The 288,358-nt window shown below is 46.7% G+C and overlaps 6 protein-coding genes and 1 long non-coding RNA gene across 12 annotated transcripts; 1 reads left to right on the plus strand and 6 right to left on the minus strand.

Moving 5' to 3' along the window:
• Positions 1–4,820: 4,820 nt before the first annotated feature.
• On the minus strand, positions 4,821–43,481 carry NR4A1 (nuclear receptor subfamily 4 group A member 1). 3 transcript variants are annotated; one of them, XM_060272031.2, is made up of 7 exons: positions 43,329–43,481; positions 14,563–15,392; positions 11,068–11,197; positions 9,776–9,927; positions 8,101–8,303; positions 7,260–7,438; positions 4,821–6,349 (listed from the first exon to the last, which is right to left on the minus strand). In XM_060272031.2, exons 1-7 carry the CDS (start codon positions 43,351–43,353, stop codon positions 6,093–6,095), a joined length of 1,776 nt encoding a protein of 591 aa, XP_060128014.1. In that variant the 5' UTR covers positions 43,354–43,481; the 3' UTR covers positions 4,821–6,092. The 3 variants fall into 3 exon arrangements, with proteins under 3 accessions (XP_060128014.1, XP_088519064.1, XP_034959345.1); XM_088662938.1 differs by lacking the exon at positions 43,329–43,481 and adding an exon at positions 38,857–39,247; XM_035103454.3 differs by lacking the exon at positions 43,329–43,481 and adding an exon at positions 25,370–26,981.
• A 1,174-nt stretch (positions 43,482–44,655) lies between these two features.
• On the plus strand, positions 44,656–92,414 carry LOC118079317 (uncharacterized). The gene is made up of 7 exons (XR_009557220.2): positions 44,656–44,881; positions 46,335–46,402; positions 76,120–76,182; positions 78,180–78,256; positions 78,976–79,043; positions 88,624–88,801; positions 91,442–92,414. It is a non-coding gene; the product is annotated as an uncharacterized LOC118079317 (long non-coding RNA).
• Positions 87,978–122,195, minus strand: TAMALIN (trafficking regulator and scaffold protein tamalin). Its single transcript, XM_035103399.3, has 8 exons — positions 121,961–122,195; positions 103,542–103,591; positions 98,720–98,774; positions 97,421–97,523; positions 94,062–94,155; positions 93,884–93,950; positions 91,304–91,370; positions 87,978–89,072 (listed from the first exon to the last, which is right to left on the minus strand). Exons 1-8 carry the CDS (start codon positions 122,126–122,128, stop codon positions 88,597–88,599), a joined length of 1,080 nt encoding a protein of 359 aa, XP_034959290.2. The 5' UTR covers positions 122,129–122,195; the 3' UTR covers positions 87,978–88,596.
• Positions 122,196–132,694: 10,499 nt separating this feature from the next.
• ACVR1B (activin A receptor type 1B) lies at positions 132,695–171,437 on the minus strand. 4 transcript variants are annotated; one of them, XM_035103376.3, is made up of 9 exons: positions 171,165–171,437; positions 152,900–153,139; positions 148,440–148,688; positions 147,597–147,827; positions 143,062–143,229; positions 141,959–142,115; positions 139,883–140,007; positions 138,203–138,333; positions 132,695–136,741 (listed from the first exon to the last, which is right to left on the minus strand). In XM_035103376.3, exons 1-9 carry the CDS (start codon positions 171,262–171,264, stop codon positions 136,616–136,618), a joined length of 1,527 nt encoding a protein of 508 aa, XP_034959267.1. In that variant the 5' UTR covers positions 171,265–171,437; the 3' UTR covers positions 132,695–136,615. The 4 variants fall into 4 exon arrangements, with proteins under 4 accessions (XP_034959267.1, XP_034959256.1, XP_088517453.1 ...); XM_035103365.3 differs by having other exon boundaries at positions 138,149–138,333; positions 171,165–171,412; XM_088661327.1 differs by having other exon boundaries at positions 138,149–138,333; positions 171,138–171,400.
• An 8,690-nt stretch (positions 171,438–180,127) lies between these two features.
• Positions 180,128–230,126, minus strand: ACVRL1 (activin A receptor like type 1). The gene is made up of 10 exons (XM_060272028.2): positions 229,507–230,126; positions 211,838–211,921; positions 209,957–210,178; positions 208,427–208,647; positions 206,280–206,379; positions 205,409–205,555; positions 203,406–203,681; positions 202,173–202,370; positions 190,420–190,550; positions 180,128–181,966 (listed from the first exon to the last, which is right to left on the minus strand). The coding sequence occupies exons 2-10, from the start codon at positions 211,914–211,916 to the stop codon at positions 181,832–181,834; spliced, it is 1,509 nt and encodes a 502-aa protein (XP_060128011.1). The 5' UTR covers positions 211,917–211,921; positions 229,507–230,126; the 3' UTR covers positions 180,128–181,831.
• Positions 230,127–249,008: 18,882 nt separating this feature from the next.
• Positions 249,009–258,812, minus strand: ANKRD33 (ankyrin repeat domain 33). The gene is made up of 4 exons (XM_035108078.3): positions 258,498–258,812; positions 255,415–255,544; positions 252,049–252,189; positions 249,009–249,787 (listed from the first exon to the last, which is right to left on the minus strand). Exons 1-4 carry the CDS (start codon positions 258,810–258,812, stop codon positions 249,009–249,011), a joined length of 1,365 nt encoding a protein of 454 aa, XP_034963969.3.
• A 17,139-nt stretch (positions 258,813–275,951) lies between these two features.
• On the minus strand, positions 275,952–276,806 carry LOC148686728 (transmembrane and death domain protein 1-like). The gene has a single exon (XM_088664344.1). It carries the CDS (start codon positions 276,804–276,806, stop codon positions 275,952–275,954), a length of 855 nt encoding a protein of 284 aa, XP_088520470.1.
• Positions 276,807–288,358: the final 11,552 nt, after the last annotated feature.

The raw sequence follows: 288,358 nt of genomic DNA on the forward strand, positions 1-288,358 counted from the left end.
TTCCGGAACGAATTAAGTTTGTAAACCGAGGTACCACCGTACTTAGAATCTATTAGGCTCCTTTATCTCTATATATAAAAATGTAAACTGAGCATGTGGGTTACTGTCCACTTTTCTCAGAAACCGCTTCACCGATTCCGTTCAAATTTGAACACAACGTCCAAAGCGAATGTCCGAAGGCTCTTATAAGGTTTTCAAAGACAGATGCCACACCTCCGCCAGGTGAAACACCCAAAAAACCCTGTTCCAGAATGCACCACTCAGCCAAAAGTGCATGCTGGGAAAAGAACCAGGTTGCAAACCAGCGCCCTCTAGCGGTGGCTACACTGGTACTGCACCTATAGAACCTTCCCTCTCAACAGCACCTCGACTGCCGTTTACATACTAGGCCGAAGCCTTTACAGACTAGGCCGAATGGAGGTACTGACTCGCCTGGGTGGGGGTTGGGGGAGGAGGGGACGGGATAGGTCAGGACACGGTGAGACCAGTCAGAAGGATGACCTGGGGGTGGGGGGGAAGAGGGGGCGTGATACGTCATGGGACGGGACAGGTTGGGAATCACAGGGAAAAGCCAGGGGTGGGGGGAGGAGGGGGCAGGATACATCATGGATCGACACAGGGTGGTGGCAGTCACAGGGATTAGCCACAGCAATGCGTGGCAGGGCCAGCTAGTGGTTGTGTAAAAAAGGACTAGCTAAGATAACTGTTGGAGATGTGGCATTTGTCAAATATTTTAGAGGAGTTTTGAACTATATACCTATTGTATGGAAATTAACAATGGGGCAACCAGAATTGATTCCAAGTGCCCTAATGGTGGCCAAGAGAAACTGATGAACTGGAAGAATTAAAGATATGTAACCGAGTGCTTACAGATGTAGACTTTGGATATATATGACAACGTTTGGAATGAGTTTATGCTGAATGTAGTAGGCTATTAACATCTACATATGCATTAGGATAACACTATATCAATTTATTTAAGAATTTATTGCATATATATTGCATTTTTGCATATTGTTTCTCTCTCTTCCTTATACATATATTTGTTCTCCTCCCATCTTTTTTTCTCTGTATCACGTTATTTATAATAATTATTTTTTCAATAAAAATATTATTAATAATAAAAATATCTGTGTTATGCTACTGCTTTCTGAAGCCAGATCCCTCTTTGCAGGCTGGGTCCTGGGCACGGGTTCACCATTGGTGTGATCCAGAACAGCTGTTTAGATGTATCTTGTAGGCTAAACATTCCAGTTGGTGGAACACAGGCATTGCCTAAAGGGAGGGGGACCCTCCGGTGTCTGATCTCTTGCTATCAACGGGCTGATGGGAGGTGTGAGGGGGGGAGGCCCCACTGAGCTGACAAATGCCAGGCTTATCTCTGCCACCCAAATAGACCCTCATTAATCCGCACCACAGGTGGTGCCGAGTGGGGCTTGGCAGTGGGCAACCCACATCAGTGCCAGGCCTTGAACCCCACCCATGACATACGGTAGGAGGGGCAGGCTTGGAGGAGACACTTGGAAGGGTGGTTTCTCAGAACTACTCCAAAAATGCAATGGCATCCCTACACAGAAACCATTCTGCCTTAGAAACAGCCTGCAGTCGTGATTGTATGGCCAAATAATAATAGTAATAATAATACAGTGGAACCTTGGTTCTCGGACACCTTGGTACTTGAACATTTCGGCTCCTGAACGCCGAAAACCTGGAAGGAAGTGTTCCAGTTTTCGAATGTTTTTTGGAAGCTGAACATCCAATGTGGTTGTCGGCTATTGTTTCCGGGGCGCCTGCGACAATCAGAAGCCGCACCTTGGTTTTCAAACGTTTCAGAAGTCGAGCAGACTTCCGGAACAGATTACGTTCAAGAACCAAGGTACCACTGTAGTTTTATTATTTATACTCCGCACATCTGGCTGGGTTTCCCCAGCCGCTCTGGGCAGCTTCCAGCGCGAATAAAAATGTCAAACGTTCATAACCTCCCGATACAGGGCTGCCTTCAGATAACTTCTAAAAGTCAAATAATTATTTATCTGTTCGACATCTGACGGGAGGGTGTTCCACAATAAGGGTGCCACTGCCGAGAAGGCCCTCTGCCTGGTTCCCTATAACTTCACTTCTCGCAATGAGGGAACTGCCAGAAGGCCCTCGGAGCTGGACCTCAGTGTCTGGGCTGAACGATGGGGGTGGAGACGCTCCTTCAGGTATATTGGGCTGAGGCCGTTTAGGGCTTTAAAGGTCAGCACCACTTTGAATTGTGCTCGGAATCATACTGGGAGCCAGTGAAGATCCTTTAGGGCTTGCTTACATGTGAGGTAATTGGGGTGAATATCTACACATAGGTTGCTTCCAGAAGCGTCTTACCCATAGAGGCTAGTGGCACGGGGCGGCAGGGCGCCAAGTTCTGGAGGGCGCCAGGGAAGAGGTGGAGGCTGGTGGACATGGCACTTCCCGGCATCAGCTCGCCACCTTTGCCCTCCTCCGCCATGCCGCACCCGGAGCCTCCGTCTGCCGTGGCCACTGTGGTACGAAGCGGCCAGCTGAACGGGGAGGCGCTGCATAATAATAATAATAATAATAATAATAATAATAATAATAATAATTTATTATTTATATCCCGCCCATCTGGCTGGGTTTCTCCAGCCACTCTGGGTGGCTTCCAACAGGATATTAAAATACAATAATCTATTAAACATCAAAAGCTTCCCTAAACAGGGCTGCCTTCAGATGCCTCCGCCTCTTCCCCGCCAGAGGAGCCGCCCTCCAGCCGCTGCCCGCCTCCTCCACCCTGCCAGCAGCGCTGTCCTCCCTAAAAACCTCTGGGAAACGGGGGGGGGGAGGGCCGCCGCCGGAGGGAGGTTTGCACCACGGTGTCGGGTATGCTTAAGATGGCCCTGTTTGCTTCCCAGCTGCACAGTTGATAGCATTATTATTATTATTTATTAAATTTGTAGGGGTCGTCTTGTGGTGTTTGAAACTGCCCTCTGGTGGGAATGAAAGAGGCAGCGCAGAGAGAGAGAGAGAGAGAGAGAGAGAGAGAGAGAGAGAGAGAGAGAAAGAAAGGAAGAAAGAAAGGAAGGAAGGAAGGAAGGAAGGAAGGAAGGAAGGAAGAAACTGGTGGATAAGGGGTCTGTCTTCTGTGGCAGCTTGTGGTTACATCCTGCAATATTTAACCAGGGAATGCAGAAAACTTTCACATCCAAATAGGGCATGAATCTCTCTCTCTCTCTCTCTCTCTCTCTCTCTCTCTCTCTCTCTCTCTCTCTCTCAAAAATGTTTCTTTCAAGAGAACTTATCCGTGAGGAGTGAGTTTTCATGTCACAGATCTCCTGGCCCCATTCTCTCCTTACAATATACCCAATGTCGTCTCCCATTTTCAGCACTGTTTCTACTTCAGGTTAAAAAGCTTTTCACATACCAGTGGCTCCCATGAGACAATAGAACTTTGCATCCCAGTTCACAGGATAGATGCTTGAACAATATGAAATAAATTCCCTCTGTGCTTTTTGATTGCCTGGAGAATATTGACCAAGTTGGAACACGTGCAGAGGAAGGCAACCGAGATGATCAAGGGCAGGTGTAGGCAACCTAAGGCCCGTGGGCCGGATGTGGCCCAATCGCCTTCTCAATCCGGCCTGCGGATGGTCCGGGAATCAGCGTGTTTTTACATGAGTAGAATGTGTCCTTATATTTAAAACGCATCTCTGGGTTATTTGTGGGGCCTGCCTGGTGTTTTTACATGAGTAGAATGTGTCCTTTTCTTTCAAATGCATTTGTGGGGCATAGGAATTTGTTCACACCCCCTCCCCCAAATAGTCTGGCCCACCACATGGTCTGAGGGGCGGTGGGCCGGCCCATGGCTGAAAAAGGTTGCTGACCCCGATCAAGGGTCTGGAAACCAAGACTTATGAGGGAGCTGGGTATGTTTAAACTGGAAAAGAGGAGACTGAGAGGAGACATGATAGCCATCTTCAAAATATCTCAAGGGCTGCCACATAGAAGATGGCGGAAGCTTCCTTTCTCCTGCTCTGGAGGGTAGGACTCAAACCAATGGATTCAAGTTACAAGAAAGGAGATTCCGACTCAACATCAGGAAGAACTTTCTGACAGCAAGAGCTGGGGATTGGACTACTTGATGACTCTCGGGGTCCCTTCCAACTCTCCAATTCTATGGTTTTCAAAACCTCTCAAGCAGAATGTGTACAGTGTTACTTCTCAAAGTGATTAAAGTTTGCTTGGTTAAGGATGGAGATATAGACCACCTCAAAGTTGGCAAGTTCTATCATCAGATTTGTGCAAAATGAGCGAATACCCCTTTTTTAAAGTAACACTATTTATATTTTCATTAAGAGCAGCCGTTTAGGGCTGAAGACAGCGAGAGATTCCTGCTTGGGGGAGTGAACACACCTGCCATTTTTACTGCTGGTACACAGACTTTGGGGTCATAGCTCAGGGATAGGGGCACATAGGTTTACATACATTAGGTCCCCAGGTTCGATCCTGGGCAACTTCTCCGAGAGAGGGCTGGGAGAGAAGCTGCAGAGCTTTTGGGCTAAGTGGACAATGGTCTTAAAAGCTTTGTGAAAAGCAGCAGCTTATGTTTCACAAAACCTGTTTGACCAGGAAAGATGGCAACACAAAAGGGCACACATGTCATAAGGAGGTAGTGCCTGACTCCCTCTTTAACCTTTCAAGTTAAGGTAAGCTAGGACAGAAAACCCAGAAAGAGACTGTCTCCTTTTAAAAGGAAACTCCCGTTTCAAACAGCTCAGTTTACACCGACGCACGCGTCCCGCGAGCAAGCAAAGAAACAAGCGGGATTAGAAGTACATCTACTCAGGTTTTTTTTTTTAATTCAATATATTAAATATATATTAATAATTGGAAAAAGTCACATACTGGAAATTGGAAAGGAGGGATAGACAAATATAAATGTCAAAAAAAAAAAGTTTGGCAGACTTTACAATACAAAGTTATATACACAGAAAGGCAGAAGGTGTTGCAGGTTTAGGCTGAAGCACATTTCTCAGCGGCTCATACAGAAGACACCCCCCCTCCCTGTTTCCCCTCCTCTGCCATTCATTCAATCAATCAATCATCCATTCATCTGTATTTACAAAGCCAACATGCCGATCCTCTTATGTACAACTTTTACAAAAAAAACCAACAACACAAAAACACCATCCGACAAAACCGGGCTGCCACTGATGAAGCGCAGCAGGTGGGAGGAAGAAGCTGTTGGAGGGATATGTGCTTACTTACGGCAAAACTGCACTGCCACTTCCCCCAAGTTGCACCGAGTTCAAGATTGCAAGCAGCTTTTAAGCAAGGGAGTTTGGGGGGGGGGAACAAAACCTCATCCAGTTCCCATACTTGAGAGGGAATTCTTCGCCAGGGCCAGCAACATGGATAAAGTAAGAGAAAGCAATTCTTTTTTTTTTAATCCCTAACCAGCCTTGGACTATTTAAAAAAAATAACATTTTTTTTTAAAAAAAACACACAAAACACCAACATATTCCACATGTATCACACAAAGCTGATCTGTGCAACTGTATGGAATTTAGGTGTCGCATTGCACGTGGAGCCGTTGGCGGGTTACATGAGACAAGGCAGCATCATTTTAGGGATATTGTGCATGTAACCCTAGAAGGCACACTGGGATTCCCCCCCCTCCCCCAATCCCCACAAGGTTAAAAAAAAGAGAGAACACAAAGTCCAAAAATGTTGTCCGAAGTTCAGAGAGAGCGGAAGAGGAGAAGAGAGGAGGAGAGCAATGTCCCACTAAACTCCGAGATCAAAAAGGGTGGACTAAAGGAGAAAGAGGGGCGGCGTGATAAGGCTAGTGGCCTCCATCTTCCGACCACTAGGCTGAAAGTTTTTTAACATCCTCTGTAATGTCCTCTGGGGGAGAAAAATGTTCCTGCAAACTCCCCTCCAGATGATGGGGTGGCAAGGAAATCCAAGATCTGCCAGTTTCTGTCCATCTGCCACCACTCCCAAATATATATATATATATATATATAAAGCCACCCTCCCTCCAAACAGGAAGCACCGCCCATTTACGGCAGCTTCCTTCTTTCTTTCAGAGTCCTCAGAAAGGCAGCGTGTCCATGAATATTTTGTCCACAATGGGTGGCGGGGGGACCAGGTCCTCGAGCTTCAGGTAGAAGATGCGCTGGAGCCCTTGAGTGCAAAGGGTGCGGAGTTCGGGGAGCTTGCCCAGTAGCTTCGAGAGGCAGTTTGGGTGGAGCTGCTCGTTGGTGGTGGAAGTCACGTGGTCTTTAAGGCAGCTGACAATGCGGTTCTGGAGGTCTTCAACCTTCTTTGGCTCTTTTAACCCATGGCGGTCTGGTTTGGAGACGGGCAGGGCAGGGAGCAGGAGGAGATGGCGGCGGCAAGAAACGAAAAGGGAAGGAGCTGTTAAACACGGTAAGCGAACTAAGGCCTTCTCCCTGACGCAGTCAGACATGTTGGGCTCCCTAGGGTCCCATGTGTACAGGTGAAACTCAGGAAATTAGAGTACCGTCGAAAAGTGCATGTATTTCAGTAATGCAGCTTAAAAGGTGAAACCAATATATGAGATAGATGCGTGACATGCAAAGCAAGATATGTCAAGCCTTTATTTGTTGTAATTTTAATTATTTACCGTTAGGCGGGTCAATTATAAATGGAATGTTATTAATGAAATGTAATAGCGGTGTTTATTTTTGTATTCTTGTAACTATTTGTTTTATTACTGTGGGATTTCCAAAAGAAAACATTCGTAAAAATTAAAAGAAAAATAAATAATAATAAGTTGCATTACTGAAATAAATGCACTTTTTGATGATATTCTAATTTTCCGAGTTTCACCTGTATCTCATGGTGTTCTATGCTATCCAGGTGCCGGGGCGTAGCGTGGGGAGGACCAGGGGGGCTGTGGCCCTGGGCACAGATTTTTGAAAGGGCGCAAGGGGGCACAACGGGCGCCCCCCACAACAGGCTCCCTCCCTTGCCAAGCCACACCTGGGCTGGGCTATCAGGACTGGAGCGGCGGTGTCTTCCAGATATTGCCAGACTCCCCCTCCCAGAGCAAGTAGATCTGATCTATCCTTTTCTCTGAAGGCACCTAGAGATGTCACAAACTGATTGGGGGTCTTAAGCACCTCCCTTCCAGAGATCTGGAGCTTCCTGGATCCTGCCTCTCAACCTGCGCTTTCCGCAGCCTTACCCGTGCACCCCGGGAGAACCACCCCAGTGATGTGGGCACCGGGCTTACCTGTGATGATGACAAGCGCTGCAAGGCAGGAGAAGGAGGGCACATCGATGTTCATGCGGTGGAGGCTCTGGGAGAACTCAATGATGGAGTCGATCCACTCTCCAAAGCCTCGGACACACTGCATCCGATGCAATACCACCCCGTTGCAGAATATCAGCTTGCCTTCTTCTGGCTTGGACCTGAGAGAGAGAGAGCGCGCGCACTGTTTGAGTTGAAACTTGGACAGAGTGTGTCGGCCGCTGGAGGGAAGGGCATAAAGCCAGTGGGGCGAGCCATGGGAGTTTGCTGGGCAAAGTTGGCTTTGACTGGGCAGTTGGAGCTCATTCCCAAATGCTGCTGCTTCACTGGAACTCGGAATTCCGGGGTCACAAGCAGGCACAGCATTTGTTCCAGGCAGAGGTCTTGAGCCGAGCAGCCTCCTGAACTGGCTTGTGAAAGCCATGCCCGCTCCCACTGGGCTCTCCGACTCACCCACTTTGGGGCAAAAGCAGCACCTGCAGTCTTCTCTCTCCCACCATTCCCTTGTCTCAGCATGACACGTGGAAGCCCTTTCCTTCCAGAGTAAGGAAGGAAAGGAAGGAAGGAGAGACTGTAAACAAAGGCTTCCTTTGCTCACAACGTCCCTTATCAAATGTTTAAAGCAATAATGCTCAATTCAAGGGCCCTGGATCTATATATGGAGGATTCCCTTCTCCTCTCGACAAACGAGGCTGCATCTGTTTGTTTTATTTTGCCATACTGCCACAGTCCCAGCAACCCGATACGAGGTGACCTACTGAGCTTGCCCCAAATTTAGAACACTGTGGGTTTCGTACGGCAGCCCAGGCTGCTGCATGTTTACCTGTACGCTAGCCGGAGAATGAAGAGCTCCAAAAAAGCAGATTCCAAAAGCAGGTCTTGATCCTCTTTCGGAAGCTCTAGGAAGCCCTGGATCTTCTCTGCCCATTTCCGGATGACGTCCATCGAGCCTGTCAACAGGTCGTAGAACTGCTGCACATCCACACAGTCCTCCTTCTCAAACTGGTAGGAGACAGATTCCTGGAACTGGCGAGGGGAGGAAACAAGCAAAAAGGTTGAAGAGCAGACACAACCAAGCTCATGGCCCCCATGCCCCTGATAACACACACTTCTTTTGGGGAGGTGGAGTGGGGGGTGGAGAGACAGGCAGGAGGGTAGACTCTACCACCAGTACAATGCCATTCTCCTTGCTAGCACTGATAGAGAGGAATCTAGAGTGATGTACTCAAGACTCTCATTTGAATATCCAAATAATGCATCTCAAACTTAGAGATTACTAGTAACGGCGTAGGAGAGCTGAAAAAAATGCCAGTATATTTCACATCTGGCAACCATTGCACCTCTCGGGTTTCAGATAGCACATGGGTAGACGAGTCGAAAAATCCCGGGACACAGATTTTCATGGACCTCCCGCAGCTATGGTGGCTCATTTACCGGAAGCAATGTATTTAGCATTAACTCTGAAAGTGTATACTTGTTTCTGACCAAACTAAGCCTACTGATGTATATTTTGCTCTAGGAAGGCCTAGTTTGGTCAGAAACGAGTATACACTTCCAGAGTCAACACAAAATACATTACTTCTGCTAAGGTAAAAGTAAGAGGTAAAGGACCCCCCTGGACGGTTAAGTCCAGTCCAAGGGGACTATGGGGTTGCGGCGCTCATCTCGCTTTCAGGCCGAGGGAGCCGGCGTTTGTCCGCAGACAGCTTTCCGGCTCATGTGGCCAGCATGACTAAACCGCTTCTGGCGCAACGGGACACAGTGACGGAAACCAGAGCACATGGAAACACCGCTTACCTTCCTGCCGCAGTGGTACCTATTTATCTACTTGCAGTGATGTGCTTTTGAACTTCTAGGCTGGCAGGAGCTGGGACAGAGCAACAGGAGCTCACTCCGTTGCAGGGATTAGAACCGCCGACTTTCCAATCAGCAAGTCCAAGAGGCTCAGTGGTTTAGACCACAGTGCCACCCCCATAACAGCTAGTGTGTTGTGAAAATTTGTGTCCTGGGCTTTTTACACTCCTCTACCCACGTTCTATCTGAAACCAAAGGGGTGCATTGTTTGCTAGGTGTCATTCCCCCGCAACTCTCCTACCCCACTGTAGTGTATTCTCTGCTCAAGAGCCATTTCAAGTGTCTAGGCAGCTAATTTGGGGCTAGAAGGTATATCCAACAGCAACAAAAAAAACCACCCCTTCAGCTCAGGCAAGTTCCACTAACAGGATCTGAGGCATCTATTGGGAAGGGCTTCACCCTGCTGATTCCAGTTGCCTAGCACTTTGCTCCAAGTCATTTCTTGGCATGTTAGACTACCTAGGCACTTAAAATGGCACAATTATTTCAGGGCATTTCAGCCTGCCATGGGGCCATTTGGGGCATCCCACAAGGAACAAAGTACAAATGTGTTTCGTTTATCTGCCTGGCACATTCTCTCACCCCCCCTCCCCCAAAGTCAGCCACGAGTGCCACAGACTGTTGGAACGCAGATTAGTAAGTACCTTGGAATAATCAAGCTTTGTTGCGCTGGGTATGGAATCTATGTGTGCTCTCACAAGAGAGGAGATGAGGCTGACTGGAGAAGTGTCTTGAGTTTGCTTGGGTTTGGAGGGCAGACGACCACGCCGGCCTTTCAAGCTGTCCGTCCGCACCACTGAGGGAAGGAGGAAGTGAAAAAAAAGACACACATTCAGAGAGGTTGGGAGCAGAGACATGCGGGAACTGTCGACAGGACTAACCGTGGGGCTTTGGAAGGTTTTAATCGCAGAAGGGAATTTGGATCCCGGCCAAAGTGGAGCAGGCAATGGTCTAATTGCCGTATGCTAGACACGTTTCACAAGATGGTTGTACCTCTGGTTATGAACTTCATTCATTCCAGAGGTCCGTTCTTAACCTGAAACCATTCTTAACCTGGGGTACCACTTTAGCTAATGGGGCCTCCTGCTGCTGCCGCCATGTAATTTCTGTTATCACCCTGGGGCAAAGTTCTTAACCCGAGGTACTACTTCCGGGTTAGCGGAGTCTGTAACCCGAAGTGTTTGTAACCCAAGGTACCACTGTATTTCACAACTGCACAACAGAACGCGATACTTGTATTAAGTGGGTGACCTTTCTCGATGCTACTGAACTACAACTCCCATCATCTCTGACCATTGGCCATGCTGACTGGGGGCAGATGGGAGTTGGAGTCCCGCAGCACCTGGAGGGCTGCAGGTTCCACATGCCTGTTCGACATCTCCAGTGCTGGTCTTGGACAGTCAAAGGAAGCTTGCGACAAGAGTTGCTTCTCCTCCCCTCATGCTTCTGCGCCCTACGTGAAGGAAGGCATTGGAAGAATGCACATCTCTCCCTAGAGCTAAGTCACTTACATGTCCTCTCTCATTGGTTCTTTGCTCTGAATAATTCTGCTCCCGACCCCACCCTTAAAAAGCCCCAACCCCCCTTTTTGTAGTAGTTCTTGCTGGCCAGAATGAGGCAATGACAACGACACCAGCAGACTGTTGTCAGCTAGTGCATCCTGCCAAAACGTGTGGCATAGATCACATCAGCGTAGAACCTAATCACCCCTTAATCCTTCTGACAATTCACGGCTGAAGAGCAGATTTTCCTTACCGCTTCAATGGATATGGATGACTGCAAAATGAGATTTAAATCTGCCACAGTGATTGCGAGGACCGAACCCATTAAAGGCGGTTGCCTTGGGCAAATAATGCAGGCCGCAAGCCGATTAAACCCTGATCTTATTAACACTTTAACCTGCACATCAATCTCAACGAATAGGGACTTCTCTTACCTTCTTTGACCATTCCCACAGCAAGGCACTTCTGGAAACGACAAAACTGGCACCGGTTTCTCCTCCGTTTGTCCACAGGGCAGTCTTTATTGGCTAAGCAGATGTATTTGGCGTTCTTCTGTACAGTGCGCTACGGGAGACAGAACAGCAGCGGGGACGTTTAGGACTCATCACACGCATGCGCAAAACCACATAGGGCATCTCCAAAGCTTGGCGTGTCAAGAAAGACAAAAGGCCCGTGTATTTATTGCAGTGTTCCTACAACCCTGCCATTTCCAGTTTCACAAGGGTACGACACACCTTCCAGTCAAAGCTGTGCCTTCACATTTCTGCAGGTGGGTACTGTTAACATAATGCCACAGAAATGGGGTGATGAAAGATGGAAATGGCACTGAGCAGGCCTGACGTCAGAGAAACCGAAGCGTCCCTCTCTCCAAAGATCTGCAATTCCCTCACCTCAACCACTAAAAGTCTGAAAGGTCTTTGTTTGGTATGTATAAGATGCTGGGTCTTTCTGCATTCATGCAACTGGAGAACAGTTTAATGCAATATGCATTAAAAGGGGGGCAGGTCCGAGCTGCTACGTTTGAAGCTCTCAGCCGTGGGACAAGTTAGAAAGTCACACACCCCAAATGGGGCCATTCAAAATGCAAACCAAGCAGCTCTGGGTAGAGATCTGAGCGTTTTGAAGCAGCTGCGTGTTTGGTTTGCTGCACTTCCAGCCAAAAAATTATATAAATCTTGTAAGGAAACAAGCATTTACCATGCCGCCACCTCCTCCCGGCTACCTGAATTACAAGCAACGGGTCACATGGCCGCTTCAAAGCGACAGAGACGACACGGATCCCCACCATTCAAGTATTGGCCAAGTGAATTAGCTCGGAAAGTTTCAGGATTCAAAATGTCCCCAGCCACCCACCCACAGTTTTGCAGATTCGGAGACCTGGCCGTTTGACAATTGGCATGAGGCCATGTCTACCCACAAACAAGTTGGTATCACAGCTATTCCGTCGCCTTGGGTGAAATGGGGAGGCAAGCTGAGAATCTCCAGGGGAATTTCTTCCCCTCCGCTGCCCAGTAAGGACATTGTGATCAGCAAATGGAACCCGGTTAGTTTTGCCACAGCCAGATGATTACCAGCTTGTGGTAACATGGAGACGGGCTTTATCCTGGTGGCACCAGTGTTGCGCAATGCCCTTCTTGCCGAGATATGAGAGGCCCCATCAGTATTGGCATTCCGATGGATCCTGCAGACCCATTTGCTCAGGAACACATTTCCCTGAACTTCAACGTCTGATCTTATTGTTTCAGCTGTGTTTTGATTGTCATGCTTTTTAACTGCCTTGATTTATTGTATATTTTAATGACAGATGCTGCAATGCTCTTGTGTAATTTAATTATGCATAGATTTTATAACTGATTTCATAGTTGTAAAACTGCAGAAGCCATTTTGGCATATAAGGGTTAAAAAAACAAACAAACAAATTACTTTGCAGCATCTTCACAAAGCTACAGGTCCTGTGGAAGGAGCCATGAGACTTCAAGTGGCGCGAAACAAAAGAGGTTTGTAGTACAGATATGCCCTTAGACATATCTACTGTTTTTAAGTACCTAGACTTACAGGAGGGTGTTCAGGCACTGCCTCTCTTGTAGAAAATGCCAGGGTCCACAAATGTTGGCTTGGTTTGCAAGATCTGCTTGTGTTCACTAACTCCCTCTCTACTCCTCTGTCACTGAAGTTTTGTGTCCTGAAGTTTATCATCTGCAAGCTTATAAATGTACAAGTTTATAGTTTTCCAAAACTACAGTGGAAGTGGGAACTTTGGGAAACGGGGAAGAGGGTTGTGCTGTTAGCAGCCCAGCCTCCTCCTGGCCACAGGCACTTGCTCCAGAGTTAATACAGTTAATCCAATTAAATTGTTTTTATTAATTTTTTGTTGCTTGGTCTATGTACCAGTGTTTCCCAACCTTGGGTCTCCTCTCCAGCTGCTTTTGGACTACAGTTCCCATCATTCCTGACCACTGGTCTTGCTAGATAAGGATGATGGGAGTTGTAGTGCAAAAACAGCTGGAGACCCAAGGTTGGGAAACACTGGTCTATACGCTACTGTGTTTGATTAATTTGCTCTTGTTATTTAGCGATTGCAGTGTTGGTTGTTATTGAGCATGGTGCTGATAACGTCAAGGCTGCAGGTTCGATCAATATATGGGACAGCTACATAGCAGGGGGTCAGACTTGATGTTCCTCAGGGTCCCTTCCAACTCTATGGTTCTATTATCTATTATAAGCAGAATACACAATATATTAAATCAACTTAACTCGACTCCAGAGAGAATATTTGCAGCGAGGAGGAAGTTCTCAGAATTCCCCTGCTGAATTCTCAGAACCGGAATCAGGGTAGGTCTTTTCTTGGCCAGGAGATCAATAGTGAGGCCTTAATACTTAGACCAGGCATCCCCAAACTTCGGCCCTCCAGATGTTTTGGACTACAATTCCCACCTTCCCCGACCACTGGTCCTGTTAGCTAGGGTTCATGGGAGTTGTAGGCCAAAACATATGGAGGGCCGCCGTTTGGGGATGCCTGACTTAGAGACTGCTTGGCTACTTAAGCATCTCCCCAAACTTTCAGCTCAGAGCCAGGGCCTAGCCCAGGGACAAGTAGCATATGGCCCTCCAGATATTGTTGGACTACAACTCCCATCATCCCTTTGACCACTGAGCCAGGCTGGCTGGGGACAATCAAAGTTGGAGTCCCACAACCTCTGGAGGGCCACAGGTCTCCCTCCCACCCATGCCTGCTCTGGTCTATTTACTTGTGGGAGATGTGTGCAGCCTTTCGCTTGCAGCATAAAGGAATTCTGCACTCTAGGAAAGACCCCCCATTCCTAGCTGTTGTGGGTTTAATTGTGGAAAGTCACCAGATGGAACAAATGCGAACTTTTCAGCCTTTGAGAGATGGAGGGCTTCCCAAAGGTCCCATAGCCTGCAGAAAGCTCATCTCCAACCTTCCAAAAATGCTCTTGCCACCTACCCCTGTGAGGGGACAGAGAGCTCTCACAAAGACCTCCTTTATTTGGAGAGGCCAGGGAAAGGTCCGATGACTCATCCCTGTAGCAGTCAACAGCAGAGGCTTCCTCCCGCTCTCCTCCTCCTCCTCCAAAAAGGACACACTGAAGTCCCAGCATTCTTTGCACTGCCTCTAGAGACACATGGAGGACTGGAATGCCTTTCCTAGCGGCACCCAGCACCCAGAAGCAGTGTACACACTCCATACATTTAAAGCACATGACTCCCCCCCCTTTTTAAAGTATCCTGGGAACTGTAGTTTACTGTTTCATAGAGCTATTCCCAGCACCCTTAACAAGCTACAGTTCCCCTAACCCTTTGGAGAGGGGGAGTTAAGTGCATTAAACGTAGGTGTAGCCTGAAAAACACCGCCACCAGCACATGAGAATCGTCTCAGTTTTGAGGGTGAGCCAGAAAGCCCTTCTTACCTTGAAAAACCCCTTGCAGCCTTCACAGGTCCGGACACCATAGTGTTGGCACGAGGCGTTGTCTCCGCACACGGCACAGCGCCCCTCGTTGGACCCCGGGCTGCGCCCCTTGCTTGGCGAGAGCGAACTGTCCATTAAGCCGGAGCCGTCCAGGACCGGCGAGGCCTGGCTGAGCGGCAAAGGGGAAAAGCTCACCGACGAGGAGGGTTGTGGGAGGGAGAAGACGTCTCCGTCCACTAAGTGCTGGTGGGCGGGCGGCTGCATCTTCAGCGGGCTCTGCGGGGGGACCCCGGGGCTGTGAGCTGAGGGGCCGAAAGAGAAGTAGGACGGCTGGGCGGAACTACTTTTCGGAGGCTCCGTTGCCGCCGACGCCCAAGGCCTCATGCCCTCGTAGGCGTGCGTAGGGGAGTAGGCCCCAAAGGAGTTCTCCCAAGATGGCCCCTGCGAAGTCTGGTAGCTTGGCGTGGAAGGGGATGGGACGGAGCAGGGGCTGCCATAATAGTCCGAGCCACTCGAGGACATAGTCTCGTCCAGCTGGCTGCTGAAGGAGCCGGGGTAGCAGCCGTACACTTGGAAATCCTCCAGCTTGAAGGAGGCGGCAGTCGGGTTGGGGGCTGGGATCTGGTAGAGGAAAGCGTCAAATTCGCCGGTGTAATTGTCCATGAAGGTGCTGAAGCTGGGCAGAGAGGTGGCGGCGGCAGTGATCTCTGTGTTAACCAGGTCCATGGTGGGTTTGCCAAGCTCGGGGGTCAAGAGGTCCGCTGGGTAGCGCTCACAGGGGCCTCCGCTCTGAAGCAAGCTCCCATATTGGGTTTGGATACAGGGCATCTCTAGGAGGAAAGGGGAGGGGAGAGGGAAAAGAGAAGAGAGTCGGCTGTCAGTTATGGGATAGTCGGTCGTACAATATCCTCCGAGAGGGAGCAGCTGGCCCACTAGAGCAACTGGAGCACTGCCCCACCAATCTCAGTGTGACCTCAGCCAGCCCCGTTGCCTTATGCACAGCCCAGGCGAGTGGTATTGTCTGTTGTCGTCTTCCTCTTTAATTTCAGCATTGCCCCCTTGTAGAACTCTGTCGGATGGGGGCAAACTTTGTGAGAGTTGGTTGGCTCTGCCTGTCATTAGCCCCGCCCGCACCTATTGTTGACTCTCTAGCTCCACCTGCTGTTGGCCTCCCTACCTCTCACCCAACCTAGTATAGAGATACATCCCGTGGCTGGTTAGCAGGAGAGGTCAGTGGCTAAACGGCTGCTATGAAAGCGGAAGGGGGAAAGGGAGCCCCGCCTAACAGAGGTTGCTGTTGATGAGCAGGGCTGGCCCAATATGTTTTTGCCACCTGAATCAAGGGATAAGATGCCACCCCCTGTCCCCACACCAGGCATAGATGCTAACAGGATCAACAGCTGAATCCTGCATCCTGACAATATAGGTGAAGCATCTGAGGGTAGCAGGAGGGTTGCTGGGGTGTGTGTGTGTCACATGACACACAAGAGCCTGGTTCTCCAACACCTTGCAGCTGCCCCCAACGATTGCCGACTTGTTATGCCCAATGGTAGGGCCTGTCCAATGGTAGGGCCTGCCCTGCTCACATGAACGGTGTGCTCATCTCATCAAAATCTTGGCCCCCATTCATGCAAACAGTTTCTTCAGTTTCCCATTCATGTAGGCATGCCAGCCATTTTTTGTTCATGCAAAGGAACCAAGCAATGAAAGCAAAAAAGGTATGGAGTACCCTGCTCAAAGGAGGCCTTTACACATTTGTGGGGCACCTTTTGTTCATGGGAGGAAGGAAGAGGGTATGAAGCATGGCGCCTCCTAAGCTTGCATTGGAGGAAATTGTATCCTGTATTTTCATCTTGTGAACCATTCTGGGATCTTCGGATGAAGGGCGGTACAGTAGATAAATTTAATAAACAAATAAGCAGGAAACAGCTAAGCACAAACTCTGGGCATTCCTAGAGATACCCATCTCCTTGGGGTAATAACAGCACTTTGGGTTAAATGAAAACACCTCCACTTGCTTTTGTAAAATGCACGGTGCCAGCATTTTACTGGGTGCCACTGTCGACTAGAGGCAGATGCAACATGCACCCAACTATCCAACTTAAAAGAGAACTGTCAGGGATTGCTCTTTTGCAACATCTAGTCTCTGACAGTAGCCAGCCAGACACCCCTAGCTAACAGCATGAACAAGGTCTGCAGATCTAGCTGGTTATGGGGCATTGTGCATGACGATTCTCATTGTTGGCGAAAAGGCACCAGAATTCTTAAAGGATTTATTTCCTAGCCGTCTGAGCCGATATCCAACAGGTGCATGATTCAACAGGTGGAAAGTCACAATAGGAAAGACCCTCCTGTTGTTTGCATCATGACTGTTGTGCGTGGGCGATGTTTATTGTTCCTTGCCTAATAGGAGGCATGCAACTGGGGAGCTCATTTCCACTCTGATTCTTCCACCTTGCACAGATTTGCTGGGAACCTGCTGTGGGCACAAGCCTTAGGCAACAGTTTCCTTGGTAATGCGGAGAATGCGACCGACAGCACAACTGGGCAACCAACCAACACAGGATCCTTTTAACTTTGAAGCTGAGACGATAATCCTGGCTTGTGCCAACAGAGGATGTGCTTCAAAGGCAAGGAGGAAAACAAAAATCACATCGCCCCACCTCCACCAAAGCTGCCCCCCAAAAGCCAGCTTATATAGGACCCAGGAGGCATGCCTAGCACCATGTTGGAGCAAACGCATGCTCCTTCAGGGAATGGGATATGCTTGTTCACACTATTTACTTCCTTGTGGAGGGCCACATGGGCTGCCTGAAGCTGGCTCACCAGCGCAGGCATTTGGATGGGGATCACAGGATTGTAGAGTTGGAAGGGACCCCGTGGGTCATCTAGTCCAACCCGCTGCAATGCAGGAATCTCAGTTTAAGTATCCATGACAGATGGCCATCCAACCTCTGCTTAAAAGCCTCCAAAGAAGGAGAGCCCACAACTTCCCGAGGGAGAGCGAGCGAGAGGGGATGAAATATAAATAAATAGGAGGAGGAATGGGAAAATAGACGCCTTCCCATTTGGGCGTCACTCCTGTGGTTGAGGACAAAATGGAGATGCCAAAAGGCATTTGTGAAAGGAGCCATATTCTGGAAGTGAAGGGACAGCAAAGGAACATGGGGAGAAGTTTTAAGAACTTTTTAGCCCAAACGCAAAATGTAGTTTCCAAATGGGGTTGAACCAGGGCTGGGGAAACTGTGGCCCTACAGATGTTGCTGGAGCACAACTCCCATAATCCAGGAATTATTGGGCCAGGGCTGGTGGGAGAGTCCAACAACACTGGGAGGGACACAGATCCCACAGCCTTTTTTCTTTTAACAGACAAGACCACCAAGTTACTGAGGCTGGACTCAAGTCCTTGACTGATGTTGTTTCAAGATACCGCAATGCTTGGGACTTCCCAAGTGCATATCCAGACCTTCAGCTTTTCCTTTCATCCTAATCTTCCCCAATTCCAGGTCTCTCAATATTCCCACAATCCAAAGTGTGGAACGTAACAGCAGTGTGGACTTAAGTGCTCTCGGATATTAGGCGGTTTCCTTCCTATCAAGAAAAGAGCTGGGCTTGGAAACTATAATCCATAGTCAGATATCACTAACAGTAAAGGTAGTTCACATGCATTTTTCTTTTCGCTTCCTACACCCTTAAAGATGGATAGCACACCTACAAAACTGAGAGGAAAATGCTGCCGTTTTGCAAAATTTACTTATCTCGTAAGATTTAGATTCTAGGAAGGGGAAAGCTTGAAAGACATGATTGCTCCACGCATCCCTCATATGCACATAATGAAGAGGAAGATTGTAAAAAAGAAGGGGGGGAGAGGATTATCTGTTGAGTCACACCTTTGCCTGATCACTGGTCACCCTGACCTTAAAAAAGTGCTTGTTCTTGAAGGGCTGCTCTTATCTCTTGAGGCTCAGCTGGGCAGCAATTTAAGCACTGACAAGATATAATAAATCAGGGTGGGGGAACTGCCTTTACCCCCCCCCCCAAGAGGCAGCCTCAGGTTGAAAGTACGCTCTGTGGGGGTTTAACAGCAAATCCCCCCCCCCCCCGTGGAAGAGGAGGAGACGTATCAGAAGTTTTTGGCACAGGCGAAAACCAAGACAGTAAGCAAGTTGCGGCAAGTTGATAATGTCATTCATATCACAGACCTTTAAAGGTTAGATTCTGTTTGGTGAAGGAGCTGCTGCTTTAATGGGCAGTAAAGGATTATGGAATGCAGAGACACACAGGGTTCCAAGGACAAGGTTAAGGAGCTCTCCTTGGTGGGAAACCAACTCTTCTTTGGTTGCAGTGGTGCTGGGATAACTGTGGCTACTGACCGGTCAGAACCACAATCCCTCTGTTAAGCTGCTGTTGGTTCAGCTGGCCTCTGGAAAAGAAAGTTCTCCCACCGAACTGAACCAGGCTGCCCTCCTTGCTTGCCCAGTTTAGAAAGCGTGCCAGGTAGCACACGCCACATCCCTGTGGCAGAGCAGAGAACCACATGGGCAGAGGAAGCTGATGGAATGGAAGGTGCTTCGGCTGTAGCAAGAACAGGTCACAAAGATGGGTCCATTTCGGTTACCTGAGTGGGCACCCAAATGTTGCCCTTTGCAACACACTTCCTTGCAGGGCAGAAGCAGCCCCCAGGGTTTCTAACAGTTTATCAGTCCAGTGGCTTTTGCACAAGGGAGTTGCCATCACCACTGTTAGAAATTCAGATCTATAAACTAGGCGCCAAATAGCTCCCCTAATCCAAGATTGCAGCCACCAAAACGGAATGTCTAGTTGCCATTTTGGGGCAAGACGGCTCTAAAGTCGTATTTTTTCAAACGATGGACTGACTGTGATGTCAGTTGAACACCTGGCTTGATCAGAAGACAACCTTGAGATAGCTTAAGAACTTTGAGAACTTAAAGAAAAGCCACTTGATCCAGAGACAGTCCACATATCTATTGGCCTATTCCTATCTCTTTTTCTTAATGGTGACACAGACCATTCATAACACAAGAATATTCTCCCTAACTGTGAGCAAGGCAGGGGGGTGGGGTTAACTGAAGACAAGCTACAGCATTTAACTACAACATTGTTCACTGCTCCAGCTCAGGCTGCAGAGGAAAAGCGTTTCGGCTCCTGAAATTCATTCCGATTGCGCAGATAAAATGTAACTGATAGAAATCTACAGGATGTGGTATTAGTGTGTAAAAACAGTCAAGATCCCGTGATCCCCAGGCACAAACCTCCAGATGGTGGAAATGTCAGACGCCTTCCTGGCACCCAGGCATCTTCAATTGGTTGCAAGTGGCCGTTAGTCAGGTGCAAAATGCGCCTGGCGCCTGGCTAATTTCAAACACTGATCAGGGCCAAAGGTTCCATTTGCCCAACAAGTAAGTGGGCTAGCCCCAGTCGATTGCTTTCTAAAGAAGAACCTTCTCTGCTTGATACCAGTGTGCTGCCACACTCCCCGCTTCCTTGCTGCCCCATAGGCTCGCTATTCTGCTGCCCTAAAAATAGAACCCTGGTACTTAATTGTTAAAGCTTGTTAGGATTTACAGTGCTCTAACACAGCAACAGATGCTACCCTGGGCTCTTCCTTGTGACATAGTATTTATTAGCTCTCTTCCCCCCCAGAGGACGGCCTGACGTCTGCAAATGCAAGAGGGCCATCTCCCTTGGTAGTACAAATCGAGATAGTTCCATTACACTCGCTGGAGATCAAATCTCAGGGATTGTGGCTGGGATGGCAAAGATGACAGCCAATACCACTGGGGCTTCTCAAACAAGGGGGCCTCTTAGCAAAAGGAGGAACGGGGAAAGAAGGCTGCAAGGTGAGAGCAGCAGTCGAATGGTGTGACAGATAATGCTAACTTTCTATTGATATTTCTATCTATAGACTGAAGGAGGCCTGGGGCACTTTTTCATATCCCAGGCAATGTGGTCCCCTCCTAACGTTGCTGGACTGCAATTCCCATCATGCCTGACCCTTGCCTTTGCTGGCTGCCGGCGTTGCTGGTGTTTAACACCACCAAGAAGTTAGTACACCTTGGCTACCCCAGGTCCAGAGGTTGATCTACTTAGGTGAGACAAGCAGCCGTCACAGGTCTAGGAAAAGGGAACGCATCATTGAGAATGCTCTGAAAACACATTAAACTTGGACAAGTCAGGAAGTCAGGGGTCAGGAAATACTCCCTGCAACTCCTGCCCTGCCCCTAAGACTCTAAAGGAATCCCACAGCTCCACACTTGCCTCCTGTAGGGATTTCATACGTTTCCTTACCATCTACTATGTATGAAGAGCTTTCGAAAGGTAGCACAGGAGATTCTCTGGATTCTCTAGCAGCCCTTCCAACCAGCCACCATAGCCGTGCCTTCCAAGAGTGTTGGTGTATAAATGCTGAGCAGGTGACATGCTCGATGCTACTCTATGATTTTTGCTCAAGGCAGAAAAGCAGGCCAGCAAGGGGTTTCCTGGCCAGGTGGCACGCAAAACATGCCAGTAATACCACACCCACAGTTCATCCCCTTTATGACCGTTACCAGCATGACGCGGGGTAGGTAGTCATGGGTTTTAACAGTGAAGACTATTCTCACAACCTTCTTTATGTCTATCCTGCTGCCAAGACATAGGGTTGCATTCAGCTAAGTTGCACTCAGAGCAGACCTATGTAAATGAACGTGCATGGCTGCATTAGGTTCATTAATTTCAGGGGTTCTACCTTTTATGTTTTTACAGAGAAGCTTGGATACACCAGCAGAGGTTCTGCAACTCTTTCCCAAAGCAGGATTTCACCTTGCTCTTTGGGATGCTGCAGAAAAAAAACACCTTTTGTGTTCTTGCAAACGCTGGACCAAAACTCTTCCCCCAAAGCCTCAGGGACCAGCCAACTGAACTGTGGGAAAAACCGGCCATTTGTGTGTTGCACTAAGGGACTCACAGCATCCAACGGGGGCTCTGTAAGTTGCACAGTTGCCTCCAACAGAGGCTCCAAATGCTAGCAGCTTGCTTTGCCTGTGTGCAACGGCACTCTGTGTACGGCTTCTTCCACATAGCCCTCCCCAGCCGTCCAAGAACAGTTAATGGGTGCAGTCTTTCCATAACAACGCATTCACCTCCCCAGCTCAGCCAGCCCTTTTCAGAGCCTTCTTGTTTTCTCAAACACAAATGGCTTCTGTGACACATCGCAAACAAGCAACGGAGGCATGGCTACCTCTTGTACATTCGTGGGCTTGCTTGCTTTTTAAATTTTTTTTGCAGACGGACATATCTTGGTACAAGTTGGCCTCTCTTGCATTTCACAGCTTGGGCATTCAGGTGCCGCGCCTCCACATTCCTTGTTTCAGAGAAAGACAGACACCAGGAAGCATAAACTACCTTGAAGCACATCTGGATAAATCTCATTAGTCTCAGTGGAGTTATTCCAGAGTTAGCTGACTGAGGATTGATGCCTTTAAAAAAACAAACAACCAACTACATTGGTGTAGTTGTTCTGGGTTAGACAGATCATCGCTCAAGCCCAGCAAACTGTCCCCAACAGTGGTCAGAAAATCTGAATGCTGTATGCTGGCTAGTGTATGGAGGGGGCCAAAGATTTCATACCTCTTATTTAGAGAAATCAACTGGGCACTAACAATACAACCCACTAGCTCCTTGCTTAAAATATTCCCTGCATTTACAGACCAGACTGCTCAAGAGCACCCCCTGCCGGAAAGCCAAAACAGTAACGATGGATCGCTGTCTCTGCACATGATTACGTTGGTGCAAATTAACCATGGAAGGGTTCCTAACTTTGGAACCGAAAAGAGTAGCTGCTGATGCTCCTGCATGTTTTAAAGCTGAGGTGGCTTACAGATATCAAGGGGGCTTGGAACAATGAATGCATTTTTTTTACTGTCGGTTTGGAACATATGGGTGAGGTTATCGTCCCACTCTAGGGGGAAAACCCTCACTGTTTATTGGCCAAGACGTTCCAGCGATAATTGTTGGAAATCATTGCTTGTGCTCAAGCCCACCTGAAGGAGGCGGGTGCAGGTTGAGTCCATCCCAGGTGTACAACTATCTAGTGGTATTACAGATGGTGGCCACACACTCCCCCTCCCCATGCCTTTAACAGCTATGCAGAAGGCAGAAATCTAACAGGTGAAGCTTCATACAGTTACATGGATGGTATGATGAGGAAAGCTACGCCTGAAAGACTTCTGAAGACGTGGACACGGCAATCAACTCTGTACTCCATGCTGTCAACAGGACACACACACAACACAACACACACACACACAAGCTTCCAATAATTAGAAACCAAACACAAAGTTATTGAGCTGTCAACATCAGATTTCAAGAAGTCCAGATCAGCCACCTGGGATTTCCCCCAGTTCTGATTGTCAGGCAATTTGCCACTTGCTTTAGCCTACCAACAGCAATTTCTCTTAATGGGAAGGTATTTGGATGAGATGCAATGAAAGTAGCAGGTCCCTTTTGTAACTGGGGTTGCATGCATCTTTACCCCTGAATCCAAAGGGACTTCTGACCAAGTAGACAACTTCGGGATGGCATCCTCGTTATTGAACACCACTTCCACAGCTCATATTAAACTATGATTAAATCCCCCATTATATAATTTGCAGCTGGTAGCTTAAACTGATTCATGCACCTAAGGTTTTTCATGTTTTCTCCATCTTACGTGCAGAAAGTTGATGTGGCCCGGAAAAGAAGGTGCCCGAGATGACTTTGGAACCATGACAAAAAAATGAAACCCGCAGTGAGCTGGCTCCTCAGCCTTTGAAGTCTAGCGCACCAACTTAGAAACAGGAGGAGACCCGGGGAGCTGTGAAAAAAACAGGCTGCCAGGTGCTCGAACTTGATGCTGCACCTGTTGCTCAGAGCATGCCAGGAACTGCAAGCCCCTAAGAAGCCACATGAAAGAGGCCACGGTGGAGGAGCCCTCCCTGATTTACGCTCCTCAGCACCTGTGCTGACAGCAAGCGGCTTTGCAAATCAAAACTTACTATTATTATTATTATTGAAAGAAGAGCATCTCTTTTGAGAAGCAGGGGGAAAAAATTAGACAGATAAGAGAGTGCTTCCAAATCTTCCCTCTGCACACTTTGCACGTAAACAGTCCCCCCCCCTTTCCATCCCGAAGAGGGATTTCTGCGTTCAGGAAACAAGGACAGGACCAGCAATTTGGCTTTATGCACTGCAACAAAAACTTCTCCAACCCAATTAGGATCAAATATCCCCGGGGATACTCTGCAAAGGCTTTACCTCACACAGACAAGAATCTGGCACAAACAGCTCTTCCTCAGTGGCCTCAGAATAAGGAAATAAATTTGAAGTCATGGAGAAACCTGTACTGGGGGCTGGGCACATCCAGCCTGATAAAGCAAACTTCTGCCTCACTGGAGAGCTGCAGGTGCCTAACAAATCAGTGGCTACCTCAACCAAGACTGAACTCCTTGTTTATTTCCCTCTCTCCAAAATACGGAGTATTTAAAAACCAAACCATGCTACCAGCCTTGCAATAAAACCTTGCAAGGGAACAGTCTTCATTATTCAGAGCCCACTGAGGCGGGCTGCACATTGTATTTTTGGCTATCAACCACCCACCAGGTTGCCTTTGAGTATTGCAAACTCGCTTTCCTTCCAAATCAGACACCATTAAACTTTTGCCCCAAAAGATCCCTCCCCCCCCCCCGGCAGACTACACGGCTGTCACAATCGATCGAGGTTTAAATATACATATATAAAGTAAAAGCCACCACTTAAAACTCACCAGCACACACCTGCCAAAACTCCCACAAGCTCAGGTTACTGCAACTTCATCCTTTAAAATGCAAATGTGGGCTCTGAACACTGCCATTTGAAACAAGTGCATCATTATACTGTAGTTTCCTTAGCCCAAACCCAGTCCACCTCCCCCCCCCAAAGCCAATCCTCTTGCACTTTTCCACTTTCAAAGTACAAAAAGCCAACATCTCCTTCAATACATACCATGGGGGGGGGAGAGAAAAACATGCCCCAATACATCATTTCACACCTTCCTCATTGGATCATCATCATTTTTTTTGCAGATTTATTGAAATTCAGAAATAATTCTCCTACGTTTATTTTATTTTAATATTTGCTTGCGTCACTTCTATCCCACTCAGTTAACAATGTCCTCTGAGTCAATTATACCTAGTAGCCATATGCGGGACAGCTCTCAGAAGCTGCCAACTTAACGTCAGGTTTAATGTTTGCTCTATGAAAATGAGCAGCCGGGCAGATCCTGGTAACACACACTCACTCCACCTTAGAGCAACTTTTCGAACGCTGCAAGCCTAGACACACCTACTTAGAAGCCAATCATGAGAAACTCCGTGGGGTTTACTGCGGCTCAAATCTAAGGACCGAGTTCTGTTCACCCCCTAAGATGCACGAAGATAAACGAGTTAGATATGCAAGGTCCACTGCGCCTCAAGTCCTGGATTTAGAATGCATACATTAAGCAGTGTCTGCACCTAGCCTTCCCTTCCTTCCCAATTTGTAGGAAAAAAACTTTCCGGAGTAGAAGCTTCCCCAACCCAAAGATATCACCGCCCCAGCACCCGGGCACAACGCGCTGCAATCCGAGTACTACAGCGCTCTTTTCCGCCTTCCAAAACAAATGCATCCCGCATCCCTCCCTATGCAACCCACCCCTCCAACATCTGCTAAAAAGTCAACCCTCGGGCGCGCATCTTAAGCACTTTCTGCGCATTGGGGGGGGGAAGCAGTTTTTTAAAGAAAATCCACGTACCCAAGTCAGCTCAGAGATCGTTTTGCTGCAGTTCCTTCCACTTTTTTCTTTTCTTTTCAAAATGGGTTCTTTTTTGTGGTGGGGGAGCCTTCTCCCCCTCCCCCCCCCAAAAAGTCAAACTTGCATCGAGTGGCGGCGGCAGCGATTCCCTTCCTCCTCGTCCGCGGCCGCGCTGCTCCAGCCCAGAGATGCGAGAGAGCGCGAATGCGAGAGAGAGCGAGTTGCACGCCGTCTAGACGCCGAGTAAGCCACTGGGGCTCACCAGCCCGTGGCCAGGAGATTCTCTTAAGCTCTCTGTGACGCACAGGCGGAGGGGTGGGCAGGGAAGGAGGGGGGATCCTCTGACGCACGCGCCCGGCTGCAGCCTTCACCATACAAGGCAAAAAGGGGCGGAATGTTCCGGCGCCCGCGGAGCGAGGGGAGGGGTTGGAATGTCTGCGCGGGTGACGCACGCGGGGTTCCATTGACGCACGCCTTGGAATTGTTTGATCTAAAAATAGAACGAGCTGCCCCCGGCTAAAAATAGAGCCTTTCCCTAAGCCGGGGAGACGAGAGAAAGAGAGAGAAAGTGTCATAGGAAAAACCAAAAGGGGGAACAGGAGGATCCAGGGAACGGAAATGAAGGGGCGACGGCAAAATAAAAAAAAGACCGGGGATGCAAGAGGTGAGAGCGTTCTTGCAAGGCGAGCTCCCCCGCTCCTCGCCCAGCAGCGCTCGGAACCGCGGCTTAGGCAGCTCTCGCAGCGCTGCGGACACGCCGGCAGCCCCCTCCCCGCCGGGCGGTGGTTGCACCCCTCCCTCCGTCCTCCCTGCCAGCCACGAGGTTCTCAGGACAACCCTAAACTCATCTCGCGTCTGTACTTCCAGGGCCCCTCCCCTCCTATAGTCGACGACCGAAGCAGCGGCTCCTCCCCTTTTCTGGGAGCAGGGGCCGGCGAAACGCCCCGAGACTTGATTTAGAGAAGATGCCAACCGAGAGGGAGCGGAACGGTACCAAGCGGCACGCGGGGGGGGGCGATGCTCTCTGCTCTGATCGTTGCAAAAGCCACGACACCACCATGATTACAAAGAGCTGCTGCTTCCTCCCAGGAGCCAGCTTTTGGGGATAATGCGAACTTTAAAAATAGGCAGAATTTGGTTTGCAACATTTTGAGTGTTGTTTTGTTTGCAGGTGTTGTGTCCCTCCGTCTTCAATAACAGCACACAGTGAATTTAGACGAGACCCCGCCTCTCCACTTTCTTGGCCTGGAGATGGGAAAACATAATTTCTGCATTCCATGCTGCAGTGAAAGGCCCACTACAGGGAAATAAACAAAAATTGCAATCCTATGGTGAAAGTCAATTTCCGTGAGGGCATGACTTTCACTTTTCTAACCCCATTTAACCAAGGCTGGGATGTTTTCCAGGTTTTTGCCTTCTTGCAATGCAATTAATTGGCCCCTGGGGCATGGTTTTAAAAGACACATGACTGAGCTGAAGCTAAGCAGGTCTGGCTACTGTATTGTTGAGAGATGGCCTGGGAACCAAAGGCCTTTGGGCGGGGCGGGGGTTAGCTTGGTTATAAAATTAAACAATTACATAAGATTTTAAAAAATATTTTAAATATTTTTCCCCCATGCTCTGAAAATGCACGACCACTAAGCCCACAACCCGATTGAAGAAATGTTAAAAATCAAGAGTTTCAATTCATTTAACCAAGAATAATATTCATATCCGTCAATTAAAACAAGTTTTCTAAAAATATTATGCACCCATATCAACTATATACTGTGTTTTTTGGTTGATGCACACATCCTTTGTAGTACATGTCCTTACTTCTCTCACACACAACCCAACTAGGGGCAGGATATTTATTATTCACAAATGTTCAGTACAGTACTACTGGCAGCACTAAAAAGTTAGAAATAATAATAATAATAATAATAATAATAATAATAATAACAACAACAACAACAACCAAGCAAACCATACTCTGCACATTTATAACACTGGTGCTGGCAAAAAAATAAAAATAAAAGCTGCAGCGAATCTGAAGCTTGAAGCTCACTAGATCTCCAAAGTGGATAATAAATTAGGCTAAGGAAATTAGTGTAAAGATGAGAGCAGAGCCCTGCCGACTTGCATCAAACATTTGCCCTTTATCACCACCTCTGGTTGGCTGGCTCTGTTTTGGGAAAGAGCCTGGTGGAAGCCCCCCGCCCCGCCCTGCGCATGGTTTGCTCAATCAAACAAGGGAAACTAGAGACAAGGGTGACTCAGGAGTCCCAAAAACTAGGTCAAGCTTTCTGCACGTGCCCCTGTGCACCTGTTGCTGGCTCTGGGTGGCTTTCCTTGCATGCCCCAACCATAAATAATTTTTAAAGAAGTATTCCGCTGGTTCCTCAGAGCCTGCAACTCTGCCGCAAACAAGGCGCTGGCAGTCATCCCCGGCCGCCTCCACAACCTCAGAGAAGCCTCTTTCGCTCTTCCTTCCCAGCAGCCCCTTTCCAAATCCTGATTTTGCTCTCTGCAATTTTGTTTACAAGACATTAACAGCATGCCAAACCCCCACCCCCACCCCCACCCCAGCTTTTAAGGCAAGTTCTGGTAAAACTCTGAAAAAATGGGGGGAGAGGAACTACTCCCTCCTGTATTTTTTAGAAACAAACAGGGGGCGTGGAAATAAGAAAAATGGGGAGGGGGGGCAATACAGTCCCTGCCAATTCCCCTCCCCCACCTTCACATCTCCACAAGCTAGAACTTAACACAATAAAACCTCAATCTATTATATATGAAGATCAGTAATATCAGATAAAATGCAACAATGAACAGTCTTGCAGTGAGGAGAAGCGGTAACAGCTTTTGTTAAATAAAGATGTTGTCTGTTCCAGTCTAAGTTTTTTTTAGGTTTTAAAAAAAATATCAATGTTTATTTTTTGCAAGAACCTTACGGAAACCGCTTTGGGACGTCTGCCTGAAAAGCGCCAAACAAACAAACAAATTCAGAAACTTTAGCCTCCACCATCACATCCTCCTCAGATCAAAAGAGTCAAAGTACCCATTAGGCGCTACTGCTAGTCCTAAACTGTCCACAAAAATTTCCAGGCTATAGTTCAGGTAAGATAACCTGGGAGACAAGTCATTGGAGCAATCAAGACTTTAATCTACACTCCCTCCCCCTTTCTCTTTTCTTTTCCTTTCATAGTTTGCATAGCCTATTCTATTGGGTTGTGATAACCAAGAGTCATAAGAGAAAGCCAACAAACATGTGTGAAGATTTTTCCAGGTTTGGCTCTAGTGGGATTAATGGATTTCATTCAGGTTCATTCCCAGTCCTGGATTTTGCCATGAACAGGCAGCACAAGAAATCAGAGGGTGCTACAGTTAACTCTGACTAGCTGAAAAGCATATTATCCTCAGTGCGGGATCTTGTGGTCCTTTGCCAGTAAGAGGCCAGTATTTGGGCAGATTTGCCTCTATGGCTCCCCACTGCTTGTTTTAAGTCCCAAATGAGGGTTCTCAATCTCTACCCTACTTTCTTTGACCTACTACAGCTGTGCTAATGCTCCATAATGATGATGACGACGACAATAATTTTATTATTTATACCCCACCCATCTGACTGGGTTGCCCCAGCCACTATGGGCAGCTTCCAACATATATAAAAACAAAAAACATTATTTTATTTTTAAAAAACTTCCCTAAACAGGGCTGCCTCCAGATGTCTTCTAAAGATGGTAGAGTTACTTATCGTTTGCAGGTGACACCACCACAATAGATTTAATAACAGGTGGAGACGAATCAGCGTATAGAAGGGAGCTCCAAAAAATATCTTCATGGTGCCTAGGGAACAACTTGCACCTTCATATCAGCAAGACAAAGGAGATGGTGTTGGACTTCCAGAGGAAGAGAGGAGAATTAGCCCTGCTGTACATTGGGGGGGGCTGTGTTGAGAGAGTCTCTTCCTTTAAATTCCTAGTTTATCTCAGTGAAGACTTTACTTGGAAAATAAATACAACCCAGGTGGTCAAGAAAGCCCATCAGAGACTCCATTTCCTTAGAGCAGTGTTTCTCAACCAGTGTGCCTCCAGATGTTTTGGGACTACAACTCCCATCATTCCTGACCACTGGTCTTGCTAGCTAGGGATGATGGGAGTTGTAGTCCCAAAACATCTGGAGGCACACTGGTTGAGAAACACTGCCTTAGAGTATTGCGAAAGAACGATGCCAATCAACATTTGATGATCTCCTTCTACCGGTCCACAATAGAAACTGTCCTTTCATACTGCATCACGGTGTGGTACGCTGGCTTGACATCAACGGATAGGATATTATGGGCTGTCCCGTGAATCCGCTGGATGACATCGCAGAAGACCGTTGCCTCAGGAGAGTGAGGAAAAAATTTAGGGATGATTCACACCCTGGCCGGCACTTTGTGATCTCCTGCCCTCGGGCAGGAGATATAGAAGCATGATTAGTCGCACCAACAGGGTAAAGAACAGCTTCTATCTGTGGGTTGTTGGGCTGCTGAATGAAAAGATAACAACAGGGCAACTTAAAGACCAACTAAGTTTTTATTTTGGTATGAGCTTTCGTGTGCATGCACACTTCTTCAGATACAGTGAAATACCGTAGGAGTCCCCAGGCACTTACGTAGAGAAGGGGTGGGGAGGGGAGGGGAGGGGGTATCACTCAGAAGGGTGGTGGAAGTGGGTGATTGACTGACTGATAGCTGTTGATGACCGAAAACGACTGCAAATGGTTTTGCATGAAAAAGCAAGGGTTGAGATTGCTGAAGATCGCTTATCATGTCGGATTCTTATCTCATTATACATGATAAGCGATCTTCAGCAATCTCAACCCTTGCTTTTTCATGCAAAACCATTTGCAGTCGTTTTCGGTCATCAACAGCTATCAGTCAGTCAATCACCCACTTCCACCACCCTTCTGAGTGATACCCCCTACCCTCCCCTCCCCACCCCTTCTCTACATAAGTGCCTGGGGACTCCTACGGTATTTCACTGTATCTGAAGAAGTGTGCATGCACACGAAAGCTCATACCAAAATAAAAACTTAGTTGGTCTTTAAGGTGCTACTGAAGGAATTTTTTTTTATTTTACTTCGACCCAGACCAACACGGCTACCTACCTGTAACCAGAACAGGGCAACTGACTTTCGGGTTTGGTGGGTGTGCATCAGTAAATGAGGGGAATTAAGACTAAGAGAGCTGAGTGGGGGTGCTTGTGTAACCTCACTGTATACAAGTTGTACAAGTGACAATAAAGTATTTCAATTTCAATATCAATTATCTCCTTGGCTCCGGGGGTCGCACAACTCTGTACCCTCCAACATTTATCCAGAGAAAATAGGGGGACCCTAAGGAAAAGCGGGATATTCCAGGATGAAATCAGGAACCAGGGCCGCTTCTGTAAATCCGGGACTGTCCCTGGAAAATAGGGACACCTGGAAGGTTTTCCACTTAAGTTAATAATCATGACCAACGTGCGTTCATTGACTTCAGTGGGTCTGCTCTAAGTAGGCCTTCACAGAATACAACCTCTCTGCTTTGTCAGAACGCAGAAGATGCTGTGGACTAGATTCCTGGGCTTAAATCTACTTGAGAATAGTACAGGTTCAAGAAAGGTAAGTGAGTAGCACAGGGTATGTCAGTATCTCTGCTGCAGGGCTCTTGCAAAGCTAAAATCTTCTGAGTTGCTTATTCACAAGGAAAGGAACGGGGGTGGGGAGAAACATCACTTCACAATGTGCCAGGCATTACTTGATAAAGCTGCGGTGGCTATACAGACAGCAGCGGAGGAAGGAAGCTGATCGGGTGCCTGGGGCGGTGCGCATGCCCTGTGCCCAGGGGCAGGGCCAACTGCCCACAGGGCGGGACCAGCCAGGGCAGGATGCTCTGCGGGGCCTCTGAGGGGTCTGCCTGCCTCCTCCCACTCAGCTGCCCTAGGGCTGAGGGGGAGGCGGTGGGCGGACCGTTTGGGGCAGCGTGGAGCCTGTGGGCGCCCAAGCCACTGTGTCACACCCAGGAGAGATGCGTGGCTTGGGCGCACTGCAGGCCCCGCAGTGAGTGGCACGTGACATTTTGTCACCCCCCCTCAGTGGTGACACCCGGGGCAACTCTTCTGCTCTTATGTTAACCTGCAGCAGAACTAAGGGGAATCTGCCTCTTAAAAAGCAGTGCCAAAAAAAAGGCAATTCAATAAAATATGGCCTTTCCCCCCCTAGAAGCCAATCTCTCCTTTTCTTTTAAAGGTCACAGAATAATACTGCATGGCAAGGACTACTGTGAGGGCAAAGTAGTTGCGAGCAGGTCCCTAATCATATAGCCCAGGGGTGGCCAACTTCCAAGAGACTGCGATCTACTCGCAGAGTTAAAAACTGGCAGTGATCTACCCCCTTTTGGGGGGTTCAGGTCAAGGTTGTTGAGCTTTTTTTTTAGGAAGGAAAGCCATCCATGTTTTAGGGGGTTCAGGTCAAAGTTGAGCTTTTTTTTAGGAAGGAAAGCCCTGTTTTGGGGGCTTCAGGGCAAAGATGTAGAGCTTTTTTTAGGGGAGCCAAAGTTGCTGAGCTTCTTTGGGGGGAGCCAGTGATCTACCACAGACGTCCAGTGATCTATTAGTAGATCATGATTTACCTGTTGGACATGCCTGATATAGCCAATGCAAAGGCTGTAGAGCTAACATTATTATTTATTATTATTGTTATTATTATTGTTATATTATTATCTTTGTACATCACCCTATACCCGCAGGTCTCAGGACAATATAAAAACATAAATAGTAAAAACAAAAACAACCCAGTAATCCCCTCCCCAACACATTTTCAAAGGGCATTGGATGTCCATCAGCCCAAGGCCTAGTTAAAGAGGAATGTTTTTTGCCTGGCACCTAAAGGGGTATAATGAAGGTGCCAGCCAAAGCTCCCTGGGGAGAGCATTCCACAAATGGGGAGCCACTGCAGAAAAGGCCTGTTCTCGTGTTGCCACCCTCAGGACCCCTACTGAACTCAGCGGGGCGTCCTGTTAAGTAAGCATGCCTGTAAGATCAGGCTGTGTGTAATGTGTTTATAAAGCGTTGCCTTAAAGATCCTTGCCCCAGAGGTCAAACCCCAAAGGCTCCAGCCACTTTGCCGGGAGTTTCGTGTCACGAAAACAAAGTCAGCCCTGGGCCGAAGGAGTTTTTCCTCTGCCTGGTCTCCTCCCTCTCCCCGCCCCCCCCCAATTCTCCAACTTGGCGATATATCAGGGGCTGCAACCTCCAAGTGGAATTTTGTAGGCCAAGCATAAAAGACGCCCGATAACTCGGCAGCCGGAAAGATTGATGCATTTTCCTATTGTTAAAAATATTTTTAGCCTCAGCCGCCTCTGGGTTTGCTTAAAGGCCTCGCGCTTGTTAAGACCGACTGCGTAACAAGATGCGTTTTTCTTGCATGTTTGGGCTGAAGCCTTGGCGGGAATCCCAGAGCAGCTGCCGTGGAGAGGAATGTCATTGTCAATTGGTTGGTTACCCCGGCACTCTCGAATGCTGGGTTTTTTGGGGGGATGGACGGTGGACAAACCCTAAATTTTCAGGAATTAAAACCAACGGTGCCTTGTTGGTTTGTTTTAAAAATGTTGGGTTGGTAAATAGATTATAGAGGGATACTACTAAAATCCAAGTCAGAGAATCCTGGCACTACTGGAAATCTGAAGATGACCTAGCTCAGGGATGGGAACCTGACATCCCCCAGCTGTTGTTAGTACCAACTCTCATCAACCTTGGCCAGGGATGACCGAGTATAGCAACATCTGGAGGACTATGACTTCTCAATCTCTGATCTCTGTCCTCAGAGGGGCTCAATTTCTCTGTATCAGGTTCCCCATAGAACATTGTGATTTCAATATTTTTTTGGGGGAAGAATCATGAATCCAGGACTGGACTCTGAGCATAAAAAGAGCTTGCCCCCCCCCCAACTCTTCTTAGTCACTGATTTCCTCAGCCTGGTCTCCCTCACAGGTTTTTCCTAAGAATAAAAAATAGAATAACCTCCTCCATGGCATCTTGAACTCCTTGGGAGAATGAGAGACGTCCAATGTGACCAATGAATTTGGAAATGATTGGGAAGGAATCTTTAAATGGCCTAAATGGCCTCGGTCCAGTATACCTGAAGGAGCGACTCCACCTCCACCATTCTGCCCGGACACTGAGGTCCAGCACCGAGGGCCTTCTGGCGGTTCCCTCGTTGCGAGAAGCCAAGTTGCAGGGAACTAGGCAGAGGGCCTTCTCGGTGGTGGCGCCTGCCCTGTGGAACGCCCTTCCAACAGATGTCAAAGAGGAAAACAACTACCAGACTTTTAGAAGACATCTGAAGGCAGCCCTGTTCAGGGAGGCTTTTAATGTTTAATAGATTACTGTGTTTTATTTTTCTGTTGGAAGCCGCCCAGAGTGGCTGGGGAAACCCAGCCAGATGGGCGGGGTATGAATAAATTATTATTATTATTATTATTATTAAAAAATAAAATAAAATATTAACTTTCCGTAAAAAATCTACATATACTCCAATACATTATTATTATTATTATTATTATTATTATTATTATTATTATTTTGTCAACTTCCCATCCCATTTCCCATGATGATTTTGTTTCCTCCCCCTTTTTTTCTATCTCTTATGTCCGAACAATATTACATAAAGTCCTAATTCTTTCTTTGCTCGTGCTTCAAATCCTGCCCGCAAACTCATCAAACTATAACATTTCTTGAAATAGTCCGAAATCATTCTGTTGCTTTCAGCTGGCCAGTAAAAAATGTAGTTGATGGCTACTCTAGAAGAAGAGGAGAAAATGAGAGGAGCACCCAAAGAAAGGCAAAAACCAGACTGCCAGGCAGGAGACCTCAAAGAGGAGCTAAGAAAGCTATTCGAAAGGCATGTATATGTAGACAACCAGTCCTCACATTAATTCAATGGAAAGTTCCACTGTGAAACAATTTAAGGGCACTTCGAAGTGGTTTGAGGTCTGCAGCCGTATTGATGTATGTCTAAGAGCGAGGCAAGCCCTTCTCTTGAAAGCATGGAAATGTGGCTTGCCACTGGGGGTGGGGACCAGGGGAAAACCTACTCAGATCTCTCTGTGCTTCTAATAAAGCCTTTGTGCCTCTCCTACACCCAAAATAATCTCTAAAACCATCAAGCAAGGAACCTGCTATGTGCACATGGAAAACGCCGCACACTGGGTTTCCACTCTTTACCAAACGCGTTAAACAGTAATTATGTAATTCGAAATTCAGAAGGCAGATAGGATGATGAAAACCAACCTGGTCTAGAAGTTAGAACCTTCTAGGTAGGGAAGCCTGAATTAATCAAGTACGTTTGGCATATATAAAGCAATGTTGCAGGGCGGAACAAGCCCATTTTCAGGATTCCAGGTATTCTATTCCCTTTCTCTGCCACTGTTGTTGTTGTTTAGTCGTTTAGTCGTGTCCGAATCTTCGTGGCCCCATGGACCAAAGCACGCCAGGCACTCCTGTCTTCCACTGCCTCCCGCAGTTTGGTCAAACTCATGTTCGTAGCTTCTTCTCTGCTACTACCCATCCAGTTTTCAACTTTCCCCAGCAGTCAATCAGTATTCCATGTGATTGGTTCTCTATGGTTGCTCTGAGCATTTTAAAGACTCCCCCACCCTCCCAAATATTTCTTGTACTTTTGCAAATCTTTTGTATTTCCACAAAGCCTGCCGGTACCTTACGCCGGTGTCGGTTACAGAAGGATCAGCACTCTGAGAGTGGATATCACTATTGAAGAGGACAAAATTCCGTTTATATCACTATTAATATATATATAAATAAGGAAGAAACACCATCCCTGGCTCAATAATTTAAAAAGACACTGGCGAGGAGGAGGGAGAAGTCTTTGTAATCGCAACCTTCCCCCCCCCAAAAAAAGATCAGTGCACAACTTGATCACTGGTGGATACTAAGTCAGAGATCAGGAACTCGTAGCCCTACAGATCTTACAACTCCCATAATCTCTGATAGGAATTGATTTGCAAATAGTTTAGTTCCAAACTCATGCTAGTTACAGGGAAGGGGGGGGAAACCAACCCAAACTCTTGTTGTTATGGTTCTAGTGCAACAAAACGCGACTTTTTATTTTATTTTTTTACCCATCAGACAAGCAGCCAACTGTACATCTGCTGCCAAGTTGGACCCTGCTTTAACACCCAGCAACACCATGTACTGCCAACTGAATCCAAGTCATCCCCTAGAAGATAGATCAGCTACGCAAACTGTTCCGGCACAGTCTGGTTCTAAAGAAAAGATGGCTTGCGAGCCTGGTTCTCGGGGTATGTTCCCAAGGCAACCCTTGCGTTTCAGAGTGTTCCCAACTTACGCGCCAGACTTCAGAGCTTGGAACTGGGTTCCAGGCAGGGTAGCAAGCCGCTTGCTGAGTTATTAAAAGTGTTTCCGTACCAGATGTCTTTTCTAGGAGGTGTCTGTGTCCCTCTCTCTCACTTACACACACCCTTTAGAGACTTCGGGGTATCATTGTCCGAAAGGGGAGGGGGAGGGGGAAAAGATGTGGCAGCCGCAGGGCCTTTTCGCAGTGGCCCCCAAATCCTTGTATGAACTTCCATACAAAGAATATAGAGAGGTATCAAACTGTGCGGCAACATTATAGAAAATTTCATAAATGTTCCCCCTTATGAGGCGGGATTTGGATTGATTCTTAAGTCTGCCAAATGGATCTTTTACAATATAGACCTCGTTACTGGCTGCTTATGTCCTCATCTGGCAATTATTATTATTTTTTTGCAGAGGATCACTGTGAATGGGTAGTCGGAGGTTGGGTGAATTCTCATTACTACCACCACCGTCTCACCAGTTTCCCCCTCTGCCATTGATGGGCTGTGCTACGCGTTCCACCCCCCCCCCCCGAGACACAGCAGATGAAGAAACAGTCGGAAGGGAGTCAGATCCATTGCCACCCTTTGTGCAGGGCAGCCAGGCAGCATTCGAAATCTGCCGGCTGCCCACACTCCGAGATGGAGATGCACAGTGCATTTGCTGGATTCTAACACACAAAAGCTACTCTGTCCCCAGGCAGAACAAGGTCCCCGGCGTTCGGCTCTGTCTAGTGGCATCTCATTTTACAGAAACCCTGACTAGGCGCGATCCGATATTGCGCATTGTGCTTTGGGACTGGAGAGAACAGCTGGGAAGAGGAAGATTGTGCCCCAGGTGCAAACCGGATTAGCGAAAGGTACAAAGTCCTCCTAGCCTGCTACTGAGTGTTCTAGACAAGAATGTTGCAAGAGGCTCGGAGTTCCTGGCTGGTATTGCAGGATATTTGAGAGGGTACAGAAACTTCTAAGGAGGGAAGTCATTCCCAGGATTGTAGGTGGTGCCTCTCTGTTGAAGATCTCAAAGTGGGTAACTAAACAAGCTGAGGCCCTAGGCCTTCTGCTTCCTCAAGGCAGGCGTAGCAGGCAGATTTGACGATACAAAAGTCCTGTGGGCAAGGGGTGTCTCAGGAACACTGTAAGGACTCGGGGCAGCCTGGGGCAGCCAGGGTCGGAACCCCGTTCAGCAACAAAGCAGACTTCACAATCTCGGGCCCATCATGGTCTTTCAGCTTGGCCTACTTTGCAAGGCTGGTTTTTAGGATGCACCGAGTACATCCTTCATTTGCCACCCCAAGGCCCTTGGAAGAAAGTTGGGATACAAATGTGATAAATAAATTAACGCCGGCAAGTTAAGCAAAATAGCTGGACCCTAGATTTTAGGCTTGCGTTATCTGAGGAGGAATCTACCTGTATCCTGGTTTTTTTACAGGTGGCACCCAGCGCTTCTCCCTTGTAGGTTAGTACACGTTTGTGATGTGCTTAGTTACTAGTTTCAGCAATTGTGGTTTACCTAACTTTCTCTCTCTGATCAGTCACTGGGCCTGTATGTCTATGAGATCCAATCAAGGTCAGTGAATCTTGAATTGCCCTACCCACTGCTTCCACCGATTCATGACAAAACTCTGGTAAAGTCTCTCCAGGAAGCAAAATTATTTTGACGTTAGCGGTTCTGTGCTCACAGGGAAACTTTGTGGCCCGTCATTGAGGGAGAGGAGCCTCTTTAACCTGTCTGGGGAGAAGCAGGAGGTAGCTCTCTCCGCTTCTACAGAAGGAAAAACTAAAGAAGAGAGGCCTTCTCCTAAGCGTCCTGACCCCAAATGACTTCTGTATTGTTCAGGAAGTTCCCTTCCCCTAGGCAATGTACACCTGCAGGACATGCATCCAGGGAGTCCTGCCGTAAGCATTTTGATTGGCAGAAAGTACATGCATCTTTCCTGGCACAGGAACACAGGTAGAGGACAAAGTGTACGAACATGTCAAACTGGGTTCTGGAGAGAACTTCCAAGAAAAGCAACACCGTTAAGAGGAAGAGCGCGGATTTGCAATAAAGGCGTCTTGTGTTTAGGAAACCATACATCCTTCGCCGTAATTGTACCCACCCCCTCTCACATAATCAGGGCGGCTAAACTGTTGATCTTTCCTATTTGCTCAGGTCTGGTTGAAGGGTGGGTGGGAGGGATATTCTCACAGTCTAATGTTGATATCCGGATTGCTGGTGGATTCCAACTCCAATCAGCCCTGGCCAGATGGTCAGGGATCATGGGAACTGTAGTCCAACAACATTTGGAGAGCTGCAAGTTCCTCACCCCTCCTTTAAGCACCTCCTATCTCAGATTGAGGGACCCAGGTGGCGCTGTGGGTTAAACCACTGAGCCTAGGGCTTGCTGATCAGAAGGTCGGCGGTTCGAATCCCTGTGATGGGGTGAGCTCCCGATGCTTGGTCCCAGCTCCTGCCAACCTAGCAGTTCGAAAGCACGTCAAAATGCAAGTAGATAAATAGGTACCACTACAGTTGGAAGGTAAACGGCGTTTCCATGTGCTGCTCTGGTTTGCCAGAAGCGGCTTTGTCATGCTGGCCACATGACCTGGAAGCTATATGCCGGCTCCCTCGGCCAATAATGCGAGATGAGCGCGCAACCCCAGAGTCGGTCACGACTGGACCTAATGGTCAGGGGTCCCTTTACCTTTATCTCAGATTAGTGTCAGAGCAGCCACCACCAGAGACCCAAACTAACACCCTTGCTCCTTGGACATCCCTTGGCAGAGTGGAGAATGGACCTTTTAATACCGCTGCGGTGGATAAAAAACCAGTTAGCATAATGATTTATTCCAGGGTAAATAGTTCTCCTGCACACTCCCCGCAGCTCATTTTAATTGGCTGAACCACTTTAGGCAGTTTCTCTTTGCAAAACCACCCGTGACTCACAATAAAAAATAAAATTGCAGCTCAGTAAAAATCATCAGCTCCTTTCCAGGCAAAAACTCAGCCCTTCTATCTAAAGAGCACCGGTCTTATTTCGCTCAGAAGGCTTGCAGCCACAAATAGTTCCTGGGTTCCCCCGCTCCGCCCTCCAGGCAAAAGGAATCCTTGCTTCGAAGTGTGACTCACCAGTAACAGAAAGTTCCATAGGTGAAGTTATTTGCTGTCTGAAAGGAGTGTTGCCTTTGATCACACGGGAGCTGGACTGGCGTTCCTCGCTCTCTTCCCTCTCCCTCTCCCTCTTTCATCTGAAGCAAACCTGCAGGTGTAGCGAACACCTTGGCCAAGAGGAGCCATCTGGCAGGCGGCCAGCGGCGGTGGCGGAGGGCAGCAGCCCACAGCTGGTTTCAATCATCAGGGGCCGGGCCGGGAACTGCTTAGTGGGGTTTGGCAGGCAGAGCGCTGAACGCACGCATGTTTGTGTTTCAGAGGAAGCCAAGCCCACAGCGGCGTCAGAGAAAGCGTAAGGGGTGTCCCACCCACCGCTGGACGTCAGCAGCTGGACAGGCAGCGGCTCGCGTCAGCAGGTCTTGGAAGAACACGCCAAGAGCCATATATAGGCCATGTGGGGAATCCCTTCTAAACCAGGAATCTTTCCCTTCCCATCCTTAGTTGACCTCCTAAAAACGTCACTTTCTAGCCAAAGCTGGGGAAAGCACTATATGGAGTCCCAGCATGGCTGGCTGGTGTCTGTTTTAGCATAGTTATGAAAGAGCTCGTTTCGCCAGAACTGAAGGCCAAACTTTGCAGCGTTTCCCTGGTGCACACACTTTTCAGCGCCCACCAAAAGCGCTGCTGGTCTCAAACTGACCAAACTCAAATCACATTAAAAGCCTGAATTCCAAGTACATACATTATGGCGCACTCCCAGTCCCTGATTTGATCCCAGAATATCCCGCTTTTCCCTTAGGACGTCCCTATTTTCACCAGAGGGTATGGAATTATGCAACCTCCCAAGACAAGGAGATGAATAACTGCACAACCTTTAGAAGACATCTGAAGTCAGCCCTGTACAGGGAAGTTTGTTTAATGTTTTATTATGCTTTTATGTATCTTGGAAGATGCCCAGAGTGGCTGGGGCAGCCCAGTCAGATGGGTGGGGTATAACTAATAAAATCATTATTATTATCACCATCGTTATTATTATTATGGAACAGGACATCCCTATTTTCATCGGAGGAATGTTGAACATGATCAACAATTGGTGTGTGTTTGTGTGATCTGAAACAATGCTACTTGAGTCGATTACCCAGGGGTGCCAAATCAATCACGAGGCCCAAATTCCTACTTGGAGTTGTGCAAACGGAATTGTCATGCACACAATGACTCCCTTGATTGAGCAGAGTACAGAGGCTGCCTGGCTGTATGCCAACACCTTTCATTTCTATCTGCACCAAAACACCAAATGTAGGGCTGCTATGCGTCTGGAATTGCCTGGACATATATGGGAAAACCTCAACAACTTTGTCAAAAAAAAGATCTCAACTTTTGTGTCTGGATTTTCACTTTTTGAAATATGGCAACCCTAACCAAATGGCCCAGGTGGCGCTGTGGTTAAACCACTGAGCCTAGGGCTTGCTGATCAGAAGGTCGGTGGTTCGAATCCCTGTGATGGGGTGAGCTCCCGTTGCTTGGTCCCAGCTCCTGCCAACCTAGCAGTTCGAAAGCACGTCAAAATGCAAGTAGATAAATAGGAACCACTACAGCGGGAAGGTAAACGGCGTTTCCATGTGCTGCTCTGGTTTGCCAGAAGCGGCTTTGTCATGCTGGCCACATGACCTGGAAGCTATACGCCGGCTCCCTCGGCCAATAATGCGAGATGAGCGCGCAACCCCAGAGTCGGTCACGACTGGACCTAATGGTCAGGGGTCCCTTTACCTTTACCTTTAACCAAATGAAAAGACAATGCTTTCATCTGAATTCCATCGCAACCAAGGAGGTCAGGTACTACCAGACATTCAAGATGCAAAGCGGACTAAGAACCTAAGTAACTGAAGTTGCATTTTCAAGACCTATGGGCAAGGATCAAAGACCTATTGGACTACAACCCCCATCCTCCCCAACCATGGACTATCCTGGCTGGAGCTGATGGGAACTGGAGTTTAGCAACATCTATAAGCCCACAGATCTGCAATCCCTGGGCCCTACCAAAAGGAAGCATGCAACAGGAAGGGCCAGCCACAGCGTGGGCATTGGGGCAGCCAGATCAAGGTATTTTACACAAGCCGCCCAAAGGGGTTGTGTGCACATCTGACACCCAGCAGCACATCACTAACAACACTTGCTCTGAGCCAAGTCACTATCCTATCCAGTCAAAAGGTGTGCTCTCTAGGCCTTCGTCAGTGCTTCAGCGAGATTCAAAAAGGTGAGAGGCTGTGAGAGAGGAAAAGAAAGAGAAAGGGAGAAACGCGCAGAGAGAGGAGGAGCTGCAGATTGTTTTATGAATCTCTTAACGTTCTGAAGCCCTTATCTAGGGCAGTGTGTACTTGCATCAAGTGGCAAGAGGCAGTATTTGGGTTGTTTATTTCTTAAACTTACGCCCCACCTTGGATAAAAAATATCCAAGGCAGCTAAAAGTTAACCAATTAACAAAGGGAGTTCAGACAGCATTTCCACAGGAAGGAGCTACACTAAATACTAAATGCCCACTGCCCAACACACACACACACACACACACACACGACTGTACTCATATAATTTCTGGCTTAACTTCGCATCAGCAAGTACTGGGGGCTTGGTCGTTGTTTTTTTAAATAACTAAATTTATTCTGTGAGAAAAACCACATTTCGTGTATAGCCAGTGTGATTACAGATACGCAAACAAACACATGCAGTCCAACTTAATTCTCAAGGAAATCTATATGACAGAGGAAAAATATAGAACAAAATCGTTTATCCTGCTGGGGACAACCACATTGAGTTTTTTTAAAAAAGGAATGGGTATGTATGTACTCTGAAGCATTGTCAAGGCTTTGTTAGGCTGTCCATGTAGCAATCAGCACTGAGACTCTTGTCTAGCAAGAGGAAGAGGCAACAACAACAAAAACTTCATTTGCCAGCGAAGCAAATATCCCCCCCCTTCATCATATACAGTACAGGTACAGTGATGTTCAAGGGCTTCAATCCTAAACATGAATGCTTTGGCATACTGTATATGCTACTGAACTCAGTGGGACCTACTTTCAAGTACTGTAAACATACTGAAGTGTTAGGTTCGCTCCTATGCATATGTAATTTGAGAGTGATCACTCCTCAGTCAAGAAGCACACTCACCAGTACAAAATCTGTAGTAGGCCAGGATATTTCCATTATGCAAACAAAATTAGCAACAATCTTCATTTCACTCCAAACACAAGTCTAGACACCCAAACTACTACAGTATTCAGTGGAATGCAGAGTATGCAGGCCACTCCAATATATGTGCCCAGCTCCAGAAGGGGGGTTGTGTTTTGTTATGCCAAGGTGGGATACAGAGTGCCAAACTGCATGAAAGAGATCTACACTGACTGAAAGTATCTAAATTTGCAATTCAGCTCACTTACTGGAATGGGAGGGGAAACATTCCCCCCCCCCCCGCTTAATTGGAACAATCTTGTAGAAAGGCAAGACCAGAACTAGCCTGGCCTTTGCCAACTCCAAGGAGAAAGAAAAATGACACAGAAGTAGTCAGCTGGCCAGACCAGAACCCTTCTAATAGCCCATATATTGTTGTTCAAGTGAGAACGGTTGAGCTGCCCTATAAGAATACCTGCTCACTGTAGGAAAGAATGACAGCTTTATACAGGAGAACCCTCAGTAGAATCCAGAGAGATTAAAAACTACCAGGGGTCCCCAAACTAAGGCCTGGGGGCCGGATGCAGCCCAATCGCCTTCTAAATCCAGCCCGGGGACGGTGCAGGAATCAGCATGTTTTTACATGAGTAGAATGTGTCCTTTTATTTAAAATGCATCTCTGGGTTATTTGTGGGGCATAGGAATTCGTTCACCCTCCCAAAAAATATAGTCCGGCCCCCCACAAGGTCTGAGGGACAGTGGACCAGCCCCCCTGCTGAAAAAGTTTGCTGACCCCTGAACTATGATAAACTAAACCAGTCTTTATGTAGGTTTTCTAAAATGCCATTGCAGGTACTGTACCTAGAAGTAAACCCCACCGGACACAGTGGGATTTACTTCTATGTAGGCAAGCTTTGGCTTCCAAGTAGGGCTGCCACCCATAGGGTAGCCAGGATTTATGTTGGGGGGGGGGGGACAGGGTTTATGTTGGGGGAGCAGAACCAAGCTACCTGCGCGGCAATTGCTCGGTTAGTTAAGTACTTTATGTACCGGTATCTACTTGATTTAGGAGAGGGGCAGCTGCCCCCCGCCCCCCTAGATACGCCCATGGTGCCAACTTGAACATAATCGATCACATGGGGCTTCACACGCACACTATTTGAATATCAATGCCCATCAACTTATTGGGGGAGGTGGCCCCCTCAAATATTTTATTACGGGGAGGGCCGAAGGGACCTCAGCCCCTAGGAGTTGGCTCCTATGCTTCCGAGAGAGAAAGTAAAATTGATCTTCCCCGCCACCAACGCGCCTCTTCCCCCACATCTCACCTGGCTGCCGCTGGCGGTCCTCCATTTCCACCCCTGCTTCCCCCGCTCTCCGCGCTCTTCCTCCCAGGGCGGGCAGTCCGGTGTTGGGATCTGGGCCGCGGCCTCCGGAGCCATGCCGAGCCCCCAGCCCGCCCCCCACCCACTCGATCGGTCCCTGACCCACGTCTCCTCCGCCCCCTACGCGCTCGCCCCGGCTGCTCGCTCTCCATCCGTGCGCCGCTTTACTTTCTGCAAACCCCGCCTCCCCGCCCCGGCCTGGAAGGAGCCTCCGTGACGTCAACGCCGGGCTCCGTTGACGTCGTCGGAATCCCAGCCATCAATGGGGCTAAAAATAGACGCCTCCGAACCCAAAATACTACACGCCCAAGGACGCGAGAGGCTCCCCCGCACCGCGCGCCGGAGCAATTCGCAGCGTTGCCACGGAGCAGGGTGGGGCTTGCTTGGGCTGCCAGGGGAGGGGAGAGGAGGGGAGCAGCGCCGCGGCCTTTGCCCCCAGTGGGAAAAGAGGGGCAGGCAGGGAGCGCAGCCTTGCAACGCCGCTGGCCCGCCTACAACGTCAGTGCACCGGTGCAAGTATGCCGTGAGGCCCCGGTAGGGTTGCCTTGCCACCTTTGTTCTGCAAAATACAGGACAGGGACGATTTTTTTAAAAAAAATCTGGTGCCGAAGTGACTTCAGAGCAAATCCATTGCATTCATGGGCGAGCCAGGGGGGGCAGCTGGCCCCTCCATCAAGTAAATAAATAATAATACTTAACTAACTGACCAACTGCGTCGCAGATAACTCGGTTCTGCCTCCCCCTAACATAAAGCCTGCCACCACCACCCCCCAAAAATCCTGGCTACGCCCATAATTGCAGCCTAACAAAACCAGCCTCTGGAATTTGTCACACAAACATACACATGGATTTATAAATCTGCCTGTCCTTGGCTACCCAGAGCTTAAATACATGACCTTTCAGACACGCATTTGGAGAGGACCCCTAACTTGGCAGACGGGGAGAGAGAGAGAGAGAAGACCTGGAATACAAGACAAAACTATCAATACGGGACGCGCGGGGACAAAGCAAGTGCTCCAGTTATGGGAGGGAAAAAAAACTCAATCTAAAAAACAAAGCCCCCCCCCCAAATTTAGCTTCCGTCACGCCTCCTCCTTGTTGCACTTTTTTATATATTAAAAAAAGCAGGAGCCGTCATAAAATGCATGGGGGCGAAATGAGCTCTTGGCAATTGGGCACTGGACAAATCCGTTCCTGAATTTCACAGGCCGGTTTTTAATAGAAAGCGGGGGCAGCCCCACTCAACGCTGGCTTGCCAATGAACGTGTGTAGGACTAGGAGGACGCGGATCGCACTGCGCGGCCGCAGCCCTCCTCCGCCGGAAGCACGCGTGCTTGGGAGAGCGGGGCAGCGTACCGGTAGAGCCGGGTGGGATTTGCTTCGGAGCGAATGCGCGATGGAAACCAGCAGGGAGGTTGCGCCCGGCGGCAGCCGGGTCCTGACTCTGTGTACCTGGAAGTCAGTTTTTCATTGAGTGCAACGGGGCTTCCTCGTGAGTAAGTACGCCTACGGTTGGAGCAAGCCCTGTAGAACTTAACTGGACCCGACGGTTTCATAGTAAAATGTACTAGGAGCTTGTTGCAAGGCCGTCGTCCAAATGGCTTTACCTTGGGAGTAGAGTTTATCAAATTGGGGGGCGGGGCGGGGCGGAAGCTTTAGTATCGAGTAATATATATATATATACCGGTATATACATGGGGTCACGAAGAGTCGGACACGACTAAACGGCTAAACAACAACAACAATATATACAGAGGAGGAACGGCTTGTTGGGTGGGACAATTAGGGTGAGAGTGGGATGTGGCCTTTGCTCTAGGGGTTCCCTGAAATGAAAGTTATTCCCCTCCCTTATTTTTTTTTACCCCCCCCTCCCACTCCTTTTTGGCAGCCGCCAAACAGAAGAGAAAGGTCAGCAGCCACCTTGTAGCCCCGCCTTCCCAATGTCGTGAGTTTCCGCCTTTGCAACGATTTCCCGAATCCTGGCTCGCCTCCAAATGTCTGACCGGTTCCGGTTTTGTAAAGATGCTATTTTCGCGCATGGGGCTAAACGCGGTTCACGTGCCACCCTTCGAAAGGCGAATATTCAGGGCGCTCATTTCAATGATGTGTCTCTTCCGTTTTCAGTTCCTCATTAAAAACCACCCCATTCACATAATAGAAGGGGTGGGGCCGTGGGGGGAATCTCTAATGTCTCATTGAACAGGCGCATGTGTAGCTAGCTAGTGCCATTTTTCTAAAAAAAGAGAGGTGCTGGAGCTCAACAGGAACTTCTCCCTTGTTCTCTTAGAATGGCAATGGCACCCACCTGAGAGGTGCTGCAGGTGAGTTCCAGTGAGCTGTGACTGAAAAATATACAGTGAAAAATATACAGAAATATATACAGTGGTACCATCAAACAGAATGTGTTCTGGTAGTCCATTCAACTCCTGGAACCGTATGAAAAAACAAAGTGCTGCTTCCGATTGGCTGCAGGAGCGTCTTGCAGCCAATCGGAAGTTGCGCCAGATGTCCGGCTTCCAAAAATCATTTGGAAACCGGAACACTCACTTCCAGGTTTCAGTCGTTCGGGAGCCGGTTTGTTTGGGAGCCAAGGCATTCGGCTTCCAAAGTACGGCTGTATATAATATGTATGTGTATAATATTTGTGCTCTGGCAGCACATATGCTAAAATTACTATATATCCACACAAATATAATTAACTCCCCCAGAAACGGACAATAGGGGCAAATTAAGACAAGCTGTTCAAAGGATTTTAAGCAGTTCACCCATAATCCCCCAGCCTCACTCAGCAGGAAGCAATAAAACAGGCCGAGATTGCAAGTAGGAAGATTTTTCTTAACACTGGAAGAGGCCTTTGCTTAATAGGGCAGACCTTTGAGTAAACATTACAAAAGGATCTTAGCCGATAGGAAGCATTCTGAGGATCACCTTTTTTCATCCCACTTTCAGCTGAGTGCCGAAGAGAAGCGGCTCAGCGGTGCTGAAGGACGCCGACATAGAAGCAGTCTTAACTCCAGGTAAGTGTGCAGGATTGCAGCTGCCTCATCCAGTGCATGCAGAGCTTACTGAAACTCACTGTACAATTTCACACCTGAAAATGCCCCCAGGAAGGGGACCAGATTGCCTCTTGGGACATGCCTGCATGGTGCTCGTCTGGTTTGTTTTCATAAGCCACATTTTAAGCCATTTTCTGTGCCTCTCGGGTATGGAGAGGGATTTCACACGTGGCATTTCGGTCACAGTGCCAAACAGACTTGAAGCAAAACTGATTTTATTTTTGAGCAAGCAAGCTTCTCTAATGTGAGATTCCGGGCACATTACCCAGAGTCCATGTTTATATTTGGAATGTGGCACAGCGGAGACCCTGGTGTCTTTAGGATATATGGTTTATTTACACATATATACAACCTGAGTCTACAATGGAGGGGTTCACAGCATCAACACCCCGAAAGGGTCTTTTTCCTCCCATAGCCGCAGCCTTGGATTCAAACAGAAATCAAGCATGGCTCTGCCTCTCTGTCTTCTTCCAGTTTGTGGCTTTACATCTGGCCCACATCACTGCCAACTCCCAACCTAGGCTTTGTCCTCCTAACTCTCTGACGTCTGGCACAGAGCTCCCTCTCCTTCGTTCTCTTAATGGCCCATCACCCAGGCACTTGCCTCGACACAGGAAGCTAGCCTGACTTATATTTTAACACTTGCTGGTTCCAGGGTTTAGACGGATCTTGCATGCAGCCTACTTCCTCCCCCCCCCCCGGCAGCTCATAACAATATAATCAGCAGTGGCCTGGTGCCCCTTGGGACTGGTAGGGCAGAAGGCGGGGAGGCTAACAGTAGGTGGCGCCAGAGCTAATGACAGGCAGAGCCAAATCATGCTAGTTTTGCCCCCCCCCCCGAGCTCTGCAAGGGCAACACTGACCCCTGAGGAGGAGGGAGGTGACAGGAAGTGCCACCCTCTTGACAGGCTGCAAGGAAGAAGGCAGGCAGGTTGGGTCTGGCTAAGGGCAGGCAGAGGTTGGGGGGCTCTGTCCCATTCTCCCTTATGGACCAGCCGCCTCCACTGTCCGAAATCCGTGTCACATGGGAGCTGGTTGCAGGTTTTTGCATTGGCACCACACTCCACAAAGCGCAACATGCGCCCTTCGCTTTGTAAGGCAGGTGTGGAGGACTCCCTGGTCCTGAATGGGGTAACTGGGCCCCTGAAGGACCAGGTGCGCAGCCTGGGAGTCATTTTGGACTCACAGCTGTCCATGGAGGTGCAGGTCAATTCTGTGTCCAGGGCAGCTGTTTATCAGCTCCATCTGGTACGCAGGCTGAGACCCTACCTGCCTGCGGACTGTCTCGCCAGAGTGGGGCATGCTCTAGTTATCCCCCGCTTGGACTACTGCGATGCGCTCTACGTGGGGCTACCTTTGAAGGTGACCCGGAAACTACAACTAACCCAGAATGCGGCAGCTAGACTGGTGACTGGGAGCGGCTGCCAAGGCCACATAACACCGGTCCTGAAAGACCTACATTGGCCCCCAGTACGTTTCCGAGCACAATTCAAAGTGTTGGTGCTGACCTTTAAAGCCCTAAACGCCCTCGGTCCAGTATACCTGAAGGAGCGTCTCCTCCCCCATCGTTCTGCCCGGACACTGAGGTCCAGCGCCGAGGGCCTTCTGGCGGTTCCCTCGCTACGAGAAGCCAAGTTACAGGGAACCAGGCAGAGGGCCTTCTCGGTAGTGGCACCCACCCTGTGGAATGCCCTCCCATCAGAGGTTAAAGAGAACAACAATTACCAGACCTTTAGAAGGCATCTTAAGGCAGCCCTGTTTAGGGAAGCTTTTAATGTTTGAAGGATTTCTGTATTTTAATGTTTTGTTGGAAGCCGCCCAGAGTGGCTGGGGGAACCCGGCCAGATGGGCGGGGTATAAATAATGAATTATTATTTATTTATTTATTTATTTATTTATTTATTTATTTATTTATTTATTTAGCTTCTGCGAGAGAGGTCCACTCTCTGTTGGCTGAGGATGTTCTCGCACATGGCGTTAGAAACACCTCCTGGCACACACACACAAAAAGCATGTGCACTGCATTGTGAACACCCGTAATGCGAGGCGGGTCGGCATGCATGGTTTGCCTTCTCATTTCACACCAGATTTAAGTATCGCATAGGAAAATGTTGTGTTGCTGCAGGCCCCTGCATATTGAGGGCGGAGTGGGTTGTGTTGCTTATCGTGAGTGATGTCATGGGCACTAGCCAAAAGGCGCTGGTGTGTGCAACCTCGTTTCAGGCCGCAAATTGTATCTCAATGACCTATTAATCGTTGGGCGATTAATTAATTAATTGATAAAAGAATGTGTAGGTGGGAAGTTGTACAGTCATGGGGGAGAACTGAGGTTGCTGTGTGTCAGGTGCAATTTGCAAAGTCTTTCAATGCAATCCAGACTACAGCAGAAAATGTTAAAGGGGGAACGGGGAAACTGTAACCCAGAACCTTGTTCCTATTTTGTCTTTTGGAGAAATTGTTGAGGATGTTAAAATGTTGCTGCTGTAAATTACTAGAACTGCCATTCTTCAGATTTGAGGCTCTTCCTTTGGCTCTGGAAGTTAAGATTTCTTAGATGTCGCATCTAACAAACATGCAGCAACTTGAATGCTGCTTTTGAGACAAAATAAATAAATAAATCAGAAATTTCAGCTGCTTCAGAATATGGCAGCTGGGCTGCTAACTGGGACTTGCTGTACAGAGCCTATTTTGCCAGTAAATGCAAAATGCAACCGACTCTGGGGTTGCGCGCTCATCTCGCATTATTGGCCGAGGGAGCCGGCGTATAGCTTCCAGGTCATGTGGCCAGCATGACAAAGCCGCTTCTGGCAAACCAGAGCAGCACATGGAAACGCCGTTTACCTTCCCACTATAGCGGTTCCTATTTATCTACTTGCATTTTGACGTGCTTTCGAACTGCTAGGTTGGCAGGAGCTGGGACCAAGCAACGGGAGCTCACCCCGTCACAGGGATTCGAACCGCCGACCTTCTGATCAGCAAGCCCTAGGATCTGTGGTTTAACCCACAGCGCCACCTGGGTCCAGTACTGTATCTAAAATCCTTTGCTAATTAAAAGTGCTGCTATTATGCTAAGCTCTATCTGGGTCCAGGGGTTGTGAGGGCTCACCTTTTCCTGCATGGACTAGACCAGCATTTCCCAAACTTGGGTCTCCAACTGTTTTTTTGTACTACAATTCCTAGCCCTAACCACTGGTTCTGATAGTTAAGAATGATGGGAGTTGTAGTCCAAAAAGAGCTGAAGACCCAAGTTTGGGAAACCCTGGACTAGACTATCTGCTGAGACCATTCTCTGACAATCTGTTCCACATGCCCTACCTTAAGCTGTGGCTATCTAGGACGGGACCTTTCATGTGGTGGCACCCTGAGAGTTTTGACAACCTTCCCATGCATATCTGCCTGGCTTGCATCAACTCTGTTCTCTTCCAGGCACCGTTCTGTTCTCTTGAACCTTTTAGAGCAAATAATATGTTCTGGTCTATCCCATTTCAATTTCTTCTATTCGTATCTGTTTACAGATTTGGGGGGTTGTTTTGTTTCTGTTTGTTGAAATGTTTTATCTTTGCATTGTTTTCAGAGCTGCCTGTACATCACCTTGAAGATCTATGGATGGATCTATAGATCTACTGTATAACCATTTTTAAAATAGTGATATAGGAGGCAGCATGCGGCACCCCTGGGAATCCCCGGAGATTTTCCTTTTGAATGGTTGCTGCAGGGCAATTAAGTTTTTCTGGATCGGCTTTAACAAAACTTGTGCTTCAGATTTAAAACAATGAAAGGCACGCTTTTGCGGAGAGCTTTGTAATAACACTTCTCCACAAAATGCAGCACTTTTCAGTTGTTCCGTGTGCAGCTGGGGAGAAATGACTGGTGGGAGGAGGAGGACAACACCCCCAAACCACATACTTGCTAAGCATGACGCAATGTGTTACCTATAGTTGCGTGGTTCCATTTTTCTGCAGCCCCCGAGGTTGCAAATTGAAGTGGAAGATTGGCACAGGAAGAGGGGAGAGGAACTTCTAAACCCTTACCTCCTAGCGTTCTTTCCCACCACCACCACCACCACTGAAAATCACACATGCCCACAGATGTCTTCCCCTCACTGTGGAAAAGGCGTGTGTACCTATGTATGTTTTCTACCACAGCTTGGAGGCTGGCAGTTTTAGGCAGGAAAGAACAGCTCCAGGGGAAAGGGTTAAGAAGCCCCTCTCCCCTAAGGGAAGGGCCATAGCTGAGTCACAGGGGAAGGGGCAGAGGAACTGCTTTCACAAGGTTCCAGATTTGGCATCTCCAGGTGGGGCTAGGAGAGACCGCTGCCCAAAAGCTTGGAGAGTCACCACGAGTTATTGCATACCCTCCAACATTTCTCCGAAGAAAATGGGAATGTCCTATTCAATAATGATGCTGATGATGATAGGTAAAAAACGGTAAAGGTAAAGGACCCCTGGACGGTCCAGTCCAGTCAAAGGCGACTATGGGGTTGCGGTGCTCATCTCGCTTTCAGGCCGAGGGAGCCGGCGTTTGTCCACACAGACAGCTTTCTGGGTCATGTGGCCAGCAGGATTGAACCGCTTCTGGCGCAACGGGACACCGTGACGGAAACCAGAGCACACAGAAACGCCGTTTACCTTCTCGCTGCAGCAGTGCCTATTTATCTACTGGTATTGGTGTGCTTTTCAAATGCTAGATTGGCAGGAGCTGGGACAGAGCAATCGTCGACCTTCTGATTGGCAAACCCAAGAGGCTCATTGGTTTAGACCACAGCGCCACCCACGCCCTAATAATAATATTTATACCCCGCCCATCTAACTGGGTACTCCCATCCACTCTGGGCGGCTTCCACCATACAGAGAAACATAATAAAATACTGGGTATTTGCATATCCTTTTGTGTGCTGATTGCACATAATTTGTTTGATTTCTGTTAGGGAGAAGGAACCAAGAACAATGGAAGGAAATGGTGACCTGCCATCTACTTTCAAATTTCTCTTTGCAGCCTTAAAGGGGGGTGGGGGGTGGGAGAGAAAGCTGTGATGTTCCGGATGCCAAATCTTGGCCCCCACTGCAGTCTGCACATGAGATGCAAGCTCATCACCCCCCCCCAATACACAGGAAAGTCCCCAAAACACACACACACACACACACCCGAGGATCACAGGGCAGTCTTCAATACAAAAAGACAAAAATCATAAGATTGGAAGGGACCACAAGGGTCATTTTGTGCCACCCCCTGCAAAGCAGGAATCGTTTGCCCACCACGATCCTGAGATTTAAGAGTCTCATGCTCTGGCGACTGAGCGATCCATTTTTGTGCATAGAAGCAAACAAAAACTATACTACCCCCCATCCAGTTTCAAAGATTGAACAATTAGCCAAAGGCCAGGGAGAAAAGGAATGTTTTTGCCCAGCACCTAAATATATATAATTATATAATAATAACAACAATTTATTATTTATACACCGCCCATCTAACTGGATTTCCCCAGCCACTCTGGGCAGCTTCCAACAAAATATTAAAAATACGATAAAACATCAGACATTAAAAACTTCCCTAAACAGGGCTACCTTCAGATGTCTTTTAAAAGTTAGATCAGGCATCCCCAAACTTCGGCCCTCCTGATGTTTTGGACTACAATTCCCATCTTCCCCGACCACTGGTCCTGTTAGCTAGGGATCATGGGAGTTGTAGGCCAAAACATCTGGAGGGCCGCAGTTTGGGGATGCCTGAGTTAGATAGTTGTTTATTTCCTTGACATCTGACGAGAGGGCGTTCCACAGGGCAGGTGCCACCACAGAGAAGGCCCTCTGTCGGTTCCCTGTAACCTCACTTCTCGCAGTGAGGGAACCCCCCAGAAGGCCCTTGGAGCTGGACCTCATTGTCTGGGCAGAACGATGGGGATGGAGTCGCTCCTTCAGGTATACTGGGCCGAGGCCGTTTAGGGCCTGTGTCCAGACTTGCTATTCCTCTTGTGACACAGATTTCTTGTTTTCCTGCAGCGCCTCTCCCCTGTGCATCCTCAAAATCTGCTCCAGGCGATTGGAGGACCCCCCGGAGCAGACTGGGGGGTTGGAAGGGCAGAGGAATGAGACCTGCAGGTATCGGGCGGTATATTATTCCTGCAGCCCCCAAAAAACTTGATCGCACATTAGAAGGTAATGAAGTTGCTGTTGATCAGGCTAAAAAGGAAGCCCTTCTTGTCCTGCGTTCTGTTCTCACAGAGGCCGACCAGAAACCCATGGGAAACCCGTACGGAGGACATGAGCACAGCTGCACTCTTGTGAATCCTAGCAACTGGTCTTTAGAGGCATGTCTTCCGTCTCCAGCACTGAAGGCAGAAAATAGCCACTGTAGTATGCCCAGAGTGGAAGAGCTGCAGCAAACAGTGCCCTCCCTCCTCTAGCAGAAATCCCAGTGTGATTCAAGAAACAGCTTATCAAAATGTTCAGGTGCTAATGTTCTCCGCTCCAGTGTGCTAACCCCAGACTTTCCAAGTGTCCCTATTTTCCAGCTGTCTCCTTTTCTGATTTGATTCCGGAATGGGCCGCTTTCCCTTAGGGCATCCCTATTTTCATCAGAGAAATGTTGGAGGGTATGTTATAAGAGGACAAGGGAGGCATTCATGGTGAGTTCTGGCACCTCTTTTTCTATAAAAATAGCACTGGTTATAAAACCATGAGCATGTTATACGCCTTCCATAACAATTTGTTCATTCCACACTTTTAAATACATTTCTCCATCACTTAAGAGTACCTCCAGGCTGCGAGTCTTTTTGCAAGAGGGGATTCAGCTGCGTACAGGTGCATGCACCTAGTTTTATCAGAGAAATGTTGGAGGGTATCGAATAGGCTCCCCCCCCCCCAGCTGGGACTCAGTTCTGGCACCTCTCAGGTGGGCACCATTCTTTCTAAGAGGAAGGTGTTCCTGGTGAGTCCCAGCACCGCTTTTTCAAGGAAAATAGCACTGGGCATCCCTATTTTCATCAGAGAAATGTTGGAGGATATGCAACCCTGTAGGATAGGCTACTAGTCCCAGGGAACCTGTCCTTGTCCTTTCTCTCTGTTACCAACACCTGCCTAGGACTAAGAGAAAGGGATTCACACAGCTGTACGGTGGTCTCGTCAATTTCTTACAAAGGATACACGTCCCTTGGGACTGAAGCAAGGTGGATAAATTTTTTTAAAAAAATTAAAGTAAAAAAAAGAGAGGTTCTTTTATATTGTTTTAAATTGGATTTCTTTTATTTAAATTAGATTTTAAAAATAAAATGCTTTTGGAGGATAAATCTTTCTAAAGATAGTTTTCTATTTAGGTTACATTATAGTCTAAAGCAAGGGTCAGCAAACTTTTTCAGCAGGGGGCTGGTCCACTGTGCCTCAGACCTTGTGGGGGGCCGGACTATATTTTGGGGAAAAAAATGAACAAATTCCTATGCCCATAGCTGCCAAGTTTTCCCTTTTCTCGCGAGGAAGCCTATTCAGCATAAGGGAAAATCCCTTTAAAAAAGGGATAACTTGGCAGCTATGCCTATGCCCCACAAATAACCTAGAGATGCATTTTAAATAAAAGGACACATTCTACTCATATAAAAACATGCTGATACCTGGACCATCCGCGGGCCGGATTTAGAAGGTGATTGGGCCGCATCCGGCCCCCGGGCCTTAATTTGGAGACCCCTGGTCTAAAGGCTATTCATCAGGAAATAAGGATTTGTTTTAATTTTTTCATGTGTGCTAAAACTCAGCCTAAGTTTTTTGTTTTTTTAAAAAAAGTTTAACCACATCAGTTAAGAAACATGGATACATATGCTATGATGTTATGGCTTTAGTTAAATAAATTGTTTAAATTGTTATTAAGGAAATGATTATTTTTCTCCTTCCAATAAAGTAGTACAGCAGAAAAGTTTTCCAAATATAAACAGTTAACTTATTAAACCTCAAATAATTTCATAATTATCTATGTATTTCTCATAGTATAACCAAATCAGTAATTTTTGATCTCACTGTAAAAACTGCTCTGAAAATTTATTATTCCAAAAATGAAACCTTCATCTGGTTGTAAATATTAAGGTTATACCAGCAAGAATGAGTCTTTCTGCAAAAAGAAAGAAAAAAGAAAGATCTAAATCAAGTCTTACTCACTAGTGATTTAAATCAAGTCTTACTAGTGATCTAAATCGTGATTTAAATTGATTTGATTTAAATCAAATCCACCCTGGCCTGAAGTCATTTCTTTTCAGGGGTTGGGGGCCCAGGCTTTCGTTGAAATGCTGTGGAGTTATAAGGGTGAAGAAGCAGGAAATAGGAGCTGGAACACAAAGAAAATAAATGATCATGGTGTGTTTCAGGGCATGTGCAATATTGAACCAGGATTATTTTTCTCCAGCTTCAGCAAGGCTGTGCTGCACTGCCCTCGTGTGGTGAGAGCTTTAATTAAACCTGAGTAGGATTTCTAGGCGCAGTTCTGTATTATCTGGAAGCTACTGCAGAACGAGGAACTCTGTTAGGACCACAGTATCACAATTATCCCCCCCCCCAAATTATATTTTATTGCTTCAACATTTTTAGCATATGCAATCAAAACACCATTATGTCTTTTTTCTTTGTTTTCGTTGACTTCTCCCACCCCAATTTCCGTGGAGAACCAGATACACAAATATAAGATGGGGGGACAGCTGGCTCGCCAGTAGTACATGCAAAAGGGCTCTAGGGGGTCTTAGCAATAAAAGAGAGCTACTGCTATTCTATGATGCAGCAACAGAAGCACAGTATAGTGTTCAGATCAAGAAAAGGTCCTGCTCTATTCTGCTTGGGTCAGATCACTCCTGGAATACTGTGTCCAGTTCTGGGCAGGACAATTTAAAAAGGATATTGACAAGCTTGACCGAGATGATAAATCGGGTCCTCCCTAACAAGAGTTGCAGTGTGACCTGGCAACCAGACCTGTGTTGTAGGTGGGAACGTTTGGATGGCCACAACACCCTACTGGAGGTCCCTTGATGCTGGGTGCAATTAGACCAATGGGATGCCAGCGAAATTGTATCGAGGTACCTCTATATTGTATCGAGGGACCCAGGTGGCGCTGTGGGTTAAACCACTGAGCCTAGGGCTTGCTGATCAGAAGGTCGGCGGTTCGAATCCCTGTGACGGGGTGAGCTCCCGTTGCTTGGTCCCAGCTCCTGCCAACCTAGCAGTTCGAAAGCACGTCAAAATGCAAGTAGATAAATAGGAACCGCTACAGCGGGAAGGTAAACGGCGTTTCCATGTGCTGCTCTGGTTCGCCAGAAGCAGCTTTGTCATGCTGGCCACATGACCTGGAAGCTATACGCCGGCTCCCTCGGCCAATAATGCGAGATGAGCGCGCAACCCCAGAGTCGGTCACGACTGGACCTAATGGTCAGGGGTCCCTTTACCTTTACCTTACCTCTATATAAACCCATGCATGTGTCCCTGAGCTTCCTCTTTTGGGTCAGTGCATTGGAACACCTGCCCACCTCTCCCTATATTTAGGGCTTGCACACATGACCTTGCTATGCCGTCGTGTGTCGCCTGTTGTTGGGACAGGGACACGGCAGGAATTTTAACCACTTGGCTGATTGGCTGGTGCCATTTGGGTTTCGCCTGCCATGTAGCAAATCGTCACAACTTGTAAGGTTGCAAATAGGCTCTGGTTCAGGTGATAGGGGTGGCAGAGCGGTCTGGCCATCCCTATGCAATGGGTATTCTGTTAAAGGAATTCTGGGACTCATTGGTTGGTCAACCCTGAGAGGGGTTGTGCCCTGAGCCTGAGTCCAGGGGGGCATCTGCCTGGTGGACTGGCTTGACCCCCGCCTTCCACTGTGTCGGGTGTTCACCCAAGTCTGACCTATGGTCTGCCCTGGGTCAGCGCTGCCTGCAAGGGTGCAGGGAACTAGTCGAACCAGAGCCTATGCAACCACTCACTTGATTGTAATCAATAAAGTTGTGGCCTAAATTCTGCCAAAAACCAAACAAAAAATTTGAGTCTTGTCTTAATTAATTTGGGGATGGTTAAAAGGTCTACACCAGGCGTTGGCAAGGTTATCCAGCCGTGGGCTGGACAGGCGCAGCGCGACGCCGAAAATGGCGTCTGCGCATGTCCGCAGCGCCGGAAATTGCGGCTGCGGCAGACGCCAGAAATCGCACCTGCGCAGAAGCGATTTCTGGCATCTGTGCAGGCGCCATTTCCGGTGCCGCTCGGCGAGTCCCCGCAGTGCGCTGTGACGGTTTAGTGCAGCGCATGGGGGACTCGCCTAGCAGCTGGCTCAGTTCACGGGCGATCCGTGGGCCAGATAAACGGCCTTCATGGACCGCATCTGGCCCATGGGCCGGAGGTTGCCAACCTCTGGTCTACACACGCAAAAGGTCTGGAAACCAGGCCATATGCGTTGCGTATGTTTGAAGGAGTTGGGTATGGTTAGCCTGGGTAAGAGGAGATGATAGCCATCTTCTAATATCTTAAGGGCTGTTACATGGAAGATGGAGCAAGTTTCTTTTCTCTTGCTCATGGAGCATTAAGTGGACGTGGGCATTTAAAATACTCCAAAAACATTTAATAGTGTGAACCTGAAAGAGAATTATCTTAAGACAACATAACAATGGTACTGAACTCCACACAGCATTAGTAATTTTTTTGCCTGAAACATGTGTTGTTGGAGGTGTAATGCTTATAGTTTTCCTTTCAGTGTGTTCACTGTACTATATAGAGGTTTTTGTTTGCTATGGTCCCTTTCCTCCTTCAAATATCCCCTCTTTCTTTTCCTTTTCCTCCCTTTATACTTCACTTGTTTCCTTTTTTTTGACAAGCAAGGTTGTTTGATGCACAACTGTCTTGGCCACAAAGTGTAATAATGGAACGTACATTATTTAATATAATATTATGTATAATAATATAACATACATACATACATAAGCACGGTTTTTTCCTCAGCTGGAACTCACCAGAACTGAGTTCTGGTCTTTTTCGGGTGGGCACCATTGCTGTTACAAGAGAACAAGGGAGGTGTTCATGGTGAGATCCAGCACCTCTTTTTCCTAGAAAAATATCACTCCGTATAACCAAAATATAAACTGATCTTCCAAACTCAGAGCAGTTTAGAGTTGCATATAACACTATATGCAGGTGGCGCAGTGAGAATGTCAACGAAATAAGCAACTACCTGACTTTTAGAAGACATCCGAAGGCAGCCCTGTTTAGGGAAGTTTTTAATGTTTGATGTTTTATCGTGGTTTTAATATTCTGTTGGGAGCCACCCCCAGTTGCTGGGGAAACCCAGCCAGATGGGCGGGGTAGAAATGATCAATTATTATTATTATATTGTGCATGCCAGCAGATCAGCATGAACCCAGGAAATGTACTTACACAGGTAACATCCGATGTCGGCGGAACTGAGATGGAGAGATAGGCACTTATAGGCACCTCTGGTGGCCTTGCTCAGGGGATGCAACGGTTGGGGGCAAGTGGAGATTGGTTTTGTTACCAGGGAGAGAGTTATCACTGCATCTGCAATCTCTTTGATGGGTGCGGGGGAGAACCAGCATTACCTGGAAGACCTTGGTCAACTACGCAATCTTTGCCGCTCGGCTTGCCCAAGGCTTGGAGGAGGCGGCAGCTCTGACACCGGGCAGGTGGCACTCAGAAGCCTTGTTTATTGCCGAAATCGGAGAATCTGACTCATTAGAGACTCTTGGAAGCCCAGCTGGCCCCAGATGACTACGTGGCAAACTGGTGAGAATCCATGTTGCAGATAAACTAGCAAACTTTCCCAGCTCTTGATCCTTCTAAGTGAGAGTTTAAGGTAAAGGTAAAGGGACCCCTGACCATTAGGTCCAGTCGTGACCGACTCTGGGGTTGCGGCGCTCATCTCGCATTACTGGCCGAGGGAGCTGGCGTACAGCTACCAGGTCATGTGGCCAGCATGACAAAGCCGCTTCTGGCGAACCAGAGCAGCACACAGAAACGCTGTTTACCTTCCCGCTGTAGTGGTCCCTATTTATCTACTTGCACTTTGACGTGCTTTTGAACTGCTAGGTTGGCAGGAGCTGGGACCAAGCAACGGGAGCTCACCCCGTCGCAGGGATTTGAACCGCCGACCTTCTGATCAGCAAGCCCTAGGCTCTGTGGTTTAACCCACAGTGCCACCTGTGTTAAAATAATTTTGTTCAATTTGAGACCGAGTCCTTTTGAATGGCATAATCTTCTTGGAAGGTCATTGGGCAATGACGTCCAGTTGTGGAAAAACATGGTTTTGTTCTTTCTGTTGTTGAATATTTTCTGTAATCTTGCATCAATAAAGAAGTTGTGGGGTGTGTTTGTTTGTTTTTGCAAAAGCAAAATATCCTTGTAGATTAGCCCATCCTACCTTCCAAACAGAATGACTCTTATCCATCTTCTCTCTGGTTTTTTTCTTATTTTTTTTGTCTATGCAAAAAATCAGTACAGTGGTACGTCAGAAGTCAAACAGAATCCGTTCCGGAAGTCCATGTTGGACGTTCGGGTTCCAAAGAATGTTTGCAAACCGGAATACTCACTTCCGGGTCTGTGGCATTCAAGAGCCAAAACGTTTGACTTGCAAGGCATTCGGAATCCAAGGTTGTTGTTGTTTAGTCGTTTAGTCGTGTCCGACTCTTCGTGACCCCATGGACCATAGCACGCCAGGCACTCCTGTCTTCCACTGCCTCCCGCAGTTTGGTCAAACTCATGTTCGTAGCTTCGAGAACACTGTCCAACCATCTCGTCCTCTGTCATCCCCTTCTCCTAGTGCCCTCCATCTTTCCCAACATCAAGGTCTTTTCCAAGGACTCTTCTCTTATGAGGTGGCCAAAGTATTGGAGCCTCAGCTTCACGATCTGTCCTTCCAGTGAGCACTCAGGGCTGATTTCCTTAAGAATGGATAGGTTTGATCTTCTTGCAGTCCATGGGACTCTCAAGAGTCTCCTCCAGCACCATAATTCAAAAGCATCAATTCTTCGACGATCAGCCCTCTTTATGGTCCAGCTCTCACTTCCATACATCACTACTGGGAAAACCATAGCTTTAACTATACGGACCTTTGTCGGCAAGGTGATCTCTCTGCTTTTTAAGATGCTGTCTAGGTTTGTCATTGCTTTTCTCCCAAGAAGCAGGCGTCTTTTAATTTCGTGACTGCTGTCACCATCTGCAGTGATCAAGTAGCCCAAGAAAGTAAAATCTCTCACTGCCTCCATTTCTTCCCCTTCTATTTGCCAGGAGGTGATGGGACCAGTGGCCATGATCTTGGTTTTTTTGATGTTGAGCTTCAGACCATATTTTGCGCTCTGCTCTTTCACCCTCATTCAGGGGCGTACCCAGGATCAAAATTAGGGGGGGGCAAGGGGCGGGGGCAAGGGGCGGGAGGGGAGGGGCCACAGTGGGAATATGGGCGGGGCTACGTGGCCTGCGTCCTCCCAGCTCTTCTGAGGAGGCAGCCCCAGGCTCTTGTTCCCGGCGCGAAGCTCCAGAGGCGCGCAGGGAACACAAGCCTGGGGCTGCCTCCTCCGCACCTCCCAGGTCTTCCGAGGAGGCGGCCCCAAGCTCCCGTTCCCGGCGCGAAGCTCCAGAGGTGCGCGGGGAACGCGAGCCTGTGGCTGCCTCCTCCACTTACACTCCCCGCTCCCGCTTAGCGCTCCTCCGCTTACGCTCCCCTCGCGCCTCTGGAGCTTTGCGCTGGGAGCCGGAGCCTGGGGCTGCCACGCTGCGCCCCTTAGCCTTTTGCTTCGGGGGGGGCAATTGCCCCCTCCTGCCCCCCTGCCCACGGCACTGGTCGCCCCTCTGGGCAGCTCGCCCCATCCCCCGGGTGCGCTGTTTCCCTCCGTCTCTTACGTTTACACCCCACCGCTTTTGCAGCTCGATAGTGGGAGGGGGAGAGGAGAAAGTGCGATGGGTTATGGAAAGGGGAAAGGGGGGAGGGCTGGTCTGTTTCTTTCTGGCTGGGGCCGCGCACCCCACTTTTTGCATTGAGATTTCTTTCTTTTTAGCTTGGGGGGGGGCGGGCAGCTGGCTTCTAGAGTAGGGCAGCTGCCCTAACTTGCCCCGTGGTGGGTACGCCCTTGCCCTCATTAAAAGGTTCTTTAATTCCTCCTCACTTTCTGCCATCAAGGTTGTGTCACTCTTTTAATTCTCTTTCTAGCATCATTGCTGCATTTGCCACTTTGACCAGCAGATGGTGCCAGAGAGGAACTGTTTGTTATATTGTCTAAGGCACTTTTTACTGCTTTGTGTTGACTTGAGTCTGGTTCCAAAGATTGCAACAGTTTGAACATTTGTATGCTGTACAACTTCATGCCAACATTGCCAGCAAAAGAAGAGTGTCCTGTCTGTCGGCACGAGTAACATTTGAACGGTGAAGCCAGCACAAAAACACACAAACAGTGATGTTGAGAATGGGGCAACTATTTGTCTGCCCTTAGATGAAAAATGTGGGTTACCTCCAACTGAGTCCTACTCAGAGCAGACTCCCCCCCCCTCCCGAAATGAATGAACCTAAGTTAATTATGCCCATTATCTTCAACTGGTCTACCATGAGTAGGATCAACATGGGCAACAGTCCTGCGCTATGCATCTTGCACACGGAATCACAGAATGGTAGATTTGAAAGAAACCCTGAGGGTCATTCTAGGCCAACCCCCCCCCCCCCTCCTGGCAGTGCAGGAATATGCAGCTGTCCCATATGGGGATTGAACCTGCAACCTTGGCATTGGCACCACACTAACGTGGGTGGCGCTGTAAACCACTGAGCCTCTTGGGCTTGCTGATCAGAAGGTCGGTGGTTTGAATCCCCGCGATGGGCTGAGCTCCTGTTGCTCTGCCCCAGCACCTGTCAACCTAGCAGTTCGAAAGCACGCCAGTGCAAGTAGATAAATAGGTACCACTGCGGCGGGAAGGTAAACAGCGTTTCCATACGCTCTGGTTTCTGTCACGGTGTTCCGTTGCGCCAGAAGCAGTTTAGTCATGCCGGCCACATGGCCCGGAAAGCTGTCTGTGGACAAATGCCGGTTCCCTCTGTCTGAAAGCGAGATGAGTGCTGTAACCCCATAGTCGCCTTTGACTGGACTTAACCATCCAGGGGTCCTTTACTTTTACATCCCCCACCACCACCACCAATTGAGCTATCTAGGCAGTGTGCCATCCTCACTCAGCTGTAGCATTAGGCATGCTGAGAACCAGAACTTTCACGAGACAAAAACAAAACAAGTGACTATCCCTCATGGTTGCAGAGAAATAAGGAGGTAGTGTGAAGGAATCCAGAGAGGGGTAACAGTTTGTATCGTATCTGGGGTTTCTGTGTTCAATCTTTACAGTTCCTGGTCGATTTCTCATTCACTAGTCCTGCTGGCCCAATCTTTTTGCTTGTTTTCTTCCTCCTTTCCACTTATTTCTTTCTGTCCGCTCCCTCTAAATCAGGCATCCCCAAACTTCAGCCCTCCAGATGTTTTGGACTACAATTCCCAATTTCCCCGACCACTGGTCCTGTTAGCTAGGGATCATGGGAGTTGTAGGCCAAAACATCTGGAGGGCCGCAGTTTGGGGATGCCTGCTCTAAATCAATCAAAATCAATACAAAAAAGTACAAATCTGATTTTCTGCCCCCCCCCATCAAAAGCCTGCCTAACAAAAATCTTGGCTACGCTCATGCAGGCCTTCCCAGCAATGTTTAGATTATTTGAAAATGAATAGCAACACCCCCTCCAAAACAACAACAACCACCCCACCACGGTCACAACATTTAATGATTCATTGATTAAAGTATTTCCAAGGGATTAAACATGTTACTAACAACGTTGATTAATCAGGCATCGTTCTAAAAGTGGTGCTCGCCCCCCCTTTTCTAAGTTGCGACCTGCCATTTAATTCTCCCCTTTCCCCCTCCCATCACATCTTTCCGGGCTTTTGATGGCAGAAGGAGCCAGACAGAGGCTTAACACCCCCTTGCACTTGGATGCCTTTGCAGCATGGAGTAGCTGGCATTGCAAAGGGAAAGGGGGCCATTGCCCTATGCCTCTAACCAAGGATGACATCAGATCAGGCAGAACCCTGCCATTCTGGCTGGTAGCCAATGGTAGCCTCTTCCTCCATGAAATGGTCTAATCCTGGTTCAAAGCTCCCAGGGTTCTTCCAGATGACCTGTTGCTCAATCACCCAACCTCATTTGTCCGCAGGGTGATTGAACGATGTTTGTTATTTAATGAGCATTTGTTCTGGTTTTGTTTTTTTTGATTTTTTGCCAATTAATTTTTATTAGTGTTCCAAATTTTTAACAAGCTAACAACAAATTTAACGCAGATTTTAAAACTGACTTTTCATCCCCCCCCTTTCAAGGTGCTTCTTTCCCCTCCCTCCTGTGCTGCTTACAGTAAAATACTTTTTCTTAATTTCTAATACTTTTCCCACCCGCAATGAACATTCGTTCTAATTTGTTCGCAGGGAGACGTGACTTTGCTTCCAAGCAAGCGCGACCCCACATTTCCCAGTGTGTTTCTACGTCACTTTCCTTTATTGGAAAAAGTCTGATCTTTCGTAGGAACCGAGCTTTGTTGCGCAAAACCTCCCAAATATACCATAATAACTGCACGTCACAAGTGTGCTGGTGTGGGATTGGGTCCTATCTGAAAACCGTGACAGACTGGAAGCACACTTTTTTTTTGGCAATGCTTTGTTGTTGTTTAGTCGTGTCCGACTCTTCGTGACCCCATGGACCAGAGCACGCCAGGCACTCCTGTCTTCCACTGCCTCCCGCAGTTTGGTCAAACTCATGTTCGTAGCTTCGAGAACACTGCCCAACCATCTCGTCCTCTGTCGTCCCCTTCTCCTAGTGCCTTCAATCTTTCCCAACATCAGGGTCTTTTCCAAGGATTCTTCTCTTCTCATGAGGTGGCCAAAGTATTGGAGCCTCAGCTTCAGGATCTGTCCTTCCAGTGAGCACTCAGGGCTGATTTCCTTCAGGATGGATAGGTTTGATCTTCTTGCAGTCCATGGGACTCTCAATGCTACCACCATGGGAAAAAAGAGAGCATGTGTTCCCCAGACACAGAGGCAGGGAAGGGGAGAGAGAGATGGTTCGCATTCAGCCCAAGATGTTCTTTAAACACAGCCTAGAATGCTCCCTCACTGCCACCGGAAAAGCTGGGGAGGGAGTTTCCAAGCAGGAATCCCACAAGATCCCACAGGAAAACAGGCAGGAAAAGAAGCTGGATGAGCCCAGAGTGCGCCAAAAAGAGAGAGAGAAAAGTCCCAGACATGCGTCCCTTTGCAGCATTCAGAATAATCGGCTCAAGATGAGGCTTTGTTCCCCCTCAAGTCTGCCTCTAGCATTTGCTCCATTTCTAAGTCTCGTGCCAAAGGCGCTCCATAACCAGCTGGGGACAAGGCACAAGTGTGAGTCACAAGCAGAAAACTTAAGTCAGGTTCAGATATTTCAAGGCGCTGCCCGGAAAACAGAATCTCCAAGCCTCACGCTAGCGTGGAAGGGACAGCGGTCCAGGAGGTTATTCAGAGTCCATGGCCAAAACTGAGTTAACTTAGCTCACTTGACTGCAGCTGCACTTTGAAGCAGGGGAAATTGACACCGCCAAATCTGCTGGGTTTCCCCCCCCCCATTAAAAACAACAAACAAACAAGTTTCTAGGCATCATTATGAGGAAGAGCTTGCGAGAGTATTTTGATGCAGTTAAATAATAATTGCTCATTGCTGTTCAGCAGGGACCTGAAGCTTCTGTGCTGTGCTTTCAAGCCTGCTCCATCTTAAATAAATGACAGTATTAATAATGACTTGAAAATGTTTAAGACTTCATTCCCCCCCAAACCGGAGGCATTCTCATTAGGACTCATGACACCAGAAATCGAAAAGAAACACAGACCACACTATTCATGTGTATGCCTCAACTGCAGCAAGGATTTTTATAGCAAGAAAATGGAAAAGCAAAACCGTCCCCTCAAGGATGGAATGGCAAGCCAAACTAATAGGGCACTTACAATTAGCAAGGAGAACAGGGGGGCAGTGAGAGGAAATTCAACACAAGAAGTAAACAAGGAATGGTCCATAATTAAGGAATATCTCAAAGGGTACTGTGATATAATAAATGCTTTCTGGCAGATATCGAATGAGCCATGCAATATAAAGTATTTGTTAGATAAAGTTAAATTAAGTTAACGAAAAACAACACGCAACTGTAAATAATAGTTTAATTGTAAATTAGTTCAATGGGTATAGTCGGAAGTTTCTCTGCTGATTCAAAGATAACATTATGTCTTTGCCTTTATTCACACTTTCATTCTTCTTTCTCTTTTTTTCTTTCTTTCTTCTGCTCTTTCCTTTTTATATTTATATTCTTTATAATCTTTATAACATAGTGAATGTTATTTTGTTGGTATTGCATGTATTTTAAGAATCTGTTTGTCTAATAAAATCTTCAATCAATTAAAAAAAGCCTGCTTCATCTTACTTCATCTTATTAATTTATTAAATTTCTACACAGCCCTTCACCCAAGGATCACAGGGCAGTTAACAATATAAAAACACAAAATATATAACATAGCGACAAACAAAACAATAACTCCTTCCCTCCACCCCGCCAACAATAACCTACCAGATTCTGTACATTATTTGCCTTCTCTAGCTTCCTTCAAGGAAAAGGACCAATTCATACAAAGTATTCTACGTATGGGCAGTTATGAATCATTAAAAATACCGAAAAATTGATGTATGCATTAGTTTTGATGGCGCATAACTCGAGGGAATACGGGTAGGTCCACATTGACTGTTGTTTGTAGACTGGTCTGTGGCTATTGGCCGAGAAGCTATGACATCATGGAATGTTAAAAACCTGTCTAACTTTGTGACCATCAGTTTTTCCTTAAATCTGTGTGTCTTGACGGGCAGACGTTAGTAGGTGATTTATCTCAGTGCCAGAAAACCTTTCTACAAGTCAGTGTGCTGCTAAAGGTTCACAAGGCAGACCCTCAGTTTGTGTGTGTTTTCCTGTTCTTAAGGGGAACCATCAGCAATACATGAAGCTGATGTTATAAGAATTCTACGGTCTCAAATACAAAACTAATGTTCATGAGCGCACAAGATAAACAGACATACATGCGTGTTTAAGCACATGGCTGAAATAGCAAAGGAGAGCAATCCTGAAGCCATCTTGACTCTTAAGGACCCCAAACATTTCCTCTGCAGAAGGAAATATCTTGCACAAACCTTTCCCAGTACTTTTCACTTACAAATCCTACAAAACCTGTCTTAAGTGCATATTTTGCTTACAAATAGAGCATGCTTGTGACCTGCATTCAAGAACCAAGGTATTTACCTTCTCAAATGGCCAGGTAATGCAATCAGTGACCATTATCAGGTATCTTGTCAGACAGGGGGCAAGCCACACTCGCAAATTTCTGGGTGTATGATTTATTTGATTAAGGGACAGGGCAATTTCAAAAGTCTTTAAAGGTTCTTGCACACCTTTGCCCCGGGTCCTCACCTCCTTGCAGGGGATGGGGGTGGGAACTCTGCTGCAACAGAAAAAATTAAGATCTTCCTTTCATTCACTGGTCCTGCCTGCCCTCAAGTTTCTCTGACCGATAGTGGGCTTAGGGGGACACTGAATCCCTTGACGTAGAGTTGGGCGGTAAAAGCCAATCCCAATTTTTCCTATAACATTGACAAGCAGGGCAGCTTACTGTTTCCTCCTGTGTTTCCAGGCCATGCAAAAATCCAGCATGCCTCATTGCTGTGTTTTTATGCTGGGTAAAGCTGGACATTGCGTTGGTGCAGCTGTTAAAGGGACACAGGAGGCTGATCTCAGGAGTCAGGGAGCCTTGATTTCTAGATCAGCATTTTGGTCTCCTGAGTCTGAGTGGAAGGCCTTGAAGGAAGAGCTTCCTTGCAACTAACCCCTCCTCTCCAGACTTTCTCAGCACTTCATTGCTGCCCTCCAGCTAAATCTCCAGGCATGCCCATGGTACTGGGCGTGGGATGCTCCCCGGTGCTAAATCCAGTTGCCTCCATGCCTCGCATGCCATTGCAAACCAAGCAGAAGGTGCTTGGCTGTCTGGGGCCCACTGGCCTGTCACGATGGCTTTGCGTCTCAGGGCCGCTGTGCCTGTGTTGGCAAAGCTCAGAGCCTCTGGAATGCAACTGTTGTTTCTGCCTTGGCTGGCTGCCGGAACGCCAGGTGGGAAATGCACACACAGAGACGCTGATGTGCACAGATCTCTGCACATGTCCACAGACATGCACAAAGGCACTGCCAGTCAGGAGCAGGCAGAATTGCATTCAGAGGAGAAGCACCTATAACCACTGGAGCTGTCTTTGCATGGATATGATTGCTAAATTCGTTCATTCCCCCCAAAAAAATATAGTCCGGCCCACCACCACTGAGCCTCTTGGGCTTGCTGATCAGAAGGTCGGTGGTTTGAATCCCCGCGATGGGCTGAGCTCCTGTTGCTCTGTCCCAGCTCCTGTCAACCTAGCAGTTCGAAAGCACGTCAAAGTGCATGTAGATAAGGTAAGGTAAACAGCGTTTCCATGTGCTGCTCTGGTTTGCCAGAAGTGGCTTTGTCATGCTGGCCACATGACCCGGAAGCTATACACCGGCTCCCTCGGCCAATAATGCGAGATGAGCGTGCAACCCCAGAGTCGGTCACAACTGGACCTAATGGTCAGGGGTCCCTTTACCTTTACCTTTACTGGCAAAATAGGCTCTGTACAGCAAGTCCCAGTTAGCAGCCCAGCTGCCATATTCTGAACCAGCTGAAATTTGCAACTGTTTCTTTCCTTCAATAAAGATTTGGCTTACTAGCCCCTTTGCTTCTCAATTAAAAAGAAGCAGCAGCTGGTGTTATGTATTAAGTTAACTGCAGTACTCCTTCTGGCCACCGTGGCTGCAGTTCTTACCCTGCCCACTGTCGCTGCAGTTCTCACTCAGGTCCACAATGGGTGTTTTGTATTAAGTTAACTGCAGTACTTCTGGCCACCGTGGCTGCAGTTCTTACACTGCCCGCTGTGGCTGCAGTTCTCACTCAGGTCCACAACATGCATATGAAGGATTGAGAGTGCTGTTCATGGATTGGGTAGCTAGGGGAAGTTTGTTACTGTTGCAAGTTACTGAGTTCTATATAAGCCAGTTGGCTAAGCTACTGTCCAGTCTGGACTCAGAGCTAGATTACCCACTATTCTTACCCACTATTCTTACCCACTATTCTACAGCTACCTCGTACAGAATCACACCCTGGGTCCATGTGGACAGGCAGGGCTGGCCTCAACATTTGAGTGCCCTTGGGCAGCTGTGGAGGCAACCGTTGGTCGGAGGCCCTTATTTCTCTCACTGGGCTACAATCCCCAGAGCTCTCAGGGAAGAGCGATTGACTGTTAATCCACCTGGGGAACTGTAGCTTGGAGAGGGGGATAGGAGGCGCCTAACACACTACACAAACTACAGTTCCCAGGCTTTTGTTAAAGTGGTATAACCGTGCTCTGAATGTTAAGGTGCAGGTGTGTGCCTCAAGATAAATTTTTTGATATGAACAAAAAGGGCATGTGTGCTTTCTTGCTTGCTCTGTCTATAGAGGCACATGGGCCCTTACAGCGCAAGGTTGCTATGAATGTCAGCTACTGTTTTCAGAACCTGCCTGGGCTTCCTCTCCGATAGAGATGTTGCCTGGCTGTGACAGAAGGGGGCGCTCTTGGTGCACAAGCCAAGGGGTTTGTCCAGACAAGCAGGAACACACTGTACATTCCAGATGCCCATTTTATATTTAAAATCATTGGAGTTGCATTAAAAGGTATGTCGACAAAGTATGAAGAGAAGGGCTCTTTGGAAGCGTGAAGAAGAGGGGGGGGGAGCATCTCAAGGAACTATCCCTACCCAGATTTTGGAAAACCTTCAACAGGAGCAATCTTGAGTTCTGGTAAAGAATGGCAGATAGCCTTGGTGTGTGGTCGATCACATAACCTTAAAGGCAGCCAAGGAACAAAGCACAACGTGCTAACTTTTTTGTGATTTGGGTTGGCTTTATTTCTTACATGAATGAAACAGAACACAACCAGCCCATCCCTCCAGTTGTGCCAAGGCATTTGGCTACAGTAAACATGCAGTAATTTACCATTTTGCTTTCTGCATTTTTTAAAAAAATAAATACATAAATTATTTATGCTTTTCAGGTTTATACATTTCACTAATTCTACAATCATTTTAACATTTCAAAGCTTGACTTCCATCTCTCTCTTTCTGTGGTTCCTTAAATTTATTTTTAATATCTTCTGCATATCCAAATTAATTTAATTTGCTCATTTATTCAGCTGCTTTAAATATGTGCTCTTATAAAACTGCAGGTTATTAACAACAATCCTGCCAATGTTCTTATCTGTTTACAATTTATCTGTAAAATATTCAACAAACCATTTCCAATAAACCATTTCATCTTGATTTCTTATTCTTCCAGGAAGTTTCGCCATTTCTGCATATTCCATAAGTTTTTGTATCTATTCTTCCTTTGCTGGGACTTCTGCTTCTTTCCATTTTGGGGCGAGTAACATTCTTGTTGCTGTAGTCGCATACATGAATAAGTTTCTATACAGTTTAGGTAGCTCTGTCCCTATAATTCCCCAAAGAAAAGCTTCTGGGTTTTTTTTTTTTTTACAAAAGTTATTTTAAACATCCTTTTCAATTCATTATATATCATCTCCCCGTAAGTTTTAACCTTACTACAAGACCACCACATATGGTGAAAAGAACCTTCTTTCTCTTTACATTTTCAACACTTATTTGATTTAGATTTATACATTTTTTGCCAATTTACTCGGTGTTAGATACCATCAATATATCATTTTCATATAATTTTCTCTTAACATGCTGTGCTTTCTGCATTTCTTTGCTATCCTTGCATCTCCGCTCTTTGCTGTGCGAGGCTTATTCGTTCTTATGTTGGTTTTCTTATTGAAAATGCAATGTAAAACCTTTGTTGTTGTTGTTTAGTCGTTTAGTCGTGTCCGACTCTTCGTGGCCCCATGGACCAGAGCATGCCAGGCACTCCTGTCTTGCACTGCCTCCTGCAGTTTGGTCAGACTCATGTTCGTAGCTTCGAGAACACTATCCAGCCATCTCGTCCTCTGTCGTCCCCTTCTCCTTGTGCCCTCAATCTTTCCCAACATCAGGGTCTTTTCCAGGGAGTCTTCTCTTCTCATGAGGTGGCCAAAGTATTGGAGCCTCAGCTTCAGGATCTGTCCTTCCAGTGAGCACTCGGGGCTGATTTCCTTGAGAATGGATAGGTTTGATCTTCTTGCAGTCCATGGGACTCTCGAGAGTCTCCTCCAGCACCATAATTCAAAAGCATCAATTCTTCGGTGATCAGCCTTCTTTATGGTCCAGCTCTCACTTCCATACATCACTACTGAATTCCATACATCACTAATGAAAAACCTACGTTTTTCCAAAAGGGAAGTGCTCATGTCCCATTGCCTTCTTTCTTTTGCCTTCTTAGGTTGTGCTTTGTTCATCTTTGCTCAGGTATAAGTCAGGAAACGGTGGCATCGTGACTTAGGGAGCTCCTTGGCAGGCCTTAAACCACCTGTGCCCTCCTCCCTTTTACTTTTCCATTATGCCAACGAAAAACGACTCAGTCGTGATAAACATGCTGCGAGGTGGGGGGGGGGGGGAAATGAAGGCAGCGGAAAGATACTGGAGATGTCCCTCGGTTTGCTTCCCCCTCCGGCGGCTTCTCAAGATCGCAGCCGAGGTCACGGCAACTTCCCCTCCACGCCGACCGCCATCTTCCTTGGCGTCATCGTGGTTTCCCATCTCTGCCTCTACTTCCTCAACTGTCCAAATGTGTTGCTTTTCTCCTCAGGCCTGCCTCTTGTGGCTTGCGTTGAGGGAAGTCTCTTTCCTCACAGACGCGGTTTGTTAAAACGAGTAGGTGTTTGCCTCCTGGAAATGTGATGGTGTGGTTAAGCATTGAAAGATTGTAAAAGAAATTGTGGGGGGAGGCTGGTGGGCTAGGGCAAGAGGGGAATTCCCTTTGGGGCAACTTGAGGAGGGGGTGTCATATCCCAGTGGTGTGCAGGACCCTCTGTCCTCTCCTATTCTAGGCGAGTGAAGGCACATAATCAGGGTTCAAGGACATATTCCAGGTAGGCAAAGACACTCAGGGTGGGTTGGGTATGGAGCTGGGCTGGTGAGTACATACCCTCCAACATTTCTCTGATGAAAATAGGGATGCTCTACACAACAACAACAATAACAATAACACTTTTATTATTTATACCCTGCCCATCGGACTGGGTTGCCCCAGCCACTCTGGGTGGCTTCCAACATATATAAAAATGTAATAAAACATCAAAAACTTCCCAATACAGGACTGCCTTCAGATATTTTCTAAAGGTTGAAGTGTTACTCATCTCCTTGGCTTGGGGGTGTAACGGATTGACACAGTTTTGAAATATTTATTCCTACCTGGCTGGAAAAGAGTTAATCCACCTCCAGCCTGACTGACATAACATTCTGATGGGGGCGGGACTGTTCCCAGTTTAAAAGGAGAGAGGGGCGGTTTGGTCAGTTAGGTGGTTGGCAGTTGACAGTTGGCAGTTGGGGAGAGTGGAGTGTTAGAGAGGGATGCAAGAGCTGTAGTAACAAGTCTGTGTTAAATAAAAGGAAGATATGTGCTTTTAAGAACCAAAGAAACTCATGTTTATAAGTTAAATAATAAAGTTAAATGTGCTTAAACGTTCACTGACTCCGTAGTGTCTCAGTACCTACAGAGGTGTGACAAAGAGGGGAGAACAAAGCTTTCCTGGGGAAGAGGAAACTGTTTGTTTATTCTCCTGTCATACAAAGGGCTGGTTAGTGAAGCCGAAGGAGCCACATAGTTGCCTAAGGCAACTTACTGTAGCAGTAGGGGTCCATGGGAGGGACTTCCCACCGGTGGCCATAGGTTTCGAACGCAGCGCCTGAGGTACTCTGGAGACAAGTCCAATTTGGACACTCGAGGTCTTTTCTCCTGTTTGTAGAGAAGCACAGGGAGAGCCTCTGATGTTAAAGCAGTGAGTGGTGGGATCCATCACATTTTTGGTGGTAGCGGTGGGATCATCACAGGGGGTCACATAACTCCATACCCTCCAACGTTTCCCTAATAATAATAATAATAATTTTTATTATTATTTATACCCCACCCATCTGGCTGGGTCTAATAATAATAATAATAATAATAATAATAATAATAATAATATACCAAACATTAAAAACTTCCCTAAACAGGTGCCACCACTGAGAAGGCCCTCTGCTTGGTTCCTTGCAACTTTGTTTTTCGCAGTGAGGGAACTGCCAGAAGGCCCTCAGCGCTGGACCTCAGGTATACTGAGCCGAGGCCGTTAAGAGCTTTAAAGGTCAGCACCAACACTTTGAATATAGGGATGCCCTAAGGAGAAGCAGGGCATTCCAGAATCGGTTTCTGTAAACCTGGGACTTTCCCTTGAAAATAAGGACACTTGGAGGGTGGTGTGGCAGTGTGGTTGCTTAAGGAGAGGGGTGCAGCCTGGGAAGTGTCCCGAGGGCCAGATAGATAGGCCTGGAGGGCTGTCTCTGGCCCCTAGATGCCTGAGGTCCCAAACTCTTGGAATACAGGATGTTGCAGCTACCTTCTTGCAGGAATTTGTGTGTGTGTGTGTGTGTGTGTGTGTGTGTGTGTGTGTGCCAGGTACAGTTTGCGCTGTTGCTGCAGCAACTACGCCAGGAAAGACCGCCCCTGACAGAAAATCCCTTTTCCCCACCCAACTTTTAAAAAGACAGCAAAGGTAACCATGCACTGACAGGCATTGTCACTTGCCGTTTATGACTTCCGTGGAGACGCTCTCTTCGCACCCTCGTTTTTTGCTCTGGATTTTATCGTTCAACTGATTTCCTTTGTCGGCTCCACACCCCAATTTACGATATGTATCTTGGCTGGCTAATGCCAAAGCCCCAGCTTTCTTTATTGGTTTGGCGAAGAGCTTTTTACGGCTGCTTAAGAAAAGAGGAGGGGAAAGGGAGGGGCCGTGCCTGGATGCAGTGCTTGTAACCCAAATACAGAACGACAACACGCAGGCCAAAAGAACGGCAGAAGGTCTGTCAGGAGCAGATGCGCGCAGACGCGCCTTTCCTCATTCCCTTGGTCAGGCGGCGTCTTGTCCTCACACATTTTCTAACTATATCGCGTGGTTCGCATTTGTCACTTGGTGTTGCCCACCTACACTTGGCAACGCTTCCCCAAAAGCCAAATGACGGAGGTTTTAATATTTAGCGCACCGGAACTGCCGCAAATAAACCTGCACAGGGTAGCTCTGCTGGTATGCATGTTCTCGACGTTTCTCCACTTCCAGTTCGCTTGCATCCTAGCCAAAGGGATGGAGTGAAAGGAGGTTTCTTCCTTCCTTGCAAACAAGCAGCAGCAGCAATGCTAGAAGGCTTGTGGCTTCTGGGCATGGTAATTGAAGGGGAAGGGCTTCAGCTCAGTGGCAATCCCTAGCATCTCCAGGTAGGGGCAGGGGAGACCCAGGTCTGAAATCCTGCAGCACCCCTGCCAGTCGGTCTTAGACAACACTGAGGATGCGGTAGCGCTGTGGTCTAAACCACTGAGCCTCTTGGGCTTGCCGATTGGGAGGTCGGCAGTTCGAATCCACACGGCGGGTTGAGCTCCCGTTGCTCGGTCCCAGCTTCACTCGAAGGCGACTATGGGGTTGCGGCGCCCGCCTTGCTTTGCAGGCTGAGAGAGCCAGCGTTTGTTCACAGACTGCTTTCCAGGCCATGTGGCCGGCATGACTAAACTGCTTTTGACGCAATGAAACACCATGATGGAAACCAGAGCACTTGGAAATGCTGTTTACCTTCCCACAGCGGCGCACCTAGCCGCCTGGCTGCCCAGGGTGGCAAACGCGAAGGCACCCCGTGGGGGGGGAGGGTGTCCATCGCGTGCATGCGTTGCACGTCACAACTCATGAGTCCTGACGCACGCGGCACACAGCACATGCGTGCACAGGAGGCATGTGGCGTGGCGGCGTGGCAAACCCCGCAAGCAAGGCAGTCTTGCTTGCGTCGGGACTTCTCCTCTATGGTGGCAGCGGCCGTCGGAGGTGGTCAGCCCTGCCCAGCCTGCTGCCCCCTGCCCAGCCTGCTGCCCGGCCGCCCCCACGCCCCCCTATTATTACGTCACTGCCTTCCCACTGCAGCAGTACCTATTTGTCTACTTGCACTGGCCTGCTTTTGAATGGCTAGGTTGGCAGGAGCTGGGACAGAGCAACGGGAGCTCACCCCATCGCGGGGATTCGAACTGCCAACCTTCTGATCGGCAAGCTCAAGAGGCTCAGTGGTTTAGACCACAGCGCCACCCGTGTCCCCTTCATAAAGTGAGAAGTGAGCCGGCACAGGCTCATCCAGTCCAACCCCCTGCAATCCAGGAATATTTTGCCCAAGGCGGGGTTCGAACCCAGGACCCAGAGATTAAGAATCTCATGCTCTACCCAGGGTGCTGACACCCTCTTGAAGTTTCCACCAACTGGTGGAGAAAGAGTCATTGAAATATTATTATTATTATTATTAACAACAACAACAAGAAGAACAACAGCAATAATAATAATTATACCCCGCATCTGGGTGGCTTCCAACACATATAAAAGCATAATAAAACATCAAACGTTAAAAACTTCCCAATACAGTGCTGTCTTAAGATGTCTTCTAAAAGTTGTGTCGTTCTTTATCTCCTTGACGTCTGATGGGCCTGGTCCTCCCAGTTTAGAGGCCCAAACCAGCCTTCTCTTGCACCTGCTTTTGGAAACAGAGACAAAGGTTAAGGAAAGCAGACCCCCTGTCTGCTACTTGGTTCCCAAAACGAAAGGTCAAGGAAGAGGTTTCCTCATACGCTCAGCAATTCTATATAATTCCTGTTGCGAAGCAAGAAGAGAAATGAGAAGTGAAGCAAAATAGGTTTTTTGTGTGGTCAGCCTGACGACTCTACCGAGCCCAGTTGTTATCTGCGGTGGGAACGTTCGTGAGGACCTCTGTGAAGGGGCACAAACTCCAAAAGTCACACCCCACAGGCCCTTGAACCATTAGAGCAGGGGGTGGGGAACCTGTGGGTCTCTCTGGATCCCAACGTCTGCCTGGCCAATGGGCAAGGTTGATGGGAGCCGGATTTCAACTACAGCATAACACTCAAAACAGAAGTGTGGCACTCAAATTGTCAGCATAACATTCCAAACGGAGCATGTTCGGCTTTTAAAAAAAGTTTGCAAGCTGGGTTCCAAGGTGTTTGAGATCCAAGGTCCCCACTGTTTTCCAAGAGACCCACAGCTTCTCTCAATCTCTGTGTTAGAGAACATTGGAGTGGGCAACTGTAGCATGGCGAGAACCGTAAAGCAAATGTGAGAACCTGCCTTGAAAAATGAAATAGGAGGAATGCCGAGAGCTGATGATTTTCTGTAGGGCGGCAGCAAAGGATGAACGGGTTAGATTCCCCCCCTCCTAGTGGAGCGGCCCCAATCGGGAGACCAACGAGGCAGCTCTTTGAATTTTTAAAAATAAGCCTGTTAATTGCTTTCACACAATTAAAAGAACATGTTAGATGAGCCTCGGCAAGGTGTGGAACAGATTTCAGGTTGCGCCAAGGATAGCTAGGATAACAAAACAATCAGAGCTTTTATGAGAGTCTAAAATGTAGCAATGCACTCCAATCCGTTTCCAGCACAGAACCCTCCACCTATGGGATAATAGCGACTTTTCTTCTCAGGCTGGGAATAGAACAACCTTGCAGGAACTTGTGCAGAAATGGCACACTTTCCTGGTGAAATACGGTAAACTCCAGAGTCTCAGTATGTGGTCTAAATGTAGGTACTGCAGCCGGCAGGCAGAAGTCCAACAGGTGCAGGGAATCCCATGGATGTGAAAGGCAGGATGCGAAAGTAGTAATGATTTTTACATAATGAATGAAAAATTAATAATGGCTATCAATAGCAGATTGTCTGTTTGGGATGTGTGTGGTATAATTGATTAAACTAAAATATTTACATAAGGTGAAGGCAAAAGAAGGAAAGGCTAGCCAGACAGAAGGTTTATGTTTGAATTCTGAAGCGTCGGATGTTATGCTTTACTGGGAGCAATTTAAGAAAATATTGATATATTTTATTTACATGATGTTTATTTTGCAATGGATCAGTTTTTATGATGTGTCCTACATTGTAAAGATTTATTGAATGTTATTTATATATCTTTGTCAATGCATTTTGTGCTTCCAAGTGCAATCAATAGATGTAAAGCCCCTTTAAAATGTTTTTGTTTGTTTGTTGGGGGGGGCTGTTGGGTTGTTGTTTTTATTTTTATTATGTGTTTTGCGGTTTTATATCTTTGATTTTATTCTGCAAACTGCCCTGAGACCCCCGGGTATAGGGCGGTATATAAATTCAATAAGTAAATAAATAACACACATGCCTCAACTGCAGCAATCTAGCAGGTAAAAGCTCCGCAGGCACGGAGATGGCCCGGAAGTTTCACCCGCAGAATTCCAGCCTGTTGGGCTGCTGTTAGAGGAAGAGATGCTTTGCCAGAGGAGAGAAAGTTGGCGCTCCTCCTGCCTCAGTCCTTGCGTGGCCACCCTGTTTGCTGCTCATGTTATTTCCTCTTCGCTTACAGGAATCGTGCTGCAGGAATATTGTTGAACCGCCAGGGTCCAGGTACTATGGCAACCAGGGCCAGGTGAGCATTGAGATAACAGCAGCACCTGCTTGCTTCTAATGGCGTGACTCCAATTTATAGAGCCTCTCCAAACTCCGCCAGCTGCAGATTGTGCGATTACCCAGCAACAATTGACGCCCACATCCTGACCTGCACCCTCGCAACAACCCACCCGCTATGTAAGCTCATCGACCAAGAACCAGCCCTAGCCTCGGGCAATAACACTACCCATGGCTGCGACAGGTGGCTAAAAAGACTCGTGTGCTTCCTACTAAAGGCAGGCAGTTTCTTGTGCCCAGGAAGATGTCTTATATCACATCAAGCCCTAGCTCAGTAGTGTCTGCAATGACTGACAGTAGCTCTCCAGGGGTTCAGGCAGAGGTCTTTTGAGGCTAGGGACGTGGGGGGCGGTGTGGTCTAAACCACTGAGCCTCTTGGGCTTGCTGATCAGAAGGTCGGCGGTTCAAATCCCCGCGGTGGAGTGAGCTCCCGTTGCTCTGTCCCAGCTCCTGCCAAACTAGCAATTCGAAAGCACGCCAGTGCAAGTAGATAAATAGGTACTGCTGCAGCGGGAAGGTAAACGGCGTTTCTGTGCACTCTGGCTTCCGTCACGGTGTTCCTTTGCGCCGGAAACAGTTTAGTCGTGCTGGCCACATTACCCGGAAAGCTGTCTGCGGACAAACGCCGGCTCCCTCGGCCTAAAGCGAGATGAGCGCCACAGCAAAGTCGCCTTTGACTGGACTTAACCGTCCAGGAGACCTTTATCTTTTTTTATTTATTTTTAACCTGCTAGACACCAGGAATTGAACTTCGGCCTTTTTGCATGCAAAGCATGCACTATACCCATGTACGACATCCCTTCTCTCTTGTTTTAAATGCTAAATGGAAAGTACCCATTCATTTGCATGCTAGATGGAAGGCAACCCATTCATTTGCATGGGAGGGAATGTTGGGGCAGCTGTGTTGCTTCTCCTGCTCACATGGCACTGTGATGGGAGCCACCACCTCAGGGCTTTTTTCAGACTCATTTCTGTATCCAGGAGCTGGGGTGGATCTACTATGTAAATCAGTTGGTTCAAGCATGGTACTGATAATGCAAAGATTGCAGGTTCGATCGGCATATGGGACAGCTGCATATTCCTGCATTCTTCTTCTTTGGCAATCACTTGTAGCCGAGTATGATTGTCTCTGTCCCTCAGACCTTGTGGGGGGCCGGACTATATTTTTTGGGGGAAATTGAACAAATTCCTATGTGCCACAAATAACCCAGAGATGCATTTTAAATAAAAGCACACATTCGACTCATGTAAAAACACGCTGATTCCCAGACCGTCCGCGGGCCGGATTGAGAAAGCGATTGCGCCGGATCCGGCCCCTGGGCCTTAGTTTGGCTACCCATGTCTTACATAAAAACACAAGTTTTAACAGTGAGTCCGTAAGTGACCGTGGAGGCCAATTCTGGATCCACACGTCCATATTTGTTTCCGGAGCTGGACGAGATGATCCTCAAGGTCCCTTCCAACTGTATGATTCTATAATGAACCTTAAGCTTCCATACCCTCCAAGATTTCTCCAATCGAAAAAGAATGCCCAGTGCTATTTTTCTAGAAAAGGAGGTGCCAGGACGCACCATGAAAACCTCCCTTGTTCTCTTATAATGGCAATGGTGCCAGAACTGAGAGATGCCAGAACTGAGTCCTGGTGAGTTCCAGCTGAAAAAAAGCCCTGGGAATGTCCTATTCCATGCCCTCCGACATTTCTCCGATGAAAACAGGGAGTTCCTAAGGAAAAGCGGGACTTTATGGTATCAAATCAGAAACCAGGACAGCTCCTGTCGATCCAGGACTGTCCCTGGGATAAAGGGACATTTGAAGGCTCTGAGCTTCCGGGCCCCTAATCCCGGATGGGCCCCAGAAACAACTTCAGTTCACATTGCTTAAAATTGAGGGGGTCTAGTAAACCCGATTTGAGTCACACGACTCAAGCTGATTAATTCTTTGCTGTATATATTTCCACAGTCCCAAAGCCCGAGAGCCAGTAGCCCAGAGGTTGTAAAGTTGCAGCGATTTGTCGGGGAACAGCTACGTTGAAGAAGGTAACAGCGGTAACCCAGGCCTTGTTTGTTGCTGGTTGTGAAAGGGGACCCCAATGCTGTTGAAGCTTCAGGAGCCACCCACCCCCCCAAATGTACGGCTGCCGCTGTCCTGGAGTGGATTTTAGCCTGGATGTGTCCCCTGAAAAGGGTGAAGTCGCCAGGACTGATTTGGGAAACTCCTAGTAGCACTCAAGGCTGGATTGCGTACCCTAGATATTAATGCCATGGTTAAATGTTCTTTGACTTTAAGCCGGTTTCTTTCCAATGTGGCTCATTCTCCATTCAGCTGTGACCAATGACCAAGTAATCAGGGCATACACACACAGCTGTGTGTGTGTGTAAACCAGGCTTTGAATGCTGAATTTTACAATTCAATGCAATTTAGAAATAGCCCTGGTCTTTTCATGCAGCATCCCAGAAGGGTATTAGGATCCACAGAATTGGTGCAGTAGAGTAGGTGGTGACTGCTCTTTAATTCCCCACCCCAGGTTGGAAAAGGGCTCTTTAAATTTCCCACAATGCCCCAGAGCAATGCTACGTCAGAGGCATTGTGGGAAATTAATAAAACAGTGGCTTCCCAGCGGAACTGCTTTCGTTGGGCTTCCGTTGCTGCCATTTAACAACAGGGCTCATCCACAGAGGAGGAGAATTTGCTGTCCATAGGCAGAGAGAGCACATTGCATGCATCCAGTTTCTAAAGGACAATCCTTGCTTCAAAGGACTGGCTGGTACAAGTTTCCGATTTAAAGATGGAGGAGGAGGAAGACAGCAGAGGAATGCAGATATGGTGAGAAATGTTGCATTTCTACTTACAGTACTTATTTCTAATGCTAATTATTTCTAGATGTGCAAGGTTTTTGGTTATGTGTAAGTGGCTGCCTAAGGGTGCCCCCCCCCAAGGTGGTAGTTTGCAAAGGGGACCTCCTCAAAAATGAGGCTCTGATTTTATTTATTTATTGTTTTTGTTTTTTAAAAAATAATATTTATTGAATTTTACATAAAGGGAAAAAAAGAAAAAGAAAAAAAGAAAAATTTAAAAAGAATAAAAAAAATAAAAAAGCAAAAATGACAATATTATCACATCTTATCTCTTCAAACTACTTCACTTCCCCTTCTTACAATCCTTGTTAAAAATTAATTCTTGCATTTCCAAATCTTGGTTAAACATCATAAAATTGCATCCTATCTCCCAATTCATAACCTTATTCTTAAATAATTCTTATTCAATTTTATATAAAAAAGTGGAAGAGAAATAGAAAGAAAAAGTCAAAATAAAAATATAAAAGACATACTTATATTTTCCAATTTCTAATCTAAACATTTCGGACTTCCTCATTTCCCCTTCTTGAGTTCCTTATTAATAACTAATTATTGCAGTTTCCAAATCTAATTTTTTTTCGGGGGGGGGGAAGTATTTCTATAGCTGTATTTTGAAACTAGAGACTAATTGGCCTTAGGTTTCCCAGATAATCAGGAAAAAACAAAGGCTGTTCCTTTAATACAGCTTGAAGTGCCGAAATGAGCCCTTGATGCTTTCCCACAGAAGAAGCAGTAATAATTAGCACCTGCTAAGATGTTTGATGAAAAAACAAAAAGATTCACCTGCTGATTTCTGCCTGTCTTCAGCTGGCAACTAAAGGCAGAGCAACAAGGCCTGCAGAAAAGCTGGCAGCCATTACAGTGGTACCTTGGTTCTCAAACGCCTTGGTACTCAAACAACTTGGAACCCAATCACTGCAAACCCAGAAGTAAGTGTTCCAGTTTGCGGCCTTTTTTTGGAAGCCGAGTGTGCTCCGTTTTGAGTGCCACACTTCCGTTTTGAGTGTTACGCTGACGATTAGAGTGTTACGCTGAGGTCTGTCTGTTTTTGCTGTTGATTTTGCGTTTTTGTTTTTTGCGGCTTTTTTTGTTTGTTTTGTTTTTGTGACTGTGTGGAACCCAGTTCAGCTACTGATTGATTGTGTGACTGCAGTACATTGTTTATTGCTTTCATTTTATGGATCGATGGTCTCATTAGATAGTAAAATTAATGTTACATTGCTGTCTTAGGGGTTGTTATTAAAAGTCTGGAACGGATTAATCCATTTTTCTTCCTATGGGAAAGTGTGCCTTTGTTTTGGAACGCTTTGGTTTTGGAACGGACTTCCGGAACGGATTAAGTTTGAGAACCAAGATACCACTAGTTACAGGTAGGTAGCCGTCTTGGTCTGAGTCGAAGCAAAATAAAAAAATTCCTTCAGTAGCACCTTAAAGACCAACTAAGTTTTTATTTTGGTATGAGCTTTCGTGTGCATGCACACTTCTTCAGATTTCTTCTGTTTCAAGTGTATCTGAAGAAGTGTGCATGCACACGAAAGCTCATACCAAAATAAAAACTTAGTTGGTCTTTAAGGTGCTACTGAAGGAATTTTTTTATTTTGCAAGATACCACTGTAATTGAGATAGAAGGGGCAAGTTTCAGATTCTCCCACCTGCACTGAAAGGGATTTGCAGTAGGGGGCATGGAAACCTGGGTTTCTGGGTCCTTAATCCCAGATGTACGGTGATTGTTTGCGGCAAGGGTTTTTGCCAAGAGCTCTCCACCCACCCAGCCAGCCAGCTAAGTTTGTGTGTGTGTGTTTTTCTCTGAACAAGTGGAACAGTTGGTCTCAACCTGCCAGGTGACAGATGGAGAGTGTGTCTGTGTGCTTTCATTCAGTAAGCCAGGCCCAGGATCAAGCGTAAGCCTTAGCAGCCCCCACACCCCTCCAAAACACAGCCAATTAGTTAGTTCACTGGGTGCCCTTGGCAAAAGAAGGATGAATATTGTGGGAGGAGGGGCACTGGGAGGAAATAACAGGTCCAAATACCTGCCTATTTGCAGCTTTGAAGGGGGCAAATCAGGATGTTAAGAGGCCGACTTAACATACCCTCCAACTTTTCTCGGATGCAAATAGGGACGTCCTATTCAGTGATGAAGATGATAATAATTTTGCTGTTTATACCCCACCCCTCTGACTGGGTTGTCCTAGTCACTCTGGGTGGCGTTCCCCCTTCTCCTTGTGCCCTCCATCTTTCCCAACATCAGGGTCTTTTCCAGGGAGTCTTCTCTTCTCATGAGGTGGCCAAAGTATTGGAGCCTCAGCTTCAGGATCTGTCCTCCATACACTCCAATATTTCTCCAATGGAAATAGGGACATCCTAAAGAAAAGCGGGACATTCTGGGATCAAATCAGAATCCAGGGTGGCTTCTGTCAAACCGGAACTGTCCCTGGAAAATTGCACAAGGAAGGCTGGAAGTTCTTCCCCTCCACATAGATGATGATGATGATAAATAATAATAATAATAATAATAATAATAATAATAATAATAATAATAATAATTTATTTATACCCTGCCCATCTGGCTGGGTTTTCCCAGCCACTCTGGGCAGCTTCCAACCGAATATTAAAAACAATACAGCATCAAACATTAAAAACTTCCCTAAACAGGGCCGCCTTCAGTTGTCTTTAAAAAGTAAAATAGTTGCTTACTGCCTTGACATCTGCTGGGAGGGCATTCCACAGGGCGGGTGCCACTACCGAGAAGGCCCTCCGTCTGGTTCCCTGTAACCTCACTTCTCGCAGTGAGGGAACCGCTAGAAGGCCCTTGGCACTGGATCTCAGTGTCCAGGCTGAACGATGGGGGTGGAGACGCTCCTTCAGGATTCCAGAAACACCTGTGCAGTTTTAAGCACCCACCCACCATGGATCCCAAACTGGAATGAAGCATTGGATGGAGAATGACCTGGAAGGCATTGCCAGGGGGATTGGCAGGCTTGGGTGGGGTTAGTCAAGGCAGAGGGCCTTCTCGGTAGTGGCACCTGTCCCATGGAACGCCCTCCCCATCAGTTGTCAAACAGAGAAACAACTATTTGACTGGTCAGCCTTGTTCAGGGAAGTTTTTTAATGGTTGGTGTTTTATTGTGCTTTTAATATTTAATATTTTGTTCGGAGCCGCCCAGAGTAGCAGCAACTCGGTCAGGTGGGCGGCTAACAGCAGCAAGAAGTAGCCTCCGCCTTTGGAATACTAGACAAGGGAACACTAGACCATGTCTTAATAGAGACTCAGGCCACTGGGCCTATCTAGGTCAATGGTTGTCGATGTTAGGAGCGCAGAACCTGTGGGTCTTCCAGTTGTTGCTCAGCCTGGAGCATGGCCCATGCCTAGTTGACGGCTGGACACTGGGAAGGCCAACAGTTCCCCACCCCTGGCCCTGGTGGAGCTCCAGGGCTTCAGACAGAAGTCTTTCGCAGCCTTACCAGGAGCTACCATGCAGCTGAACTTGGGGCCATTGGTATGCAGAGCAGATGCTCGGCTGCTGAGCCACAGCCCTGCCTATAGGTCACGAATAGCAACCACATTATTAGCTCAGAATCACATTGGCCAAGATACTGTGCAGTTCTAGCCTAAGGCTATAGAATCTTAAGAATTACACCCAAGCACTGCTGATAGCTCCAGTCCCTTCTCTATCTCTGGGAATGCCCCTCTCCTGAGAGATCGGTTGGGTCTGCTGGGGGACACTATTTGAAAATGCTTCTGTGCTATCGTTGGGGTCTGTAATCCCAATTGCCTTAACTAGGGAGTAGCCTCCTTGAACTCAGTTGGGAGCGCTTTCCCATAGGCACACATTGCATTGTTGCATTGTTAATCCGTTTAAAAGAGCCACTGTGGAACTCAGTACAATCCGTATGAAATTCTTTGGCTAAGGCAAATTCACCCTAAAATGAACTCTAAGCATTTCTAAATAAAGATTTATTGCTGTCATTTAGCAGCATTAGTGTAGCTGATGTGGAGAGTTTCCTTTCCCTCTTTGACGCTGCATTTTTTTGTCACGAGCTCCTAAAGTCGTGTTTTATGTGGTTTTTGCCCTTTTCTGCATGCTGCTTTGAGCAGATGGATGGACAGGGCCAAAAAAACTGGCAATAAGCACTTTTGAGATTATATAAACACACACAGATAATCACTTTGCTGTTGGTGCTCTGGAAGTATTGGAGAAGCAATCTTATAATCACAGACTCTTCTCTTTTCATCTAGAGCAATTTTATCACATTTGTATCCTATGTGGCCCAAGTTGGGATATATCAACTTTCTTATAACCCTTAGGCAGGGTATTTAATTGACTACACTGAAATCCATAGCTGCCAAGTCTCCTGTATTCCACGGAAAACCCCCGTTTTTCCAGCTGTCCCCAGCCGAAAAAACGGATTTTTTTGTTTCCCCCCGGTTAATTCTGGCGCAGCAGCCATTTTGGAACAGGGCAGAGCAGCATCAAAAGTCGCTTCTGAGCATGCTCCGCCCAGTTCCAAAATGGCGGCAGCGCTACTTCCGGTCCAGTCCCTTATTTCTCAGGCCGGAACTTGGCAGGTATGCTGAGATCCCATATTTGTTATGGAACTTAAGAGTGTACATTTGGTCAAGTGCCTAGGCAGTGACCGGACCCAATCCTGTTTAACAGTGGCCTCTTTCGCACCACACATTTAAAGCACTGCACCACTTTCCTCCTAGCTTTCCCCCAAAGAATCCTGGGAGCTATAGTTTAAGGGTGCCGAGAGTTCTTGGAGGCCCATATTCCCCCCCCCAGAGCTACAATTCTCATAGTGGTTTAACCACCAATCCCTCTTCACCGGGAACTCTTGAAATGGTAGCTCTGTGAGGGCAATAAATAGGAGCCTCCTAACAATTCTCAGCACCCTTAAACTACAACTCCCAGAATTATTTGGGGGAAGCCATGAGTGGCATTGTAGTGCTTTAAATGTATCATGTGAACGGTTCCAGCCTCAGGTGCTTTCAGGCCATACAAATGCTGGGTAGGCCAAGAAATTGTGGCTACAGAGCAGCCTTCACCAACTAGTGCCCTGCAGGTCCCTGGGACTATAACTCCCATCAGCTCCACTATCTGGAGCTGATGGAGGTTGTGGTCCAAACATCTGGCAGGAACCATGTTGGTGAAGGTTCATAATGATCTACCCAGGCTTGCCCCAGAGGTGGAGAGCCTTTGGTCCTCCTGGTGTTGCTGAACTGCAATTCCCATCATCCCGGACACTGACTAGGCTGCTGGGAGTTGTAATCCACCAGCATCTAGACACAAGTCCCCTAGTCCCGGGCTTGGAGCTTGGCCTTTTAATTGATAGCCCCAAAATTGTGGAAGAGCCTGATAACAGCAAACAGCAACACCCTGCCCATCTGTCTGGCTTGCCCCAGCCACTCTGGGCGGCTCCCAATATATATATAAACATAATAAAACATTAAACAAACTTCCCAATACAGTACAGGGCTGCCTTCAGGTGTCTTCTTTTATTTTATTTTTAGATGTCTTCTAATAGTTGTGTAGCTGTTTATCTCCTTGACTTCTGATGGGAGGGTGTTCCATAGAGCGGGTGCCACTACCGAGAAGGCCCTACGCCTGGTTCCCTGTAACCTCACTTCTCGCAGTGAGGGAACCGTCAGAAGGCCCTCGGAGCCAGACCTGAGTGTCCGGGCTGAACAATGGGGGTGCAGATGCCCCTTCAGTTATACTGGGCCGAGGCCATTTAGGGCTTTACAGGTCAGCACGAACACTTTGAATTGTGCTTGGAAATGTACCGGGAGCCAATGTAGGTCTTTCAGGACCAGTGTTATATGGTCTCGGCAGCCGCTCCCAGTCACCAGTCTAGCTGCCTCATTCTGGATTAATTGCAGTTTCTGAGTCACCTTCAAAGGTAGCCCCACGTAGAGCACATTGTAGTAGTCTGAGCGGGAGATAACCAGAGCATGCACCACTCTGGCGAGACAGTCTGTGGGCAGGTTGGGTCTCAGCCAGCGTACCAGATGGGGCTGGTAGACAGCTGCCCTGGACACAGAATTGACCAGGGAGTGCCCCCCCCCAGTACTTGTGTCTTGTCAGGATTTAACTTTAATCCATTAACCTCCAACCGCCTCCAGATACTCACGCAGAAAGACCCTTTCCCTCTGTTCCCCACAGCTTCCAGGGGCAATCTTTTTCAAGCTTGAGCACATTTCAGAGTACCGCTTTTTTCGTCTATAAGACTCCCCCTGTTTGGGGGGCCTCAAAATTTAGAAAATGGGGATTATTTGGGGGGAATGCAGAAAACCGTTCACCCACCAGAACGCAGCACACAACCACTCGTGTCGCTTACAATCACCGCCTACAATCTTGGGCTCACACTTCGTTCCGATGGGTGAGTGATTTTCGGTACCCCCCCCAAAAAAAACAATCAAGCGGCCAATTGTTGCTTACAATCTGGGCTCGCGCCAAAAAAACATCCACGTGTCCCCCCTCAGGACTACCTGTGTATAAGACGAGCCTAAATTTCGAACCTCATTTTTGGGTCAAAAAAAGCTCGTCTTATACACGGGAAAATACGGTACTTGTCTAAAGCTCTAAAACTGCTTTGGGCATACTTTGGAGATCATTACCTGCCGAGCATTTCAAAGGCCGTCGAGAAACCGGCTGCAGCCTTGTGATTCTGTAGCCGAAGGGGAAGGGGATAGTGATTAATGCTTCCATAGAGAGACTGCATAGCACCTGCTTCTTCCAAAGTTAAACAGAGTTGCCTCTGATCTGGGTTTATTTTGGGCCAGGCAGGGCAGGGCAGTTCCCTGTGCAATTAAGGGTGACCACAAGGGACAGGAACGGAACAAACCAAACCCCGCAGGGAAGCAAAAGCTTGGACTCAGCAGTACTGAGGAAATGCTGAATTGCTGGCTTGGGTGGGCCTTGCGTAGGCCTCCAGTACCCAGCTGGGATGGCTCAAAAGCTCGGACAGCAGGAGAAAAGATCCATCTGCTCTCGGAGCTTCAACCACCCCTTGACGCCCAACTGCACTTGGCTGTTGTCAAAAGTTCGCTCAGGTTTGGGGAGCAGCGACTGTTTGCTGCTTTGGCCGTCCATGAAGTTCGAAGATCTGTCTGGAAAACATAAGTTTCTCAGGGAAGCTAGCAGATCTCTGAAGGGTTCAGACAGACCAGGGAGAGCTTGCAGCCGGTGCAAAATGAGACTCGCCACCACGACTTGATTGCAAAAAGTCTTTACTATGTGTTATCAAAAGAGAACAAGTAATACCTGTGCATGTTTGTACAAAAAGAGCCCACTTCCCTTGGGTCACAGGGTTTTTTTGCATGTATTAGGGTGTAGCCTACTCAGTGACGGCAATCTCCTGTGCTAGCTTAAGGGTTTGGCATCTCTTTTTGAGATACGAATATGCAACTTTGCCCGCTGTTCTTTACGCTGTGTCACCCGCCTCCCCTTCCTGCAGCTACTTCCTCAGATAAGGTTGAGCTAGAGTTGCAAAAAAAGAAGAAAGTTCCCTTTTTGATTGCTTTTATAACCAGAACGTCACTTTGAATGAGGAGAAGTAAAGCTTTTACAGGGATACCACCATCCTGTTAATACATCGCTGGCGCACTTGACTCAGCCTGGCTTCTATCTCTCATGGACCCAGCAAGTTTGTAGTTCAGAAGGGCAAGCGACAGGAATCCTCTTAAAGGCTCCGAGGAGCTGGAGCCTAAAACCAAAACAAACCCCAAACTGGGTTTGTTGGGCAAACATTATTCCTCAGCGGACGTTTCACTCTTATTTCCTGATAACTAGAGAAAGCCTTTTAACGTGGCTGACAGGGAGAACACAAAACAGACAACGTTGTAGCCCTTTAAAAAGCCGCTGTATAAAATATCGAGATAAAAAGTATAAAAGCATCAACTTTTTTTATAAAGTACTGGAGGAGAAATCCGGCCTCTGGAGGTGACGAGACAGGCAGGATGTGGCTGGTTGAAGAGGCCTCCTCTGAGATTAAAGAGGGAGATCAGCAGCTCAAAAGAAAAACCACAATTGCACAGAACCCCGGGGTGGGAAGAGGGATTCCCATATGTTGCTGCCAGATTTTCGATATTAGAAAAGCCATTGCAGTATGTGACATAACTGCCAAGTCTCCCGTATTCTCCGGGAAATCCCCGTTTTTCCAGCTGTTCTTAGCTGAAAAAACGGATTTTTTTTTTGTTTTCCCCCGGTTTATTCTGCCAAATTGCTGTCCGAGAAATAAGGGATCCGGCCGGAAGTAGCGCTGCCGCCATTTTGGAACTGGGCGGAGCACGCTCAGAAGCGACTTTTGATGCTGCTCTGCCCAGTTCCAAAATGGCTGCGGCGCGACGGCCATTTTGGAACTGGGCAAAGCAGCATCAAGAGTCGCTTCTGAGCATGCTCCGCCCAGTTCCAAAATGGCGGCAGTGCTACTTCCGGCCGGATCCCTTATTTCTCGGACAGCAACTTGGCAGGTATGGTATGTGACAAGATATTTCCTGACACAGATGGTTGGGGGCCTACCAGAGATGGAGTCACGTCCAGTGGAAGAGCAGTTTTATCTCTTGGGGGGCAAGGCCTTGCAAGGCATAATTTATTTTGGTAGGTCTTACACTTCAATTCTCCACATCCCTGTGAAATCTGTCAATGCTGAAGGACCCCGGGCGCAAGCTCTTCCCTTGTCCAAGGTCTGCCACCAACAACCACATAACTGCAGCTTTTTTAAAGCTCCTCCCCACCAAAAGCCATTTTTATCCCAGGTCTGGGCTCTCCTCTAACTCTACCTTTTATATATACCTCAAATGCTACTTCATGCCCTAGGGTCAACATGCCGTTTCCGCTAATACATCTTCCAAGTCCTAAATCAAAGTCCACCCCCAAACTCTCAATAAATTGTTGTCTCCCCCCCCCCCCACCTTTTTAATTTTTGGCTGGTTGGGAGCTGGAAGCAGCACTCCGTTTCCCAGTTCTACCCCCCCCCTCCAGGAATCATGGGTTTTCTCAAACTTGTGCCTCCTGCTGTTTTTGGACTACAGTTCCCATTATCCGTAGCTAGCAGGACGATGGGATTTGTTAGTCCCCAAAGAGCTAGAGACCCAAGTTCAGGGAACCTGACCCTAATCCTTTCAATACAGCAAGGAACAAACTGAGTAGCGTTCACAGATTAGGTCGACCCTGCTCCGTGGAAGAATCTTACTCTTAAACCCACAATCCTTCCACGAAACAAAGAATACCAAATCACTTGTGCTTCTTTGGCTTTACAATTTGTCGCATTTCCTTTCCAGCTAATTCCCCCGCCCCAATCGCTTCTCTCCTCGAGGTTTGCGGCCAGATCTGGATCCCGAGAAACACAGCCTAACACCTGCTGGCGCTCGGGATCTTGAGTCCACTGAGAACCAACCCGGTGGTGGGTGCTTGAATCCACTTTGCTGGTCAAATAAATAAATAAATAAATTAGCCAGCTTTATAAAAGCTGAGACGGCCGGCCACCCCACCCCAAATTGCCCTTGCCACTATCTCCTATTACAGCTGGCTCTCTTCTTCCTCCAGGGAACGGTTCAGCCCAGGGATGAATTTGAGCAGTCTCTTGCGGAAGCTCCCCGGTTTGCTCTTCCTGGGCCTTGGCACGGCTGCGGAGTTCTTTTGGTCGCATGATCTGTCCCAGAACCGCGCGACTCCATTGCTGCTGCTGTGGCTGCTGCTTGTGCATTTGACGCTGGCGCTGCGGGTGAGTGTTGTTGGGCGGGTGCGCGAGGGCTGGGTGGCTGTGGGGACAATGTGCAGGGAGTCGGCAGAGTCAAAGAAGCAGGTCTGGTAGAGGGAATCCTCGCTCTCGTCCGTGGCAGTGCTGACGCAGCCCACGCTGCTGTAGGTGCTCCCCGATCCTGGCAACAGCACCCCAAAGGGGGCAGCAGGGCCTCCGGCCAGCCTAGTTCCATACAGGCAGGAACGCACAGATTCCAGGGTGTCATAGACGCTGGGGTCTTTAACCATGATCCCTAGCAGGGAAGAAGGGTTCCAGTTAATAATAATAATAATTTATTATTTATACCCCGTCCATCTAGCTGGGTTTCCCCACCCACTCTGGGGGGCTTCCAACAGAATATTAAAATACAACAGTCCTTCAGACATTAAAAGCCTCCCTAAACAGGGCTGCCTTCAGATGTCTTCTAAAAGTCTGGTAGTTGTTTTTCTCTTTGACATCTGACGGGAGGCTGTTCCACAGGGCGGGCGCCACCACAGAGAAGGCCCTCTGCCTGGTTCCCTGTAACTTGGCTTCTCACAGTGAGGGAACCGCCAGAAGGCCCTCGGCACTGGACCTCAGTGTCCGGGCTGAACGATGGGGGTGGAGACGCTCCTTCAGGTATACTGGGCCGAGGCCGTTTAGGGCTTTAAAGGTCAGCACCAACACTTTGAATTGTGCTCGGAAATGTACTGGGAGCCAATGTAGGTCTTTCAGGACCGGTGTTATATGGTCTCGGCAGCCACTCCCAGTCTAGCTGCCGCATTCTGGATTAGTTGTAGTTTCCGGGTCACCTTCAAAGGTAGCCCCACGTAGAGCGCATTGCAGTAGTCCAAGTGGGAGATAACCAGAGCATGCCCCACTCTGGCGAGACAGTCCGCGGGCAGGTAGGGTCTCAACCTGCGTACCAGATGGAGCTGGTAGACAGCCAGCTGTCTACAGAATTGTAGACACAGAATTGACCTGCGCCTCCATGGACAGCTGTGAGTCCAAAATGACTCCCAGGCTGCAGACCTGGTCCTTCAGGGGCACAGTTACCCCATTCAGGACCAGGGAGTTCTCCACACCTGCCCGCCCCCTGTCCTCCAAAAACAGTACTTCTGTCTTGTCAGGATTCAACCTCAATCTGAGCCACCAACCATCCTCCAACCACCACCAGGGCAAGGACATAGATCACAGAACCATAGAGTTGGAAGGGACCATGGCCATGCAGGAATCTCAGTTAAAGCGTCCATGACAGATGTGCCTCAGTGTCAAAGAACTTTTTCCCAGCCCAGTCCATCCAAAAGCCACTCAAGAGAGCATGGGAGAAAGAAGTAAACTTTGGCCTGTGGGGCTAACAGGAAGACAAGCTGCAAGGCCACATACAGCTAATTCCTCCCTGTGCTTGACTGAGGAGTGCGGCACTCTGCTCGCCTCAGCCAAGCGGTTTTATGGACTCACACGAGCCAGCATTGGGGTAGGGGCTCTGTTACAAGTGCTCCCCCTCCCCATCTGATAGAGAGCCTTGATCCGGCAAGCAGCGGGGAAGCTGTGGGCTCCGTGACATTTGTCTGTTGAGGGAGTGCCCCTCAATGGAGAAGTTTAAAGGAACTCCCACCCCGCTCTGCAAGGCGCTAATAGGGTCGTTTTGCACCTTGCGGACTTCACCTGGGAGGGTGGGCCGAGTCTTTCCTCCAGGAGCCACCTCCCCAGGACGAAAGAGGCAAACACGCCTGGACTGGCACAGGCTGTCACCGCTTGGTTCGTTTCAGGGAGTGGGGGGTGGCGAGCGGGTGAGGTAGTTTCCCCACCTCACGCCGCCAAAGGCGGAGGGAGCCTTGCAAAGGAGCTCCAAGGTCCCTGCTGCTGGAGCATCAACGGCAGGGATACGGTATAGGGGCTGGCTCTGCTGGGGTAGAAGCCTCCCCCCCCCCCCAGCTGAGCAGCAGACTGGGGCTGGCTGTATTGCGGTGAGAGCTGAAGCAGTTTCATACTGACTGGCTGGGGCCCATGTGGCTTGTTTCAACATTGCAGTTTTATCGCCAAACCAATGATGACATTGCCTAGTCCTAAAGACTGGAGAAGACCTGCTCTCTCTTGTACCCGCCCCATAACACTTGGAGGTGGCATTTGGGTCTGTCAAAGAGGACGTCCAAGGTTATAGGTCAAAAGACATTTTTTGTGCAGCCATTTCCCGTCCTTGCAGCTCAGGGGTTTCCCAATCTTGGGTCTCCAGCTGTTTTGGGACTACAATTCCCATCATCCCTGACCACTGGGCCCTGCTAGCTAGGGATGATGGGAGTTGTAGTCCAAAAACAGCTAGAGACCCGAGATTGGGAAACACTGGTCTAGATAAGCCTGACCTGGCACCTTTCAGGTGCTGTTGGGCCGCAACCAGCATCACCAGCGGTCCGGGTTGATGGGAATTGTAGCACATCTGGAGGGTACCAGAACAGAGGAGACTGGCCCATGTGCTGTTTACGCAAATGTATCTTTGTCACTCACCTCGGACCAAGCGCTGCTCCTGTACCATCAGCGACCGATACTCCCCCCATTTTTCATAGAGCGTTTGCTGCAATGGAGAGAGAGGCCAGTATTCATAAGTGGTTCTTTGGGCCTGATTCTTGCACATTTAATTTGCAGGTATACATAGGCTATAGAGCTTCACCCCCACTTTTGAGGACGAGGAAGGCATGGCCGGATCCATCTTTCCAGCTACAAAGGCCCAGCAAGACTTTTTTGAGAAGAAAGACACAACAAAAGATTATGGAAACTACTAATTTGCAGCCAGGTACCAGTACCGTAGAGTTTGAAAGCGGCTACGTTGGCCCTGCATTATATGTAAGAGGTCCAGGTGGCTGCTGTTGAAAGGAAAAGCCATCAGGGTGCCTCTCAGTACCAAACTACAGCTCCCTGCTATGTTAGGCCTGGGTGATATATCGCCCGGGACCAGTATGAGGGGCAGACTGCAATGGTGGTTTCTCTAGGAGGTATATCGCTAGTAAAACCACCAGTGTTGCCGATTCCCTCCACAGGACACAGGAGCGGCAGCAGTTTTGCCAGCGCTGAGTGAAACCGCCATTGCAGTCTGCCCCTCATACCAGTGCAGAGGGAGAAACAAGACACAATACAGTGGTGCCTCGCTAGACGAATGCCCTGTTAGACGAATTTCCCGCTATACGAATAGGTTTTGCGATCGGAGGTTGCCTCGCAAGACAAGGTTTTCTATGGCCGCCGCGTCGTCTTGCGAAGCATGGCCATAAAAACCTCTGATCACAAAACCTACAGGGCATTCCTCTAGTGAAAGGGGAACGAGCTGCAGCGCAGGAGGAAGGCAAAGGAAGATCAGCTGAGAGGCGCTGACAGCTGTCACCGCCTCTCAGCTGATCTTCCTTTGCCTTCTTCCTGCACTGCAGCTCATTCCCCTTTGTGTTCCACTGGTCTCTGCCGGTGAGGGGCAACCGGCAGAGACCAGCGGAACACAAAGGCTGTAGCGCGGGAAGAAGGGGGGGGAGAAGTGGATTCTTCCCCCCCGCCTGACACTGTGAGGATGGGAAGAGGCTGGAGAAGCCTCGTCCAATCCCGGCCAGTGGGGGGGGGGAGTGGACGATCCTGCGCTTCCCCCCACCGCCCGACAGGGGCTTGCTAGGCGCCATTGGAACGGCGGCTAGCAAGCCTGCTGTTGCGAAGGGGGGCGGCGGGAGCAGCGCCCGAAAGGAGCCCTTTCGAGCGCTGCTCCCGCCGCCCACCCCCTCACCTGGGCGGGCTTGCTAGGCGCCGTTGGAACGGCAGCTAGCAAGCCTGCTTTTGCGGGGGGCGGCGAAACACCCCCGCTTCGGCCCGTAGCCAAAGCGTGCCGATGTGGGGACGTTGCCCCGCCCAACACTGCGGGGGATCGTTCGGGGCTTCTCAAGCCCCCTAGGATCCCTGCTGCGGGATGGGGGGAGGGAAAGATCCTGTGCTCCCCCCCCCCCAGACACATCGGGGATCGGTGGGCGCTGCCTGGGGAAGGCAGGCAGGCGGCAACAGCCCAGGGAAGCTCTGGGGCTGTTGCCATCTCCCTGCCTGCTTCCCTGAGCTGGAGTGCAGTTTCAGAGACCTCCGAAGCTGCGCTCCATGTCGGAGGAGGCAGCGGGAGAAGCTCAAAGTGCAGCGCAAAGCCGGCATGGAGCGCAGTTTTGGAGGTCTCCGAAGCTGCGCTCCATGTCGGGGGAGACAGGCAAGGCAGTGGCTGGGAGAAGAGAGCTTCTCCCCCCGCCGGCATCGGACAGGGCTTCGGAGACCTTCTCCGAAGCCCCGTCGCATGCCTCCGCCAGTCCCCCAGAGCCTATAGAAGCACATTGATTAAGTTTCAGTGCATGCCTATGGGAAACTGGGACTCGCTAGACGAAAAATTTGTTACACGAATTGACCCGTGGAACGAATTAATTTCGTCTAGCGAGGCACCACTGTACAGCTTCTTCCTCCCTCAACTGCTTGGCTGCCCTTGCCTCAGCCGAGCTGTTTTATGGAGTCCTCATCCCGCCGTGGGGATGGGGGGATGGGCTCTGTTAAACTGCTCCTGCTGGCTTTGTGCCTCCCAGCTGAAGAAGTCTAACAGAGCCCCCACCTCCGGCTTGTGCAAGACGGGGGCTCCTTTAGACTTGTTCTGCTGGGGACAGCGGTAGCCAAACACACAGAGCCTGGGTCATGTTCCATGTGTTTGCCCGAGCGGGCACGCTGCCTCTTTCCTCATGGGGTGGTCGTTCATCCTGGAGGAAAGACACAGCCCACCTTGCCAGGTGACAGCAGCTAACCCCTTACTAGGAAACCAGAATGTGAGCCAACAAGGGAAGAGTTTTGTTTCCTGTAGCCTTAAAAGAGACTAAGATGAGTACCACGTTTTTCTTAAAAGTTGCAAACTTTATCCTAGTCCAACCATTCAGCTACGTGCGTGCCTGTATTTTCACTGTTTTGTGTTGTGTTGTACAAGCCAGGTGTTTGCATTGATGAACTTATTTCAATAAAAACAAGCTTGTCGTGCATTGCTTAGTCTCCAGTTCTGACACCGCTTCGTTCGTTTTGCTTCACGGAAATGTCACTCACCTTGAGGTACTGCAAACGGGCTTCCAGCTCTGCCCTGCGGATGGAAGTGCCGTACAAGGTCTCTAACCTGGATAGGACAAGAATCTGATTAGTGGTGGCTGGTTAGAGACAGTTTCGCCATCCCTGTGGACAAGCAATGCCTTCTGGGTAGGCTGGCACTCCCCCCCCCCCCACTCACCTGAGCACGTTCCCAGACGCTTTGATGATCTCCACAATCTCACGGTGCCGGATCCCCTCCACATTGAGCCCGTTCACGCCTGTGATCGTATCCCCTGCATCAACAAAAAGCCAGAGAGGCTGCTGTCATTTTCAAAGCCTGCAAAGGGAAGGACAAGCACACCTGGCGGCTCCCTTTGGCATTAGAGGATCTGCGCTGGGCTGTACATGCTAACTGCTAGCGCTTTTTGCGAAGCTAAGCAGGGTCTGGTCTGGTTACAAACTGGATGGGAGACCACAGTGTTGAGATTCCTGCATTGCAGGGGGATGGACGGACCCACGGGAGTCCCTTGGAACTCTGTGATTACAAATCCCACCTGCAGGGCCAACAATCAAAGATGGGAGCTGCAGTCCAATAGCATCTAGTGAGCACCCCGTTGGTTACTGCTGTGCTTGTGCACCAAGGTAGGAAACTCGGTGATGTAAGCAGAAGCTTGTGACCTGTAGAAGTTATGCAAATGGGGCAACATTGCTTCTCTTGCTTAATTTGTTCTCCTCTACTAAGTCATGGGCCAAGGAGCCCTGTTAAAGAGCAGAGACGCCTAAGCCAAGACAATGGGGGAGAAGCTGCAATTTCCGCAGCTTCAGATTTCACCAGGCACTGCCCACATACCGTATTTTTCTGTGTATAACACGCCCCTTATTTTGGGGAACTAAAACTTTAGAAAAGGGGGGGAACGCAAAGGGTGGGAAAATATAAAAAGAAGAAAACAGGGAAAATTAAGAATTGCGAGAAACGATATATCAACAATCGGAAGCATTTTTTATTCATATTCTTATTTATAACTTTTTCTTTTTTTCTCTTTCTTTTTAGCTTTTTCTTTCTTATCTTTATTTCAATTAATTTGTAATTAGTTTGCATTTAAGTTTCATATATATAATTTCATGTATATAATTTGTATTTTTGGTGATTTGTTTTTCATGCGTTTGTTCTATGTTTATTTTGCGTTCGAAGGTTTTCTATGTAATTTTTTAAAGAAAGAAATAAAGTTCTTTTTTAATGTTAATTTTTTTTAAAGAAAAAGAAAAAGCAAGTGAAATAAACCCCTAGAACGCTTAAAAAAAAAAACTTTAGAAAATGGGGGGGAACAGCCAGAGTTGTTGAGCTTTTTTTTCAGGAGGGATTGCCGAAAATCGTTCACCTGCCTGACCTACGTTGCCACTCGCACGCGTCGTTGCAAACTGCACCAATCCACTGTCACCTCGCCCGCCCAGTTGCCGCACTGACATCCAATCAAGCCCAGCCCTTGCCGCAACCACCAATAACACACCCAATCACCGCGGAGGGTTTCCGGGTCGCGGAAGCAACATAAAACACCCCCCCCCAATACACATGTATAAGACGAGCCCCAACTTTTAATATACTTTAATTTTAAAAAACCTTGTCTTTTACACAAAACAATACGGTACTTTTAAGCATCTTGTTCAGTGCTACAGAAATGCCACCTTAAAATAATAATAATAATAGGAGGAGAGATTCTTGATTCGGTAGCTGCTATCGCATTCAGCAGCACTTGCGGAAGGTCGTACACAGAGAGAACCCTGGAACTATGTATGTGCCCTTTGAAAATCACCTGCAGTGCAGAGAGGAGGGTAAAAGACACCCTCAGAGTAACAGGAAGGAAGGAGAGGGAGCAATGCTAGCACAGCTCAGCCCTGCGAAGCACCTGAGCTTGCCACTCCACCTGCTGCCAATGTGACCCTGCAAACACAACATCAGCTCTCCTGGGAGCAGAGCAGCTGGGCTCATTGTAGAGGGGAAAGTCACATGCGGTGCCCTCCAGCCTCCTGTCTTATAGAGCTGCTGGCGACTTTGAACCTGCCCCTGCAATAAGTGAATCGGCGCGCCTTCGAGAGAAGTGCAGGCAAGGCAGAGCGTGGGGGGGGGGGAAGGCAGATCACAAGGGCCCTCCAAAACCTGAAACCAAGCACAACCCAAACTTGGGTCTCCCAGCTGTTTTTGGACTACAACTCCCATCATCCCTAGCTAGCAGGACCAGTGGTCAGGGATGATGGGAATTGTGGTCCAAAAACATCTGGAGACCCAATTTTGGGGAAACCCTGCATTAGGACTTCTGCAGCGCTTCTAGAACTGCCAAAACTTCTAAAATTTTGGGGGAGGCAAAAACATGCCCCTGCTCCCCCCCAAAAAAGAGCTATGGAAGTGTACATTGAGATTTCCTTCTATTTCCTTCTCAAGAAGCTACCTAGACCAGGGGTCAGCAACCCTTTTCAGTCATGGGCCAGTCCACCGTCCCTCAGACCATGTGCGGGGCCGGACTATACAATGGTGCCTCAACTTACGAATTTAATCCGTTCCGAAGGCACCTTCGTAGGTCGAAAAATGCGCAAGTTGAAAAGCGCCATTGGAAACGTGATTTCCCATAGGAATGCATTGGAAACGGAAAAATTCGTAAGTCGAAGCAAACCATATCTAAAAATTTGCAAGTCGAAAAATCCCTATCTAAAACCGCCGCGGTTTCCTTTTGGATGTCGAGACATTCATAGAATCATAGAGTTGGAAGAGACCGCAAGGGCCATCCAGTCCAACCCCCTGCCAAGCAGGAAACACCATCCAAGCATTCCTGACAGATGGCTGTCAAGTCTCTGCTTAAAGACCTCCAAAGAAGGAGACGCTACCCCACTCCTTGGCAGCAAGTTCCACTGTCAAACAGCTCTAACTGCCAGGAAGTTCTTCCTAATGTTTAGGTGGAATCTTCTTTCTTGGAGCTTGAATCCATTGCTCCGTGTCCGCTTCTCTGGAGCGGCAGAAAACAACCTTTCACCCTCTTCTATATGACATCCTTTTATATATTTGAACATGGCTATCATATCACCCCTTAACCTTCTCTTCTCCAGGCTAAACATACCCAGCTCCCTAAGCCCTTCCTCATAAGGCATTGTTTCGTAAGTGCACGGCCATTTGCCCCATTCGTAAGTCGAAAAATTCGGTTGTCGAGTCGTTTGTAAGTCGAGGTACCACTGTATTTTTTTTGGGGGGGAATGAACAAATTCCTATGCCCCACAAATAACCCAGAGATGCATTTTAAATAAAAGCACGCATTCTACTCATGTAAAAACACACTGATTCCGGGACCGTCCGCAGGCTGGATTGAGAAGGCGATTGGGCCGCATCTGGGCCTTAAGTTGCCTACCCCTGATCTAGACACATTTACTTTTGATCAAACATCACACCGATAAGGGTTTTGATCAGTATTTGCTTAGTTTCTCCAGCACACCACATTTGAAAGCAAGCTATCAAGGGTGAAAACTCACAAGTAGTCCATTAGGTTCAAGACGCTAAAGCATGACATCTCTTACCTGGTTTCAGGCCAGCTACCTGGGCCGGGCTATCATCATGCACACGGCATACAAAGGTGAACATCTCCACCCGTTTTGTGTCCTGGTGGTGCAGCCCGTAGGTCTGAAAGGAGCAGAGGAAACAGGTTTGGTTGGTTTTTTAAAATGAGATCAGACCGCAGTCACCCAAATAATGCGCAAGTTCCACTGTAGCTTGAGAGCTATCTGGCAAAGTAGATAAACTGAAACAAAGAACAATCGCCTCCTAGCAGCTCAAGGATATAGAAACACATGGCAAACGATAAGACTAAACCTCCCCCTGCCAGTGTCAGAAACTCAGATACATAAACTAGGCACTAAATGTTTTCTTAAACCAGCGTTGCAGTCACCAAAAAAGGAATGCCTAGTTGCCATTTGGGTGCCAGACGGCTAGAAAATTGTATTTCGCTACCCCTTCAAGAACCTTTATCGAACTAACAAAACTTAAAGTTGTTATTTTTCAATTACCTTTTTGGATCCTTAAATTCGTTCTGATTGTGCAAAAAATAGTAATAATCAGAATTCTACAGGATGTGTTGTAGTGTGTGTATACAGTCCAGATCCAAGGATCTGTTGGAGACATCAGGCACCATCCTGGCACCCAGGCATCTTCACTTAGTCGCAAGTGACTGATAGCCTGGCACCTGGTGTATTTCGAACGCTGCTCCTACCCCTCCCCAAAATTGGTACTGCTATTTCCCAAGTAGGAAGAGATGGATTTTGGAAATGAGAGCATGATGAAATGCCTGAGTTGCCCGATTCAAAGACCCCCTCCCCAAAACCTAATTACAGTGGTGCCTCGCTTAATGAATGCCCTGCTTGACGAAATTTCCGCTTAACGAAAGGATTTTTTGAGCGGAGGTTGCCTCGCTAGATGAATTCGTTTTACGAAAAATTCGTCTAGCGAATCGCGGTTTCCCATAGGAATGCATTGAAATTCAATTAATGCGTTCCTATGGGCAAAAAAAAAAACAGAAAATTTTCAATGCATTCCTATGGGATTCGCTAGACGAATTTTTCGTTATAAGAAAAGACCCGTGGAACGAATTAAATTCGTCTAGCGAGGCACCACTGTACTGGGTTTAAAGAAGAGAATTGCCATTTTGCTACTTGAGATTCAACAGCTTAAAAAACTTCAGATCCAGAAATATCTTTCTTTTCTTTTTTTTAAAGGTACTCGATGCTCATGGATTGCAACCTACAACACACCTGAACCCTTGTTGAATTCTGGACTCACTGGGTTAAGAGCCAGAATGGAAGGGATTCTCCCTCTGGACTCACCTGAATCTCAAAGCCAAAGGCCTGAGCCTCTTCCTTCTCCAGGGTGATCACCTTTCTGGAATGAACAAGAGGAATGGGGTCAATTGCTGAGATTTCCCAAGAGACCATATTTTCCATAGCTGTGTACGATTTGTCTTCACTTGCCTTGGCTGCATGTGCTAAGCGCACTCCGTCCCCAAACAACCCCCCCCCCATGACTAAGTTACAGAAGCTTCCTTTGCTTGCAGGCTCACCAATTACGCTCCAAAGAGACTCTTTTGAGAACCATCAAAATAGGGGCTGGGGCTGGGGGGACAGAACAAAAAACCAGCTTGGTTTACCAAACTTGGGTCTACCGCTGTTTCTGGACTACAAATCCCATCATCCTTAACCTCTGATCCTGCTGGCTAGGGATGATGGGAGTTGTAGTCCAACAACAGCTGGATATTCCAATTTTGGGAAACCCTGAGCTATGTTCAAGCAGCTGGTCCACTTGTTTGCCTTGCACTAACTAGCACATCTTCTGATGCCTTACACCCCCCACTCCCCCACCCCGGTTTAAGCCGACAAAACAAACAGGAAGGGAGTGGGCTTCTGTATAATCCAGCTTTGACAAATCCAGGCAGGGGCTCAGAGTGGGCAAAGTGACTGTGGGTCATAGCTGCCAAGTTATCCCTTTTTAAAAGGGATTTTCCCTTATGCTGAATAGGCTTCCTCGCGAGAAAAGGGAAAACTTGGCAGCTATGCTGTGGGTGGAGTCTTCCTCCTCCTGACAAGATGGTTTAATGAGAAGTATTTAGCCTATTCCAAGGCAGCTGGACCCAGTCAGCCTATACCTGATTACAGTACTCGAATTTTCTTTCCCCCTCATTAACAAATTAAATCAGCACCCAACCAGCCCCAGAAATATGCTGGAAGGTATTTCTTTACATTTCTGCATGTGTCTGAGCAAGTTATCTTCTGTGAAAGCTGCTGTTCCATGCAGAGGCGTAGCAAACTCAGGTGGTACCCGGTGCAGAATTTTTTTTGGCACCCCCACACACATCGGCAGCTCGGGGTAGCTTGGGAAAGGGGAGAGCTTTGCTGCTTTGCCAGGGCGCTGGCAAAGCTGCGCAGCTCGCCCTCTCGGGAGCCACGGCTCCCATCCGCCCCTCCCTGGCTCGCTGTAAGTGGCAAAGCGGCAGCCACTTACAGTGAGCCAGGAAGGGAGGCTGGGAGGGAGCCGTAAGCGGCTGCTGCCGGCGGCAGCGGCGGAATCCCACCACCGTCTGTACGGTGCTCTAATGGCGTCGCTGGCAAACCACTATGTACAGCGCATGTGTGCGACACCGCGCATGTGTTGTACATAGCAGTTTCCCACTGGCGCCACCCGAGCGCCGTTCGGGCGGTGGCGGGATCCTCTGCTCGTGGCTGCAGTTGTGAACGGAGGATCCTCCGCATGTGGCTGCGTCATCGTCGTGATGGCTGCTCATGCCACCGCGCCCCAGACATGGCAACCAGGGCACCCCTCCCTTGCGACGCCACTGGTTCCATGAGAACTTAAAGGTGACACAAAAGCATTTTGAAAATGCCAGGTGAATAAATTTTGTTAAAGTGTGTGTGTGGGAAAGTACTCTCTCAGTTTCATATCCGCATCTCTACACTTTAAAAGTAGCCTTCCACAACCCTGTGTCCCCCAAAGGTGTCCGGCTACAACCCCATCAGCATCATCGGGCAAAATGGGCGAAGGTCACAGATGATGGGATTTTGGGAAATGATATATAATGAACTGAAAGAGATTCTTAAGTATACCTTTCCCAGAAAACCCGAGGCATTTTTATTAGGACTTATTGGACAAGAGATTGCAAAGGAGGACTATATAATATTCTTGTATGCGACAACCGCGGCTAGGACTTTTGTTAGCCCAAAAATGGAAAACTCAGGATTTACCGACGATTGAAGAGTGGCAGACAAAAATGATAGACTATGCGGAATTAGCAAGACTGACTAGCAGGATCCGAAACCAGGGGGAAAACAAGGTTCCAAAAAGATTGGAGTAAATTTGTCGACTATATGGAAAGGAACTGTAGAAGTTTAAAGACACTTGCAGGACTGAAATAAATCCTACAAACTGACTTTAAATGGAAGGAATAAAGGAACTGCGAGATAAGAGTTGGAAAGAAAACCAAATGAGGGGAGGGAGGGAAGTCAAGCTCGGCAGAGCATTGGGAATGAGAGATATGGAAATAACTGTTAAAAAGAGAAAAATTGTGTGTGTTGTTTTTTGAATGTTTTGTTTCGTGTAATGTGTTTAATGTGTTTATTTGGAAAATTTAATAAATTATTCTTTAAAAAAGAGAGAAGGTCACAGATGATGGGACTCAGGAAAGTCTGCTTTAAGGCACGATCGCAAAGGGGTTTTGGTAGTGATTACGCTTGCCACATGCCCCATACAGGCTCCACCAGCCCCCAAACTTGAACAGGAAGTGGTGCTTTTGTTGATGTGTAACATTCCTCATTAACTCTTGAGCCTTCCGCCTCGAGGCAACAAAACTCAGCTAAATCGTTAACAGAAAAGGAAGCCTTCCAAACCACGCTCTCATCCCGAGAGGCGTCTAATGAACAGATTGCCAAACCGAGCTAGATCAGACTATGCACCCCAGACCACAAAGCACCACACACGAAAAGATTCTTACACTGTAGCTCTCATTGGGGAACCAAGCCAGCCAGAATACAACTAAACCAAGTGTTTCCCAAACTTGGGTCTCCAAGCTGTTTTTCAACTACAGCTCCCATCACCCTTAGCTAGCAAGACAAGTGGTCAGGGATGATGGGAATTGTAGTCCAAAAGCAGCTGGAGACGCAAGTTTGGGAAACAACCAAATCAAAGGAAGTGGGGTTTTGTGGGAGGGGTCGTCTCCTTCCAAGTAGTAGTTTTGGTGTGCCCAACCCTACATTTTTTGAACTGGGATCAAGCTACAGCGCTCCAAGCTCTGTTTCAGAAAGAGGATAATACTACCAACAAAGTTCAGCTTTCTGCTCATATTTCACTGTCCTGGTGCCCTTCAGATGGACTCCAACTCTCATGAGTCCCAGCCAGCGTGGACCACGATCAGGGATGATGGAAGCCGTAGTTCACAACTTTTGGTCGGCCCCATCCAAAATCTGCTCCAGGACAGCTAAGAATAAACGATTTCGTGGTGTGCGTGAACTGAAGGCTGGCCTGGGTCATAGACTGTGTAGCGAAGACTGGGGACAAATCATTGCTAAGAGCTGAAAATGCTTTTGAGAGGGGGACTTCTTCGCAAGGGCTAAAATGTCAAAGTGGGCCTGCCACTTCCTGCAGCTCTCAAGGCTGCCTTCCAAATGGGAACCTGCAGCAGCAGTTAGTAAAACTCTGTTTAAAAGATTATTCGTTTACATTTTAGAAAATGTAACTTTTGAAATGGAAGGACCTTGATGGACACACAAAAATCAGGGGATGCACAGGAGTTATTTCATTTTTTAAAAACCACAAATGGAGGGCGGGATCTTGGGAGCCACAAAAACTTTTGTCGGTGGGGGACGGGGGGACGGGACCGACACACACACACAGGTGAGCCACCTCAGCACGACAGAAACACAGCCACCAGCAGTTTGCTTTGGACTGCATTCAGGATCTTAGAACCACAGAATTGTAGAGCTGGAAGGGAACACGGCGGTCATCTAGTCCAACCCCCTGCAGCAATCTTGTTACCCAAAAGCGAGGCTTGAACCCACGACCCCGAGATTGAGAGTCTGCTGCTCTACCAACTGAGCTGCTGGGGAGTTTGTTCAGATGAAGCAGGAGCCTATTAAAAATTATGACACAGGAGCCTACTTATGAGGAGTAGTTCATCTTGGGACTGAGAGGGACGGGCAGAGAACGGAATTCCACCCAGAGCCCTACGCTCAGAGCAAGCCCAGGTGCCCTCAGATTAAAGCAGATGTCACTCTCAAGACTACCCTGCAGGGAATGTCAAATGCCTTGCCTATGCTTTGGGAATTAAGCCCTGTGCCAAAAGGCCAAGGTCTCTACCTTCCTCTCAAGCACACCCCAGGGGTGGGGGAGAATGTCAAAAGACTCCCCAGATGATCCGCCTCCTTTTAGAAATCAGTCAAGCCATTGTTGCTATTGAAGGAGCAGCTCATTCAGAGGCGGGGACACCCCCCAGAGACCACCCGCTGAGCTGGGAATACCCTAGAGCAGGCATGTCCAACAGGTAGATCGTGATCTACCGGTAGATCACTGGACGCCTGTGGTAGATCACCGGTAGATCAGTGGCTCCCCACCAAAGAAGCTAAAAAACTTTGGCTCCCCTAAAAAAAAACTCAACACCTTTGCCCTGCACCCCTAAAATGACCTGAACCAACAAAAAGAGGGCTTTCCTTCCTAAAAAAAGAGCTCAATGTAGCTTTCCTCCTTCCTAAAGAAGATCAACAACTTTTACGTGGACCCCCAAAACAGGGCTTTCCTTCCTAAAAAAGCTCAACTTTGACCTGAACCCCCCCAAAAGGGGGTAGATCACTGCCAGTTTTTAACTCTGTGAGTAGATCACTGCCCTGCCCTAGAGGGTAGCAGCACATATTGCAGCTGTGATTAAGGAGCATCAGCGGAAGAAATGAACCAGAGAGTGCAGGGGGCAGGCAAGGGAGAAGGCGATTCTGGGCGCACCATTGTGCTCGTCTGTGCTTTCTGTTGAGTCCACGGAGAAATCACAAATACTGCAAGGTTACATGCTTAGTCTGACTTAGACACACACACAGCAGCAGCAGCAGCAAAGCCAAAACAGGATTTGCTGATTCCGCTTAAATTCTCCTAGCGGAAAGGAACAAAGGAGCTTACCTGTGCTGCTCGGGTGATTGGCTGAGATATTGCCATTTGAATCCGGAGCCCTGAGGAAGAGAGGGCAAGAGGAAAACAAAGACCGCAATTAGTCAAGGCATGCCTCAAAGTGCGTTCTCTCTCTCTCTCTCTCTCACACACACACACAAATGCTACAACACCCAAGGGTTGGATAAGGTAGATGGCTGGACCAGGAGAAGTATTTCACGGTTTTGAAGCCATGGAAAAGCCACAGAGGAACAGGTGCTGAATGACAACTGTGTGCACATGATCACAATTTTATTATTCGTACTCTGCCCATCTGACTGGGCTGCCCCAGCCACTCTGGACAACTTCCAGCATATAAATAATAAACATAATAAACCACCAAACATTAATAATAATTTATAATAATAATAATAATAATTTATTATTTATACCCTGCCCATTTGGCCGGGTCTCCCCAGCCACTCTGGGCGGCTTCCAACAGAAAAATAAAGCACAATAATCTATTAAACATTAAAAGCCTCCCTGAACAGGGCTGCCTTCAGATGTCTTCTAAAAGTCTGGTAGTTGTTTTCCTTTTTGACATCTGTTGGGAGGGCGTTCCACAGGGCAGGCGCCACCACCGAGAAGACCCTCTGCCTAGTTCCCTGCAACTTGGCTTCTCGCAACGAGGGAACCGCCAGAAGGCCCTCGGTGCTGGACCTCAGTGTCCGGGCAGAACGATGGAGGTGGAGACGCTCCTTCAGGTATACTGGACCGAGGCCATTTAGGGCTTTAAAGGTCAGCACCAACACTTTGAATTGTGCTCGGAAACGTACTGGGAGCCAATGTAGATATTTCAATACCGGTGTTATGTGGTCTCGGCGGCCGCTCCCAGTCACCTAGTTGCCAGATCTAGTCACCACCCCTTTCCATGGCTCTGAAGCGCGCTACGTAACCTTGTAGAAAGGAATAAGCCCACTCCAGATGTTGTTGGACTACAACTCCCATCAGCCCCGATCATTAGCCGTGCCGGCTGGGACTGTTGGGGGTTGGTGTCCATCAAAAGATGAGCCTTTCATATAAACCAGATTATTTAAGGGGGCTTTTCTTGGAACAGCCCTCGCGATCAAATGTTTCAGATACTTGGCCCGGGACTGCAAGGAGAGGGTCCCAACACCCACCACCAATTCCGACGTCAAGCGTGCAAGCTCCAAGTCACGTCCTGAACATTGCAGGCTTTTAAAGCCATATGGCTTGATGCCATGGGGGTGGGGGAACGAGAAGTCCTTGAGAGAGAAAGCCTGTTTTATGCAAAAGCCCCATTTTTTGGAAAAATGAAATCAATTGTCCAGCCCATCCTAAACAGACCCTCTCATTGTTGGGTGTTTGAGCAGAGCGGCACACCCAGGGCATGATGGGAGCTGGGGAGAGGGGGGCCAAAGAAGCACATCTATTTGCATAAATAGATCCCACTACCCCCTCAGAAGGTGGGCGGCAGATCCACATTCCGGTTCCCATTTAGCATTTGGAACGTAAGACTTCTTGGCAGAGCTGCCCAGCAGCAGTTGGGAGCGACAATGCGCCGTCTCTTGTGAAGTTTTCCAAGCTGCGCGAGCATGCAAACATATGCGTCTTTGGCCGTTTTTTTTTTTCCGGCGGCTGAACTCCACATCGTTGCTGGGAGCAGCCAAGAGGCGAGGCAGCCGGTTTCTATTAAAGAGCCACACATGCAATTGGGGATCGTGCTTGAAAGTAAACAACTGCTCTCGCATGGGATGCAAACATTTCTGCACGCCAGCCAGAGCCTGCGTGTAAGCACAGAACCAGAACGTGTCTCTTTCCCCCCCCCAGCCCCCAGTCGCTGTTTTACACCAGCCTAAAATGACCTCAAGGCTTAGATCATGGCCTGTTGGCTCAAAGATCCTTGCAATAGTTTTGCAAGCCTATCCAATGTGAGCTCGTTGGGAGCTGCACTGGGATTTTTGGCAAGAGCGTGCTGCTGTTTCGGAGTAGAGATGAGGATTTAGCTCTCTGTTCCGGAAAGGTTTAGGCTAGAAAAAGCTGTTCGAGTTTGGATACAATACAAGTGACTCGCCCATTAATGGAGTGGGAAAAGCAAAGGACCCAAATCAAAGGAGGCAGAGGGCCAGGACTGGACACTAATAATAATAATAATTTATTATTTATACCCCGCCCATCCGGCTGGGTTTCCCCAGCCACTCTGGGCGGCTTCCAACCGAATATTAAAACAGTACAGCATTAAACATTAAAAACTTCCCTAAACAGGGCCGCCTTCAGTTGTCTTCTAAAAGTAAAATAGTTACTTATTGCCTTGACATCTGCTGGGAGGGCGTCCCACAGGATGGGTGCCACTACCAAGAAGGCCCTCTGTCTGGTTCCCTGTAACCTCACTTCTCGCAATGAGGGAACCGTCAGAAGGCCCTCGGTGCTGGATCTCAGTGTCCGGGCTGAATGGTGGGGGTGGAGATGCAGGACCGAGGCCATTTAGGGCTTTAAAGGTCAATACCAACACTTTGAATTGTGCTCAGAAACGTACTGGGAGCCAGTGTAGATCTCTCAGGACCGGTGTTATGTGGTCCCGGCGGCCACTCCCAGTCACTAGTCTAGCTGCCGCATTCTGGATTAATTGCAGTTTCCGGGTCACCTTCAAAGGTAGCCCCACGTAGAGCGTGTTACAGTAGTCCAAGCGGGGGATAACTAGAGCATGCACCACTCTGGCAAGACAGTCTGCGGGCAGGTAGGGTCTCAGCCTGCGTACCAGATGGAGCTGATAGACAGCCGCCCTGGACACAAAATTAACCTGTGCCTCCATGGACAGCTGTGAGTCCAAAAATGACTTATAGCCTAAGTCAACGCCCGAGTTAGGTACACTTAAACCCATTTACTCTGATGGGCATCAACATGCCTAACAGCAATGCTGGATTGAGGCTTGTAGTTGCAGAGGATGAATTCCCAGGGTATTCTTGAATCCACTTGCAGTAGCAGATTGCCAGGGCAGGAGAAATCCCAGTTGCCTGGTTGCCTAAGGAACCTACTACACACCCAAAGCTCACACTCCTGGGATCGTTTTAGAGAAGGGGTGGGGGATCTTAAGGCTGAAGGGGGGGATCAATGTGGTGCACTGGAATTTTCTATCCGGCCCTCTGGATTTTTTCTCCCCAGCTCTGCTCTTGAGTGCTTTTGCTGGGCTGTGTCCTTGAGCCGTGATGAAAAATGGCTCCTTGCTTGCCTGGATGAAGAGGTGCTGGATGCACAGTAAGGCATGCCATTCTAAGGGGTGGAACTTATTTTATTTCTTGCAAATTTCTCCAGTGAGGGGGTCTTTAAAATATGTTTTTGGGTGTGAGGAGTTCAAATCTTCTTATTTTTGTGACTGCACAACATTTAGCTTGGTCAGTCTATGCTTATAACATACCCTCCAACATTTATCCAATGAAAATAGGTACACCCTAGTCATCAACAGCAGCAACAACAATAAATTATTATTATTATTATAAATAATAATAATAATAATAATAATAATACCACCTCACCCATCTAACAGGGTTGCCCCAGCCACTCTGGGCAGCTTCCAACATATATTAAAAATGTAATAAAAAAATTAAAAGTTAAAAAAATTCCCTATACAGGGTTGAATTTTTCAACTTTCCAGAAATGAGGGGTGCTTAAAAGTTTTAACGTGACCATGGAATTCAAAAGAGCCTTCAGATGTCTTCTAATGGTTGTAGTAACTTATGTCCTTGCCTGTGTGTGTGTGTGTGTGTGTGTGTGTGTGTGTGTGTGTCACATAACTCCATTATCCTCCAGCATTTCTCTGATGAAAATAGGGACTAAGGAAAAGCGGGTCATTTTGGGATCAAATCAGAACCCAGGACGGCTTCTTTAAATCTGGCACCGTCCCTGGAAAACAGGGACACTTGGAGGGTCTGTTATAACTGCAATCACTTGTAAAGATTTCTGTGCAATTTTATGCATGTTTCACTTACCGAGCAAAACCAAACTCTATTAATTTAACCAAAGTCTCTTTTGAATTCCATGGTCACATTAAAACTTTTAAGTGCCCCTCATTTCTGGAAAGTTGAAAAATTCAACACGCCCTATAAAAGATGATTACGGTAGGTACCTCTGAGCATACCTGCCAAGTTGCTGTCAGAGAAATAAGGGACCGGGCCGGAAATAGCAGACCGGATGTAGCGCTGCCTCCATTTTGGAACTGGGCAGAGCATGCTCAGAAGTGACTTTTGATGCTGCTTTGCCCAGTTCCAAAATGGCCGCCGCGCCAGAAGTCGCAATGCAGCCATTTTGGAACTGGGCAGAGCAGCATCAAAAGTCACTTCTGAGCATGCTCCGCCCAGTTCCAAAATGGCCGCTGCTCCAGAATAAACGGGGGGGAAGAAATCCGTTTTTTCAGCTAGGAACAGCTGGAAAAACGGGGATTTCCCAGGGAAAACGGGAGACTTGGCAGCTATGCCTCTGAGCTTTGTACGGCTACAGTGTTCCGTACAAAGGGTAAGAGTCCTATTCATCGCTCCATCCACTTTGGCCTCAGGCCTCACCCATCACTGGCATGCAACGCCCCCACCCCCCACCCCAGAATTAATGTGGCTCCTCTGGGTGAAAAAGGGCCGCTCCCTCTGTTTTGAGCGCCCTGCTCCAGACTGATCCCAGAAAAGTCAACTGGATCTAGTTTCAGTCTCTCGAATGCCTCCTCACACACGCCTCTCTTCGCACAGCCTGCCGAGTTAACTTCTCGCATGCTTTGTGAGGGAAGTCCAGCTCACTCTCGAGTCCCCTCGAAAACCGCGTGGTTTGGGTTTCTGGGTGTGGGCTGCTGCCACGTACTGCTAGCTGAGCAGAGAGCAAGCCAATTTTGCTGCTCGGCAACTGGAGCCAACTGACCATATAGTTGTGGCGAGGGGGAGAAAGGGAAAAACCCGGGAGATGCTCCTAGGAGAAAGAAAACGCGGGAGAATAAGCAAACCGTCCTCTGCCAAAGGGGAAGAAGGAGAAGGAGAAGGAGAAGGAGAAGGAGAAGGAGAAGGAGGAGGAGGAGGAGGAGGAGAAGAAGAAGAAGAAGAAGAAGAAGAAGAAGAAGAAGAAGAAGAAGAAGAAGAAGAAGAAGAAGAAGAAGAAGAAGAAGAAGACGACAACAGATTGACAGAAGCTGCTCCAAATGGCAACCAGCTGCGAGAAAGAGGATGTAGTTAAAGCCCAATTATTCCCTTTCAAGCGTGCCTCCAACGCGGCAAGGCATCCCTCCACTCTGGTCCCCGGGAGCCCAAAGATGCAAAAATGAAATAACCCGTCTTGGACCTGCAGAAACTGCTGTCTCCACCAGTAATTAAACACAGACCCCGATGCAAACATGTGCTTCCAATATCCAGCTGGAGGCGGAGGCGGCACAAAAAAGGAGACACATCTTTTGGGGTGAGGAGGGTGGCGTGGCTGCCAGAGTCGGAGCTGGGTGCAAGGAGGAATCACCCTTTAGATATGGGGTGGGGTGTGGGGAGGTTGAAGGCCCCCTGCCTCGGATGGGATCCAGGACACGAGGAACAACAGTCAAAATGCATGCAAATAATTCCACGCAGCAGTTTTGAAAGTGAAATGAGCTTCTCCTGCACATTATTTTTCTGCTCTGACTCCTCCCCATCAATGGGGCGGACGGCTCCATAAACAAACAGGGCTTTTCATCTCCTGGCCGAGAGAGCGGCTGTTTCCTGCTGTGCGGCGCAGGGTGTTTTTAATTCTAATTTTGCCTTTTCCAGGGTCACAGTTTTACAGAGATCACAGGCGACAAGACAGATCAGAGGCTGCACAAGAGCAAGGCAAACAAGGAGAAAAGAGAGGGTGCCGGCCGAACAGATGGGGGGACCCAGATGGCACCCCACCCCTGCTGGGACACCCCGGGGGAGACACCTGAACCAGGGGACTTCACCCTGGGAAAGGGCTATAGGTCACCAGTAGCAGAATTCTGGCTCTCAAATTTCAGCCCCAACGTTAAATTTTGGCGCAGATGGTCCCCAGTAGGGCTGGGCGATATATTGATGCAGCGGTACCTTGGGTCTCAAACTTAATCCGTTCCGGACGTCCGTCCCAAAAGCAAAGCGCACTTTCCCATGGAAAGTAATGCAAAATGGATTAATCCATTCCAGACTTTTAAAAACAATCCCTAAAACAGCAATTTAACATGATTTTTACTATTTAACGAGACCACTGAACCATAAAATGAAAGCAGTAAACAATGTACTGCAGTCACACAATCAATCAATCAATCAGTAGCTGAACTGGGCTCCACGCAGTCACAAAAACAATACAAAAAAGAGCCGCAAAAACAAAACCACAAAATAAATAGCAAAAACAGACAGACCTCAGCAGAACACTCAAAACGGAAGTGTAACATTCAAAACGGAAGTGTGGCACTCAAAACGGAGCACGCTCGGCTTCCAAAAAAAGTTCGCCAACTGGAACACTTACTTCTAGGTTTGCAGTGTTTGGGTTCCAAGTCGTTTGAGTACCAAGGCGTTTGAGAACCAAGATATCACTGTATATTGGAAAATCGCAGACTTGTAGAGTCGGAAGGGGCCATGGGGGTAAACTAGTCAAAACCCCGGCAATGCAGGAATCTTCCACCCAGGCTGGATCTAGACACATCCAAGAAGCGTTCCAATTAAATGCGTTGCAAACTCGGTACCAGCAATCGGGTTGGCAAAAACGGAACTCCACAGCGCCACCTGGTGTCGCATTGTCAGAATGAATAAACAATGCATGTTGTCGTTTAGTCGTGTCTGACTCTTCGTGACCCCATGGACCATAGCTCGCCAGGCACTCCTGTCTTCAAACAATGCATATAAAGTGGTTTTTTTCCCTTTGCCAATGTAGCCAAGTGTGGGATTCAAACTCACGACCCTGAGGTTAAGAGTCTCATGCTCTACTGACTGAGCTATCACTCAACGCAGTTTGAAATTGTGATACCGGCCCGACACTATATCGTGAATTGTGATGTGCCGGTACGTGTGCGTGCTATGCAACGACAACAATGGGCACCCCTGTTTTCATCAGAGAAACATTGGAGGGTATGGCAAAATTGTGTGCGAGGGGGAATGCCTGGGCTCACAACCTATGTGGAAGTGTTCTTGCCTCTCATTCCCCAATTGTGTTATGGGCAAGCAACAGTGATTGGGCGATGAGTAAACTGAGATTTGCGCTGCACATTTACCAAAGCCACACCATCCAAGGCTCAGCACTGAGAAAGAAGATGGGGTTTTGCAGCGTTTGTGAACTAAGCTGTTTGAAAACCGAGGTACCACTGTACTCTTCAGTGCCTCTCCCGAGATTTTGCTCCTGGTTCCCTCTCACACCCGAATTTGCAATGGATGTAAAGTGTCTCTGTCGGGAGCAGGGTTTGATAGGAGCTCCAGCTTAAAACTGCCCTATTTAACAAGTTGCTGTGCGTCAGGAATTGTCTGCATTGCCGCTCGAGCATGGATCCTTTGGGTAGGCTGGAGAAGACTACTTTTTAAAATTCATAGCAGAAACCAGGATGCAACCGGTGACAGGGCAAAACTTCCCCCATCTTCTTTCTCAGAAGATTCCCGGACCGTTTGCGGGCCGGATTTAGAAGGCAATTGGGCCGCATCTGGCCCCCGGGACGTAGTTGGGTACCCTGCATTAGTGGGTGGTAGGTATAAAAAGGCTGACTATCCCTGATTCAATCAATCAATCCATTCTATTTCACCATCCTTATTTCTGTCAAGGAACTGAGGGCAACAGAAATTATTTCTTCAGCATCATCACTTAATTTGTCATCACAACAGCCCTATGAGGTAGGTTGGGTTAGGCCAGGCAGTCCCAAACTTGGCCCTCCAGATGTTTTGGGACTACAACTCCCATCATCCCTAGCTAACAGGACCAGTGTTCAGGGATGATGGGAATTGTAGTCCCAAAACAGCTGGAGGGCCGAGCTTGGCCATGCCTGGGTTAGGCTGAGAATCAATGTGTCTGATGTTACCTGGTCAGCTTTGTGACTGAGGGCAGGGATTTGAGCCTGGGTTTCCCTGGTCCTAGTCCAACGACTCTAACCATACCACCACGCTACCACTTGCGATATCCACCTTTCGAGCAGGTAACTCTGCAGCAACTTTGCCTCAAGGGTCTTTGGGTCATTCAGTCTCAGATAAACAGCTCAGTCGTTCACAGCAAGGTGCTGATAACGCCAAGGTTGCAGGTTCGATTTATTATTTATTTTATTTTATTATTTATTATTTATACCCCATCATCCCTGACCACTGGTCCTGTTAGTTAGGGATGATGGGAGTTGTAGTCCCAAAACATCTGGAGGGCCAAGTTTGGCCGTGCCTGGCCTAACCCAACCTACCTCATAGGGCTGTTGTGATGACAAATTAAGTGATGATGCTGAAGAAATAATAATTTCTGCTGCCCTCAGTTCCTTTATAGAAATGAGGATGGTGGAATGGAATTGAATGATCGATTGATTGATCGATTGAATCTGGGGTAGTCAACCTTTTTATACCTACCGCCCACTAATGCTGGGTACCCAAACTAAGGCCCGGGGGCCGGATGCGGCCCAATTGCCTTCTAAATGCGGCGCGCAGACGGTCCGGGAATCAGCATGTTTTTACATTAGTACCGTAGAATGTGTCCTTTTATTTAAAATGCATCTCTGGGTTATTTGTGGGGCATAGGAATTCATTCATATATTTTTTCCAAAATATAGTCTGGCCCCCCACAAGGTCTGAGGGACACTGGACTGGCCCCCTGCTGAAAAAGTTTGCTGACCCTTGCACTAATGCATCTTTCTTGGTGGTAAAATTTCCTTACTGCCCACCAGTGCTTGATGGAAGGAGGATTCAGCTTGTGCCGTAGAACCCCCTACCGCCCACCTAGAATCCTGAAACGGCCCCTAGTGGGCGGGAGGGACCAGGTTAACAACCCCTGGATTGAATGAATGAATGAAAGACATCTGAAGGCAGCCCTCTTTAGGGAAGTTTTTGACGTTTAATGTTGTATTGTGTTTTTAATATTCGGTTGGGAGCTGCCCAGAGTGGCTGGGGAAACCCAGCCAGATGGGTGGGGTAATAATAATAATAATAATAATAATAATAATAATAATAATAATAATAATAATAGAGATCTCAACAGGAACGGCTGCTATGAAGCTTCTTCCTTCAAATCAGGTGTGTTGAGAACTGCAAAAAATGCAGGCGTTGTACTCCTTTGAGGAGAGATAATAAGAATTCAACACCCTTGAATCTGGCCTTTTTGGGTGCAATAGTGAAGCACATCTCTCCCATTTTAATTTTCAAGGAAGCAGAGTTCAGCTATCGGACGTCTGAAGGACGCAGAAGTACGTGGAAAGCCGCAAAACACGGATAATTTTTTGCCTCCGGATTCACCCCAGGGGTAGAACCAGCAACAAGCCAGGTGGTTTTTTAAAAGAGCATCTGTAGAGCTTGATACAGAAATTGCACAAGATGGAAATTGCACAAAAGCTAGCAAGGGGGGCTTGTTTTGAAACAACTTTGCAAATTAGCCGCCACCACACAAGTCCCTGACACAATTGTTCTGCTTCTTTACACTTATGTCATTCCTGTTCTGAAAAACAGAGATGTCAAGGTGTTGGGGGGGGTATTTTTTTGCACAGACGTCATTCCCCCGCAGCAGTTGGGCCCCCGCTCCGTCTCCCGCCCCCGCCTCCTTATTAAAAGCAACAAATTGTATAACCTGGTTAAGGGAACTTATTTCTAGACAGTTTCTCTGCTGCTCAAGCCCATTTGTACAATAGCTCGCAGCATTCAAAGTTCCTTTCAACAGCTGCTATCTCTGCGTGCAGTAAGAGGCTGCCATAGCCACAGGATACTATTATGGGATGCACAGAGCTACACAGGAAATGAGTCCTTATTTCCCCCAACTGTTGCCGCAACCAACACAAACTTCGGCTCAGAGACATAGTGCTTGGCGGCCAAATGGCCTCTGCAAGGCTATATTTACGCTACAGCTTAGAGCAGGGGTCGGCAAGGCTTACCGGGCATGGGCCGGATCGCTCCTGCGGGGATCCTTCATGGGCCGGACCGGTGCAGTGCAATGCCAGAAATTGTGTCTGCACATGTCCACGGCGCCGGAAATCGCTTCTGCGCATGCCCAGACGTCGAAAAGCGCGCCTGCGCAGAAGCAATTTCCGGCATCTGGGCATAGCTGCCAAGTCTCCCGTTTTTTAAACCGTTTCCCGCTGGCAGCCCGGACTGGAAAAAATCCCATAAACCCCCCGGATTTCAGTACCTGCCAGGGAGGCTCCTTCTGCGCATGTCTGGACATGCGCAGAACCGATTTCGGGTGCTCTGCCCAGGTCTGGGCACCGGAAATCGGGCAGAGCGGCACTGGAAGTCGCTTCTGAGCATGTCTGGACATGAGTAGAAGCAACTTCCGGTGCCGCTCTGCCCATGGTCTGGGCACCAGAAATCGGGCAGCGCCGGCACCGTAAGTTGCTTCTACGCATGTCTGGAAGCGACTTCCGGTGTCGGTGCTGCTGATTCTGGATTTTTCTAACCGGGAGTTGGAAGGTATGCATCTGGGCATGCGCAGAAGCAATTTCCGGCGCCGCGGACATGTGCAGAAGAGATTTCCGGCACCACGGAAGACAGTCCCTGCGCCACACTGTGCCAGTTTAGCGCAGCACGCAGGGACTCACCGAGTGGGCCGCTCATGGGCTGGTTAAACGGCCTCCGTGGGCCGCTTGTGGCCCATGGGCCACAGGTTGGGGTCCCCTGGCTTAGAGGCTACCCCCGCACCATGCATTGAAAGCACATTTACATGACTTTAACAGTCATGGCTCCCTGCTTGCAAAAAAAAAAATCCTGGGAATTATAGTTCATCACAGAGCTACAGTTCCCAGCGCCCTTAAACTACAGTTCTCAGGATTCTTTGGACAGTTAAAGTGGTCCAATTGTACATCGCAGAGGGCCTTCTCAGTAGTGGCACCCAACAGCCTCCCATCAGATGTCAAGGAGATAAATAACCACACGGAGGTTTTTTAATGTCTGACGCCTTATTATGCTTTTATATGTGCTGGAAACCCAGCCAGACTGACGGGGTATAAATTACTATTATATTATATTGCTTTATTATTGATATTCTGCTGGGAGCTGCCCAGAGTGGCTGGGGAAACCCAGTCAGATGGGCAGGGTATAAATAAATTATTATTAATAAAACAACAACAAGCTGGAAACTAAGTCTTACGAGGAGCGCTTGAAGGCACTGGATATGTTTATCCTGGAAAAGAGACTGAGAGGAGATATGATAGCCATCTTCAAATATCTTAAGAGCTGTCACATGGAAGATGGAGCAAGCTTGTTTTCTCCTGCTCTGGAGGGTAGGACTCGAATCAATGGCTTCAAGTTACAAGAAAATAGATTCTGACTAAACATCAAGAAGGACTTTCTGAGAGTAAGAGCTGTTTGGCAGATTCCCACAAGAGGTGGTGGACTCTCCTTCCTCAGAGGTTTTTCAGCAGAGGTTAGATGGCCACCTGTCATGGATGCTTTAGCCGAGATTCCTACATTGTGGGGGGGGGGTTGGACTAGATGACCCTTTGGGCCCCTTCCAAATCTTTTCTTTTTTAAAGAATTTCCAGTAAAAGACACATCACAATAACTTTCCTTAGAAGGGAAAAGGGGTTGTTAGCAAAGGGGGTTTCCAGGTGGCCTATAAGATGCTTTTCATGGATATCTATGAGGCGCACATGCGCCAGAATATCAATGGAAACCACAATCCTATGTTAGTGGAAATGAGAGAAGGAGGGAAAACTCCACAGAGGTGGAGGTTAAATGAAGGAATTTTGGACAACAAACATCTCACAAAAAGCGGAAAAATCTTTAAGGGGCTTTAAAAATTTAATTTAAATCAGGGAACGGACCTGAATGTGGTATGGAGCACAAGTTAAAGCCGCAATGTGAGGTTTTTTTTTTCATACAACAGAATGCTTTTCAGGCGACCTTTTAAAAACACACAGGAGCAGTGAGCAAAGCATGAGAAGGGCCTTGTGCCTGTGAACTTTAAAGAGGAAAAGGAAACGGGCAGGCGTCCCTTTTTGCAACTGATGTGGTATATGCATACTTTGTGCTTTAGTAATTCAACCCTGAAGGAGCCACGCCAAAATCTGGGTCTGAGATCCGGCAATGAGGGCATCAAAGGTTTGACGGGGGGGGGGGGAGAAGGCTTGGAGAAAATTTCGCGAAGAGGAAGCTTTGCCACCACAGGACCCAAAACTCTTATACTTTATTTAAAAATGGCACCTGTTGAACTAATATGTTGAAACTTGGCACCGTTGTTCAATCCGATGGGGCCTGCGGGTGCAGGAAAGCTTCAAACCGATCCAATAAGAATTGGCAGAGGTCCAGCAATATAAAGAAAGTCTGAAACTGAGGCTTTCACCGCCCGTTTTAAAAATAGCCATAACATTTATTTATTTCCCATTTTGGTGAAACCTAGTGTGACTCTTTGAAAGGGACCCAGGTGGCACTGTGGGTTAAACCACAGAGTCTAGAGCTTGCTGATCAGAAGGTCGGCGGTTCGAATCCCTGCAACGGGGTGAGCTCCTGTTGCTCGGTCCCAGCTCCTGCCCACCTAGCAGTTCGAAAGCACATCAAAGTGCAAGTAGATAAATAGGGACCGCTCCGGTGGGAAGGTAAACGGCATTTCCGTGCGCTGCTCTGGTTCGCCAGAAGCGGCTTTGTCATGCTGGCCACATGACCCGGAACCTGTCTGCGGACAAATGCTGGCTCCCTCGGCCTATAGAGCGAGATGAGCGCCGCAACCCCAGCGTCGGACACGACTGGACCTGATGGTCAGGGGCCCCTTTACCTTTACCTAGTGTGACCCTTATTCAGGCCTCTCAAGGAAAGCGACCGGATGAAATTTTGAGCAGTGGTTTAAAAGTTAAGGTTTTCCTGCTCCGTTAAAGTCTGTGGCAGTAAGTACAGTGGTACCTTGGTTTACAAACTTAATCCATTCCGGAAGTCCGTTCTTAAACCAAAGCCGTTCTCGAACCAAGGCGTGCTTTCCCTAATGAGGCCTCCCGCTGCCGGTACCCTTCCACCGTTCAGATTCCGTTCTTAGACCAAGGTAAAGTTCTCAACCAAGACACTATTTCCACTTTTGTGGAGCTTGTAAACCAAATCGTTCTTAAACTGGACTTTTCTTAAACCGAGGTACCACTGTACTGGAAAAATAAGCACATAGCTCCGGTTTTGAAGTGAAGATTTTGCCAGGACCACCATGTTTGCGGAGAGAGCGCTTGCACTGCCTATTCCTTTGGTTATGAAATACAGGTATGCTGGTATGGCTCAGTGAATAAATGAGGGCTTGCCAATCTTTTTGGGCCTGAGATCACCTTTGGAAACCTACTCCAGTCTCACGACCAGTGTTATAAACTCAGATATAGAGGCTTGGCGCCAAATGGCTCCTTTAACCAGGGTTAAAGTTGCCAAAACGGAATGTCTAGTTGCCATTTTTGGGCAAGATGACTCTAAAGTCTTTATTTTTCAAATGATGGACTGAATGCGAAGGATTCTCAGTTGAAGATCTGCCTGGTTCAGGCGAGAACCTTGAGAAGCTAGGTGAAAGAACTTTGAGAACTTAAAGAAGGAAAGTCACTTGATCCAGGGATGGCTGACATAGATATTGGCCTATTCCGACCTCTTTTTCTGAATGGCGACATGGACCATTCATAAAGTAAGAATATTCTTCATAACTGTGAACAGGGCCGTGGGGTGGGGTAAGACAACCTGCTCAGGCTGCACCGAAAAAGCACTTCGTTTCCTGAAATTCATTCTGATTGTACAGATAAAAGAGAACTGATGGAATTCTGCAGGATGTGGTATTAGCGTGGGAAAACAGTCAGGATCCAATGATCCCCAGATGGTGGAGATATCAGGCACCATCCTGGTGTCCAGATATCTTCACTTGGCCTCAAGTGGTCGATTGTTGTTTAGTTGTTTAGTCGTGTCCGACTCTTCGTGACCCCATGGACCAGAGCACGCCAGGCACTCCTGTCTTGCACTGCCTCCCGCAGTTTGGTCAAACTCATGTTCGTAGCTTCGAGAACACTGTCCAACCATCTCGTCCTCTGTCGTCCCCTTCTCCTAGTGCCCTCAATCTTTCCCAACATCAGGGTCTTTTCCAGGGAGTCTTCTTTTCTCATGAGGTGGCCAAAGTATTGGAGCCTCAGCTTCAGGATCTGTCCTTCCAGTGAGCACTCTGGACTGATTTTCCTTAAGAATGGATAGATTTGATCTTCTTGCAGTCCATGGGACTCTCAAGAGTCTCCTCCAGCACCATAATTCAAAAGCATCAATTCTTCGGTGATCAGCCTTCTTTATGGTCCAGCTTTATGGTCAAGTGGCCAATAGCCAGGTGCAAAATCTGCCTGGCTCCTTGTTAATTTCCAACACTGCCTCCGCTATCCCCTATTCTCCTTCTAAACCCTATCTGCCTCACACTTGATACCCAAAAAAGACACCTCGCTGCACGGTGACTGTGACCCCCACTCCATTGCATTTCACAAACACCCCACTCGGCACAGCCTGAAAATCCCCGCTGCAACTCTAAATGCCTACCCTACCTGGCAACCTCGCACACATAGACTGTTAATAGAACCTGCTATTTTAATAACCCTCCTTCTCAAAAACCAGAAGAATCCATTAAATAAATAAAAACTTGGTTTCATTAAAAAACAACACCACCACCCTGCCTTTTAAGACTGGCTACGGTTCTCTCCTGTTGGCACAAGCTCAACAAAAGCAAGAAATTAAATGCCAAGTCCGGTGCCTTAACAGACCTGCCCTGTGATCAGTAACAATGTTCACAAATTCATGATCACAAATTGATCATGATCACAAATTGCACTTGCTTCCAACATTGCTTCTCCTTTGCCTTTCAGTTCCCAAACGCAGATGGGGAAGGCAGACTCTCCTGGGATGGACACACACAAAATACCCTACCTTTTCCTGCTCCAGTATTGCCCTATTACGGTAGATCCTTATTGTGCTGCTAGGGTTCTTTTGATCAGTGAATCATTGTAATGATGCATCTCAAAAATGTCATGTACTCATATTTTATCTGGAGATCTTGACCAAACTAAGGCTCCAGGAATTTAGGCTACCAATATTGTTGGCAATTGTTCCCTTCCATAAGCTGGTGATCCCAGTGGTTATGTAGCTTAACAACTGGAATAACTTTTGTGCTTTTCAGGAAAAAATGATTATTATTTGTGTGTACGATGAGGGTAGGAGGATGAGCCTGGGCATTCACCAGTTGCCAACTTTTCTGACACTGAAAAAGCACTGAATCTGCAAATTGCCCTGGTCAACAAGCTAAGCTGCTCAGCAGCTTCAGGGGGAGGAAAAAGAGTCTGGGGTTAAGCCACTTTTAACTGCAATCCCGCCAGACAGAGTTTACCACAGGAGCACGAAGACTTGCCTGAAGCAACATATGCGGTTGAAAACCATATTGCATGCGACTGCGGAGCTCGTGGCGCTAGTGCCAGATGTATAGGCTTTGTATTTTGCCAACGGGACCGGCTTCAGTTCAGATTTAGTTGCTGCTGCAAAGTTCAGGAGCTGCTTCGAGAACGCAGCAGAAAAGCTATGAGAAAAGGCACTAGCGACTTTGCAGTTTGCCGGTTGATTGAATTGCTTTCTAGAAGATCGAGCAGGAGCATTGAAAATTCGGGGGGGGGGTGTGTTTAAATGAAGAGTTTTAAAATAACAGCCTTCCTCCAGGTAGCTCAGGGCAGCCTACGGTCACATTTTCTCCATGCATTTAAAGCACTTTTACACCACCATGAATCTAAGAATTACTGGGAACTGCAGTTTGAGGTGGGTGCTGCTGGGAATCGTGGCTCTGCGAGGGGTCAGCTACTGTAGACAGGATTCTTTGGGGGGAGCCGTGACTGTAAAAAGCGGTATAAGTGTTTTGAACGTATGTGACCTCCGCAGCTCTCTCTGACCAGTTTTAGTTTCACAACAACCTTGTGAGTTAGGTTGGACAGACAGATGTTGACCGACTCGAGATCACCGAGTGAGTTTTGTGGCACAATGGAGATGTGAAATCGGGTCTCTTCCAACCCTCTAACCCAACCTCCAGATGTTGTTGGATTGCAGCTGCCATAATCCTTGCCCCTAGGCTATGCTGCTGGGGCTGGTGAGAGTTGTAGTCTAAACACATCTGGAGAGCAGCACATTGGGGAAGACTGATCTAAGGCGTATTCATATGGGGTAGAAATGGGAGTACAAAAGAAAGTATGCAGGCAGCCACACATAGACTACGAAAGCAGATGACAGTCATTGAAATGCAGGAAAACAATGATGAGAGAGAATCAATCCCTTGCTACAGGAGGAGAATCAGGGTGTCTTTACTCTGTGGTTGGAAAAACAGCGTAACCAAATCCTATTATTTTTATTTATTTATTAAATTTGCATGCCACTCTTCCTTCATCCATGGATCTCAGAGCGGTTCACAAATAATCACACTTCTGATTAGCCAACGGATAACCCCCCCCCCCCGAATGAGATACTATTCAAGTAATCACCCCAAGATACTGGAGTCAAGTGACCGGTGATAACAGGGTTCAATCTGCTTGTGAATAGATAGTGGGCATCTCAAGATTATATGGCTCCTTGGCCAGAGATTTCTGATCCTATTTCCACAGAACTGCTACTGTATGCCTTGCACACTCTACACAGACCATGGTTCACCGGCAACTTAGAAGTCATAGTTGCATCAATTCTCCCTCTCTCAAGTTGATGTAGCTTTCCAAGGAACCCAATCATGTACTTCTAGAAGCAGGAAACAGAACAAGGGCCACAAAGTTTGAACGTGAGAAATTGTGGAATAAATACTGCATCATTTCCTCTCACCCTACTGCCACTACTCAATAGGTTCCTTCAGATAAAGAAACATCCCATGCAAGCTTTGGAAATGCCCATGTTAAACACACAAATAAAAATACCAGTGAGCTCAATAGTATTGTTTTCTAGGTATGCATGTGCAGTGGGCTTAAATATGTGATGCATTTTTGCATGGGAACATTCGTGGGACAGAAAGTAGGTGCCATATTTAAAGGCGAGTGGACATCCCAGCCAGGGGTGGCTCTAAGTTGCATCCCAACAAGCCCCATGCAAAGAAGTGTTGTCTGGAACAAAAAGAGCACCCCATATACCAGGGATAGTGAATGTGGTAGTCTCCAAAGGCAGCTGCACTCCAAGTCCCATCAGCCTCAACCAGCCAAGGATGATGGGAGGCGGAGTCCAATAAATATCTGAAGAACCCAGCGGGGTCATAGATTGACACACATGCAAACACATCAAAAGTACCCCTGTAAAGGAGAGTCTCTCTGCTGGTAAAAAGATGTTGGGAGGTCCAACAGCTGCATCACCAGCTTCTGATAGCAGCCCCTAATTCTGTCTGCATAGCACCAAAAGCTACAAGTTGTGTTTGCATTTTACTTGTACTCACAACAACCTTGGGCTGGACAAGAAACGCCATTCATTTATATAGGAGGGGCACTAAAACCCACCTAAACTAAATAAGTACAGTATTCCACAAGGAGTGAGAAAAACAAACAGTGTCCTTTTGGGCAACAATGCGCTAAACCGGAGGGTGTTCGACTGCCCCCACAAATGGCAACTTAGGAGAAGAAGATTCCTGCATTGCAGGGGGGCTGGGCTAGATGACCCTCGGGATCCCTTTCCAACTCTAGGATCCCAGGTGAGCCAGGTGGGGCAACCAAAGCAGCGCGAGCAGCATTTCCTTTTGTCCCTTGCGTCGCCCTCCCCTAACAAGGGCGCAAGCAGAAGGAGGCAACAAGGGGGAAATCCGTGTCAAGTGATCTCATCTCTCCCTCCGCACCAGGCAGTCCCGACACAGCAACACCCAGATTCCCACTTCGCCCCCATCACGGACTGGAAGCGAGCCCCGCAGGTGCTCCGAGGATTCGCGGGACTTTGATCTCGGGGGCGCGCATCCGAGAGGGGGCGGGGCGAGTGAAAAGCGAGGCTGGGAGGTGGTGGAAGGAAGGAAATGTCTCCAAGAAAGGCAGCCGGGGAAGAGGCGCAGGAGGGGGGCGACGTCCCCTCGTGCTTTTCCATCTCCCGTGGAGTTGAAGGGGGAAATCCCGGGCGGGTGCCATTCATTCGTGCCCCAATACTCGTCGGGGGTAAAGGGATGGGGGGGGGAAGCGACAGAGGCGCATTATTAGGGTCCGGAATGGGACCCGCCCTAGGACTGGGGTCTGTTGGCTTGGGGCGGTGGGGAGCGCGTGTCGTGGGGACGCGGCGCGTGTTCGCGGGACACGGGTCTCGGGTCCAGCCTCGCGCTTCCGTCCGTGCAGAGAGGGCAGCAGCCCGGCTCCCACTCACCCTCCGGGCTCGGGGCAAGGTGCCCCCCGAGGCCGCCAGCGCCCTTTCCAGCTCCAGCTCCGACGCTCGGCCGCCGAGAACACCGGCGCCCGCCACACTCGCCGCCGCTGGCGCCGCCTCTTGGTCGGGCTGCCCCGACCGGAGCCTCCGGAGCCTCCGCAGGGTCATAGCCGGGCCGCGGGGGGGCAGAAAGGAAAAGGGGGCGGCGGCGCTGCACGGAGCTATATGGGCTCTTGGAGGAGCGCCGGGGGGCGGGGCGTCGCGGAAACCACGCCTCCTCCGGCTAGACCACGCCCTCCCCATGGCTTCTCTCGCAAGCAGCGCCTCTCCCCGCCCCTTTAAGGCCGGCGGAGCCACGCCCTTTCCAGTTAGGCCCCGCCCCCGCAAGCTGGTTGCGTCCCGCCCATAGCCGGGAACACCCCCGCCTTCTTTCCGGAGTCGGGAGAAGACCATCGTAGAATGGGAAGGGGTCCCAAGTGGTCATCTAGCCCAACCCCCTGCAATGCAAGAATCCTGCCCGAGCCAGTCGGGCGGAGCTCGAACCACCAACCTTCTGGTTGCGCCAGGGACCCATTTTGCGCGGCCACAGAGATTCAAGGAGGAGGAGGAGGAGGAGAATAGCTCCGTTGGTTAGAGCGTGGTGTTGATAATTTCGAGGTTGCAGGTGGGATCCCCGTAAGGGCCAGCTGCATATTCCTGCATTGTTTTTTTGGGGGTTGGACTAGATGATCCTCAGAGTTCTCCAGTTAGTCACGACCACCTCAAAAGAAACTCCGCCCCGCTTCCAGGGAAAAAAAAGTTCCCCCTTACCCTTCGTAAAGGAGCCTGGATTGGGGACGGGGAGAGGGCGCCCCCGCGCCTGCCTCTTCAACTTCCAAGGCGCTAGACCACAATGTTCTTGCACAGCCCGCCAGGGGTGGGGCCGGCGCCGGCGGGTCTCCGGCATTCGGGATCGCGGACTGCGCGGAAGAAGCCCTTGCCCGAGAGAGCCGGATTGTTTCAATTGTCTCCGGTGTGCGACGAGACAATGCTCTTTTTCAATGCGACCCAGGTAGCGGGGCTTCCGCTGCGTGTCTTGCCTTAGCCTTAGGCTGGGGAACCGGATCTCGGCCCCCGTTTCTGAAGCCATGAAAGCGATCCTTGTGACAACAAACAAAAAGCTCTCTCTCTCTTTTGCTTTTGCATACAAATCCGAAATGCCTGCAAGGAATTGTTTTCCGCACAAACGAGGATTGTGCAGCTTTTGCTCTCTGCAACGAATATTGCCTACCCTGCCCCAATATTCGTTTGTGGCAAGGCAACGAGACAATCCTCAATAGAATTTATTTATTTGCAAATTATAAGATAGCTCACTTCCCCCTCCATCGTCTGCATATTTTGTTCCTGGGGACCGGAGGGCGGTGTGTGTGCATATGGGGTGGGTTGGACGTTGCTTGAAATAAATAAAGCAAAGGAAGAGAAAAAGGACTTGGTTTATTTACTGCACGCAAACTCTCTCCTGCAGACAGATGTGGTTGGAATATGGCCTGGGACTGTATACCGGTAAATATAAACCTGTATTTCTGTACAGTATGTATGTATTTTTAAATTCTCGCCCGTGCTCCTTTCGCGTGCACGAAGTTATGCGATATATGGTAATGTAGCGCCCTCTGCTGACCAAACGTCTGAGTTTTATGGGAAATGTTCATAAATAGCCGGGAAAGCCCATAACAGAAAGCCTTTAAGTGCATAAGTATTCCCTAACGGAAAATGAGATGGCCTGGTTGTATTAGTTACAAATCACACACAGATCATTTACCAGGTGTATCCGATTTTGCCAAACTCATCCGATAAGGAGAGTGCCATGGAAAACACTCGGTATACAATTTCAAAGAAATCGCATTTAAGGGTGCAACCGTGTGATGCTGTGCCACCTACCTGGGAGCAAGTTGTAGGATTGCACTGTGTCTTTCTGAAGAAAAAAAACCACTTATGTTCACAGCCATCACATTATCCTTTTGCAATGAGTTCCATAGGCTAATTGTGTTATACATGAAGAAAAATTTCCTTTTGTTAGCTGTGAACCTACTGCCAATCACACTTGGGTGCCCTCTAATTCTAGTATCATGGGAGAGGATATATTCTCGCTGTCCACTGTTTTTTTAAATTTATTATTAAAGATTTTCTTGATTTACAGAAATATATGCAATGTCTCTCATGACATTTTTACAAATCGGTTTCATTTGCTGAGACATTGGGAAGAAATAGGGGGATAGAAGTACTGTAGATGGGGGGAGATGGGTGGGGTCAGGTGACAATGCTTCTATTTTGCTTAATATATTGGGGGGGGGTCAGTGTCGCTTGTGCAGGTTCTCTGTTGTCCCCTGGTGTTCCTTTGGTGGTGAGAGAGGTTGGGGTTGGCCTAGGGTATGATAGTTCATTTGTGGTTGGCTGTAGTGATCTTTGTTTTGTGTGTGAGTGGGGTGGGTGGGTGTTTTGGATCAGGTTAGCCATATTGCTGTTGGTGGATTTTTGTCATTGTGTTGTTGGGCTGTATATGTGATAAAGGGGAAGTCGTCTTCTTCTATTTGTCCCCGTGTCAGTTTCAGCTTATTGGTTAATTTTTCTAGTAGGGCTGTTTCCCATACTATTTGGTACCATTGGTCCATGCTTACTCCTGACAGGTCTTTCCAGTGTCTGGTTAGGGTGCTTCTGGTTGCTGAGAGTAAGTGGGTTATGAGTTCTTTGTAGTCTTGAAAACTGTTTAGTAAGGCCAATTCTGGGGTCATTTCTAATGTTTGCTTGGTTATTTTACTTATTTCCTGTATGGTTGTTGTCCAGAATAGTTGGATTTTGGGGCACTCCCACCACATGTGGAAATATGTGCCTGTTAAGGCTCGCTGTCCACTCTTAATGCTTTTATAAACTTATATCATCTTTCAGTCTATTCCCCACCCCACCCCCATTGCCCCAAACTTTGCTGAGGTTCTATTCAGGTGACATCTGCTGTCTGTAGCCTGAGTTTTCTGGCCTCTGTGGCTTGCAGCAGGGCTTGGAGAGTACTGTATGCATTTTTCCATGACTGGCCACTGTTGTCTTTTGAAATAAGCTAAAAAAAGCTGTTTATCCTCTTCAGGATGAGTTCCAAATCCCCGCATGGTGTGTTGTTTCTGAGAAGGCGTCTTAATCTTGCTGCAGACTGCTAGTGAAGAAACATAGACCCCTTTCTCATTCCCCTTCTCTAGTGGTTATACTGGTTGCCTGTTCTAATATACTCACTTGAAAACAGGAACTCAAAACAAACTCCCACTTCTGCTGCCGTCTCACCACAAAGCTGGTTCCCCCCTTATTTTGGATCCCATCAAGCTATTGCTGAACATGATTGCAAGGAACTGTGGCCCAGGCAAATGCACATTGACTGCACATACGTGATTTTGCACGCAGGTTGTTATTGGCATTATTGGCAAATGTTTGTCTCCAGTTAACTTTCAAAAGGTTGAACAGGAAAGCTCCTGCTCTCTTTTACAGAATGGTTTTGTCAAAACCCTGAAGCATCTCCACAAGTAAGGAATACAGGCTCAGGTTTGAAAAGAAAGGTGTTTTCAAATCTTTCAGGAGTATAGATGGAAATACCAACAGTCTGGCTGGAATGGATATGCATGATAAATAACCAGCAATGTCTTATTTCCAGCTTCTTTTTCCTAAAAGCAGTCAGAAATGTTAAAACGGCAAGTGTGTCTGCATTGGACTTTGTTTTTAGTGGTTTATTTAGAATTGTCCCTAGTTTTGGCGAGTTCAAAAAGGTACTGCATTTTTAAGGTAGGACAGTTTTCTATCTGGGAGACAAGCTCATTCCCACCTACCGTCATTTGAAGCTGCTGCCAGCAAGTGATTGAAATGTGTGGAAACTCTGTGCTCTTCCTCTACTCCAGGCAGGGGTCCCCAAACTTATGTTGCCGAGGGCCGGTGCCACAAGCGCCGATTGCGCTGCGGGCCGGAGCGTGCGGGAGCATGCTCCCATACATCTGCACACACCCAATTTCTGGTGCACTTCCGGGTCGCTGGAACACCGGAAATAGCTTGTGCGCATGCGCATCCTCCGGCATGGAAGTGCGCCAGAAATAATGCTTGCGCATGTACACAAGCTATTTCTGACACTCTGACAACCCGGAAGTGGGCAGCCGCACCGTTAAGAGCGGGCAGCGGGCTTCGCCAGGGGCCACATAAAAGAGCCTCGTGGGCCGCATCCGGCCCCCGGGCCTTAGTTTGGGGAAGCCTGCTCTACTCCGTGTTTCAATACAAGGGGAAGTGGCCCCAGTACCTGTGAGGACCCATTCCTGCTTCCATTAACCTGGCTATAAAATAGTTGTGGTTCTGCTTCCCTGTTTGCTCCTTGTGTTACCTTTCTCCTTCCTTCGCCCCAATGTGTCTTGATATATCTTTGTCAATGCTTGGATCATGCAGAGAGAAAAAACATGGAGGAAACCAATGGCCACTTTTCTCTAAGGCAGGGATGAACAACCTGTGGCCCTTCAGATGTTGTTGGACAGCACTTCCCATCATCCCTGATCAACAGGTAATGCTGGCTGGGGCTGATGGGAGTTGCAGTCCAAAAACCGCAGGAGATCAAAGTTTGGGAAGCACTGGCTTAGTGGCATAAGTTCTGAAGGCAACACTAAGCACCCAAAATTCTGCATGTAAAATGTAACAATAAATGTGGTAAGTGCTGATGTATTTGTCCTGTTTAATTAAAACATTTCTTTATTTCTCACATTTACACCCCATGTTTCGTTATTGATGGCTGACAAAAGAAAAAGAAACCATAGAATCAAAAAGTTGTAGATCAGGCATAGGCGAACTCGGCCCTCCAGATGTTTTGGGACTGCAACTCCCACCATCCCTAGCTAAGAGGACCCAGTGGTCAGGGATGATGGGACTTGTAGTCCCAAAACATCTGGAGGGCCGAGTTTTCCTATGCCTATTGTAGATTGTAGGGATCCCAAGGATCATCGATTATAGCCCAATTCCTTGTATCCATGACAGATGGCCATCCAACCTCTGCTTAAAAAGAATCCAATTAAAATACCAAATTGCAACAAAGTGTCAAAGCAGGAATACGGAACCTGCTTCAGCCAAAGGGGCCACATTCCCTCACGGAGAAGCTTCTGGGGGCCACCTGCCAGTGGTGGGCGGGGCTAATGCCCAAAGTGGGTGGAGTCAGAACCAAGTGTTTGGGGGCAAGCAGTCCAGGAGTAAGCTCCACCCTGCTTTAACTTTCACTAAGACCACCTCTCTCCTTTGTTGCACAATGCCCATCTTAAAGCCAATGCTATAAAGGTCTACTCAGAAGCCAGCCCTCAATAAGATGTGGTGAGATTTTAATTCTTTTTCAGACCAACGCAACTGTTCCGGAAAGTGAAAGTTTTGTTCATAAATTGGCCGTTCAGCAAGAACCCAGCACCCAAGTCCCCTTGTCACTTCTGCTTCTCAACTCTTTCCCTCGGACCGGCAAAGCAGTGAAACCAGGGAAGATCCCAAGTGATCAGCGGGAAATTGGGTTGCAGGGCAGAGGGGCTGAGGAGACTGCTAAAACCTTTTATTTCTTGTGGTTGTATTTTTGGGGGTGGGCTTGGCAAAGAGGAAGCAGCCAGAAGACACAGCTAAAACAGGCTTTGCACCTATCTGTGCCTCTGCGGCAGCTGCGTTTGGCCTGCACAAGGCCTGGCAATCCCTTTTGACAATGCCACAAGGCCTGTCCTCCTCCTGCTTAGCCTGGGCGCACAGCAGCTGGTCTTAATTTTTAGCAAGGAATGAACTCATCACCAGCAGCCAAACATTTCTCAGTTAAGAACAAACACAAGAGCTGGGTGTCTGGGGACAGCTGGCAAGCAGCTGTAGGGAGATTGCGCAAGGGTTGGGTATTTTGCGTTTCGGAAGCATCTCCCAGAATGACGTGAGTCTCGCATGCTTTTTCTCTTTTGGGGTTGTTCTTTGGAATGTCCACCCTTTGGAGGACGGTCGCAGGGATCCCCCTGCCATCGCATCCAGCACTAGAAAAAAAATAGCAAGGATTCCTTGCACAGGGTCATTTACGTTAATATGATGCACAGGCGTTTGAGCCAGAAAACTCTCTTCTCTGAGCCCAGAATGTTTCGTTGAGCAGGAAGAGAAGCCTTGGAAGCAATTCTCATGCCTGGCGGGGGGACGGGGGGACGACTAGAATCTCCAAATTCTTACTCAGACAAGTTTTAAAAGTTGATTCCTCCTTGAATTCATCTGGCATCCCTGACCACTGGCTGTGCAGCCTGGGGCTGATGAGAGCTGAAAACTAAAAACATCTGGAGAAACCCACATTGGCTACCCCGATAGAGTCAATCCAGGTTTGCATCTTATCTCAGGGCTGGGATAATCAATAGGAACTTGCTGGCACAACTCTGAATGCTGGGCAAAGTTGTGTAGAATAGTGACAACAGCCTGAAAAAGCAGAAACCTACTGCTGGTCGTGCATCGTAGCATGTGTGCATACAGAAAGAGGAACCTTGTGAAGCCCAAAATTCTGATGAATGTGGCAGTCGGTGTGCTCCTTGCAGTTGTGGCATACGGCTTCCACTTACTGTATTGGCCCAAATATAAGCCGCACCCGCAAATAAGGGGGGGGCATGGGAGTGGCAGGCGGTGCGCCATTGACCACGCTGCGTCCTGGGGTGGGTGGGGGGAGAGCCGTAAGGTTGCAAATATAAGCAGCACTGTGGACCCAGGTGGCGCTGTGGGTTAAACCACAGAGTCCAGGGCTTGCTGATCAGAAGGTCGGCGGTTCGAATCCCTGCAATGGGGTGAGCTCCCGTTGCTCGGTCCCAGCTCCTGCCCACCTAGCAGTTCAAAAGCACATCAAAGTGCAAGTAGATAAATAGGGACCGCTCCGGCGGGAAGGTAAAACGGTGTTTCTGTGCGCTGCTCTGGTTTGCCAGAAGCAGCTTTGTCATGCTGGCCACATGACCCAGAAGCTGTCTGCAGACAAACGCTGGCTCCCTTGGCCTATAGAGCAAGATGAGCGCCGCAACCCCAGAGTCGGACACGACTAGACCTGATGGTCAGGGGCCCCTTTACCTTTATAGCAGCACTGCCAACCTAGCAGTTCGAAAGCACGTCAAAGTGATAGTAGATAAATAGGAACCGCTACAGCGGGAAGGTAAACGGCGTTTCCATGTGCTGCTCTGGTTTGCCAGAAGCGGCTTTGTCATGCTGGCCACATGACCTGGAAGCTGAACGCCGGCTCCCTCGGCCAATAATGCGAGATGAGCGCGCACCCCCAGAGTCGGTCACGACGGGACCTAATGGTCAGGGGTCCCTTTACCTTTATAGCAGCACTATAACTTTTCAGAGTCAGAATTTGGCAAAAAAAAGGTGAGGCTTATATTCGGGCCAATACGGTAGTTGCTCTGGCCTCTGCTTTGCTTAGTACTGTTGAAGCAGTGTTGATGTTCCCCAATGCCCACACCTGTCAGATATCATGCAGAGCCAGGGAATCCCATGGGTACCCTTGCTATTTCCCCTGGGAATATTGCTGTCCATGTAAGAGCAGAAAGGAACAGGATTGACCTGGCAAGCAGCTCCCTCCCTCCAGGAGGGACAGATGTGACAGGTGTCTCCAACTGGGTCGCCTGCTTTTTCCAAGGCAAACTTCAGCCCCTCCTGGGGCATGCGGTTATGTGCTCCAGTACATGGGGAGACCCTGATCTAAATGAATGAAAATGACTTCTGCAGTTGTTCAAACAGCTCACACGTGCTCAAAAGGGTTCTAGGGTAGAAATCCATCAGCCTCATAAGTAGCGAAAGCCTCCCAAGCTATAATCATGGAACCCCAAGCAACATTTTTTCAGCAATAAAGGAATAAGATGTGCATCTGTTGGACTGCAAAACAAATCAACAAAGCCCTAAACGGCCTCGGCCCAGTATACCTGAAGGAGCATCTCCACTCCCCATCGTTCAGCCCAGACACTAAGCTCCAGCTCCAAGGGCCTTCTGGTGGTTCCCTCGCTGCGAGAAGTGAGGTTACAGGGAACCAGGCAGAGGGCCTTCTCAGTAGTGGTGCCTGCCCTGTGGAACGCCCTCCCATCACTTGTCAAGGAAATAAACAACTGTCTGACTTTCAGAAGACATCTGAAGGCAGCCCTGTTTAGGGAAGTTTTTAATGTTTGATGTTTTATCGTGGTTTTAATATTCTGTTGGGAGCCGCCCCCAGTTGCTGGGGAAACCCAGTCAGATGGGCGGGGTAGAAATAATAAATTATTATTATATTGTACAGTGGTACCTCTACTTGCGAATTTAATGCGTTCCGAACGCACATTCGTAAGTCGGAAAAAATTGTAAGTCAAATCCCATAGGAATGCATTGGGAGAAAAAATTCGTAAGTAGAAGCAACCCTATCTAAAAATTCATAAGTAGAAAAAATCCTATCTAAACCGCATCCAAGATGGCGGACGGAGCTCCATTCGTAAGTAGAGTTATTCGTAAGTAGAGGTACCACTGTACATGCCAGCAGATCAGCATGAACCCAGGAAATGTACTTACACAGGTAACATCCGATGTCGGCGGAACTGAGATGGAGAGATAGGCACTTACAGGCACCTCTGGTGGCCTTGCTCAGGGGATGCAACGGTTGGGGGCAAGTGGAGATTGGTCTTGTTACCAGGGAGAGAGTTATCACTGCATCTGCAATCTCTTTGATGGGTGCGGGGGAGAGCCAGCATTACCTGGAAGACCTTGGTCAACTACGCAATCTTTGCCTCTCGGCTTGCCCAAGGCTTGGAGGAGGCGGCAGCTCTGACACCGGGCAGGTGGCACTCAGAAGCCTTGTTTATTGCCGCATCAGAGAATCTGACTCATTAGAGACTCTTGGAAGCCCAGCTGGCCCCAGATGACCACGTGGCAAACTGGTGAGAAGCCCAGCCAGATGAGGGGGGTATAAATAATAAAGATAGATAACAATAATAATAACCTCCCCCAAATGATGCCAGAATACAGCCTTGTAAATAAGAGTACTGGGGGCTGTCAGGAGAGGGATGAGGAACCTGTTGATTTTTATGCTGGGTCTAGAAGAGAGAGCTTGCCCCCCACTCCCTCCAGCCATCTTGGTTTTGATGGTGGGCATAGAGGGACAAGGGCAAGCCTCTCCACCCCTCCTTTACCGACCCACTCACCTTATAGGATTCCCTTTCCCCGGCCATCATCAGGAGGGTGCATACTGTATTTACTCAAGTCTAACACACCATTGAATCTGATGTGCACCTCGATTTTCACCCCCAAAAAAGTATTTGTTGGCGAATGTAAATATGCCATCAAATCTAACGCTCACCTTAATTTCTGCAACGTAATTTGGCAAAAAAAGAGGTGAGCTTTGCCAGAATGTGGCATCCTGCAATGCCAGAATGTGGAGTTGTCCCTTACGGGGATTGAACCTGCAACCTTGGCATTGTCAACACAACACTCTAACCAATGAGCTATCCACCTCTAGTCATTCTGAGGCTCAAGGAGGAGATTCACAGGGCACTGCATGCTCTCTTAGAAATCCTGCTCACATCGCTGTCTAGCAAGGTGTGCTTCCGTAGCGTTCTAACTTCACAGCAGTAAAATTAGAAACAGAAATCATGTGGAATATGTAGTGTGCATCCGTGCCCAAGTATCTCCTGGCCTTTTAAAAGTAATGCCTTGTTGCTGAGCTTCATCAGCATCTTGCAGTCTCCAACTGCATGTTAAAAGTATAGGAAAACAGAATTGTAGGGCATTTGGGGAAAGCCGATTAGAATGCAAAAACTGAGGCCCAGATGGCGATCTCCCATTGAAACTGACCCCCTAATTTCATTGGGTTGGTTCTTAAGGGTGGATGAGGCACCATAATATTGTTAAGGGATAAAGGGGGGGGGCAATCCTCTCTCACAACCTGCTCCATTCACGGGGGCTAGCAATGTGGTGAGGTTTCTAATCGCAGAAAATTGGATGAGCAGGTAACCTACACTTCTGCCATAAAAGCAGCTTAAAAGAAGCAAAATTTATGCTACCAGACCAATGGAAGGGTGTGTGTGGGGATTCTTAATTTCTGTTAAACACACTCTACAGGCTTAATGCTCGATAAGCTTGTTTCTGCTACTGGAAACCCTCAAGCAGAAATCCAAGATGACACTTTAATATGAGTAAAAGATTTAGCTTTTTATTCCTCCTCCTTATGCTTCACATCTGTCTACTGCCAACGGTTATTAGTCAAATACCATAAATGGAGTGGAAATATGGGGCAAACATATTTGTTTGGCAGTAAGGGATAAGGAATGACAGGTTGACTTCCTGGTTATGGAGTAACTGCTCCCCCAAGTCTCAGGTGAAGGCACTCTGGCTCCCCCTTGCATAAAGCAATTTATGCATAATGTGCAGTGTGATCCAATTACATGGTTACTCAGATTTAAGTCTGACTGTTTTCACAGGATCATACAACTGGAAGGGGCCCCAAGGGTCATCTAGCCCAACCTTCTGCAATGCAGGAATCACTGCTAAAGAATCCCCCGACAGATGGCGATCCGACCTCAGTTTAATAACCTCCAATGAAGAAGAGTCCACCATCTTCCGGAGGACATGTTCCCAAAGAGTGACGGGTGGCTCGGTCCATTTCCAGCCTGTGTCAATGTCACCTGTGGCTGCTCATAAGTCTATGGTTATTAGAGTACTGTTAGCTAGAATTAACCAGAAAAGAAAAGTTTGCAGAGCTTAAGTGAATAAAAACAAACTTTTAATAATGTACAACAGAAAATTGGACAGCCTCATTCTTATATTAAAACAAAAGATTTTTCTTTACTATATTACATGTATTTACATTTGCATACTGAGGAGGTAAAGTGTCTAAGTGGCTATTTTACAGTCTTTTTTCTAATAAAACATACAAAACCTGAACGAAATATAAAGATCAAGTAGGAATCAGGGGTAGGTGGACGAGAAAGTGGGAAAAGGGGGAGGGGGCAGGGAAGAGACAGACAACAGTACCAGAATGATCTATTCTGAAGCCAGTGTGCCACCTGACAAAATCTAATAGTACCAGCCAGGAACCCACACCTTCCATCTTCTAGATTTGAAAAGAAAAGAAGTAGTGAATGAACTCTTTTCCATTTGGAGGTTTGACACCACCAGATTCTTTCATGTCTGCCTTGATGCCAAGATGAAGCTAGTCGCTCGTTCCCAAATGGAATTAAGAACTTGAATTCCATCCTGTGACTTACCTGAACTTCAGACCAGTGGACTAAAAACTTCATGGATGTCTGGCTACAGTTATTGGTTTTCTTCATTCTCCTAGGTGCCCTTAGTTAAAGCCGTCTAAAAAAAGATCTCAGCAGTTAGCTGCACTGTTGGGTATGTCTTCTATTTGAATTTTTCACATTATTAAGAAGAAAACATGCACAACTGAGTGCAACTGTGTTCTGTTTGAATTTTAAGAAGAAACTAGTGGTCCTCCAACTTGCCCACTTCTTTCTGGGAGTGGGACAGAACAACATTCCTTTGAGTGTGACATAAAGATTTCTATCCCTATTTATCTTTGTAGCAGGTGAAGTGGGAGCAGGAAAAACTGTCCTCCTTCAGACTGCTGCAATTTGCAGTGCTGTAAATTGCAACCACAGCCAACGTCTACATGTCACTGGTCAGATATATGTTAGAAGAGAGAAATGTGCTAAATGAGCATCTAGCCATATAATGGCACAGTGCTTTTAAATGCTCTTCAGCTAGCTGCCTTGCTCCTTTTTCTGATAGCACTCCGGAGCAGCACTGAGCAAAAATGTGTTTCTGCTGCAAGAGGCTTCCGCAGCCTCTTTGAGAAATGCATATTATTATGACTCTAGAACATAGCTGCCAAGTTTTCCCTTTTCTCGCGAGGAAGCCTATTCAGCATAAGGGAAAATCCCTTTAAAAAAGGGATAACTTGGCAGCTATGCTCTAGAAGCCAATCGTTGTGATACAGCCTATCCCTTTTACCTTTCAAGGTGCAGCACTACACAGTTGGCTTATTCATAAGGACACAACAGAGGTGTGTCTGTGTAGCGGTGGTAAGTTATTGTAATATATTAATTAGGTGAGTTGTACTCCAATTCAAGCTGCTTTTACATCAGGGACAGTCAACAACATGCCCTTCAGATGTGTAGGCCTCCATCATTCCTTGGCTACTGGCCATACTTGCTAGGGATGACAGGAGGTCATCATGCTGCCTGCTTCTGCTTTACATAGAAGTACGTTCTCATCACACTTCCAAGTGGCGTGCCTAACACTGCAATGCCATAAAGTTAGAGTGTACAACTTGCTTCTTGGGGGAAACACTCAGAATCTGCTTAGGCACCATGTTAATTTCATAGCCACACTACAGCTTCCTCAACTCTTCCAGCCACTAAGACCAAGCAGTTTCAAAGGACCATGGCTCCCTTGTTACTTTTAAAAAAATAAACCAACTAAGGAGGACTTAGCAATGGAATTATGTTACCGCTGCGAAGTGGACATGTGCATCTTCCAAATTTAAACCGCCATGATAGCTTCCAATGTCAGCAACCAAGTAGTCAATTTTTCATTGATGGGAATACAGGATCTAGACAAATGTCAAGGTGCTTTTCATCTTAGAACCAAGTTGTAGAGGTGATTTGGTAAGCTGTGTCCATTTGCTGGAGAGGTGTGGTAGCCTCTGGCTCAAAAGCAATCAGAAACAGAATCACAGAAGGCAGCAGGTTTTACGAGAAGGGCAAACTCCACTTGTCCCTCTGTGAATAAGAGCGCCTGAGATTTTCAAAACACAGCCCTGGAGGAAGCTACAGTTTGCTTCAAACCAAAAGGAGCGTGTAAAACTGACTCCAATTCACAACACGACAATGCTTCAACTTTACAAACTGACACAGTTGAGAACAAGAGAAGGGGCTGAAGGAGGAAGAGACAGAGACGAACACCTACACCCACAGACAGCAAAACACACCATGTTTTATATACTGTACTTAAAAAATGCCCTGTCTCAGAGTGGACATAATGTCTCCTCTCAGAAGTCAGGGCCCACAATTTGAGTAGAAACAGTTCCAGTGTAAAATTGAGCTGTGTGCATTTTTTTTCAGATATTTTTTCAGTGATTTCTTTAAAAAGAGAATGAGAGGTAATTATCAATTTTACTTCTCTTATAAAGAATAGTAAAAAAAGTTAAAATCCAGACCCTCCCAATTAAATAAGAATTAACAAACAATAGTCAAACCATTCCAGTTAAAAGTTATGGCTTCAGGAGTTATCTACCACAAACACCCAACCCACATACTATGGAGTTTTCAACGCATTATTTGCATCATAATACAGTCTTGGGCTGTTCCCAAAGCAAACACAACAGCCAAATCAGTCTTATTACACCCTGATCATTTAACTGAAACAAAATGCATGCAAGTTAATCCATTCCAAACTCTCCCCCCCATCCCATTCCAAGTGACACATAATCACTTCCAGAATACGGGAGACCACATACATACATATATGTACACACACACAACATATATATACACACACACATACACACACACACACACGCACACTTCTAATAATAATAATAAAAAGTTTAGTTTTGCAGTCATCATTCCTTAAGGGATAAATCTTCACAGGAAGCCTCTGAATACACTATTTTGCCACAGATGCTTCATTAGAGAAATGTTTAAAATGCTAGAGTTGTTTCTTGAGAAATAGAACGGCAACGATCCTGAAAGGTCAACTGCTTCCCACAGCCCTAATTTTGCCTTGCTTCCTTTAACCAGGAGGACCAGCACTGATTTCACCCGACATCTATTCCTTCTGCAGACTGGACTGCCTGCTAAGCAACTGTTGCCACCCAGCCCTGATAACACAGGAGGACCCTGAAGCTAAAACACACACTCATAATAAAACCTATTCCCTGCTTTGAAAAGAAGGGAAGGATGGCAGTGAGATAGTTTTGTGTAGTGCCCCAATGGGTCTAAAAATTGGCAGGGGGGGATCCCCCCCGCACCCTTCCCTAGTGAGAGGAAAAAGAGATAACGATGCTCAACATGTGGGACAAAGAGAGCACGAGCACCTGCACTTTCACACGAGGACGCTCTACATTTGCACATGCACAGGGCACAAGCAGACACGATAATACCAAAGGGGCACAGGGACACGTACCTTTGCACATGCTCACGCTGCTGGACACTAATGGTTGCGGTGGTTTAGGATCTGTCAGACTAGGAAAGGACCAAGAGCTTCACATGGCCAGACAAGGGAGCACACAAATCTTGTGTGTGCATGTGTGTGCATACGTTGGTCCTCAAGCACTTCCCCTAAGCCACAGGGCTGTCCCCGACAAGCATGTCGCTAGGATTTACAGGGATTTCCATCAGAGAAACAACAAGATACGGTTGCGGTCAACTTTTCTCTCTATACAACAAGCCCATCCTTACGCTCTCAGGAGGGGATTAGAAAAACAGATGAATTTCACTCGTGAATCAGGAAGGGAGTCAAGTCTGTGGGTGTCCACTTTCGTCACCTAACCTGCACGCCAAGTTGTCCAGCTGATAGGAGCAGGCTGTGTAGAAATACGAGGTAGGCCTTCTCCACCACTCATCAATTCTAGCATGGCAGCTTTTGCGCCGTTTCCTCGGGAAAGGGGCTTGCAGACTAAACTTTCACATCCTCGTGGATACTGAGATGAGAAAGAGTTTTCTTGATGCGCAACGCTGTTAGTCGTGCTGCTCCATTGGCATACCAGCACTCTCGCATCATTTTCCCCATAACTCGCAAAGCCTAAAAACACAGGGGGGGGGAGAGAGAGAGAGGACATCAGGGATCTCTCAATGGCATATTCAATGAAACGTCTCTTTCAGTCTACATAGGGCTCGTTGCATATGCTGTGTGGGTATGTCTTACTTCGCTACAGACAGCACAGCATACAAAGATCGATCCACGCACAGACATGGCCTTGCTAATTCCCTTCAAGTAGACCATGTCTCTATCCCTGAGAGCAGGCTTTTCCGGTCACCATGTGACCATCACACAGGTAAGGCCACCTGCATAAACTGGCTTCTGTTTACCGGCACTACCCACTAGATCAGGCATAGGAAAACTCGGCCCTCCAGATGATTTGGGACTACAACTCCCATCACCCTAGCTAAGAGGACCAGTGGTCAGGGATGTTGGAATTGTAGTCCCAAATCATCTGGAGGGCCGAGTTTGCCTACGCCTGCACTAGATCAAGGAGGGGAGCTAGATCTTGCAAAGGGGTTCTCAAGACCAGACAACCATCTGATTCCAAGGTGCACAGCAAGACCAGACATAGCACTGCACAAGTGTGTTCAAAACTCTTTTTTTGGCTTGGTCAGATTTTTACCTGCCCCACATCTGATCTCAGGTGTAGGGCAGGAGGGCATGGCTTGGCTGAAACGGCCAAGAATAAGCTTACTCCCAGACACATTAAACGCTCAGCGATAAACCAAATTCCTATTAGATTTAATTCCAATAATTATTATCAATATCAATATCAATAAAAACAACACACGGCCAACTTGGAGAACAATTTTCTAAGTGTGCTTTCAAACTGTGTCAATCAGCCAAGATCAAATGGGAACATGGTCATTCAAGTGTTCTAACACACACCCATATCCCAGCTTAGTGTGGCGCCAGACCATTTCAAAACCATTTGAAATTGCATGCTAAAAACAGGGTGCTTGGACGAACATTAAGAGAACTGTTATATCATGTTTGCTCCACCGTCTGGACCATAAATCACTGACCTGTTTCACACGTTGCTTTTAATCATAGTGAAAATAAATTGTGGTATAACGTGAAATAGCAGGCGCTTCCACAAGGCATGGTCTGGCTTGTCGTGTCGTCCGCTTGTGGTTTCTAATGGTTTAATGTGACGTGCGAACCAGGCCACTGACTGCAAATCAACTCCTTTGTCTCTCAGAAAAAGTTGCACTTTCAGAATCCCAAAAGAAGATACTGGTCTCACATACTTAGCCACCTCCTTTTAGCACACTGAAATCCTGCCTTCTGTAGGTAGTTTTGGTTCTCCATTACAAGACCATTCAGGCTGCCATAAAAAGCTCGCACAGGCCTTTCTCACAAGAGTTATGCCAACAGAGGGCTAGTTTCCCTTTCTGCCCTAGCTAATGTGGCAAATGTTATTAATATTAATATTTTTGTCGGTACCTCTTGTTCAAGAAGTGGCAAGTTGCTATAGCCTTTGTGACAGTCAAACTGTACCTCGTAACTCTGCCACCAGTTGGGAACGTTAGGCCGTAGCTTCTGGTCACATACAACCTTCCGCATTTCTTCTATGGAGGGGTCAGACGGTACAAGGTCATAGTATGGCAGCTGATATTCTTCATGAATACCTAAAAGGTTGAGGGCGGGGAGAGAGAGAAAAGCTAGTCACACACACACCAAACAAGAAACGATGCAAAACAGAACTATATTAATACACTGTTGCATCCAAGAAAGATTGTGTGTGTGTGTGTGTGTGTGTGTAATCTTCAACAAACTCAATCATAAATTAGAGAAAAGTTTAATGACATTACATACCTTAAAATTCCTACACAATTAATTGAAAAAGCACCGCTGTACCCACAACTGTATCCTATCTTACATTCCATCCGGCCAGAGTTTTCCTCCATTCACGTTCAATCTGTCTCCCAGCTTGTTTCCTTGCCCAAAGCTCTGGAGTATGCCAAGAAGCCAAGAAGGCTCCACGAAGCGGGAGAGGATGCTCAGGGGAGATTGTGTCAATGGCCCGAGCTGTGCGGATGTTCCACAAGTTGGCCAGGGTTTTGAGAGCAGCGGCAGCCGTACCTCCCACACCATTTCTATATTCCCAGCACAAATCTGAAATATTTTTAGGACACAATCCAAACACTGCTGGCGGGGCTTTGCAGGGCAACCACAACATCTACAGTCCTACTGTTCATGGCAGGTGAGGAGCAGTAGGTTTCCTGCAATCAGGACAGAATTGAGGACAATGCTACCATGCAATGACAGGGAGACTAGCTTGATTCCCCCAGTCCCTGGAATGCCCATTTTTGGAGCCTTTCACAGGCAATGCTGCTGATGGCACTCGCACCTGACTGCCATTTGGAAGGGGAACTGCTGTACCAGCAGAGTGACATATGTCACTTTGTTGGTGGCTGTCGGCAGGTGGACAGCACAGCTGGGGGAGCTGAGCAGAGGGATACCTCTGTCACATCCAACATACCTGCCCTGCAGCCCAGAGTGGGGTATTAAATTACTCTGCCCCTCGCTCACATGGGCTGCTTTTGCATATTGCTTTCACTCAGCTCAAGTCCCAGGCTTTCCCTGTTCTTTCTCATCTCTTATTAGACACCCAATAATTGGAGAAGCAATCAGCTTTCCTCAGTCCACGACAAAGAATACAACGCGGGGGGGGGGATCTAAATTATAATGCCCACTATTTGACCATCAAAATAACACACATAGTGACCAGCATATTCTTGAAACTTTTCTGAAACTAAATATGCCAATATGTGAATTACCAAACATGCACATGTGAACTCAGATTATGTCAGGTGATGTTGATTAATACTTCATGTTAACGACTCAGTGTATCCAAGAAAACAGGAACAACCATTTAAAAAGTCATCTAGAACAGAGACTCCACCCACCAAAGACATGTCAATAATCCCCACCAAACCCATTAGTGAGAGTCTGATTAAAATGCTGAGTCAATGGGAACAACGTGATCTTATGAATCAGCAAGACTACTTCCTTCTCCAAACAAGACGGGCAGCTCCCATGCTCCTCCTAATTACATCTCTAGTCTACACCCTTTAAAAAAATTCTGTGCATTTGGATGGCACTGTTTTATTGCAACATTTGGAACAGACAGAAACCCTATACATTTCTACGCAAAGAAAAAAAGAAAGCCATTACCTCCTGAGTTGCATCTCCGAGCAATTTCCCAATAAACTAGTCCCAGGGCATAGATATCAGCACATTTAAATGAATCAAAATGCTTCATGTTAATTGTTTCATCAAGAACCTCAGGAGCCATGTAGCTGAATCAAAATAAGAACAAATCACATTAATTACTATAGCATCAATTGTGGGTAAAAACTAATACTATTATGGTACCTGAGATTAATATAGAAGTATCTTTTGCTGTAACTATGGCTCAAGAATCACAATTTTCATGGCAGGGCCCCTTGTTTGAAAGCCCATTCAACTTAACTGCACATTCTGAAAGAATTTTTTTAAAAGAAATTATTGCCTTTATGTTTTTTTAAAAAAACCCTCAAGATGACATGAGCAGCAGGGGGCAGAATTTAATGTTCAGTTCATATTTTGGTGTGTGTGTGTGTGTATTTTGAAATTGAAATTTTGAATTACAGTGGAACCTCGGTTTGTGACCGCCTCCGTTTACAACGAACTCTGAGAGCGACTGCTGTGGACCTGGAAGTATTTACATCCGGGTTCCGCACACGCGGATACACACAAGTGCTCTATTGGCGCTTTGCGCACAAGCGTGCCTTCGGCGAGCGACGAACTCAGGGAGCGACTGGCTCCCCGGAACGGATCGTCGTCGTAAACCAAGGTACTACTGTATGCTCATGTCATCTTGAGGGGTGTGTGTGTGTGTGTGTGTGTGTGTGTGTGTGTGTGTGTGTAGGAATATGAATGATGTGAGCAGCCATGTCCAGCACTTTCCAACAATTTCAAAATGATGCCCATTGTTTCTGCCACCTCCCAGAAATGCTCGAGAGACTACTCCTGTCTAAAAAAATTAAAAAGCTGTTGAAACAACCGAGAATAATAGTTTAAGTATAATGCATGAAACACTACTGTAAGTCATCCCCAATTGCTTGAAAGTATTTTTTTGTGGGGGGGTGGGGGTGATCACAGATAAAAGCGCAGTACAAATTCTGCTCTTCTGAGTATGTGATTCATGCAAAAAGTACAGAGAAGCAGTTGTTGAATTCTTGCGCTAGGTGTCCAGCTATTGTTAAAGTCAGATTACTGCAGTCAAACAAACAGTTAACTAATTTGTTTTTATCATTAACATTAATAACAAACCTGTTAGTGACTTAAAAAAAGGGGGGGGGGTTCTAATGAAGTTAATGCTTTTAAAAATGCTTTCAGCCAGTCAAATGTCTATGCTTAATGTTGCATGTAGGCAAAACAAACCAGTGAGCACTTGGCAAGTGTCTGATCCAGGGAAAAAAGTGGAGAGAATACAAACCAGGGTTTGTCAACAGCTAGCCTGGGCTAAGGCTGGATGATACATCAATAAATCGTCCAAAACTGGCTTGAAACCCATATCTGTTTCATAATTTTTGACCTGGCAATATATCACGAATCACGATGTATGTATGTGTGTGTGTGCGCGCGCGTGTACTATGCAAAAATCACAATGTGGGAAAAACCGTGAAGCCAGCCAATGCCTCTAACATAGCTCCATCCTTATTTCACACATTGTGACATATCAGTATATCGCAATGCTTAGCTGGTGATATTACGAAGTTGAAAACCAGATATCGGTCACCCCTAGCCTGAGCCAATCCTCTCTCCCCAAGCACAAGTAAAATTTTCTGGCCAAAGATTTGGGCAGCAGTGGGGGAGGGGACTCAAGTAGAACAGAACTGGTTGGGCAGAGAAATTTAAATTTCTCCCTGGTCTCCACCATCTATCATTCAATGAGCAGGGAGGGAGTGATAGCCCCACTTCAGAGCTCATCTACATTGATCAGCTGAGGGCTATGTGTCCCTCACCTCCGTATCTCTGTGTGTCTCATGTGTGTAAATTCTGCATGCCCGATTTGTGTCTGAGAGCATGGGATGACCACATTCACCATTGGTATGCTGCCCCTCGGAGGTTGGACAAGGGTCAATGTGGCCCTTTGGCCAAAAATGGTCAGGCAGCCCTGCTATAGACAAAGCAACTGCAACAACTTTCGGTCGTATTTTTGGCTCTTCACCCAAAGCCTGATCAGGTGAGCCACCATTTTCTTACCGCTTTGTTCCAACCCTCTGATTGGGGGCTATGTCAATTGTATCAGTAACAGCATCATGGCGGACAGCCAGACCCAAGTCGGCAATGGCACAAGTTCCATTCTTCTTCACCAGTATATTCTTGGATTTCAAGTCCCGGTGAGCAATCCCAGGTTTTCCTAGCAAAACGTAATGAAAGAGAATCCTACAATTGTCCTTTGGTGTAATGATAAAATTATTTGCCAATAATAAAGTCTGAAAAGGAGCAGACAGCACCACAAAAGCTACGTCGGTGTTAACCTACAAACTACAAAGTGTTAACTATGAAGGAAATAAACAAGATCTCTTATCAGACTCCGTGCAAGAGCCAGCCAACTGCTCCTAGATAGGATAGTGGCCTTGTGCAGATATATATTGTTAAAACGATAGTTTAGCAGATATGAACAAGCACTGGAACTGGGAAATTGGGAAACCAATCCTGATCATCTCAAACTACAGTTCCTCATTATTTCTAATGTAGGGAACTGTGGTTTATACAGGTAGCTTACCTGTAACTGTGGTTCCTCAAGCAATCTGTGGTTTCATAGAACCACAGAATTGTAGAGTTTGCAGGGACCCTGAGGATCCAAAACTGGGCTAGTGGGTGAAGCAGATGCCCCTCTGTAGCTTTCAAAGTGCAGTCAACCAGTTTTGCCCTAAATTCTACTAGTCTCATTACCAGCTGACTTAAACTTCCTTCCTGCTTTCATCTAAAGCAGGGGTCGGCAAGGTTTACCTTGCCTGGGCCAGTTCACTCCAGTGGAGATCCCTCTGTGGGCCGGATTGCACGCATGTGCGATTTCTGGCGTCTGCACAGACACGATTTCTGGCATCTGCACAGACACGATTTCCGGTGCTGCAGAAGCGAGTCCCTTCTGCAGCATGTAGGGACTCGCCGAGTGGGTGGCTCGGTTCGAGGGCAGCTCATGGGCCGGTTAAACGACTCCCATGGGCCCTTATGTTGCCTACCCGTGATCTAAAGAATGAGCTACTTTGTGTTCCTCAGTTTATGCTGGTCTTAAGAGAAGCCCTGTCATTTCCTAAACGACCTCTGTAAAATTTGCATCTGTCAAACCTGTTTCTTACCTTGGGTTCCCACAATTTCCATGTGCAGGTGTGCTAGTCCACTGGCAGCGGACAGAGCCAATTTAATCATCCCCTCAATGGTTACAGTGTATCGGTTGAGGTAATCAAACAGAGAGCCATGCTCGTGGTAATCAGAGACCAACCACAACTGAGTCCAAGTGCCATTATCTGTTGGCAAGGCAAACGGGAGAAGGGCACATTAAAAGGGTAAAGAAAACGGCAGCCATACTTTTGCACGAGAATTCATTGAAGAACAGCAGGTAGCATATACAACAAAAGGCGGAACAGTTGAGGAAAAATCTGTTTACTGAATAGAATTGTAGAGTTGGAAGGGATCAATCTAGTCCAACCCCCTGCAATGCAGGAATATGCAGTTCAAACCTGCAACCTTGGAGTTACCAGCAGCATGCTCTAATGGAGCTATCCGGTGTGCATATGTTTGCAGAAATTTACTATGGGAGCTACTAGGTCAAGTTCAAGGCTGCTGTACTAGTATACAAAGCCCTGAATCACTCAGTCCCACGATGCCTTACACTTTGTACACTCTAAGTTGATCACCGACATCAGTTTCAATAATTGTTTTTATTTTCCAGCATAACATCCTCTTAAAACATCATTTCGAAATTTTTGGCTATCACAGCCTAAGACTTCCTTCAAACTTGACTGATGGTTTTCTAAAGTCTTTCTAATTATTCATTTTGTTACTCCAATTATTGCTATAAACTCTAATTTCCAATACATCTATTCTTAATTCTTTTCACAATAATTTATAAATCACTCCTTACAAAACTTCTTTTAACCCTACAAGCGATGTCTATTGGTTACAATTGCTTGCTTTCCAAATATATCAAAAACTTCTTCCATTCCTTTAGGAAAGTCTGGTCCTGCTGGTTCCGAATTTTCCCTGTTAGTCTCGCCATCTCAGCGTAGTTCATCAGTTTCTCTTGCCACTCTTCTTTAGTAGTTGATCACCGATATCACTGGAAGGAGCACCATTGGTGGCTACTTACAGGCCCCAAGCATCGAGGAGTCATGCCTACAAGGAATCATGCCTACAGTGTCATAGGTCCAACTCTATGGAACTCCCTCCCACAAAAAATTGTACAGGAACCATCCTTACTGAATTTCAGAAACTTGGCCAAAACCGCTTTATTCCAGGAGGCCTTTAAATTCTTGAGGTTTAAATTTTGGTGCCAGTATGGCATAGCAGTTAGTTGAGACCAGGGTTCAAATCCCAACTGGACCATGGGGCCAGTCACTGCCTCTCAGCCTAACCTACCTCACAGGGTTGTTGTGGGGGTTAAATGAGTAGGGAAACTCATTGGAGAAAAAGGTGGGATATAAATGCAATGAATAAATCATTTATGTTTACGTTTTGTATATTTTATTGCTGTATGGTACATGGCAAAAAGCTGGATTTTAAATAATAATAATAATAATAAACATTGTCTAATACCCTAACCCTACTTCAGGTTCATCACCTTGCCACTGTTTAGGACATGTAGCAGTTTCAAACAGCCATATGAACTTTATGGTGTCCGGATCTCGATATGGGCTCCACAACCTCCCAGGAAGTAGCAAACTGCCAGACCAGATCTGTCGCCAATAAACCCTACAGATATGAGACAAACTGGAACTGCTGTGAGTGGCACAGGGAGGAACAACAGTATTTCTCCCTGTCACTACTGATGGTCATGATCTCTAGCAAAGGCAGTAGGCAATGATCCCTGGGAGACCAAGGAGAGGGTAGGGCTGGGTGTTATATCGATATATTGTGAATCATGATGTGTGTTAGGGTTGGGCGATATATCGTCCAAAATGGGTTCAAAGTCCATATAATGATATTGGTTTCCTAATTTTTCACCTGGCAATATATCATGAATCAGAGTGTGTGTGTGTGTGTGTGTGTGTGTGTGTGTGTGTGTGTGTGTGATCTATGCAAAAATCACAATGTGGGAAAACCCGTGAAGCCAGCCAATGCCTCTACATAGCTCCATTCATATTTCAGACATTGTGAAATATAGGCATATCGCGATGTTTATAACAATGTTGAAAACCAGGTATCGGCCAGCCCTAGGAAAGGGACAGATCCCTGAAGCTGCCTGACTTGGCTGTCGAGAGAAGGCAGTGTGTGATAAATCACATACAACATTCTTTTACTCCTGCAGTATCAACAGCTCCAAAGTGAAGCACATTGTTGTGGCATTACAGGAGCAAATGACTGGTGTCCCCAATGGCCAACCACACATAAGCACACACAACACTGCATACACTTTAAAGCAACTCATTTTATACCAGCTCTCCTTGGCATCACCAGACAATGAATACTCTTTAATAGCTACTAATAAGAGCAACTGTTAACCTTCGTTTCCTGTTAAGATTATCAATTTTGCATGAGAGGCGCAAGATCGGGTCTATAATGCAAGAGCTGTTTCTCAAAACTGGCAATATCCAAGCTGGTACAGAGACATGAATTTTATAAAGCGCACTAAGCTTAAGTGGTTTCTATAGCAGCAGAAGCATCTGTGATGGGCTGGATATGTTTTCCAGGTTGAGAAATTTAACAGATTGGACAGAAATGGAGGAAGTCAGATGGCTTTGACGATAATGAAGTCCTAGGACTTACTTAGCACCAAGCCACCCCAAGAGAGGATTTGCTTGAACACTCTCACAGAAAAACTAATAAATGAGCCAGTCACAAAACTACCATGTTTCTCCTAAAATAAGACACTGTATTACTATAAATAAGCCTATGGCTTATTTTCGGGGGGGGGGGCTTATTTTTTTTTATTACCTCCTCTTCCTGCCGCGGCTCGGCGCGCGGAACTGGCTGCTGCTGCTGAAGCGCCGACAAAGCGCCCAGCAGCGCATGCCGTGTGGAGCCCCGAGCCAGCGGGACCCAGCTGAAGCGCCGACAAAGTGCCCAGCAGCGCCACACAGAGTGCCCCGAGCCGCAGCAGGAGGAGGATTCGAAGCGCTACAGAGCAATACTGGGTCCCGCTGGCTCGGGGGCGCTCCGCGTGGCGCTGCTGGGCCCCGCTGGCTCGGGGCTCCATGCAGCACGCGCTGCGGCTCTTGCCGGGTCCCGCCGGGTTGGGGGTTGGTGCGGCGCCCGCTGCGACTCTTGCCGGATCCTGCCGGGGTAAGCACTGCTGCTCTTGCCGACTCCCGCTCGGTCAGGGCTCCACGTGGCGCCCGCTGCTGGGCGTTTTGGAGGGGCAGCAGCATCCGGTTCCAGGCGCTGACAGGCATCTTCCTCTTCCATGGCGCCATCCAGACCTGCTCCAACCACTACGGCTTATTTTTGGGGTATGTCTTATATTCTGTCAATGCATGAAAATCCTGCCATGGCTTATTTTATAGGTACGTCTTATTTTATGAGAAACACGGTAGAAGCTGGTGAAAGTCAAAAGGCAGGAGCCCTCACAGTATGGGAGGTTAATCGTTTCTGAAGGCCTGGGAAAAGTATGGTAACTTGTACACTGGTCTGCAATAAAATCAGTTTTGAGAAAGGAATTATTTGAACTAGCTGAATTCAAATAACATTTTGAAGGGGGAATGTGACATGCTGCTTGGGAAGTGTGCCAGTGTAATACATCTGAACTCTGCACATATTCAAACCACGTCAATGTGACCAGTTCCGCTTTGCTACTACAGTTAGCAATCAGAAGCCAAAGGCTGTGAAGGTTGCCCATCTGCAAGAGGGAGAGGGATGGTTCTGGTTGCTCTATGCTTTACCTACCACCAGCCAAATGCAAGGCTGCCCCTGTCATGGAGAGACATAGGCAAAGTGATACTCAAAGCTGTTCTGCTAGTCACTGCTGCCATTTCCTGCGCTCAACTTAGAGCAGGGGTAAGAAAACTGCGGCCCACCGGTTGCAGTCGGACTCAAACTCCCATCAGCCTCAGTTGGCATGGCCATAGGTCAGGGTTGATGCAAGTTGTAGTCCAGAAACATCTGGAGGACCAGAGGTTCCCCACACCTGGGTCTAGAGTTAACTCACCTGAGTTGAGCTCTCTCTCCTCCCATTGTGATATCTGGTTAGCTCAAATTGATTTTTCATATTGAGTGCTTCATGGTGACTCCCAGGTGAAGACAGGTGGAGTGTCTATTATTGTATCATTGTGATATTGGGGGGGGGGGGAGAGGGGAACGACCCTAGCTGAATTTTCTCTTATGGAAGCCTTAAGATACAGAAAGACAACAGTATGCCTCCTTTGCCCATAATCCTTTAGCTTTCTAGTTTCTTTGCCCTTCTTCCTCCACCAGAGTCAGTGTGAGGTTTTAGCCCTATTGAAACTGGCCTCTCACCAAAAACAGTAAAAATAATAATTGTGCTATGTTGCTGCTTCATCTCTCAGCACTTAAGGCATTCACGAACATTTCAGGATGACACATCAGTGCAGTCAACAGACACAGAGGCTTCAACATCGCCACGAAACTATAATGTAGACTGCAGATAGCACAAAGCAATATTTTAAAATACAATCTGTAACTCTAGTTTGTTTACTGGAATGCAGAAGCAGCATGATACCTTTGTTGTCTGCAGCGATAAACCCCAAAATATTCTCATGGCGCAGCATGACCGTTTGATAGATCTCGGCTTCTCTGAACCAGGATCTTTCTTCCCGCGAAGAAAAGATTTTCACAGCTACATCGCCACCACGCCACCGGCCACGCCACACTTCCCCAAAACGACCTTTGCCGATTATTTCCTGCAGGACAATTGTCCGAGCCACGGTGCGCTGGACAAAGAGCGGCAAACCTGCCGGCAAAAGGTTAAATTAGAGATAGGGAAGACAAGGCCAGTATAAAGAAGAAAGTAGGCCAAGTAAATGCAGCCTTGCCAGGCCTGATTTTAACTATAATCTACAATGGGAAGGTGATAAGTCACATGGGCACCTATTGTAGCATATTAGGAAGTGGAGCAAAGGCACATCCTTCCTTCCCTGCCCATTTTTACGCCTGCTGTGCAACAGAAGGGAAAGGAAAATAACTGCTGACAACTTGACTTTGAGGAAGAAAGTGCTCTCTTCTTTAACTTCACAACAAATGCCTACTCAAGGGAAGAACTGCAGCCAATTTAGGGCAGCTTGCCGATTGCTTTCAGTACCTACTGTTTAAACTGCAACACTAAGAGGGAGAACGGTTTCAGAATTCCATCACATTAAAGAAAATGATTGAATAATAATAGTAATTTTAGTATTTATACCTTGCCCCTGTGGCTGGGTTTCCCCAGTACTCTGGGTGGCTTACAGCACATATAAAAACATAAAAAGGTGAATATACTGCATTTTTACTAAAATTAGAGCCTTATAACATAGCTTAGCAACATTTTTAAAAACAAAATGTTGCATAAAAAGGAAGACATTTGTACCTGAGCCAGAGCCAGAGGTAGACAGATCATACACTAAATCTTGAAGGGTTTTGTCCTTGGATAGACACATCTCGCAAGATGGATCTTCCATGTCCAGCCGTTGACGATTGTGATATACTCGCTGGTGGTGGTGAAAGACAAAAACCACTATGATCATAATGACGAACACAAGGAACACCGGGCCTGCAATCACAGCCACAAGCTCCACAGGTCCCCAGCCAGATGGTGTTTCGTCATCTTTCCGATGCCCTTGAGGAGAGACAAAGAACAAATGTTTCACCTTCAAATTCAAAACCAGCACGCATGCAATAATTTTAGGTTGTATTTTAAAAGTGCACAGAAAAGTCTGTGACGACGAAAACCAAAGGTATGGAGCAAAGAGAGATGAAAGATATTGGCAGGAATTTACACTGGCTACACTGAGGATGTGCACCCTTCCTCCATCACAGAGATCATGAGCATCCCCTTCTTGTTTTCAACCAACTGCAGTTTGTCATTTCATCTGAACTAAAACAAACTGCAGTTAGGAGAAAATGGAAGGTAGGCGGAGGTTTTTGCTCATAGCACTAAATCAGGGTTCAGCATTATATCTGAACCAGGTCACTGTAATACTGAAATAAAGTCTAAATGAATGGGATTTTTGTTTTCAGTCCCTAGGTTTTCAGAAGTCTCTGCTCACAGTGATATAAACAAATGGAATGATGATGCAAAATAAGAAGACGAGCATTGCTTCAAAGTAACATAAGCTACTTCCATGGACTTATCCAGCATCTCCTTTATCCCCTCTGAAGAATCCAGAATCCAGAATCATGAAAATTTGCTCACTTCTATTGAAAGCAAGCACTTTTAGGCCTCAAGTAACTATATGGCAGGAAGGTGCTTCTCAGGTGTGGCTTTTGCTGTTATGATGTTTTATGAAAGGCAGAAACTACTTGCATAAGCAGAAACTTCACTCCAACATGCAGCAATTGTCTACTTAACAGAACATAAAGCTGTTGAGTCCATAGTAGATATGCAGGCTAAGCATATTAAGCATAACTTCCATAGCTGAGAAAATAGTCCCTCTTTATCTTTCTTAATTATGTAACCCAAATGTTTTGCTTTAAGTTAATTCACACACCATATACTTAAAGCACATGACTTTCCCCAGCAATCCTGGGAACTGAGTTTACCCCTCACCGCGCTACAATTTCCAGGATTCTCCAGGGCAAATAATGTGCTTTAAATGTACCGTGTGTAGACAATCTAAGCCAAACCATAGCTTAGTGGAAACTCACAAGTGTGTGGTTTCCTGGAGAAAAGATTGCTGCCTGTGTGTTCCTCCCTTCCTGTTGCTGCACTACCCAGACCTAAGCGTTGTCCAATTCTGGGCTTGTGGTTTGTCTCCTCCAAAAGCGAGAAACTCAAGAACAAACCTTGTGGTTTGTGTGTAAATTTATATATGCTTTCTAATTACAAAATAAGCTGGGGGTGGGCAATTCATGGTTTGTCTGGAGTGAGACAAGCCATGAGTCCAGGTTCGGCAGACACACTAAGTCAAACCATGCTTTAGCTCACAGAGCTAAACCCTCACGCTCATCCATTTGTGCTAAGCCATAGTGTGGTTTAGCATTAGAATTTAATGCACTGTAAATATGCATTAACCTTAATCCCAAAATTTTCCAAACACATTGCCTTTCTGTGAAATCTGCCATGCAGACAGGCTCTCTAGGGTCTGAAAGGAACACTAAGTTGCAATGGAACTTGATGTCACGAGGGGGAGCCAAAGGGATTCTCACGTGTACTTTTCACCCTCTGCAAATAAGAACAGAAGAGCAGCCCCAGCGGCCTATCAACCTGTTTCCCAAAGTAGCAAGCCAGACACCTATGATCTGAACTGGTCCTTGCAGGCAAGCTACCTTTGACCTTGGAAACAGTATAGAGCCCTCCTGACTACTAAACACTGATAGGTAAATTCATGGATGACAAGCCTAATTCCTTTTTTAAAGCCATCAAAGTTGGTGGCCACCACAACATTTTATGGTAGTGAATTCCATAATTTAACTATGTGCTGTGTGCACTTTTTGTTTGTCCCAAATTTCCTACCATTAAGCATCATTGGATGATCCTGCAGTCTAGATCAGGCATCCCCCAAACTGCGGCCCTCCAGATGTTTTGGACTACAACTCCCATGATCCCTAGCTAAGAGGACCAGTGGTCGGGGAAGATGGGAATTGTAGTCCAAAACATCTGGAGGGCCAAAGTTTGGGGATGCCTGGTCTACATTTAAGAAAGAGAAAAAAACCATCTACTTACTCTACACCAGAGTTTCCCAAACTTGGGTCTCCAGTTGTTTTTGTACTACATTTCCCATCATCCCTGACCACTGATCTTGCTAGCTAGGAATGATGGGAATTGTAGTCCAAAAACAGCTGGAGACCCAAGTTTGGGAAACACTGCTCTACACCATGCACAATTTTATAAACCTCTTATCCTGTAACCCCTTACCTTTAGTCTAAGATAAAAAGCCCCAAACAATGTAAGCTTTTGTCATATGAGAGTTGTCCAGACGCTTGATCAAAAGCCTGTGAGGCAGCATTCCAGTGAGAGGGTATAATATACAAAAAAAGGAATTTCATGCATAATTTAACTCCTGTCTAGGCCCTAAACAGGGTGCTAAAACCTGCATAGCTGTGAATATGCCAAAGGGCGGATAAGGTATTTAAATAAAAATCTAGCAGGATATGTGTGCTCAAACCTGTTTGGCTGTTCCACATAATATTTGCGTTTATATGCTAACTGTTCTTATCCATTCCCCCCCCCCCCAATTATATTTTATTATCTTCTGTCAAAAGAACAACACAATAAAAGCACAGCCAGGATATAATCACAGACACGTATCTAAAGAGCAAAATAAAATTCCAATCAAACTCTGGTATCAAGAAAAAAAAATCTAAACACATAAAATACAATGCCACTAATATGAAACCAAATAAAGAATTAAAAAAAAATCCCAATTAAGAAACTATATCAGGTTCAGGTGCCTTCAGAGTATACAGCTCTAAAAATAAAATAGCTACTGTAAGTGTGCACATAAACCTTAATTTTTATTTAAATTAGTAAATTTAAAGAGAAAATCCCCACCTTTGGTTAATCACTCTCTACTGCAACTGAAAAGCAAATAAATAAATAAATCGGAAGTTTTTATCTGGCTTTCACCAGAAACCCTTAGGAAATGAAGTCTTCATTCCCTATGTATTTCTGGTGAAAATCAGATTAAAACTAGGTAGGTGAACCATCAAGGCTTGATTTCTGTCAAAGTTTGAATTAACTTTCTCAAGCCATTATCACAAAGCTTAATAACAAGTGTTCCGAGGACATTTATCAGAATCCTGATATTAAAGTTCCAGATGAAAAACAGGTTCTACTCTGGTTTTGGCATTGCCCAATCTCAAGAGGGTGGCAATTTTGACATTTAAAGCCTTATACAGCTCAGGATCTGTATACCAAAAGGACTGTCTTTCCCCATATCGACATCAGCGGCCTATCTATGGAATGCTCTCCCCAAGGAGACCTGCCGGGCATCAACTTTTTCATTGTTTTGTGCCAGACAAAGACACTTATATTTTCCTAGACATTTGGGCAGAACAAATGACTGGATATCTGTATTATATTTATGTTTTTAATATGCTTATGTATTTTTATTATTGCATTTTCATTCCGGTAGTAAATCATTTCAGGACATTTTGGAGCAAGAAGTGGCATTTAAATTTACTAAACCTAACCAATCAGCTTCTTAATATGGCTGTTGCCCCTCTGATACACAGCTTAAATCAGGGGTCAGCAACCCTCTACTCAAACTCCAATAATGTGTCACTAAGAATGCGGTCTGGCTTTCAAAATAGTGCATCTGTTGCTTTTGGCTTTTCTAAAAATGGGATGTGGTTGTACAAGAGTCATGGGCATGTATTTGCAATGCCATTAGTGACAGCAAAACCACTAGCCCACCCCATTTTGTGAACTTTTACTGCATAATTTTTTTAAAAAATGTATTCCATGGTTGTGTGCTCTCCTACCAAACTCATAAAAAGAGGAAGGATACTAAATCTGCCCATACCCTACTATTTCAGAATGCAGTATTGCTCATCTATCCAGTCCAACTTCTAAAGGGGGAAAAAAGAGAGAGTTGCGAACAAGAGAATGGTTTTCGCATCCTCTTACGTGGGAAATGGACATTGTGCTCTGACAGCCATGTCTGAAGAGTGGTCAATAAATACTAGCCATTGAAAAATACACACCCAAATAAGTAAAAAATAAAATACCCCCAGGATCCTTTGTGTCGGCAATATAAAACAAAACAGAGAAATACATGTACTGGTGCTGGATTTGTTTTAGCAAGCACAGCACCAAGAATAAAATCAGGCATTTCAAAAATTGTATTTTAGAGACCCACACTGCACTCTTCCCTTCAGCTCACTTACCACTGGGTACTAGAGGATCAATTTTGTTACAGTAGTCTTCATAGCAGCAGTGTGTGTTGCGCACATCTTCTGAACTCAGGCAGAAGAAGGGTTTTCCAGCAGGTATCAGCTTGGCTTTAGGGATACAGGTTCGGACATGATGCATCAGCCCATTCACATTCGTTATTGAGACCATGCAGGCTCCGTCTGTTTCACATGTAGTGTTGCCTTGGTTGCATTCGTTGCACTCGCACAATAAAGCTGAAGAGACACAGAAAAAGAGCGCGCTTGTTAGCAAACTCCCAGCCGAAGCACAACTTGTGGTCCCACTGCCCTGAGATGGGACTCCAGATTGCTCCAAAGTTTCACCAAGATGAACCTGGCTTTAAAGCGGAACCAGTAACATTACAGGACATTTTGAACACAAATAGGCCAAGACCACATGTCCAACATTCACTGTTATGTTCTCAGATTTCCCATCTGCTAAAATCCATAAAAGAATGACTCATTCAGTTCCTAGTTCCTATAATTCTATATTGCCACCAGGAATAAGACAAGCCTCTCACTCATAGCTACTCTTTATAGAAAACACTCCCATACTTAAGGACTCTTCAGTAAATTCAGTTTGGAGAATCTCTCAAACTGATGCACTTTCCCAATACATGTATGAACTTTAAATAAATATCAGTGCTTCAGAATATCCCATGCTGGGCACAGACTATCAAGGCATTCTTTTCAGCTAATTTGTTTCTACTCCGGCAGACTATCTTTAAGTGCAAGAGAAGCAAATCTGCTGAGATACAGGTCCTTTGTTGAGAATTTCAACTAGAATACATACATACATACATACATATACACACACACACACACACACACACACACACACACACACACACACACACATATATATATGTAACATGTCCATGTTTGTTAACTTCCACTTTTATCTGAAACCGCTTGACCGATTGCGTTCAACTTTGGACACAACGTTCCAGTCCAATATGCAAGTGTTTGCATAAACTTAGATTACACAGATATGACACCTGTCACAGGTAAAAACATTATTTTCATCAAAAAATAATAGCGCCCTCCAGTGGAAGTCTAAGGAACAGATGCCATTTCTATAGTATCACCCCACCCCACCCCTCCTCCTCCTACCTCACCAGGCCGGGCCTCAAAAGCCAGGCCGGGCCCCTGAGTCACCTCCACCGACAACAGGAGAGCCAGGCTGGGCCCCGACACCCCTACCACGCCACCAACGCCGCTGTCTCCGGAGTCACGCCGTAACCCGAACCCACCTCCTCCTCCTCCGATGCCACCTTGAACCCCAGGCTGGACCCCGAGAGCCAGGCCAGGCCCCAACCGCCTCCACCGGCTCCCCCAACGACTCGAGAGGCAAGCAGGACCCCTCCACTGCTATCCACGCCGCCTCCACAACCTCAAGAGCCAGGCTTCCACCCACCAGAATCCACCGGGGAACTAGACAGAGCCTCCCCAGACGGTATGCGAGGGGGAGGGAGAGAGGCCTTGGGGTGACATGAGGGGAATATGACCGCCACCCCCCGGGGGAACAGAGGGAGGGGTATCATTACATCCTACGTCTGTCCGGATAAACGGGGGCCCTGATGGAGCCACGGCAACGTGTGGCCGGGTACAGCTAGTGTATATATAAATACCATGCAAAACACCTCCCATTAAACAAAACACCACCCCCACCCCACTATCCACCCCTGAAAAGGACAGGTTCATTTCCTGTAAGATACTGAACAGCTGGGTTGAATATCAATGACAAAGCCACGATTCAAACTGCTATCTACAGCGAAAGACCCAGCATCCTGCCTGTTATTGGGAAACTTGAAAGCCATCAATAAGCTTTAGTACACTACCAAGAAGTTATCTGAAGCAGCAATTCATTCTCTAGACCAATTTTTTAAAAGAACTCCAATATTCCCTTTACCATGGCAAAGCAGTTGGGGGGGGGGAGTGCAGAGAAACCAAAAACATCAGCCTGCACCACTTTGGTTAAGTCAACTCAAAAAGGATCGTGGCAGTAACTGCAAATAGTTAAGTGTGAGATCCCATTAAGTATATCACAGTGTTTCCATTCATACACAGACATACCTCGGAAGTCGAATGGAATCCGTTCCGGAAGTCCATTCGACTTCCAAAAAGTTCGGAAACCAAGGCGCGGCTTCAGATTGGTTCCCAATTGTGCAGGCGTGCCGGAAACAACAGTGGTAAGCTGCGAACATTCAGCTTCCAAAAAAAACATTCAAAAACCGGAACACTCACTTCCGGTTTTTGATCGCTTGGGAGCCATAACGTTTGACTCCCAAGGCATTTGGGAACCAAGGTGAAACTGTATTCAAGGTCGTGTTCAGAGAGCAGCACTGGGTGAGTGTTCCTCAGCTCCTTGGCATTTGTGCTATGGGGTTCTGCAGGGTGCAGTTCTTTCCCCAGTGGTATTTGACATCTATATGAAGGTGTGGAGTGTGGTCATTAGGAGTTCTGGAGCGAGGTATTGCCAGCATGCTGATGAAATGCAGCTCTGCTTCTCTGTAACATCTAACTCAGGAAAGGCTGTGAAAGCTTTGGAACAGTGTCTTGGTGGTAAGGATGAGGGCCAATAAACAGTGTTTAAATCCTGGAAAGAAGAAGGCCCTTTGGGCAGGTGGTTTCCATGTTTGGGAAATTGGCGAGCTACCCATTCTGGATGGGGTTCCACTCCCTCTGAAGCATAGCTGCCAAGTTTTCCCTTTTCTCGTGAGGAAGCCTATTCAGCATAAGGGAAAATCCCTTTAAAAAAGGGATAACTTGGCAGCTATGCTCTGAAGGAGCAAGTGCACTGCTTGGATACACCTTTGTCATTTGAGGCCCAAGTTTATTCTGTGGCTTTGACCAGTTTCATCCAGTTTGCCAACTATGGCCGTTCCTGGACAGGGATAGACTGGCCACTGTAACTTTGTGGCTAGATTACTTTAATGCGCTCTATGTGGGGCTGCCCTTGGGTCTGGTTCAGAAGCTTCAGCTGCTGCAGAATGCTGGTGCAAGTTTCTGGTCAAGAACACGTGACACCATTGTTAAAACAGCTGCACTGACTGCCCATCTGCTACCGAGCCAGGTTCAAGGTTCTTGTACTGATTTACAAAACCCTGAACAAGATGGTTCCAGGATACCTCAAGGATCTCCTGAAGCCTTATATTCCAGCTTGATCACTGAGATCACCTGCAGGAATGTCTTTGGTCACTCCTGAGCTGGTGAGGCTTGTTTGACAACAGTGAGAAATCAAGCCTTTCGTGTCATCAGCCCCATAGCCTGCCATTAGAGATTCAGAGGGTGCCTTCTGTGCCAACTTTTAAATGCCTGCTGAAAACTTTTCTGTTCTGCCGGGCAATTAAGAGTGCATCCCCCACAATGGTCTATTGATGTTTTGTTTTTAATTTCTTTTTTGCTTTTAACTTGTTTTTAACTTTTTACGATGTTCTCATTTGGTTTTATGTGTTTTTATATTGCTGTAGAATGTTGCGATTTTTTTTTTATACAGCTGTATATAAATATATTTTATAAATAAATAAATAAGTTGCTGATGACATCTGGATATAGGCTTTTGATGTAAACTGTACCCACAAACTCAACCAGTGGCCTAGGGCAAGTCACTCTCTCTCAGTTCTCTTCAGCAAAGTACAGTAGGGACCCACAATGCAGAGTTGTATTAAGGATAGCTGAGATCAGAGATGAATTTAGATAATCCTCCAAACAATGGTGTCAGAGGGCCTGGTATGGCTACTCTAGAGTAACGACTCCAGCATGGTCTTTTAAGGTTTTTATTAAGTGCTGATTATTTACAGTGTTCAGAGCAGTAAAAATGCATCCTTAAGGTGAGGTGTCTGAACTCCCGAATGGCGATTGGCGCGTTTTCTTCCAGCACCACAGCTTTGGCAGACCCAACCTCTTCCCCCTACGTTTGCGTCGCAATTCGGGAGTTGGGGGAATTGGCCTCCCCCCTGTGCGTCCAACTTCCTGTCCCACCTGCGGCCTGGGCTCCACAACCTTGCCTGAGCCTCGGACACCACTTCCTGACTCTCCGCTGGAGGCAGAGCTCTCCTTACTCTCTCCCGCGCTTGGGGATGGGCTGGAACTTAAGATGGGAGGGACTTCCCTGTATCCCTCGTCCCTCACAAATGGTTTTGAAGGATGGCAATGTGGCACAGCCCTGCACTCTCTCTTCCTTCCTCCTCACATCCCAATCCCTTTCTCCATTTACAGGTTTTCTCCAGCTGTGACACGGGAATTAGACAAACTACAGCTGCTAACTTCCAAACTACTTCAAATACACTTCAAACCATTATTTTAGAAGGTAGTGCTACCCTGATTACCTTATTCAATGTTACAGCAAACTGTGGCTGGAAGAAAATCAAACTGAAGATGGAACTGGCATGCAAGAAAAGGGAATGCATGTCCTCATGTTACCTCCTTACTGCCCCAAACTATGGCTTGGACGATTGGGTTAGGGTTTCTCAACTGTGACAATAAGAAAAAAAGCTCTGAACAATTTTACAGGGCAATCCTACTCAAAGTAAGTCCCATTATGTGCAATGGGTCTTACGCCATATAACTGTGCAATGAATATAATAAAGGCTATTGTTAAACCTCATGTGAGAGCAGACTCATGCTGCAAGGGAAAGATAGAAAAGTGGATGGGAATTTCCAAATGGGAATTGGAAGGGCCCACGCCCTGTTCTCCTATGCACTCCAGGACTTCTTGATCAGTTATCCCCTTAACAAGGCTGAAAACAGGAAATAACCCTGACTTAGGGATTTCAGGGGGTAGAGGAATTACAAAGAACAGGGACACACAGAATGAATTACAGTCTCCTGCCCAACATTTCTCCCTTACAAATGTTCTCACCTTGCATTCATATATCAGAAAAAGCAAGTTTGAGAGCACATTTGCCAAGAATGAACATAATTCCATCCGGAATCTCGCAGGTACATGATGCCACTTGTTTTCTATGAAGCAACAGCCACTTGCTACGCTATGGGATAAAGACTGCATTCTACCCTTTATTCAAAGGCAAGGCAGCTGCCAATTTTCGTATCTCAAGCCTCCAAGCAAAAGCTGTTCTTCTCTCAAGGTGGCTGGAAAAGAAAATGCAGCCAAATCCCCATACAGCAAGGATGAATATAATAATGTCAAGGAGAAGGGTGGGTGCACGTAATGAGCATGCCATACTTTCTACAGTTGTCATCAGATCCTGTTTCCCCAGAGGGGATAAAGAGCATGTACGTACCTGCAGTGCGGAGTTCAGGGCAAGAAGTTAGTTGCAACTTTTAAAAAGGAGAAAGAAAAAGCTCTGTGATTAACTATTGCCCGCTCTTAACAACAAACTCCTCCACTCCTTAGGAAGACGTTATCACACTGTCAAGTCAGTTCAGAATACCTTTCAGAGGCAATGAATACACCTGACAACCTAAGCAGGGTCAGGCCCAGGACAAGCCCTGGAATGAGGGTTCTAAGGAAATATCCAAGATGTTGCAGGAAGCGATGATGTGTACGCAGACACTCTTCTGTTATCAGCACCATAGTGAAATCTCTAACCTAGCACACTGGCCTGACAAGGCAGAGACAGACACCTACAGTCTTGGTGAACTCTGTGACTCCCAGGGGGGAAACTGGATAAATACCAACCTTGTAATTACATTAAGGTCTCACATCTTCACCTTGCAATTTCAACTGGATGCGGCTTCCTGAGTTTCCCTCTCAAAAAGGACCAGTAAGTTGCAAGACAGTGGCTGCATTACAAGGTAATGAAGATCCCACTTGAGTAGGATTTTGACTGGGCTAACTTAAAGAGTTTTGGAAGGTAAGCTATTAAGAAGAATCAGTTACAAACTAACAGAAGAAGTTAAAAATAAAGTTTTCATCTCAATAGTAGTTCACAAGAGATAAACATAGATTAGTACTTCAGCCCTGCTGTCTGGCACAGGCAGATATCCTTTCTATTTTGGGATTGGAAAAAGGAAATTGAAGACAAAAAGACTCTGCTGCTCCAAAATGGAGAGAGATACTATGCATTTGAATTATTTTGAAGGGGAGACCTCATTTTAATATGAAAATTCAAACAACTCAATTAAGTTTGAGACTGTTGATGGTCTTTAGGTCAATCAGTTTTCGGTGCTGCCTTCTCAAAAGCTCCCTGAGAATGCAGCACAACTATGCAAGGCAACAGTAGAAACTTTCACTCCTAAATTCAGTTAAGAGAAACAATGGGTTTTTGAGTACACTTTCTTTACTATAGCGCCATTAAGTGACTTTGATTCTGACAATAAATGGAAGTCTAACAAATTATTGTTGGTATGATGCAAGTTGGAGACAAGATTAAATTGAAGAGATAAGAAATAAAGGGGCAATTTTCTAGTTCTCTCCTCCTGAGCATCCAGCAAGTGCAAATATAATTTTAAATTCCAAGCAGTGGGGAGTGGAAGGAAAGGAGGGATCTTTTTTATTTTTTTGTAAAGGCAAAATGACCACCATTAAGAGCAATTCCATTTGGTTTGTTTCTGCTTTTGAAGAATATATGAAGTTCAGCCCATGTTGTTACTTAAACACCTTAAAGTGACTAACATATGATTTAAAAGACCAGCAGATGCATGAAAACAAGCAATCCAGAGTCTACGATTCTGGATTGTCAATATCAGGGCTTTCTATTTTAAGAATACAATCTTTGGGAGCCTGCTTGTATTCTCCCCTTGAAAGGAGTGCAAGATGACAAAAATGTTGTCATCTCATTTTATAGATCTAATAACCCTGTGAAGTAGCTTTAAGCTACGACAGTGACTTGTCCAACACTCCTGCCATGTAATCAGTGCACTACTAGACTTTTAGCAATTCATCACGAGTCTCTGCTTAATAGGTTAATGCCTTTCAAAGTCCTGGCTCTGCTTGGCATACTAAATAGATGATACAAACATGTCCTGTTCTCTGACACAAAACGTCTAGACCATCCATGCTAAGCATGTACAGCACTGAATGCCCATTGGCTGGATTCTGCCGAATGTTTGTGTCTATTCTGTTATATGCATGAATGTACAGAAACATCTGTCAATGTTGGGTAGCAGCTGATTGTAATCGTTGACACCTTGTCCGTAGTAACTGGCTTTGAGACTCCTTAGGGTAGTGATATAGCGGGATATCAAATCCAAACTCTTCTTTACTGTTAATTATACATGAAAAAGGCTTTGAATTAGTATTCGTGTGCATCTTACTTGTGTTATCTACAACAGCACCTGTGTGGGGACAACACTCCCATATTAGAAACTGCACTAGTTTGGAGAGGAAGCATTAGATTTTCATATTGCTGTACAAAATAGCCATACAAACAGAAATACCACAAATTAAAAACTGCAATTGTTATCTTTGAAAGCCAGTCATGTGCTATAGGTAGCTAATTTTCCTATATATTCCTGAGTTGTCTGATAATTAGTAATATCGTAGGAAGTTTTACAAATTATCTGGGAGAATGAAATATAAACAAACCCAAGACACATGCTTTCTTTTCCCAGAGCTACTATAAGGATGTTAGACTTAGGAAAGCAAGCATAAAAATGAGGAACAGATACACCGGGTAGAGAAGAGAATATATTCTTATATTAAGGTGGGGAAACACTTTTGTCCCCCACTAGCCAATCTGATTTTACTAGAAATCAACAGGACTTGCATTTGGTGCTGAATTTTAATAGCACTGAATTCAAGCCTTGTTGCAAATAAATAATTGGGAGTATACTCTCCCATTTGTTCCTTGGCAGTTGTGGGTTTACCTGTCCTGCAAATCAAAACTACAAAATGCAAATACAAATTTTCAAGGCTGTGGCCACTATTTACAAAACAAACTAGTTACCCAAACAATACAGATGATAAACTTATGAGATCTCTAGAATTTCATTTCATTTCATGCTTCTTCAAAATCACAATGGAGACTAGTTCATAGATGGCACCCATAAATCCCCTTTAGTGCTTTGGTTTTCTCTCTCTTGCTTTCAAGAATGTGTTATTCCTATTTATCTTAAAAACATGACGCAAAATGTTATTGTTCGTTTGATAATGTTGGAATGAATACACACAAAAAACCCTTCAACCTGTTTGATTTTTTCCCCTATGTTCTTAATCATTTTCGTTCAAACCTGAATCATATGATAACTGGAGAGTGATGGGTTGGTATAGTTGGCCAAAATTGGTCTTGTGAGTCAAATTAGGTGGTCTGGAGGACCTCATTTGTCATATAAGCTAGAGGTTCCACACCCTTGTCTTAAATACACCAAAGGCCAGGACTTAAATGTTTTTGTACAAAATGCAAAAAAGTGAAGCTTTTCCCCACTCTTCAATTGGGACTGGGCAGGATATCCTCTAACTCAAATATGTCAAAATTTTCTTACATAAGTGGTTGAGCTTATTTTCCAGCCCAGTTGTTCACTGCAATAAAGTTTCCTTGTTGGAAAAGGCTCCCAAGTCCCTTATATTTCTAACCAACAAAAATATACACCAACTTGCTTGCCTCTGCACACCTGTGTTAAATCACTTGTCCATTAACTGCACTGAACCAACTCTCATCCAATTTACAAAAGCTTCTTTGCCAGAAGTAGTGTTATACTTGCCAATGTTTACTGAAAGTGTATAGGAACGGCTTATAGGTCCTTCTGCGATTCCTCTTTAATATGCTCTAAGGTTGTGTCTGGCAGCCAACCTTATAACTGATTTAATATTTTAGAGGTGGGGTGGGGAGTGAATATACCTCAAGTAAGAGGTACCAACTAGCAGAAGGGTTTGCATATTTGGATAAGTCTACTCTGGGGTTTAAAGGTAAAGGTAAAGGGACCCCTGACCGTTAGGTCCAGTCGCGGACAACTCTGGGGTTGCGGCGCTCATCTCACTTTACTAGCCGAGGGAGCCAGCGCACAGCTTCCAGGTCATGTGACCAGCATGACTAAGCCGCTTCTGGCGAACCAGAGCAGCGCATGGAAACACTGTTTACCTTCCCGCCGGAGCGGTAACCTCTGGGGTTTAAAGGTACCTTAATCGGCCTTCGGTATTGTTTTATTTTAAATTGTGATACACTTTGTCATTCGGTTTATAAACCATATTTTTTATGAAATAAAAATACTATAAAATCCTTGCTTGTCTGCAACAGCTTGATAATGCACCTCTGTTTGCCAAGGTTGGTGATTTCACATGAAACAGGTACGTCAGCCTCAGCACCCCAGGGCAGAAGGAAACATAGGAAGCTGGGGGGGGGGAGAGATTAGAAAGCAACTTGTGCAGTTCTGGCACTTCAAGTTTTGACTAGCAACAGGGGGGAAAAATTCTCCCCGTGTCAATAAAAGCAAAAGAAAAGTTGGTATTATTACAATTATTTCACCTTGGAGAATGTTGCATGCTCAGAATCCTACAGGTACTTAAGAGGCCAGTGGCAAGCTCTTTTCACAGAATGATTGAGAGTGCAGCTGGGAATGTTTGGGCAAGCCCAATAAAAGAAATAACTGAACAAAAGCAAAATTCAGACCAGACTTTTTCTACCGGTAGCAGTTAACTTGGAAGCGGGGCAAAGACACCATTTATAAAGTGGAACATATAATCCACTTAATTAAAACAAAATTCCTGCATTGGACACAATAAGGTTCATGTGATCTTTATCTACATCTGTGATAAAATGTCTAAAGATGCACTGAAAGAAAGGTGTAACACAAGCTTGCTGGGAATTGTATTTCTGTCTGTTTGGCATGTCTGTGTCTGACATTCTGCTCCAAGACAGACACAGTCCCAAAAGACGCTGTTTAAACAAGCCTAGCTAAGCTTCAGAGCCTCCAAATAAAAGCTTTGTTCTTGCTCAAGAGATCTACTGTATAGAGTATGCATTTCTGCTGAAGTGAACTAGCTGACATTGATTTCATCAGAGACCTAAGATATATCTTGCGAAGACACAAGTTCAGTGAGGGACAGAAGGCCCAGCTCAACTTTGCTTCTGCCACAAAGCAAGCTGTAGAACAAATAAAAGGCAGGATTCAACTAAGTTGTTGCGTGCGTGGCACCAAGTCCACTAGCGCAAAAGTACACATATCCCACTTAGCACTGCACTGAATTCCACCTTGGGGCATCTTCAAACTCAATCAATCTGCATTGCAGGGAGCTTTTCAAAATGAAGACATATTTGGTAAATATATAAACCACCCTTTGGTAGAAAACTATCAGGGATTCATATACAGTAGTTTTAAAATAGTAGCAAAATAGCAACACAGAATTACAAAAAAAATCAGAAACAACGCTCAAAGCATATTAATAGCATTTAAAAAGATTGGCTAAAACTGGCCCAAAAAAACATGATTGAATACCTGGGCAAATTATTATTATTTATTTGGAGTATTTACACCCCTGCATCAAGATTGGTGTCAAGTGAGCTTCTCGGGGGAAGACATTCCAAATATGAGCCACCATAATTGGAAAAATAGCCTATTCTTGGTAACCACCAATCTAATTTCAGAGGGTAGGAGGAAGTGATTTTTAGGTACTTGAATCCAAAGCTCTCTTAACACTGTTATAATCAAGAAGACAAACTGAGGCACGGGCTCCTACTTTGGAAACTGCTCTGACTTTCACACTAAATGTGCAGAGGTCCTATGTTCCCAGATCACTGGGGCGGGGCTTGCATTTCTGCCCTTGTCTTCATTTGCAGTTTGAGCCTTCATGTACAGTATTTAGTTGAATATCTGCACCAGCATTCAAAATTCACCATACAGCATTCAAAATTCACCATACGCCAAGTGCATTTTGCACCTGGCTATTGGTAACTTGCGACCAAGTGAAGATGCCTGGGTGCCAGGATGGCGCCTGACATCTCCACCACCTGGAGGTGCATACCTAGGGATTCTTGGATCTTGACTATTTTTACACTAGGAACACACTCTGTAGAATTTTATCTATTATATTTTATATTTTATTTGCACAATCAGAATGAATTTCAGGAACCAAATAGTTCCTGGCCCCCAAATGGCAACTAGGCATTCAGTTTTGGCAACTGTACCCCTGGTTAAAGGAGCCATTTGGCACCCAGCAGATATGTGTTTCTAACACTGATCTGCACACGCTTTCCATGTCCAAAAAATATGCTATAACTCTGTTTCTCTTCAAATTTAGGAAGCAGTGGCTCCTTTCTTTTTGTTGGGAGGACTGCTAAGACTGAAGAGGTAAGATAACTTTTCCTCACAATGCACAAACATACATATATAAACATAAAAACAGAATTTAAAACTTTAATGCAACCAATAATAATAAAGCGGCCAGCACAATGAAACAGAAACAGTCCAGTAAGACCATAAATACAGTATCATCAGAACAAATCAGCACCACGAATTTCTGCATGTTCTCAAAGTCTGCTTTAAAACTGCTAGGAATGGGGCTTATCTTATCTTCAGGTTGGAACAGAGTTCCACAAATGCAGGGCCACCAAGAAAGCCTTCTCCTACATGCTTGCCAACTTGATTACTCTCAAGAAGTGGGCCTACAAGCAGGACCTCAAAAGCATGTCTCAATGTGAAAGCGGCCTGGTAACTTGGTCCCAGACTATTTAGGACTTTAAAGGTAAAAAACACTCCAAACTGGGTTTGTGAACTCACTGGGAACTAACAGACCTGATCTAATGCATTATTTCCTGATTGCTTGGCAGCAATCACAAAAATAGGAATTTGGGGTAGAAACTGAGAATTTACAATAACTGCAATGCTTAGTGTGTCTTGTCCCACCCCCACCACACACCCAGCGGAATAGATCCTATAAGATTGGTATGTCACATCAATCAACTAAGGTCAAATATTCCAAGAAGCTAAGAATCCACTCCTCATTCAGCATCCCAGACCAAGAATGCTTGTTCATGTGTGGCCTGTTTTTTATTGCACCAGAGTGCCATCTGATAGCCAAAGAATTAGGACTCTTTGCTCTGAGCCTTGTAGGAGTCAAACTACACAGAGAAACAGACACATATTTTAAGATTGGGTACCCTGGTTCTGCCCCCTCTCCACAGAACCTCCATGTTCTTCCTTCTTCCAATAAGCCTTCAGTGACCGGTTTTTCTACACTGTGGGGAACATGGATCTTCATGATGTGCTAGAACTCCCCACTGCTTTAACATTTTTATTAATAGTTTTATACAACTTCTGTTAATGAAATATTAGTTTAGTTCATGTTTTTGTAGTTAGTGTGTTACAGACAAATACTTCAATATGCTTGTCTGGCAATATTTAGGTAATGCTTGACCAGTTACTGTGAAGTAATTAATGCAAAAAACAAAACTATGCTACTTCTCCCCCCCCCCAAAAAAAACCAAGACAGAGTCCAGTGCACAACTAATGAAACACCCTGCTTTACCCATAAACTTGCCCCATGCTTTAAGCATCACTCCCACATGTTTACAGATTCCTAAACTGTGGGTTAAACCACTAAGCCTAGGGCTTGCCGATCAGAAGGTCGGCAGTTCGGTTCCCCGCGATGGGGTGAGCTCCCGTTGCTCGGTCCCAGCTCCTGCAATAGGTACCGCTACAGTGGGAAGGTAAACGGCGTTTCCTTGTGCTGCTCTGGTTCACGAGAAGCGGCTTTGTCATGCTGGCCACATGACCTGGAAGCTGTACGCCAGCTCCCTTGGCCAATAACGCGAGATGAGCACCGCAACCCCAGAGTCGGTCACGACTGGATCTAATGGTCAGGGGTCCCTTTACCTTTAAACCATATTCACCCCTTATCAACACCATAATTTTAAAATGTTTCTTTTCTTTTCTTTTGGAAATAAAATGCATTCTAGTTTATGAATGTAAATTTCTCTTCACTTTACTTCTCTTCACTGTGGAACGCCCTCCCATCAGATGTCAAAGAGAAAAACAGCTACCAGATTTTTAGAAGACATCTGAAGGCAGCCCTGTTTAGAGAGGCTTTTAATGTTTGATTGATTATTTTATTTTTCTGTTGGAAGCCACCCATTTTCTTAATGAAAACAGCCACTGATTCCGAAATCAGAAGATGAGAAAGGGTGAAGAGAGAAAGCAGGTCTTTGTATATCTCCCCCAGGTGGGAGAAGGAAGTAGCAAGTGGAGAACAGTATTTTAATAGGGGAAAGGCTTAAACCTCTCTTTCCCACTCATCTTTCTGTTGCTTACAATTGCAAAGGAAAATTATGCAACATGTAGGTTGGCCCCAATGCTTTATCTCAACTACAGTGGTACCTCGACTTCCGAAGGTTTCGACTACCGAAGTCGACAACCCCGGAAGTCTTTTTGCGGCGCGTGCAGAACAGGCGCTTTGACAACCGAAGACTTCGACTTACGAAGACGGCCGTGGAACGGATCGAGGTACCACTGTACCAACAAATTTGCAGCATCTCTTGCTGTTGCTTCCTAAGTCCTGCTAAATGACACAATTTTAAAAGGTGTACACACTTAAAATAATGTTAAGCTGCCCCAAACAGATTTTTTTAAGAAGTGGTTATTATTGGAATCATTAAGCGAGATGTTTCCTAGACAAACATATTCAACATCAAATATCTGTATGGAGTAAAAGATCAAAGGGATTGGGAAGAAAAGTCTATCCAATGAAGGCAGTAGAAATTTGCATTGGGGAAGATAGTAGCTTATGAACAGGCAAGTTATTTCACTTTACTTTGTTTAAAATAACACTATAGGAATGCACTAACACACACAGAGTGACTTATGAACTATTCTTTCTTCAAGAATTAAACACCTTTTAAAAACCTCATTTCAATTTGAATATTGAGCAAATTCACATTGGCTCCATAGTACTCTGGGTTTATTCATAAATGGTCAATTCGGCAAGAACACGTACAGTACAGCAACTAAGACTGGTTTTGAGGCTTTGATTCAAATACTTGAATTATATATACAATATTGCTTTAAAGGCTTAGCAGAGGGGCCTTGAGCTGCTAACTCTCCACTTTAATTTGTTTATGCTATGCCCTCATTGTTAAGTGAAAGCTCGCCTTAAGAGAAATCCTTATGGTCTGCACTTCTGGAATGCAGCTGCAGAGAAGTACTTTGGATAATAGTGTAAGAGGAAATCATCTTACTCGTGGACACCCTTTAAACTGCTTGACCATAGGGCTAAAGTTTTGCTTGAGGCCATTTACAAGTGCAGTTTCCACAACAGCATGCAGACTGGGACATCAAACCAGATGGCCAAAAGTGAGAGGAAAATCTCAGCATTCTGGCTAAGATGTGTGAAAAGGAGTTCAAGGACGGGTTTTTTGGACAGTGCACCCAATTTCCAATTAAGTGGTATCTTTCTTGGAAAGTAATAAAATATAAATTATGTTCTATTTTGAACTGAATAAATCCCTTTTCTGAGAAATATCAGCAAAGGAACCCACAACTTATTACTTTCAAGTACAGTGGAACCTCAGTTTACGACTACCTCAGTTTACGAACGCTTTGGCAAGCGAATGCCACGGACCCGGAAGTGTTTACATCCGGGTTCCGCGGCGTCGGATGCACAGAAGCGATCTGCGCAGCATGCCCATGCACAGAAGTGCTCTATCGGCGCTTCGTGAACACGCAGAAGCGTACCTTCGGCGAGCGGACACCTCGGCGAGCAAATGCCTCGGCGGAACGAATTGCGGTCGCAAACAGAGGTACCACTGTACCGGTCACAGCTAAGCTTCTAAATATGTAGCTTTATTAATTGTACAGGACACTGCATGCTCAGAAGCTATGGAAACAGCAAGCTGAATTATGTTTTCATACAAAATAATTAGGAGGCTATTTTATTCTTATGTAAAAATACATAAACAGCACAAGTGAAAGCTACTGAAAATGAACCTTATTAGCAAAGCACAGAAAGCATGTTATGGTTGCTTAAAGAGACACCAATTACCACAGTTAAGCTTCAAGCAGTTCATGCTGTTTACTATTATGCTTTTAAAATTGGCTTTCACCCACCCACACCTTTCTCTTGCAACTTGGCAAAATGGGTTCCTTGCACACGCCTATTCACAAACATCAGTTTTTATTTGCACATTTTCCCTTGCCCATAAAACCATGCTGCATACACACCTCACTGAGGAATACTATTAGTAAAAACATACATTGCAGCATTTGCTGGAAACAATTGCTGTCAACCAAAACAATGCATCAAAGACTAAGGAAGTCAATTTCCCCATTCCTGTTTATTTTTTCAACAGGCATGAATTTGAAGGAAATCAATAAGAACTTTTCAGAGTAGAGTGAAGTGTGAAATGAATGGAGAGGCTCAGTCTTCAGTGGGCTTCACATACAAAGTTAATCTGCTCCCTAATGATTTCACATTTAACAGTTAGATAAGCACCCACTAGCTCTTCCGAAATCCAGTTTCAGCTTATGCTGGCAATTTGGATATTTTTAAAAAATTGGTTTGAACAACCCAAAGCTGGAACAAATGAACTGAGAACTAAACTAAGAGATGGAGGATTAAAATGGCCAAAATATCACAACAATGCTATGAAGCAATATTATTACAGTACTGTCAATTTTGTTGGATTCTCATTTGTTAGTTCCTGTATCATGTAGTCAGAACATCCAAGCACCCATACTTGAGTTCAGTGGAGCTACTATCTGCTTAGCTGTGCATAGGGTGAAATTAAGCATGCTATCGATTGATTGATTGATTGATTGGTTTTAATCTCCTGTTGTTATTTTTGATGCTGCCATTTTCTACTGTTCTTACTGTCTGGTTCAGACATTTTTGGAGTTTCTATTTTTGTTTGTTTATTGTTAGCGGCTTATTTGTTAGCAAAAAAATTGCTCATTTGTTAAGTTCTAATAATGCAATTGTTTTAGAATCGCGGCTCTCCTCTACACTGGGCTGTAATGTGAACCTTGTAGCAAATCCTTTTTAAAAAAACTTGAATTTAAGGGAAAGCAAGTTCAGAGTTCAATGCTAAAAAGCAAATGTTAATTAATCAGAAATGGGAGCTGGGCTTTAGATAAAACTGATGGGAACACCTGATAGCAAAATCCCTTTAAAGCGGTGTTCTTTCCAAGGCAAACAACAACGTTCAGGAACCATGGCAATACCGTACATCCCTTCAAAAAAAAAGATTAAGCCACACAGCCTTGGACATCATCATTCAGAAACATGGTAAGATCGTATTTCTGCCTCTGCAAACTCAGTACTTCAGAGATAACATGCTGCCACCCATCCCTATATGTTGATCTTTTTTACACCCCCCTTTGAAGCACCCATTTTATATGTTTGTACCAGAATAAGCCCAGCTCTGCAAATGTCTTGGGGAATAATCTTGCTACCAGTGTTCTCCAAATTCAAAATTTCCAATTAGCTGAATGAGACATTGCCAGACTCTATCCTCCCTCTTCCAAGAAATTGAGCGCCTTTATAAAATATATTGCCACATCAACTATCTGGCAAAAGAAACCATCTGAATACATGTGTTCCTTATTCACAACAAAATTCTTATACCCAGAAGACTTTCTGGAAGAGCTCAAAGAGAAGGGCAATGATATCTAAGCTGACTTTGCCATATAGTAAACTGACTGAGTAGCTTGATGATTTATTTAGTACATTCATATCCTATCTTTTTTCCATCACAGAATCCAAGACAGCAAGCACACACATGGTTCCCAGAAGCTCTCCCATCCGAGCACTGACCCAGACCTGGTTGGTTTCAGCTTGGTGGCTGCATCAGGTACCCTCAGTTCATGACCTGGGATATCCAGGTCACCAAAGAGATCCATAACAAGAAATGATTGAGAACTATAACACTTATCACAAGCTGATTGGTTCTACACGGGACCACATCACCTTTAACTACCAATAGTTAGTCATGTGGCAAAAATCACTTCATACCACATTCCTACATTTCAAAGTAGAATTGGCTTTTCAGGGTCAAGTGCTGACCAACCGTGATTCTTGAACAAACCTCTGGGTTGTCCTGAGATGCATCAATATATAAACAGACTAGTTTATATAGTTGTCTAGTGGCATACAATGCTTAGCCCTACCTGATCAAAAGCTTTGTTAAGAAACAAGACCTTCTCAAGGCTGATGCCCCCCCACACCTCCCTTTGCAACACATTAACAAACAGGTCTGCAAATAAGGAACTGGTTTTTGACTGGCTCCTTATTTGATGATGTTTTTGTTAAGACAGCAAGGGGGACACTCGAGTCATCAGGCCTGAGGACACTTAATGGTGAAACCAAAACATTCTCAGAGGCAGGCTATTTGGGGTGAACTGGAACTCCACTGTGGGCCGATAGTGGGCTTTAAGTCTCATCCCATGCCTCCTTTTTTAAAGTTAAAATTCTGGAGTTTTACATACTTGTTGACACAATTAACAACCATCATGCCAGCCTATTGATTCAAAACATGCTTTTAAAAATCATCCCTCACCAATGATCTCTCACTATGATCTGCAGAGGGGTTGGCAGAAGCAAGGAGCCTTAACAGGCAACGGGTTCATGTGACCTCCACCCCCCCCCCCAAAATACACACACACACACACACACACACACACACACACACACACGAGAAAGGCATCACAGAAATTGCAAGGCCCCTAAAGAGAAACACAACCCTCCCTCCACCCCTCGAGGAAATCAGGTGCTCCTCCAGTTGGCCATTGTCTCTCTTGACGAATCGAGCTCCAGATTTCGATGCCAGCCACCCGGTTCCCCTAGGTAGATCACTGCCAGTGTTTTTATGGTGGCTGTAGATCGCAGTCTCTTGGAAGTCGGACGGCCCTGCCCTAGATGTATCACAATTATTTTTAATTTTTTAAAGCGCTTTCAGACCTCCCACCCCACCCCAGCACACATCCCCCCATCCCCTGCCTGCACCTCGCAACACAAGCAAACACACACACACCACCTCTGCTAAGGCATGGCAGCTCCTCAGCAAGCAGCCCCCCAACCCTCCCGCCCCACGGCTGCTGGGAGTGAAGGATCAAAGGCAGGGTTTCTATGGAGGGTCCGCCGACCCCCTCCCTATAATCTCACTGACAGCTTGACTGGATTTCTCGGTGGATTTCTCTCTCTCTCTCTCACACACACACAGATACCCACCCCTAAGGGATGGGGACCCCGCCTCTTCACACAAGAGACCCTTCCTCTCCAACCCCGCGACGCCTTCGGTCTCCCCTCTTTCGCCCCTCTCCCCAATATTTACACGCCCCACCCCGAGCTGAAGCAGCCGCCGCCATGTTGGATGAGGTCCCTTGCCTCTTCTTCTTCTTCCTCCCCTCTCACCTTGGGCCCCGCGGTGGCCCCCGAGCACCAGCAGCAGCACCAGCAGCGCCTTGGGCCCCACGGGCGGCGGGAGCGGGCGGCGAGCCGGACCGCTCGCCATGGCGACGGCCTCGCGACAGGAGCTGAGACAGGTCTGAGGCGACGGCGGCGCAACCGGCAGCAGCCTCGCTTTCGCCCTCAACTCGCGCGGGGCGAGAGAGGCAGCGGCGGCGGCGGCGGCGCGAGACAAGGCAGACAGCAGAGCAGCAGCGGCGCCTCAGCAGCGAGGGGAGGGCGGGGTGTGCGCATGCGCGCGAGAGAGGCAGCAAGGGGCTTAAAGGGGAAGCGGCCCTTGTTAAAGGAGAGGGAAGTCGGGGAGGGAAAGTGTCCGCCGACTGGAAAAGCGGAGGGAGACAAAGGGGAGCGAGTGTGTTTGTGTGCAGGAGTGCCAGCTTGAATAAAATATTTGGGGGGGGGTGTGAGGCGGTGGGGGGGGGTAGACCAGGTAAGCCCCACCACGCCTAATGATCACATGATTTTGCGGTGCGCGCACGCTATTTGAATGGCAATGCCCATCCGCTTTGACCTGGGTTGAGCTAAAGCCTAGTTTAAGAAAGAGATTGTGAATTTTTAAAAAAGGGGGCAAATGGTTAATGCATATTTTTTAGGCTTTGTGTATAGATCTTTACATTAGTATAATGTAAACCTAATTATTTGAAGAACTTGTATTACATTTAAACAATTTGGACTGATTTGCAATGATTTGGGAAATCAATTTTTAAAAGTGTGTGTGTGTGTAACACAAAGATCCAGTTTGGCATCCCCCCATGCATTTGCACACACAGGCTGGGAGCTTCAATGGTGCGCCTCTGGAGGCTTCACCCAGGGCAAAAAATCCAGCTAGTCTCCTCCGTGGCTAATACTGTTTTTTGTTGGGGTGAAGGTACCTCAGCTCCTAGGAGTTGGCTCCTATATGTATGTATGTATGGTATGTCTAAAGAAGAAGAAGAAGAGGAGTTTGGATTTGATATCCCGCTTTATCACTACCCGAAGGAGTCTCAAAGCGGCTAACAATCTCCTTTCCCCTCTTCCCCCACAACTGACACCCTGTGAGGTGGGTGGGGCTGAGAGACTTCAGAGAAGTGTGTCTAGCCCAAGGTCACCCAGCAGCTGCATGTGGAGGAGCGGAGACGCGAACCCGGTTCTCCAGATAACGAGTCTACCGCTCTTAACCACTACACCACACAGATGCGAGCGGGGGTTGGGGGGAGGAAGGTGGCATGTCAAGTCAGTGCTTTTCCACATGGTGCCTGGTCTTCCCCAGGTGGTCTCCCATCCAAGTACTAACCAGGCCTGATCCTGACTGGAGTCCGAGATTGGACAACTTCAAAGTAGTATGGCCTTGATGAGTTTGCCCTCATGTGCCAATGGGCATAGGCTCCGTGCAAGGGATGTGCAGGAGGCACTGAGATAATCCGCTCACACGGAAGGTGGCAGGCAGGCGGTGGATACCTGCGGTACTCTCCAAGTGATGGGAATTAGCCGTCTATGTTAACACTGCAGGAATAATGTTCACATTGCCCCGAGCACAGAGTTTCTTAATTGCCTCGGTTCCCATGTTCAATTTCCAATCCGCAAGGCTTGATTCACACATCGCTGGATGCCTTTATTCTTGATTATTTTTGAATGTGCAACTTGCCTTCGTTTTTTTAAAAAAGCTGTGCAAGGTGGCATGGGAACTCTGCTTGTGGCATTTCATACCTGCAAGCCCCCACTTGGTACATCGGTGATGATCATATGTGAGCAGGTGATGAGGACATGTGTGAACAAGGCCAGTGTGCACATCAGTCAAGTGTAGGGAAATCAAGCGATGCACATGCATGTGTGTGTGAACCTGGCCTTCCTGTTTAGTAAGCCAGTTTTCGCTTACCGTATTTTCCAGTGTACATACACATTTCTCCTCTTGTACTAGCTGGATGGTGCTGTTTTGTTATGTGCCTGAACACTGAGCAGGCCAGAGAAGATGAATGAGAAGTTTGCTTATAGAAGCAAAGCCGCCCAGAATAGCTGGGGAAACCCAGCCAGATGGGCGGGGTACAAACAATAAATAATAATAATAATAATAATAATAATAATAATAATAATAATATCATGTGCAAGGTTGCTAAGGTGCAATAAGGTTGCATGTCTTCTGCATTTAGGAGACAACTTCCCACATGTCAAAACTCCTCCATGGCACATCTTAATTGTATTGTCTACATTGATAATATCTTAGAATGGGTGTAAATATGCTTTTTAAGCGTTAAAATGTGCTGCCTTGAAAAGGGTTGTGTTTCAAGGAAGCAACCACGTACAGAGGGGTGAGTATTCACTCATGTGGAGGAATCTTTTTATTATCCTAGAGCTATATGTGTTTTTGGCTCTGTATGAAATGCAAGCATAATGACACTGGATAGCCTAAGTCTTAATGTACTATTTTCAGACCCCAGCATTTAAACCATCCATGAGATCCTGCTAAATGCAGGGAGGGTAGAAGAGTTTGATCCCAAGCCCTTTTTGCACCATGCTAGTAGTATAGGATTTGAATTAAAATGTGTCTGGTTGCAACAGAAAGCCAAAGCGCCATTCCTCCCTTTTCCAGCTACGGTACATGCACACACTGTGCTTCTGGTCCCTTGGGGAGCATGTGTACTATTGGAGCAGTTGCATTCCAGACTTAAAAGAAAATCCCCATCTTAAATTCTCTCTGAAGGCTCAGCTCATGATTCACTTGTGGAATTCCTCTTCTGCCTGTGTTCATGCACAAGAGTTACCCCAGGCCTCTCCAGAGCTTAAGGAGCAGAGATCGTGTCCAGCTGCAGCAGCCTTGCCAAGAGATGCACAGAGAGTGCAAATAAGGGATCGCTGGAAAATCAGAAATCTCCCTGGAATGAACGGAGGAGGAAGCGTTTCAGAGCGAAGTTGGCAATACTTCATTGGAATGAATTTGTTCCCTGTCCCTCTGCTGTTGTCACAAAAAACAATTTGTCCGTAGCCACAATGCTTTGCTGGCGCAGCACATAGTCAAAGAGGAGATAAGCTAGATGAGTGGTCCACAAGGGGGGAGGTAGGCTGCACGGGCAATAACAGAGTTTCCCTGTTACCTGTGGCCCTGCGATGAAGCTGTATCACATTCAGCACACTGGCTGCGACTTATGGGAGATGAAGCCTGGAGGGCCACACAGTGGGGTCTTTAGCATAGGTGCCGACGGGGTGCAAAGATCCGCCCAGCGCCCCCCAAATTTAGTTTAGCCCCCAAATTAACTTTTATTATGCTTATGTCAGACACCACACAACATAATATTTTGATGTAAGAGTTAATTTCGTGTGCACGGCACCGTTGAGAATGACAAGTGCCATCGTTGAGTCTGACAAGCGCCATCGCTGGAGCAGTGTGGCTTTGGTAAATGAGCAGACAAAGTCGAAAGTCCTTTAGTGAAACAGTAGGTATAAATTTCGGTAATACCTAGGTATATATGCATTTTGTTTTTCTAGCTTGATTAAAATTATTTATTATTTCATAACAGGTAGATAGTTAAGAGCTTAGGTGGGGGCCTGGCGCCCCTCCCCAAATTCGGCGCCCGGGTACCCCACACCCCTTGCACCCCTGGGTAAAGACGGCCATGGGGCCACAGCTTAGTCAGCTGTACCCCTTCCCATTGGGCGTTAACCCAGAGTAACAGCCCTAGCTTTGCCTGATTATAATTTTTATTATTAATTATGTTCCAGCACCAGTGTAATGAAACCTTATGAGTTAAGATAAGCAAAGCTACTGGTCCTTGCCCCGAGGAGCTTGCATTATAAGCATCAAATGATTGCGGTGGGGTTGCTTTTGCTTGTTTGTCTAGCGGGAGGCTGATAATGGCCACACTGAAGATGCTATGTCAGAAGTTTGATGCAGACCGCTAGGACATTTTATGGAGGAAGGGATATGAAATGTTGAGGCATCTGGAGTGATGGAGGACAGTTGTATATGCAGCAGGCGCAAGGAGGAGAATACCATTGATGGGAGGCATTATTGCCCCTGCACAGGACCCTGGTATCAACAGGATTTAGGGAAACATAATGTGTACCTTCTTTGCTTTATGTTACATTCATGCAGGCCCTTCTCCTTACAGGCCTATGGAACTACAGGCGTCTCCTTGCTTACTTGTGGGTGACGTTCCCGAGTACCGCACATGTACCTATAGTGGGGAGCACCAAAAACTCCGCCCCAAATCCACAAAAACCCACCACAGTCGCTCCCTCCAAACCTCCTTTTGCAAACTTCAATTCTCCACAGGCATCAACGGTCGGTGCAAAGGCTGATGGGATTGCAGTTGCAAAGGCTCCTGGCATTTTACTGCTCTTTCTGCGCCATTTTTGCACTTTTCCTGCTCTTTTCGGGCTGGTTCCCCCCCCCCATGTTTTGAGCCCTTTTTTGCCATTTAAATCAATTGATTTAATCATTTCTCGGCACTAGTCAAGTGTGCGTTAAGTGGGGAGACTCCTGTACATCCATCCTGCTGCTTTACAGTCGTGGTGGAGAACCTCAGCCCGGTGCCCTGAATGTGGCCCTTGGAAGTTCTCCCAAGCCACTCCCCCTCACTGCCCCTATTTTGCACCCCGAGTGTCCTTGAAGTCTGATGATGTTACCTCTTCCTTGCCTGCATGGAGCAGAGAGACGGATGTGCGATTGTGTGTAGAAACTAGCAGAGATGAAAATAGCCTAGCAGCACCCTTTTAGTTTCGGGTCTCATTTTCTGTGTGACATAGCTGCCTTCTCCCAAAGTAACAAGCTGCCTTGCGAGAAGATACGTCCGCCCCTCCCAAATATTCAATACACACCGAAACCCTTTGAATGCTTTCATTGGATCATATATATTGGATTTTCCAAGGTAGGAGATCTGTGTTGAGGTTGAGGGGGTGGGGATACAAGTCTATTCCAGAAGGAACAGCAGGTTTAGTTGTGTTTTACTCCTTCCCTCCCCCAACTTTTTTTTTACAAAGGAAAAAAAATATGTTTCCCAAATCTGTTTTTAAACTTTGGCTTATGGAAAGGGTTTGACTATCTAATAGGTCACTTCCATTTTGTGCATTTCTTAATGTTTTGCAACATTACTGGAATCAGTGACGGGGGAGGGGGGGAAATCACATATTCCAGGAAATGTCATTGCACCATCTGGACTTTTATCAGAAAATCAAACCAAGGAGTCATTTCAACAATTTTTTTTGCCTAAGTTATTCTTTCGTCTCCATCTGCTCCCCCCTCAGCTTCTTCTTCTGGCTATGTTTGCTTCTGTTATCAGCAGGAAACTCCTAGATTCTACAAGAAGTGAATTGGCTGATAAGCGCCAGGGCGATGCAGGGCATGCGAGTTCATGGCTTTTTCTGCTTCCAACAATGGCCTTGGCATTTCCAGTGGCTGCAAATGTGATGTGCGTACATTTAAAGCTCTATACCGGGGTGGGGGAGTAATAAAGTCAGGTGCTGGACAAGTGTGTTTCCCCACCCACCTGTCAAAATTGGCACATGCCTGTCCGCGCGTGCGCGCGGGGGGGGGGAATGGATGGATGGATGGATGGACGGACAGAGACTAAGCGGGATTAAACCCCCTGCCCACCAGCTAATAAGCAAGGAGCTCAGTCCTTCTGTCCCCAATCAGAACCATTTTGGATAAGGTTTTTTTAAAAAAAGGTAAAGGACCCCTGGACGGTTAAGTCCAGCCAAAGGCGACGATGGGGTTGCGGCATTCATCTCACTTTCAGGCCGAGGGAGCCAGCATTTGTCCACAGACAGCTTTCCATGTCATGTGGCCAGCATGACTAAACCGCTTCTGGCACAACAGAACACCTTGACGGAAACCATAGTGCATGGAAACACCTTCCCACCGCAGCGGTAGCTATTTATCTACTTGCACTGGCATGCTTTCAAACTGCTAGGTGGGCAGGAGCTGGAGCAAAGCAACGGGAGCTCACCCCGTTGTGGGGATTTGAACCGCCGACCTTCCGATCAGCAAGCCCAAGAGGCTCAGTGGTTTAGACCACAGCGCCACCAGCTTTTTAACACTCACGTTATTGATGTGCACCTGCATGCTTCTGATTAAAATAAATATGCAGCAGAGCTCCTTTACCGATGGGGTATTTTTTGGGGGGGCATATCTTTGCTAACAACTAGAATGGGATTAAAGCTTAGGAGGAGAAGCTGCACCATGACATACCATCCAAATTTCCTTAGGTTTATCAGTTTGCTATTTTGTGGCTCAGCTTAACATCCACTTTTGGAGCTGGAGCAGGAGCCCTTAATGTGCAAATATTTGTTCACCCACCACTTGATAAAAGCATCCAGTCAGAACCACAGGGAACTCAGAACTTCTTAGGCAAGTAAATTGTGGAGCCAGACATAATATTCTGGATGCACATACAGCCTTGATAGCTAACTGGTTGCTGATTGCAAACTATTGTAGATCTTCGAGCTCTTAGGAACATAGGAAGCTGTTTTATACGGAGTCAGGCCAATGCTCTGAATGAGAGACTGGAGTTCAGTATTATACCCCACAGGGGTAACAGCGTGTTGCCCTCTAAATGTTGCTGGACTGCAACTTCTCTCGGTTTGAGTACTTTCAGTTTAAGTACTCAGCGGACCTGTCTGGAACGGATTATTCCACTTTCCATTACTTTCAATGGGAAAGTTCGCTTCAGGTTAAGTACGGACTTCCAGAACCAATTACACTCATACTTCGAGTTAAGTACGCTTCAGTTTAAGTACTCCGTGGACCCGTTGGGAACAGATTAATCCACTTTCCATTACTTTCAATGGGAAAGTTCGCTTCAGGTTAAGTACACTTCAGTTTAAGTACTCTGTGGACTGTCTGGAACGGACTAATCCACTTTCCATTTCTTTCAATGGGAAAGTTCGCTTCAGGTTAAGTACGCTTCAGGTTAAGTACGGACTTCCAGAACCAACTGTGTACTTAAACCGAGGTACCACTGTATAATAAATGTTCATAAATGTACCAAGCAAACAGTACAGGAAGACAGAACTGAAAACCATTTTGGCTCTCCCCAACTGACCAAATGTTTCTCTGCGAGGAGGGAGGAAATGAAAAAAAAAACCAACCCCTCCCCTTTGTCTCTCTGCTCACAGATCCTGCCTTGTTGTTGTTGTTTAGTCGTTTAGTCGTGTCCGACTCTTCGTGACCCCATGGACCAGAGCACGCCAGGCACTCCTGTCTTGCACTGCCTCCCGCTGTTTGGTCAAACTCATGTTCGTAGCTTCGAGAACACTGTCCAACCATCTTGTCCTCTGTCGTCCCCTTCTCCTAGTGCCCTCAATCTTTCCCAACATCAGGGTCTTTTCCAAGGATTCTTCTCTTCTCATGAGGTGGCCAAAGTATTGGAGCCTCAGCTTCACGATCTGTCCTTCCAGGGAGCACTCAGGGCTGATTTCCTTAAGAATGGATAGGTTTGATCTTCTTGCAGTCCATGGGACTCTCAAGATCCTGCCTTAAGGACACATTTAAGATATGAATAGGGTGTGAGTCTGTGTCCTGGCTCAGGAACTAAGTATTTATTATTTCAAAAGACTAGCCAGGCCCCCTGGTAATCCAACATTAACAGGTAACTTGCCATACAGAAGATAAACAAGGTACAGTACTCAGATTTCTGCTGTAGACCGTCCCTTTCTATGATGTAGGTGTGACGTGTCGGGTGTGTGTGTGTCTTGGGCTACACCCCTTCTGTGATGCATGACGCTTCTGGGGCGGGTCTTGAGTTTGAGGTGGGCAATTTCAAAAGTCTATATAGGGGCTCAGGTGGCACTGTGGGTTAAACCACTGAGCCTAGGGCTTGCTGATCAGAAGGGTTAAACCACTGAGCCTAGGGCTTGCTGATCAGAAGGTCGGCGGTTCGAATCCCTGTGACGGGGTGAGCTCCCGTTGCTCGGTCCTAGCTCCTGCCAACCTAGCAGTTCGAAAGCACGTCAAAGTGCAAGTAGATAAACAGGAACTGCTACAGCATGTGCTGCTCTGGTTTTCCAGAAGCGGCTTTGTCATGCTGGCCACATGATCTGGAAGCTATACGCTGGCTCCCTCGGCCAATAATGCGAGATGAGCGTGCAACCCAAGAGTCGGTCACGACTGGACCTAATGGTCAGGGGTCCCTTTACCCTTACCTTTATATAGGGGCTGGCACACCTTTGGGAGGGGTTCTTTTTCTTTTCTCCTGTGTGAGAGAGAAAACACCCCGCTGCAACAGTCAATAAAGACCAAGCCTATTGGCTGCTGTTTTGCTCTGATATTCTTGGCTGGAGTCTTCATTTTTGTCCAAGGGAGCCCACAAATTTTCCATTAATTTGGTTAATCCCAAATGTAATTCCATTCCATTTGTTTAATCCCAAATGTAAAAACATTTCAAAAGTATATATCTGACAGAGGGAATCCCAACTTCAAATTCCAGCTCAGCTATAGGCTTGCTTTCATGTCTCTGTCCCTTGGCAAATAGATCTGCAAAGCGTACAAGCCCACCTTTTTATTTTAACTAGTCCACCTGTCTAAACATCCCTGTTGGCTATTCGCAACTTAAAAGAAATAGGGAACCGTTGTAGGGTTTCACTGGGGAATTATTACTTGCCATAGGTGAGTGGAGAAGGATTTATTTACAAACCAGCCATTAGTGTTCTTAACTCCCACTAGCCTTAATGGGATTTAAACAGTCTGTAGAGATCCAGTTCTTTTTTTGTCTTCTCCATGTTATTAAGAAATTTTCTTTTCTTTCTGCCATTTTCCATTATTTTGTGCTCCTTCCCATGACAGAACATTTGATTACCTTCAGTTGCTTTCTTTCTCCCCAAACAAAATCCTGTAATTTCAACTGTCAATGACCCCACCCGCCACCCCATAGAAAGTCCCCCCTGTAATTTTCCCTCACTCTTTCTGCAAAAATAATGTGGCTCGTACAAAATGAACAACTGTGTGGGTGCTTTTTTTCCGGTACAAATTTAATAAATATAAAACACATTTCCGTGCAAAATAATTACATTTCTGAAGCAACTTGAAGTTTTTTTTCTTTGTGAAATGAGTTGACATGTCTTTCACGTAGGTTGCACTCAGCTGCCCTGTCATGGATATATTTTGATTAAAATATGTTTGATTAAAATGGGACAAGCCCTCCATCCCCAATTCCACCCCCCCAAAAAATTTTTTTGGCAGTGTTACATGCACCAGGGCATCCTGTTTGCAAGCTGCTCATGTGCACTGGCCTGATCCTGCACAGGAAAACTAATGCACACAGTGTATGCAATGTGCAAACAGCCCGGCCAGGCCCCAAACCTTGGCTCACCAGGTTGTTTGGGGCAAACCTATATTTCCTGGACCTGACATCATATATGACATCTGGAAGCTTCAAGGTGTGGCTGAAAGGAATAAGAATCAGGAGTGGCCTTAAAACGAGCCCCTGATTCTTCCTTAACAGTCATGGCTTGAATTCAAACCAGGGGTGCAATAAAGCATTTCCCCTTTTTGCAACCCAGCTTGGAAGAACAGGCAGGGAAAGCCCTTTTGGTCCAATGCAACACATTTTATAAGGGAAGCCTCTGGGGGTGAGGGATGAGGCCCACTCTACTGCCCATTCTACTGGAATGTAGACCAGAGGTCCCCAAACTAAGGCCCGGGGGCCAGATGAGGCCCAATCGCCTTCTAAATCCGGCCCGCGGACGGTCCGGGAATCAGCATGTTTTTACATGAGTAGAATGTGTCCTTTTATTTAAAATGCATCTCTGGGTTATTTGTTGGGCACAGGAATGTCTTCATATTTTTTCCCCAAAATATAGTCTGGTCCCCCACAAGGTCTGAGGGACAGTGGACTGGCCCCCTGCTAAAAAAGTTTGCTGACCCCTGATGTAGACCTTATCCCAGTTGACGGAGCTCACCTGTTTGCTCACAGTGTGCAACACAATCATGTTCATTTTGCAAAAAATATTTTGCACACATCCAGGGTTATTTTGTAGGGCCTTCCATGCTCATATACGTCTATACACCCCAGGCTTAAATTCCGGTGGCACAGAACAATTGTCTACATGTCCGTGTGAATCCACTCCTGTTCTTGCAAGTCTGTGCCGCCTCTTCTGCTCTCTCTTTTCTTTTGTAGGCACATATGCATGATGCAGACAGAACACACATACAGAGATCCTATAGGGCCCAATCTAAATACTGGTTTATGAATGGTCCTTAAAGTGGTGTTTCCAAGGTAGCAGGCCCTTCGGCAGAACAGCTGTGCTCTTTCCAAGCATGATCCCTCCCCATTTTTCAGGCGTTGGTGGCGAGACGGGCTGGCGTCAGGTTACAGGTCCAGGGGGTATTTATATTAATGTATGTTCTAGGAGAAGTGGGTGTTTCTTCTTCCCCCCCCTTGCTTTTTGTTGCTAGAGAAAACAAATTAAAGATGCCCGAAGCAAGTCATCTGTTCCATGAAATTCTCCTGCAAAGGATCAATCCCAGCCAGCCATGGGGGCTCTAGACCAAATCCTCTTGGCCGGGTTTCAAACAAAGTTTGCTGCAGCCACGGACAGAGGCCAGGACTAGCACACTGGAGGCGGAAGAAGTGACCTTGAACTTTCTTGCCGAGCCAAACAGTCCGAAATTTGATGCCTGGTCCCAGAGCTGGTCCCTGCAGTTACGAGTGTTGTTTGGGTTTGTCGAAGGAGTCGCTGAGTTTTTTCAGTGTCTTTTTAATCCTCAAAGCTGTGAGTCTGGCTGGGGGGCTCTGGGACCAGCATTCCTTCATGACCTTGGCCAGGGCACACAAAGTCTGGGAGGGAGGGGTGAGGGGAGAGGAGACAGAGAGAGAAAGGGGAGGAGGAGGGAGAATCTTATTTTCACACAGAGACAATGCAACATTCAACTACTATAGGCTTTCCCTCTAGTATAATTCTACGTGATCAGAATCCTGTACATGTATAACGTTGATTAGGGATGTGTGGAACCCTCTTCCCCACCACTCCCAAATTTCACTAATCCATATCCTCTAACGTCCAGGTGATCCAAAATGGGACGCTCATTGTCTTTTGGTCCCGAGCTCTTGCAGGAGCCAGATGACTCATGCCAGGGGTCAAGACAAAAAAACAAAACAAAACCGAACATCTTTTGGTCCAGCATTCTGGTGCAAATGCTGGACCAAAAAATGCTGGACCAAAAAAATGAGACATTCCAGGATCCAATCAGAAGCCAAGAAAGGTTTCTATAATTCTGGGGTGCCCCGCTTAAATTGGGATGGTTGAGCAGTATGGTAAGGTAAAGGTAAAGGTAAAGGGACCCCTGACCATTAGGTCCAGTCGTGACCGACTCTGGGGTTGCGCGCTCATCTCGCATTATTGGCCAAGGGAGCCGGCGTGTAGCTTCCAGGTCATGTGGCCAGCATGACAAAGCCGCTTCTGGCAAACCAGAGCAGCACATGGAAACGCCGTTTACTTTCCCGCTGTAGCGGTTCCTATTTATCTACTTGCATTTTGACGTGCTTTCGAACTGCTAGGTTGGCAGTATGGTAGCCACACCAAATCTTTTTTTCTTCTCTCAACATGCTTTAGATGTTTCTCCTGAGTGGGAAACTCCTAAATTACCTCAGCATTTCATTTTAGATAAAATTAGGTGGCAACTCCAATCCCAGTTCTTGTCATATCTCATAGAGCAATAGGCCAGGACATTGCCTTTTGGGAAAACTGAGATGGCAGGTGGGAACTGTGCTTGGTTGCTGTTTAAGGAGCAGGCCCACCGTCATCATTCAGCTTGGACACTGAAATCCACCTCTGAGCCTTCTGGTGGTTCCCTTACTGTGAGAAGTGAAGCTACAGGGAACCAGGCACAGGGCCTTTTCGGTAGCGGCACCTGCCCTGTGCAGCACCCTCCCATCAGATGTCAAGGAGATGAGTAAGTAACTTTCTAACCTTTAGAATAAATCTGAAGGCAGCCCTTTATAGGGAAGCCTTTTAATGCGTAATGTTTTATTATGTTTTTATATATGTTGGAAGCTGCCGAGAGTGGCTGGGACAACCCAGTCTGATGGTTGAGGTACAATTATTATTATTATTATTATTATTATTATTATTATTATTATTATTATTATAATATTAACAACAGTGACACCACTTGCCACTAAAACAGCCAACTGGGGCCCCATTTGGATGGCAGTGAGTGGCAGCACAGTTGGGCTGGGTGAGTGAGAAGCTCTTCCGAGGCACCGAGGCCAGTGCCCAACCTTGCCACCTGCTGGCACCGGGCTTAAACTTTAGTAATGTTGGATCCTACAAACCTATGATTACGGTACACATTTTGCATTTATTTAAAAGGTCCCAGGTTCAGATTTGGCTGCTCCAGGCAGGGCTGAGATACACTCCTATCTGAAACGCTGGGAACTGCTTCAAGTTAGAGTAGAGGTACATGGACTAATAGTGCGACTCAGCACACAAGCAGATTTCTGCGTTCCAAGAAACAGTTTTTGTCTCTCATTTGCAGACAGGAAAGGGGGAGCTCTGGAAAAATGACACCTATAAAAGCAGCCAGGAGACTAATTTGCACAAGGCTATATTCCAAGAGAAGGGGCCGAGGGGGCGTGCGGGATTTTCAAATGGGGTTCCAGTTGAAGTGGCAGTTAAACGTGGCTCAGTCTGCATGAGGAAGTTGGATCTCTGAAGACTGAGATCCTAGCATTCAGCCTAGGATGCTGGAAAGCGAGAACAATTTGCAGACATCCATACATTGCAGCACACTCTGTGTGTGTGTGGTGGTGGTGGTGGGGGGGTTGAGGGTCCCATATGGATAGCAACAGCAAAAATGCCAGGGAGCTGGAAATAAAATGTCCACCCTACACCTCACTGACTCTCTGCGGAGTCACACTGCCCAGAGGGGAGCTGGGAGCTATCATGGCTTTTGTGTTCTTTGTAATCTGCCTTGGAGATCATTAAACTGAAATGCAGAGTATAGCTCCTTAAAATAAATAAAAATATGATGATGATGATGATGATATTTATATCCCGTCCACCTGGCTGGGTTTCCCCAGCCACTCTGGGTGGCTCCCAACAGAATACAGTGGAACCTCGGTTTATGAACACCTCGGTTTATGAATTTTCAGGTTACAAACGCCGCGGACCCATCTGGAACCGATTAATTCACTTTCCATTACTTTCAATGGGAAAGTTCGCTTCAGTTTATGAATGCTTCAGTTTATGAACAGACTTCTGGAACCAATTGCACCCATGTTTCAGGTTAAGTACGCTACAGGTTGAGTACTCCGCGGACCCGTCTGGAACGGATTAATCCACTTTCCATTACTTTCAATAGGAAAGTTCGCTTCAGTTTATGAACGCTTCAGTTTATGAACAGACTTCCGGAACCAATTGTGTTCATAAACCGAGGTACCACTGTACTAAAAACACAATAAAAGATCAAACATTAAAAACTTCCCTAAACTAGGGCTGCCTACAAATGTCTTCTAAAAGTCAGATAGCTGTTTATTTCCTTGACATCGGACGGGAGGGTGTTCCACAGGGCGGGCGCCACTACCCAGAAGGTCCTCTGCCTGGTTCCCTGTAACCTCACTCCTCGCAGTGAGGGAACCGCCAGAAGGCCCTCAGAGCTGGACCTCAGTGTCTGGGCTGAACGATGGGGGTGGAGACTCTCCTTCAGGTATACTGGCCGTTTAGGGCTTTAAAGGTCAACACCAACACTTTGAATTATGCTCAGAAACGTACTGGGAGCCAATGTAGGTCTTTCGGGACTGGTGTTATATGGTCTCGGCCGCCGCCCCCAGTCACCAGTCTAGCTGCCGCATTCTGGATTAGTTGTATTTTCCGGGTCACCTTCAAAGGCAGCCCCACGTAGAGCGCATTGCAGTAGTTGAAGAGGGAGATAACTAGAGCATGCACCACTCTGGCGAGACAGTCTGTGGGCAGCATAGCTGCCAAGTTTTCCCTTTTCTCGCGAGGAAGCCTATTCAGCATAAGGGAAAATCCCTGTAAAAAAGGGATAACTTGGCAGCTATGGTGGGCAGGTAGGGTCTTAGCATGCGTACCAGATGGAGCTGGTAGACAGCTGCCTTGGACACAGAATTGACCTGCGCCTCCATGGACAGCTGTGAGTCCAGAATGACTCCCAGGCTGCATACCTGGTCCTTCAGGGGCACAGTTACTCCATTCAGGACCAGGGAGTCCTCCACACCTGCCCGCCTCCTGTCCCCCACAAACAGTACTTCTGTCTTGTCAGAATTCAACCTCAACAACAACAACAACAAATGTCAAAAACAAAATATAGCACAGCACCAGCATGCTCCAGAATGACTCCCAGGCTGCATACCTGGTCCTTCAGGGGCACAGTTACCCCATTCAAGACCAGGAAGTCCTCCACACATGACCGCCTCCTGTCCCCCCAAAACAGTACTTCTGTCTTGTCAGGATTCAACTTCAATCTGTTAGCCGCCATCCATCCTCCAACCGCCTCCAGGCACTCACACATAACAATCACTGCCTCCACTGGTTCTTATTTGAAAGAGAGGTAGAGTTGGGTATCATCCGCATATTGATGAAGACCCAGCCCAAACTAAATGGAAGATGATCTGAATCTCACATGAACACTTGGTGATAAACATTGCTACAAACTCAGGCCAAGCCTTGGAACAGAATGAGTTATGATTTCAGCCTTCGTCTGTGGATTATGCTGCCTGGTCATAAGTATGGGAAAGGTATTTTGTAACCCATTCTGGATCCCTCCCCTCTTTCATATATTCATTCAATACCCTATTTGGATGGCTTTTTCTCTCAGATTTATGGATCTGCTATAACGACTCAAGAGTGTACAGATACTTTGATATATGTTGTCCTTATTGTGCAAGAATGAATTGTATGAAAATAACTTCTTGGGAGCCGAACATAAAAATTCCACAAAGTATGAATTAATCATATGAAAGCTTTATATCATGAATATATGGGCAAATTAACACTGGCATAACATTTTAAATATTCATTTTAAACTCTTTTGTTGGTATATGTTTTATGTTCCGTACGTCTGTACTATATAGACCACTGAAGAAGACTTATGGTCGAATTGCATTTGGTTTAGTTATGCGCAGGCTGAGTTGCATTTTTAAAATGAGAATTTAAAGGTTTTGTTAGTGTTAATTTGTTCATGATATAAAATTTTCACATCCTTAGTTTATATCATTTTACTTTTATATTGTTTAGACTTTTATGTTCCGATCCCAATTTTTCTTTTTCTTTTTTCTTTTGCTGGGACATATTTTCTTTTTGTCAGGTTTAGTTTACGTGACAATAAGTTCCTTACAGGCTTGGCATTAGTGCTAATATTCCCTGGGACCGCAGCACCTAGTGGCTGGGACTGAGCTGCCATTCTGTTTCCCACCCCCACCCATACCTGCCAAGTTGCTGTCGGAGAAATAAGGGACCGGGCCGGAAGTAGCAGACCGGAAGTAGCGCTGCCACCATTTTGGAACTGGGCGGAGCATGCGCAGAAGTGAATTTTGATGCTGCTTTGCCCAGTTCCAAAATGGCCACCGCGCCAGAAGTCGCACTGCAGCCATTTTGGAACTGGGCAGAGCAGCATCAAAAGTCGCTTCTGAGCATGCTCCGCCCAGTTCCAAAATGGCCACCACGCCAGAATAAACCGGGAAAAACAACAACCTGTTTTTTCAGCTAGGAACAGCTGGAAAAACGGGGATTTCCCGGGGAATACGGGAGACTTGGCAGCTATGCCCCCACCCCCACTTGCCCAAGCAATGCTCAGGAGCATGGTGGGTAATCAAAATGGTGGCTCAGTCCACCCAGTGCTGATCGCAGCCTTGCCAGTCTTCTGTCAGCGGCTTGTCGCTGACAGGAAAGCCTACCTGGGCTTACCAAAAGGTCCTTTGCTGAAGTCCCCCTCAAACCCAGTGCCAACCCTGCTTCTTCCATCTGCCTTGTCTTCGTTCAATCTTATATGACCATTCTTAAAAAAAAGCAGCCCAATACTATTCTCATCCTTACTCCGACGGAAGCCCAACAACAATTCGTATTCCTAAGCAGATGCGTCTCTGGGGTTGCACGGCTTCAGTTCACACTTCTAGCCTGAAGCCCAAGAAGAAAACGGCAACACACTTTTAAAATCCCCATGTTGAACCTGATCCATTAGGTAGCTGTGTGTCTCACAGAGCATGGCTCGCAGACTTCATGTCTGCTCCCGGTGAAAAAGCAGGAAGAACTAGTGGCAGAGTTGCATTTTTTTCCTCCTGGGGGTGTGGTGGAAGGGTTATACAACTGCTTCACCATGATAACAAATCTAAACAAAGCTCAGGGAAGGGTGGTGGTGCCCGGAATGCGGTCCTGCAATGAAAAATCTGGATCTGTCTGCATAAGGAAGCAGACGCCCGATTCCTTTACCAGATTCTCATGGGTGAAAAACCTCAAGCAACACTCACTTAGCCTATCTCCTGCAGGCACCTTACACGTGGATGCATGAACCAGTTCACATTGTGATTGGTTTTTTTTAAAATTAAATCCATGCTACAGGAAGCTGAAACGGTTCCCTTATAGGCTAGCATGCTGAAGATACGGAATCTCAGGACTGTGAATACTCTAGGGCCAGGATGGAAGACCTGTGACTCGCCATATGTCGCTGAACTACAACTCCCATCATCCCTGACCATGCAGACTAGGACCCATGGGAGCTGGAGTCCAACATCTGCAAGTTTCCCATTCCTAGGGACAGGCAAGTGATAGGCTTGGGGCTCCCTAAGTAAGAGCTGTTCGACAGTGGAATTTGCTGCCAAGAAGTGTGGTGGAGTCTCCTTCCTTGGAGGTCTTTAAGCAGAGGCTTGACAGCCATATGTCAAGAATGCTTTGATGGTGTTTCCTGCTTGGCAGGGGGTTGGACTGGATGGCCCTTGTGGTCTCTTCCAACTCTATGATTCTATAATTCTATGATTCCTCAACTTAAGCACCTGCCCTCCTTTCATTTTGCATCTCAGGTGTTTTCTCTACCGCAAATAGGCAAATAGCAATTTAATTCCATCTTCCCCATGAGACGGCCCCAGAGGCTCTTGGACCAGGGAGACCTGGGTTCAAATCCCCATTCAGTGGGCCAGTCACTATCGCCCAGCACTTCCTTAGCTCATAGGACGAGACCTGGGCGAATTAAGTAGGAGGTGCTAAGATGCACAATACAGAGGAGAGGTTCTTGCCAATCTCTCTGTTGTGTTTTATACCAGGGGCTGAAAGAGTCCTTTTCTCTCTGTTTGGCTTTTGGAGGGTCAGAAGAGTGAGCAGAGCCAATGTTGCTGGCCCTTCCATCCTTGCACAGTTAAAAATAGAGCCCTGCTTTACTTTAAGAAACCCAGTTGCTAATTGGGGGCATGCCCTGTCTTCCAGAGGAAAACAGAGATTCAGTGATGCTAGCAGTTGTTGAACTCCAGCTCCTGCTGTCCGTGAACATTGGCCATGATAGCTGGGGCTAATGCAAGTTGGAGTCCAATAGCATCCTGGAGGTTGCCCATCTCTTACTTGACTTGCACAAAGCAACCAAATCCTGGTTTTCACAGTTTGTGCACTTTTAATTCTTCTGCTGTGGAAGGCAGAACCAGTCTGAGCTCGAGCCTTATCTCCCGACCACCCAAAGTCCTGGTCATCCTCCCTCTGAGCTCCTGAGATTCCACCCATATTCTTATCTTCACAGCAAGGCATTTCCTTATTTAATTAATTGGAAAGAAATGTGGAGATCGGCAGAGATCCAAATGTTGTATCCTAATGCCACAGGGTGATTGCAAATCTCCATGTTATAGATTTGGGAGGGGGACCACCCAAAAAACCCCAGAAATTAATAAATGGTAGTATTTTGACTATCTGGGATGTGAAGGGAGAAATGTAAGCTGCAGAGAAATTCTTGGGCCAGCTCATGCAAAAAATGACCTGGCCAAGCTAGGGCCATTAAGAAACAATACAGGACCATTGAGGACCATTGGCAATGCAAAAGAACTGTGTCCCCCCCTTGACCCAGGTGTAAACAGAGACAGGGGGTTTGGAAGGTTGCCAGAGTTAATTGGGTGTGAGGTGACAGGGAAAGAGAGTCTTGAGCAAGAGTTGCTGGGAAGAAGGAAGAAAGACTGGGATCCATCTTGGGCAGGCTGGGTGAAGGCTGCCAGGCAGAGATACCTTGGACTCTAGGGTTGCACTGCTGTGGGGTGCAAGCCCCTCTTGAAATGAGCATGTTGTAAGAGCTGGACTCCCTCCAAGGAGACTTAAGGTGTAAATAGGTGGACAAATCATATTTCTTAAAGCGACGACAGTCTCCGCTGTGTCTCAGTTCTCCCAAGGATCACAGACCCTGCGTGAGTCCCTGGAACCCCCTGGAATCTTACTGCAACTCAGCAGAGAGAAGGGGAGGCACCTGATTTTTGTAACATACACAACACAAAATGGTCTGACTAAACCAGATCTGCCTTGGGGCAACAGGTTTGGGGATGTTTAAAGCATATGGCTTCCCCCAAAGAGTTCTGGGAACTGTAGTTTACCCTTGCAGAACTATAATTCCCAGCACCCTTAATGAACTACAGTTTCCAGAATTCTTGCACGGGATTCTTGTGCATTAAACGCATGGTATAGATGTGACCCAAGGCTGCCAATTGAGATCATGGATGTTATGAACATCCAGTATACCTGAAGGAGCGTCTCCACCTCCATCGCTCTGCCCGGACACTGAGGTCCAGTGCTGAGGGCCTTCTGGCGGTTCCCTCACTGCGAGAAGCCAGGTTACAGGGAACCAGGCAGAGGGCCTTCTCGGTAGTGGCACCCGCCCTGTGGAACGCCCTCCCACCAGATGTCAAAAAAAAAAAAAACAACTACCAGACTTTTAGAGAACATCTGAAGGCAGCCCTGTTTAGGGAAGCTTTTAATCTTTAATATTGTATTTTAATATTTCTGTTGGAAGCCGCCCAGAGTGGCTGGGGAAACCCAGCGAGATGGGCGGGGTATAAATAATAAATTATTATTATTATTATATTTCTCTCTGGGCACAGAAGGTGCCGCTCAGTTTCCCCTATGGCTGGGTCCCTCGATTTGACAAGCAAGCCCAGTTCACATCCAGCTATGATGTTAAACGCTCTCCTTGTTTCCTTAGGAGGGTCGAGGACAGGGCAAGAGACCTGGCTCGTTGGTCTCCTCCCCTCGGCTGCATAGAAACCCTCCCTACTTAGAACAAAGCAAGTCTTCCCGACGCTGTATCACTCACCACGTCTGAGTACAACCGATTTGGGATGGTGGGTGTCTGTTGGTCGATGCAAACCACTTTCTTCATATCGTCAAAGCTGGGGTCAATTGGCACCATGTCAAAGAAAGGAGGCTTGTAATCTTCGACAATCCCTGAGATATGAAAAGATGGAGCAACAGGGAGGGAGGGAGGGAGGGAGAGATGTTTGAGGTCAGGGTGTGCAGATGTATAGGGCATTCCATCCATATTGCTGTACACCAAACTATCCAACTCATCTGCAAATGTGTTCAATATGTACCCTGGTCTGCTGCAGGCCTCCACGCTCTGCTAAACTTGAGTACGAGCAAGAAATGGCACACAGGGTGAGAATTTGCAGAGAGAGGGAGATGTTGATCCAAACAGAAGGCTCCATTTTCTGACACTTGGTTGTGCAGTCTCCACTGACTATAATTCAGCAGGGGGTAGAGAGATACACTATACCTCTAGGGGCCCCTTGAAATATACATGACCTCGCTGAACCCCCCCACCCAACACCATATCAGCATGGAAAGCCTTAATCCACAGAAATGCTCTTTACAACGATGATGAGTGTTTCATCTGTCAGCATATTAAGGATGCTTTGTGTATTCAATTGTGCCATTTTTAAACAATACGTTTGCTAATGTCGCCTGGGAACAGTTATACCGAACCTATGCCTTCATCTGGCTGCTGTTCCTTTCGGCAGCTGTCAAAAGTGTTTTGAGAAGCAAGTAAACCGTTTCCTGTGTTTTGGAAACCCTGGCGGAGGTAGGAACTTGTGTCATGTTGATGGTCAAAGGCATGCAGACCTTAAAGGGGGGGGGGTCCAAAGCTTTAACAGCTCTTTATCCCAGCGCTGCCCCATCCCGTGGGAATCCACAAAGCATGCCATCAGCTCCACACAAATTCTGTTCGAAACATAAAGGTTAAGTAGTAAGACCCTGAATGTTCTGATATGCCTGAAGGTCGGCGGTTCGAATCTCTGCGACGGGGTGAGCTCCCGTTGCTCGGTCCCAGCTCCTGCCAACCTAGGAGTTCGAAAGCACGTCAAAGTGCAAGTAGATAAATAGGTACCGCTACTGCGAGAAGATAAACGGCATTTCCGTGTGCTGCTCTGGTTCGCCAGAAGCGGCTTTGCCATGTTGGCCACATGACCTGGAAGCTGTACACCGGCTCCCCCGGCCAATAATGCGAGGTGAGCGCTGCAACCCTAGACTGGACCTAATGGTCAGGGGTCCCTTTACCTTTTATATTAGAGACAGTGAGAAGCAGGTGATACCAGCTTCACGGTGCAGGCTGCTCCACTAGGCTGAATGGGGAACTGCTCCACCAACCTCAGTCTGGCCTCAGAGAGGCCCCACCTACCTGCATTTTTTCTAACAAGCAGTGTAGGGAGTAGCAATGCCTGTCAGATTCCTCCTCCTCCTCCTCCTCCTCCTCCTCCTCCTCCTCCTCCTCCTCCTCCTCCTCAGTGTTGCTTCTTGTGGAACTCAGCAGAGAGAAGGAGGGGGGAGGGGACTAGAATTAGGATGGCTTCACCTGTCATTGGCTTTGGCGCCACCTACTGTTGGTCTCCATGCCTGCCGGCCTACCAGAAACAGTTGTGATTTTGTGAGATGATTTTCAAAGCCTGAAACACACGGGCAATGATTTTTGGGAAGCAGGGGTTCAAACTGATATATTTTCTGTGGCTACCTGCGGCACATGTACAGCATCATCAAGTATGTAGCATTAATTTGAGAAAGATGAGCCCATGCCCATTTTAGAAAGCACCAGGATCCCGTCTGCTCATAATTACCGGTATCCTAAAGATGATCTATCAGCCTTTCTATTGACTGCTGCTCGTATGGAGATAGCCAGATGTTGGAAAATCGGTCATGGGTTGAACATTGATTCTTGGTATAACGGAGTATGGTCAATAGCATTGGCTGAGAAACTAACATGCCAGGTGAGAGCGGCAAAAAGGGCAAACACAATCCAAATGCCTTTTATAACATATGGCAAATGTTTATTGAATACATAAATTGTTCAGACTCTGGCAGGAATCCACCCAGCACTCATGGGAAAATGTGGCATGATCTCTCAAATGAAACTTTAACACATGGCATGATAAAAGTCTATAATTTTATCAGGACAACAATTGTTGTCACAATTGTTTTCTCAAAATCTATCTTCTGTACCATGAAAATAAATAAAAACAGTATTCATTTTTTAAAAGAAAGAAAGAAAGAAAGAAAGAAAGAAAGCACTAAGATCCTGAAGATGGCCTGAAGACTTTATACACAGATCAAGGGAAGCTGACATGCTCCAGGCTTGCGCTGTGATCAGCTAGTCAGTACCCTCATTTTGCAAATGAGTTCTGAGCAATGCACTGGCGTTTTTGATGCTAGGATATCAAAGCTATGGCAAGCAAGATAACTGCATGTTTTTGGCACATTGCAATCAATTCCATTCACATTTTCCTGGTTTACTTAATACATTCGGTGGAACAGCAAAGCCAGCATAAGATAATTGCCAATGAAGCTGAGGAGTTTGGCAAGGGAATACAGGAGGGGGAATGGGCAATTTGTTCAAAAATGTCATAGTGCTGAAATCAGCACAAGAAAGAAATGGCGAGATTGCCGAAGAACAGTCGTATTGTTGATGGCGCAAACCCATCACATTGATACATGCCCTATGAGCCAAATGTTTGTATGGCTCTCATTAAACACAATCAAGCACATCCACCAGCCATTGAAATCTACGCTCTGGTAGCCTGCACCAGATTAGACTACTAAAATGTGCTTTCCATCGCCGTCATCATAACCATCACCATAATTTATTACTGATACCCCACCCATCTGGCCAGGCCTCCCCGGTCACTCTGGGTGGCTTCCAACATGATATTTGAGGACTGAGTGGAAACATATACAGTCGTACCTTGGTTCCCGAACGTCATCCATTCTGGAAGTCCGTTCGACTTACAAAAACATTCAAAAACCAAGCCACGACTTCCGATTGGCTGCAGGAGCTTCCTGCACTCAATCGGAATCTGCATCGGACATTTGGGTTCCAAAGAATATCCGAAAACCGGAACACTCACTTCCGGGTTTTCGGTGTTTGGGAGACAAAACGTACGAGTACCAAGGTGTTCGAGAACCAAGGTACAACTGTAGTTGAAAATGGTACCACTAGGCTTTGAAATGGGATTGGCTGTAGAGACCATATCTTTCTAATCTTTAAATAACTTCGCTGGCTGTGGTTCCATTTCTGGGCACAATTAAAAGTGCTGGTGCCAATCTTAAAATCCCTAAATACCTTGGAACTTAGGTTCCCCTGAATGTTATCATCATCGGAGACCCTTCTTGAGACTCTCGACTGCCTGAAGTTAGGCGTGTGGTGACTGGAAAGAAAGAGCCTTCAATGACTGGCACACCACATTTGGAAAATCTTTCCCAGGGAGAATTGCCCGATGCCACACACCTTCACAACTTCCCAGCGTCCGGCAATGTTTTTATTTGCACAGGCATTCAGTGGCAAAGCTGCATGCTCCAGTACCAGGGATGGAGAGCAGGCATGGTGTGGCTGGCGCATGTCCAGGGTGTGTGGCATGCGTCCCGGGGCTGTGGTACCCGGTGCGGTGGGAGGGTGCACGGTGCGTGTCTGGGGCGGCGGCGGCCGTGATGGTACCCCCCTCCCCGATGGTGCCGGGGGCAGTGCGCTCCCCCCTCCCGTTCCATGACAGCCAATGTGAACCCGAACATGAAAAAAAAACCTTGCTGTATTCTTGATGGCCGGGTACAACATCACAGCCCAAACCCATTTGCAGATGGATGGATGTTGAACATGTGGGCTAGTACCACTCTGATTACTTCATAATGTTGCTTTTTCAACATGTGTTTCTGAGGCCTTTATCTGAAATGCATGTTGGAAAAGCAGCATTATGAAATAGTTTTGAGTGGTGTTTGATGGAGAGGGGTGCAGAAAAGATACAGAAAAATGGTGAACAGTGGCAGTAATGTTTCGCGAGAATTCTAAGGTCCTTATCACCAGAATGCCTCTTAGTTCCAAAAATGGATGTAAGGGGGAGAGAGTACAGAGTACCTCCCCCTTATCATCAAGAGTAGCTCCTCCCCGAGCAGCGAAGGAAGCACAGGCTCGGGGGGAGGGAAGTCAGGATACGGAGCGAGAGAGTGCCCGGGCTCAGGCAGGATGAAAGAGCCCAGACTCCACAGACGGGAGGAGAGAGAAGGGGGGAATGGGGGAGAGGGAAAACATGGAGCGCAGACCCTTTCCTCCGGTTCCGGAATTACGTAAAAGAAGAAAGGGGAGGAGATTCAGTGTCCCGCGACTTTTATGTTGGGGATGTTCGCGCCGGGGGGGCACTTCCGGATTCTGCATCGGAGTGAGGAGACATGTTTCTGCACCTGCTTCACTGTACATATCAGCACCAATAAACACGTTATGGAAAAGTAACCTGAGGAGCGTCGTTACTCTAGAGTAGTCGCAAGAACCCCCTGACAACAAACAAACAAACAAACAATTTTGAGAACTACTAGCAGGGAAGAGGTCATAAAGGGCTCATGCTATAGCAGTTGTAAAGAGCTGCTTTGAACTTTGCTGGGTGTAAGCTTGTCACAGTGATTGCTGATGACACTGATATCTTAACCTTGTTCCTATATCACGGGGGAAACATGTCCATGCAATCTACTGCAGACAGTGACAAATTGTGATATTAAGCCATGGAATAATCAATAGCTGACGGGTGCAAATTTACAGTCTTTTGCTATTTGCTCACACCCTGGCCAAATTTGACAACACAGGTGGTTTGTTTGGCAACAGGGAATCCAGATCTGAAACGCTAAGGAGTGGGGCATTTCTGGATTCCAAAAAAACGTCAGGCTATAGACCAGCACTTTCTAAACTGTATGTTGTGATACATTAGTGCATGGGTAGGCAAACTAAGGCCCGTGGGCCGGATCAGGCCCAATTGCCTTCTGGATCCGGCCCGTGGATGGTCCGGGAATCACCAAGTGGATTGCCAGCGGTACTCCCCACCCTCCCTCTTCCCGGCTTCTCCCCGCCCTGCCTAGAGGGGGAAGGGGGCTGGGCTTTGTTGGTGTTAGCAGCAGCAGCAGCAGCAGCAGCAGCAGCAGCAGCAGCAGTAGCAGCACTCAAATGGCCACCCTTTCGCGCCACTCATTGTCCCTCTGCTGCCGCCGCCGCCAGCCCCTGCTGCTCACAAGATACAGGTAAGCAGTCACCGGGGCTTGTGGTGCTCTTCATCATCCCCCCCCCCTGAAAATATAGTCCGGCCCCCCACAAGGTCTGAGGGACTGTGGACTGGCCCCTTGCTGAAAAAGTTTGCTGACCCCTGCATTAGTGTGTTGGCCGCAGTGTGTAGGTGTGTCCTGCGAATGCTCCCTGTGCTCCTCCCAGGGCTGGAAAAGGGTTAGTTTAACGTCCGTTTTGCAAGCAAAACTGAATTTCTGCGTTGCAAAATGATGCACGTCGAAAAAAGTGTGTCACCACCAACATGAAAAGTTTGGAAAGCTCTGCAATAGACTGACATATCCCAAGATATCTTTGGGTGGAAGAAGTCTGAAGATAAACAGCCTGGATCTATCTTGTGATACGTTTCAATCAGAAAATGCTGTACACACACACACACACACACACACACACACAGCCACCACGTGTGCATTTACAGGCTTTTGATGGCAATGCTCATGATCCTGCAGTCTGGGGGTGGAGAAGCATGGAATGCGAACTCCAAGCGGGACCAAATCGACGTGAGTCATGCACCAGAAAAAATACCAAACATGATCCACAGCACCTATAAAATTAATGTCATTGAACCATGCAGCATCAGGGGCACATGAAGACATTATGGGGTGGAAAACACTGTGGTTTGCTACAGATTGCTACTGACTACAAAGAGGTCTAAATACAGAATGTAATACGATTTAGTTTAGACATGTAATACAGTGGTGCCTCGACTTACGAAGGCGATCTGTTCCGCGGCGCTCTTCATAAGTCGAAACCTTCGGTTGTCGAGGCATTCGTATGTCGAGGTACCACTGCATAATATTGTTATAGATTACGGGGAGGTCTAAACCCTAGAAATGAATAAAGGGTAGGATTTTGATTATTTGGGATATGAAGGGACAAAAACACATTGCAGAAGAATTCTTGAGCTCGATTATGCAAAACCACCTGGCCAAGCTAGGGCCATTAAGAAACAACACAGGGCCATTGGGGGCCATTGGCAATGCAAGAGAACTGCCCTCCCCCCCTTGCCCTAGGGGCTTGGAAGGTTGCCAGGGTAACTGGGTCCAAGATGACAGGAAAAGAGGGTTTTTAGAAGAAGGAAGAAGAAAGACTGGGATCCATCTTGGGCAGGCTGGCTGAAGGCTGGCTGCATGCTGCGGGGGACAAGCCCCTCTTGAAATGGCCATGCAGACTGAAGGTGAATAAAAGGCAGGGGAAGCCCAGCCAGATGGGCGGAGTATATTATTATTATTATTATTATTATTATTATTATTATTAAATATATTCCTTAAAGCTACAATAGTCTCTGCCATGTCAATTATCCAAATAAACACAGGCCCTGGGGGAATACGTGGAACGCCCTGGGATCTTGCTACAGCTCAGCCAAGAGTGGAGGTTGAAGCTTCAAGCAGAGGCCAGACATTAAGTCCTGTATTGCTGGGCTTTTGAAATAAGTCCCAATGTGCCTTTCTTAGCAAAGCCGACCCACCCATGAGGCAAGGTGAGGCGACCACCTCAGGCAGCAGTCTTCACCAGGGCAGCAGATCCCAATGTCAATTTTTCTCTCCCCCCCTCTCCCCCTGTTCTTGATGTAGATGTTCCCCCATCCCTTATTCTCTTGCGGGGAGGGGATGCCATTTTGGGATCCGCCTCAGGTGCCAAAATGTCTTGGGCTGGCCGTAAAGGACATAAAATGAGCTCATATGCAGGACACGAGCACAAGAACCTCAACAATGGCTATTCAAAGTCACATGGACTCGTGATATAGACTCATCAGAACCACTAGCCATAGATAGGAACACAACCTGCATGATTCTGTCTCATTCCCCTTTAAAAATGCCCCATGTTCATCGCCATCGCTACTGGTTGTCTGTCTGGCATCTTCTGCCATTCAACTTCATTAGATGACTCTGGGTTCTAGTATTATGAGAGAGGGGAAATTACTGCTCTCAGTTTACTATCTTCACTCTATGCATAATTCTATACACCACTGCCATATTCATATTCACACACACACACCAGTTTACTCTGTTAGTGTCAAAGCAATGATTCTTCAACATCAACTTCATTGGACTGGTCATGTTGTTCGGATGCCTGGTTATTGTCTCCCAAAGCAACTACTCTATTCCGAACTTAAAAAATGGAAAGCGTAATGCTGGTGGTCAACAAAAGAGGTTTAAAGACTCTCTCAAGACTAAAAAATGTAGTATAAACACCGACAATGGGGAAACACTGGCCTGCACTATTGGAGAACAGCCTTTACCAAAGGTGTCATGGACTTTGAAGACGCTCAAATTCAGGACGAAAAGGAGAAATGTGCTAAGAGGAAGGCACACTTGGCAAACCCTCACTGTGATCAACTCCTGCCCGGAAACCTATGCCGCCACTGTGGAAGGACGTGTGGATCCAGAATTGGCCTCCACTGTCACTTACGGACTCACTGTTAAGACCGTGTTTATGGAGGACAATCTTACTGGGCTACGAGTGATCGCCAAGGAAGAAGACGACTCGCCTTTTTTCTAAGCTTATAAACCCTCATAAAAAAGGATTTGGTTGTAGAACTCAGCAGGAAGTTTCACCTGAGCCAATGGTCCTGTGAGGCTGACCAGCGTGCAGCCCCCCCCCCTCAAAGCTCAAACTACTCTCTAACTCCGGCAAGTTATTTTCAAGGGGTTGCCAACCAAATGGCAAGAGGCCAGGTTCATTGTTCCTAAAGCCTTGTGCCTTTGGCGCCACCTGGTGGCCAAAATCTCTGCTCACCTAGAACCTCTGGCAGCTGGTCTTTTGTTTGTTAATCCATTCCAATGCTAATTGGCTCCATATGTCTTTAGCACTGGAGACTTTAACCATTTGGGGCTCGCTGACATGGTGTTTTCTGGGTTTCTTAAATATTGATTGCCCCAATGCCCAGCGAAATGTCGCACTGAGCCTTGTTATAACTAAAAACAGAACTGTCAATGCAGTGATCAGGCCCATCAAAACAGTAATCAAAGCAAGCAAGGATTTCTCTATTATTATTATTTTTGTATAGGACTCCACGTTTGGTAGAGATTGTGTGTGTTTCTGCTGGCATGTGTGTGCAGGCATACAGCCACATTAGGCACTTAAGAGTTAACAGGCATCCAATTAAGGTCGTGCACTGTGAATATAATAGGCTTATTAATGGGCAGTGCTTATTCCGAAAGAGAGATTTAGGATTAGCCCAGCCAATCTGTGCCTTGACTAGGAGATTCTTTTTGCTTTTTAATTAACAAGTGTTTTCTTTTCAGCCTCTCATTTCTGGGGGCAGGTAGGGCTGAGAATTAGCAAACGGCTGCTTCACCTGTAACATAAGTTCCCCACTGGGAAAGGCCAGGGTGAATCCTGGTTGGCATCATTGTGAACTGAGAAGAATCCAAGCCACAGGAACAAGCTAAACGTCATGATCTCAGGAAGTACGGTTCTGAATCTTGGATTTAGTATCAGGCAGATTGTGCCTCCGATACAAGAGATTGGGATGGGTTTATTTCCTGAAGCTGATGCTCCAATACTTTGGCCACCTCATGAGAAGAGAAGACTCCCTGGAAAAGACCCTGATGTTGGGAAAGATGGAGGGCACTAGGAGAAGGGGACGACAGAGGACAAGATGGTTGGACAGTGTTCTCGAAGCTACCAACATGAGTCTGACCAGACTGCGGGAGGCAGTGGAAGACAAGAGTGCCTGGCATGCTCTGGTTCATGGGGTCACGAAGAGTCAGACATGACTAAACAACAACAACAACAATAAATAATGTAGCTCCTTTCTCTAAAGCAGGCATCCCCAAACTGCAGCCCTCCAGATGTTTTGGCCTACAACTCCCAGCATCCCTAGCTAACAGGACCAGTAGTCAGGGATGATGGGAATTGTAGTCCAAAACATCTGGAGGGCCAAAGTTTGGGGATGCTTGCTCTAAAGAGCTCAGGGTGGTGCACATGGGTCTCCCTCAACCCACAGTTTACCCTCATAACAACCTTGTGAAGTATGTTAGGCTATGAAAAAATGATTGGCCCAGGCTCATCTAAGATGCTTCCAGATGGCTTTTCTGAGTTGCACAAGATCTGGCTTTTATACAGCACCTTCCAGTGCAATTAAGATACGGAAAATGATGGAAAATTGTGCTGGAAAGTGCAGAACAACAACCCCTAGCTGACAACGTTGTGTAACCACCACACAAATCTATCTGGAAGAATGCTCAATAAACAACCAGCCTAGAAGCTGCCCAAAATAACTTCCATGCCCGGGGGGGGGGGGGAGATCAGAACTCAGGTGTGCCCGGTCCAAACCTCTCTCTCTCACTGCTAGCACGCTGTCTCTCATTTGGCATTTCTTTACTTTCTTACTCTGTTCTTCCCTGCATGAAGACTAAATAGCGGCTGCACCAGATCTCGGTCTACATCACTCCAAGCAATTTACAGGGAACCTGCACGTGCTGCAAAATTCAGCAGACCGTCCAAGTGTCCCTGTTTTCCAGGCACAGTATTGGATTTACAGAAGCCACCCAGGTTTCTGATTTGATCCTGGAATGCCCCGCTTTTCCTTAGGACGTCCCTACTTCCGCTGGAGAAATGTTGGAGGGTATGGAATAGGATGTCCCTTTTTTCCTAAATTGGAGAAATGTTGGAGGGTATGAGAATTGCACAGCACCATTTTCACGCTGCAAAGCTGCATAGCGAAGATCGGTTTCTGGCCTCTTTCCTACAGGGAGAAACGGGACAAGAAGCCGTTTCTCGGAGGCCTCTGCATCCTCATGAAGATAGAAATGGCTTTGCTGCAATTCCCCTGAAGGATTGGCTGGGGGATAGTAGACGTTCCATAGACGTGGCCCATTGCCAGGCTGAGCTGCGATGCTGCTTGTTTCCTAATCAGAGCTGAACAAACAAAGTGCTGATTGAGTCTAATGGTCCCTTTAATCAGTAAGCCTGGCGCTGACACTAGATTACAGTGTTTATAATTTACAGCTAATCATTCGCGTGGAAAAGGAAAATAAAAGAGAGCCCTCCATCCAACTAGACCAGCCGAAAGCCTTCGCATTAACAAGCCTGATTAGTGATTATTTCTGTGCAGGGAGCCAAATGCAAGGGAGGTGGTGGTGTATGGCTGTCCTCCCCTTTGCATTCTCTGGCTGCAGCTGCTATTTTAAACCCTAAATTGACAATTTAGTCAGGCTGGCTGTGTGAGATGTTACAGCAGGGGTGGGAAACTGGATCTGGCTAGGGGAGCCAGATCTTGATCTCCCTGACCCACCCACCTTTCAATCACATGTCAGCATGATTCTGGGGAGGGGGGACGGCAACCTGTTTTTTGCCCGCATGGTTTGCAATAAAACTGTGCAGGAAAAGGCACAGCTTGCAAAATGCCAACATTCAGCTGATCATTGGAGCTTGCAAAGCCGGGCGCATAGCACTCCATGTGACTTTGGCCAGGGACAGATGAAGACCCATAGAGCACAAGAACCAGGTGCCCCCGTGGGAAGCCCACAAGCAGGATTTAAGCACAACAGCATTCTCCACACTTCCGAGTCCCAGCCACTGATGTTCAGAGGCATACTGCCTCCAACAGAGGAGAGAGGCATCGTACCAGAAGCCGAGCACTGCGTAGAATGGTAAAATGCACATGGTCATTTGCTATGGGATGGAGACAGTACTTTCCAAAGGTATGATGGGACTTTGGATGTCCTGGGAGGAATCTAAAAAAACGTTGTGAAAATGCTTTTTTTTAAAAACCACTTTGAAAAAATATATGGAATTTGCCATAGCTCGCTATCGCCATCTAGTGTCACATTTGTATAATGCACCTTACAACACACTTAAAAGGTTTTATTTGCAGCTGTATAACCGAGTCCATGATCTAATAAGACAGCAGGGACTGCTACTGCTTTTGCTGATCTGATGTAAGCCACTCTGGGAGCCCTTTTGGTTAATGAGCTGGTTAAAAATGCTTAACACGTTTTTAGAGAAAAGCTTGAAAAACAAGGCACACACTATGGCTTAGGACAAGGTTGAGCCAGCAGTCCAACAACATATGGACAGTCACAGGTTCCCTATCTCTGGGCTAGGGAGTCATTTAAGGTTAAGGGGTGATATGATAGCCATGTTCAAATATATAAAAGGATGTCATATAGAGGAGGTAGAAAGGTTGTTTTCTGCTGCTCCAGAGAAGCAGACACGGAGCAATGGATTCAAACTACAAGAAAGAAGATTCCACCTAAACATTAGAAATAACTTCCTGACAGTAAGAGCTGTTCGGCTGTGGAATTTGCTACCAAGGAGTGTGGTGGAGTCTCCTTCTTTGGAGGTCTTTAAGCAGAGGCTTGACAGGCATATGTCAAGAATGCTTTGATGGTGTTTCCTGCTCGGCAGGGGGTTGGACTGGATGGCCCTTGTGGTCTCTTCCAATTCTATGATTCTATGATTTATGGCCGTCATAAAGAGTGGGATTGACAAACCAACTTGATTATATTTGAACCTTGAGTTAATGGTCCCCTTACCGTTAACGACAGTTCTCCGGGCTATCTCCCAGATGACCAGGCCATATGCCCAAATGTCGGTCCGCTTGAAGGATTCAAAGCGGTCCATTTGAATCTGTTCATCTAAAACTTCAGGCGCCATGTAGCGTTTTGTGCCCACCCTTGGGTTGTTGCCAATGTCCAAGTAGTCGCTGCTCTGGGAATGCATGACTGCCAGACCTGAGAGAGAAACACAGCGGCAACGGTTAGAAGAATGCTGGTCTATGATGGCAACTGATGAGCCTGTTACAACATCCTGCCAACTTATGCCAAGACTAAAGCATATACTAGTAACTGAATTACCGTTTTAAGCCTGCCTGAACAAAGCTGCTGTGCGTGTTACTCATCGACAAATATTCTGAGTGAGTAAATGTTATTTTCACATTTTACAAGACCGTGTGATTATTGTTTTAAGGGAGGTGGGGAATACCAGGAGAATCCAGTCTGCCTTAAAGCACCCTGGGTTACTAAAAGGGTAAAACTAGCCTATCTGAGCTTCCCTTTTAAGCTGCAAAGGGATGCACTCTGCTGGACTCACAAACGTGAGGAAGGATAATATTGAATAAATATACCCTCACCTAGCATCTATTCACATCCCTGCACAAAAAACACACCTCTCCACTCTGGCTTGGAGTGGCTAGCAGTCCACCTGCCTGCCTTTCTGTGTGCCCACTTGTGTGTAATCACTTGGAAAGGGGACGCGGGTGGCGCAGTGGGTTAAACCACCGAGCCTAGGGCTTGCCGATCAGAAGGTCGGCGGTTCCAATCCCCGTGATGGGGTGAGCTCCCGTTGCTCGGTCCCAGCTCCTGCCAACCTAGCAGTTTGAAAGCACACCAGTGCAAGTAGATAAATAGGCACTGCTGTGGCGGGAAGGTAAACGGCGTTTCCATGTGCTGCTCTGGTTTCCGTCACAGTGTTCTGTTATGCCAGAAGCGGTTTAGTCATGCTGGCCACATGACCCAGAAAGCTGTCTGTGGACAAGTGCTGGCTCCCTCGGCCTGAAAGCGAGATGAGTGCCGCAACCCCATAGTCGCCTTTGACTGGACTTAACCGTCCAGGGGTCCTTTACCTTTCTTTTTAATCGCTTGGAAGATGTGAGAATCAGACTTCCCCATGACTCTCTTCTTCCCCTCAAAAGCTTCCTAATTCCTTAAGCAGAGGTTGGACCAGCATTTCCAGTGTGCCACCTCAGCACCTAAAGTCTACTTACTTACCCAGGTCAGCAATGCAGCACTGCTTGTTGTTCTTGACTAAGATGTTCCTACTTTTTAGGTCCCGGTGAGCAATGGCTGGCTTGCCCTGGGTGCCAAAGATCTCCACGTGGAGATGGAGGAGGCCACAGATGATGGAGTTGGCGAAGAGTAGGCAGCTCTCCACATCCAGGGCTGTGTGCTGAAGGTAGTCGTAGAGGGAGCCGTGCTCATGGTAGTGGGTGATCAGCCACAGCTGGGTGCTGGAGTTCCTCGAGGTCATGTCGGAGGCAATGAATCCTGCGGTCGGTTGAAGGAGGGCAGAAATCAGAAGTGGACCCCACAGACGGGCATGGATGATCAAGGTGCTTCAGAAAGAAATGCAAAATGGCTGCCCGTTTTGCCCCAAGGAAATTTTTAGGAGGGGATTGTGAGAATGAGGGGAAGGCAAAATAAGAAGGATGGAGGAGAAAGGGAGAGAAGCAGGAAAAGGTGAAGCTAGGATAACTAGGAAGGGATTGCAGAGGAGCAGACGAGAGTTAAAACTGAAGGAGGATACTGGTGAACTGAGAATAGATGCTATGCTGTTGGATCCACAGCTCATTATACTCAATACTCTGCTCTGACTGGCAGTAGGCCTCAAACTCATTCTTCACGATTCCAAACAGAGGCATCTCCCAGGTTTGCTATTTGTGGCTGCACAGGGGCAGGAGGAGGAGAAAATAAAGGAGATATGAGGTAGGGATGGACAAATACTGCCGTTTTGGTTTTGCTCAGTTCTTCATTTTTCCGATCTGGTTTGTGACATCTGTTTTCAAAAGCACCTGTTAAAACTCACCAGCATTTTAGGGCTTATTTCTCCTAATATACAGAATTTTGTGGCAATTTTGCCCAATTTATACATACTGCAAAGCCCATTCATATTTCCCCCCTAATATAATGCACTTCTGTATGTTATTTTCCCAAGCACATGCATTTAAATGCACACTTTGCCCTAGTATATTCATTTCTGTACAAGTTGCTTGGTTAGAGAAATGAATTGCAAAATTCAGAGACTGGAAATTTTGAATAATATATATACAAGTGGTATCTTGGTTCTCAAATGTAATCTGTTCCGGAAGTCTGTTTGACTTCCGAAATGTTCGAAAACCAAGGCGCGGCTTCTGAAAGGCGCAGGCAACCCCGGAAACAATAGCCGACAGGCACATCAGACGTTCGGCTTCCAAAAAATGTTCAAAAACCGAAACACTTACTTCCAGGTTTTCAGCATTTGGGAGCCAAAATGTTTGAGTACCAAGGCATTCAAGAACCAAGGTTCCACTGTATATATATTTAGTGCTTCAACGTGTTCCCCCCTTCTTCTCCACCACCCGTGGGCTCATGAAACAAAACCTAATTATCTTGACTTCCTACTGAACCCACAAGAAAGAAGGGCATTTTCGTTGACCAGGTTCAATGCAAATCCATCGAACCTCCTGTGGGGAAGATTCTTGGGCAGGGCGAAGGATGAGAGGATCTGTCTGTGTCATGACCCTCAGGTGGAAAGCCTTCTACATATGGTTTTTCATTGTAATCTTTACGTTGACCTTCGTCAACAATTCCCGGACCGGCTCTGCATCCCCAGAAGGAGACCAGAGCGGGAAATCCTACAATTCCTTTTGCTGGGGAAGGACCAGGTCCTCACCAAGATGGTGGCTCAATATCTTAATTTACTATTTTCTCGTCGTTATACTCTGCAGTCGTCTGAATTATTAGAAGCCCCATTGTCGTGAAAGCGGATAGCGGATTACTCCCTTCTCTCTCTTAACACAGCGTTTGCCACAGTGACAGTTTTAATCTGTTATTATTTTGTCTGCGAGTTTGTTTGATGCCAATAAAGGTTTTACTTACTTACTATTTAGTGCTTTTTTTAAAAAAAAGGTGTCAGAACTAAGCTCTGGCTCAAAAAAAAAGAAAGAAAGAAAGCATTGACAATACTGATTTATCTGTGGTGACATTTCCGGAAAAATCGCCCCATTTCTGCTCACCTAAGATGTTGTCATGCCTCAGCAGCACTGTGTTGTAGATCTCTGTCTCACGGAACCATGACTGCTCATCTCGGGACGAGAAGATCTTGACCGCCACATTTTCCCCATGCCATGTAGCACGCCACACCTCCCCATATCGTCCTTTGCCTGTTGGGGGTGACAATTTTCACACAAGGTTTTGCTTACCTCCACCTAGGTTCATGATCCTGGGCTGGTGCATAAACATACACCAGGCGTGGCCAACTCCCAAGAGACTGTGATCTACTCACAGAGTTAAAAACTGGCAGTGATCTACCCCCTTTTGGGGGGTTCAGGTCAAGGTTGTCGAACTTTTCCTATGAAGGAAAGCCCTGTTTTGGGGGGTTCAGGTCAAAGTTGTTGAGCTTCTTTTAGGGAGGAGGAAAGCCACATTTTGGGGGGATGCAGGGCAAAAATGTTGAGCTTTTTTTTAAGGGGAGCTAAAGTTGTTGAGCTGCTTTGAGGGGAGCCAGTGATCTACCAGTGATCTACCACAGACGTCCAGCGATCTACTGGTAGATCACGATCTACCTGTTGGACATGCCTGACATACACTAAAGAATGTTAGCACATATCTGCATCGGCCACTGAGGGTCTTTGATTCATAGGTGTGTTTTGTCACAGAAATTGAAAATAAACAGTCCCTAAACAGGACTGAATGCACAATCTGTATGAACAACACAACCTTTCTTGGACTTGCTATTTGTGATGGCAATTCCACACAATGCTGAGCTAAGGAATGGTTCGAGGGTCCAGAGTTTAGGAGAGAGCTGGGAAATATGATCCTGTTTTCACACATGTTAGGAGGTTCACGGTTGGTGACAATTTGCACACCGGGTTTCCTGCTGCTTACCAACACATTCAACCAGGCTGATCTGCCGAGCCACGGTTCTTTGGACGAGGAAGGGCAGCCCAGAGCCGCTCCCGGTGGTGCAGTCATCATTCAGCAGGTTCTAAATGCAATTTGAAACAAGCGGTGACACACAGAGAAACAGCAAGGGAAATGGCAACGCCTAACAGCGCAGGTTGGCGGTTCAAATCCCTGCGACAGGGTGAGCTCCCATTGCTCAGTCCCAGCTTCTGCCAACCTAGCAGTTCAAAAGCACGTCAAAGTGCAAGTAGATAAATAGGGACCGCTCCAAGTGGGAAGGTAAACGGCGTTTCCGTGCGCTGCTCTGGTTCGCCAGAAGCGGCTTAGTCATGCTGGCCACATGACCTGGAAGCTGTATGCCGGCTCCCTCGGCCAATAACGCGAGATGAGCACCACAACCACAGAGTTGTCCGCGACTGGACCTATCGGTCAGGGGTCCCTTCAGAACCACCCTGAGATGTACGGCTGAAGGGCGGCGTACAAATTGAATAAAGAATCAAATAATCCATGGGCGTACCCAGGATCAAAGCTAGGGGAGGGCACACCAGCCACGCCCCCCAGCCACCCGATTGGCTAGCTGGCAATGACGTGGCCAGGATCCCCCCAGGAGGCATGGTCAACATCCACGCCCCCCAGAGAAAATAGGGCCATTTGCAAGGCAGCACACGGAGCCACTTGCGCTTGCACTCCTGCCTCGCCCGCTCCTTTAATGGCAGCGGTGACTAAAAAGAGGCAGCGGCAGCGAAGCTGCCTCCGTTGAAGGAAACCTGGACCTGGACCTGGACTAACTTCAGCCCACACTCTTTCAAGTCACAGCAAGCACAGCACAGAAAGTGCTGCCCCACAATGCTCCACGGCATTTCATTTGCATGTATTGCTTCACAAGTGCAAGAACATTAAGTCATATGTTATTTAAACTTTAAAAGAGAGTGTCTGGAGTAGTTTTTATAGGTGGGAAATAGAGAAAGCGTTAAACGACTGAGGGCTGCCTTTTTAAAAACAAACAATTTTTTTATTGATTTTTAAACAAATGCAATATCCATTAAACATCCAGCAGCAAATCTAAAGGTGTCTGTTTTATCCATTGTCTCTAGACATAGACTTCACATTCAACAAACATATTACTTAATGCAACCCGTCCACTGAGAATATTGAGCGGTTGGTATAGGGAGGTCTCAACTTTGGTCATTCACATAGTTAAAGAAAGTGGTCCATATATCTTGGAAGGTGTCTCTATTTGTTATGCCTTTAATTGCCTTCCTGAGTGTGACCCAGGGCTGTCTTCTGCAAAACTCTGCGAAATGGGAACTAAATTCCCACAGGAAAGGCAGGATGAGGGGAAAAGTCACAGGCCCATGCAGCAATAGACTGCCCGCACTCTGAGCAGGTGGTCTACCTGCCATTTAACTTTCCCACAATGCCCTGGAGTGCATCAATTCCAGGGTCATTGTGGGAATCTTAAACGGCGGTTGTTCCCAGCTATACCTGGCAGAGATCAGAGCACCAGGCATTTATTTTTAAAGGCGGGTCCGGTCCATCAGTGAGAGAACCTGCTGGAAAGTTTGGTCTCAAAGGATTCTTCCCTAAGGATTCTGGGAGCTGCTGGCACTGATCCTGGTCATAGCTGCCAAGTCTCCCGTTTTCCCCGGGAAATCCCCGGTTTTCCAGCTGTTCCTAGCTGAAAAAATGGGTTTTTTTGTTTCCCCCCGGTTTATTCTGGCGCGGCGGCCATTTTGGAACTGGGCGGAGCATGCTCAGAAGCGACTTTTGATGCTGTTCTGCCCAGTTCCAAAATGGCTGCAGTGCGACTTCTGGCGCGGTGGCCATTTTGGAACTGAGCAAAGCAGCATCAAAAGTCACTTCTGAGCATGCTCCGCCCAGTTCCAAAATGGCTGCAGCGCTACTTCCGGCCTGCTATTTCCGGCCCGGTCCCTTATTTCTCTAACAGCAACTTGGCAGGCACTGATCCTGGTTTGAAGCACAACTAGGAAAGCTCAAACCAAAACCTTTCACCAGCCCACCACCACCAGCGAAGCGAGATTCTGGGAGATCACAGAAGCTCAAGGGACTTCAGGTGAGATTGCATTCCAATGCAGGGTGGGACAGAGGTGCGATTACAGACTACTTACTTTTAAGGTACTGTCACCAAGCGTGGATGCCTTCAGTATGAAATCCATGTCCTCCAGATCATCAGACCTCAACCGTATCCGTCTCTGCCGGCTCTGGAACACCTTCCATACAAACAGCCCCACCAATGCAGCGAGAACCAAAAAAGCAAAGAGGGGAACCAGGATCATCAGGAGAAGGTTCTGAAGAGAAGGACTCTCTTCTTCAGGCTGATTTTCTTCACCTGGTTGGAAAGAAAGGAAATGAACTTGGTTACTGTCTAATGGTAAGGAGTCTTCTTGGCATTGTCAGTTTTCATTTCTTAGTGCAGAAAGTCTTGATCTGATGTGTAGAGATCTTTCCTATTCTGATTAGTTCAGAACTGTTCTAGAAGTTTCTGTGAGAGAAACAGGAAGAAGGTTTCTGACGTTTTGGTTATTTCTCTGGGAAGCTGTATACAGCTGGTTTAAATTGGTTCTGTTGTGTTTCTGTCAAGGTCGTACTGACTATAATAGTAAGACAAGGAGGAGCCTGCGTCTCACTCACTTTTTCTTTCTATCTCTTTGTTCTGGTATTCAGTTCTGTATGATTAGTGTGAGAGATTTTACTTTATTGGGTTCCATGATCACTGCAGATGGTGACAGCAGCCACAAAATTAAAAGACGCCTGCTTCTTGGGAGAAAAGCAATGACAAACCTAGACAGCATCTTAAAAAGCAGAGACATCACCTTGCCGACAAAGGTCTGTATAGTTAAAGCTATGGTTTTCCCAGTAGTGATGTATGGAAGTGAGAGCTGGACCATAAAGAAGGCTGATCGCCGAAGAATTGATGCTTTTGAATTATGGTGCTGGAGGAGACTCTTGAGAGTCCCATGGACTGCAAGAAGATCAAACCTATCCATTCTGAAGGAAATCAGCCCTGAGTGCTCACTGGAAGGACAGATCGTGAAGCTGAGGCTCCAATACTTTGGGCATCTCATGAGAAGAGAAGACTCCATGGAAAAGACCCTGACATTGGGAAAGATGGAGGGTCCAAGGAGAAGGGGACGACAGAGGACGAGATGGTTGGACAGTGTTCTCGAAGCTACCAACATGAGTCTGACCAAACTGCGGGAGGCAGTGGAAGACAGGAGTGCCTGGCGTGCTCTGGTCCATGGGGTCACAAAGAGTTGGACACGACTAAACGACTGAACAACAACATGATTAGTGTTAAGGTTAAGTCTTATTATAAGTTTATGTTTTATTGTTTTTTGCTGCAACTGGATTTTTATGGACCGTGCCAATCCTGAATGTACTGGATTTGTGACCATTAGGCTCATTTACCTTCAGTAGCAGTAAAGCTCTCCTGGATGAAATTCAATTGCCTCTGGTCTATTTTTTTGGGAAACTCTGCTATGTGTTTCAGTCCCCCCCCCCCGCTCCCCCCTTCAATGGGTGACAGACATTCACTCCAATCAAATGGCAATCAAGCTACTACCTATGGGATCTCCTACCTATGGGATCTAATAATAATCCTCGAGGCAAGTTCCCTGCAAGAGAAAGCATAGCTGTACCTGGTAACTGGATGGTGCGATTCAAATTACACATGTCGGTCGAGCAACATATTATGGCCGTTTTTGTCGTGTGGGAGCCTCTGCAGAACTCAGACATGGATTGAAGGCATCCTTTCTTGTGGATCATTACCCCCTCTGTCAGATGCTTGCTCACAAAACACAGCTTCCCTGTACAAGTGCTATTGAGACAGTTTGGATGCTCACAAACACAGTTCACCAGATCTGCAGGAAGACAAAGAAAGACAGCGTTTCCCCCTGATGTTTGAGCCTTTGATTCTTCCCTGCCCGGTAAAAGGATGATGGAGAAACGTGCTTCAGATTTTGCCACGATTTATATTTTCCCAAACAAGATGTGCAAACTGAATCCCAGCTAGCCTTTGAAATTCACACGTCTCTGAATTTTGGGATGCCATTCCCCAGCCAAATTACGTGTACAAAAATGTGAAAATTCAGGGGAAGTGTGCATAATAATAATAATAATAATAATAATAATAATAATAATAATATATTATTTATACCCCGCCCATCTGGCCGGGTCTCCCCAGCCACTCTGGGCGGCTTCCAACAGAAGAATAAAACACAATAATCTATTAAACATTAAAAGCCTCCCTGAACAGGGCTGCCTTTAGATGTCTTCTAAAAGTCTGGTAGTTGTTTTCCTTTTTGACATCTGTTGGGAGGGCGTTCCACAGGGTAGGCGCCATCACCGAGAAGGCCCTCTGCCTAGTTCCCTGCAACTTGGCTTCTCGCAACGAGGGAACCGCCAGAAGGCCCTCGGTGCTGGACCTCAGTGTCCGGGCAGAACGATGGAGGTGGAGACGCTCCTTCAGGTATAGTGGACCGAGGCCATTTAGGGCTTTAAAGGTCAGCACCAACACTTTGAATTGTGCTCGGAAACGTACATAAAATGCATACACATTAGTAAAAATGGAATATGAAATACATAGGGGACATTGCTTGCAAGAATGTGTACAACAGGAAAACTGAATACAAAAAAGGCATCTATTAGGAGACATTTGCGCTAAAACACTTATGGCCTTCCAATTTAAAAATCACAAACTGATACAGAAATGTAAAATGGACTAGGGAAGTTTATAAATGAAATATGATTTATTTATTTAATGACAATTGACTTGAAATAAGCTGCTAGTTATGCAGCTATAATACGTGAGCTGTTTTTTTTGGGGGGGGGGACGGGAACTGATGCAGAAATGTGGAGAACAGAACTTTAGACAGGAAAAATTACAAACTGGAAGCAACGTAAATTGACAGATGCGTTCAATCCTGCCTCCATACTCAGTGGCGGGGCGACCACGGTGCAGTGGCGCGTCTGCTCAGGGGGGATTTTGTCCCCCCCGGGGATGGCACCTGGGGTGCACCACCTCCACCGCACCCCCTTCCTATGCCCCTGTCCATACTCCTAGCCCAACCAAAGAACACTACAGCCACGATATGCTCAGCACTCTGTTTAAAAGGTCTCAGAGGCAGGAACCACCAAAGTGCTACATACAGCAGGACCAAGCACTCGCTCGAGCACCCTTGCTAAAACTCAGAAAGTCTAGGTCTGATCAGTTCCCCTCCAGGTGAGACTGCAAGACTGTCTGAGCACAGGGACGGCTCTACTACAGTACATACTCTCCAACATTTCTCTGATGAAAATAAGGACAGGATGTTGAATATAAAATATTTGGGGAGTCTCCTGAGCAGCTGTAGCTACTCAGGCTAATGGATCACTGCCTCAGTGGGGCCAGGTCCTGAAGCTAAGTGTCTCTAAGAAACAGCAGCCTCTTTGGCAAACAGCTGTTTTTTGCATGGGGGGGGGGCTGGTGCTAAAGTCTGCGCCTCTCCCCACTCTGCCTGACACAGTTGTCTCCCACTCACCTTTTCCTCCGGCTGACTCGATGTTTCTTGGGAGGCTCATGATGGCCACGAAAAGGCCAGCGATAGCTCTTTGCCGCATTTTATCTACAAAAAGGGCAGAATGAGTTAAGGAAAGAGATCCTGGAAGAGCATTTCAGATTCATATGGTAACAGCATTTGTCTCACTAAAGATATGCTACATGGAGATTTATACATTTACCTATTTTTTAAATGTATTCAAGAAGACCCTGCCCTAGAACATCTGGGGCATGGAACTGAACAGAGGGGAGGTAACTGTAGTCTTATCTCTCAGGACCTGGTATGGGAAATTGAGTGTTGTTGAACTGATGAGGAACACTGACCACAGTGTTATCAAATTCATTATACAGTCATACGTTGGATCCCAAACGCCTTGCAAGTTGAACGTTTTGGCTCCCGAATGCCGCAAACTTGGAAGTGACTGTTCCAGTTTGCGAACTAGTTTTGGAAGCCGAGCGTCTGACGGGGCTTCCGCAGCTTCCAATTGGCTCCAGGAGCTTCCTGCAGCCAATCAGAAGCTGCACTTTGGTTTCCAAATGTTTTGGAAGTCGAATGGACTTTCAGAATGGATTCTGTTTGACTTCCAAGGTATGACTGCATAGTTATAGATTGGGGGGTGGGTGGGACCCCCCTTAAACCCTAGAAATTAATAAATGGTAGGATTTTGATTATTTGGGATATGAAAGGAGAAAGACAAGGTGCAGAGGAATTCCTGAGCAAGCCAATGCAAAATGACCTGGCCAAGCTAGGACCATTAAGAAAACAATACAGGGCCTTTGAGAGCCACACTGGCAATGCAAGAGAACTCTCCTTCCCCCTTGCCCTGAGGTGTGAACAGAGACTGGGGGTTTGGAAGGTTGCCAGGGTAACTGGGTGTGAGGTGACAGGAAAAGAGAGTTTTAGTGAGTGTTCTGGGAAGAAGGAAAAAGGAAGACCATCCATCTTGGGCAGGCTGGCTGAAGGCAGGCTGCAGTGCTGTGGGGGACAAGAGGATGCCAGCATGGTTAACCAGCAGAATCAGGTCCCTATGAGAGGCAAGAAGGCATCCTTCAGAGAACAGGATGTCTTGTCCAAATGAGAACAGCACTTCACGCGGTTCACGTTTAGCACAAAGGTGTTGGGCAGGGAGCTATTCTGCACGTGGGTCTGCAAAGAGAAGGCAGGCTTTTGAGCAGCCACTGTCTTCTATTCACTGACTCTTCATGATAAAACCCTACCTGGAGATGATGGTGTGCTAACTTAGAAAACCTGCCCATCATATGGGGAGTGTTCTGAGCTGCAATTGTGCGTATACAGCCGTACCTTGGATCCTGAAGGACTTGCGAGTCGAACATTTTGGTTCCCGAACGCCGTGAACCGGTGTTCTGGTTTGCGAACGTTCTTTGGAACCCGAACATCCGATGGAGCTTCCGAGGCTTCCTGCAGCCAATCAGAAGCTGCACCTTGGTTTATGAATGTTTTGGAAGTCGAACGGACTTCCAGAACGGATTCCGTTTGACTCCCGAGGTACAACTGTACTGGTTTTCACTTTTGTTGTTTTTAAAGGAGAAAAGAGTTTCCAATTTTGCTTCTTGGAAAGATCTGGCCTCAAAGGATGCTGAGTTCATCCTGCACTGTTGTGCTACTGGATTCTTTTTCGTGCTATGCTGCCTGGCTGTGCTCCAAGCTGTCCCTTCTGTATCTCCATGAGCTGAGGCCAGCTGCTGATTTCAGGGACTCAGGGGTTTTGTCGCAGGCTTATCACTAACATAAAAATACTCTTTGCAGGAATCCAGAAATGTTCCAGCTGCTCCACTGAAGAGACAAGAGTGGGAGAGCGGTTGGGTGGGCTTTTTTGTTTTGTTTTTTTGGATTGCTTGTTTGTTCATTTCCTTGTGAGACAGAAACTCTTGCCAAGCTAAACCCAAGAGAGTCTTGACCTCGCCCATGCCCCTTCTAACTCCTGCAAGCTTCCCCTTCGTCAATACAGGCAAAATTTGGGTCCTGAGAGTCTGAGACCGTTTCTTGTCATGCGTCGCCCACAAATTCCTAGCATAAACAAGTCACCATTCAGCTTCCTGCTATTCAAGAATTCCAGTGTGTAGCCAGGGCGTTGCAGCCCGGACAGGAATCAAGATTGTTTAGATTCTGTCCTTGATGTTTGGGGGGTGGAAAGGGAGATATGCAAGCAGAGGGAGTTCCACCAGTCTGCAAAGATCTATCAGAGCAAGGCATATGCAGCTCGGCTCCAGCCATGGAAGAATAGAAACTGCCCCAGAAACAGCTTGCTTTGTTTTTGCCGGTGGAGGGGAAGTTGAGGCTAAAGCTCAGAGAACATTGGCCTGTAAATAGTGATATCAGAAAGGAAGACTAAGATCAAGATCCTGTGCAGAGGGAATGTTGGCTCCTTGCAAATCAGAAGTCTGTATCAAGAGCAGGTCCTCCCCTCTCTTCTCTGGCACAGCGCCCTCCCCCCTTTCTCATTTCAGTCTTTGAGCTCCTCCAGACAACCCTGGTTCCTGATGTCAGATTTATGTCCTGGATAAATGGACATAAATCTGACATCAGGAACCAGAAGACAGAAAAACCAGTAGGAGAACACTTCAATCTCCCAGGACATTCTATACAAGATCTCAAAGTAGCTGTCTTACTACAAAAGAATTTCAGAAATAGACTGGAAAGAGAAGTTGCTGAATTGCAACTTATCACCAAGCTCAAAACCATGGAGGGACCTGGTTTGAACAGAGATATCGGGTTCTTATCTCATTATACATGATAAGCGATCTTCAGCCATCTCAACCCTTGCTTTTTCATGCAAAACCATTTGCAGTCGTTTGCGGTCATCAACAGCTATCAGTCAGTCAATCACCCATTTCCACCACCCTTCTGAGTGATCCCCCCTCCCCCTCCCCACCCCTCCCCACCCCTTCTCTACATAAGTGCCTGGAAACTTCCATTTCACTGTATCTGAAGAAGTGTGCATGCACACGAAAGCTCATACCAAAATAAAAACTTAGTTGGTCTTTAAGGTGCTACTGAAGGAATTTTTTTATTTTACTTCGATCCAGACCAACACGGCTACCTACCTGTATCCAGACAACCTGTTTACCGAGCATGCACCTAGATTTGCCTGCCCAAAGCATGTGCAGGGGTCAGATTGAGCATTTGTTCTGGTTTGTTTGCATGGAGGTTATACACAGGGCTTTATTCAGCCGGAACTTGCAGGAACACCGTTCCGGCACCTCTCAGGTGGGCACCATTGCCATTACCACAGAACTTCCAAGTGTCCATAGCTGCCAAGTCTCCCGTTTCCCCCGGGAAACCCCGTTTTTCCAGCTGTCCCCAGCCGAAAAAAACGGATTTTTTTGTTTTCCCCCGGTTTATTCTGGCGCTGCGGTGGCCATTTTGGAACTGGGCACAGCAGCATCAAAAGTCACTTCTGAGCATGCTCTGCCCAGTTCCAAAATGGCCGCCGTACTACTTCCGGTATGCTACTTTCGGTCCGGTCCCTTATTTTTCAGAGAGGAACTTGGCAGGTATGCCAAGTGTCCCTATTTTCCAGGGACAGTCCCAGATTTACAAAAGCAGTCCTGGTTTCTGATTTGATCCCAGAATGTCCCGCTTTTCCTTAGGCCAGGGGTGTCCAAACTTTTTTCAAAGAGGGCCAGATTTGATGACGTGAACATGCGTGAGGGCCGACCAAAGTTGCTGACCTTATTTTAGGATTGAAGCTGTTGAGTTTTTGGAGATTTAACCACAAAGTTATTGAGCTTTTTTTTTTAAGGATTGAAGTTGCTGACCTTCTTTTAGGATTTTACCCTAGGAAATAAACTGCCACAAGGGTCGTATTAAACAGACCGCAAGGGCAGATTGGCTCCCAGGCTGGACTTTGCTCATGCCTGCCTTAGAATTGCAGTAGAAAATGGAGTTCTTGGGAAAATCCAGAAATAAACGATAAATAGCAAGAACTCAGACCAAAAGAAGATGGATTCCAAATAAATCTTCACAAGGTTTTATTGATGTGATGTGGAGTTTGCAAACATATTTGGTACACTTTGACCTGTGAATCTTTGCTGACGAAGAATAGTCGAAACAGGGCCTTGTCCTGATTTTTACTGGAATTTACCTTTATTTGCCTTCAACATTGGGATTGATTCCCATTTAAACTCCGCACCACATCAATAAAACCTTGTGAAGAGTTATTTGGAATCCATCTTCTTTTGGCCTGAGTTCTTGCTGTTTCTCGTTCATGCCTGCCTTAGGCCATCCATATTTTCATCAAAGAAATGTTAGAGGATACAGAGTAGGATGTCCCTATATTCACCAGAGAAATGTTGGAGGGTATGTTATAAGAGGACAAGGGAGGCATTCATGGTGAGTTCTGGCACCTCTTTTTCTATAAAAATAGCACTGGTTATAAAACCATGAGCATGTTATACGCCTTCCATAACAATTCCGGACCTTTAAATGCATTTCTCCAACACTTAAGAGTACTTCCAGACTGTGACTCTTTTTGCAAGAGGGGATTCAGGTGCATACCAGAGCTTTGCACAGGCAATTATGGATTAAAGGGCTCTCTTTCCCCAGCACAACAAATCCACTTTAAAAGAGAATTTGGCTTTTTGCGGCCTGGAAAGTGTGGGAGGAACAAATGATTAATGGGAATATATGTAAACATAAATCAGGATAAATACTCATTGTCGTACAACTGCCCCGCTGACAAATCAGACTGAATGCCCAAGAGAGACATTTTCTGTCTATCATATTTCCTCCCACTCTGTTCTCTATTACTGCTCATTTTCATCCTCTTGGACAGCCCGACAGCTACAACACTTCAGCATTGCCTTTGCTCCAGCTGCTGAATCCCAGATTTTTTTGTCCGAGATGGGGAACCTTATGACCTCGTCATTTCACAACTGGCCTGATCTCTAGTTCTCATAGACACTGTCTGCATTTAAGTCTCTGGAGGATGCGTCAAAGAGGCGCCTTCTCGTGTCTACTGCTCTCCAGATCCTTCTTAGATGAGACCAGGGAATCGTCAAATCGAGCGTTTCTATAAATCGGCTCCAAAAATTGAGAAACCTTTGGGCCATCAAAGCCCATGTACAGAGGAGGAGAAAGGTGAAAAGTTCTAGTTACCGTGTTGTAGCCGTGTTGATCTGCCATAGTTGAAACAAAATAAATAAATTCCTTCCAGTAGCACCTTAGAGACCAACTAAGTTTGTTATTGGTATGGGCTTTCATGTGCATGCACACTTCTTCAGATAACTTTTCAGGTGAAAAGTTGTGTGTGTACTGTTTTGCCCTTTGTCAAGCCAAAGGAAGCTACAGAAGAAACTCACCGCCACGAAGTTTGCGACAAATAATATATGGGTAGGGATGAAGAATCTGTCCATTTGGATTCTTTAAGTTTCTCATTTTTCCAATCATAAATTCAATTCTCTCACTTTCCTGCAGCAATTTGTGGGTTTTTTAAAGATAAAAATTGCTTGTGAAAAATTGTTAGTATTTCAATGTGAATTTCTCTTAATAACCACATATTTGTAAATTAAAAAAAATCCTTCAGTAGCACCTTAAAGACCAACTAAGTTTTTATTTTGGTATGAGCTTTCATGTGCATGCACACTTCGTCAGATACACTGAAACAGAATCAACCAGACCCTTATGTATATTCAGAGGGTGGAGGGGTGGGAATGGGTGATGGGCTGATAGGAGTGGTGAACCTGTTGATGGCTGTTAACGACTGCTGATGACTGCAATTGGTCCTGCGGGGGGGAAAGCAAGGGCTGAGGCACAAAAGAAAGCTAGATCATGCATAATGAGATAAGAATCCAATGTCTCTGTTCATCCCAGGTGGCTCCATGGTTTTAAGCTTGGTAATGAGTCCCAATTCAGCAATTTCTCTTTCTTGTCTGTTCCTGAAATTTTACACACATTTTACACACATTTCCCCCCAATATATGTATTTTTGTATTCATTGGTTGGCTAGAGAACTTCACTGCGGAATTTGGAGACATGCAGCTTTTGAATGATAGCTGTGTTTCGGTTTGCATATTGATTCGAGAAGCACAGATTGGGTAGTTTCTTACTGAAAGGCAAACACAGTTGAATTGCTTCTCCAGCTCTGCACATGGGCCCACAAAACACATTGCCACAGCACATTCTGACAACCATCAAGTTTGGCTGTAACTCTGGCAATAAACCAACATTAGGGAAGTCAGTCTGTCCGTGCTTGTGTATGCACTTTGAGCAGTCCTCACTTTGCTCCACCCTTTCTGGAGTGGGGAAACTTATAATGGAGCTGATGGCTTGCTATTACGTGCAAACCAGCATTTGCTACCTGATTCTTCCAACCATGCATAGCTGCCAAGTCTCCAGTTTTCCCCGGGAAATCCCCGTTTTTCCAGCTGTTCCTAGCTGAAAAAACGGGTTTTTTTTGTTTTCCCCCGGTTTATTCTGGCGCGGCGGCCATTTTGGAACTGGGCGGAGCATGCTCAGAAGCGACTTTTGATGCTGCTCTGCCCAGTTCCAAAATGGCTGCAGTGCGACTTCTGGCGCGGTGGCCATTTTGGAACTGGGCAAAGCAGCATCAAAAGTCACTTCTGAGCATGCTCCGCACAGTTCCAAAATGGCAGCAGCGCTACTTCCGGTCTGCTATTTCCGGCCCAGTCCCTTATTTCTCTGACAGCAACTTGGCAGGTATGCAACCATGCCATGTGAGCTGGAAACCTAGAACAAACCTTGGCTTCCGTTTGTGTTACATCTGGAGATAAATAAGCCAATGAGTGTTGGTTTGTAGCAGCCAGTCAGTCAGCCACTCTTAAGTTTGTTTCCCTAGAAGGAGAGGAGTAAACTGTGGACTGCCTGACCTGCACGTCCCAGTGTGTAGGTTGTGAGCAGAATAAGTTCCCCGACCATGATTTATGGCCAGCATTATACGTGGATGCAGCCAATGAATGAGTTCCGGTCCCAAACAAGGTGAAATCACATCAAATTCTTACAGTATTTTATTATGTAGTTTATGTTATCAGATGTGTTTTGTTCTCACTTACGTATTATGTATTGAAACTTGAAAAATCAATAAGAATAATGGTCAGAAGAAAGATATCTCATTCTGTAGCCTACTGTTCACAAATAATTGGTGCCAGCTCTTCATCCAGTCTCAGTTAATTTCCCCGGACCAATCTGCGTGCAGCCAGGGAGTTGCCTAGCGTAAAAGCAAGTGATGCTCAGAACCTGTCAACACCTTAGGTATTGACTTCTGCAAATTCATCCTGAGGCAGAAGGGTGAGCAATAGCAATCTGGTACAAGTGGATAACAGAAATGAAACATCTCTCTCTCTCCCCCCACCCCTTTCTATCAAGCAGTATATAAATTTTATGACATTAAATAAATAAATATTTCTATTTATATAGCCACATGGGTGAATGTTTACTGCACCTTCGGATTTGCCAATTAAAAAACTTACTGTGATGTATTTGTTTTTTCATTACATCTGCTTAATCGTCTCAAGTTCTACTAACAAGCATTGGAAGGGGGCTGTGCAGAATCTCCAGCAGTCAGGAAGTGGGATTTCTGTGCCCTGGCATGGACGGTTCTTGAAGGAGGGGATAAAGGATCCCGTAGCTATGACAGCAAAGATAATAACAGCGTATGCGTGTGCACTTAACAGCTTTTGAATGAATTGCCAAAGCTCTCTCTCTCTCTCTCTCTCTCTCTCTCTCTCTCTCTCTCTCTCTCTCTCTCTCTCTAATAACCCCAGTCATCTATTGCATGCTAATGGGAATCGAATACCTGTATTTTTGGTCACTAGACAAATGCATGGAGTATAGCTCTACCAAAGGTTCTTCTTGGTCATGACAGGTAAGTAAAGGTAAAGGTAAAGGTGCCCCTGACCGTTAGGTCCAGTCACGGACGACTCCGGGGTTGCGTGCTCATCTTGCTCTATAGGGTGAGGGAGCCGGTGTTTGTCCGTAGACAGCGTCCGGGTCATGTGGCAAACCAGAGCAGTGCACGGAAACGCCGTTTACCTTCCCACCGGAGCAGTACCTATTTATCTACTTGCACTTGACGTGCTTTTGAACTACTAGGTGGGCAGGAGCTGGAACCGAACAACGGGAGCTCACCCCGTCGCGGGGATTCGAACTGCCGACCTTCCGACCGGCAAGCCCTAGGCTCTGTGGTTTAGACCACAGCGCCACACACATCCCTGACCGGTAAATGAAACCCCTCAATTCAGTGTGCCTTTGAAGGCCAGTTGTTGGGAACAAAGACAGGAGAGGGCTATTATTGTCCTCCTGCCCTGCCTGTGAGCTTTGCAGAGGTATCTGGTTGTCTACTGCATGGGATGCAGGATGTTGGACTAGAATGACCCTTGTTACAATTCAGCAGGGCTCATCGTACGGTCATCGTTTTTGACATTAAAAAACCCCTTAAATGACATGAAGCTGAGCAGGAAGTGGAACTGATTATACAAGTCGGAACTTGCTGCCAGTGCAGGATTTTGCTGCTGGGTGGAACGGCCCGGGTGCTAACATTTGGCATGTGCTGATATGGTCACCTTCGGGGTGCAATGAAGCCACACACCAGAAAAAAGTGCAGCGGTCATTGCGGTTTGAGGCTTGTGAGCCGGCCGCATGGTGAAGCAATTGCACAGTTGCTCCACCGCAGGCAGAATTTGGCAGGTTTCCTCGTAAACCACATTTCCTGCTTGCCAGCTTGCTTACGGGAACGGATCCCAATTTTGACACTCACAGGATCTCCTCTTTCATACCTTTGTCGCTGTTGGGATTCAGCCACATAGCTTACCTTCCAAGTCCCGGACTGCAGAATCCGGGACCGGCAGCTGTGTGACACCGGACGTTGCGTCGACGTAACTTCCGGTGTCGCTTTGCCCTTATATGGGCACAAAAAATGGCCGCCACCGGCTTCGAAAGTCGCTTGTACGCATGTCAGGAAGTGCATCACGCAACTTCCGGTGTCGCTCCGCCCATCTATGGGCACAAAAAATGGCTGCCGCCGACACCGGAAGTCGCGTCTATGCACTTCCGGACATGCGTAGATGCAACTTTGGAGCTGGCGGCGGCCATTTTTGGTGCCCATAGAAGGGCAAATCGGAAAGAAAAAATGGCCGCCGGCAGGAGAAAATAACGGAGAAAAACGGGAGACGAAGTGATACGGGGGACCACCGGGAAAAGGTAAGTAAAAACGGGGTTTCCCAGGGAAAACGGGGTACTTGGCAGCTATGCCACATAGTGGATAATTCAGGCTGCACAATGAAAAGTTGACTTGGCACTCTTGTGTAACAAACAATCCTCACCCCTGCCATATCCAAACCCATGCCCAGATTTTGCTATAAGGAAAGTGACGGGAAAATGCACTAAAAAGTGTGGGATAACACGTACTCGACACAACATCATATAACCTCCCCACAAACAAATCAGAATGAATGCTACATAAACAGGTTGTCTAGAAGAGACTGGATTTAAATCAGGACAGACTGTTTGTCTATTTAGCTCAATGCCATCTACCTCAACCACCACCAGCACTCTCTGGGGTCTCTCAGGCAGACAGAGGGTCTTTCCCATCATGTGCTACTTGGGTCTTTTAACTGGAGATGGGAGAGACTGAACCTGGGACCAAGCATGTCATCTACCATAGAGCTATGGTTCTTTTCCTAGAAGGCCAGCCCTTCCATAAGGCAGAGCGAGGCAGTCAATGTGGAGGAACAGAGACTGGACAGACCTGTGCGCACCAAGCACCCTGCATCTCTTGAGGTAGGCTGCTGTCCCCTGGTGGGGTGGAGGACTCTGACCTGTTGCTACCGTGTTTCTCCAAAAATAAGACACCGTCTTATATTTATTTTTCCTCAAAAAAACACACACAGTGGCTTATTTTCAGGGGATGTCTTATTTTTTTTAAATTAAGTATGGTACAGTTTAACCTACAAGGTTAAACTGCCTATCACTATGGCTTATTTTGGGGGTATGGATTATTTTTGGGGTGTGGCCTATTTTTGGGGTGTGGCTTATTTTCGGAGAAACACGGTAGTGTCAGTGTAAGCTTCAAATGCCAGTCAACTGGTTTTGCCTTTTGTACGTGAACTGAGTGAGTGAGAAACCGTCTTGCCCTTCGCCTCCTGCAACAAAATGTCTGGGGCCAGCCCTTGAGAATTTGCAATTTTTCTTGTTTAGGTTCAGGCTGGTTTCAAGCATTTTGTGGACTTCGGCTTTTTCTCCCAAGACGCCACCTATCACGGGTTTTTGAACTTCCTACCATTTGCTGCTGGTGTTTCATAAAAGCTAAGAGTATGCATTATATGTAGGGCTGCCTCTGAAGACGGTTCAGAAACTCTAGCTAGTGCAGAATCCAGCGGCCAGATTGCTCACCGGAGCAAAACGGTTTGAGCATATTACACCAATCCTGGTCCGACTGCACTGGCTACCAATGAGTTTCCGGGTCCAATTCAAAGTGCTGGTTTTGACCTATAAAGCCTTAAACGGCTCAGGACCAAAATACCTCAAGGACCGGACCCTGAAATCATCTTCTAAGGCCCTCCTTCGTGTGCCTCCTGCTTGAGAAGTGTGGAGGGTGGCGACACGGTGGCTCCCCATTTGTGGAATGCTCTCCCCAGGGAAGTTTTCCAGGTGCCTTCATTACACACCTTTCGGCGCCAGGCAAAAACGTTCCTTTTCAACCAGGCCTTTGGTTGATCTGTTTGACATCCTATACGCTTTTAAAATGTGGCTCTTTTCGGGGGGGGGGCGACGACGTGTTACTGAGTTGTTTTTATTCTGATTATATACTGTATGATGTAATCTTTTCTGTGAAGTGCCCTGAGACCTCCAGGTATAGGGCGGTAATAATAATAATAATAATAATAATAATAATAATAATAGGGCAGGCATGTCCAACAGGTAGATCGTGATCTACCGGTAGATCACTGGACGCCTGTGGTAGATCACCGGTAGATCAGTGGCTCCCCACCAAAGAAGCTAAAAAACTTTGGCTCCCCTAAAAAAAACTCAACACCTTTGCCCTGCACCCCTAAAATGACCTGAACCACCAAAAACAGGGCTTTCCTTCCTAAAAAAAAAAAAGCTCAATGTCGCTTTCCTCCTTCCTAAAGAAGATCAACAACTTTTACGTGAACCCCCAAAACAGGGCTTTCCTTTCTAAAAAAGCTCAACTTTGACCTGAACCCCCCAAAAGAGGGTAGATCACTGCCAGTTTTTAACTCTGTGAGTAGATCACTGTCTCTTGGAAGTTGGCCGCCCTGCCCTAGAGGGTAGCAGCACATATTGCAGCTGTGATTAAGGAACCTCAGCGGAAGAAATGAACCAGAAAGTGCAGGGGGCAGGCAAGGGAGAAGACGATTCTGGACGCACCATTGTGCTCGTCTGTAATAGGGTATGAGCTAGACGTCCATGGCTCAGATCTTAGCTGGGTGCACTGAGTGCCCTTTGATAAGCCACTCTCCCAGCCTGGACCCCCATCCAGTAGCAGGTAGTACAGATGGAGCTGCGCCGCTGACCTGGCTCCCCAACACTGTGTTTCATTGCCAGGTACTGAGAAAGCAAGGGGCAAAGAAGCAAGGAGCTCAGAATGGTGACGGTGCGATGGCAGAGCCAATCTCATGCTTTGCCCGGACTCTGGCAAGCTCCCTGCTGCTTTGCCCCTCTCCTTCTTTGTAAACGGAAGCGGTGTGTGGTGTTGGCAAGCCAAGTCAGCAATGTAGCCCCTGACCTGCCCCTGAGTTGCTGGGCTGGGTGCTTCTGTAATATGTCACGAGTATAATACTCGTTGTAGGATCTTTGTAAGGATTGCTGAGAAGGATTGCTGAGAAGGATTGCTGAGAAGATGATAAGAAGAAAATATGATAAGAAGAAAAAGTCCTCTATAAATGCTCCCTGGAAGGACAGATCGTGAAACTGAGGCTCCAATACTTTGGCCACCTCATGAGAAGAGAAGAATCCTTGGAAAAGACCCTGATGTTGGGAAAGATTGAGGGCACTAGGAGAAGGGGACGACAGAGGACGAGGTGGTTGGACAGTGTTCTTGAAGCTATGAACATGAGTTTGACCAAACTGCGGGAGGCAGTGCAAGACAGGAGTGCCTGGCGTGCTACGGTCCATGGGGTCACGAAGAGTCGGACACGACTAAACGACTAAACAAGAACAAAATGCCAAGTACGATCCTGTGGCTGGAAACCTCAAACGCATTTGCTGGTTCTGCTTTTTCAATGCCAAAATAGTACTCATGACTTGCTTCCTTTTTTAAAATAAAAAAAATCAATAAAAAAATCCAGGGTGTGTGACTTCAAGGATGGTATTTGGCCTTGTTTCAAGGTTAGGGGCTGGAGAATTTCCCACGGGTGCAGTCCTCCCTGCAGTGACCAGCTATTTTTAAAAACGGAGTGCTTGTGATGGAGTGAAGTGTACACAACTGGGTGACAGATTCGCAACCTAAAGCCACATCCACACCATGCTTTTAAGGTGCTACGATGGCACTTTAAACAGTCATGGTGGCTTCCCCCAAACAATTCTGGGAGTTGTACTTGAGAGTTGTTGGAAGGCGCCTCTTCCGCTCACAGCACTACAGTGGTACCTCTACTTACGAATTTAATGCGTTCCGAATGCACATTCGTAAGTCGAAAAAATTTGTAAGTTGAATCCCATAGGAATGCATTGGGAGAAAGTCGAAGCAACCCTATCTAAAAATTCGTAAGTAGAAAAAATCCTATCTAAACCGCATCTAAGATGGCGGGCGGAGCTCCGTTCGTAAGTAGAAACATTCGTAAGTAGAGTTATTCGTAAGTAGAGATACCACTGTACAACTCTCGGAGTTTCCTGTGAAGAGGAATTGATTATTAAACCAGCCACAGCTCTGGGAGGGAAATAAAGACCTCCTAACGATTCTCAGCATCCATAAAACTACAGCTCCCAGAGTTCTTTGCGGGGAAGAAGCCACAGCTGTTTAAAGTGGTGTCATAGTGCCCTAAAAATGTAGGTGGCCTAAGAGGACACCTAGAGTTTACCTAACAGGTATTGTCATTTCAGCCGGCTTCCTAAAATTTTCACAAAATGCGTGAAAATCTCACCACACATTTTTAAAGTACAGTGGTACCTCGGTTTAAGAACAGTGCTGTTACGAACTATTCGGTTTACGAACTCTGCAAAACTGGAAGTAGTGTCCCGGATTGCGAACTTTACCTCGGTCTAAGAACAGAATCCGAACAGTGAAAGGGCACCGGTGATGGAAGGCCTCATTCGGGAAAGCGCGCCTCAGTTTAAAAACGGACTTCCGGAACGGATTAAATTAGTAAACAGAGGTACCACTGTACATTTCTTACCCTTTTGAGTTGCGGAAAGCTGTGTTCCAGATTCTGTTGGCTCCAACTTCCACCATCCCTTGCCTTTGACTATACCAGGCATCCCGAAACTTCGGCCCTCCAGATGTTATGGACTACAATTCCCATCATCCCTGACCACTGGCCCTGTTAGCTAGGGATGATGGGAGTTGTAGGCCAAAACATCTGGAGGGCCGCAGTTTGGGGATGCCTGGACTATACTGATTGTGGCTTATCCAAGTTCAACAACATCAGGCTCCCCATATCTGGGCTGCACAGAAACACAACTCAGAAATCGGCACAATGAACTTTCATACTTCACTGTTGCGAGATGAGTGTACATATGTGTGTTTGCACTTACAATTCTACAGACCCCCCAAATGTCCATTTTTTTTCAGGGACAGCCCCAGATTTACAGAAGCTGTCCCAGTTTCTGATTTGATCCTGGAATCTCCCGCTTTTCCTTAGGGCGTTCCTATTTTCATCTGAGAAATGTTGGTGGGTATGGAGTTATGCCACTTTTAAGGTAAAGGTAAAGGGACCCCTGACCATTAGGTCCAATCGTGACCGACTCTGGGGTTGCACGCTCATCTCGCATTATTGGCCGAGGGAGCCGGCGTACAGCTTCCGGGTCATGTGGCCAGCATGACAAAGCCACTTCTGGCGAACCAGAGCAGCACATGGAAACGCCGTTTACCTTCCCGCTGTAGCGGTTCCTATTTATCTACTTGCATTTTGACGTGCTTTCGAACTGCTAGGTTGGCAGGAGCTGGGACCAAGCAACGGGAGCTCACCCCGTCACAGGGATTCGAACCGCTGACCTTCTGATCAGCAAGCCCTAGGCTCAGTGGTTTAACCCATAGCGCTTCTAAAGGCAGCCCAGTATAGGGAAGTTTTTTTAAAAAAAAAATGTTTAATGTCTTATTATGTTTTTATATGTTGGAAGTTGCCCAGAGTGGCTGGGGTAGCTAGTAGTACAGTGGTACCTCGGGTTACAGACGCTTCAGGTTACAGACTCCGCTAACCCAGAAATAGTACCTCGGGTTAAGAACTTTGTTTCAGGATGAGAACAGAACTCGCATAGTGGCAACGCGGCGGCAGCAGGAGGCTCCATTAGCTAAAGTGGTACTTCAGGTTAAGAACAGTTTCAGGTTAAGAACGGACCTCCAGAACGAATTAAGTTCTTAACCCGAGGTACCACTGTAGTAGAATTGAATAAAGGTAAAGGTACCCCTGACCATTAGGTCCAGTCACGGATGACTCTGGGGTTGCGGCGCTCATCTCACTCTATAGGCTAAGGGAGCCAGCGTTTGTCCGCAGACAGTTGTGGCCAGCATGACTAAGCCGCTTCTGGCGAACCAGAGCAGCGCATGGAAACACCATTTACCTTTCCGCCGGAGCGGTATCTATTTAACTACTTGCACTTTGATGTGCTTTCGAACTGCTAGGTTGGCAGGAGCTGGGAGCAAGCAATGTGAGCTCACCCCGTGGCGGGGATTCAAACCACTGACCTTCTGTTCGGCAAGCCCTAGGCTCTGTGGTTTAGACCACAGCGCCACCCGCGTCCCTTTAGTATTGAATAGGATGACCCTAATTCCATTGGAGAAATGTTGGATGTTATTAGTTTTATTCAGATTGCATTTCAAGGCAAGCCTACCTAAATTCTTATTTCCTGAAACAATACACACTTCTCCAAATCTTGCAATGCACTTCTCCAGCCTAGTAGTGTGTACAAAAAAGCATATACTGAGGTAAAGTGTGCATGAAATGTATAAATTAGTGAAAATAGCACACAAAAATGCATTACACTACACAAAATGGGTTTTTGTATATTAGAGGGAAATTGTACAGCAATTAGGAGACAATCACACAAAAATGCTGGTGAATCTTGATGGGGATTAAAAACAAGATACAATTCCCCCTCCCTAACAACCCCGGAACTGATTTGGAAATGTGGAGAAGTGAACTTTAGTTGTGAAGCACACAATTCTCATTTCCACTCGCCATTCCACACTTTACAAGGGTGTCTATCTACATTCCTGATGTGTTAGACCAGATGCTTGTGTTTCTCTAGATCAGGCATCCCCAAACTTCGGCCCTCCAGATTTTTTGGACTACAATTCCAAAATGGTAGGGATGATGGGAGTTGTAGGCCAAAACATCTGGAGGGCCGCAGTTTGGGGATGCCTGCTCTAGATGTTGCTGGACTACAACTCTAATCAGCCCCAGTCAGCCTGGCCAGTGGTCAAGGAAAATGTGATTTGCAGAAATACTCCGAGCATGTGCAGTTTTGTATTTTAGAAATCGTCGTAAATCACGGCATAGTTTCTGTTGTCATGAACAGAAATAAAATGACATTTGCTTTTGTTTGCAAAAGTTATGTGTATTAGGTAAAATTGCATAAAGGTATGACTACTAGGACAAATTTGCACCATAATGCTAACAAATTTTCGCAAACTTAAATAAATTCACAGACTGCTGCAGAAATGCTGAGAGCTGAGCTTAAGGTAGGAAAACTGAGAGAAAGCAAAATTGACAGATTTGTCTGTTCCTAGCTGGAACCAGACATTGGGGTGCAAACGTGGGCCTTTGCCAAACAGCTGCAAAAGCAGAAGGGGGAGGGTATGATTCGAAGTGGAAAAATGGGGCCGGAGGGGGGTAGAATGCTTAACCCTTACCCCACCCACTACCATCCTCCTGCAACCTCCTCCTTTCAGCTCTGTTTTCCTGCAACATGGGAGGAATTCAACATCTCACTACGGCAATTATTTGATTGCCAGATGGAGCAATCCTCTTCTCCTTCCCCACATAATGTTCTGGTGGCTCTCCTGATCCTTTCCCTGCCCCCAGCCAATTTTAGGGGGGGGCACATGAGGGAGGAGAAGGGGGAATAGCCCCATTGTGCAGGTGGAAGCCTTTGAATAGGGCTTCCGCTTTTGAATCCTGTGCAACGACTCACATCTACAGTGGTAGCTGACTTAACAATTTCAGGAATCTGTGGCTTCCTCAGGAACCAGTCATTTAGGAAATTAGAATTTCTCTATACTACCTGGATTAATAAAGTTGTATCCTGTGCTTTGTCAGATTGCCATTTCATTGTGTTCAAGAATGCCACACTAAATTTATTTTTAATGGACATGTCTATCAATTTCAGATGCAGACAGAGACAAAATCACTACAACACAGGGGTGTGTGTGTGTGGGGGGGGGGGGGAGAGCCAGTGACCCTCTACGTCAGGCATCCCCAAACTTCAGCCCTCCAGATGTTTTGGACTACAATTCCCATTTTCCCCGACCAATGGTCCTGTTAGCTAGGGATCATGGGAGTTGTAGGCCAAAACATCTGGAGGGCCGCAGTTTGGGGATGCCTGCTCTACGTATAGTTGGACTCTCTACTGCCATGAGACCCAGCTAGCATGGCCAATGGTACAAGCTGATGTGTGTTGTTGTCTAAACACATCTGGAAGGCACAAGATTCTCCACCACTGCCATAAACCTTCTTACAGCTGCTCTTATACCTGAAGGAGCGTCTCCACCCCCATTGTTCAGCCCGTACACTGAGGTCCAGCTCCAAGGGCCTTCTGGAGGTTTCTTCACTGTGAGAAGTGGGGTTACAGGGAACCAGGCGGAGGACCTTCTCGGTAGTGGCGCCCGCCCTGTGGAACGCCCTCCCATCAGATCTCAAGGAAATAAACAACTATCTGACTTTTAGAAGACATCTGTTTAGGGAAGTTTTTAATGTTTGATCTTTTATTGTGTTTTTAATATTCTGTTGGGAGCCACCCTAAGTGGCTGGGGAAACGCAGCCAGATGGGTGGGGTATTAAAAAAAAAATCATAATTATTATTGTGGTCAACTTTCACTGCCGGTGGTCTGGCAACCCACCCCCAGATTCCCACGACCCACAAATGAAATATTTCAGCCCACCCCTGGAAACATCTGTTTCGATTTTTCTCCGCGAATTGGTGCTGCTGTCTAGCATCGTCCCTGCGGCATTTTTGCCCAAGGATTTCGCCATAATTCCCAGCTGAGCTGAGCTCAACAAGAGTCCAAGCAATGGCCAATTGGTTTTGTGGAGGAGCTCAAGGGAGCTGGCCTGGCCTGTGAAGGGTAGTCTGAGAGCCGGGCTGGGAAAAACTGAAGATGTTAAATGCTGCTAGGAATTTGATTCTGGTAGCGATACATTTCAATCTTTCCTCCATTCTTTTATGAGGGGCCTGGTGCCTAAAGATCGGATCTTGGAAATTCCTGTTTTGCTTGACAGTAAAAATCCCTCCTCCTCAAGTAAAAAATGAAAATGTCAGAAACATTGAATTCAACTTACCCAGAAGTCTATGTAGGTGGAAGAGAGTGAAGCTTAGGCACGTCCTGTATCCTTCTGCCTTCCTGCTTTTAACGGGCCTCGGCTAAAAGTTTACTTCGGTACCAAAGTTTGAAGTGTTTTTTTTTTTAAACACCCGCAGATGCGTTTATTTAGATCACCCTGGGCAGCTCCTCACCATTCTCGGATGCCTGGCCTGATACAGAATCATGGGTCTCCTTTCCGATGACCGTATGAACCTTCCTGAATTTTCCAACTTTAAAGGCGCAGCGTCCCCTGATTTAGTCTGAAGCTCCTTTCTGGCAAAGCCTATCCCAGGGAGGCCGGCATATCGAAAGCAGGGTTGAAATGGGGAGCAAGGAGCCAGGATTCTTTCTTACAGTCCCCTCTGCACTTTCTCTCTCTTGCTCTGAAAGCAGTGGTTTGGCAAGCTCTGGAGGTGGGAGAAGTTAAAAATGTTTCTTATTACTGCCTCTTCCTGCTTGGCTTTTCTCCACCACTCCCAGCTAATAAAGCATTTCCTATTGCAAAGCACAGATCTACACACACACAGCCCCTCCTTCCCTCTCTATCCCCCAGAACACAGTAGGGTCGTGCACAATTATTCTTCATGATCTCCTTCTGACAACTAAGTGATTCTTATTGCCTCACCTTACCCTGTTTCATTCCTCCAGCTGATCGGTTCCTTTTTTCCTGTTTTCGTTTTCAGAATGCAATTGACTAATTCGGGGGGGTGGGGGTGGGGTAGGGGCTGTCAACCAGATCAGTCTCTATTTCACCCGTCTGGGCAGAAAGATTATGCCCTATTTCTGTCAGGCAACCAGAACAGTGATTAGGGTTGCCAGACTCAACAGAGGACAGGACTTCTGTGCCTTTAATTGCCCTTGCTCTCTTTTGAGTCTGGAAACCTTAAAGAGAAACCAGCAGCCCCTTTGTTTAATTTCCAAGCAAAGGGTCTGCTGGTTTCTCTTTAAGGTTTCCAGACGCAAAAGAGAGCAGGGCAATTAAAGGCACAGAAGTCCTGTCCTCTACCGGTATTCAGTCTGGCAACCCTAACAGTGATCTGGCCAGCCACCAAAACTCACAGTCCTGGCTATAAGCTTTGTGGATCCCTTGCGCCAGCTGCCATCACCAATTGTCTTATTCTGGAAGGACAGAGGTTTCTGGAACAGACAAGACCTTGAAGAGAGTAGAGACCCCATGTTTGTTGAGAATTGGAGTGTGCTTGGACCCCCAGGGGCCAGTATTTTTGCAATCAAAAGCTTGCATCCCTTATTGACTAACCATATCACAGGCACTGGCAAATATCTGCTCTGGACATGGGATCAATAAGTGAATTTTGGCAATCCCCACCATTCTTTTTAAAGGACCAGTAGAACCGACCAGCTGCATCTCATGTCCATTCTGCTTTCATAGCTTTGGTATTTTTCCGTAAATCCACTCTGGAGACTAAATATAAAGCTGACCAACATTCTTTACTACGGGATGAATGTCAATGCCACACTGCAGCAACTCTTGCCGAGCTCTGATTGATTGATTGATTGGTCGATTGATCGACTGCACTTCTAAGCCACCCTTACTCAATAAAGATCTCGGGGCGGTTCACAAATAAAACAAGCCAACAAAACACAAGTAAAATTCTAAAACCTAAACAAAACACCCACGATTTCCAGCTATACAAACAGCTGTCAAAGGAGATTTCCAACATGAAAGGGCTTTGAAAAAGCTACTATATATATAACCAAGATGGCAACAATCGGTTTTCAGTTCCCTCATCCGGTATTATGGGATGGTGTCCGTTGGTCTTGTGAAGATGGGCACTTGGAAGAACACCTACATGCCTTTTGACCAAATTCAATCTATGCGTACTGTACCATTAATAGGTGACCCTAAATTCTTGCACACTTACCTTTTATTAGGATGTAATCTCAGAGCCTCTGTCTATAATCTCAAAGATTATAGAACAGGTGAAGATGAGGTCCCTGCATTTGTCCCCTTTTTCAAAAGGGGGAGGGAGAAGACCCATGTAACTAGCAACCTATCATCTTGATGTTGATACCAGGATAGATCCTAAGCAGTCTGTCTGTTAGCACTTAGAAAATGATGCAGTGATAGTAATAGACCCAGCATAGGTTTCTCAAACCAAGTCATGCCACATGAATCACATTTCCATTTTTTAAAAAATAAGCTTGGGAGTTCAAGACGATGCTGTGGATGTAGCTTTCAGTAAGGCCTTTGACAAAGTCCGCCGTAATATTCTTGCAGAAAAGCTGGTAAAATGTGGTCTGGGTGAGGTCATTTTTAGGTGGATTTGTAGCTGGTTGACTGACTGAACCCAAAGACTGCTCACTAATAGTTCCTTCCCATCCTGGAAAAAAAGTGGTAAGTGGGGTTGCGACACAATTCTGTCCTGGACTTATGGTGGTTCAACGACTTTATAAATGACTTGGATGACTAGCTAGTGCTATTCTAGGCTGCATCAACAGAAATATAGTGTTCCGATCAAGGGAAGTGATTGTTGTTGTTGTTGTTTAGTCGTTTAGTCGTGTCCGACTCTTCGTGACCCCATGGACCATAGCACGCCAGGCGCTCCTGTCTTGCACTGCCTCCCGCAGTTTGGTCAAACTCATGTTCGTAGCTTCGAGAACACTGTCCAACCATCTCGTCCTCTGTCGTCCCCTTCTCCTAGTGCCCTCCATCTTTCCCAACATCAAGGTCTTTTCCAAGGATTCTTCTCTTCTCATGAGGTGGCCAAAGTATTGGAGCCTCAGCTTCACGATCTGTCCTTCCAGTGAGCACTCAGGGCTGATTTCCTTCAGAATGGATAGGTTTGATCTTCTTGCAGTCCATGGGACTCTCAAGAGTCTCCTCCAGCACCATAATTCAAAAGCATCAATTCTTCGGCGATCAGCCTTCTTTATGGTCCAGCTCTCACTTCCATACATCACTACTGGGAAAACCATAGCTTTAACAATACGGACCTTTGTAGGCAAGGTGATGTCTCTGCTTTTTAAGATGCTGTCTAGGTTTGTCATTGCTTTTCTCCCAAGAAGCAGGCGTCTTTTAATTTCGTGACTGCTGTCACCATCTGCAGTGATCAAGGAGCCCAAGAAAGTAAAATCTCTCACTGCCTCCATTCAGAATGCAATTGACTAATGATCTCCTTCTGACAACTAAGTGATAGTTTTGCTCTATTTTGCCTTGATCAGGATACACCTGGAGTACTGTGTCCAGTTCTGGGCAACACAGTTTAAAAAGGATGTTGATAGGACCTTGAACGTGTGCAGAGGGCAACCAAGATGATTAAGGATCTGGAAACCAAGCTTTTTGAGGAACAATTAAGGGAATTGAGTATATTTAGCCTGGATAACTGTTTATGGATAAGAGGAGCCTGAGAGGAGATATGATAGCCACCTTCAAATACTAAAGGGCTGTCACATGAAAGATGGAGCAAGCTTGTTTTCTCCAGTATGCTGGTTTGCCATTTGACTGCACATTTATATCAATAACTGGACTAGTAAGTTCTGTTGTGTGCCACTTGTATTAAATCAGTATATCCAATGCTTTTTCTTTCTAAAAAAAGAATGTTTAGGGGTATCCTCATTTTCCTACTCATATTGAAATATTGCCCCTCAATGAGGCCAAACTTAGATTCACAAAATGTTTAGGTTTATGCGTACCCCTGCGTAACCCCAGAAAAAAAAGCACTGAGTATATCTGATACAAAATAAAGACCGTGCACATATTTATTGGAATGTAGAGTCTGAGGTGGTGGTTGTTTTCAAACCACATTTTGAAGTTGCTTTCAAATGTTGAAAAATTCAAATTTTGACAGAATGCAGAAAAAGGACAAATAGTCAATTTACCTAAGCTGCCAGTGAAATGACAGGAGTGGGAATAAAAGGGTCAGAATGGAATGGCTCCTCTGAAATGTCCTACTGTGAGAAGATGTGGGGACAGACCCTTTCCAGACACTGCAGAGTTATTTAAGAATAGGTTGTTAAACTCCCCTTATCCTGTTTCCCGAATGTGTGGGTTGATACATATCAACTGAGTTTTCCAGAATGCTGCTTAGTTTTTAAAGGGCTGTTTCATTATCTCAGCCATCGACTTTTTGGATGGGAAAGAGAACTTCGTTGAGTCTGCATCCCTCAATTGGAAATAAACAGTTTTGATCTGATAAAAAGCAGGTCTGTTGCCATGCAGGCAGGAAAAGGAAGTCCCCTCCTTGCAGGAAATGTGTGTTGGAATACCTTTCGCTAATCGCTTTAGCCATCTTTCTTCCTTCTTGGAAATCTCAGCTGACCACCCCTTCATAATGGAGTCTGTTTGGTCCCGGTCTATTTCTGAATCGATCTTTCATTACTGCTCCTTTTAACAGTGGAAGTGCGTTTTTCAGCACAACCTCGTGACATCCGTAGGTTTTTTTTTCCTTTTAAAGGATTATGTTGTGCAAGATTTCTCTCTTTTCTGTCTCCTCCCTACCTCGCTTTTCATTCTTTTTAAGTGTAACCCCCCCCCCACCAGCACTCTAAAACCACAAGACAGAGAGAAGTGGAGTTGCTCTTTGTCAGATACCGACAGAAACTCATCATGTGAAGCTTCCTTGTCACCCAGCATGAAGTTTCGGCAATGAGAAAGCTTTATCTGTTAAATTTCTGCATAGCGATTAGCAGCAATTAAAAGCATAGGAGCCATATTTGGGGGGGGGGGGAGAGACAGAAACTCTAAGGTGAGATAGCATTCAGATGTCATGAAGGCTCTGACTGGGTCATGAGGCATAAATTAGGAAAACTATGTAAATAAACACTCTGATTGCTTATTGGTACATTATATATATTGTACCAATTGTTGTTTAGTCGTGTCCGACTCTTCGTGACCCCATGAAACAGAGCACGCCAGGCACTCCTGTCTTGCACTGCCTCCCGCATATATATAATAAAACACTAGTACTGGTTAGTCTAATGGAGTCATGGCAAAGCGCAGGGAAACAATTCATTGAACCATGTGCTCTCTCATGTTCATGGTGTTATCTTAAACACCTTAACACAGGGGTAGGCAACCTAAGGCCCGGGGGGCCGTATGCGGCCCAATCACCTTCTAAATCCAGCCCACGGATGGTCTGGGAATCAGCGTGTTTTTACATGAGTAGAATGTGTCCTTTGATTTAAAATGCATCTCTGGGTTATTTGTGGGACCTGCCTGGTGTTTTTACATGAGTGAATGCGTGCTTTTATTTAAAATGCATCTCTGGGTTATTTATGTGGCATAGGAATTCGTTCATCTTTCTCCCCCCAAAAATATAGTCTGGCCCACCACATGGTCTGAGGGACGGTGGACCAGCCCACGGCTGAAAAAGGTTGCTGACCCCTGTCTTAACAGTCATGGCTTCCCCCAGAGAATCATGGGAACTGTAGATTTAAAGCGTGCCGGGTATTGAAGCTCTGTGAGGGGTGTGTGTGTCTCCTAACAACTCTCAGCAAACTAAATTTCTCAGGATTCTCGAGGATAAGCAATGATGGTTAAAGAGATATAAGAGTGCTTTTAAAAGTATGGTTGTGACCGGTTATTAGGACTGCTCTGTCTGCTCTCTTGGGATTGCGGTGCGTTGCTGCCTTTACTTTGTAAATAATTTTGCCCAGTATCCATTGGGATTCCCAGATCTCAGAGGGTTCTTGTATCTAATTTCAAAGTGAACCACATACCACCCCGCCCCCCCGTTTCACTGCAGGATTTGGACAAACAAGCTTGGCAGGTTTTTTTAAAAATACATATATAAAAAGCTTGTCTTTCGTTCTCTTTGTAAATGTTGTGCAGAATTAAAACAAATACTTCACTGTCTGAGGCTATTCCCGTCACTGCAAATCCCCAATGGGAAAAGTTGAGTTTTCCTTGCACTATATATGAGACTCGTAGACTCATAGGGTTGGGAGGGATACTGAGGATCATCTAGTCCAACCCTCTGCAATGCGGGTATATGCAGCTGTCCCTTACAGGGATTGAACCTGCAACCTTAGCATTACCAGCACCGTGCTCCAGCCAACTGAGCTATCCTGTTTGTTTGTTTGTTTGTTTGGATGGCAGACTTTAACCAACCCCTTCAAATAATGTTTTCCGGGGCAGCTTACATAAGAATCAATAATCACAATCCACATTTTTAAATACAATGCAGTACAAATAACAACAGGATTAAAAGCAGCCAAAGTTATTTCTAAAGCTTGGGGGGGGGAAAGTCCAGCTGACTCTGAAAATATGGACGCTAGATATACTTGAAGGAGCGTCTCCACCCCCATCGTTCTGCCCGGACACTGAGGTCCACCTCCGAGGGCCTTCTGGCAGTTCCTTCACTGCGAGAAGAAAAGCTACAGGGAACCAGGCAGAAGATACGTTTAAAGAAGATTGGAAAATGTTTATTGAATGTATGGGGGGGGAATGGTGTACAGTACACTTGAAAATGTGGGCAGCATTAAGATAAATTTAACAGCGTAAATACATTTTGGATGGGTGCAGTAATGGAATACTGAATGGTTTAGTTTATGTAAAATATGCAAGGGTTTACGGTATGCAAAATGAAGCATGGAAAGAGAAGAGAAGCATGGAAAGAGAAGAAGTCATTGATATTTGAAGGTTGTCTAAGTGAATATTCAGAAAATTGGATATAAATTATAGAAAAAAAGAAGACGTAATCCACCTTTCACGGGACTCCATTGTTGTGAGAAGCTGCAGCTAGTGATATTCTCTTTTCCATGTAATTTTTTAAGGAGCAGAAGCTCATTTTTTGGGCCTGGCTATTCTAACCGTGGGAAAAGCGCCCGTGCGTTGTTACAACCAGAGTCAAGAATTTCTCATCCAGCAGACAAAACACGGCAGCCGAACCAACTCCCACACACAAGCTCTTGAGGAGAAACATGACATCAGTCAGGCATTACAAAAAGGATTTAAATGGAAAAAGGGCTGGGGGGGAGGCAGACATGCTCTGACGGCATAATATTTAGATTTCAGAAAGATGTTTAGTTCAAGTGTTCGGCTCGTAGCTTGCTGCGATCAAAGCCCTCTTGTGTTGTTTGGGGGGTGGGTGGGAATGGCGGGGATAAGTGAAATTTTGCCTTATCAGGCCTGCCAAAATGAAGCGACAGACGGCCTCGGCCTCTGAGGTAAAACAAAACGACTTCGAGGCCGATCCTGCTCTCTTCTGAGGAATGGGCATTAAGGGAAACAGGAAGGCAACAGGATTTGTTTTTAAAATGGAGGGCCTTGAGGGAAACAAAACAGCCCACATCAAAATAAAGAATGGTCACAAGGGGGGGGGGCTTGTGTTTCCCTTAGCAACTGAGGTGGGATGTCAAGGTGGAAGAGCAGAGAGTACCACTTCAGGCAAGACTTAAGGGAAATACCCTTTTCCATGCCCCCTGTGATAATACTAAGATCAATAAAATGTTTCCTGCAAATAGAAAACTGGCACAAGAAACGAAAGGCTAGGCTAGAACTTTTCTTCTCCGTTGGAAGTGTAAAGAAGTGGAGGGAACATTCTTCCACATGCGGTGAACATGTAAAAGGGTATTGGGAAATGATTTATAATGAATTGGGAAAAAATGTTCAAAATTACTTTCCCCCCAAAATCAGATTCCTTTTTGCTGGGGATAACCCAGACGGAAATTCCCAGGTGTCAGGAAAAGGTTATTTATGTGTGCTACAACTGCGGCCTGTGTTCTGTTAGGCCCAAAATGGAAAACGAGGAAGGTCCCGACTGTTATGTATTGAAGTTCTCACCCTGGCCAGCAGGGGTATAGTATAGTGTACTGTACTGTATATAGTTTCCACTCAGGTCCCATGTCAGTTAATTTAGGTGGGAAACCCTGGGCTGTTGTTGTTACAATGTTGTCAGCCGGCTGCCTATAAAAGCAGGCTGGCTGAGCTGTTCAGTCAGTTCTGTTCCAGCTTACTAATAAAGAGCTGCTTGGAGAAATTGCTGTGTTGCCTGCTATATCTACCCACTATTTAACACTGGCAATGAAGGTGGGATTGATGGACATCAGAGCACAGCCAGATTTGGACACTTACTGAGCAGAATCACTGAGCAGAATCACTGACAGAACCAATTCAGAGCCGACTGTTCTGGCTAGAGCACTGTCTTCCATCCATTGCCCTCCATGTCGGCATCAGAACCAGGGCCGTCTTAAGCCTATCTGGCGCCGTGGTGCAGGGATCCCTCGGGCGCCCCCCCACCCTTCCCTCCCGCCTGCCTCCTCGATGGAGCGCAACAGGAGGTCCCCACTGTGCTATTGACAGAGCTCCGTCGGCGGAGCATGAGGCTCTTAATCTCGGGGTCGTGGGTTTGAGCCCCATGCAGAGCAAAAGATTTCTGCATTGCAGGGGGTTGGACTAGATGACCCGCTGCCCGAGGAGAAGGCAACTCACTCAACCTTCGCTACTGCGGGGAGCTGCTGGAGCCTCTTCGTCAAGGTCCTCTCCTCTTATTGCAGAACCAGCAAGACTCCTGCCTAGAGTGGCAGCAGGCGCCTGCTGCCACTCTAGGCAGGAGTCTTGCTGGTTCTGCAACTTGCTGCTACTGCCGTTGCTTTTGCCGCCTCACATGGAGCTCCTCGCTGCCGAGCTCAGCTGGACACCAGCCGTTTGGCGCCCCTGGTGACCAGGCACCCTGGCGCATCGCGCCACCCAGCCCGGGCCTAGAGACGGCCCTGATCAGAACCATGGCTTCATTCGTGCCTCTACTGCCGTTTGCCCCAGCCTCTGAATCATGGGACTCATACCTCGCTTGGTTTGACTGCTACCTCTAGGCAAATGAGCTGACAGCAGGGTCAAGAACATAAGCGAGGCTTCTTCCTCAGCTTCTGTGGCCCAAGCATTGGTTGCGCCTCTAGCAGTCCAGGCAACGTCATGGGACACGCTTCAAGAGAAGCTCTGCAACCACTATGCTCCAAAGCCATCTAAAATTCCTGCCTGCCATGCGTTCTTCCACCAGGACCAGGCAGAGGGGGAATTGACCAACAGCTACATTGCCGCCCTCCGAAAGGCCGCACTGAACTGTGAGTTCTGAGATGTAGAAGATGCCCTGATGGATCGAATTGTCTGTGGGGTCCGGGACAACTGTCTGCAACGGCGTCTCCTCGCCAAGTCAGACCTCACGCTGCAGAAGGCCATTGAGGAGGCCACGGACCCACTATTTAACACCGACTAAAGAGGACCAGCAACTTAAATTGACAGATTATGCACAACTTGCAGATTTAACATATAGAATAAGAGCAAGAAGAACATAGGTTTGAAGACTGGAAAACATTGAATATATGGAAAGTAACTGTATGGGACGTGGGTGGTGCTGTGGGTTAAACCACAGAGTCTAGTGCTTGCCGATCAGAAGGCACTTCGAATCACCGCGACGGGGTAAGCTCCCATTGCTCGGTCCCAGCTCCTGCCAACCTAGCAGTTCGAAAGCATGTAAAAGTGCAAGTAGATAAATAGGTACTGCTACAGCGGGAGGGTAAATGGCATTTCCGTGCACTGCTCTGGTTCACCAGAAGCGGCTTTGTCATGCTGGCCACATGACCTGGAAGCTGTACGCTGGCTCCCTCGGCCAATAACGCGATATGAGCCCACAACCCCAGTTGGTCACGACTGGACCTAATGGTCAGGGGTCCCTTTACCTTTACCTTTAACTGTACAGCTGAAAATGCTGGCAACATGAAGATAAATCCAAATGAGTAAATAATGATTGATGGATGTAAAAGTGGAAAAATGATTTGAATGGTTATAGTAAAACATGCAGGGATGTAATGATACGTAAAATGAACCATGAAAAGAGAAGGAGGGAAGTCATTGGATACTTTTAAAGAATGTAAAATGTTTATTTGAAATTGTAAAGCAGAAAAGTTAATAAGAAATATTATGAAAAAGAACTTTTCCTCTCCATGTGCTTGTTTTCTGTGTGCCAGGTGTTCAGCAGTGGCGCATGAGTGTGTGTAACAGCAGCAGGGCCATCTTGGAGGCGGTGTCCCCATCACTTGGGTGGGTATGGTTGTGGCCCTCCAGGATGCTCACAGCTCAGTAGAGCTGCCACCAAGCCCATTGCTGCCTCAAGTTTTTTACCACATCTTACCTTGCCTCAGTCCATTCCCCCAGGCACTTTTCTCCATCCCTGGCTCAAGTTTGAGAAGTACTGGAAGTCAGCGGTGTAGCAAGCTCAGGTGGTACCCGCTGCGGAAAATTTCTTTCCCCCCCCCATTGAAATCTAGTTGGACTTCCAAGAGACTGCGATCTACTCACAGTATAAAAAGACTGGCTGTGATCTACCCATTGTCATTGCCAGGAGTTGTTGAACTTTTTTTAAGGGGAGGGTTGGCCAAAGTTGTTGAGCTTTCTTTGGGGTTACATGGTTTGGGTCCTGAGTTGAGGGAGATTCTGCTTCTCTCCTTCCCTCCACCCTCCGCTCGTTTGCTTGCCTGCCTCCTTCCCGTCCATAGCTGCCAAGTTCTTCCTTTTTTTAAGGGAAATTCCCTGATGCTGAATAGGCTTCCTCGCGAGAAAAGGGAAAACTTGGCAGCTATGTCCCCGTCCTCTCCCTGCCTGCTTGCATGCCTCCTGCAGCAGCCCAGGAGCGCAGGGCTGTCCAAACGAAAGAGGAAGGCCGCCAGCCAAGCGGCACAGCTCCATCCCTTCTCCCGACGGATCGTGGTAGGTGGGAAGCACGGGCGCGCGACGTGCCAAATGACACCCCCCTCGGTAATGACACCCGGGGCGGTCTGCCCCCACTGCCCCCACCTTGCTCTGCCCCTGCCAGGAGCAGCCATCCAAGGAGGCCTGTGCTCTTTTTACTCTTTAAAAAACAAGACCTTCACCCCTTCCTTTATATACGAGAGGGAGACAGGCACCTGCCTGTTGCACTCACGACCTGCTTGCAAGTTTCCGTAGGCATCTTGAGACTAGATGGGTCTCTGGCCTGATTGGCAGGGCTGTTCTTATCCTTAGCTTCCCTCTTTCTCCTTCCCCACCAGACGATGAAGACAAACTAGGACAGTGTGTGCAGAGCAGCTATTTCCCACATCCGTGTGCCGCCCGCCCCCATCCCATATGCGTGCTGTGCTGGAGAAGATAGATAAAGAAGAAAACAGCACAGAGCAGAATGGAGATGAAATTATAAATCTTCCCCCTGAAAGCAACTATATATATTTTTTGCACTGGATGGTCCTTCAGGTACTCAGGGCTGGGGGAATGATTGGGAAGAAAGGGAACTTCTGTGTCGTCAAGAATTGAATTTCTGTAATAATAATAAAGGGGGGTAGCCCAGATGGCAGATTATGGGGACAGCTAACCCCATCCTGCTCTGATGATGACATGACATTTGGGAGAGAGAGAGAAAGAGAGAGAGAGAAAGTGGGAGAGTCCTGTGAACCAGGCCAGAGTGACATTTGAATGAAGACTTGGGCTATGCAGCTATACCTTTAAAGCACACCCAAAGCAAATTTTCCTATTTTCCTTCTCAAAGAATTCCGGACGCTGTAGTTTGTTAAGGGTTGCTGGGAATTTTAACTCTGCGAAGGGGAACACTACAGTTCCCAGAATTCTTTCAGGAGAGAAATGTGCTTCGGGTGTGCTTTAAAGTGTGCCCAAAGCCTGTGTCTACTGCAGCCCCACACTAAACTGTTTTTTTAGACACATCCATACTGTTTTTTCTCATTCTGTTTGTCAACGCTCTAGCTTCATCCTTACCCCTTCAGGGTCCATAGTTTAAGGGGAGACTGGACCAGTCAGCTTCTTAATCTTGATGGGTCTCTAGGGCATGTCGGGTGGGCATGCCTGGCCTCCCCCCCCCCCCGCACTGCTAGAGCCCATGAATGCTGCTGCCTGAGGCAACACTTCAATCAGTTGCAAGCAGAATTAAAGCATTGCATTCTCCATAGCAATCTTGCACTGCCCACCCCAACACAACAAAGAAACCTGAAGTAAGCCTCTTCCATTGCAGTAGGACTAGCAAATCAGAGAAACTGGGAGGAGGGAAGGGAACTCTACAGCGGGCAGGTGGTTGTCGTTTTCTCCTGAGTTTTTGATGTCAAAAATAGTCTCCGGACATCAAGTGCTGCTGCTTTGGTTAATTTAGTGATATATTGCAGTGATTTAATACATTATATTCGTGTGTGTGTGTGTGTGTGTGTGTGTGTAAAATCTTTACTGTACTTGGGCTCTGATTTTTGTGCGAACCACTTTGAGCACAGAACTGCTTGTGGCATATCAATAAACTGACCGTGAAATTGACAACTGACCGTTTTCACAGCGACGCATAGCTTGCCTGGGAGAAGACATAATCAGAACTCCAAGAAACTCCAAACGCGTATGATATGCATTCTTCTTATGCACACTGTGCAACCCCAAATTGTGAATTATATCTTCAAAAAACATTTAAGTACATCTTTCCAGTAAATGGAGACTTTGGGTGCTCCCAGGGCTCAATCACAGCTGGGGAAAGAGCCCCGACCTGTTGATTTAGCTTCTTTCCCTTAGTGCTGGCTCCTCCCTCCCTCCCTCCCTCCCTCCCTCCCTCCCTCCCTCCCTCCCCTACTACAGTGGTACCTCGAGTTACGCTTCAGGTTACAAATGCTTTAGGTTACAAACTCCGCTAACCTGGAAGAGTTACCTTGAGTCACACTTCTTTCCTTTGTTGCAGGATTATGTGATATAATATTACACCTATGCAGTGGTGCATATGGGGTGAGATTCACTTAACCAGCCCCACCAGTGGAATCTCTGTGCAAGGACACAGAATATGTGCAGCCGGGCTTCTCCACCAGTTGCCACATGTCCTCTTTTTCCAGGCCACGTCCTCTTTTTAATGGGTACAGTCACCACAGTGAGCCACAGTTAAAAGCAGAAGTTGGCAAATGTGTCTTCTTTTTTGCTCCTCAAAATATGTCAACCCTCTCTGTGTGCCGCCAGCAGGAGGAGGGAGTGTTGTTCTGTCTGGCAAGCTGGAATGTTTGCGCAGACAGAACACTTGAAGAGGACATCATTGAATTCCAACCCTAGTCTTTTTACATACACACCTGAGCAAAGTTGTATTGGAGCTAGGGATGGGCAGACCTGCAAATGTCATTATCTACTCATGCAGTGTTTTAAACAAGCAAGATTAATTCCACTGACATGTGAACCTGTTTGCAATTTATAATTCCTAGTATCCTTAGAGGGAAGTTGTCATGATCATTCACCTGGTACAAAATGGATATAATTGGGTGGTTGTATATGCTCTGTAGGGGCCGCGGGTGGCGCTGTGGTCTAAACCACAGATCCTAGGGCTTGCCGATCAGAAGGTTGGCGGTTCGATCCTGCGATGGGGTGAGCTCCCGTTGCTCAGTCCCTGCTCCTGCCAACCTAGCAGTTCGAAAGCACGTCAAAGTGCAAGTAGATAAATAGGTACTACTCTGGCGGGAAGGTAAACGGTGTTTCTGTGCGCTGCTCTGGTTCGACAGAAGCGGCTTTGTCATGCTGGCCACATGACCTGAAAGCTGTCTGCAGACAAATGTCGGCTCCCTTGGCCAGTAAAGCGAGATGAGCACCGCAACCCCAGAGTTGTTCGCAACTGGACTTAACTGTCAGGTGTCCTTTACCTTTACTTTGAACCTATTGTACAAATGTTTCAGCATCTGGGTTACATGCAACTATTTTACTATCACATTTGCCTCTAAGGCAACAAAGAATTCTGCATGATTCTGAAACACTCGTGGGTGTCTTTTGTGGTTTTAACTGTTCATGATTTACAGCACTAATGCTGCAGAATTCTGTACAGGTCCAAAAACATCTCTGGAGACTGTGACAATTGCTTCATTTGTCCCAATGAGGGCTTTCCTGACTGTTTTCATAGCAATGTTAACAGTTGCTTGGAGATGTTTTGGAAATGCTAGGTTAGAAAAAAATGAAAATACTGAAGCTTGGCACATTTAACAGGTTTGGTAATTTGCATTCATATGCTATTTCAGCATATTGTGTAATGCCGCTACAGAACATTCCCGCTGAGCCATGTTTCTGGGATTGGGAGGAGCAGAAAACAGATTTTTTTTGTTATTGTTTAGTTGTCTCTAAAAAAAATAACCTTAAAGTGGTTTATAACAGTATCTATGGCGAGAGAGGTCTTGATCAGCATCATGGTACATGATGTAGTGTTTGTTTTTTAAACCCTTTCTACCTGTGCTGCGAGGGACGCGGGTGGCGCTGTGGGTTAAACCACAGAGCCTAGGGCTTGCTGATCAGAAGGTCAGCAGTTCGATTCCCCGCGACGGGGATTCCCGTTGCTCGGTCCCTGCTCCTGCCAACCTAGCAGTTTGAAAGCATGCAGTGCAAGTAGATAAATAGGTACCACTCCAGCGGGTAGGTAAAGAGCGTTTCCGTGCACTGCTCTGGTTCACCAGAAGCGGCTTAGTCATGCTGGCCACATGACCTGGAAGCTGTATGCCAGCTCCCTCGGCCAGTAAAGCGAGATGAGCCCTGCAACCACAGAGCCGTCCACAACCGGACCTAACGGTCAGGGGTCCCTTTACCTTTACCTGTGCTGCAGGCCAGTAGAGACCGCCAGCCCAGCAGCTATTTGCCTCAGGACTGGGAAGCTACTATTGGCTTCCTTGGTGGTGACTGCTGTCCTAAGGAGTCCCTGCCCTCCTATGAATATGGTCAACTTGCTCATTTCTTCTCTGTCCAAAGTAGGTGGCTTTAGTGGCCTCATGGATTATTATTTTTAACACAAAGGTGTCGGCATAGAAATATTTTGTTAGCACCCTATACAGTGGTACCTTGGTTCTCACAACGCCTTGGTACTCAAACAACTTGGAACCCAAACACCCTAAACGGCCTCGGTCCAGTATACCTGAAGGAACGTCTCCATCCCCATCGTTCTGCCCGGACACTGAGGTCCAGCGCCGAGGGCCTTCTGGCAGTTCCCTCGCTACGAGAAGCCAAGTTACAGGGGACCAGGCAGAGGGCCTTCTCAGTAGTGGCACCCACCCTGTGGAATGCCCTCCCACCAGAGGTCAAAGAGAACAACAATCACCAGACCTTTAGAAGGCATCTCAAGGCAGCCCTGTTTAGGGAAGCTTTTAATGTTTGATTTCTGTATTTTAATGTTTTGTTGGAAGCCGCCCAGAGTGGCTGGGGGAACCCGGCCAGATGGGCGGGGTATAAATAAATTATTATTATTATTATTATTATTATTATTATTATTATTATTATTAACCTGGAAGTAAGTGTTTCAGTTTGTGAACTTTTTTCGAAAGCCGAACGTGCTCCATTTTGACTGTTACACTTCCAATTTGAGTGCCACACTTCCGATTTGAGTGCCACACTTCCGATTTGAGTGTTACACTGTGGTCTGTCTGTTTTTGCTATTTATTTTGCGTTTTTGTGGCTTTTTGTTTTTGTGAGTGTGTGGAACCCAGTTCAACTACTGATTGATTGATTGACTGACTGACTGACTGCAGTACATTGTTTATTACTTTCATTTTATGGATCAATGGTCTCATTAGACAGTAAAATTCATATTAAATTGCTCTTTTAGGGGTTGTTTTTAAAAGTCTGGAATTGATTAATCCATTTTGCATTACTTTCTATGGGAAAGCACACCTTGGTTTTGGAACGCTTTGGTTTTGGAATGGACTTCCGGAATGGATTCAGTTTGAGAACCAAGATACCAATGTAATCTAATCCAGTCCTGTTGGCGGTGATGGGAACAGCAAGCAGACACATCTCTGAGGTTTTCTTTATTAATAAACGTACATACAGCAATCACTTTCAGTTTTATTAAGGGTTTCCTAAAATCAAGAAGACGTAAAGGGCCCCTTCTCCTTTTGCCCTGGCCCACCCTACAAACCCAATAATATAGGGTGAGCACTTAATCATTGCAAAAAGAAGAAGAAGAAGAAGAGGAGGAGGAGGACATGCATCACCAACAAAAGTGGAAAAACAAGGGCAGATTTGCATGAAATGTGCATATCATATATACCAGGCATAGGCAACCTTGGCTCTCCAGATGTTTTGGGACTACAACTCCCATCATCCCTGACCACTGGTCCTGTTAGCTAGGGATGATGGGAGTTGTAGTCCCAAAACATCTGGAGGGCCGAGTTTGCCTATGCCTGATCTATACAGATGCAAATTTGGAAATAATTACTATAATTCACACAGAAATACAGTACATCACACAGAAATACAGTAACCCTCATCATAGCAGGGAGGGCTGGAACCAGGTGACATCTCAGCCCGCTGCCTGGGTGCTAACTGTCGATGTGCACCTGTGCTATTTACCTCTTAAACTGGACTTGCCCCAGAGAGCTCTTTGAATGGAGCAGGGAGAGCCAACATGGTGGCTGATCGTAGGCCATGGGAGTTGTAGCTCACAATGTCTGGAGGGCCTCCTGTATTCCTGGAATAGAGCCCTTTTGTAAAGTAGGACACGCAGCCTCCCTATCAGCAAAATAAGCTCTCTCTGGACCAAGGCATCAGGAAGGGCTAGAACTGGGGTCCTGTTGCGCTGTGTGCAGCTGCTCCAAGTGAAGCACGTCTCTGGGCATTAAAGGATTCCCAGCTACTGGAGTGACTCTGCCCACCAGGCTGTCCTTACTGAGAAGGTCTATAAAGGCCTCCTGGCTCCCTCTTGGAAGTTCCCCTCAGGTAAGTCCAGACAACCTGTGTGCATAAAAGCAGAGCTAAGGTGGGTTGCCCTGTCCAAATTATCCAAGATCATCATGGGGTTTTGAGGCACCATTTTCTGAAGTGAACTTCAGAAGGTGGTTCCTACTTGGTCCTAAAAGCACCATACCGCAAGCAGGAGAAGTCCACTTGCAGATGTATCCCAGGGGTGAAAGAAGGAACTCATTGACATTTGCAAACTCCTATAAGCATTAAACTTGCTGCTGGTTGTGGAGCTCCTTTTCCCCGGAGCTGTTGATTTCTGAAATTTGTGATCCTTTCTGCTTTTTTGGCCAGAGGGCTGAATTTTCCCAAGGCCAACCTTTTGGAGGCCAGATGGTAGTGGTGGCTGGGATCAAACCAAAAGTGGGTGTGGACATAGTTGTTGTTGTTTAGTCGTTTAGCCAGGCACTCCTGTCTTGCACTGCCTCCCGCAGTTTGGTCAAACTCATGTTTGTAGCTTTGAGAACACTGTCCAATCATCTCGTCCTCTGTCGTCCCCTTCTTCTAGTGCCCTCAATCTTTCCCAACATCAGGGTCTTTTCCAAGGATTCTTCTCTTCTCATGAGGTGGCCAAAGTATTGGACCCTCAGCTTCATGATCTGTCCTTCCAGTGAGCACTCAGGACTGATTTCCTTAAGAATGGATAGGTTTGATCTTCTTGCAGTCCATGGGACTCTCAAGAGTCTCCTCCAGCACCATATGGTGCTGGTGGACACAGTGGGAGTGGCTAAAGCTGGCAGTAGGCGGGGCCACCTCACTCTCTCTACAGTGCCCCAACACATGCACATACACATCCCATGCACCCATGCACACACATGTACAGCACACGCCACACACACACACACACACATGCAAAACAAACATACTTTAGTCATCCAGTCAATCATTCCTTCTCTCTGTCTCTTTCTCTCTCTCACACCGGGTTGGAGGGGAGCCAAAATTTCCAGTGCCCTCCCAGGCTCTCTCTCTCTCTCTCTCTCTCTCTCTCTCTCTCTCTCTCTCTCTCTCTCTCTCTCTCTCTGCAAACAATAAGGCTTGAAAAAAGCATTGGGGAGAAGTTTTGTCAAATCCCAACTTTACTGTAAGGCTTACGGTACAGATGGGATTTGTCAGGAACTTTTTGCCAAGTCAGCAAAATGCAAAACGGTTGTGAGACAGGGGTATAGTTGACAGTGCTGTGGTAAAATCTGAGTCTCTCTGCATCTGTATGAGAACTGTGAATATTTTGAGAAGAGCAAATTGGGGCCTTGCTAAGGGTGAAGACGGAAGTAATATTTAAAGAGAAGTCGCTGGGGATTCTATACTTATACAGACTGCGCTCATCTTCCTCCCAACTTCACAGTTTTCAGGACAGGTGTTACAAACAATGACAAAACCGCTTTGGAGATATGGGAGGTGACATCACAGGTGCTATTGTGCTATCTGGATGACATCACAAGTGCTAGCCACAGTTCACTTCTGCTTGCCCACCATCTCAGAGTTTGAGATCCGGTGCAAGAGAATGGTACATAATTTGCACTAAAGGTGGAAAGGGCATTTCCAACCCAAGCCCTGCTGCTTATCTACCAATGCAACTTCCATCTTCACCTTAACGTAGAAAGAGTTTCCTTGGAAGCAACAAGGGCTTGGTGAGATCGAAGTCTTGGGGTGAACTACATGTCACACCATCAGTGTGAGCAGGGGTGGACTTTGGTAATATGGTTCCCTGGGCAAGGATTTTTTTTTTTGCTCCCTTTCTAAAAATTCCCTTTGCCTTCTTTCGCAATAATTCCTTTTGGTTCAGTTGCTTTTTTATGGAACATCTCAGTAGGTACCTGTATAAATATAGGTTGTTTTTTGTTGTTTTTGTTTGTTTGTTTGTTTGTTTGTTTGTTGTTGTTTTGCACTCCTTTGGCCTGGTGCCCTGAGTGGGGGGAACTCTCCACACCATCCTAAATCCAGCGCTGATGTGAATGTATGTGGCCGTTCCCTGATGCCTTTTTAAACAGAGCTGCTTTGAGAGTAGGGAATTTAGAGCGGAGAAGTGTGTGTTTGTGTGCATGGGGGCTAGCACCTTCCACCCCACTATTTTCCTGTTCCAAATCGTCTCCATGAGTCTCCCCGTCTTCCCCTCCGCCCTAGAGCTCTGTGCATAAGGGCAAACACACACCTGAAACCTGGGAGAATGGGAAAGGGGGGGTTGATGGGATCGGGCAATTTGGAGCCGAGAAATGGCAGGCAGCATGGGGATTAAACACTTTCCACTTCCACTGCTCTACTCTGCGTTCCCTTTCACAAGAAGCACCCGAGTCCTGTTCCACGCATCCCATTTATTGATCCCTTAGCCAGGCAAGGGCTGGTCAAGAATGATGAGTGGGCAATAATGTTATCTAAAACCACTGGAGTAGAGACTTCCGGGGAGAGGAAGATGGCGGACTAGTTGTCTACTGTCCACACTCTGTTGACAGAGATAATTATGTGATGATTAATGACAGGCAAGCCATAATTCTTGGTTATTATCACATTCTCTCTTGGGAAACTGGGAGAAGAGGGATTAACTTCTGATGCGTTGAAAAAGCTGCTTTCCACACTGGGAGACTGAGAAGTTTCAGGGGATCTGGATAGGGGTGAGTGACTTAGAGCAAGGAACCTCCATCATGCTCAAACACTACATAATAGTCCTTAGGGTCAGTCATCAGGGCATAAGGTCAGCAAAATGTCCCTTTTAAAAATTACTTTTGAGACTGATGAAGTGATCTGTCTGCCAGTTGAAATTTACACTTGGAATGCGAGCTGACTGCAGTTTCTTTTCCCAATCTGCCCAGCTCCCCTCCTTCAAGCCGTTATGACTTTTTGCCTTTACCTTTGCCTTTCCCCTTTCCCTTCGCTTTCTTCTTGGGTTTCCCTTCCTCCTCCTCTTTCTTCTTCTTCGCTTCTTTCAGCTCCTTATAGCGCCACTTTGGCAGCTCCAGCATGTGCTTGTCCTGAGAACGCGGCGGCACGTTTTCCTTGGGTGGCGACTGAGCAGGCGACTTGGTGAGTTCGATTTTCGGGACGGGGTAGATGATGTTATGGCGCATGCGCAAGGGGAAGGACAGCAGCTTGACGATGGTGCTGGGGGACCGGTAGGGCACCAGAACCCGGGTGGGTGTCATGAGCTGGCCATTGCAGGCCGATGTGCTAACCATGGATTTGGCATCAGGATCCGGCGTGTACTCCTTGAGGATCTCGGGCACCGAGAGTCTCTGCTTCCCCACTTCTGGTGGGCTGTCGGGGCAGACGGTTTGGCAAGCAGTGCCCACGAATGGACTGGCCAAGCAAGTGGTCATGCGCACCATGTGGTCCATCACACCATCCGGCTCAGGATCGTGTGGGAAATTGATGGTGAAGGTGCAGCATATCGTCTCCGAAAGCCGCTTGGCTCTGGATTTTGTGGCCACTGCTTGCGCCACCAGCTCGGGCAGAGCGGGCCACTGCGGCAAGTACTTGCTGCAGAACTGCTCGGCGCGTGGGCGCTCCAGAAGGGTTCGGATCCGGACAATTGTTTCAAAGCGACCCGTCAGGGCTGCCCATTCCCGCGCTGTCTTTCCTTTCACCGGGTCCACAGCTGCGAGGTCGGCTCCTAGGAGAAATAGCAAGGTGTTAGGGAGTCTGCCATGGTCCATTCCCTTTCAGTATATAGTGCAGAATGAATGGGGCAGGGGATGGGGGTAGTTCAGTACTGAGACTCCGTACCCCCCAGGGAGAGCTTGGACTGGCTAGATGAACAAGAGTGCCTCCCAAGAGCCCCCCAGGGAGCGCTCGAAAGATGACATCTTAGAGCCCGGAGCCTGGTGGTGGGACACTGAGGAGCAGTCAGTGGAAAGGACAAGCTGGGAGCTGATAAAAGCAGGACACTTGAGCGATCGGGGGGGGGGTCAGGAGAAGGAGGGCCCTCCAGCCCAGGATTAAAAGCTGAGAGTCAAAGTAGGTGTGCAGGCCTTACCTTCCAAGTCCCGGACTGCAGAATCTGGGAACGGCAGCCGTGTGACACCGGAAGTTGCGTCGACGTAACTTCTGGTGTCGCTTTGCCCTTCTATGGGCACCAAAAATGGCCACCGCCGGCTTCGAAAGTCGCTTGTACGCATGTCAGGAAGTGCGGCGACGCAACTTCCGGTGTCGCTCCGCCCATCTATGGGCACCAAAAATGGCCGCCACCGACACCGGAAGTCGCGTCTATGCACTTCCGGACATGAGTAGATGCGACTTTTGAAGCCGCTGGCGGCCATTTTTGGTGCCCAAAGAAGGGCAAATCGGAAAGAAAAGAAATGGCCGCCGGCAGGAGAAAATAATGGAGAAAAACGGGAGACGAAGTGATACGGGAGACCACCGGGAAAAGGTAAGTAAAATCGGGGTTTTCCCGGAGAAAACGGGGTACTTGACAGCTATGGTGCAGGCAGTTCCAGTCCTGCTGACCTTCCACCCCTTGTGACTCCCTGCTTGAGGAGGATCCTGCATGTTGCTGAGCAATGCGTCAGACTGGCCCTCATGAGGAGGGCATCCGCTCGAACCAGCCTTTGTCTGCTGGGGAGGGATCCAGAGTGAGCATCTAGAGGGGAAGGGCATGTCTAGAGCTTAGTTTCAGCAACGCCTTCGTTGAACCAGGGACATTGCTGTATTGCTGCTTTTTCTCTCTCCTGCTAATAAAAAGCTAACTGCCTTCTGTGTGTGTGCCTGCCCTGGCTCATTGACAGCTCCTTGACATCTGAGCTCCCGCAGTTCCTCCTCACTATATGACCATTCCTGCCATGATACCTCTATGGGGCTCATTACACATGGTACTGACCATATACGGTAACTTTTGCATGCCTTAATTGCACAGTTCTTTTGGGCAGGAAAACATCTCTCTAGTTCTCCTGTGCTGGAACCAATGGGAAGAGTCCTTCTGTGGGGTGAGAGCAGCTATTTTGGGGGGAGGGGGTGACTTTCACCTGGTTCATGGTGAGTAAGGAAGTGGTTAGAAACCTCTAGCTTGTAGTCTTGATCCTGAATCAGCACTTCCACCCCCCCCCCCAGTTCTTTCCTATTTGGACTAAATAGAAAAAAAGGCACAAAACCTGCAAGTGTGTTTAATTTGGCCCACAGGTTGCCATTAGATGGCACTGGGCCACTCATGAAACAGTCACATGTTGTCCTTTGTAAGGGCCAGCAGAGGGCAGTAGGTACAAAGGGAAAAGGCACCTACAGAGTTAGATCAAGAATGTGAGCAGACAGAGCTTCTGGTTTCCATCACTGGCACAGGAGTGGAAATACTGGAGTACAGTACTAGGATTGCAAACACTAAGGGGGCTTATCAGAAGTTATGCCTAATGTTATTCAGCGTTGACAAGAGGTGAGTGAAAAGTCACTAGCTGTCGAGAGACTCTTTGGGAACTCAGTCTTGAACGAAACCTTTGCTTTGTGTTTTTGAACAATTTGGCCTTTTCCAAAGACAGTCGTACCTTGGTTCTCGAATGGAATCTGTTCCAGAAGTCTGTTGGACTCCCGAAACCATTCAAAAATCCAAGGCATGACTTCCGATGGGCTGAAGGAGCTTCCTGCACTCAATCGGAAGCCGCGTCAGGGACGGCTTCTGTAAATCCAGGAGTGCTCCTGGAAAATAGGGACACTTGGAGGACCAGACTGCTAGTGGTTGGCTCTCTAAGCAGCAGCTAGCAGCTGGGTCTGGTTGCCATCTTGATTTCCTACAATGCAACTGGCACAGCATCGTTATTGGGACATTGTAGGAAATTGCAATGGCAGTTAGACGCAGCAGCCACTGTTGAACATTTCCAAGCAGCAGGTGTTAAAAAAAAGTATTTAAAAATCCTTTCCTCCTGAACTGGCTAATGAGGAGTGACATACCGGCCATGAGCAAAGCTGCAACACAGTCGTTTCTCCCCTGTACTGCGGCCTTCATGAGTGCAGTCAGACCCCTCAAGTCTCGCGCCTCCAGCTCCAGTGTTGGGTAGTAGTTCAGAAGATAGTTGAGAATAGTGATGTGTCCTTCATAGAGAGAGGGAGAGAGAGAGAGGAAACGGGTTAGGCATTGAAATGTTTCTCAGAGGTTTAGTATCCACTAAAGACCACAAGAGTTAACACACAATGAATGATTTCCCTATCCATGCAGATTTTCCTTTCCCTCTGGGAATTGAGTGGTTCATGTCTAGCAGTCTGACACAAGCCCAAGTGACCAATGTCTCCATGCGAAGCCCTCCGAAAGACTAGGTTCATGGCTTGGGGGGGATGCTCCTTGATTCTAAATTATTGCCAGTGGCTCATGTGTCTTCGGTGACGAGCAATGCCCAGGCCCAGGTGTGACTGATCCATCCATCAGCTGTGGCCATTCCTGGACTGACTTGGCCTCAGTTAAGCGGTGTTAATAACTTCCAAAATAGATTACTACAATGGGGGTGGGGCTGCACTTAAAGATGTTATAGAAGCTGCAGCTGATGCAGAATGGCAATGCCTGACTGTTATGTAGCGCATCGAGGGGGGTCACATTACCCAGATCCTCAAAGCCCTACAATGATTGCCAGTAAAGCTCCACTGAGCTTCAGAATTTGAATGATAGATGTAAATACCAGCCAATCAAACACTGGTTCAGCTATCAGTCTTGGCCTTCTCTCCATGCTGCAGAAAAACGGCTTATTTCCCACCCACCCCCTATTTTTAAAAGTGCTTTCCATTAAAATAAAATAAGGAAAAAGGAAACATTATTTTAAAAGGTGTGTTTGGGAGAAGAACACTAGAGAGGATAGTTCATGGTAAAGGTACAGGCACTAGCCAATCAGTGCTATGCACAGCTAACTGCTTCTGCAAAAAGCACTTCCATATTCTGCTTCTTTCTTGCAGAGTTCAACCCTGGAGAAAGAAAGATGCATTCCGATTGAACACAGTGGACACACTTCCAAACACACTCTTCTAGTTTAAATACATATCAGCTGGATAGCTCAGTTGATTAGAGTTTCGTGCTGATGATGCCAGGGTTACAAGTTTGATCCCCATAAGGGATTGCTGAATATTCCTGCAATGCAGCAGGTTGGAGTAGATGATCCTCAGGGTTCCTTCTAACTCTATGATGCTATGATTCTTGACTATTATTATTATAATATTATATCTATCTCCTCCATTGTTTCATTACCCCCCCCCCCCCATTTCACTTTTGGTGAATTTAACCGTCTTGAGTTTTGAGTTGTTTTTTAATTGGGTCTGTTTTTGTGGTTCAACCATCTATCAATCAGAAGGCCTTCTTCACACATACCGTAATACTCAGCCAAACCATGGCTAAGCAGGATGAGGGTGCAAGACCAAGGGTGGCTGCTTTGCAGAGTTAAGTCATGGTTTAGCTTAGCATTACATCCAAACCCGAGAGCATGGTCTGCGTCTTCCAAACAAACCATGGCCAATAAACCAAGAACAAACTGCAGTAACAGCTTGTGGTTTGTGTAACTGATTAGCCCCAGAATGGAAGATTTATTACACCCTGGATTAGAAAGAATTAATCCACCTCCATCTTAACTGATAGCGCATCTTTAGGAGGCGGGACGGTGCCCGAACTGTTTTGGCAGTTGGAAGAGGGGGAGGTTGGTGACGAAGAGGGAAGAAGAAGGGTGAGGGGCTGGGATAGTGGTGGTTTAAGTTAGGCTTAGGATAACTTGAAGTTAAAGTCTGACAGCTTGTCAGAAGTTAAAGTCTAAAGCTTATGCATCGTTAAGAAAAGAAAAACCTATGTTCTCAAGAAAATAAAATTCATCTTCTTTTTGTGCCAAAGAGTATTGTCTTGGTTATTCCAGCATCGTATTAAAACTCACAGAGGTGGAGACTCAGAAAAGGGCAAAACTTACCTAAGGAAAAGGGGATAGTTTGTGTCCTAGAGTCACACAGGAAGGGCAGTATGGTGAAAACCTAGAGTGCCACAAGTTTGCCAGGGTGATATGGCAGACTGATACAGTGGGGATCTGAGTTGAGGGAGTCCCTGTTCTGTAGGCAAGAGGTTGTTCATTCAAATGGCCCTGAGTGTTCGTGAGATCAGGCCACATAAGCTGGAATTAGACTCTCTTTACTGAGAAGCCCAGACTTGAGGGGTTTATTTTAAGGCGTAAGGAATTGAGTGGGGATTGCTTTACCCCTGTACCCTTTCGTCTCATAATCTATTGGCAACGTCGGCGAGGGGGTTCGTCACAATTTGTTGGGAGTGAGACAAACCATTAGCCTGGATTTCCATAGAGCCAAAATATAGCTTAGCTCTAGGTAGCATGTCGGCAGCAGGACTGGGGGAAGAAAGAACCAGCAACCTTTCTTGCTCTGGGCAACTGCACACTTGCCTGTTCACACTTAGCCATAGTTTGGCTTTGCGTTACATGCAGTCTGGGCCACAGTCTGCACAAACAAATTACAGGGCACTAAACAGACAAATAAATTAGGAAGGGAAGGAAGTGTGAAACGGTAACTCCTCTGCAAATCTGGAATGCCAATAGAGGCCTGGATTCAAATGTGCACATCTTGCATCCAGAATATTCATCAAATTTGATCTTTATTGAGATGATACAATTTGGCTCCAATTTTCACAGAGGAATGGCCATCTGCAACCTGAGCTCATCGTCACCTTTCAGTAAACTCCTTTTACTTCTCATTGCCAGAACGCTAATTCGAAATAATCACAAGATATCTACTATCTATCTATCTATCTTTCTATCTATCTATCTATCTATCTATCATCTCTATCATCATCTCCTCGCTCATAATTAAGCATATAAGAAGACCTTGCTAGATCAGGTCAGCAGCCCATCTAGTCCAGCATCCTGTTCCTAATGTGGCCAAAAGGAAGCCTATGAAAGCCCCAAAGCAGGATCTTTGAGCTCTCCCACCCTGCAGTTTCCAGCAACTGGTACTCAGAAGTGGAGGAAGAACGCAGCCTGTCATCAGGGTTATTAGCCCCTGATATCATTACTGGAAGTACAGTGGTACCTCTACTTATTAATTTAATGCGTTCCGAACACACATTCGTAAGTTGAAAAAAAATTGTAAGTTGAATCCCATATCCCATATCCTATCTAAACTGCATTCAAGATGGCGGACGGAGCTCCATTCGTAAGTAGAAACATTCGTAGGTATAGAGTTACTCGTAAGTAGAGGTACCACTGTAGAGCAGTCCTGCCCAGATGCCCAACCTTCCTTGTTTCTGTCTGCCATCCCTGCTCAACTGTATAAAAGCAGGACACTTCCTACCTGCCTGAGCTGCTATCATGAGTGCTGTGTTTCCATCATTATCCTGATGATTGATATCTATGTAGGGACATTTGCTGAGAATGGTGACAATGTCTACGAAGCCTTTGAAACATGACACCAATAGGCCGTTCTGTGGAGGAAAAGGGAACAGGTGTTAAGATTCAGCCACTTGAGCAGGTGATGCTACCCCCTCGTACATCTTTCCTGCCTATCTTGCCCGTTCCAGAAACACAGTCCTTTTGTCCCAACAGGGTGGCACTTCCTGCCCCAGGGGTGACTCTGATGCTCTCCCAGCAGTTAAGTCCAAAGCCTGAGCTCCAGTCACTGATTGGTTCCAGCACCTCAGCAATAACAGCCACTCCTATAGCATTCCTGCCACTGCTATCTATCAGTCAGGACAGGGTTTCCCAACCTCAGGTCTCCAGCCGTTTTTGGACTACAACTCCCATCATCCCTAGCTAGTGGGACCAGTGGCCAGGGATGATGGGAATTGTAGTCCAAAAAGAGCTGGAGACCTAAGGTTGGGAAACCCTGAGTCAGGACATAGCACAAATGTTGTGGTTGTGTTTTTTTTGTTTTTTTAAAAACCCTAAATTACTTTTTTAATGCTTTAAAAACTTGTTTTTAATTTTAAATTTTATTGTTCATTCCTTTTGTAAACTGCTCTGGGGTTTTATTACAATCAAGCAGTATATAAATTGTTATGAAATACAGCGGCACCTCGGTTTTCGAACACAATCCGTTCCGGAAGACTGTTGGAGTTCCGGAACGTTCGAAAACCGAGGTGCAAAGGGTGGTCTGCAGATTTACCGCGATAGAGAAAATTGAGAAAAATAACATATGCACTCAGCGGAAGCCATTCGACTTCCGAGGCGTGTTCGCAAATGGAAGCATTTACTTCCAGGTTTACGGCATTCGAAAACCGAAATGTTTGTCAACGGAGACATTTGGAAACCAAGGTACCACTGTAAATACAAAATGTGGCTGATACTGTTGCTCTAATTACCGTGCATGGAAAGAAAGTACAACTGAACACATGATAACACATTTCATTTTTTTTTTCATTCTTTTGCAATGTTTATAAACCACTCAGGAACAAAGTCCTTTGTTTGCGTTCTCGATAGCAGGGCATCAATGCTGCCAAACAGCATCCCCGTGACTGTCTTTCTTGCTACTAGTCAAGGGGAGGGGCTGTGGCTCAGTAGCATGATTTGCATGGAACAGTTCCCAGGATCAATCCCTGGCATTTCTGCATACGCAGTTCTGGGAAAGACTCTTAGTTTGAAACCTTAAAAGAGCCACTGCCAGTCAGTGTGGGCAGTACTGTAATGAGCTAGATCAGGCATCCCCAGACTTCGGCCCTCCAGATGTTTTGGACTACAATTCCCATCTTCCCCGACCACTGGTCCTGTTAGCTAGGGATCATGGGAGCTGTAGGCCAAAACATCTGGAGGGCCGCGGTTTGGGGATGCCTGAGCTAGATGAACCGATGGTCTGACTCGGTCCTAATTTCAGTCCCAGAATAAAGGGCTAGGGAGAAACTGTGCATAAGCATGGGATGCTAGAACTTACATGTCAGGCAGGGACTGGCTGCATGAGGAAGAGTGGTGGAATCTGCATAACTAAGCGCCCCCCCCGAAATGTTAGGAGCATCCTACTCTCGTGTAGGACCCTGGTAGAGACACATGCCCGACTGGCATGTTCTCTCCCTCCTGATCAGTCGTTCGGGAGCTTCAAAAGCTTTCTTCTGCTTGAACATTACAGTGACTAATGCCAAAAGGCATTAGCACACTTAGGGATCCGCAGAGTAATCGCAGTTTGCGTAACAGACCTCAGTAGCTCAGCATTTTGGCTAATCTGCGTTTATTTACATATAATACACTTGGAGCATTCTGACTTCACTCCTTCCTCTTTCTCATCAGACAGCAGAGAGAGAGAGAACAAAGGACAATGGTCCCACTTCACGGAACGCAATAACTCAAACATCCTGTCTCCGTCACTTCCCACACTGTGGAATGAAAACGTACACCATCATGTAATAGACAACCATCTTGTGACTGCAGTCACGGAGCAGGAATCTTAACAGGAAAGGCACAGAGGAAGAGGATTTCGAGCCTGGGGACTGGTGGTGGGACACTGGCCACACCTCAGAGGAGGGGATGGGCTGGGAAGTATTAGAAGCAGGGCTCTTGAGGGATAGCGAAGAGACAGGACAGGCTGAGGAGTTTGGATACAGGCGCCGACAGACAGCAAGGACACAGGAGAGGTAGACTGTGCAGTTCTCCCTCAGAGCTACTCTGACAGCTTCTCTGATGATAGCTTGCCAGCCCCCAACCCATGCCTAGAATGACTGTTGCGTGTTGCCATGAAGTGAGCCAGGCAGACACAGAGGGAGTCCCTTGGAGCTTGCCGTAGCAGAAGATCACAGAGGGAGGGGCCTGACACAGAGGGCTAGGGAGTGAAGGAGGGGCCACAAGCCAGTCCAAACAACTGGCTTTCCCTTTAGATATACCTCTGTGTGTTCTTTTTTGCTTTCCTTAGTAAAGAAACTAACTGCAACTTCGCCAAGTCTCTCTCTCTCTCTCTCTCTCTCTCTCTCTCTCTCTCTCTCTCTCTCTCACACACACACACACACACACACACACACCTGTGAATGACCTGCTCCCTGACATTACCAGATCTGTTGTAGCGTGGACAAATGGCCTTCCTTGGGTAACTTTCTAATTCATTCATGCCTTCGTCTGCCTTTCGTTTTGCACACCCCACTTGGTGCCACCCAGCCAAACACGTAGTCAGTGAAAATTGATGGAGCTAGCCATCAACACACAGTGGCATGGTACAATGACCACTTTGCTGTGCAGTCGCCACCCCACAAGGCATGTTGAATTCACTGCATGGCTGGGATGGTTTACCATAGCTTCCTGTTAAGGACAGTGATGCTAGGGATGGTTTCTTGGACTAGAGAACAGCCATGATTGGGCTATGGCTCTGTTCTAAGGAATGGCTAAGAGTCCTGGCCTTCTATTCACCCCAGGGCCATTTTATTGCTAGCTTTTAGGTGCTGCTGTGAGAAGTCCAGTTACCCGTCCATTGATGTCCAGCTCCATGACTTCCTCCCTGGTCACCCCGCTGTCAAGTTTCTGCTGCAATAGCTTTGCATCGTTCTTGAAACAGATCTGGTAGAACGTGAGCGTCGTGCCATCATCATTGGCAGACGGAACAGGTTCATAGATGGGGTACACAGAGTCATCCGAAAGGATGCTGCAGGCGTCTGATTCTCCCCTCTTACTCTCCCCCCCTTCGTCCTCCTCCTCATCTTCTTCATAGTCTAGATTGGGGTCTGACTCATCTAGGGCGGGCGATGTGTCTGGCTCTCCTTTCCTGTTGGCATCGGTCATCCAGCCCACTCAACGCAAGCAGTGTTTGTTGTCGTTTTGATTGCCCATAGTTGTTTCAGTCTCGATGACCTTTTCTCTTGTGCTTGACTGCCCTCCTCAGTTACACACTGGGGATCTGTGAAGCAAAGAAGACGCAGAGACAAAGATTAGCCGACCTCAATGAACGAATACAACTCTCCCCCCCCCTTCCTGAACATTTCATGGGTTTGAGAGATCATTTGATAATCCCTTAATTGTACTGAGCACAAGCCATCTGTTCAGAAGCTACTGAAATAGTCATTTTCAAACTCTGTTCCAGGAAACACCAAGGTTCCATAGGAGATTATAATTGGGGAATAATCAGTGAGATGATCAGTAATGGCGGCAAGATTTCTCAAGGATGTCTCTAAACTCTCAGTATTTGGTGAGAGGGATTCCAACACATACCAGATCTTTAGGCTTTTGCACAATTAAAGTGGGTTAAGGGGCGGCAACAACAACAACAACAACAACAACAACAACAACAACAACAACAACAACAACAACAACATTTATATGCCACCCATCTGACTGGGTTCACCCAGCTACTCTGGGCAGCCCCAGCCACTAAGGAAGGAAGATAACAACATGATAAAGTTCAAAATGGAAACAATTAACTGCACATTTATTCCAAATCCAGAGAAAACCTTTTGGATCCACTTTAAAAAAGGAAAACGAAAACAGGCGTTTGTGGCTTGGAAAGTGGCAGGAAAATGCACTGGAAATTCAGTTTCAGCGACGTCCCAAGAAAAAGTGGGACATTTAAGGATCAAATCAGAAACTGGGATGGCTTCTGTAAATCTCTGGAGAATAGGGACACATGGAGGGTCTGTCTCGGCTTTCTCTGACTGGCCTAGTGCTAGTGATAGCCATCGTTGTGGTGTTTCAGTCAGGCCTGAGACTGCACCGAGAAGGCAAGAACATTGCTGCAGGAACCATGCCTTTGGGCAAGCATTAGAGCAGCACACAAATCTCCATGAACGATGGGTAATGCATTTTCATCTTCCCCAAGTGTGTTCAGCGAAGCACAGGCTGTTTCGCTGCCACTGACGGCTTTCCCAGTGTTTTCAAACGGGCGCTGAAAGCACCTGCTGAAACCTGGGTCCTCCAGCACCATCAATCTGTCACTTTCAGCATTTCTTAGTGCAGAAAGTATTGATCTGATGTGCAGAGATCTTTCCTGTTCTACTTAATTCAAGAGGGTTCTGGAAGCTTCTTGGTGTGAAAGAAGATCCCTGTTATTTGGGTTATTCCTTCAGAGAAGCTGAGTAGCTACAGCTGGCTTAAACTGGTTCTGTTATCTCTTTCTGTCAGGGTCATGCTGACTATAAGAGTGAGGCCAGAAGGAGCCTGGGTTTCACTCTCTCTTTCTGTCTCTCTTTCTTTCTTTCTGGTGTGATGTTCTGTATGTATGCTGTAAGTTTAAATTAAGTCTGCTGCAACTGGATTTCTTGTGGACAGTGCCAATCGTGAGCGTATTGTGACCATTATGCTCATTTGCCTTCAGTAGCAGTACAGTGGTAACTCGGGTTAAGAACTTAATTCGTTCCGGAGGTCTGTTCTTAACCTGAAACTGTTCTTAACCTGAGGTACCACTTTAGCTAATGGGGCCTCCCGCTGCCGCCGCGCCGCCGACACGCAATTTCTGTTCTCATCCTGAGGTAAAGTTATTAACCTGAGGTACTACTTCCGGGTTAGCGGAGTCTGTAACCCAAAGTGTTTGTAACCCGAGGTGTTTGTACCCCGAGGTACCACTGTAAAGCTCTGCTGCATGAAATACAATTGCCTCTGGTCTATTTTGGGGGGAATCCTGCAACGTGTTTCAGTTGTTACTCTGCTCACTCTACATTGGAATCTACTCTGGATCAATACTGAGTAGAATTTCAATGTCACAATTTGAGAATAGCAGGCCTGGTGGGTCATTGTGTATCAGGATGGAGCCGGCCTACTGCGCTTAATAATAATAATAATAATAATAATAATAATAATAATAATACCCCACCCATCTGGCTGGGTTTCCCCCAGCCACTTTGGGCGGCTCCCAACAGAATATTAAAAACACGGTAAAACACCAGACATTAAAAACATCCCTAAACAGGGCTGCCTTCAGATGTCTTCGAAAAGTCAGATACAGTGGTACCTTGGTTTACGAACTTAATCCATTCCGGAAGTCCGTTCTTAAACCAAAGCGTTCTTAAAGCAAGGCGTGCTTTCCCATAGCAGTGGGGGACTCAATGTACAAAATGGAACACACTCAACAGGAAGTGAAACATGTTCTTATTCCAAGGCAAATTTCACAAACCAAAACACCTACTTCCGGGTTTGCAGCGTTCTTAATCCAAGTTGTTCATAAACTAAGCTGTTATTAAACCAAGGTACCCCTGTGATTGTTTATTTCCTTGACATCTGATGGGAGGGCGTTCCACAGGGCGGGTGCCACCACTGAGAAGGCCCTTTTCTCGCAGTGAGGGAACCGCCAGAAGGCCCTTGGAGCTGGACCCCAGTGTCCGGGCTGAATGATGGGGGCGGAGACGCTCCTTCAGGTATACTGGGCCGAGCGAGGCCATTTAGAGCTTTAAAAGTCTACACCAACACTTTGAATTGTGCTCAGAAACGTGCTTTATGAATTGCACAGGTTGGCTGCAGCTAGCCCAGGCCTTTTTTAGCTGGTGTAGATATGGTCTGAACCAAAGCATTGCACTAATGGCTCAAAGCGGTCAAACACCATTTGGCTGTATCACATCGGGATCCTGACTTGAATGTGCTGCTTCTTTTAAATCAAAACAAATACTGCCTTCCCGTAGAATTTTGCTGCTCTTCTGAACAGGGTTCAGCCCCGCTTAATCTCAGCACTGCCACAAAATCCTCCAACACAAAATGTATTTTGCTTTGGGTGAACCTACCAAAGGGCTTGGCGAAGTACAGGGGTACCTCTACTTACGAATAACTCTACTTACGAATGTTTCTACTTATGAATGGAGCTCCGTCTGCCATCTTGGATGTGGTTTAGATAGGATTTTTTCTACTTACGAATTTTTTCTCCCAATGCATTCCTATGGGATTCGACTTACAATTTTTTTCTACTTACAAATGTGCGTTCGGAACGCATTAAATTCGTAAGTAGAGGTACCACTGTATACAGAACCAAACAGGGAGACAAGCGGGGCGGGGGGGTCCATATATGATGGATGCACCACTCTGGCGAGACAGTCTGTGGGCAGCTAGGGTCTCAGCCTGCATACCAGATGGAGCTGGTAGACAGCTGCTCTAGACACAGAATTGACCTGTGCCTCCATGGACCTCTCCCTGAAAAAACTCAACAATTTTGACCCGAACCCCCCCCCCCATGGGCCTTCCTCCTTCCTAAAAAAAGCTCAACAACTTTGACCTGAACCCCAGGGGGTAGATCATTGCCAGTTTTTAACTCTGTGAGTAGATCAGTCTCTTGGGCCACCCCTGTTCTATGCTAAGTGGATCAAGGATTTGACTTGGCATAAGGCAGATTTATACGCACAGGTCAAGACATCCATTCCTTTACACATTTCAAGGCATGAATTTGTTTCCTGATGTTCTGGCAGATTGGCAGTTCTTTAACATTGGCGGGCTGCAAATGATTCAACAATTTGTGCGGGGTGTGGTAGGGCCCCCGAAAACGCCCCTGAGCTCTTGGTTGAGAACGCAAAGTTGAAAGGCTTACTTAACCCTCCCAGGAGAAAGACCTGCTTACTAATAGCATGGACAATGCAATCTCTGCAAATTTCAGTCAATGAAACCCTTTCATTAGTCTCAAAATGCATTTAGGATTTTAAACCCCATTTCCTGATTGTCGGCTCTTCCTTGCATAGCTTTAGTGTAGCTAAATCCAGTGCTTTTTTCCCCTAACAATTTTTTAAAGGGGTACTCTCATTTTGACTCAATAAAACCACCATTTTATAGTTCAAATCGGGGGAAATAAATACAGTAAATGGACAAAAGTACAAAGATTCACAAAATGTTTAGGGGTATGCATCCCCTTGTCCCCCCCCCAAGAAAAAAAGCACTGGCTAAATCTATACACTTTCAGAAAAAAAAAGCAACATCAAATGTAACAATTGAGGCCTCACAGATAAGGCAGAAATTCTGGTCGTGGTAATAGAGTGGCTGGTTCAACCCAGTTGGATGAGTGGAATATAAGTAAATAATAATAATAATAATAATAATAATAATAATAATAATAATAATAATAGCAGAACCATTGGAAAACCATACCTGAGGTTGATGTGGATTCTCCATTGCTTGTCGTCTTTAGAGAAAACTGGAATCTGTTCTCAAGAGTTTGCCAGAAAGCTCAGCTTAACAGTGATCCCTGGGGAATATACACTGATCCAGTTCCTGCTTTGAGATCTAGTCCTTCAGAAGGTGGTCTTTGCACCGCCGCTCCCTATCTTCTTGCCAAGACTTACCCTGAAGTATTCAAATGTTCAGCCCTTGTTCCTCCCATTGGTTTTTCATTGCCACATTCATTGGGTGGAGCATCATCCCGAGATGCTAAGACAGGTGGAAGTTTTCGGACGCAGCCTTCTACCACGCCCAGGGATGAAAGGAGCTTCGGCCTTGGGCCCAAGATGGGGATTTAGACTCCGGAGCTGTGACAGCTTGCACGTTGCCGTAAGCTTAGCTAGGGAAGACATCTTAATTTGCAATGTTGCTTAAAACGGCTCTGAGCAGGATTTGGAAAGTATTTAAGTCAAGGGTTAAATTTAGCCACCCGACTCTCATTTGCTTATTTATACACGGGGGTCCTGGACCTAACAAGCGGGAATGAAGCGACTTCAGCTTGGAAGAAGGAAGCCATTGGATCCAAGAGATGGAGGGCACCTCCATGCACTCTGGTCGCCTACAATTGGCATTCACTTTGTAATCATACAATTTTTTTATTTATACCCTGCCCTCCCCAGTCAAAACCGGGCTCAGGGCAGCTAACACCAGTAAAATTACAATAGAACGTAAAAGAAAGAAAAACAATTAATTAAAATACGGGTAAAATTACAATAGAACGTAAAAGAAAGAAAAACAATTAATTAAAATACGGGTTAAAATACAATTTAAATTTAATTTTTTAAAAAATGCAGCCTCATTTTAAAGTAGCCCAAATCAAAACCATAAGGGAGGGAAACATAGCGGTCAGACTGAGTCCAGCCCAAAGGCCAGGCGGAACAGCTCCGTCTTGCAGGCCCTGCGGAAAGATGTCAAATCCCGCAGGGCCCTGGTCTCCTGTGAGAGAGCGTTCCACCAAGTCGGGGCCAGTACTGAAAAGGCCCTGGCCCTAGTTGAGACCAGTCTAGCCACCTTATGGCTCGGGATCTCCAAAATGTTGTCATTTGTGGACCTTAAGGTCCTCTGCGGGGCATACCAGGAGAGGTGGTCCCGTAGGTACGAGGGTCCTAATACGCGGTGTGTATTCTGGCAGCCAGGAAGCAACGCTCAGCTGGCACTGAACTACAGAACTTGCCAGTTGATAAGGGCACATCAGCAGCACATAATAGGCTGCTGGTTGGTAAATCAGTTGTTGGAACTGACCTAGAGGGAGATAGAAGCAGCAAGTTGCTGGAAATCCTGGCCCCAGTGTTGGATTCAGTGTTGGATTTACGTATAAGCTAAACAAGCTGTAGCTTAGGGCCCCACTCCCTTGGGCCCCCCCAAAAAATTAAAGGAAAAAACACCTGGATGTACATTTCCAAAATATAAGATAAAAAACAAATAAAATAAAACCTACATAAAGAAACAGTGTTTTGTGATGTGTAGGCTCCTATGATGTAAGCCATGGGCCCCACCTGCTAGCCTGCTCCCAAAAAATTTCACTGGTTTGCTCATTTCTATAAATAGGGTGCCTACATTCTGCATAGACTTTGCATTCTGCATGGACTCTGCTTTTTAAGATGCTGTCTAGGTTTGTCATTGCTTTTCTCCTAAGAAGCAGGTGTCTTTTAATAGATACCTATTAGGTCCATAAATTACTACAGAGCATATATTCAACACAAAAACAGCAACAATTTGTTGTTGACAAAGGACAGCTGGACATATAAAGGGCCCCATTACCTTCCGTAGCTTAGGGCCTCATCAAACCTAAATCCGGCCCTGAAAGGATAGGTTGAGGTTTAGCAAGGTCCAATGAGGTTCTCATGTCACATATATGTTCCAGCTTTACCTACTTCCTGGGTCCGTGTCCTGGGTAAAGCAGTGTCTCTGTTTTGCCTTTCAGACAGCTGTTGGTACCGCTTGCCATCTTGCTTTTTCCTTGCATCTCTTCCATCTTTTCTCGGGTTACAAAAAGTCCTACTCCCCCCCCCCCCGGAAAATGGATGTGTAGTCTCAGCAGGCATAGATGCCTTTAGTGCTTCTCGTCCATCTTTTTTAGAAGACTGGGCTTTTAACCCTTTTGTGGGGTGCATTTTAGGACCACGTTTTCATTCTTTTTATTATTGTTGTTGGAGGTATAAGAGGAGGTATACTTTTTTTCGAGTTAAATTAACATTTGTTGGCCTGCAATAGCGAACATAATATAGAAAATAACAGGATATGATATAAAAATACAGGAAATAAGAGGATATGTATTACCCAGTAAACTCTTCTGTATGTTACAATTGGAATTAAGCAGATTTTTTTGCTCTTCTGCTGTTGTTGAGAAATACAAAGGTTTGGTCCGGTCAATAGGCTTCTTACCAGCAGAAAAGCTTTATTTCACCAAAAACGCTTTTGGTGCTCTCTTGTTGTCTTATAATGGCAATGGTGCCCACCTGAGAGGTGCCGGAACTGAGTTCTAGGAATCAGCTGCAAATAAAACATTTTAAGTGTGTTGTAAAGTGTGTTGTAAAGTGCATTTAAAAAACAACAACAACAGAGACATCACCTTGCCGACAAAGGTCCATATAGTTAAAACTATGGTTTTCCCAGAAGTGATTTATGGAAGTGAGAGCTGGACCATAAAGAAGGCTGATCACCGAAGAATTGATGCTTTTGAATTATGGTGCTGGAGGAAACTCTTGAGAGTCCCATGGACTGCAAGAAGATCAAACCTATCCATTCTGAAGGAAATCAGCCCTGAGTGTTCACTGGAAGGACAGATCGTGAAGCTGAGGCTCCAATACTTTGGCCACCTCATGAGAAGAGAAGACTCCCTGGAAAAGACCCTGATGTTGGGAAAGATTGAGGGCACTAGGAGAAGGGGACGACAGAGGACGAGATGGTTGGACAGTGTTCTCGAAGCTACAAACATGAGTTTGACCAAACTGCGGGAGGCAATGGAAGACAGGAGTGCCTGGCATGCTCTGGTCCATGGGGTCACAAAGAGTCGGACACGACTAAACAAAAACAACAAAGTGCATTATGCAAATGTGACACAAGATGGCGACAGTGAGCTATGGCAAATTCAATATATTTTTTCAAAATGTATTTTAAAGAGGCATTTTCACAACGTTTTTTAAATATGTGTGTAGATTCCACCCCAGTGAGTTCTGGCTGGAAAAATAAGCCCTGTGAACAGTTAATATGACCAGGGTCATCATTTGGATTTCATAGCTGGTTGGGTCTGTTGGGGTTAAAAGCAAAATCAGCAGAAACTGGTTGAGGAACTTGCACATAGAGACCAAGGCTTAAACAAATGCTTGGTTTAATGGAGAAAGGAAAAATTACAAAAAATTAAATTAGGCTTACACAGAATACCCGCACAACCAAACCACCCACCAAGAGCACACTGGGAAAACGCCCAGCACAGAGGCAACACACAACACCCCTGATATACCCTGCATCATCAGCTTCACAGCAACACCTGTAGAGCTGCTCCACAGCTGCAGAGCCCCAGTCATTAAATCTTTCCTGACTCTTAAAGATACAGTGAAACAATAATGACACTTTTACACAATCATTCAACATATCCCCTGCAGTTCATTATTGTGAAACAGAGACAAACTTTGTACATGTCTTTCATGCGCAGCTTTTGGAAGTGCTTTAGTAAAGATGTCTGCAACTTGTTTGTCACCGGGGACATATTCAAAAACAATTGTTTTGTCAGCAATCAAATTCTTTACAAATTGTAAACGTAATCTCAACACTCTAGTGCGCTGTGTGTTGGTTTCTGAGCACAGGATAGCAAGTCCACTCTGGGAATCGAGATAAACTTTTACTGGGAGTGATGCTGGCATCTTTAAGTCTTCAAATATTTGTAAATACCACTCTATATCACGAATGGCCTGAGTACAGGCATATAACTCACTTTCAGTTGAAGAAAGACAATTAATCCTTTGATTCTGTGCTTTCCATTCAAAAGGACACCCATTATAAAAATAAACCATACCAGATGTACCTTTGTAATTATTTTGCTCTACAGCATGAGATGCATCACAATATATTTCAAAACCTTTGTCAATAGATGGTGTAAATTCCAACCTATAATGTTTTGTGTGTTTGAGGTACATCACCACTCTCTTAAGAGCTTTGAAGCATTGGGTAGTGGGTTTTTCTACAAATTTTGCCAGAAAATGAAAAGCATAAGTCACATCTGGCCTTGAAACTCTTTGAATAAAATTGAGCTTATCTATGGCAGAGCGATACAAAGTTTTGTCAGAGAACGTGTTATTGCCATCTGTAAAAGTGAAACCACATACCATAGGCGTTTCTTTCCCATTTGCATTCTTTAAACATAACATTTCAACAAGATCATCTATTTTTGCATTTTGATGAATCAGATAAGAACCATTTTTGCCTTCTTCAATTTGCATGGATATATAGTTTTTAGCTTTGCCTAATTCTACCACATCAAATTTTTCTTGTAACAGTGACACTATCTGTGTATATTCATGTTTAGTTTTTGTAGAAATTAATATATCATCTACAAACACACATAATTTGGTCACAGAATTTCCATTTTCTTTTGTAAATACACAGTTATCTGCCTTGCCTTGTGTAAAACCAAAATTCAGCAATTCCTTCACTAAAGTCTGATGCCAGTTTTTACCACTCTGATGCAAACCATAAAGAGATTTATTTAGTTTGCACACTACTCCTTTTGTGGCGATTACGCCATCAGGAACACGCATAAAAATTTGTTCTTCTAAATCTGCAAACAAATAGGCAGTTTTTATATCTACATGATAGACAGAATGTCCACGCTGGGGTGCATCTTTTAACAGAAGCTTAACAGATTCATATTTTACGCTCGGTGAGTAACACAAATCATAGTCTTCACCTGGGATTTGCTGGAAACCTCTGGCTACTAACCTAGCCTTGTACCTTACAACTTCGTTTTTATCATTCGTTTTCACTTTATAAACCCATTTTGAATCAATAACTCTCATGTCTGGGGTTTGTGGTACAAGAGACCAAGTGTTATGCTCTTTTAAAGAAGCTATTTCAGCATCCATAGCTTTGTACCAATTTGCAGCTTCATGCAAAGGTAATTTTTGAACATCGTTGTAGCATTTTGGCTCAAAAACTGCTTTATTGGCATACACAGTGTATAACTGCTCTTTTGAAAACCGTCTTGGTTCCTGTCTCTTTCTGTCTGAACGTCTTAGTCCTGAAGAAGAGCTAGGCCCTTCAGAATCAGTAGAACTATTTGGACTTCTAGCTTCAGACTGTAAATTGCTATCATCAGACTGATGAGACTCTTGTGGGCTTTTCTTACTCTCAGAAAATTCAGAAGAACTTAACCTTTCTTTAGGTGTCTGTGTCTTTAAATTTTCAAACAAATCACCAGACACAACAGGCTTTTCGTCTTCAGATACACTAGTATCCCCTGCTCCAGCTTCTTCCTCTTCTACTTCTACTTCCTCCTCATCAGCATTATCTAAACCATCACTATCTTGAAAAATAGCAACTCTATTTACAGTTTCAATCATGCTTCTGGTAATATGAAATTTACCAGTTGCTGGTACATAAACTCTGTACGCCCCCTGTTGGTAGCCCATAAACTTTCCTTGAACACTACGCTCATCCAACTTGTGTCTAGCAGGGTAGTGAATAATAACGTCTGAACCCCAAATTCGCAGGTATTTTAAATTAGGGCGTTTTTTAAACAACATTTCATAGGGTGTAACATTTAAACTAGAATGATAGGATCTGTTTTTAACAAAAAGATAGGCATGAAGAGATTCCGCCCAATATTCTTTCCCCAAATTAGCACCATGCAAGTAAGTTTTAACACCTGCCTGCAAATCACGTTGCACTACTTCTACAATCCCATTCTGCCAAGGACTTCTAGGGCAGGACAACTCGTGAACAGTCCCTTGCGCTTCCAGGAAATGTGAAAATTCCTCAGAAACAAACTCTCCCCCCCCTGTCAGAAAACAAATGCTTTATAGGTTTGTTAAAGTGGGTTTTTACCCAGTTGCAAAAAATCTTGTACTTCTCAAGTGCTTGTGACTTTTCAGCAATGGTGTAAACAAAACAATATCTGCTGTACTGATCAATAAGAGTAAGCCAATATTTTGAATTTCCTAAAGAAGGAGGGAGTGGCCCTACTAAATCACAATGCACACGTTCAAATGGCTCTGTTACTTTCCTGCCTGAGCATTTGCCCTTTCTTGCAACCTTTATCTTATTCTTACAACAAGATACACATTGCATATAGTATTTACATGGCTTTAAGTTTAGTCCATCAACAATCTTCTCTGTCTTTATCACATCTGTGAAATTTAAATGTCCCAAAAGTCTATGCGCCTCATGAATACATCCGGAGTGAGGCTTTACATTTCTCAGCCCCTGACTTGGCTGGGTTACTCTACGGTTCACAGGTGGCTGTGAATGCTTTTTAAAATATAGTCTATATAAACCTTCAGACTCTCTAGCATACAATACACGCTTTCCCCCTTTGTAACGACCGAAGACCACAGTCAAGGTGGAAAGGAAAGATTTTACTCTAAGTCTCTCAGGCTCCAACAATTTTAAAAGGGTCTTCTTGGCTCTTGTTTGGCTTGATGCTCCTCATCACAACACCAAGCCACATATTTCTTGGTGGGAGAGCAAGCAAGATCTCTTTAACAAACTTTGCATAACATCCCGGAAAAGAGCAACCTGCATTGTCAATTGCCATCCCATCTTCTTCTTTTTATCATATGTGGTGGTCTTGTAGTAAGGTTAAAGTTTACTGGGAAATGATATATAATGAAATGAAAAGGATGTTTAAAATAACCTTTGTAAAAACAAAATAAAACCAGAAGCTTTTCTTTGGGGGATGATAGGGACAGAACTACCTAAAATGTATAGAAACCTATTCGTGTATGCTACTACAGTGGCAAGGATGTTACCGGCCCCAAAATGGGAAGAAGCAGAAGTCCCTGCAAAGGAAGAATGGATACGAAAACGTATGGAATGTGCAGAAATGGCACAGCTTACAGGAACAATAAGGAATCTAGATGACTAATCTTTTATAAAAGAATGGAAATGCTTTGTTGAACATTTACAGATAAATTGTAGACAGACAAAAACATTGGCAGGATTATTGCGACAACCTGCAGTTTCATAAGAGTATGTATTTAAAGAAGATGAATAAACGAGCAAATTAAGTTAATTTGGAGATGCAGAAGATCTTAGAAACAAATTTAAGGAAGCGCAGAAAGAGCGGGTTGGAAGTCAAGTGTTGAAATGTCAAAACGATTGTAAAATCAGTGACATGTATAAACTCGAAAAGTATAAAAACAAAAAAATTAAAGTCAATTGCTATCCCTCACTCGCCAAGCCAATCCCTTTCTGGGAGCTGTGGATGAAAGCAAAATGCAGAGGTGATATCTGCCCTTGTGACTCTGACATGCCGTCCACGTGCTTCTGAGATGGACAATTAGCTAACCTTCTCCTCCTGCCTTAATGCAAGGAAAGGGCCTGGAGCGGCTTTAGGGCTTACGGGGGTTATCTTAGTGCATTATAATCCCCTCCCTATGAGCTCTGCAAGTTCTGAGCAGGTTATGTCACTTCTGAAACCTTAGCGGGCCGGAGGTTAGGCGGACTGTTTGCTCTTTTTCTCTTCCTGCGCTTGCAGGCCTGCTTCCTGCAACATCTCTGCACCTTGTATATTTATCGTTGGACCCGCCATTGAGATCTGCAATGAAGTGTTGCAGCGTGGAGTGTTCCTGCTCAGCATTCCTTAGGGAATATGCCCAATCTGCACTGAGCTGTTTTAGGGTCATTCCCCCTTGGGGTTTATTTTTGAAAGGCGTGTGTGTGTGTGTGTGTAATTTTACACATCTTAAACAGCTCAGTTGCAGATTCAGGTTGGTCTGACACAGTCAAAATAAATAAATAAATTAGAAAATTGTCCAGTAGCACCTTAGAGACCAACTAAGTTTGTTCTGGGTATAAGCTTTCATGTGCATTTTTTAATTAAGTAGCTCAGTTTCACAGTCTGTTCTGCTTTCTGCTTCTCCAACGGCGCCCCCTTCTGGTCCCTCCTTCAATAACAACAGCCTCCCTCAGAGGAGAGGAACCAGGGGATTTTAAGGTACGGTGGTACCTCGGTTTATGAACACAATTGGTTCCGGAAGTCTGTTCATAAACTGAAGCGTTCATAAACTGAAGCGAACTTTCCCATTGAAAGCAATGGAAAGTGGATTGATCCGTTCCAGACGGGTCCGTGGAGTACTCAACCTGAAGCGTACTTAACCCAAAGCATGGGTGTAATTGGTTCCGGAAGTCTGTTCATAAACAATAATCCGTTCCAGATGGGTCCGCAGCGTTTGTAAACTGAAAATTCGTAAACCGAGGTGTTCGTAAACCGAGGTTCCACTGTAATTGCATAGCCTCCAACATTTGTTTGATGAAAATAGGGATGTCCGATTCCATAATACTAATTGAAAAATTATTATTTATACCTGGCCTATCTGATTGGGTTGCCCCAGCCACTCGGGGAGGCTTCTAACATATATAACAACATAATAAAACATTAAACTTTTTTTTAAAAAAACTTCCCTATACAGGGCTGCCTTCAGATGTTTTCTAAAGGTTGCATAGTTACTTATCTCCTTGGCTCGGGGTGTGTGTGTGTCACAAAACTCCACCCCCTCCAACATTTCTCCGATGAAAAGAGGGCTGTTTTAAGAAAAAGTGTGACATTTTGGGATCATATCAGAAACCAGGACGGCTTCTGTAAGTCACTTCCTGTAAGTATTCTGGAAAATACGGACACTTGGAGGATCTGCAATTACTGATGGCATCATACGCTGAGGTTAGCTTGCATAAAGGTAAAGGGACCCCTGACCATTAGGTCCAGTCGTGACCGACTCTGGGGTTGCGGCACTCATCTCGCTTTATTGTTTTTTTAAAAAATATATTTATTAAGAATTTTTCAGACAACAAAAACATACAAAAATACCAAACACAAAAAGAAAATACAAAACACACAAAAACAAAAAATTACAGAATCCAAAAAATACAAATATATATATATATATATATGCATAACAGAAATTCTTACTTATAAACCTTAATTCTAATCTATTGACTTCCTCTCCCACCTCCTGCTGCGCTTCTTTGCGTTTCACATTTAGTAAGTTCTAAATCTTATATAAGTTCTAAATTTACTTCAATATTATCATTTTACTTCATCTATTATATCTTATCCTTTAAACCCTCAATCTGTATCTTACTTCTTAATTAAATATCCTTATCTTCTAACAATACATATTTTCAAACCCTTGTATTATCTACAACCTCCTTGTCTCATCTCGCTTTATTGGCCGAGGGAGCCAGTGTACAGCTTCCAGGTCATGTGGCCAGCATGACAAAGCTGCTTCTGGCGAACCAGAGCAGCGCACGGAAACACCGTTTACCTTCCCACCAGAGCGGTCCCTATTTATCTACTTGCACTTTGACGTGCTTTCAAACTGCTAGGTTGGCAGGAGCTGGGACCGAACAACGGGAGCTCACCCCGTTGCTGGGATTAGAACCACCGACCTTCTGATCGGCAAGCCCTAGGCTCTGTGGTCTAACCCACAGCGCCACACACGTCCCTGCATATCCAAGTCCAAATAAACATCAGAGTTACTAGAGATCAAGGAGCCTAACACAAAACTGGCCAGAACAGCATAAAGACCATCAAGAAACTGGCAAAAAAGTGATTAGTGGCAAAACTAGCTATGGGTTAGATCTTCCCCTCCATTCTGTTGGGTTGATTGTTTGCTTCTTTTTCATACCACCATCAGTCATATTCTCGTAGGGTTTTGCAATAAAGAATAAAACAATTAGAACGACTGGGAGGGTCTCTCTAGAGTTTCAGACAGGAGGGATTCTCAGCCGTACCTGGAGATGCCCGGGACTGATCCTTGAATCCACAACCCCTCACCGATGAACTCTTCAGACGTGTTTAATACATCTATTTATTTAATATGTATTTAGGTGACTTATATGGCTTCAATCCTTCAAAAAATCTCTAAGCGGTTTACCACAAATTGCCACCAATAAGTACAAAACAAAAAACATTCAGATTTTTAAAGCAGCACGGACCAAAATATCGCAAATAAGTGCAAGCAGTACAGTTAAAATCCCACATTTTAGGGCAGGGCAGAGCAATGAGAAACATCAATATAAACATCACCATACTAGCAGTACCCAGAATTTGAAAAGTCAGTGCAGCTCTCAAGCAGGTTATGCACAGCTTCCAGGAAAATGCTTAACGTGGAACACTGTCTGTGCCCGGCAAATACAAAGTGGATCTTGCATCTGGGCAGATGCACTCAAAACTACATCTTGGCAGCTCCTGCCTATTCAGGGGGGTGGTGGTTCTGTCTGTCACAGTCTACCATTCCCTCACTTCTGGCATCAGCTGCAGCAGGAGCCCAAAGGCACCACAAGGTGGAGATGGTTGACTGCAAATCTCAAGGCAGCCCCATGCCCTGGACTTAGGATACTGTACATGTGAAGTCCACTAGCAGGAGAAGTATAGCTGAAGGGGCGACAACAAAAGGTGGTACCTTTTCCCTTCCATTTTCCAGTCAGCAACTCAACGCATAATCATAAATATACGAGGGGCAGTTATGCAACTCCCAGAGCCAAGGAGACATCTGAAGGGAAGTTTTTTAAAAAATGTTTAATGGTTTACTATTTTTAAATATGCTGGAAGCTCCCTCGAGTGGCTGGAGCAAACCAGTCAGACGGGCAGGGTATTGATGATAATAATAATAATAATACAATAGGACACCCCTATTTTCATTGGAGAAATGTTGGAGGGTATGTTCTTCTACCAATGTGAAGGGTTAGTTATTATTATATTATAAAATGATTTTTATCGATTTTACAAATTCATTCACACCCAGAATCACAAATAATAAAAATTACACAAGATTCTTCTGAAGAAGTGTGCATGCGCACGGAAGCTCATACCAACTTAGTTGGTCTCTAAGGTGCTACTGGAAGGAATTTTTTTATTTTGTTTCGACTACGGCAGACCAACACGGCTACCTACCTGTAACAAGATTCTTCTGAATCTTAAGACTTCCTTCCTCCACTCCATGGGTTCTTTAACTAACTTTTTCAGCTGCATACTATAAGTCCTTCTAATTTTCAATCCACCATTGTATTCAAAATCTATGTAACATTACAAGAGTTATTTAAAACCTGCCAAAGAGTTCAAGTGTTTACAGTGGTCCGTCAATTATAGTATAAATTTCTCCCATTCTTTAATGAAGTTTTGATCCTCCCGGTTTCTGATTTTCCCGGTCATTCTTGCAATCTCTGCATAATCCAATAGTTTAACCTGCCAGTCCACCCTGGCAGTGAAGGGTTTAGTTAACATTGAAGTCAAAGCGAGCCTAGCCCTGGCTCTACCGGTAGCTATTGCTACTCAGGCCTCTCATTGCATCTGAGCAGTGACAGGAACTGGCGCTGGGGTGAGTTAAAAATCGTTGTGGACCTTTAAAGGCACAATTGCCGAACCTCAACATTCTGATTACTCTGACAGTCTGCCCCAGCTAAGAAGTGTCTCTCCCTCTCTCTCGCCCCCCCTTCTCTCTCTGTGTACCAGCTGACAGCCTCCATCCAATATCTCATCTCTCTTATCTCTGCCTCCTGTGCTTAATGTTTGGATGCGCTTTACTGTGTTAGGCTGCAGTTACAGGATCAATGAGAATAGGGCATCAGTAAAGAGAAAAGGTAAAGGATCCCTGGACGATTAAGTCCAGTCAGAGGCGACTATGGGGTGCAGCACTCATCTCGCTTTTCAGACTGAGGGAGTCGGCGTTTGTCCACAGACAGCTTTCCGGGTCATGTGGCCAGCATGATTGAACTGCTTCTGGTGCAACAGGACACCGTGACGGAAACCAGAGCGAACGGAAATGCCGTTTACCTTTCCACCGCAGTGGTACCTATTTGTCTACTTGCACTGGCGTGCTTTCAAACTGCTAGGTTGGCAGGAGTTGGGCCTCAGTACCACTCTGTCTGAGGCCCAAGTGGCCCACCTGGGGGACCCAGGTGGCGCTGTGGGCTAAACCACTGAGCCTCTTGGGCTTGCTGATCAGAAGGTCGGCGCTTCGAATCCCTGTGACTGGGTGAGCTCCCGTTGCTTGGTCCCAGCTCCTGCCAACCTAGCAGTTCGAAAGCACATAAAAATGCAAGTAGATAAATAGGAACCGCTATAGCGGGAAGGTAAACGGTGTTTCCATGTGCTGCTCTGGTTTGCCAGAAGTGGCTTTGTCATGCTGGCCACATGACCTGGAAGCTATACGCCGGCTCCCTCGGCCAATAATGCGAGATGAGCACGCAACCCCAAAGTCGGTCACGACTGGACCTAATGGTCAGGGGTCCCTTTACCTTTACCTTTACCACTCTGTCTAGCCTTAAACGTCTCAGAAGTCCCAAACTGGTTTGTCACCTACCACTTTAAATGAGCACGTTTCGCTATTCCACAGACTGGAAAGAAAACATAGCAGCGCAATTTAACATTTTAATAGCCTTCACTTCTTTGGATAATTCTCAAGGGGCCCAGGGCATATGTCCTCCCCTTTTGCCCTGTGACATTCCTTCACCTACGGTCACCACACAACAGGAGATTGTACCATGCGCCCTGAGTCTGCGAGGGGTTCAACTCAAAACAAAAGATCCGCAAGTGAATTTATTTAATGAGATCAACTTCCCTGCAGAATTCACCAGGAGCTGCTGGGGTCACTGTTCATCCTCTGTAGCATCCTCTTCCGGAGAACTTTCTGGGTCGTCCTCGTCATCTATAGCGTCTTCAAGACCTTGGTGGTTCCAAATCACCGTCAAGTTCATGTTCTGCCGAGCCGGGCTCGCACCGTAGCGAAGGCCGCTGGCAAAGAGGCATTGCCCCAGATTCCAGCAAATGACATAATACACGGAAATCAGCCAGAGGACCAGCCCCGCGATGAAGCTCACGACAAGCAGCCGGGCAACCGGTACGACGCACTCCTGCAGGGTCAGGTTCTGCAAAGGCACTGGCAACAACTGGAGGAGGAAAGCCTTGAGATCCCAGCTGCCCTCCTTCGCAAAGGTCTTGCGGTGTTTGTGGATGGGCCCGTAACGGCTCCTGCGGGTGGGCGCCTTGTTTTCAGCGAGCAGGGCCGATGGCTGAGCGCCCACCACCACCGTCCGGTTTCCCTCTGCGTCCCACTTGGGTTCCAAGCTCCTGTTCTTACTGAGGCTCTTCTTCAGCTCCCTGGAGACATCGGGGCGGCCGATCTGCCGCAGAGCTCGCGCCAGGCGGTCCCAGTCGATGGCGCCTCTCTGCATCCGCAACCACTGCTTCAGGCTTTCTTTGCACTGGTCCATGTCGGAGATGCCTTCCCATTGGCCGGCAGGGAAGAGGTCCCCTTCTTCTGACGGCCGCTCGGCATCCTTCTGAGGTGTGGCGAGCCGGATGTAGAGCTCGTGGCATTCTTCCGGGTTCAGGAGCGCTGAGACGCAGCCTAGCACGGTGGCCTCGGGGTCATTAGCTGCCATCTTAACGTAGCTCATGTGTGTTGCCAGCAAGAAGAGAGTGAGTCCTGCTAATGCCAACATGGTAGGGGAGGTCACGGTAGGGTCAAGAACAGCTCCGATCTCCTACATTTAGCACGGGGCATGTGTGGCTGCTGGACTTGTCATGTTGCCCAGCTCCCTGTGTCTCTGTGCCTTGCACACCCCTGTTTCTGCAGCCTCTCCTCGGGGCCCCTATGAGGTCAGTGAAACCTCATAACCTGAGCTCACAGCTCCTGCTCAGAGATTACTGAAGCTTTTGCTAGGTGGGCTGCTGAGGATTGTATAGACCATACCTGCCAAGTTGCTGTCCGAGAAATAAGGGACCGGGCCGGAAGTAGCAGACCGGAAGTAGCGCTGCCACCATTTTGGAACTGGGCGGAGCATGCTCAGAAGTGACTTTTGATGCTGCTTTGCCCAGTTCCAAAATGGCCGCCGCGCCAGACGTCGCACTGCAGCCATTTTGGAACTGGGCAGAGCAGCATCAAAAGTCACTTCTGAGCATGCTCCGCCCAGTTTCAAAATGGCCGCTGCGCCAGAATAAACCGGGGAAAAACAAAAAAATCCGTTTTTTCAGCTAGGAACAGCTGGAAAAACGGGGATTTCCCGGGGAATACGGGAGACTTGGTAGCTATGGTATAGACTCCAAAGGATGTTTATGATCAGGAGCTGTGTCTACCTTGGTTAAACACCCACAGGTGATACTCATACTGACTGAGCTGTGGTGCCTGGCATACAATTCTCACAGGAGGACCACCAGGAATAACTTTCTGGCGAGGTAGGATCAGTGTGTGTGTGTGTTCTACAGCAGGGAGAGTCAACATGGTGCCCTTCAAATGTTACTAGACTTCAACTCCCATCAGCCCCAGCGAAGGAGGCCAATGATCAGGGATGATGGGGGTTATAGTCCAAATATCGCCTGGAGGGTGTCCCATTGGCTACCCCTGTTGCAAAGCACACACTGTAGGAAATTGTTATGGGGAATGGGAAAGATGGAATCTGGGAGTTAGGACAAGCAGGGGACTCGGCTACATCAGTACAGAAACAGTGATTTGAATGCAACACCAGATGGCGCCAGAGAGCAGGAAATTTTAAAACACAATTTTATATAGATATTTTCCCCCCCTTTTGTTATAACGATCTAATTTCTGACTTATTTACAGTGGGGTTTTTCCTGTGTCTAGCTCCACCCCAGGACTGTGTGGTTGATGGAAACGATGACATGTGTACAAGGCCATTCTAGAGATCATAGGAAGGGTCTCTTGAAGCCACTCCCCTGCTCCCTCTCCATTTTTCTCCCTCCTTTGTTCACATTCCATTCTTCAAGCTAAATGCCATGCTAAGGCTGGCACTGCCATTATCCACACTTCTAACCCTTTATCGCTCTTCCTTGCAGTTCTGTTTGGTTTGCTGACTGCTGCTGCTCTTTCTCTTTCTCTTTCTCTCTCTCTCTCTCTCTCTCTCTCTCTCTCTCTCTCTCTCTCTCTCTCTCTCTCTCTCTCTCTCTCTCTCTCTCTCCCCCACCCCCTCCAATCAGTATTATACAACAGGAGTCCTGATCACAGATCTCATATAGTGTTTCCCTAAATTGCATACATTTCTTTGTCATTGCACTTTTGTTACAGACTGGAAAATACATCAATTTCAGTTTCTAATTTTTTTCTATCCCACATCGGTTTGCTTCTTCTTCTTCTTCTTCTTCTTCTTCTTCTTCTTCTTCTTCTTCTTCTTCTTCTTCTTCTTCTTCTTCTTCTTCTTCTTCTTCTTCTTCTTCTTCTTCTTTAAAAAGTCCCCATGAAAGTTCAGCAGCAGCACTGTAGTGTGAATTACTGGTACTTCTAAAACACATATATTTGTATGAATTTCCCCTAATGTACACATTTTCACAAAGCCATTTCCCCTTCTGTAATGCATCCTTTGTATGTTGTTTTCACTAACGTGCATTGAGGATCACATTTCTAATCACTGCCGCTGTTTCACGCTTGGGTTTCTTTGCACTATAGAGCAAAGTTGCGCGTGGTACACTAAGAAAGGGACGGATCCTCAGCGTAGAAGGAACAAAAGTCATTGATCGAATGACCGTGGACGGTGTGTGTGTGTGTGTGTGTGTGTGTGTGTGTGTGTGTATTTGGGACCTTTCTAGGTCCCAAATTCCACCTACCCCCCCCCACTTGCAAGATGAAGCCATTCTTTGGACATGGGGGCATGGGACCCGTGCACTAAATCATAGCCAAGCTTCTGCAGGAATTAAAGACCTGATCTTTCACCTTTCTGATCAGGGCGTGGTGGAAACAGCGAATCTGGTGGTCTGATTTGAGGTCAGCTGCCCTTCAGTGCTTGGTCATCACCATCACAAAAAAAGGGCACTATAATTTAACCAGGAAGGGAAGTTGGCGGATTGATTTAGATCCCTGGAGGTGTCTCCTCTAACCTCACCCTTCTCAGAACCAGGTCAGGGCTGGGTTATGGGCAAAGTGCAGCAGACTGGAAGGGGGTCCGATATTCACCTTCGTGCAGCTTGTGTATGAACGCCATAGCTTCTCTGTGGACAAGTAACCAAGCCTCCTCCAAACAGAATTATTTGACCTACTCAGTGGCCATTGGAACAAGTCAGGAAGGGATTAGCAGGGAATCGTCCTCCTTGGTATCATTCCCAACCATACCCTTTTTGATTACTCATATATTTATTACCTCTGCGCTTTGCCTTTTGGCACCCAAAGGCAGCTTGCTTATTGCATTAAGCGCTTTAACCGAAAAGATATTTGAGTACCGGGGTAAGTGTAATGCAACAAGAAATTAAAATCTGGTTGAGATAAACAGTGGAGATTTGTGATTTGTGTTGGAGAGTCATGTTGCTCTGGAATTTTTTTTTTAATCAGATGCTATTCTGATTGGTTCTACACCCCGGTCAAGAGGATGCTTAGAAATGGGCAGGTGGAGATTTAATAAAAGCACAGAAGACTTTAAGCATATTGGGAAGTGGTTTTTTTAAATAAAAAATAAAAACAATCAAATGCTTGATGAACTTAAAGAGGAGAGCGATGGAAATAAATAGTATTGATGGAAGGTGCTTAGTGCAATGATTTGGGTTGCTACAAGGTCTTCCTTCAAACTAAGAAATGCCCAAGAAAATTGTGACAGGCAGCACTGATGTATAAGCAAATTGACATATTATAAAACAATGTGGGTTGGTTAAGAAACAATAAAAGAACCTTTTGGCGATTGGCGACCTTTCCTTAGATATTGCAACATAGCAAATCTATTGGAAAATGCGAGGCAAGAAGTGTTGTATGTGATATAGAAGTATTATTGAACATGCCAAACAGAATATAGATTTTTGTGTTAATTTTTATGAGCTCCCCTTTAATTTACTAAATTGGATCCCTTATTTTATTGCTTTTTCCCCTCTAGTGGTCCTTCGCTAGAAGGAATAATTTGTAGAATGTGTACTCATTGTATGGATGTCCTAAATGTTTTTTGTGGCATAATACAAATGTAAATAAAAATCTATGAAACTGCATTCCAGCAGTTAAAGGAGCTACTTAGGGTGTTTCCAGACAGGGGCTCAATATTACAAATGGGTCATTGAGATATCGCAAATGTTGGGAGCAGCTTTTTAATTCATGTATCAGATTTTCCTCAGAAAGAGAAAATCCAGAATAAATAGGGGGTGGGGGGGGGAGAGGGCTGGCCTTTTGATACCAACCACATTGTGTTGGTGTTGCAAAATAATGATTCCACAACAAATACTCACCTGGAAGTACCTTGACAAAAGGCTGTGTTAGGGGACCAGCCAGCAATAAATCACACTGAGTATGTGAAGTTAACTCTATATGAGCAGAAACAAGACCTGCTCAGGGGAGTCATGAGATCACAGGGGTTCCGGTTTTCTCCCCATCTTCCTCCCTTGTAAAGATACTTAAGCAGTTTTACAAATGCTTAGGACCCAATGCAGGCATCCCCAAACTTCGACACCCAAATGTTTTGGATTACAATTCCCATCTTCCCCAACCACTGGTCCTGTTAGCTAGGGATCATGGGAGTTGTAGGCCAAAACATCTGGAGGGCCGCAGTTTGGGGATGCCTGACCTAATGCAACTGAGAAGTTTGGTTCAGACAGGCTCCCTGCTGACAAAGCTGCTTCTTCAGTAAGAGGGAAATTATGTGGTCTCCATCTGTTCACTGAATCATAGAATTGTAGAGTTTTGCTGCCTAGGTGCGGATGGGTCTAACAATACTTTTGGACTGAGATTGGCTGAGTGGCGCAGAAAACCCGTTGATCAGAGAATGAATTACATAAATTTATCCAGGGGAATCTTCTCTTAAGTGCAAATGGATTACAGAAGGATGTGTCAAACAGGAAGAATGTAAAATGGAGTAATTTCTAATGTGGCTATTATGATAAAATGTGTTTTTTTTTTTTGGAGGAGGGTGCCAATACCATTGCCAAGGGCACAAGGGACCCTCTGGCAGCAGCACTCCCAACAGTGCCAGGGAATTGGTCCTAGACATCATTTTAATTTTCTACAATGGAAAATTAAAATGGAAGCTAGACCTTGTTCAAACCCAGACATCTCCAGGCAAGACACCGCTTCTTGAAATCCCAGGCAGCCACTGCCAGTCACTGTAGACAGGTGTAGCCAACCTGGTGCGCTCCATATGTTGTTGGACTACAACTCCCATCATCCCTGGCCATTGGCCATGCTGGCTGGGACCACTGGGAATTGTAGTTGAACACACTCTCTCGAGCACACCAGGTTGGCTACCCATGGTGTAGACCAGTGTTTCCCAAACTTGGGCCTCCAACTGTTCTTAGGCTACAATTCACACCATAACTGACCACTGGTCCTGCTAGCTAGGGATGATGGAAGTTGTCGTCCCAAAACAACTGGAGACCCAAGTTTAGGAAATACTGGTAGGCAACACTGAACTAAATGCACCAATGGACTGAGTCTGTGTAAGGGACTCCCCAATGTCCTTACAATGTCCTTCTCGGTAGTGGCACCCGCCCTGTGAAACACCCTTCCAACAGATGTCAAGGAAATAAGCAACTGTCCTATTTTTAAAAGACACCTGAAGGCAGCCCTGTTTAGGGAAGTTTTTAATAGTTGATGCTGTATTGTTTTAATATTCGATTGGAAGCTGCCCAGAGTGGCTGAGAAGACTCAGCCAGATGGGTGGGGTACAAATAATAAATTATTATTATTATTATTAAATATTACGATGAGATAGAGGAGATGCCAGCTTCTGAAGAGCCAAGAAGCCAGTGACTATAACACTTCTTTATTTATTAGAAATATGTAAAGGTAAAGGTAAAGGGCCCCCTGACCATCAGGTCCAGTCGTGTCCGACTCTGGGGTTGCGGCGCTCATATCGCTCTATAGGCCAAGGGAGCCGGCGTTTGACTGCAGACAGCTTCCGGGTCATGTGGCCAGCATGACAAAGCTGCTTCTGGCGAACCAGAGCAGCGCACGGAAACACCATTTACCTTCCTGCCGGAGCGGTCCCTATTTATCTACTTGCACTTTGATGTGCTTTCGAACTGCTAGGTGGGCAGGAGCTGGGACCGAGCAACGGGAGCTCACCCCTTTGCAGGGATTCGAACCGCCGACCGTCTGATCAGCAAGCCCTAGACTCTGTGGTTTAACCCACAGCGCCACCTGGGTCCCTTATTAGAAATACTGTATGTATAAACTTCTAAATATTTAGGAACAGCATGGCAGCATACAGTTTATTATAGGTGTTCTATTAAAATGTTTGTTCAATAGGATGCATCAAGCCACGCCCAAACTGTATCGTAACATTATGAATCTCTATTGTGTGCCCCCACAGGTTGTTTCCAGACAGAGGGTTTAATTTTGCAAATATTGATCTATTGCAAGCAGGTCATTGGCAACATTTTTAACAAACTCATTAGATATCCCTCAGAAGGGGTAAATCTGGAATAACAGGTGGCAGGGCTGGAAGGGGGCAAATACGGCTTGGCATTTTGATGATGACGAAGCCATGCAGATGCTGCAAAAAACTATCTGGGCTAAAAATAATAGAATAATAGAGCTGGAAGGGACCACGGGGGCCGTCTCGTCCACCCCCTTCCATGCAGCAATCTTTGGCTCAGCCTGGGGCTCGAACCCATGACTCTGAGATCAGGAATCTCACGCTCTACCAAATGAGCTACCCTACAGGCTATGGAAGACTTCCCTTTTTCCCGTCAGCCACTGTTCGATGTGTCTGTTTGTAGGTATCAAATAAATCCCAAATTCAGGGCCGAGCCTCTCTCCCTGAATCACCCCTCATGCCCCTCAAAGCCAGGAGAGCGAAGGCTGTTGGAAGGGGCACATCTCTCTCTCTCTCTCTCTCTCTCTCTCTCTCTCTCTCTCTCTCTCTCTCTCTCTCTCTCTCTCTCTCTCTCTCTCTCTCATCCCCAAACACACATACACACGCATACATGCTCTGGTGGGATCTCTGAGCCTCATGAATAAGCAAACAAAAGTGGCTGACTCTGGCCTCCCTCTGTTATGATGAATCAAAGCCCCTCGGCGCAGAGTTGCTTCGAGAGGAGGGAAGGGGTGTGACGCCGCGAGCGACCCAGGGGCTGCAGGCATTTAGCGTGACTAACAGATTTACGAGGGGGAGGGAGCCCAGTGGCCGCATCGCATTGCCTCTTTAATGAGCTCTCCGGCCCATACAGTAGCCTCTTTGTAGCGGACAATGTAGCAGACATAAATTTTTGAGGGATGAAGGGGGTGGGCTGGGGGCGCTTCTGAAAGATTGCTAGGCCAGTCTCTGAGGCTACATTGTCCACCCGAGCGCACCCTCAGTCAGGCCGCCAGGAGGGTGAGAGCAAGGCCTTGCCCCCCATCAATATCCCCCCATTTTCCTTCGGGGAAGTTGTGTGGGATTCTGTGTCCTCGGGTTGCCTGGATCGAGCCACACGCTTACAGGTGTTGCCGCGCCTGATTTGTGGCCTCTGATGGAGAGGCCTCTGGGGAAGAAGGGCGATGCTGTTGTTGAAGGGGCATTTCCTAGTCAGAGATCATGGTGGAGAGGGAAAGGCCACGGGCCCAAGGGACGGGACAGCGCGGGGCAGAGGGAGATTAAAGGTTATGGGGCTGGTGCTTGTTGGAGACAAAAGGCAAGGCTCGGTGGATCACAGGGCTAATCAAATCTGGAAGTGTTTTATATCCTCACACACATGCATGCACAGACACAAGAGGCAACAACCTCAGGACAACCCCGTCGAATCTGGCATGGGAGTCTGCTCCCTCCAGTGTCCTATTTACGGTGGTGGCCAGCCAGCCTGATGCTTCAGGGAAGCCTACAGGCAGGAAGTGACAGCAACGGGCGTCCTCCGTGGTTTGCTCCCCCAGCAACTGGTCTTTGCAGATACACTGCCTCTGAAGGTGGAGGTTCCATTTGGCAGCCGTAGCAGCTCTGGACAAGTGCCAGGAGTGTCTCGTATGGAAGCCATTTGGGACTGTGCAGGGGGGAGGTGGAATGGTGAGGTCAAGGCAGGGCCAAAATGGTGCTCCCTCCAGTTGTGACCTCAGAGTCCAGTAGCACTCAAGACTTGGAACCGGAGGATGCAGAGTCTCCAGTTGAGGAGCTGAATTCGGAGCCTAAACTGGTCCAGGACCTTGAGCCTGCTGCTTGTATGAATTAAAAAAAAAGCTTTAATGAAAACTGAGCGCATAGCACGAAACTCTTAATCTCAGGCTTGTGGGTTTGAGCCTCACATTGGGCAAAAGATTTCTGCATTGCATAGATGACCCTTGTGGTCCCTCCCAGTTCTAAGATTCTTCCATGAAAGCAAAGGTGTACATACAAATTTGAACCTGCATATGAAAAAGTACAGTGTGTGTGCTCCCTGGTATTTGTATTACCTGTATACTGGAGTGGGGGAACGTGCTGCTCTCTAGATGTCGTTGAACTCCAGTCAGTCAACATAGCCAATGACCAGAGGTGATGGGAGTTGTAGTCTGGCAACATCTGCAAGATGTTTCCCATCCTTGTTGTATATAGTCACACAGACACACACACACACACACACACACACACACACACACACACGTATGCACATCTCCTCCCTTTCTTCCTGGGCACTGAATCAAATTCCCCCCCCCATCCCTACCTAATCTTAAACTGTCAAGCATATATCTGTGTGTGTCTGTTTTGGGAAACTGGGATGGGCAGATGTGGATGAGTTGGATCAGACAGTGATGGTTACCTGGAAGCTTAGATGAGTGGGGCAATTTTGCAGACCTGCCAAGAAGAAGAAGAAGAAGAAGAAGAAGAAGAAGAAGAAGAAGAAGAAGAAGAAGAAGAAGAAGAAGAAGAAGAAGAAGAAATCTTTAGGGGGGGGGGAAAGATGGGATTCCCAAATCCATCATTGTTCCCACCATTCTCCATGAGCAACTAAGTAAAGCAGGGAGCAGCCTGACTTTGCTGGGATGTGACCGGGGAAAAATTGAGAGTTTGGGAGTGTCCCTGGAATATGGTAGCTGTTCTCTTGGCAGACCCCAAATCACTGCTTTTGTCTAAACCTGCAGACCTGACTTTTCTTTTCCTGTCTCCTGAAAACCTCTTTGAATTTCTGACACGAAGTGATTGTGGGATATGATCCATGAGAGGCAGCCAAGTACATGCAATGCTAGAGAAGACATGCGAGGGAATGTTTGGTCCAGCCAGTCGAAACTTCCTGTAGCTCCTGGCTGGAGCATCCTTCCTTTTGCATGTGATAGAAGGTGGGCGTGACTTAACCTGTCCAGGTAACAAAAGGATGAGTCATGCAGCACACCTCGTTCTTTTTGACTTCCTTCTTCGTTTGACCAGCTTCTAGCTAGGACTGCTCTGCTCTGGGGTAGACCCACAGGTACATATTTGTAACTAAGTCTGCCTTCAGGGATCCAGCTATGAACTGATGTGAGTAAACTTCTTTTATTGACTTTGAATAATAATAATAATAATAATAATAATAATAATAAATTTATTTATACCCCGCCCATCTGGCTGGGTTTCCCCAGCCACTATGGGCGGCTTCCAACCGAATATTAAAACAGTACAGCATTAAACATTAAAAACTTCCCTAAACAGGGCCGCCTTCAGTTGTCTTCTAAATGTAAAATAGTTACTCATTGCCTTGACATCTGCTGGGAGGGCGTTCCACAGGACGGGTGCCACTACCGAGAAGGCCCTCTGTCTGGCTCCCTGTAACCTCACTTCTCTCAATGAGGGAACCGCCAGAAGGCCCTCGGTGCTGGATCTCAGTGTCCGGGCTGAATGGTGGGGGTGGAGACGCTCCTTCAGGTATACGGGACCGAGGCCGTTTAGGGCTTTAAAGGTCAGTACCAACACTTTGAATTGTGCTCAGAAACGTACTGGGAGCCAGTGTAGATATCTCAGGACCGGTGTTATGTGGTCCCGGCGGCCACTCCCAGTCACTACCGGTAGTCTAGCTGCCACATTCTGGATTAATTGCAGTTTCCAGGTCACCTTCATAGGTAGCCCCACGTAGAGCTCATTGCAGTAGTCCAAGCGGGAGATAACCAGAGCATGCACCACTCTGGCGAGACAGTCCACGGGCAGGTAGGGTCTCAGCATGCGTACCAGATGGAGCTGGTAGACAGCCGCCCTGGACACAGAATTAACCTGTACCTCCATGGACAGCTGTGAGTCCAAAATGACTCCTAGGCTGCGCACCTGGTCCTTCAGGGGCACAGTTACCCCATTCAAGACCAGGGAGTCCTCCACACCTGCCCGCCTCCTGTCCCCCCAAAATAGTACTTCTGTCTTGCCAGGATTCAACTTCAATCCGTTAGCCGCCATCCATCCTCCAACCGCCTCCAGGCACTCACATAGGACCTTCACCGCCTTCACATTGTCACATCTCTTTATTCTTTTAAGAGGGATTGAAGGGAACTTACCAGGAATGTACAATTCAATATGAGGCAGATTGGATTGTATACTAGTGAGAGGCTCACACGAGCCTGCAACCAGCTATCTGCTGTGCATATAAAGACGGGGGAATGTAACTCTGCTGCATAAAGGAACTTGCTAGTGCAAGTTAGGAAGGATATTAATAAAAATAGATATCCTCTCCTGCCACCCTGAACATTCCCACAGTGATTTTCAATGACGGCTTTAGGCTATGCACGAAGATCCAAGTGGCTGAGGGATGGTCCTCCCCCCCCCCAAAGCCCTACAGAGCTGATGGTGAAAAGTTCCCCAAGACAGAGGCAGGCAACTCTGCCTGTCAGGAGGGGGAGAGTCCCACAATAGAGCCCAAATATCTGTCACACTCGGATGACCACCTTCCAGCGACAATGGGACCGGGGAGCAAAGAGTCTGCCTTGCTGGAGGATTTGGGGGAAGCAGGAACAATAATCCCTTTTGTCCCATCCCACAAGGTAGCGTCATGCTGGCTTAGCTCCCTCAACCAGCGCCCCACTCCCTTTATAAATGGTGACTGACAATTTCACCCCGAGATACGTTTCACCATAACCTTCAGTGCAGATGTGAGCCATCTCGATGCTGCGATGCATCTCGTAGCCACCTGTCAGCCAGTAAAACGCAGCGGCGAGGAGATAATGTCATTTACTATCCTCGACAGCCTATCTCGGCGTTTTGATGTGCTTTATCAAAGAGTTACCTGTGAGAGCTGCGACAAAGAAGTAGACATCAGAGAGCTTCCAAGTCCCTGGAAAGTTATTAGATTGCCAACTCTAGGGTCTAAATTGGATCACTAAAATGGTTCATTGTATATTCAGTTTTTACAACTCTTTAAATATAGGAAATCAACTTTGGAATATGTTGGAAATGATTTCTGGTGGACCAGTTCAGCTCAGAAAGAAAACGTACGTGTGTGTGTGTGTGAGAGAGAGAGAGAGAGAGAGAGATTCTCAGCCCCAATTTAAATAGATGAACATCTCAGTCCTATATATATATGCTCAGCCTCTACGATCCTTTATACACTTAACTGGGATTAAGTCCCATTGACCTCTGTGAGGATAGACATGGATAAGAGTTTGAAGAAGAAGAAGAGTTTGGATTTGATATCCCGCTTTATCACTGCCCGAAGGAGTCTCAAAGCAGCTAACATTCTCCTTTCCCTTCCTCCTCCACAACAAACACTCTGTGAGGTGGGTGGGGCTGAGAGACTTCAGAGAAGTGTGACTAGCCCAAGGTCACCCAGCAGCTGCATGTGGAGGAGCGGAGACGCGAACCCGGCTCCCCAGATTACGAGTCTGCCGCTCTTAACCACTACACCACACTGGCTCTCGCAAATAAGATTGCATTGGAACCATCTAATTCAAAATGCGGGTGGTTGATGTCCCTTGGGGATGGTCAGGTGGAAGGTTTCATGGACGGGTTGGATGTAGGAGGCACCCCCTCGGCTTGATGCCCTATGTGGGGGAACTGGCCTAAATCTGGCACTGTGGGAGTTGTTGGTACCCCTCCATTCCCCTCAGAGGGTTACACTTCTCAGGGCACTTTTACAATCAATCCCTCTTTCCAGGGAACTCTGAGAAATGTAACCCTGCTCCCTTCTGAAGCCATACACCCCTCCCCAGGCCACATGCCCTCCCTGACTCTGCCCC

This window comes from Zootoca vivipara, chromosome 2 (genome assembly GCF_965207765.1).
Source record: "Zootoca vivipara chromosome 2, rZooViv2.hap1.1, whole genome shotgun sequence".
Classification (NCBI taxonomy): Eukaryota; Metazoa; Chordata; class Lepidosauria; order Squamata; family Lacertidae; genus Zootoca; species Zootoca vivipara.

Coding starts and splice junctions, on each gene's coding strand:
- LOC148686728 (XM_088664344.1), bottom strand. CDS start 276,806: ATGTTGGCATTAGCAGGACTCACTCTCTTCTTGCTGGCAACACACATG.
- ACVR1B (XM_088661327.1), bottom strand. CDS start 171,264: ATGGCGAGCGGTCCGGCTCGCCGCCCGCTCCCGCCGCCCGTGGGGCCC. Junction 140,008..141,958: donor CAGAGGGTTGGAACAAAGCG/GTAAGAAAATGG, acceptor ATTTTGATTCAG/CTACATGGCTCCTGAGGTTC. Junction 138,334..139,882: donor TCGGAGATGCAACTCAGGAG/GTAATGGCTTTC, acceptor TCAACCTTTTAG/GTATTCATGAAGAATATCAG.
- ACVRL1 (XM_060272028.2), bottom strand. CDS start 211,916: ATGCGGCAAAGAGCTATCGCTGGCCTTTTCGTGGCCATCATGAGCCTC. Junction 208,648..209,956: donor TCGCACCATCCAGTTACCAG/GTACAGCTATGC, acceptor CTTTCCAACCAG/GTGAAGAAAATCAGCCTGAA. Junction 181,967..190,419: donor ATCGGTTGTACTCAGACGTG/GTGAGTGATACA, acceptor CCTCCCTCCCAG/ACTTTGTGTGCCCTGGCCAA.
- NR4A1 (XM_060272031.2), bottom strand. CDS start 43,353: ATGGAGGACCGCCAGCGGCAGCCAG. Junction 9,928..11,067: donor TGTGGGAATGGTCAAAGAAG/GTAAGAGAAGTC, acceptor TCCTTCCCTCAG/TGGTGCGGACGGACAGCTTG. Junction 6,350..7,259: donor AGCGCTTGTCATCATCACAG/GTAAGCCCGGTG, acceptor TCTCCAAACCAG/ACCGCCATGGGTTAAAAGAG.
- ANKRD33 (XM_035108078.3), bottom strand. CDS start 258,812: ATGACCGATGCCAACAGGAAAGGAGAGCCAGACACATCGCCCGCCCTA. Junction 255,545..258,497: donor AGCTGGACATCAATGGACGG/GTAACTGGACTT, acceptor TTTCCTCCACAG/AACGGCCTATTGGTGTCATG. Junction 249,788..252,048: donor TGCAGCTTTGCTCATGGCCG/GTATGTCACTCC, acceptor TATTTCTCCTAG/GAGCCGACCTCGCAGCTGTG.
- TAMALIN (XM_035103399.3), bottom strand. CDS start 122,128: ATGACCCTGCGGAGGCTCCGGAGGCTCCGGTCGGGGCAGCCCGACCAA. Junction 93,951..94,061: donor GCGTCTGGGAACGTGCTCAG/GTGAGTGGGGGG, acceptor TGTCCTATCCAG/GTTAGAGACCTTGTACGGCA. Junction 91,371..93,883: donor CCCGTTTGCAGTACCTCAAG/GTGAGTGACATT, acceptor TCTCCATTGCAG/CAAACGCTCTATGAAAAATG.